At 42.1% G+C, this 288,358-nt stretch overlaps 2 protein-coding genes and 1 pseudogene across 10 annotated transcripts; all 3 read right to left on the bottom strand.

The window, feature by feature from the left end:
* Positions 1 to 12,660: 12,660 nt before the first annotated feature.
* LOC140467427 (fibroblast growth factor 6-like) lies at positions 12,661 to 38,326 on the bottom strand. 4 transcript variants are annotated; one of them, XM_072563776.1, is made up of 3 exons: positions 38,107 to 38,326; positions 22,912 to 23,015; positions 12,661 to 21,732 (listed from the first exon to the last, which is right to left on the bottom strand). In XM_072563776.1, the coding sequence occupies exons 1-3, from the start codon at positions 38,186 to 38,188 to the stop codon at positions 21,556 to 21,558; spliced, it is 363 nt and encodes a 120-aa protein (XP_072419877.1). In that variant the 5' UTR covers positions 38,189 to 38,326; the 3' UTR covers positions 12,661 to 21,555. The 4 variants fall into 4 exon arrangements, with proteins under 4 accessions (XP_072419877.1, XP_072419878.1, XP_072419880.1 ...); XM_072563777.1 differs by having other exon boundaries at positions 38,110 to 38,326; XM_072563779.1 differs by having other exon boundaries at positions 38,114 to 38,211.
* Positions 38,327 to 72,907: 34,581 nt separating this feature from the next.
* On the bottom strand, positions 72,908 to 253,352 carry LOC140467425 (solute carrier family 45 member 3-like). 6 transcript variants are annotated; one of them, XR_011955455.1, is made up of 6 exons: positions 210,608 to 210,786; positions 97,364 to 97,804; positions 89,831 to 90,649; positions 80,235 to 80,500; positions 77,164 to 77,671; positions 72,908 to 73,529 (listed from the first exon to the last, which is right to left on the bottom strand). XR_011955455.1 is itself a non-coding variant. In XM_072563773.1 (5 exons), exons 2-5 carry the CDS (start codon positions 97,533 to 97,535, stop codon positions 77,216 to 77,218), a joined length of 1,713 nt encoding a protein of 570 aa, XP_072419874.1. In that variant the 5' UTR covers positions 97,536 to 97,804; positions 253,334 to 253,352; the 3' UTR covers positions 72,908 to 77,215. The 6 variants fall into 6 exon arrangements, 5 of the variants coding, with proteins under 5 accessions (XP_072419874.1, XP_072419872.1, XP_072419875.1 ...); XM_072563773.1 differs by lacking the exon at positions 210,608 to 210,786 and adding an exon at positions 253,334 to 253,352 and having other exon boundaries at positions 72,908 to 77,671; XM_072563771.1 differs by having other exon boundaries at positions 72,908 to 77,671.
* A 22,480-nt stretch (positions 253,353 to 275,832) lies between these two features.
* On the bottom strand, positions 275,833 to 286,152 carry LOC140467115 (general transcription factor II-I repeat domain-containing protein 2A-like; annotated as a pseudogene).
* Between the last annotated feature and the right edge of the window lie 2,206 nt (positions 286,153 to 288,358).

Genomic DNA, 288,358 nt, shown 5'->3' with positions numbered 1-288,358 from the left:
AATAAGGCAGGGCAGGTGACTGAGGTGTCAGTGAGGGAGCACTTTGGGGCCAGTGACCATAATTCTATTAGATTTAAAATAGTGATGGAAAAGGATAGGCCAGATCTAAAAGTTGAAGTTCTAAATTGGAGAATGGCCAATTTTGACGGTATTAAGCAAAAATTTTCGAAAGCTGATTGGGGGCAGATGTTCGCAGGTAAAGGGATGGCTGGAAAATGGGAAGCCTTCAGAAATGAGATAACGAGAAACCAGAGAAAGTATATTCCTGTTAGGGTAAAAGGAAAAGCTGGTAGGTGTAGGGAATGCTGGATGACTAAAGAAATTGAGGGTTTAGTTAAGAAAAAGAAGGAAGCATATGTCAGGTTAGATCAAGTGAATCCTTAGAAGAGTATAAAGGCAGTAGGAATATACTTAAGAGAGAAATTAGGAGGGCAAAAAGGAGACATGAGTTAGCTTTGGCCAATAGAATTAAGGAGAATCCAAAGGGTTTTTACAAATATATTAAGAACAAGAGGGTAACTTGGGAGAGAATAGGGCCTCTCAAAGATTAGCAAAGCAGCATTTGTGTGGAGTCACAGGAGATGGGGGAGATACTAAATGAGTATTTTCATTAGTATTTACTGTGGAAAAGACATGGAAGATATAGAATATAGGGAAATAGATGGTGACATCTTGAAAAATGTCCAGATTACAGAGGAGGAGGTGCTGGATCTCTTGAAACACATAAAGGTGCATAAAGCCCCAGGACCTGATCAGGTGTACCCTAGAATTCTGTGGAAGTTAGGAAAGTGATTGCTGGGCCTCTTGCTGAGATATTTATATCATCGATAGTCACAGGTGAGGTGTTGGAAGACTGGAGGTTGGTTAACATGGTGCCACTGTTTAAGAAGGGTGGTAAGGACAAGCCAGGAACTATAGACCAGTGAGACTGACATTGGTGGTGGGCAAATTGTTGGAGGGAATCCTGAGGGACAGGATATACATATATTTGGAAAGGCAAGGACTCATTAGAGATAGTTAACATGGCTTTGTGTGTAGGAAATCATATCTCACAAACTTGATTGAGTTTTTTGAAGAAGTAACAAAGAGGATTGATGGGGCAGAGAGGTAGATATGATCTATATGGACTTCGGTAAGGTGTTTGACCAGGTTCCCCATGGGAGATTGGTGAGCAAGGTTAGATCTCACGGAATACAGGGAGAACTAGCCATTTGGATACAGAACTGGCTCAAAGGTAGAAGACACAGGTTGGTGGTGGAGGGTTGTTTTTCAGACTGGAGGCCTGTGACCAATGGAGTGCCACAGGGATCGGTGCTGGGTCTTCTACATTTTGACATTTATATAAATGATTTGGAGGTGAGCATAAGAGGAATAGTTAATAAGTTTGCAGATGACCACCAAAATTGGAGATGTAGTAGACAGCAAAGATGGTTACTTCAGCTTACAACAGGATCTTGATCAGATAGGCCAATGGGCTGAGAAGTGGCAGATGAAATTTAATTCAGATAAATGCGAGATGCTGCATTTTGGGAAAGCAAATCTTCTCAGGACTTACACACTTAATGGTAAGGTCCTAGGGAGTGTTGCTGAACAAAGAGACCTTGGCGTGCAGGTTCATAGCTCCTTGAAAGTGGAGTCACAGGTAGATAGGATAGTGAAGAGGGCGTTTGGTATGCTTTCCTTTATTGGTCAGAGTATTGAGTACAGGAGTTGGGATGTCATGTTGCGGCTGTACAGGCCACTGTTGGAATATTGTATGCAATTCTGGTCTCCTTCCTATCGGAAAGATGTTGTGAAACTTGAAAGGGTTCAGAAAAGATTTACATGGATGTTGCCAGGGTTGGAGTATTTGAGCTATAGTGAGAGGCTGAACAGGCTGGGGCTGTTTTCCCTGGAGTGTTGGAGGCTGAGGGGTGACCTTTTAGAGGTTTACAAAATTATGAGGGGCATGGATAGGATAAATAGAAAACATCTTTTCCCTGGGGTTGGGGAGTCCAGAACTAGAGGGCAAAGGTTTAGGGTGAGAGGGGAAAGATAGAAAAGAGACCTAAGGGGCAACTTTTCCACACAGAAGGTGGTACGTATATGGAATGAGCTGCCAGAGGAAGTGGTGGAGGCTGGTACAATTGTGACATTTAAAAGGCATTTGGATGGGTAAATGAATAGGAAGTGTTTGGAGGGATGTGGGTCAGGTGCTGGCAGGTGGGACTAGATTGAGTTGGGATATCTGATCGGCATGGACGGGTTGGACCAAAGGGTCTGTTTCCATGCTGTACATCTCTATGACTTTATGACTCCAGGGCATATTCTCCAAAGACCTTTCTGAAAGCATTCCACATGAGCTCCTCATCAAGACCACTTTGCCATTTGACTTTATAGTCTATATATAAATTAAACCCCCATGATAATTGCCGCACCTTTCTGACAAGTTCACATTATTTTGACCTCTATTCTCCACCAATCTACTTAATGATTACTGTTAGGAGGCCTGCACAATATTCCCACAAGTGACTTCTTGCCTATATTATTTCTCATCTCTAACCAAACTGTTTCTACTATCTTGTTTCCTCAAGTGGGTCATCCGTCTCTACTGTTGCAAATATCATCACAAGTTATCAGAATCACTTATCCAACTTTTTCTAGCTTTGTATAATTCCTAAGTGTTCTGCACTCTCTGAAATTCAGATCCAAATTTATCACATCCTGAGACAATGTGTCTGTAATGGCTGTGAGCTTGTAATTTCTTGTTTCTGTTTGAGCCATCAGTTTATCGGTTTTCTTTCAAATGCTGCAGACATTCATTTATGCCTAGTTTTGTACTTCTAAAATTTTTGAAACTTATCTGTTGATTTATTCTCAGATTTGTATTCAATATACCTTCATGTACAGATCTGTTCATAATTTCCTATCTTAATACTATTCCCTCTCTTTTTGTCACCAATTTTTATTGATTACTTCTTTGTAAATTTGATTTGTTTCCCCCACTATTTAATTTAAAAGCCTCTCTGCTTTCCTAATTCTGTGACTCAAGAGACTACAGGCCCTCGCAGGTTCAGTGCAATAGTACAGACCTCACATTTTCCCAGCGTCAGTGCCCCACAAACTGGAAGCACTTGCCCCACACCAGTTTTTCAGCCATACATATTTTTTTCCAATCTTATGTACCCCGTACACATGGCTCAGATAATAATCCAGAGCTTCTTACCTTTGAAGTGCTACTTCTTAATTTCCTTGTTCCTTGCACTGACCTTTTTCCTTGTTCTGCCTACTTTGGTGGTACTTCCGTGGTCAATGATGGCTGGATTGGCCCTCTCCCACTATAAGTTCCTCCCCAGCCCAGAGCAGATGTATTGAAACGTGGCACAGGCAAGCAATACAGCCAGCTGGATTCTTGCTCTTTGCTGCAAAGAATTATAAAACCTGTAAAGTGCAAAAGAGGCTATTCAGACTCTAAAGTTTGTACTGGCCCTCTGAAGAGAATCCCTTCCAGACCACCCCCCCCACCACCTCCCCACCATTTACCATGGCTATCCATCTATCTTACACTATGGACAATTTAGCACTGCTAATCAACCTAACCTACACACCTTTGGACTCTGGGAAGAAACCAGAGTAAACCCACACAGACATGGGGAGAGTATGCAAACTCCACATAGGTGGTCACCTGAGGCTGGAATTATACTCAGGTCTCTGGTACTGTGAGACAGAAGTGCTGACCACTGAGTCACCGTGTCGCATACACAGTGGGAGAAAGATAGTCACTACTAAAATCTTTCACTGGCTGGAGTAGGTTTCAGTGATAGAATATGTCAAGGTTACAGTGTTGGCACCTGCATTCCTTACCACCATTACCATCAAGGTTGTTGAGACAACTTTACTTCAAATTTACCCTTTTATCATCCATCATTCTGACTTGCACATTGCTGGCAGCAGTCACATTCCAAAATAAATTAATAAAGAATAAAGAACTTGCTATGGATTTCCAGCCTTTTCCATCTTAATCCCAGTCACCGTTGTAATATTTCATGCAGTATTTGATGCAAAATATAATTCCTGTAAGTTTTTCAAACTCTTTGTGCATTGCAAACTTGCAGATAAGCTTAGTACTTGGGGCCATTTGTGGGATGATGGTATATATGAGTAAAGTGATGTAATGATTCCAGAATAGCAGTAGGATACATCGCATTTGTGGAATGTTTCTAGCCATTTCACAGTACTGGCTTACAGTGTCCTCATGCTAGCAATGTGCAATATAGATACACATACTATCTCACTGTGTGTATATATAAATAAGTATGTTTAATTATAAAATCTGGAAATGCAAAATTGCAATGTGAACTTTAAATCTCAAGATTAAGCTTTTAGTTTATAATTGCCGCATCCTCATTGCAACTGACAATATTATTATTGCCCCTAGAGAATAGTGTTTAACACATGTAGGAAAATCAAACCCGATGCCTTGCGCTTGTAAAATAATATTTAACAGTAGCAGCATGTGTTCTTACAGAATCCATTTAAAGAGTCGCTTAAGGTTCTACAAATAGAGTAAAGAGAATATCTCACCAGTCTTAGAGAGTTCCAAGCATTCTTTAATTAATTAAAGAGCTCCATTGTGGGATTGTAGCGCAGGAGTAAGAAAATTTGCCTTTTACTAGTGGCATACTGCAAGGATCAGGAGCTTGGGCCCCAGCTGTTCACAATCTATATGAATGATTTGGATGTGGAGACCAATTGTGTCATTTTTAAGTTTACAGATGATACAAAACTTGGTGGAAATGTGAGGAGGATGCAAAGAGGATTTTAGGGGATTTAAACAGGCTGTGTGAGTGGGCTAAAACTTGCCAGATGGAATATAATAAGTATGACGTTATCCACTTTCATAGCAGGAACGAAAGTGCAGAATAATTCTTAAATGGGGACAAATTTGAAACTTTTGATGTCCAAAAGCTATCCTTGATCAAAAGTCACTGAAAACTAGCACATAGGAATTAGCAAGCAATTCTGAAAGCAAATGTTATGCTAACATTTATTACAACAGGATTTGCATACAGGACCAAAGGAATCTTGCTTCAATTGTATAGAACACTGGTGAGACCACACCTGCATTTCAGTGCATAGTCCTGCTCACCTTGGGAAGGATGGATTTGCTGTCGGTGATCTGCAACAGAACCAGACTGGTTTCTGGGATAGTGGGACTGTCATATTAGGAGAGACTGTGGAGACTGGGCCTGAATATTCCAGAGTTTAGAAAATGGTGCTGTGAGAATGTAGGAAGCATGATTAGTAACTTTGCAGATGACACCAAGATTGGTGGTATAGATTAGATTCCCTACAGTGTGGAAACAGGTCCTTTGGCCCAACAGGTCCACACCGACCATCGCCTACATTTACCCCTGACTAATGCACCCAACACTGTGGGCAATTTAGCATGGCCAATTCATCTAATTGCACATCTTTGGACTGTGGGAGAAAACTGGAGCACACGGAGGAAACCCACGCAGACACGGGGAGAATGTGTAAACTCCACATAGACAGTTGCCTGAGGCTAGAATCAAACCTGGGTCCCTGGCGCTGTGAGGCAGCAGTACTAGCCACTGAGCCACCGTGCCAACCCAAAACCCTAAGCGAGAATTATACCCCCAGACAATGAACCACAGGCCCAATAAACTTTAGTGGACAATGCAGAAGGTGATCTAAGAGGATCTGGATCAACTGGGCCAATGGGCCAAGGAGTGGCAGGTGGAGTTTAATTTAGATAAATGTGGGGTTTTGCGCTTTGTTAAGGCAAACCAGAGCAGGACTTACGCAGTTAGTGATAAGGCCCTCTGGAGTGTTGTTGAACAGACAGACCTAAGCATTCAGGCACATAGTTCCTTGCAAGTGGCCTCACAGGTAGACAGGATGGTGAAGAAAGTATTTGGCTTGTCTTCTCTGGCTAGAGACAAAGAAAACTGCAGATGCTTGAATCCAAAGTATAGAGGCAGGAGGCTGGAAGAACATAGCAAGCCAGGCAGCATCAGGATGTGGAGAAGTCGACGTTTTACACCCGAACCATCAACTCCTCTACCTCCTGACACTGCCTGGCTTGCTGTGTTCTTCCAGCCTCCTGCCTGTCTTCATTGGTTAGAGCACTGAGTTGGGACATCATATTGAGGTAGTACCGGTCATTGATGAGGTCACTATTGGAATACTGTGTACAATCCAGTCGCCTTGCTATAGGAAGGATATTATGATGTTTGAAAGGATGATGAGAAGATTTACAAGGATGTTATTGGGACTGAAGAGTTTGCATTATAAGGAAATGCTGGGACATTTTTCCCTGGAGCACAGGAGTTTGAGGGATGAGCTTATACAGGTTTATAAAATCATGAAGGGCATAGATAAGGTGAACAAGAAAGGTCTTTTCCCTTGAGTAGGGGAGCTTAAAACCAGAGGGCAAAACTTTAAGATGTAAGGAGTAAAATTTAAAAGGGACTTGAGGGGCAACGTTTCCAGAGACTGGTTCGTATGTGGAATGAACTGTCAGAGGAAATGATAGATGCGAGCACAGTTACAACATTTAAAAGACATTTGGACAGGTACATGAATATGAAAGGTTCAGAGGGAAATGGGCTGAACATGCAAATGGGACTAGTTTAACTTGGGAACTTGGTTGACATTGATTAGTTGGACCGAAGGGTCTGTTTCCGTACTGTATGACTTTAATGACAGGCAATGTTATAGAAAAATACAACATTCTTAAAAGGATACACAGGGTAGATGCAGAAATGATGTTTTGTCTGTCTGCAGAATCGAGAAACAGGGGACACAGTTTCAGAGTAAAAGGCAAGTCATTTAGGTCTGAGATGAGGAGGAACCTCTTCACGTGGAAGATGATGAATCTTTGGAATTCTCTGTCCTAGTGGCCTATGGAAGCTCAGTCATTAAGTTCAGGACAGAGCAGGTTGATTTCATTAAGATATAAGGGTGACACAAGAATATGGCATTGAGGTAGATTATCAGCCATGGCAGAATGGCATAGCAGGTTTGAGGGACTGAATGGCCAATTCCTGCTCCTATGCTCCTTTAGAAAATACAGAATTGAATTCTGCCCAAGCTAATGGAATGAAAACTTTACCCCAAACACCCTGCTCAATCAGTTTCAGTTGTGCACTTTAAAAAAAAGTTTCTTGTGTATCCACATCCATTGTACACACATAATATAATTTTCCGAAGTACTGGATTAGTAGTCTAAATTAAAGATGCCAAAAAGTGGCTCCTGTGGAAAATTAAAAGGTAACATTGGTGCAATGGCACAATGTTTCTGAATTTGGAATTAAGATGTGATTGTTAAGGTACAGTATAATGGTGTTTACAGCGGGTTTGCGTATAAACTATACTTGGAATATTTGATGCTCATTTAGAGAATACCTGTGTGTGGTCACAGAGAAATGTTATGAGACCAAAGGGTCTATTTCCATGCTGTACATCTCTATGGCTCTATGTCACTATCATTAATAATTTACATGATACTTTGTCCAAGTTTTATTATTTTCTCATCAACGTATAATATTGGATCCATTCTAAAATGCACAAACACTTACAAATTTGTTACTGATAAACTGCAAGGTAGGAATTGGCAATCTTCTGAACAAGGACAATCGTCAGTAACAGGCTTTTTCTCATTGACTTGAACATATATGAACTATTTGGTGGTATAAGGCCTGAATCTCAATTAATTGTTCATAGAGACCACAACATTGTAGAATTTAGTCCACAATTTAAGAGTGAGAAACTTGGATCGAAAACAACAGTGCTGAACTTAAAGAAGGATATTTATAAAGGAATAAGGTCAGAGTTGGCTGGAATGGACTTGGAGAAGAGTTTAGCCCAAAAAAATAGTTGAGGAAATATGGCAGATGTTTAACAAAAGAGTTCATGACTCATAACGAATATGTATGCCAATGAGGAAGAAAGATTCTAGGAAGATGTTAAGTCAACCATGGTAAGCCAAAGTAAAAATAGTCTCAAACTGAATTAATCAAAATATACGATGTGGCAAAAATTAGTGAAAGGCAGACAATTGGGAAAGTTTTTAAAACCAACAAGAGCTGAGCAAAATAGAGGGAGAAATTAAACTTTGAGGGTAACCTGGAAGTAATGTAAGAAAATGGACAGCAAGAGCATTTTTAAATGTATAAAAAGGAAGTGAAAGGTCAAGGTGTACAAAGGCCCCTTGGAGAGAAGGAAGGTGTGGAGAAAATAATAATGAGGAACCAAGAAATGGGTGAGAAGTTGAATAAATCCTTTATATCAGTCTTCATGGTGGACAGCACAATTAGAATTCAAAAAAATACTAAATATTCAAGTGATGAAAGGGGAGGTGGAAATAACAATCAGTAGAGAATAATATTACAAAAATAATGGAGATAAAGAGCAATAGATCACCTGAATATGATGGGTTGCATCCTAAGCTATTAAAGAAAGTAACTACAGAGATAATGGATACACAAGTTGGAATTTTTGAAGGATCCTAACATCCCGGAAAAGTTCCTGGATGTTACCAATGTTACATCCTTATTCAAAAAGGGACAAAGACAAAAAAAGCTAATTATAGGTCAGTTAGCTTCATATCTGTCATTGGAAAAACATTAAAGTCCATTGTAAAGAATGGAATAGTAGGGCATTTAGGGGGAAAAAAATGCTCAAATACAATCAGTAGAGTTTCATGAAGGAGAAATCATGCCTGAGGAATTTATTAGAATTCTTTGAAGAAGTAACAAACAGGGTAGATAAAAGGGAACCAGTTGACTCAGTGCTTTTAGATTTCCAAAAGGTATTTGATAAGGTACTACACATTTCGTTACTTAGTAAACCAGTTACCCCTGGTGTGGGGAATAGTAAATTAACATGGATACAGGATTGATGAATAGATACCAGAGAGTTGGAATCATGAAGGTATTTTCAGGATGGCAAGCTGACCCAGTGGAGTGTCATGTGGATCAGATCAGGGGTCACTATTATTTACAATATATATTAATGGCTTTGATGAGGGAAGTAAGTGTACTATCATCATACTTTCACATGACACAAAAATAGGATCCACAAAGAAACTATACAGGGAGATAGACAGGATAAGCAAGTAGGCAAAAATATGCCAGATAGAATATAATGTGTGAAAATGTAAGTTATGCACTTTGACAGGAAGAATAGAGGAGATGAATATTATTTAAATGGAGAAAGATTGCAGGATGTTGCAGCGCAGAAGGATTTGGGAGTCTTGTGCAGAAATCACAAAAATTAGCATACATTTTCAACAGATAACAGGCAAGGCAAATGGATTGTTGGTCTTCATTTCAAAGGGATTAGAGTATAAAATTTTGCAAGTATTGGTAAAACTATACAATAATCAGTTAGACCATTCCTAGAATACGGTGAACAGTTTGGCTCCCCTTATCTCAGAAAAGATATCCTGACATTGGAGGCAGTCCAGAGAAATTTTGCTAGGTTGATCATGGGTACAGAAGAATTGTCTTATGAGCAGAGATTGAGTAGATTGGAAGTGTACTCACTGGAATCAAAAACTCTGGTACTGAAAAAGCACAGCTTGTCAGGCAGCATCCGAGAAGCAGGAGAGTCGATGTTTCAAACATGAGCTCTTCATCAGGAATTAGGGGGTGGCCCAAGGGGTCTGAGAGATAACTGGGGGAGGTGGGGTGGGGGGCCTGGGGGGGAGGTAGCTGGGGATGCGATAGATAGATGAAGATGGGGATGGTGGTGGTAGGTCAGAGAGGAGGGTGGAGCAGATAGGTGGGAAGGAAGATGGAGAGGGTAATGCCCAGTTGGAAGGGTGGATCTGGGGTAAGGTGGGGGGGTTGGGGAAATGAGGAAACTGGTGAAATCGACAATGATCCCTTGTGGTTGGAAGGTCCCAAGGCGGAAGATGAGGGGGTCTTCCTCCAGGCATTGGGTGGCTAGAGTTTGGCAGTGGAGGAGGCCCAAGACTTGCATGTCCTTGGCGGAGTGGGAGGAGGTGTCTTTGACTCTGATCTCCAGCATCCACAGTCTGACTTTCTCCATTGTACTCATTGGAGTTTAAAATAATGAAGGGAGACTCTATTGAAACATATAAGATTCTTAAGAGTCTTGAGAGGGTGGATGCTGAGAGGTTGGACTGTTCAGAACCTGCTGCTGTTTATGCTGAACATGAGCACCCTCTTAGTCTTCATCTAGCTTTATCCCATTGCTTCTGTCTGAATCTCCCTTATATACTTCCAGATACCCCGTTAATACATCTATACTTTTTGACTCAAGTACAGTTGTTACAGCAAGTTCTGTATTTAATCACACTTTAGGAAAAATGTTACTCGTGAATTCTGTATGGGGTTTATTAGCAGCTCTCTTCTATTTATGGCCGCGTTTTTCATCTTTCTCACAAGTGGAAACATCTTGACTGATTGAGTGATGTTCCCACGGGTGACATGAAATGGGCATAAGGGTACAAAAGCACAGAGCTGTAGTGACCTTGACAGCTAGTGACAGTGAAGAATTTGTGATGGAAATAGTTGAGAGTAAAAGGCTCCATGTAGACTGTACAATGCCAGCATCGACTCTTTCATGAAGCAGATTCTGTAACAGTGGATTTCCACAGTAGGCGTGTCTGGGTTAGGGGACATGCCACTTTGAGCAAGTGTAAATGTGCCCACTCCATTCCGGTACAACAGCATTGGCCTCATATCCCTTATATCCTACTTGCAAAACAACTCAAAGGGGAGTACTCCATTCAATGCCCATTTAAAGAAATTAGTTTGCAGTGCTGAAAGATCAAATGATGCAGCTTTAAATACTCAGGAACTGGAATCCTAGGATGTGCTTGCTCTTCATTGCCTGCTTCTTATGGGCCAGTTGAGTTCCAACACATCTATTGAAAATGCATTACAGAATTCAGCCAAAATTAATTTTAATATAGCTTCCACGTAATTCCATTTAAATATATGTCACACACAAGGTTCAGTAAATCATAGAATAGTTGCAGTGTTAAAGGAGGACCCTGTCAATTCTATGCCAGCAGTCAGCAACAGAAACACTGCTAGTCTGCGTGTTTGGAATTCAACTGTTTTCTAGAGTCCCTTGGGATAATATACTATGTTAAAGAGGCTATATAAAAACACTTTGTTATTAGAGTCAGAGAGTCGTACAGCATGGAAACAGACCCTTTGGTCCAACTCATCCACACCAACCAAGTTTCCAAAACTAAACTAGTCCAACCTGTCTGCATTTGGCCCATATCCCCCTAAACCTTTCCTACTCGTGTACTTGTCCAAATGTCTTTTAAATGCCGTAACTGTACCTGCACCTACCAGTTCCTCTGGAAGTTCATTCCATATATGAACCACCTTCTATGTGAAAAAGTTGTCCCTCAGGTCCCTCAGAGCACTTCGGTCCAACCAGTCTATGCCAAACATAATCCCCATCTAAACTAGTCCCACCAGCCTGCTCCTGGCCCATATCCCTCCAAATCTTTCTTACTCATGTATCTAACCAAATGTCTTTTAAATGTTGTAATTGTACCTGCACCCACCACTTTCTCAGGAAGTTTGTTCCACATGTGTAAAAAAATTATCTTTTTTAAAACCTCTCTCTTCTTACCTTAAAAATGTACCCCCTAGTCTAGAAATATCCTTTCTTAGGGAAAAGACCTTTGTTATTCAGCTGTTCAAAGGGTTGAACCTGACAGAGCTGCATTCTCTTGTCTCTGGGGCAAATGGTCATTCAGTTATGTAGAAGTCTAACCAGAAGAACATGAGCACCTGGAGCAGGAATAGGCTATTCAGTAATTGAGCCTGCCTCACCATCCAACTGGATTGTGTTCAACCTCAAAGCCATTTCTCGCACTATCCCACATCTCTTGATATCTTTAATATTTAGATATTGTTCAATCCCTGTCTTCAGTAGCTTCCATTGCTTTCTGAGGTAAAGAATTCCAAAGATTCACCATGCTCTGAATCTCAGTACCAAAAGGGCTGCCCTTATTGTGATACTGTGTTGATGGTTCTTGAACTCCAGCCAAAAGGCCCATCCTTCTTGCATCCACACTGAGCCCTATTAGAATTTTATATGCTTTAATAAGATCACCCCTTATTCTTTTAAATTCTGGGAAACATAGGTGAAGTCTTCTCAATCTCTTCTCACGAGGGCAATCCCACCTTCCCAGGTATCAGTTTGGTGAACCTTTGTTGAATCCTAATTGGTTGCCAACATATTTTAAACCACAAGGGTGCATTATGAGCAAGTTTCAAATCTTTCCTCAAATCAGATCCACTTCCCAGTGGAAACAAGGCAGTGGGAGATCAGAGTGGGGAGAATTATTGGTACACGATTGGACATTCAAGTTAATATTTTTCTCACCTAAAACGTGAGGCCATTGTTGGCTCTTTTTAGAATCTCTGCCATCAGTTGAGGGTACACAAAATAAATTGTTCATGGGATTTTCTTTGTTTGCATGCCTACGAATCACTCTTCAATGAGAAAAGCAATTCACGGAGCTCACATAAAAATGCAATATGTATTGTAATATAGTCTTGTCGTGAAAAATCAACATAGCTTAAATATAAACTCATGAAACATATTTAACTTCTTCATAAAATAATTTTTAATAAATAACTTCATAGATAGGTTTAAATGGTCTTGTGCATGGCACATACACAACAGTACAAAAGAAAAATAAATGCTAAAGAGGTTTCTACATTTTTTTTGCTGCACAAACCATAATTTATGCAACTGTACAGTAGTTTCCTAGTAGTTCATGCTGTAATCGAGGTACCTTTGATCATCACACCATACCAACATGAAGCTGAGATTACAGTCCTTGGTTAAAATGGGGGAGCAGCATTAATATATCTTTAGATATCTTTGTCCCGCTCTAAGAAAAACCTACTGAAAGCATTGGAGCTAACAAAATGATCATCTTCATCCTGCATTGCCTGCATCTTAATTGCACGGTGTGCAGAGGGCATACATTTCACATACATAAATACAGATATTGTACAATGAAGCATTGCAATCACTACAAGTATTACAAGGGGGTTAAAGAGAAATGATCCCAGTGCAGATTTTATTATTTATTTTAAGTAAGTCCTTCACAACAATAAATAGCTTTGATGGATAAATGTTGGGATGCTTCACTTCTGTAGGAGCCATTTTCTGTTGCTTCTTTGGACATTGAGAGACTGGATAAAGCAAATATTAACCTTTTCACCTGAATGAAATAGCTTCCTTGGATTGAAATCACAGCATCTTGACACGTTTGCATGATAAAAGCCATTTGGGCCATTCAATTTCATCTTTCCTGAACATAAATCCTACATTTTCCTGCTCCATGCACCCTTGTTTCTTCAATGACCCCACTCTACACATCATACATCACCCTATCAGTCATGCTAACAATTTCAAAAGGTTTTATGGCACCCCATGCTAAGTTTCCACTCAATAACACCAGCCTCTTATGCTCTTGTCCTGATGTATATGAAAGTATTGTTGCAAATATGCTTTCTCTTTCCAGTTGTGCATCTAATTGAAGTTGATCCAGTCCCCTAAATACCTAGACATGCAACCCTTTGCAAGGATTGAATTTTAAGTACCTATCTTCTCTAATGCGATCACTGGGCATGAGGTTTTGCACTGAAACTGTTTCCATGACCCAGGAGATAAAAGGCAGATCGTGTAAAGCTCTGCTGTAGACATGGTACAATACGGGAAAAGTCCAGGGATCACAGAATTGGCTCTACATGCTGTAAACCTACTTCTACTTCACCCTCACAATCAGCTAGAGAATGTTAGTGTCAGTACCTCTCTGCAACCCTGAAACGTTAAATCTCATTAACATAATTGTAGGCACTTACAGTCGGATTTTGAGCACCCATCATTTTATGCAAAAGGTATATGGACATAGATTACTGGTTAGTGGAACGTACTGAAACCTTTATAAATCAAATTAGTTACAACCAAACCATTACATCCCAGACCCTTCATGTGATAAGATCACATCTTTTACCTGTTTTCCTCCCTCACGACCAGTGATCAAGGAGCTCAACACTATTCACAACAAAGTACCCCACCTTCACTCGCTTCATCACCAATATATAGTGGCAGCAGTGTGTAACATTTACAAGATGAACTGCAGCAACTTGCCAAAGCTCCTTAGGTACTATCTTCCAAACTTAACTACCTCCATCTAGAAGGACAAGGGGAACAGATAACTGGGAATACCACCAGCTGTTAGTTCCCCTCCAAGCCGTGCACCACCCTGACTAGCCCCCACAGATAATTTGGACATAACTGATATTTGCATTGAGCCCAGCATATTTTGAGGACTGTTAAGTGATAATTTATGATTCCTGGTGTACAGCACCCTTAAAAGGCTCAGATGAAGAATGGTTTAAGTTATAATAAAAGCAGATGGCAAAGGAGATGAATTGTAATTAAAGTAAATGAGATCAAATGACATTCAGCTCCCTCCGTGACAAGACAAGTGCATTATTAAATGGAAACAGACAAAGTTAGCATTCCTTCCCAGTTGTTGGGTTAAATTCCTCAAACTCCCTCGTGCACCCATACTACATGCACTGCAGATGGCTCATCAACATATTCTCAAGGGCAATTCGGGATGAAAAATAAATACTTGTCTCGCATCAACAATGCTGCCATCCCACGAATCAATTAAGAAAAAAATTCTGTATGCCCCCTTGAAGATGTTGATTCTTTAATGAACTTTGGTTCAATGTTAGTTCACCACTTTTCCCCTCACGCAAATTATTCAAGTGTGAAACGTGATATCTGAAGCCTTTATTTCCACGGGCTATCACAGCTCAAATCTATCTTGACTTAATATTTCTGCATCTACAAATGAAACCTGTTCATTATTCCCCTCCCTGCACAGGAGCTGCAGGCTACCTGCATTACCCCAAATCATGCTTTAGCTGAGAAGAGCTGATCATAGACTGTGAACAAGTGTTCATCCTTCTTGTGTCTATTTCCATTTCATAATGCACTTGCCTTATCAATTAGGGAGCTAAGTGTCATTTTATCTCATTTGCTTTCATTACAATTCATCTCCCTCTCCATCTGCTTCCATTATAACTTATAAAATGCTCACATGGAAAATTATGTAAGGGCCCTGTACATCAGAAAGCATAAACTATCATTTAAACTGTGCTCAAAACATACTGGGTTCAATGCATATGTAAGCTACCCATTGAATCATAGTATCCTTACAGAATGGAAACAGGCCATTTGGCCCAACAAATCCACACTAACCCTTTGAAGAGTAACCCAGCAGACCCATTCCCCTATCCTATTATTCTACATTTACCCTTGACTAATGCACCTAACGTACACATCCCTGAACACTATGGACAATTTAGCATGGTTAATTCACATAACCTGCAAATATTTGGATTGTGGGAGGAAACCGGAGCACCTGTAGGAAACCCATATAGACACGGGGAGAACATGTAAACTCCTCACAGAGGGTTACCCGAGTATTGTAACCTGAAGGGGCTGAATTGGATTAGAGATCATATTGTTTTGCAGACAAAATCCATTGTATGTGCAAATCATCTGTGGAGGCCAGTTATTTTATACCAAGGTTATAGGGTATATAAAATATTAGCTTATGGATCATGGAATTCTTAAGATGTGAATGAGACTCGAAACATTAATTCTGTTCCATCACTCCACAAATTTTGCTTAGTTTTTCCAGCACTATTTTTACTTTAGATTCCAAACATCTGTGGTATTTTGCTTTTGATTTAATTGTTTATGGGTGTTATGGTTGGAATTTTTCTTTTCCATTTTCTCTTCCCTTTGCCCACCAGTGACCAATGACTCACCGTTCTCTCTCTTTGCACTCCCTTTTCCCTACTCATTCCCCTTCCTAACTTTCTCAATATTTCCTTCTGGTTAGTCACTTTCTCTGACCTTCTGTCTGTTCCCACTTTTAACCTCACTTTCACTTTACTCAGATGTGAGCCTCTTACCTAAGTTCATTGTAACAATTTTTCTATAACATAGGACACTACTAAACATATCAAAATTATAATAAGATTAGAATTAATCGTATCTTAAAAGTTGTTCTTTAAAGATCTGTATAAATAAATCACATTGTGATAGTTATGGAATTTAACCATTTGTAATTCAGGTCATTCTCTGGAAATTGTAAACTTTACAAATTGTATTAGGCTGTGCTAACAATGGTTTATCTTTCATAAGCAACACCAATCCATGTGTGTCCTCCATATACTACACTTGTCCACCAAATATTATCATTTGTCCTGTCCTTTAGATAATATATTATTTTGAGAGGCCGTCAGGTCCACTTCAATGATCCTATGGTATTACTCAAAGGAAGGTAGGAATTTTCTCATTTATCCTGTAAACAAATATTACTAAAAGAAATGCCCTAGCGATCTATTTCATTACCTTTGTGATGTGTTCTTAACGTAGACTGTCTGCACTATTTGTATCAAGTTATATAATACATGGATTTATAAGTATTTCAGAGAGAGCGAGAGAGTGAAAGAGAGAAAGAAAGAGAAAGAACGAAAGGAAGAAAGAAAAGAAAGCTAAGAAAGGAAGGAAGAGCGAGAGAGAGCAAAAGTTCAAACATAGCCCCCAAATTGATCTGAACTTCTCTACCAAATTAAACAAGACATGCTACTACAGCACAGACTTTGAGTGAACACAAGGCAGTAGTCAATTGAAGAAATCATCTAGTGATTGTAAATTTCTTGAAGTTTCCACTTTGAAATCAGGAGAGCAAACAGAATTGCTTGATTAATTCAAACAAACAACTGATTACCTTGTGTTCGCTTTCAAATGTCTGTCACTCAATTACATTCCATTGTGTACTCATTCTCTGTGAAAAATCATTCTACATGATAATGAATGATCATCAATTCCTTTAAACTATAATGCTGAGACCTATTACCACCTTTTCCTCTGTGACATTCACATGAATTCATCTTGTTACGGAACTCAGAGCCAGTGTTCTGTGCCAAAAGCAGCTTAAAAAAAAAGTAGACAAAAGGATTTGACCAGTTTCATTTAAAAACAGAAGCACCATTTCAAAAGATACACTTTTACAAGTAATAGATTTTTAAAAAAATTCACAGAAAATTACATAAATCACAACTATACATGTTGCGATATTTCAACTTCAAAGCAATATAAATTTCAACAGCTTACACTGCGCGGTAGAGATTTTCTTGATAAATTGCATTTCATCCCAAAATTATTGTAATTGAGTGCATTTTCAAACACAGTTAATATTTAAGTACTACATGATAATACTACAAGTAAATTTCATCCACTAATCAGCTTATCAAGGTAAACTCAAAAAAACAATATCAAATCCACATGAAAATATGTTGCAGCAATATTATTTTTTATAGGGTTCACTTAATCTTTTTGAAGTTCTGGTTAATCGTTGCAACATATTCCACTTCAATTCAGTACAAAGGTTGATATCAGGATTCAATGCACTTATCAATGTCGTGGCTAACAGGGATCTTATTTGGAAGAGGAACAATTGAAAATAAGACTAATTACTGGTCATATGGCACGATAAAACTACAAATCAGAGTCTAGTAAAATTCCACTGGGTATCCTTAAAACATCTGGAGCACTTTTTGATACTTCAACTAAAATGTGTTTCGCAAACCTTTCTTTCCCACCATCCAGCGCTCCCCGTCCCTCCAAATTCTACATTCTCCTCTCTTGATAGCACCGACTCTGCATTGATGAGGTCTATAGATGCTAGGTTTCCTCCAGAGCTTCACCAAATTAGCCATTCATCAGGTTTCAGCTTAAATCATGAAGCCTATAGATTTTGCCTCTGCACTCACCAAGCTCCAAATCATTTTAAGGAAATGGAAGGAAAATCTCAGGCTGAATCCTCACCTCAGACACAAACATAGATAGACATTCCAGCAAAAGGCACCATTTACAAAGAGCTGCAGACTAGCAATGTACAAAACAAATATAATTGTTCAATAATGATGTCCTCGTGAGTTGGCAAATAAGGAATACAGTTAGTGGTCTATCACGGAAACATAACAAAGCGATTGAATTATTTAAAGAAATTTCAACAGTTGAGTATTATTGGGAAGATATGTTCTGTGTGCCATTTGTTGCAAGATGTGTGGAGAGATAAGCTGAGTTAATATTAATTCAAATGTGTTTTTTTCTTCAGAACTGGGTTCGGAAGAAGATCTGTATGAACTCTTTCTCTTTCCACTGAAGCTGCCAGGCTTGCTGAATACCTCCAGCAGATGGTGTTTCTTTCAAATCTCTTGCATCTACTGTAGTTTGCTTTTCTAAGATTGTTTAGGTATTCCTTTTGATAAATAACACAGCAAATCATTAAATTAATATCGAACAGAAAGAGGCTTTTGGCCCATTGCATTTGAAAGAGCAACCTACTTCACTCCCTTTCTCTGCTCTTTCCCCTAGCCTTGGAAAGGCATTCCTTCCCAATACTTAACCTTAATCTATTCCCTTTTGATAGATGCTATTGAATATGCTTCCACCAGCTTTTCGGGTAGTAACAATTCACTGTGAAAGTTCTCCCAATTAATGCAAATGTCCAAAATTTGAAATGTAATCTGTGGTACCTCACGGCCTTAAAATTGCAAAGCATCCTGCTATCTGTAAGTAAGCTTTCCAGTATGCTCCTTCTTTTCATAAACCACTGTACTGTGGGGACTAGTGTCTGAATAGGATGCTTATTCCTTTTGCACACTTATAGCAACTTACTGGCTTCAGATCCTCCCACGCCCAGGACAGCAAATCCCAGTAAACCAGCACTGGAGCTGTCCACTTAGCACCACCATGTCAAAGTCAATATTTATATAATTATGCATATAGCATTAAAGGCATTTAATATTTAAATTCCTTATCTTAAAAATGAACTGTTAGAACACAAGCATGGCCAATCACAATTTGTTGCTCTAGGTCCTAAACGTACTCCTCTTTTTATCTTTGATGTTTCTGAAGCCCTTCTGCCGGAAGAGCCCTGGCAAATTCCTAACTGTAGCAAAAAAAGAGAGAAAAAGAAATGAAACGGTCCATAACTTATAGCCAGGAATGCCCTCAGCTGTTCAAAGACAGCTTTGGCTGCCGTGAGAAAACCAAAGGCATTACCAATGGCACCTGCATCTCTCTCGGATAATAACAAAACAATGCCTTAATAGATCATTAAAGACAAATAAAAATAGAAATCGCTGGAAAAGCTCAACAGGTTTGGCAGCATCTGTGAAGAGAAATCGGAGTCAAATGTTTTGGGTTGAGTGACCCTTCCTCAAAACTTAACCTGCAACGTTAACTCTGATTTCCCTCTACAGATGCTGCCAGACCTGCTGAGCTTTTTCAGCATTTTCTATTTTTGCCTCTGATTTACAGCATCCACAGTTCTTTTGGTTTTTATATCATTAAAGAGGATAGCAACCCACAAAAATAATTTATCATTCTGAACAGTTTGGTTCTAGTTCCATAAAAGGTCATTGCCAACAAGGAAAATGTTATTTTTTTTCCCCCCTACCGACATTTTCTGCTCCTTTCTATTGAAGGGCCTGACATTTCTCTGGGGCGCAGTTCCACTGGACACCTTCCAGTGCCTGGTCAAAGTGCTCACAACGCGCACATCTGGTTCATTAGTGGGTGCTAGCTAGGTACCCATTCAAGGTGGAGCACCAAGGCTGCACTTGAATCCAAATTTGTCTCACATGCAATTCCTGAGAGGGCTGGCTAGACATCATGGAAGAGGAATTGATGTTGGTCCTTGTTGTACCATTTCTCCAGATGGAAACCAGCGACAACAAGTGAACAATTTCTTAGACTCTGCCCTGTCCCCCAAAGTAGCATGAAATCTGTCTAACACTATATTTGCCTCAGAAATTTATAGACATCCAGTCACTGGCCTAGAATAGGTATGAGGAACCTTCAAAATAAAGTGTGATCTAATATCCACATGCATGCCTCCATGTGAATTAGGAACAGAAGGCCATTCAGCCCTTTAAGCCTACTCTGGCATTCAATAAATTCCTGGCTGATCTGTTTGTGTTCCAAATTCCACATCCCCATCAATCCAATAATCTATGATCCCTTTGTCTAACAAGAATTTATTTATCTCTGACTTAAAAATATTCAAATGAGACCACTTCCATTGCCTTCTGAGACAGGGAGTTCCAAAGTCACAATCCTCGGGGGGGGGAAAAATTGTCATCTCTATCCTAAAAAGATGACACCTAATTTTATGACAGTGTTAATCAGTGTCCCCTACTCCTGACTCACGTCCTTTCTATGGTCACCTTGTCAAGACCATTCAGGATCTGATAACTTCTCCCCTTGCTCTTCTAAACTCCAATTTTTAAAAAAAAGCCCAGATTCTCCAATCTTTCCTCATAAGAAACTACCCACTCGAGTCATCAATCTAGTAAACCTTCCATAAATTTCCTTCAATATACTTACTTAAATAAAAAGACCAAAACTTCACAGGGTTTGAGATGTGATCTCACCAAATTGAGACCAATTTCACTTGTGGTGCTACCCTCAGTGGAATAGGCACTGGGCTGGCTATGTGTACCTATCGTGGATGTGGCCAAACAGATGGTGACCAACGTGAGCAAATTTATTTTGAGCTTTAATGTAAAGCCAGAGGAACTTCAGAATCATCTATAGGACCTCGAAGATCCCTCGAGTGTTTCATTATCCCCTCATCCCCATCAACCCTCACTCTCAAATCTCGATGCCATTGCTGGCAACGCTTTTAGGCTGAATTTGATTATTACTCACTGGACACTTGATAGGTACTGGCCACTCACTCAAACTAATTAAATTAGGCCTGCTTTTTGATGAACCTTACAAGTCCTGTTTAGGATGCACATAGCCTGTACCCCGCCATCAACAAATTCTACATTATGCAGCCAGACACCTTTCAGATGTTAAGCAGCCCAAAGAGCCAGGGCCAGAAAGATGTCAAAAATCTTCAGAAGCAAACTGTCAAAAAAAAAGACAAAAAAGAATTTCACCAAACTCCTAATATCTCCAAAAGATCCAACAATTACTTCACTGTTACAGCTGTCTTGACTCAGCTGGTTTAAAGGTCAGAGGTCACTTTGGTGTGAGGCAGTTTGCACATTTTTAATTTATTTCATTTTTTTTCCTTTGATGCAGGAAATTAGGTAATACACTACACTATTTCCTTTCGCAACTGATAACTGGTCTCTGAATTAACTGGTTGTTCTGGGGCTGACAATCTAATTCAACGAATACGGTAGGTGACTCTTTTACTATGCCCCAAATCATACTTTTTTTTAAAAAAGCAGCATTAATGAAGTAGCTCACTTGTGTCAAATAACTACAAAAAGTAATACATATTTACAGGTTACGCTGTTTCCACATAAGTTAATAACTTAACATTTATCTATGTATGTCCTGTACATGGTATACTTTTCTGCAATTCTACTTCCATGAAAATGATGTCTGGTGATACTTCTAGTATCCAGTTGCCCCATTTCTTTACAATCTAGGCAAAAAATGAGTAACTCTCAGGATGGGTGAAACTTTGCTTCCTCTCTTTGCTCTTCCATATTTGCTCAATGCGATGTACATCCCTGGGTACGTCTTTGATTCATACACGTTGTAGCGATTTGGCAAGAGTATTTCTCTAAATTCGCATTCATTATTGAAGTTCACCTGAAAGAGAGGTTTTTTTAAAAAAGAAATAAAAAAAAGTGTCCATTGATGATCATTCACATTTATTGTTTCTGAAAGATGTTCGGCATCTTACCTGACCTCTCAAAACAGCACCATCGAGTCCACACTGACCTTTTGAAGAGCATCTCACCTACCCTATCCCTGTAACCCTGCATTTCCCATGGCTAATCCATCTAGCCTGCACATCTTTGGTCTGTGGGAGGAACCGAGCACTCAGAGTTCACACAGAAGGTTGCTGGAGGGTGGAATCAAACCCAGGTCCCTGGCACAATGAGGCAGCCATGCTAACCACTGTGCCACCAGGAGAAGCAGAGATTCTCCTCAACACTCACTACAAACATATAAGGCTGAATTTACGCTGATTTTGATATAAGTGCACATCTGTTGTGTGGAGTTTAAGCAAATATAACAACAGATTGTAGAGTGACATTTTGGAGTAGGTGCTTGTGATGATCAGTGAGTTATCAACCTTATCCATGCCATCAATGGTGATATGGAGGAAAGACAACGGACATCTTGAGAAGCAAGAAGCGAGCTTCACAGTATTGTACAATAGGTTCAGTATTCACCCCCCCCAGGCTCACGTGATTCACTGATCGTGTCCTTGCCTCTGAGCCAGGAAGCCTGGGTGAAAGTTCCACCTGCTCGAGATAGTTTATAATGACAGGTTGATTAGAAAATATATCTGTATTCCCCTTTCTGTATTTACTATTTCCCTTTGCCTGTGCAATAATATAGTTTGTAGAATTAAACATGCAAATACTATTTTGTCTATCTGAATTATCAAACAAATATGTATCAAAATAGCTTTACAGTTTCAAGACCTTTATAGTCATAATAAGTTATTAATTGATTGTCATTTTTTCAACTCTTTTCATCTTATTTAGTGAAAACTTGCCTCTTTACAATGGTCTGGTGAAATCAATGCTTTTTGATATAATTGCTCAGTAAAATGTGAAAGACCCAAACAGAATATTTATCCTGGTGACAAATAAAGGGTCACATTAATCATTCCCTCTGTCATTCACCAGGGAGCAGCTTATAGTTTGAGCAACTGGAATGGAAATAGGTCATTAAGCTGATGATACAAATGCAAGTTTTGTTTTGGATAATTCCATATCTTACAACTGGACATCAGTACATGTTTGATTCACTTACCGTTGCATACAGTCGGCCCTTGCTATTCATTGCAATGAAGGCATGAGCTTTCACTCCATACAGACTGACAACTCCCAACTCCACTGTAGAAATCATTAAGAGACCTAAATATATGAAATAAATATAATTGATAGATGTTACTCTCAGTAACACAATTAATCTTTATCACTTCATTTGCAATGATGGAATTAAAGCAATTGATTGAATTATTTCGTACCAGTGTTGAGCATTCCCACATTCAGTATGAATGATATTTCTGGGTTTCTTCTTTGTGGTGTGCTGAGTAAAACTCATCTCAAACTAGTGTTCAAGCCTCCCTACTCAAATAATTGTCCTTTAATCTCTAGTTTCAGTTCCAAACCTTGTAATTGACTGCTAGAGCACTGAATTGTTAATTATCCCAGGACTATTAAGTTCAGATCATTTACAATTTTGATGCAATGCATAAACTTGCATTAATTATAATGCCTAATCAGATCTTCAGGGTTTACCCTACAATTTACAATTGATTGACTACTTTAATTGTAGTCCCGCTCATGTTGCACACCAGAAGTTCTAACAAGCAGAAATTTCTAGTAATTTAGATTACTGGAAATGAAAGATAAGAAAATTAAGAAAGTCAAAATTCAAATGATTTTTAAAAAGGTCTTTTTTTTCCCCAAATCAGAATCTAAAGGTAGTTAAAAATACATCAAAATAGATTCAAGCAATATTATAACAAAATATATTTAATGTTCCAGCCTTAGTCTGTCTGGGCGAGGGATAAAATTGTCACATTTGCAATAAAGTTTTATTTTTTAAGCACCAAGTAATAATTATTTTAACCTCTGATGCATTGAACTGTTTCTATCCTGTCTCCAGAAGGTGTTAAAAACTAGATGCTTTCAGGAAGTATTCAACGATTTGTCTACATTGACAAATTTGATTGTCACATCATGTGCCTGAGGAAGGAATCAAGTTCTTTAATTCCAATCCAAGCATTTTGTCTGTTTTATTGATAACTGTGTTTGATTGCTTAGGCGTTTTGCATTTTAAGAGGAGAGTACTTAAACTGACTTTGTCCCAGATACTTTTTGAAACTGTTTCACCCGCCAGTCTCTACTTCTATCTTATATATTCCTTTCATAATTTTAATAATGTTTCTATAGAATTCCCCCTCATTCTTCTAAATTGCAATGAATATAATCCCAATCTATTCAGTTTCTCCTCCAACTAAACTATGGTCAACAGCTAAAAAGTGCAAGGATGAGAAAACGAGAGAGGGAGAGGGAGAGGGAGAGAGACACAGACAGAGAGAGAGAGAGAGAGAGACACACACAGAGAGACAGAGAGAGAGAGAGAGACAGACAGAGAGAGAGACACAGAGAGAGAGAGAGAGAGAGAGACAGAGAGAGACACAGAGAGAGACACACACACACAGAGAGACACAGAGAGAGAGAGAGAGAGAGAGAGGGGCCAACAACAAACTCTCACAAAAAAGGTTAATATTTAAATGTTTTTAACTGACAGTGTGACTACAACATCCACCCAAAGCTATGGTTAATAGGCGGAGACTATTTTCAAGTTCAAATCTCACAAGTGAGCTGTGGGCATCAAAAAAGAAAGCTGCACTCAGCTTCCAAATCAAGAGACAGCGGGAAACCTGCTGGTTCTCTCCAGGCAGACAAAAAGGTCAGGCCCATGGAAGGCATGTCTGGCTGGGGGTAGGTGAGGGGAGTCAGGTGCAAATGATTCCAAGGTGAGGGGTCTGTCAGTCAGGGAGGGAGCAGCATTTTTTAATGGAGTGAGGGGGAGTATTTCAGCTATTTCAGACCCCACAAAACACAAACTAAAAAGGGGTTTTGGAAGTTTCTGAGCAGACATCTGATGGTTTCTTTTAGGACCCCTGATCAGGCTTAATCAGGGCCTGGCACAAATAGGTTGAACCTGTGTGATCACAATCTGGCCTCTTGCACATCAGAATCACAGACAGGGCTTTTTTTTTATTTTAGTTTATGTAAATTTATGGTCTGAACCTCTCTCATACCCAACACTGATGGATCACGTACAGATCGGCCTTAAAATTGTCGCAGATTGATCCTGGATGTGCAAAATCTAAGTTTAACACCCTCCTTTTAATCATCCACAGCTGCTCTTTCAGGTGATAATAAAGTGGATATCAGTTGAAAACCAGCCCCTTGGTGTCACATCTAGCTTACGCTGTATTTTAATATCATTATGCAATGATTTGTTACTTACTGTTTTAGGGAATAGTTCAGCTGTTTCTATTGTAACTGTACAATGTCACAATATCTGTTCACTCAGCCATTTCTTTCATATAAATTTGTCTGTCATACTGTAGCTTAATGCACTGCCTTCTGAAATCAAACAAGGTCATGCTAAGGCACCTGAAATACCATTTATGTTGAATTATAGTAATAACGGCTGTAACTGCTATTGGCATAAAAGTGCAAAAGAAAGAAACTTTGCACTTAAAAGTATGATTGCACTCAGGGCATCTTGAAGTATTTCACAGTGATTGAAGCACAGATGGTTGCCTGAACGAATGCCTGACTATTGAATGTTCGTAGACATGAGCACAATTACATACAGGTTGTAATTTTAAAGATCTAACAGACAAATATTTCCTATACTTACAAATGGCTCCTTCATATTGTGCTCCTACTGGCAAACATACTCATGAATAGACCCTTTTCACAAACCAGGCTCTACCTGTAATATTTTGAGGTGTCATCATTGTTATAATGGAGATCTTGTGCTGTAGTGGGTCGCATCCCAGCCTCTGAGCCAGAAGCTTCAGGTTCAAGTCTCACTCCAGGACAAGAAATCAAAATATTAAAAAAAGAAAGATCATTCATAACCACTAGTGTCAAAGGTTCTGAACATGAATGTGATACAATTACTCCTCCTCCATCCATACCGTGTTTAGCAATCAATGTTGCATGATTTCTTATGCTATTCAAATATAATTCCTACAATTTATTCCACCTTTAGTTTGTTTTTTTTTGAAAAAGATAAACCCAAGATTATAAGGTTTATTTCAAAATTGAAACAACTGAAAATGAGCATGCCGAATGCCAAAACTAACAATTCCAAATACATCCCAACATCTACAGAAAAGACTTCCTCAGTTGTTTATTTTATCACTGGGCATTAAAGCATACATACTTCATTCTTCCACTTCAGCATTCTCTCACCTTCCTGAGTTTAGAGTGAACTATCAATAAAATAGGTATATTTCTTACTTTATGCAGAAAGGGAACATCCTAACGTGACCTTCTGATAAGATTTTACTTTCTTTGTCCATGCTTTCTCTGCACAATAACTTTTCTGAAGGGCCAGAAGCCTTAAGCACAAAGTTCTAGTTTCCCTGCCCAGATAACTGTTTCATTCTTTGATCAACACTTTGGGTAACTGTAAGAAGCACTAATCTCCCATGATGAATGGCCATAGCTTCACCATGTCTCTGTCTCCAGGCTTTCAAGCAGTTACACATCCAGCTTTATGGGTCAACAGATACTGAGCATTCCAATGGCCTTCATTGTGCTGTTAGTTTTTATCCCCTGTCAGCACCGTGGTGGCAATAAAATGATGCCAACACCTACAACAGCCAACAACATTTCTTGCCACATTGAATTCCTCTGGAAGAAAATACAGTCGGCCATCTTATGAGACTTTGTCTTTCATAAAATAAGGGGCTGGATTTAATGCTTAATAACTTAATTTATTGACCATGCCCACTAACTCATGGGCCATGTGTCAGTCGCTTGATGTGGTTAAACTTCTCCTGATTAAAGTTGGAGTCCAGAACAGCTGATATGGTATTCTAAGTGAGATGTCAATCAGGCTCATCCATTAGATTTCTAAAAGCAGCCTCCTGATTGAAGAGGAAATTCCTCTTTATCAGCAACCCTTATCCTGACCAAAAGACCGAGCATCCTGAAGGGATGGAGGTGCTTTGAAAAGCTGATTCCTGCTCTTGCCTCTGACCCCCAGTTTCCTATTACTCATAAAGATCCCACTGCACGGTCTAGATCCCATCCTCAGTCACCTTCAACCTGGGGTCTATAAGAAATCCTGGACTTCTGATGTGGCATTGATGAGTGATAGACAGTCTGACTCATGGCTGTTGGCTTGAGTTTGGGGACTTGAAACCTGGGGAATGGATATCTAAATAACCAAAGGCACTGAATAAACATTCCCAGAGAACAATGGTTACCCACTGACTATTCGACTGTTAGGCAAGACTCCTGTTAAGCTGACTTAATACCATCCTAGGTTATTTAAGGAAATGGAAAATTTGAATATTGATCTGGCAGATAAATTTTCATCAATGTCATGAGGGAACCATCTGCCAGAAGATGTGGGATCTCATCCAAAATGACAGTCTTGACCATGTTTTCTTCCTATATTTTGTGAAGTACCTGTGATTCATAGTATCTTGTCAGTGGTGTTATACAGAGTCGCTGATCACTCGTGTATGGAGGACTAGGGACATATTGTAACCAATCACAGTATGGCACGCTGAGTTAAGAGTCTGGTAATCAACTCCCATCCTCCTCCGTTGACAAAAGAACACTCTAGAAATAGGTTAAGGTGACACCTTCCTTGTATGAGTTCAACAGTAGGAGTCACATGATGCTATAAGTAAAAGATGAAAGTTGCCATAATCCTACCAAGCCATTGGGGTGCTCTTTCATTATACAAAGGTGACTAGTAGTGGTTTAACCTGAGGGTCACCACGCCTCAGGCGAGGGGAGAGCTTGAGAAGGAGTGTCCTTCACGGTAACATCAGTCATTGTGGGAATTAAACCCACATTGAAAGTTTCTCTCTGCACTGCAAGCTATCCCTCCAGAGAAATATTTCCTTAGCATGACAACACATGATTCTGAATGCTAATGCCATTCATAGAGTCATTTCATTAATTGGGCGGCCCGGTGGCACAGTGGTTAGCACTGCTGCCTCACAGCGCCAGAGACCCGGGATCAATTCCCGCCTCAGGCGACTGACTGTGTGGAGTTTGCATGTTATCCCCGTGTCTGCGTGGGTTTCCTCCAGGTGCTCCGGTTTCCTCCCACAGTCCAAAGATGTGCAGGTCAGGTGAATTGGCCATGCTAAATTGCCCGTAGTGTTAGGTGAAGGGGTAAATGTAGGGGTATGGGTGGGTTGCGCTTCGGCGGGGCGGTGTGGACTTGTTGGGCCGAAGGGCCTGTTTCCGCACTGTAAGTAATCTAATCTAGTGTTTGACATTACTATAATGACAAATTACATACAAATTTCTTAGCTCCTCACCACCTCCATTAATTAAGATGTTGACTCTTTGCAGGATTGTATAGGGATATTTTATTGGGACTCTCTACACAGCTCATACAGCAGCAGTGATTATTCTATAAGAGATATTCTCCGTTCCTACATTAATTTCAGGCTCTCAAGGAGATCTACAGCACAGAAAAAGGCCCTTCGGCCCATCGCGTCCACACCAGTCAAAAACAAGCATCTAACTAGTCTAATCCCATTTTCCAGAACTGGGCCCATAGCTTTGTATGTCTTGGTATCACAATTTGGAGATGCCAGTGTTGGACTGGTGTGTACAAAGTTAAAAATCACAAGTATCACAAGTGCACATCTTAAATGTTATGAGGGTTTCTGTGTCAACCACCCTTATAGTTCCAGATTCCCATTATTAATTCATTTGAAGATTCAATTTTACATTTCTTCCAATTAGGAGATTGAAGCTTGATTTTTTGCTCATTTACATGATCAGGATTTTCCTCATGTAAAACAGTTTTAAATTTGTCTAAAACTAGACAGATATTAGCCATAAAGAGCCAAAACCAGGAAATGGTTCAGGAAAATGCAGCGAAAAACTTCCATTTAGTTTAGATAGGTTTATGTCTGCAGCCTCGGCAGTTGATTTGATTAATGTTTTTGACAAGAGGCCAACTAGGGTAAAGGTCTGCTTGCACGGTGTGTCACTCGTGATTTAGAGGCACACAATTTCCAGACCCTATTTGGAGTGGGCACCAAGTCCAAGGCTCTACTACCACCTACTGTCCGTACAAAAACAAAGATCAGCTGAACCCAGTCAGACAGCTAGGGTCAATGCAGTCCAAAATTGCCTGGCGAGGAATGGGAGTCATGGATGGGGAAAGAATGGAAATATCAAGATCATGCTCACAGAATGACCTCTGCATTCTCTTATCTTCTACTGAGCACGCTGATTTTCAAACACTCTCAATGCCATCCCCTCCCCCTCTGCCTACATGGCAAAATAAGATCCCCACATTTGAGATTCTTCCTGTGCTGCTCCCTAACTCATCATGAGAGTTCCTCAACTCTTGCCAAACAATGTTAGAGTTCTTTCCTCCCATAAGCTGAAAGATCCTCTGTAACATTTTTCAGTGCAGAAACAGGCTTTTCAGTGGAATCGTTGGTTCCTCTCACAAGCCTCCTCTCATTTCATGTCACATTATCATTCTTACAACTTTCTCCTTCATGTCGTTATCAACTTCCCCTTACATATATCTGTGCTATTACCTCTATCACTTCATGAGATAGTGAGTTCCACATTCTAAACACCGAGTAAAGACATTTCTCCTGCATTTCTTGTAGAATTAATTTGTAACTATCCTACATCGATGACTCCCTGCCTCTCCCACAAGTGAAGTGTCCTTACATTCAGATTCAGATCTCCATAGTTCAAAGTCTCCAGCAAGAAACTTCTCAACCTCCATTCCTTTTACAAAATGAAGGACCTCAGACTGATATGGCAACAAAGACAGAACAGAAGTAGAAATAGATGAAGACTAAAATCAAGCCATTAGAAAGGAATGTGAAGAGGAACAGATAAAAAGAGTGAACAAGACAAATTATTTCTGCAGAAAACAAAAAATCCTGCGTATGAGCCATATGTGTGCCGTAGGGAAAGGAAAAGACTGTGATAAAGAAAGATTTCCATCTTCACAGTCTGGGTGGTAACCTGGCACTGGTCTTTTCGTAAAAACATACCAGATTTTCACTCCATTGATACCAATAAGGATTGTACAAGCTCTACAACAACCAACTGATCTGGGCCATTATATTCACACCCAGCTGCTGACATCGGAAATTTACCCCAGGAGGACAGCCACCAAACTCTTCTTATAAAGTTTGCTTTATCATGAATCTTTTATGGTTTCAGAATTTCATGCTATTTCCATGAAAGAGGGTCATTTATAAAAGTAATTATACAGGTTTGTTCTTTTGGGTCGATAATTCTTTATGCCACATCATGACTTGCAAAAAATATCTAGTCCTTAAGGTATTTCACTAGGTCTCAAATATTAAAGGTGAGGTGCTAGTGATAGCCCTTGACATCAAGGCCACATTTGACCAAGTGTGGCATCAAGGACTCTAGCAAAACTAGAGGCAACTGCAATCAGGGAATATTCTCCATTTGTTGGACTCATATCTGGCACAAAAAAGATAGTTGAGGTTGTTGGAAGTCAGTCATTTCAGCCATAGGGATGTTACTGCAAGAGTTCCTCAGGGAATCTATCTTAGGCCCAAGCATCTTTAGCTGCTTTGTCAATGTCCTTCCTTCCACCAAAAAGGTAGAGAGTTAGAATGTTCATTGATTGCAAAATATTCAGCATCTGTCACATCTCCTCAAATAATGAATGTGTCCATGTCCAAAATAGTCCAAGACCTGGACAATACCCAGTTTTGTGCTGACAAGTGTTAAGCAATATTTGCATTAGACAAGTGCCAGGAAGAATCCAATGCCCCTTGACATTCAGTGGTGTTACCATAGCTGAGTCCCCAACTAACAACATCCTAGATGCTACCATTGACCAGAAAAAACCCTGGACTAGACATATAAACACTCCGCCTCCACCGGATCTGCTCCCAAGAGGACCAGTTCCACCACAGAACACACCAGCTGGCCTCTTTCTTTAGAGACCGCAATTTCCCTTCCCACATGGTTAAAGATGCCCTCCAACGCATCTCGTCCACATCCTGCACCTCCACCCTCAGACCCCACCCCTCCAACCGTAGCAAGGACAGAACACCCCTGGTGCTCACCTTCCACCCTACCAACGTTCGCATAAATCAAATCATCCGCCAACACTTCCGCCACCTCCAAACAGACCCCACTACCAGGGATATATTTCCCTCCCCACCCCTTTCCGCCTTCTGCAAAGACCGTTCCCTCTGTGACTACCCGGTCAGGTCCACGCCCCCAAACAACCCACCCTCCAATCCTGGCACTTTCCCCTGCCACTGCAGGAACTGTAAAACTTGCGCCCACACCTCCTCCCGCACCACTCTCCTAGGCCCTAAAGGAGCCTTCCACATCAATCAAAGTTTTACTTGCACATCCACTAATATCATTTATTGTATCCGTTGCTCCCAATGCTGTCTCCTCTACATTGGGGAGACTGGGCGCCTCCTAGCAGAGCGCTTTAGGGAACATCTCCGGGACACCCACACCAATCAACCACACCGGCCCATGGCCCAACATTTCAACTCCCTATCCCACTCTGCCGAGGACATGGAGGTCCTGGGCCTCCTTCACCACCGCTCCCTCACCACCAGACGCCTGGAGGAAGAACGCCTCATCTTCCGCCTTGGAACACTTCAACCCCAGGGCATCAGTTTCCTCATTTCCCCTTCCCCCACCTCACCCTAGTTCTAAAACTTCCAGCTCAGCACTGTCCCCATGACTTGTCCGACCTGCCTATCTCCTTTTCCACCTATCCACTCCACCCTCTCCTCCCTGAGCTATCACCTTCATCCCCTCCCCCACTCACCCATTGTACTCCATGCTACTTTCTCCCCACCCCTACCCTCCTCTAGCTTATCTCTCCACGCTTCAGGCTCACTGCCTTTATTCCTGATGAAGGGTTTTTGCCCGAAACGTCAATTTTGAAGCTCCTTGGATGCTGCCTGTACTGCTGTGCTCTTCCAACACCACTAATCCAAAATATAAACACTATGGCTACAAGAACAGGTCAGAAGCTATGAATCCTGCAGTGAGTAACTCACTTGCTGACTCTCCAAAGCCTGTCCACCATCTACAAGGGACAAGGCAAGTGTATGACGAATGCTCCCCACTTGTCTGGATGAGTGCAACTTCAATAACACTCAAGAACTTGATACCATCCAGGACAAACCAACCCACTTGATTGGCACCATATTCACTCCCTCCCCCACCAATGTTCAGTAGCACCAGTGTGTACTATCTGGAAGATGAACTGTAGAATTTCACCCAAGGTCCTTAGTCAATTCCTTCCAAATGTACAAATACTCCCAACTGGAAGGATAAGGAAAGCAGATACATGGGAGCACAATCACTTGCAAGGACCCCTCCAAACCATTCACTATCCTGGGACTCCCTCCTTAGTGGTATTTTGGGTATATCTAATCAAAATGGACTTCAGTGGTTCAGAGAAGTCAGATCACCATCACTTTCTCAAAGGCAACTAGGAATGAGTAATAAATGCTGGCCCAGCTCGAGATGCCCTTACCCTATAAATATCAACCAACACATGGGGGGTAATTTTGAAATTGGGTAATAACGTCAAAGGTTATTTTCGATCTGGCCCAAAATCAAATGCACCCTCAATGAGAATCAACATATTGTCAATCAATTGGCAGAAGGTAGCAAAATGCAAGGTGAATTCCCATTCTTAGGTTATTCCAGCTATCGTCCCTTTGCTTCAGATTGATGAAGACTTCAGACTTGCTCAACTGTCCATTCCAGCGTTTGTTACTATTGAATAATCAACTGTGGGATATCCTTCTTTGGGCATTTCATTATTGCATTATTATTGTTAATCTTTCTTTTTTTATCACAGAGCTGATCTTCTTGGTGTTCAGTACCTACCATTAAACCCACTTCAGACCCCAGTAACAATTCAAAAACCTGAATCCCCAGTTATGTATAACAAATATATGGGAGTAATTTTGAGATTGGTAATCACACCTTAGGAGTCGTCTAATGCATCATAAAACAAACCTGTAGGGTTCATGGTGTATGTAAATGCCTGCCTAGTTATTTGTTTCTGCTACCAAAATGTCATCATAGAATCCCTACAGTGTGAAACAGGCCATGTGGCCCATTGAGTCCATACTGGCCCTCTGAAGACATCCCACCCAGAACACTCCCCCCACCACTCTTTAACCCCACATTTTCCACAGCTAACCCACTTAGCCTGCACATCCCTGAACACGATGGGCAATGTAGCATGGCCAATCCACCTAACCTGCACATCTTTGACTGTGGAAGGAAACCGGAGCACCTGGAAGACAGCCACACAGACACAGGTACAATGTGCAAACTCCACAGGGACAGACAGTCACCTGAGGCTGGAAATGAACCCAGGTCCCTCAGGTAGCAGTGCCAACCACTGAGCAGTCATGCCAGCTCATATGTTTAATGAAACTATTGGGTTTGTACGTAATTTTAGTCAGGACACTTTAGAAATGATACAGTAACTTTGAAAAGGTTGTAGAGAAGGTTAACAAGAATTATGGCAGAAACAAAAAACAAACTGCTGGAGAAACTCAACAGGTCTGACAGTGCCTGTGGCGAGGTAAGACTTAATGTTTCACGTCCAGTGACTCTTCATCAGAACTGAAAGTAGCTAGGAAGTGGTGGTATTTCTGCTAATGAGGGGATGGAGCTGTGGAGGGAAAGGACTGAATCAAATAGATGAAGACAGTGCCCAGAGAGAGAAAAAAATGGCTAAGCAGTCAAAGGAATTGCTGATGAGAAGCAGGTAGAGAGATGGGCACTGACTCCAACCATCAGAATCATGGTGCTACTCTATCCATGCAGACAGTGTTTGATGTTAATTTAAATTAGCATCTGCTTTTGATTTCTTTCCCAGGATTCAGCACCAACACATTCTCCACAGAGATTATTAATAAATAAATGTCAAGCACTTATGTTCAGTATTTATCAAGGGAAATCTCAAAAGATAAATTGAATCATTGCAAGCTGCAAATGTGCTTCAGCCTCACAGTATGTATTCTTAGGATGCCCCTACATGTTGCAAGATGGTGTTGCATAGTGGTATTGTCATCGGACTAGTAATCCAGTGGTCCAGGTTAATGCTATGGGGTTTCCATCAAAGCAGATAATGAAATTTGAATCAATGAAAATCTGGAGTTAAAAGCTGGCCTATTATTGACCATGTAACCATTGTGGATTGTTGCAAACATCTGTCAGTTTTACTGTCATAGAGCTGTACAGCACGGAAACAAACCCTTTGCTCCTACTCATCCAAACTGACCAGACATCCTAACCTAATCTAGTCCCTTTTGCCAGCATTTGGCCCATATCCCTTTAAACCCTTCCTATGCATATACCCATCCAGATGTTTTTTTTAAGTGTTGTAATTGTACCAGCCTCCACCACTTGCACTGGCAATTCATTCCATACACGCACCACCCTCTGCATGAAAAAGCTGTCCCTTAGGTCTCTTTTAAATCTTTCCCCTCCCACCTTAAACTTATGCCATCGAGTTTTGGACTCTGCTACTCTGGGGAGAGACCTTGGCTATTCACCCTATCTCAGCCCCACATGATTTTAAGGAAGGAAATGTGCCATCCTCAATTGCACTAGCCTACGTATTAATCCAGGCCCACAGATATGTGGTTGACTCCCAACTGCCCTCTGAAATGTCCCTGTTAAGCCAAACTTGAAAATAACAAAGGCCTCAAAGCCCTCTGATTCTTCTCCAGCATCTGCAGTCCTCACTGTCTCCTAGTTGATTTAACAGGCAGTGGAGATGCTGGTGTTAGACTGGGGTGGACCAAGTTTAAAATAACATAACGTCAGGTTATAATCCAAAAGGCTTATTTGGAAGTACAAGCTTTCGGAGCACTGCTCCTTCGTCAGCTCGCTACCTGATGAAGGAGCAGCGCTCTGAAAGCTTGTACTGTACTTCCAAGTAAACCTTTTGGACTACAACCTGACGTTATGTTATGTTAAACTTGGTCCACCCCAGTCTAACACCAGCATCTCCACTGCCTGTTAAATCAACTAGGAGACAGTGAGGACTGCAGATGCTGGAGAAGAAGCGGAGGGCTTTGAGGCCTTTGTGACCCCCATCACAAAGGCCTCAAAGCCCTCCCCTTTTTCCTTTCCCGCCGAACCAACCAATACCCTTCCATTGACACCCTCCTTCGACTGACTGAACTGGTTCTCACTCTGAACAACTTCTCTTTCCAATCCTCCCCCTTCCTCCAAATCAAAGGAGGAGCCATGGGCACCTGCATGGGCCCCAGCTATGCCTGCCTCTTCGTAGGATATGTGGAACAGTCCATCTTCTGCAGCTACACTGGCACCACCACCCCCACCTTTTCCTCCGCTACATCGATGACTGAATCGGCGCTACCTCGTGCTCCCATGAGGAGGTTAAACAGTTCATCCACTTTACTAACACCTTCCACCCAGACCTCAAATTTACCTGGACCATCTCAGACTCCTTCCTCCCCTTCCTAGACCTCTCCATTTCTATCTCGGACGAGCGACTCAACATGGACGTTTATTATAAACCAACTGACTCCCACAGCTACCTAGACTACACCTCCTCCCACCCTGCCCCCTGTAAAAACGCCATCCCATATTTCCAATTCCTTTGCCTCTGCCACATCTGCTCCCAGGAGGACCAATTCCAATACAGAACAACCCAGATGGCCTCCTTCTTCAAAGACCGCAATATCCCCTCAGACGTGGTTGACGATGCTCTCCACCTCATCTCCTCCACTTCCTGCTCCTCCGCCCTTGAGCCCCGCCCCTCCAATTGCCACCAGGACAGAACCCCATTGGTCCTCACCTACCACCCCACCAACCTCCAGATACATTGTATCATCCTTAGTCATTTCCGCCACCTCCAAACAGACCCCACCACCAAGGATATATTTCCCTCCCCTCCCCTATCAGTATTCCGGAAAGACCACTCCCTCCACGACTCCCTCGTCAGGTCCACACCTTCCACCAACCCAACCTCCACTCCCAGCACCTTCCCCTGCAACCACAAGAAATGCAAAACTTGCGCCCACACCTCCCCCCTTACTTCCCTCCAAGGCCCCAAGGGATCCTTCCATATCCATCCCAAATTCACCTGCACCTCCACAAACATCATCTATTGCATCCTCTGCACCCAATGTGGCCTCCTATACATTGGGGAGACAGGCCACCTACTTGCGGAACGTTTCAGTGAACACCTCTGGGACACCCAGACCAACCAACCCAACCACCCCATGGCTCAACACTTCAACTCCACCTCCCACTCCGCCAAGGACATGCAGGTCCTTGGCCTCCTCCATCACCAGACAATGGCAACATGATGCCTGGAGGAAGAGCTCCTCATCTTCCGCCTAAGAACCCTTCAACCACAAGGGATGAATGCAGATTTCTCCAGCTTCCTCATTTCCCCTCCCCCCCAACCTTATCTCAGTCCCAACCCTCGGACTCAGCACCGCCTTCTTGACCTGCAATCTTCTTCCCGTCCTCTCCGCCCCACCCCCTCTCTGGGGCCTATCACCCTCACCTTAACCTCCTTCCACTATCCCATTCCCAACGCCCCTCCCTCAAGTCCCTCCTCCCTACCTTTTATCTTAGCCTGCTTGGCACACCATCCCCATTTCTGAAGAAGGGCTTATGCCCGAAACGTCGATTCTCCCGTTCCTTGGATGCTGCCTGACCTGCTGCACTTTTCCAGCAACACATTTTTCTGCCTGTTAAATCAGTCAGCCAGCCAACAATTTAGGAATAGGCAATAAATGATAGTCAGCCAGCTATGTCCCAGGAATTTATTTTTAAGAAAGACAGCATTGCAACAGAAAAAAAAATTCCTGATGTTTCTGGATTCCTGGTGTTTATTAAAAAAAGTTGTGTCGAAAATGGTTGAAAATGCTACAAATACCAAAATAGACTTTAAAGATCTCAGTGCCTTGATAAAGCAAATCTGTATTAACAAAAAAAGGCTGCTGTTGGTGAAACATGAAAATAAAATACACAACGAAGTTGAACTCCTGAACCACACTGCATAGAAAAGTATGGTCTTTTTGCAAACAGCACCCATTTCACAACTACACAGAGACATACATTGGAACCTCACATGTTATCTAATTTTAACCAAGCGTTTTGGGGGATGGGAAATTTGAGAATGGGGTGGTGCGTGGGAGAGGAGCACTTTGGAAGTGGGGGGTGGGGGTGTGGGGGGGGAAGGAAGGTGGGGGAAAAAAGTCTGGTTGGAATAAAATAGAGCCGGCAATGCGGCACAAATAAACTCACTGCTGTTCCTGATTCCTTTCAACATCAGCTGACCCAATCTTGTACATAAGCCAATTCACAATAAGGTTTACTTGAAAGCCAGCCCACGTCCAGACTCTTTCAATTTCCAGTAACTGTCCATCTTCACTACAAGGTATACAAATAATTTAAAAGTTACAGGTGTAGAATTGTTCCTAGTAAATGCCAGAAGAACAGTTCTACCCGGAAACAAGAAGGGGAATGCCAAACTGGCATGCTCTGCTCTCTATTTATACAGTATCCTTTTTGTCCACAACTTGCATTTAACTATCTAAGGTCCACCGTGTAACAACCGGCCACATTAAGTATTAAAAATAAGGCAAGTTAATAAGCATTTCGCTTCTGCAGATTTCTCTTATTCTCTTCATAATGTCCACTTTTAAAGCACAGTTCTTATCCCATTTCTATATAAAGCATTTTTTGCATATGCTGCTGAAGACTAGTCAAGTTATCGAATGCATTTAACCCTTCAAAATCTTAAAGCAAACCACAAGCAAAGTTTACATGTACTATTACTGGCCAACTTTTCTGGCATTACCAAGCGAAGGCCCTGTCATTGTAATAAGCCATCATGCATCAGCAACAGACTACCGAATTTTTTTAAGCATTCAGACTGGCATTTTTAAAGAGATTGTTCCTCGTGTTGAAAGACAGCGGCACTTCAATCGAGAAAAGACTGCATGGTTTGGGATAACTAACTTCCTATTGCTTCTGAGGTGGGCCAATACAGAGAGAGATGATGCTTCTTTAAGTCCTGCAGGAGGTAAACTGTGCATTGCACGAAATTGCCTGAATAGATGCTTGTCTAACAAAAGGTTGCAAAGAATTAGATTTGGTTAGCAGTAACTGGATTAGAATTTTTTTTTAGAAAGGAAAAGATGCTGACTACCTACTGTACTGGTTTTCAGTGTGTGCTCCATTAATTTGTCCATCAGCCGTGATTTGGAGGTGAAATCCGATGCCAACATTGCAATAAAGCCTCCTCACTCTCTTGATTCCAGTGAAATAGTCCCTGTCCCAGCCGAGGTCTAATTTCCTCCCAGAGATCGGATACAGGGACCTGGAGAGCAGAGTCTCCCATCTCCCTTCCAAGCTCCCCCTCGCTTTCGTTGCTATTGGAGCCGGGGAGGCTATCCCAGTCAGAAGGCCGAGGAGAACAACTGGCCAGGTCCAGTTGAGAGTCGCCTGGTGGAACATTCTAATCAACTTAAACCAACACGTGGGTGAGGAATTGATACACTAAAAATAACCGAGCTTCTAGATTTTCAGTCTGAAGTCTGTCAGTGCTCTCTTTATTTTTGGAGCCTGTTTAAAAGTACTGCTGACACACACAAAATCCAAAGAGAATATTAAATAAAATACCTTTAACACAGTCATTATATTGGTGATTAAACTTGGTGGCCAATAGGTTTCGCGTTTAATGCATCCAATGATGTCATACATGTTGGCTTTTGACATTTGGAAGCTGAGTCTCGAGATTAAAATAAAAAATAGAATGCGCATTTCTGGAAAGTATAGTGTTTGTTAATTTGACGTCTATTTATTTTAGATCGATGATGTAGAGGTTCGCAATGCTGGTAATGCACAGCATCACCTCATGTTACTGTGGAAGAGCAGCCCCATGCTGCTGTAAAGTGAATACAGCAACAGTCCTATATATTCACAGCAAAAAATCTCCGAAAATAAATAAATAGAATCCCACAAACTATTTCCACAGGTTCCTTTTAGAGTGAATGGCACCTGCATCCAGTCTGCACATAAAATGCCAACACCGTCCATCCGCCACAAGGGGAGTACTTTTGAAACTATGCACCGAGATTGAAGCAAGTCACCACCCTTCGCTGATTGTGACACATGACACTCTCCTCCCTACTCCATCCCACCCAGAATTCAATAATAGCCCTCAGCATCAATTTAGGAAGAGGAGCACTAATGCAGCAGCTGAGATTTCCATTCAACACATTCCAAGCCTTGTGGCCAACTTGAACGAGCCTATCAAGTAAATAACTGTTAGTGCCACATTTCAAGCAATGGAATTAGAACCACTAGGAGTTGGCAGGAGACTGTCGTGTCTGAATGGTGCTTGCAAAAGAGGTTATTCAATCTTGGGCTCAAACCCGCAGCCTTGGACAACTTGAGTTCAGATTTCTCAGAATTATAATTCTCTCTGTGAAACAGCTTTGCATCAGAAAAGCAGGCTTGCCCTCCGTGCTAGGGTGCACTTGTCACCTGGTGGCATTTTCTCCTCATATACCTCCATATGTTGTTAACAAATGAGAGTACCAAGTGCAGCTGAAATGGTAGCTCTCTTGCTCTGAGTCAGAAGGTTGCAGATTCAAGACCCAGTCCAGAAATTGCTCATTAAACTTCAGCTGACAATCCAGCACAATACAAAAGGGATGACTGTACTGTAGGAAGACCCGTCCAGATGCTTCAATGACATTGCTGTATGCTATTATGGTCATAGCTGTGTTTTTAAAGACCAGGACACTTCTCTTCAGGGTCCTAACTAATACACCATTTATTTTTCAACCAATAACATCAAACAGATGATCAGGTCATTATTCTCAGTGTCTGTGGGAGTTTACAGTTTGCAAATTGATTATGGTATTTTTTACATTATAACAATGATCTGTGGCTAGGGCCTCCATTGCTTATTGTGAACTCTAACACAGAATTTCTACTGGCATGAAGAGCAATCTGTTCCTTAGTAGAATGCCATTAGCAAAGGCTATTTCCTAAAGATGTTCCACTGCTCTGTGAGAATAATGGAAATATACAGTATTTCTGAAACTCTGTTCCATGACTGCTTGTCATCATTTAACCTGGTTGAAGGCCTTAACTGCCTTAAGGGTTTAGATTGCCGAAGCCAACAGCGGATGTAAAAGCATCGACAGAAAATATTACAATCGCACATATTATCTGTATTGCAGAAGTCATAATCACAAGAGTCTGTATGGTTGCTGGAAAAGTAACTAAAGAATCTAGTGCAAACAGGCGATGGTCCAAATTAACCATTCCATCTTCCACTGCTATACATGTTGGTAACTTCACAATACTGAGGCTTGTACACTATGGTGAACTTAATGCCAAAATTGCTCGAAATTGCACTCTTGCTTGTCAGTATAACTCCTGTTGGAGGTCAGCCAATTCTCCTCAATGCACACAAGGATTGCATACTTGGGGCAGATATTTGTTGCCACTTGCAATCCCCATAGGTAGATTGCCTCTGAAAATTCACTGCTGCTGCAAGAGTTAAAGGACTAAAGCAGCTGCTGCAAGCGACAAGGACTGAGAGCAGGACTCAGGGCACAGAGTCACATTTAAAGACTCTTCATCAGAGGTGTAGCTGTCTCATTCAGCAGGGACAGGAGCAGGATGCAGTTCTCTGGTCTCTGGAAAGAAGCGTCCTTGTCAATCACAATCACCTAAACTTTCTCAACACAGAGAAATGATTTCTGAAGTTTGGCTTACCTTCCACATGTTGAATGCTGAGCACTTTCCCTTTCTCTTAAGAGAGAAGCCATCCAAAAATGAACATGGATGACTTCTAACCCCCAAGTTGTCCATAACATATCACCTCATAACTGCTTCACTATCTCCAGCATTACATGAAGAGCAGATAACTAGGATTGTTAAGGTACTGAAATCAGGACGTACCAAGGGGAGGGTTACATTTTGGAAAGAGATTATTAGTTGTCAGATTCAACTTTCATTCAGATGTTTTCATCACTGACAGGATACATAAAGAGTCATGACAAGGTGATGAATGCTTCAGTGAATGGCAGGATGACCTCCAGTTGGGTGGTTATGGAGTTTGCTGTCAGCTGGACACAGTGATGATAACAGCCATTCAAGTGTGGGCTGGGATGAACTTCCTACCAGTTATGCCACAAATGACTGACCATTAGCACAACTCAGTTTGTAAAGTAGGCAAAGCTCTCTGATCTTTTATGAAGATGCCATGGTGAATTCATGCTACCACAGTGAGCGGACAGAGGCACGTTTGTACCAGTTAGCAAGAGACAGAGGGAACCTGTCGTGCAGATACAACCTGGCATTTTATGATGTTCTTCCGATGCTCCCTACCTTCCACTCTGAAGCCATAGAAAAGTGGAGGAATTAAAAGAAGACATTTTTAGTTCCCGACATCTAGTCCACAAACATAAAACCTAAAAAAGTGCCCCATTCCTGCTGAACAGTGAAGCAAGTTGCTGCCAGATCATCATTTGGGCTGACATGAATTTTATTGATGTCTGTATGTTGTATCCTTGGAAATTGATTATTAAAAACTTCCATATACAGGAACCCCACCTTAAATGTTTTGCACAAAAAAAAGCCCAAGACTTTGAGAGGGCAAGAGACTTTCAAGTGACATCTTTAATGAAACTATGTGGACATATAAAAATGTTTAACATGATAAATTGAACCCGGTTATTATGAAGATTTTATATTCATTCACTGACAAGATCGGAATTTATTGACCCATTTATTTCCCTTGAGAAAATGGCTTCTTTATTCATTACATGCTGGATGGAACAGGTCCGATCCACAGTGTGTTGAGAAGGTGTTTGACTGAGCGATGAGGAACAAATAGCAAAATGGTTCCATGTTAAGATGGTGTGTGACTTGGAGGGGAACTTGTAGATTATGTTGTTCTTATGCATTTGCTATACCTATTCTTCTCGGTGACAGAGGTCACTGGTTTGAAAAATATTGTTGAAGGTGCCTTGGCAAGTTCTTGCAGAACATAGTGCAGTGTATATCATCTACACACAAAGAGGCATTAATGGTCAAAGCAGGACAAATCCAATCCAGTCATTACCACCCCATCAGCTTAATCTCAATTATCAATAAAGTGGTTGAAAGTGTTTTTAATGATGTTATCAGATGGTACTGACAAACCAATAACTTGTGCACCAATGCTTAGTTTGGATTCCACCAAGGCAACCCAGCTCCAGAACTCATTGCATCCTTGTTCCAAAATGTGGATTTAAAAAACTGGATTCTGGAAGTGACTAGAGAGTGATAAGAAGGGTGTATCTGAACATAATTGGCATCAAAGCGTCCCATTAAACTTGTCACTAGGAATCAGCAGAAGAAGTCTCCATGATTGGAGTCATTGCAACATAAAAGAAGATGGTTGAGCTTATTAAAGGCCAATCATCTCAGCTTCAAGTAACCACTGCAGGAGTTCCTCAGAGCAATGTCCTAGGCCCAACAATCTTCAACCGCTTTATCAATAACATTCACTCCATTGTAAGGTAAGAAATGTAATGTGTGAATGCACATGTAAAGTAGGGAGTTGAAGTAGGCTATTCAGCCCTTTGACTGTGCTCCAATTTCCAATAAAATTATGGTTGGTCTATTTCTGTTTCAAATTCCACCTTCCCATCTACCACCGGTAACACTTGATTCCTTTGCCTAACAAGATTAATCTGTCTCCACTTTAAAAACATTCAATGATTCTGATTCCATCACCTTCTGATGCACAGTGTTTCCAAAGGCACACAGCCTTTAGAGAAAAAAATTCTCCTCATTTCTATTCAGAAAGGATGACCCACAATTTTAAAACATTGCCCCCTACTTCAGGACTGATCCACAAGAGGAAGTGTCATTTCCACATCTACCTTATCAAGATCCATTCAGGATCTGCGTACTTCAATCAAGTCTACCCTCAGACTTATAAACTCCAATGTGTCCAATCTTTCCTCATAATACAACCTGCTCATTCCAGATATCAGTCTGGTAAGCCTCCATTGAATCGCCTCCAATGCATTCACATCCTTCCTTACATAACGAGATTAAAACTGCACTTGATATTTAAGATGTAGTCTCACTGATGCCCTGTTACTGAAGTGTAACATTTATGTTCACTTCCTCTTGTAATAAAGGGTAGCATTCCATTAGCCTTCATGATTGCATGCTGTATCTGCATACGTTTTGTGACTCAGAACACCTAGATACTTATGCATTTTGAAATTTGAAGCTGTTTTCTGTTTAATACATTTTTAAAAAAATTCACAGTAAACAACTTCATATTTTCCAGTGATATGGAGGAATCAATGTTGAACTGGGGTGGACAAAGTCAAAAATCACAACACCAGGCTATAGTCCAACAGGTTTATTTGGAAGCACTAGCTTTTAGAGCACTGCTCCTTCATCAGGTGGTTGTGGATCATAAGACACAGAATTTATAGCAAAGGATTACACAGTGTTATGCAACTGAAATGATATATTGAACAAACTTGGATTGCTAAAGTCTTTCATCTTTTAGAATGGGTTACAGGTTTCGGTTCATTAATATGCAAATCCAAGAACTACTTTGAAGTCACATTCTTGAGGTAATTTAAGATTTTATAACAAAAAGTGACATCTCAGCTCAGACAATGCATTAAAGGTGAGAGGTCAGAGTCTGTCTGTATCCTAATCCTGAGTCAAACTGGTTCTATTTCCAAAGTGGAATTTACAAAATATTACATGTATTGACTGCCTGCAGATTGTGCATTTTTTAAGCAAAATAGAATATATCTGCAAATATAATTCTGCAAATACAAATTCACCCCACAGACTTTTATGTGTGTGTGTGTGTATGTGTGTGAGAGAGAGAGAGAGCACGCATGTGAGTGCACAAGACAGTGTGTGTTTGCATGTGTGAAAGTTTGGTAAAGTGTGTCTGTGTGTGTGTGTGTGTGTGTGTGTGTGTGTGAGTGAGTGAGATGGAGTATAAGCCTGTGAGAAAGTATATGCATGGGTGAGAGTGTGGTGGGGGGGGGGGTGTGTATGAGAGAAGATGTGTGTGTGTGTGTGTGTGTGTGTGTGTGTGTGTGTGTGTGTGTGTGTGTGTGTGTGAGTGAGTGAGTGAGTGAAAAAGAGAGAGAGAGAGAGAAAAAGAGAGAGAGAGAGAGAGAGAGAGAAAAAGAGAGAGAGAGAGAGAAAAAGAGAGAGAGAGAGAGAGAGTGAAAAAGAGAGAGAGAGAGTGAAAAAGAGAGAGAGAGAGAAAGAGAGAGAGAGAAAAAGAGAGAGAGAGAGAGAATGTATAGTGTAGTGGGGTCACCTGTACTATGACATGAACCCAAGATCCTGGTTGAGGCCATTCCCATGGGTACCGAACTTGGCTATCAGCCTCTGCTTGGCCACTTTGCCCACTTTGCGTTGTTACCTGTCCCAAAGTCCACCAATATCATGCTTCATCTGCCCCATTTGCTCATCCTGTCACCAATAAACATTTGTCGGAAACCTCCTTTCATCATCTACACAGTGTATTTTCCGACCTATCTTTATGCCATCTATAAATTTAGTTATCATGCTTTTTCTCCTCTGTAGCTAGCTTCTGGCTGCTAAAACACAGATAGATTGCTAACTTGGCTAAACAGTGAGGAGTGCTGGTACGTTTGCCAAGTAAAACCCTGAAGTCACAAAACCCACACAACAGACACAGGAGAGACAAGATGACCCGAGAGAGAGAGAGAGAGAGAGAGAGAGAGAGAGAGAGAGAGAGAGAGAGAGAGAGAGATGTTACTATTTACACAATGGGTTTCCTGTATTGCTTAATGACCTTTTCTATGTGCCATTTTGTCAAATACCTTTTGGGAATCAGAGTACAGTACAGCTACAGACCCCTTGTTTCTCGAACACAAGTTCCTCCTTCAAAGAACTCCAATAAACAAATTAAACATGATTTCCTTTTCCCAAAGCCATGCTGACTCTTCGCAATTACATTGTGCTGTTCTAAATGCCTAGATATAAACTTGTAAACACCATGGGCAGCACGGTGGCAGTGGTTATCACTGCTGCTTCACAGCGCCAGAGACCCGGGTTCAATTCCCATCTCAGGCAACTGTCTGTGTGGAGTTTGCACATTCTCCCCGTGTCTGCGTGGGTTTCCTCTGGGTGCTGCGGTTTCTTCCCACAGTCCAAAAATGTGCAGGTTAGGTGAATTGGCTATGCTAAATTGCCCATCGTGTTTGGGGCAGGGGTAAATGTAGGGAATGAAGGACTTATGCCTGAATCGTCAACTCTCCTGCTCCTCGGATGCTGTCTGACCTACTGTGCTTTTCCAGTGCCACACTTTTCAACTGTGTCCCTCCCTAGTTTTTGGTCAAAGAGTCTAAGAGTTGCATCCCATTGGAGTATGGTGCTGATCCCACTAACTGTGCACACTCACTGCACTCAGCCACAGGTATCATATCCTAGTTAGAATTTATTTATTGCAATATAACTTCAGTGGAGTGATTGTTCTTACATTTGTAATACTTAGTGTGATGTAACCATTGATATTATCCATGTTGTTTTCAGAAGATCATGTACAGAGCACAAGACAAATGTTAGCATCAAAACTAATCTAATTACACTAACAATATTTTCCAATTTCCATCTAACATTTCCACTGTATTAATGGCAAGTAAGACTGTTGTATTCCATATTGGGAGCATTGTGTTGACATTCTGTCAAAATTAAAATCCCACTTCCACATTCAATGAGCTAAGTCTTGTTCAGTTAGCTAAATTAAATCCAACTGCATCATTGCTCGTATAAAGTAATATTAAGTTACAGAGCAAAGGCAAAATACAGTGGATGCTGGAATTATCAAACCAACATAGAGAATGCTGGAGAAACTCAGCAGGAATAAATTTTCTTTCTACAGATCTGCTAAGATTCTCCAAAAAGTAAGGCACTATTTATTTCCTCTGTGTCAAGTATCTCAGTGATCAGTTCCTTAAATGTTGCTTGGAACTCCCTCCCTAATGACATTGTGGATCTACCCACAGCAAATACACTGCAGCATTTCAAGAAAGTAACTTATTTCCATTTTCTTAAGGGCAAAAGGGATAGACACTAAATGCTGGCCGAACCGGTGATGCCCACAACCAACGAATGAACAAAAAAAAGATTGATTTTGTTAAAGTTAGGCAGAATAAACTTAAACTAAACTATTCCCTTCTCCCTTGCTAAGCAAATTCTACAGCATTGTCTCCAAATCTAAGCAGGCTGCATTCTTTCTGATTGACACTGACTTGTCCTTTGTGTACAGGGGATAAAATTACTGTCTCCTCCATCTCAGATGACAAGCCAAAATTACAAACAATGTTTTGCTTCCTGTTCCACTCAGTTCCCTTGTTTTCGTTCTTTTCTCCTTCACTCCCATTAGCACACACTCAGAACAGACAGTGATCTTGTAGAATTTAATTGCGGAATTGTAAAGTGCACCAAAGTAAAGAGATTTCCATTTTTGTTTTCATTTCTTTATCCAGGAGGTAACTGGTCTTAAAGGGACTGGACATAACTTTCACTAGAAATCGACTAGGTACCAATTTTATCGGATTTCATGAAGTACATTGCTTTCTGAAATCTGCCTCATCACTGTACACCACATTCCCATAGCATCCCACCCATTGTAATGTACTTGTCAAAAGCGGAAGTACTCACCACCGCAAGGACTTCCAGCCATGTGCCAAGTCAGGCTTTGCCAGCCAGGATTTGCCCTTCAGACATAGTGGAACAGGAACCAAAAGGAAACACTTCATTGTGCACATAGGTGGTATGGGCGGAGGCTGTACTGCTCATGGACATTCATACAGCTTTTGCTATTTAAGAACCAAGCCACACACAGTTTACCCACCTTTAGCCTAATCCCATTTTACCCCTGTGTAAGGGAGTCCTACTCTTTCCCATTGTTCAATGTGAGACCAGCACATATCGGAAAGACTTCACAGTCCAAAAATTTCACTTTTATTCAGAAATAGCCAAAATAAACAATTAACAAAGGAATAAATGCAGCATTTGCTTCTGGGAACAAACAGATTTCTTGCAATTTGACCACTAACAAAATTACAGTCAGTGACTCATCACTGCAGCCAGCTCCCATCCACTGAAACTCTCAGTGTCATTTAAGTCCTGTCTGGCTTATGGTGTCTGATGCTGCAGTGCTCAGTCATGAAGAAGGTGATGTCATCCAGGTGATCCTCCTCAGAAGTTTACTACTGCTCTCACAGCTCTTCAAAGTCTGTTGTGTCTCCTCCATGCCTGTTGCAATGCTGTAGGGAACTCCATGCTAGGATTATGTGGCACATTCTATCTGAACTGCACTGCAAGGCTCCCCTGGACTGGTCCAAGCGTTGGAACCTTGTCTTCAGGAGGTTTATTATCTGCTCCACGATGGGCCTGGTTGCAGAATGGGTTACATTGTTCCGGTGAGAAAGTGAGGACTGCTGATGCTGGAGATCAGTGTCATAAAAGTGTGATGCTGGAAAAGCACAGCCGGTCAGGCAACATCTGAGAAGCAGGACAGTTGACGTTTCCAGCATAAGCCCTTCATCAGGAAGGGCTCATGCCCAAAAGGTCGACTCTCCTGCTCCTCGGATGCTGCCTGACCTGCTGTGCTTTTCCAGCATCACACTTTTTGACTCTGCATTGTTTCTATGGTCAGCGTCAGTCAGAGTGTCATGTAACAGAGTTATCAGGCATGATCACAGAGAATCACCATCCACTCCCAGCAACCATCCTTGAAAGGGATCTGACCGTTGACTGTTGCAGACTTCTCCTTCCTGTGAGACGTGGAGGTCTTTGACAAAGATAATTGTGATGAAAGCAGCACAGGCAATATTGTAGGAATTTGTAATTGCTGTATAGTTACCAATAGCTTGTCCTCCCATATGCACATCATCCAAGAGAGGCAGCATTGCATATAAAAGTAAGTTGGATAATCCTTCCAGTTCAAGGTGAGAGGAAATCAGCTCCAGGTCCATGTGCAACCAGTGAAATCTTGGATTGTCTGTGACTTGTGGCTTTAAGGACACTTTTGATTACTTCTGTCTTCAAACTCGTGGTCATGTTTAGCAAGGTAACTCTCAGTCTGGTAATCAAGGGGGCTCCTAAACCTTCATGTTCCTGGCACTCCATGTCCAGCTGTCCCCACAGACCACTTTTCATATTATCCTCAACCTGACAACTTACATCGAGCTGCAGTGTTCCCCCTGCTGAGGTCAGGGGGTGGTGATCATTGATGACCTATTCCCATAATAACCTCTGTCCTCTCATGCACTATTGTGTCCCCACTGCCAAACCCCACCCCACTTATATGTTGAACTTTTCACCTTTGTGGTTATTTCCCCCTCTATCTCAGCCAGTTGTCTGAGGATGGAATTGAACCCAGGACCCTGGCGCTGTGAGGCAGTAGTGTTAATCACTGACCCACCAGGCTGCCCTCTTTAAACAGAATGGATTTATCCAAAATTCATTGTTCTCCCTGACTACTCTCCTGCTACTTGGTCTAAGGCGGAGCTCCTTAGATTAGATTAGATTACTTACAGTGTGGAACAGGCCCTTCGGCCTAAAGTCCACACCGACCCACCGAAGCGCAACCCACCCAGACCCATTCCCTATATTTACCCCTTCACCTAACACTATGGGCAATTTAGCATGGCCAATCCACCTAACCTGCACATTTTTGGATTGTGGGAGGAAACCGGAGCACCCGGAGGAAACCCACGCAGTCACGGGAAGAATGTGCAAACTCCACATAGAGAGTCCCCTGAGGTGGGAATTGAACCCGGGTCTCTGGCGCTGTGAGGCAGCAGTGCTGACCACTGTGCCACCATGCCGCCCTTCAGTAATTATCTAGATGGGCTTACAGCTGACCTTATATTACAATAAACATGGTCTACTCTGGCGAGACTAACTATCTCTCCATGTTTCAACAGGTGGAAAGGATGACAAGCCCATCATTGAGGCTAGTTGACTTGCGTTGTCACTATACAATCTATCCTTGCATATTCCTCTCTCTCTTCCATCTCCAGCCATGAATTGAAGTCTAAATGAGGAAGGCAGATTAGCAATTAGCATAATAATTCTTAATAATTTGTTTTTCATTTACAAATTCATACTGCAGATAGTCCTAAAGATAAGACACCGTCTGTGGACAGCAGTCTCTTTGAAACACTGCAATAACGTTTGATGTGCCTACTTCACAATCTTGATCATTTGCTGCTTAAGACAGACTGGTTCAAATGACCTGCTGTGATCTTGCAACAACTTACATCTGAAGACAGTAGGATTCTTTATTTTTTATTATTCATTCATAGAATGTGGGAGTTGCTGACTGAACCAGCATTCACTGCCCATTCCTAGTTGGCCTTGAGAAGGTGGTGAGCTGCCTTCTTGCACTGCTTCAGTCCACTTACTGTATTTAGACCTACAATGCTATAATGGCGAGTGTTCCAGGATTTTGACCCAGCAACATTGGGTCAGGATTGTGAGTGGCTTGGAAGGAAACATGCAGGGGGTGGTGTTCCCATGTATCTGCTGCCCTTGTCCTTTCAGATGATAGTGGATGTGGGTTTGGAAGGAAATCTGGTGAATTTCTGGAGTGCATCTTGTAGAGGGTACAGCACTGCTGCTACTGAATGTTGGTGATGGTGGTGATCATGATTCCTGAAGAAGGGCTCTTGCCGAAACGTCAATTCTCCTGCTCCTTGGATGCTGCCTGACCTGCTGCACATTTTCCAGCAACACATTTTCAGCTCAGCGATGGTGGTGATCATTCCAATCCCATGCCTAAACTTTGGGAATATTCATGGATTGTGGAGGATTGAATAGAATGCATGGAGATGGTGCTGAGAGAGAGAAAGAGAGAAAGAAGAGGCAAGAAAGGGATGGTTGATGATAAGGGGGTTAAATGCTGAGTTAGGTACTAATGTGAAGTGTAAATGGTTGAAAATGTATTGGGACCAAACCAAACAAAATAGGACCTGGAGGTGTGAGATTGGATAATGAACGTGGAGGAGGGTGCTCATGTTCTGAAATTGTTAAACTCGACATAGAGTCCTGAAGGCTGGAAGGTACCCAGATGGGATATGTGGTGCTGTTCCTTCAGCTTCACTGGAGAACTCCAGAAGCCAAGAGACAGAATTGTTGGCATGGGAACATGGTGGTATGTTGAAGTGACAGGAAACTGGAAGCTTGGGGTCAATATTACAGACAGACTAGACTTCTGCCTAGTGCTCAACTGCAAACAGCCACTCAGCAGCAGATGAAATATGCAGCAGGTGCATAAGTGGTTGCAAAGACAAAAGGGAAGTTATGCGTTTCGCTGATATTGGAATAACAGGTAAGTGGACACAAATAACTCACTCACAGATTTTCTATCCTGTGAAAACAACTTACACTATTGAAATAAGGAGCTCATCAAGTTAAGAAAGTGAGTTGAAATTTATACTATGTTATGCCCTTATACATGTTCTGATTCATATATCCTGCAGCACTATTATAGGGTTGGAAAAAGCCTGTTGGACAGCCAGCAGGTAGTGCACTCAATGCAATCTCCTTGAACTGTTCTTGATCGGCTAATGCTCCAGAGTAAGCGTTCTTTCCCCCCAAAGATACTGTCTTGTCCCTTTAATTTTAAGCAAGTTCCCTTTGGCTGTTGCCTGCTTGGACACAGTGGCGCCCATTTATATTATTGCATTGCTGAATGACTAATCACACGCTAATATAACAGTATTTAAATAGACCCTGTCTACTCCTGAAATTCAATCTGTCAAACATAATATTGAATTCGTCTAATAGTTATTGGAACTTGAAACTAACAAATTCCTTCCAATGTCTTACCATTAGCCTTGCTCCTTGTGAGAACACGGTCATTCCAATTTACATCCCAATCTAGCAAGATTTCCTTAACAATCCCAGATTTCCTTAACCATAACAGGTTTTTGAGACAGAAATTCCATGAAAATCTTCACTGCTATGTCCCGACTACACTCACCACAGGTCGAAGCCAAAAATCAAAAGACTGCACTTGTACGTGCAAAATTGTTGGTATTTTTAACAGCATAAATGGATTTGCAATCTGGTTATTAAGATTGCAATGATGTAATACAGCACATACTTTGCAAATTACAAACTGACTGCAGAGTGGGGTCGATCTGCACAAGGAGCAAGTTCACATTGGCTAATGATTGCATCTTAGATGCAAGACGTCTGAGAATGTCACATCCACACCCGCAGATTTCATGTTTTTAGATGAAAGAGATGCATTTTTCCTCGCCTTTTTATCATTTTCGGGAAGAGCTTCATGTTTTATATTTTACTACACAAATCAACAAGGTTCTAAACGTTGAAAGGAGATTGCAGACATATTTAGTGTGTAGTGCAGGAATAAAAACACTTAAAGGCATATTTTACAGCTAATACCTTTAACAAAATCTTGCTAGCCCAGGTGAGGTCTGATACTCAAATGCATCACAGTTTCAAAGGTGATCAAACCTTATCACAGTCAAATACTTAAGCAACAGTCAGTTTGCATATACTTCTTTTACTATCTTCATGTGACAGCCCACAAAAATGGCCATTATTCTATGGAAATTAAAATACAATTTCTTAGGTGTAATTTTAATATTTAGGGCTGAGACAGTGGTGGCTTGGATTTGGATACTGGGACCTGGTCTTTCCTCATGAGCAATTGTACCAAAGCCAACAAAGGCTAAATAAAACTGTACAAAGGTACCTGGTTAAGGGACAGGTGCCAGAAACTTTCATTGTATTTTTAGTGTTTCAGACTGTAGTAATCATTTGGCCCAAGCAGTAACTATCATGGGAATGATGTTATTCCAGTACATGGATCAACCACAAGCTGTTAATCCAGCTGGCAGGATGGTTACTGCTATCTGCAACTTGGCAGACTGCACTTTGTCCTTGATTAGGAACAGCTATCAACTTCTGTAAATATCCTAATCCATTTTAGTGACTGTCTGGTGCCATGTAGTTCACTATTTGACTAGATTCTCCTCAATGGACCTAGTGGCATGCCATCTTAAGTCAGTCAGACGCTGGATGGAAAAATCAGCAGCATGACATATACATCTGTTTGGGCGGTTGGATAGGAATTGTTTCTTAAATTCAAGGAGGTGGCTTCATTCACAACGACTGGCTTAATACTGGTATTATATGGCCCTATCTGCAAGTGACAGTTGTTCAAGGCTAGCTATTGATAATTTCCGTCAGTCAACTAAAACTTTAGGATCATATCTATGGTGCTGCAGCAATGGTCAGGGTAAAATTGATGCAAATGCCCATTTGTCTAAATTCCATTTTTATGTCTTAAAATCTTGCAAAGGATTCTGGCCTGTGTGGGGTGAGGATGGAAGTGCAGGGATAAAGTTGGTGTACAACTAATCCAGATATTCAGACTAAAGCTCGGAACACGAGTTTAAAACCCTCTACACCAGCTGATGAAATTTAAATTCAATTAATGAAAAAGTCTGGAATGAAAAGCTAGTCATGGTATCAGTGGCCATGAAACTATCATTGGTTATCATAAAAACCCATCTGGTTGACTAATATACTTTAGAGAATAAAATCTGCTGTCCTTACCTGGTCTGGCCTATATTCCACCTGAGATCCATGGCAATGTGGTTGACTAGTCCAAAACTAGAAGGCATAGGTTTAAGTTGAGTGGAGAAAGATATGAGAGAGATCTAAGGGGCAACCTTTTCATGCAGAGGGTGTTGTGTGTATGTAATGAGCTGCCAGATGAAGTGGTGGAGGCTGAAACAATTACAGCATTTAAAAGGCATCTAGATGGGTGTATGAACAGGAAGGGTTGAGAGTGATATTGGCGAAATGCAAGCAAATGGGAATAGAACAATTTGGACTATCTGGTCAGCATGGGAAAGTTAGCCCAAAGGGTTTGTTTCTGTGCTGTACATCTCTATAACTCTAACTCTTAATTGTCCTTTGAAATGGTGTGGCAAGCTGCTCAGACTGAGATGCGGGTGACAAGTTGTGGCCTTGCCAGTGACATGCATGTCCCATGAAAGAAGCAAGAAAAACAGTTGTGCTGTGTGAAGTAATTGATCCTTGTGAGGTGAGATTACTTGTGTTTGTGCCCAGTGATACACGTTTAAATTGGGCAGAATCAAATATCTGGCCTATGGATCAGGAAAATTCGGACGTTCATGCAATGTGTGTAATTAAGCTACATCCTGAGTGCATCTCAACTCATTGTAAATACTCTGCCCAAAGGTATGAAGCATTGTTACGACAGAGGTTGGAGGAATACATTGTTTCTCCACTCCTCCAGGGGACATAACATGTGTAGTACCTGGTTCCCCATATGGCCCAGTTGTATGACTTCTATTTAAAATAAAAGATCAACCAGGCTTTTTTGACTTACTATAAATAAAACAATGCAAAACAGTTTGTAATTTGAAAATATAAATGTTTACCCCTATAATTAACACAAAACACACATTGTGAAAATCTTCCCTAATGATTGTACTGGACAAGTCAGATAACAGATTTTATTTTGTTTTAATGTAGTGGTCTTTCATCGAAACAAAAACACGTAGGCTACAGATTTGGTTTTAACAATAAAAGAGGCATTTATAATGAATGGAAATAAAACTAAATAATTAAACCAAGATACCAACATTATACAGCAAAACAAAATCCCATCTACTCCCCAATACCATCACTTCACATTTATTCACATCTCCAGAGAAATTTATTTTCCTTTATCAAATCTGCAGTTCGACTTCACTGCTTATTTCAAATTCCAATCCCATGCACCGAGACACAACCAAAAACTTAAACATCCCCAGCGTTTTAGTAATCTGCAGGATTCTAACCAAACTGGCTTGTTCTGGAAGTTTCACAAACTAAATCCTTTCACTGAGATAACTCATTTCATCAACTGTCCTAAACAATCCCCCTTTTCTAGGAGAGACTAGACATTACTTCTAACCCCAGTCAGGTCATCTTCAAATGGCCCAAAAACTTCAGAATTAAATTTTGAAGCTCATCCAAGCTTCTGCAGTAACTAATAGATTAATGACTTTTCTCTCCTGGTGTAAATCCCCACCGTATAAACAAACATTGATTAACACTCCAGGGTCCTACAGTTATCTATTCTATGACATGTTACGTTTGTAAAATCATGGTCTCCGAAATACTGACCTAGTTCATTTTTAAACTCCTTCACAAAAGTAGACCAACACGTTTGTATTACAAGTTTGAAAGCCAAACTCTAAAATTAAATGTAAATCACACACATTGGGTAAAGGGAAAAAAAACCCTCTATAGAAATTCATTTTGGAAAGGAACAATATTGGTTTATGATTCTCAATAAATCATGTAGAAAAAATGGGTAAGATGTGGAATGTTCAGACAGCTGTTCAGCCTGACATTCCTGGGCATCTCTAAACAAGTATCATCAATGTAGAGAGATGTCTCTGGCCTCTTGACAGATGCAGCTTAATCAGCAAGCATAGTATTGAGGTGTGTTGTGGTCACTCTGTAAGAGGAAAGTCAGGTTTCACACTGGAATCATCATAACAGTGCATCTCAAATAGGTGACAGGAACTGAGCAGTTCCTTTCTTTTGACAAGCTTCCTCCAATAGCAAAGTTCCGTACTCATGGGAACGGCCTCAACTGGGACCTTGGGTTCATGTCATACTACAAACACACACACACACACACACACCCTCTCTCATACACAAGCTTTCTCTCATACACTCCCACACTCTCACAGATTTATACCCCTTTACACTCTCACTCACTCACATACACATACCGCCACTTTCTCACAGACACTCATAACCCCCTGCACATGCACACACACATAAGTTTGTGGTGTGAATTTGTACCTGCAGAATTATATTTTATTTTGCTCAGAAACTGCATTAATCCATTGTAACATTCTGCAAATCACTTTTTTAGATTAGAATCAGTCTGAACATTGGGGCACAGACAGCCTCACACAGGGCACCTCACACCTTCAATGCATTATCTGGGCCGACATGGCAGCTATTGTTAAAGTTCACTTGAGAATGTAACTTTAAAAAAATGTTCTGGGATTTACGTATGAAAGAACTGAAACCAACATGGTCATTCTAAAAGATGAGCGATTTAACAAACAATCCAGGTCTTTTTCAATATTTAATTTCAGTTACATCACACTGTAAACTTTTGCTATAAATTGTGTCTCATGATCTTATACTCCACAACCACCTGATGAAGGAGCAGTGCTCCAAAAGCTAGTGCTTCCAATTAAACCTGTTGGACTATAACCTGGTGTTGTGTGATTTTTAACTTTGTCCACCTAGTCCAACACCGGCATCTCCAAATCATTCCTCAAATACAAACTCCAAACTTGCAGAATAGCCATAAAACCCAGTTGTAAAATAATCATGTGTTTTCCCTGAAGTGCAATGTGGTTTCTATTAATTGTGTTATTTTTTTAAAGAAGTGTAGCACTGTCCTTTCATTGACCTCTTAAAAATAAAATTCTGGGATTCGCTCAGTCCCTGAAACTCCAGCCAGCAAATATTGTTCTGAAGAAGGGTCACTAGACCCAAAATGTCAATCCTACTTTCTCTCTACAGCTGCAACCAAACCTGCTGAGTTTTTCCAGTGATTTCTGGTTTTGTTCCACAAAAAATATTATGTTTGACGCCACCATAACAATTAATTTGGTTCAAATGGATGAAAATGGAAGCACAGAATTGATTATTTCAAATGCAAATTAAATGGATGTCTTTCAGAATGTAAATATTATGCAATACAGTATAATGTTGTTTGAGACTGGCATGTGTTAAATTTAGCAGAGGAACCTATGATTTCCAAAGCTCTGCTCAACTGTCAGGATCTGGTGTATAGCAATTGATGGACTTTGATTGCGCATATTAATCAATAAGTCCATTATTGTTTTATTATAGGACTTCCTCCTTCTTATGTTTCTCTTCAATTTTCGTCTTGTGCGCGATTAACCATTAGCTTTTCAAGGCAAGGCATAAATTATTTAAGCAGATATAGGTGCTTTAAGTGAGTGTTTTGAAAGCTGAAAAAGGATCCTTCAGTCCCAGCCAGTTCATTTATCAGGCTGTACATGACCCAGTTTCACAAAGTAATTATAATGGCATACACTTCATTTAGTGGCTGGAACAATTAATCACATTTAGTTACTGCTATAATCTCTGCTGTAGGCTTAATGTTTTCATGCCAATTTCAAAGTTAAGTTCACCTTTTAACAGCCTACAGGTATCTAAAGACGAATTATTAAATTCAACAAGGAAATAAATCTATGATAATTTATGCACCAAATGATCTCTCAATTCTCTTTTTCTAGTCAGGTTTTAATAGAGGGAAGGGGGAGGTATGTTGGTAAGGAAGGAAATATATCACTAATTCTTTATCCTTTCTGAATGAGAGTCCCTCTATTCACTTCATCTAAAAAGTGCACACATCACAATGCGTACATTTTCCAATGTACATGTTTGTGGGAGTTCATACATACAAGTATAGAGATTTATGGAGATTCTACCTGTGGAGTCAACCCATTCCCAAATAAGGCCATAGACAGCAACTTGAGACAATGATTGCTAATACTGAACCATTTTCCCTAGCTTCAATATCTCTGTCTAAAGAACAAATTCTCAAAGAACGATGTACTACCTACACAGGATTTTTGAGCATTAGTGTCATGACATATATTAATCTCAATCCATGTTCAAGTTTGCAATACAATTTAATGTAAAATTATTTAAAACATTGACTGGGCACTAGAGGGTGCACTTAATCTTAGGCATAAATATTGCATAGCCAGTGAATAACATGTTCGTGGTCTATTCTTAACCAAGAATTACTTTGCACAGAAATTGAGAGGAAACATTTATCACCATCATGATCTTGTCTCTACTTAATAATAACTCACTTGACCATGAGTCAGAAACCTTAATAGCAAGGAGAGCAAATTTTAAAATTAGTGAAAAAAATACAATACCCTGAAAAGTTAAGGTCAATATATAACTAAATTCAAATTATATTTTGCATGTTGTGTGTTAAGAAAGGGACAGAGTTTGTCATTTTAGGTGAAAACAACTCCAGCATTTGCTGTTTTCAGTACAGATTCCAGCATCTGAAGTAATTTGCACCTAAGTAGTCATTTTCGGATTTCTTTTGAAAGCTTGGGGGTTGTAGTCCAAGATACTGTTTTGTTTCCACACATTTTATTAAAGTTTTACAAAGTAATTTAAAGAGCTGGGAGGGTGACGGATAGGGAAGAGAGGGATGGTGAAGTTAACAGTTCAGTGTAGTGAAATAAATGGAGAGAAAATAAACTATTGCTCCTAGGGACTAGTATCCAGTGTCAGGAAAACAGAACAATCCAGAAATTCCAAAGAGAAGGTGAAAGTGACAGCCTTGAAATGAAGGCTGAATGTGGTGTTAAGGAGCTCTGGCAAAACTAGAATCAGTGGGAATCAGGGGAAAGCTCTCCATTGATTGGAACCATACCTGGCACAAAGGAAGATGGTTGTAGTTGTTGGCTGTGAGTCATCTCACCTCCAGGCCAATCTCTGCGGGTGACTGGACACTTAGGGTAGTGTCTTATGTCCAACCATCTTCAGGGATTCATCATTGACCTTCCCCTCACCATAAAGGTCAAAAGTGGGAACGTTCACTAATAATTGCATAATATTCAGCAACATCCACAGCACCTCAGATAATAAAGCGATCCATTTTCAAATGTAGCCAGACTCAACAATACCCAGATTTGGTCAAACAAGTGGTAAGCAAGTTTGATGGCACCCAAGTACGAGGCAATGACTCTCTCTAAAAATAGACACTTTAACCGCCACCTCTTGACATTCAATGGCATTGCCATCACTGAATCCCCCTCACCGTCAACATTTATGGGTTACTATTGACCAGAAACTGAAGTGGACTAGCCATCTCAGTACTGTGGCTACAAAAGCATGCAGCAAGTAACTTGCCTCTAGACTCCCCAAACCCTGTTCACGTGATTATATAGTGTGTGTGTGTGTGTGTGTATATACATATATCACAAGTTTGGAGCGTGCTGGACTATTTCCCAGAATTTGCCATTACAAGATGCTTTGCTGAAATGAACTAAGACTCCTTTTCCAAATCCATAATCTCTACCATCAAGAAGCACAGGGTTGCAAATACATGGGTGCACCACCATCTTGTGATGATGCAGCTCCTTTAACAAGGTTATGCTGTCCTTGGCTTCTTTTTTCAGAGAGGTTGTAAAAGCAGCAGTTCCGAAAAGTCCGGTGTGGATGGGTTTTAGCGCCAAGTCAGGGTGACTTAGAGGAGAAACTTCAGATTGTTATGGACCAGGGCAGAGCCCCTCAAAACATTTGAAGAAAGTAGCCTGAACCCTAACCTTTTGAGTTGCTGCAAGTAGGTGGAAAGTGAATATTCCAGAAGATATTGCAGCTGGTCAAACCAGGATTTATTTACAAGGTTACCGAATGAAACACAAACAAAAGGGAACAGAATACCAAATAACTTAACCTATCTGAAAACCCAACAGATTATTCCCAAGTTAAGAATGCTGTTCCAAATTCCTGCAACAATCCCCATAATATGCTAATACCAAATTTCTGGATGACACAGGTGATGACAATTACACAAAGAATCTACAGAAGGATACAAGCAGGCTGAGTGAAAATTTAGCAGATGGAATATAATGAGGGAAAATTGGAGGTTATTCCTGGCACCTTTACCCCTCACCCACTTACCTTCTCTTAGTAGCTTGGCAAAAAAGCTTTGGGGCATTTACTCTGTATTTACAGTATAATAGTTGATCCATTGTTGTGAAAACGATGCATGGCATCTTCAAAGATTCACTCTGCTGCTGCCTGCACGGTTTCCTGCATCGTGTCTGTGGAATGGATCCTGCATCAGAAGTTGGGTCTGAAAAAAATCATACAAATGCAAGAAGGTAACCTTTTATTCGATCTGGGTCACAAATAGAGATTCCAACCCACAGCTGAAGATCTCGATATTTTCTCATGAATCTGTTTGAAGATGTTATTACATACTTCCAGGTGACTCAGGGGTGGGTAAACTCCCAACATGGGACAAGAACACAACACAGAAGATTTAGCAAAAAGCAAAGAACTGCAGATATTGGAAATCTGGAACAAAAAACAAATCGCTGGAGAAACTCAGCAGGTCTGGCAGCATTTGTGCATAGAAAGCAGAGTCAACATTTTCTGAATCCTGCGACCTTTCTTTCACTGGATCTGAAAAATGTTCACTCTGCTTTCCCTCCACGGATGCCGAGTTTCTCCAGCAATTTGTTTTCGTAGCAGATGTCAGCTTGTATCTTGAGAATTGCCACATTGTTACTCAAATATTGATAACAAAAATGGAAAACAAGTCAGAGACACTTTTCAACAACATTTTAAAGACTTCACAAAAACAGAATGTGAATTGAATGATACATTGCTCATGAGGAAATGTTTAGCAAAACAAAGGCATTTAATTACCATCCGTATAAGTTCATCGATCAAAGTAGGGAGGTGTATGTGTCCTTAATGAGTCGCAAGTTACAGAGCCCTGCACAGGAGCAATGGAAAATCATATAGAATAGCACATTGTGACACGACAGCATTAGGTATAAAACCAGAGACTCCAAAGTTACTGGTTTCATTGCCTGCCAAAAGCAAGATGAGCAAATATTTCATTCTCAACTCGAGTGAACTTGACCCTTTGCACCCCCAATTATGTTGTGGCCACCTCAACATTCAATGCTCCTCTGAAGGAGGAACAGCTTTGACCTGATGAATCATTACCCTTATTATTTTGCTTGGATGAATAACAAGATAAGTTTTAAGCATCGCATTTGTTTCCATTCCTGTCAAATTTTAAAGACAATTTATTATTGAATGATTCATTCTAGCTTTCAGAGAAGCTTTTGTTTTGAGTTTTGAATTCCTTTCCTATTATCCTTGTTTGTTCCATTCTATGCAGTCTCATCCTTCATTTAGAGCCTTGAACTCATTTTAAAAGGCTATCTTCTCCTTGGAGAGATGACTGGTGGTGGTTTCAGAGGGTTGTTGTACCTCATGTGCCACTTGAGAAGGAGTGTCCTTCATGGTAACCTCAGCTGGTGAAGGAGTTGAACCCATGCTATTGACGTTACTCTGCATTGCAAATCAGCCATCCGACCAACTGAGCTAACCAGTCCCCAGAAATTATGGCTGATTGCATTCAACTTCCATATGTGGGATGGGATGGATCGGTCTCTATGGGTTAATCATTCCATTCCCCACAACGATGGACTTGCCCTGTTACCCCAATTGCTCTACCTAATGGTCAAGCAGGGAAACTCTGACTTTGGTCTATGCTCAGGAATATCTTCAATCTGTGTCCATTGGTTTGCTACAAGCTTTCCTCAATTGCTGACAGCTGTAAGACAGTGATTACTTGGTTATCTGAATTGGCCAACATTACCAGCTTCCACAAAACATGGTTTTAATTTATTGATGGAACGTGGGTGCCAGTGGCTGGTCCAGCATTTGTTCCCCATCGCCAATTGCTCTGGGCTGACTGGCCAACTCAGAGGGCAGTAAAGAGTCAATGAAACTTCTCTGGGTCTGGGAGTCACATGCAGGTCAGAGCAGATAAGAATGAAAGGTTTCCTTCCCTAAAGAACATTTAGTAAATCAGATGTGTATTTACGACAATCGATGATGATTATATGATCGCGGGTTTTTAAAATCAGATTTTTTTTATTGAGTTCAAATTTCACTCTCGACACAAATGTGACTTCTCACTTCTCAGTACAAGCCTGAATCTTGTCCAAGTCTTGCTGCATTTGGAAATAGACTGCTTGAATATCTGAAGAGTCATGAAAGGTGAACATTGTGCAATTGTCAGTGAACATCCCAACTTGTGACATTATGATGGAAGGAAGATTATTGATGAAGCAGCTGAAGATGGTTGGCCCTAGGACATTACCCTGAGGAACTCCTGCAGAGATTAACCCGACTGAGATGACTGACATCCAACAATCACAACCATCTTTCTTTGTACCAGGTTTGACTCTAAATAGTAAGACGATTCCTTAACCTTAGTTTTGCTAGGGCTCCTGGATGCTTCACTCACTCAGATTGAGGTGTATAAAATTACGAGAGGCATAGAAAGGATGAATGCTTATAGAGAACAACCTCAATTATCCGAATGAGATGGATGGGGAGTATTTTGTTTGGATGACAGAGTTTGATAACAAATTGTTCGGATAATTGATATCGTTTTTATGGCACCTTGAGCTCTTATTTGAATAATTGATGTTCGGATAAGAGGTTGTTCTGAAGTCTTTTTCCAAGGTATGGAGAACTGAAAGCTAGAGAGCATATGTTTATGGTGAGAGGGGAAAGGTTTAAGAAGGACCCAAGGGGCAACCTCTTCACACAGAGAGTGATGGGTATATGGAATGGACTGCAGAGAGAGTGATTGAGGCAGGTACAATTGCAGCATTTAAAATCATTTGGATAGATACATGGATGGGAAGAGTTTAAAGGGATATGGATCAAATGCAGGCAATTGGAAGTAGCTAAGTGAGCATCAGGGTCTGCATGGACCAGTTTGGGCTGAAGGGCCTGTTTCCATGCTGTATTCCTGTATGAGTCTGTGACTCAAAAATGTGGCCTTAATGTCATTCTTACCTCATTTTTGGAGTTGACCTCTTTTGTAGTTAGGTTACAATTGCAGTATGACAGCCATGCGCGAATAAAGAAATAAAAGTGTGTTGGAACCGACTGAAATAAGAGGGGAGCCAAGAGCTTCTTCTCACCCGTCTGTAACAAAACACTGCCATGTTTTCTTTCTAACTCAGCGGAAATGTCTGGACCTTTGATTGAAACATCACCTTCAAACTGCATGTTCCAATGGGTTTCAGCTCGCCCAACCTCAGCTGTTAAAAACGCAAAATGTACAAATGAAATCGGTAATTTGGTGCAACAGAAAAGTTCTCACTGTTGATGTTTCTGTGCATGATTAGGATTTGCTGACCACAAGCTAAGATGCAGATCAAAAAGAAATTTCGTGATGGGGTTGGACTTCAAGCCTCTCAAACATCACCCCTGATTTTTCAATAGGAATAATAATGGAGTTAAGAGCTCTCATAGTTACGAAGGAGTAAATCAGACAGCAACTTCTGATGCTTGCCATGCACAGTTAAAATGCAGAAGTGAAGTACTGAATGAAGAAATGCACTATTGTTTGCTCTATTAACATAACAATCCCAAGGCCCTCATTGAGGGCGGGCTGTTGAAACTGGTTAATAAATTGTCACGAAATCCCACAAAAAGTGCAAGGGCAGTTGTCAGCGTGATGAATGGCAAATGTTACTCCTTCATCACAACACTCAACCTGCAGCACAGGCCCTTAAACCCATGGGATGGTGATCCTTTCATTCAAGCACCGGCATAATTGTTTAAAATTAGCCATTAGCAAAGGCATATATGTTGCTAGCATCTTAGAAAATAATTCAATTTCAGCAAAATTTAAATACTCCCTTAATCTCTGGATAATTATGCTGCAAAGTTTTTTTTGGACGACAAATCGCAATTGAGGGATTCAGCACAAGGAAAATTGATCCCACCACTGTCACTCTGTTTGAAGGTGGCCCAGTGGCTCAGCAGTTATCACAGCTGCCTCACAGTGCCACGGACCCAGGTTCAATTCCAGCCTTGGGCGACCGTGTGGAGTTTGCATGTTCTTGATGCGGTGTGGACATGATGGGCCAAATGGCCTCATCCTACACTGTTGGAATTCTTACGATTTATTTGGTTTTCCAGCAGAAATGAGGACGAGCATTCCTTTGGGAAACCTTGTAGGTGATAGAAATAATTACAATGTTTATAAGGATAAGACTAAACATCGAGTTTCTTTGTTTTAAATGCCCAAATATTATTCCCATTTGCGATCTCTCTCCATGTGAGGAATGAATGCCTGACATGAAGCAGGGTTTCAGATCCAAGGCGTACTTGCACATACTCACAGTAGCAAGATGTGCTTGCAACCTGCACCTCAAGATAGCCATTCACTGTGGTTGAACTGGCCATTGACAGCAAAACCTAGTTTTATTAGGCCCACTGGCCAATCCGTTCAGGTGCATATCAAAACTTGGCAAATGGAAACGCACAGGGTATAGCCAATCATGGGAGTAAATTGATATTATTGTATCTGCAATAAAAATTAAAATATTGCATAAATTCTGTCCTTTATCAGATTGAAAATGTACTCAACAATATGCCACTGACCGCCTGGGAAAATGTGAGGACAGCAGATTCCTGAGATCAGAGTCGAAAAGTGTGGTGCTGGAAAAGTACCCCAGGTCAGGCAGATTCCGAGGAGCAGGAGACTCAACGTTTCGGGCATAAGCCCTTCGTCAGGAATGCCATTGACAGCCTGACTCCCCTAATAAGGTTTTGTAGAAGAGCCATATTAGACTCCAAATGTTAACATAATTTCTCACACCACAGATGCTGGCAGAACTGCTGAGTTTCTCCAGCACTTCGTTTTTCTTCTCTTTAATTAAAGTAGGCAAGTTATAAAGTGGAATCCCAATCAAACTAAAGAAACAATCGTGGGAGGGCTTTATAAGTTTTAGGATGGACATAGGAAGCAAATGGCAACATAGCATATAGGAACATTCAGCCCCTTGAGCCTGTTCCACCTTTCAATGAGATCGTGGCATAGTGGGTCTAAATCCATATACCTGCATTTGGCCTATATCCCTTAATACCTTTTGCTGAACGAAAATGTATTTATCTCAGATTTAAATGAAGAACTGATCCAGCATTAGATTCCATTCCCTACAGTGTGGAAACAGGCCCTTCAGCCCAACCAGTCCACACCGACCCTCTGAAGAGTAACCCACCCAGACCCATTTCCTTCTGACTAATGCACCTAACATTACGGGCAATTTATCATGGCCAATTCACCTGACCTGCACATTTTTGGACTGCGGGAAGAAACCGGAGGAAACCCACACAGACGCGGGGAGAATGTGCAAACTCTACACAGACAGTTGCCCGAGGCTGGAATCAAACCTGGGACCCTGGTGCTGTGAGGCAGCAGTGCTAACCACTGAGCCACTGTGCTGCCTTAATGCTTATGGAAGAGAGGTCCAAACATCGACTACTTAGAAGTGCTTCCTAACATCTCTCCTGAATAGTTAGGTCCTAATTCTCAAACTATGCTCCCAGTTCTAAACTCCCCAAACACTGGATACAGTTTATCTTTATCTACCCTGCCTTTTCTTGCTAATATCCTGAAGGCTTTGATCAGATCACACCTTAAACTTCTAAATTCTTGAGGAAAACAGACCTAAGTTGTGCAACCTCTTCTCATAACAACCGGTGAAGTCCAGGTATCATTTTTTAAACCTTGGTTTTACTCCCTCCCAGGTCATTATACTGTTCCTAGGGTGGCATCGAGGTCTGCTCATAATACTCCAAATGGGGTCTACTGAGTTTTGTATCACTACAGCATAACTCTTGCGTACTTATCCTCCAATCCTCCCGATATAACAGTCAGCTTTCCATGAGCTTGCTTGATTATTTTAATGCACCTGTTCAAGACATTTTAAAGATCAATGCACCTGAACCAAACCCCATCCCCACTCCACCCACCACCACACCCTCCGCCTCCACCACCCACCTACCCACTCCCTCCTCTCACACCTCTAATTAAGGCTCGAACACAGATTCACGTGGGACACTACAGGTCACATCCTGCCAGTTTGAGTACCGAATTACCCTACTTTCTGTCAGCTGCCACTCAACTACCTTCCCAGTCGTGTCACTAATTTACCCTCAGTTTCATATTTTAGTTAGCATTCTTTTATGTGGGACTTTGTCAAATGCCTGCTGGACGTTCATACAAACAACATCCATAGCCAGTCACCTATCTCTTAATTTAATCACCTCGCATTTAAGCGCAATATTTTTGGCAATAAAAATAGAGCTAAGTGGAGTTTGAGAGATAATTAGCAAATAATCTTTACATTGAGCATTTTTTCTCCCCCAATATTTACTGTGGCATATCTGCAGGGAATGTAATGCTGTTATCTCAAATTACATGCAGAGTTATATCTATTTACCTATCATCCAACTAATCTACAAAGCACATTACATCCAAACCCCAATCCCAGTAATGGTGATGTACATTGACCTCCTCAATATTGAAATTTCTGACTGACCAGAAGCAGTGCCATCCTCATTTATATAGTTTAACAACTTCCATCTACAATCTCCAATGGTATTATATTTCCAATCATGCATTGAAAATATCGACAAAATCATGGAAAATATAAACTGAACTAACCCGTAAGATGGAGCTGCCTGCAATAGATGTTAATAATCAGATTTCTTCAGGTGGCTGTGTAAAGCAGACTCCTTCAAAGGAGCTTAGAAATAGTTGAATTCCTCCTAGAATTATAATGGTTAGCTAGAATTTATTCACTTTGCAGGCAAGACATAGACACTTTTTTTTCAGAAATTAAGACTTTTGAGCAACATTGAGATCAGACGTTGAGCAAAGGTTTGAACTGCTCACTCCTTGGGTGTCACCAGCAGACTCCGGTCAAAAACTCACTGAACGGAGCAACAAGCTTGCACGATTGAATCCTATTCCTCATTTTGGTATAAATGCACAATCTAAACATTGTGACAATTGCATCATTTATTGACAGGGTGGATATTTTAGAGTCTTAGAGATACATAGCATGGAAACAAACCCTTCAGTCTAACCCGTCCATGCCGACCAGATATCCCAATCCAATCTAATCCCACCTGCCAGCACCCAGCCCTTATCCCTACAAACCCTTCCTATTCATATACCCATCCAAATGCCTTTTAAATGTTGCAATTGTACCAGCCTCCACCACTTCCTCTGGCAGCTCATTCCATACACGTACCACCCTCTGTGTGGAAAAAGTTGCCCCTTAGGTCTCTTTTATATCTTTCCCCTCTCACCCTAAACTGATGCCCTCTACTTCTGGACTCCTTGACCCCAGGGAAAAGACTTTGTCTCTTTATCCTATCCATGCCCCTCATAACATTGTAAACATCTATCAGGTCACCCCTCAGCCTCCAACACTCCAGCCCCAGCCTGTTCAGCTTCTCCCTATAGCTCAAGTCCTCCAACCCTGGCAACATCCTTGTAAATCTTTTCTGAACCCTTTCAAGTTTCACAACATCTTTCCGATAGGAAGGAGACCAGAATTGCATGCAATATTCCAACAGTGGCCTAACCAATGTCCTGTACAGCCGCAACATGACCTCCCAACTCCTATACTCAATACTCTGACCAATAAAAGAAAGCATACCAAATGCCTTCTTCACTATCCTATCTACCTACGACTCCACTTTCAAGGAGCTATGAACCTGCACTCCAAGGTCTCTTTGTTCAGCAACACTCCCTAGGACCTTACCATTAAGTGTGTAAGTCCTGCTAAGATTTGCTTTCCCAAAATGTAGCACCTCGCATTTATCTGAATTAAACTCCATCTGCCACTTCTCAGCCCATTGGCCCATCTGGTCAAGAACTTGTGGTAATCTGAAGTAACCCTCTTCGCTGTCCACTACACCTCCAATTTTGGTGTCATCTGTAAACTTACTAACTGTACCTCTTATGCTCACATCCAAATCATTTAATGTAAATGACAAAAAAGTAGAGGACCCAGCACTGATCTTTGTGGCACTCCACTGGTCACAGGCCTCCAGTCTGAAAAACAACACTCTGTCTTCTACCTTTGCGCCAGTTCCAAATGGCTAATTCTCCCTGTATTCTTTTCACGATATTTTTCAGCAACCTGTAGGTTTCAATAATAGTATGATGCTCATACCTTTGAGTCAGTCATCTGATTATTTGTAAGTCAGCCTGCTGTCACATTTAGTCTGTATCAGGAACTGTGATGAATACAAATGATTATACTCTTGGACTCAGGCTAAGCAGAAACAACACAGTATTTTAACAAAAGACAGAGACTTACATATAGATAGCAGCTTTCACAACCTTCAGATGTTCCAAAGTACATTACACACATCTCTGAGAAAGGCAAGATACGTTTACAAATTGATAAATGTTTCAGTATTGAATTCACTTTTCCAAATATCTGCAGTAGAGGCCCTGTGCTCCATATGAAGGGAGCCTCTCAATTCATGTTGCATTCCTCCATGCTTTTTAGATGGTTTAACCTACTCAAACAGATTCTATTCCTGAAAGTGCCAGACAGAATATGGTGCAAACTGTTAAAAGTTTTTGTTCAGAATTTTGCTAGTTAGAAATGATAAGCACAGGATTTAATGAAATAATTGGTGGACTGGCTCATCTCTGCTTTGAATCACCAGATATTGTGTGCAGGAATTGATATGTAGTGATGGGACCGTGCAAGCAGCACGTCAGTAAATTTTTACATTATTATCAAGCAGCTGTAAGGTTCTTCATTGTGACTGCTGCTTCAGGCACCAAAGTTTTGATACTTTATGAACATAGAACAGGACAGGAACAGGCCCTTCAGCCCATCATGTCTGTGCCGACCACAATGCCATTCTAAATTAATCCCATCTGCAACATAGTCCACATCGCTCTATTCCCTGCTTGTTTGTGTGTCTGTCTAAATGCATCTTAAAATTTGCTAATGTATCTGCTTCCACCACCTCCTCTGGCAGCATGTACCAGGTACCTACTACCTTGCAAAAGAAACTTCCCTCACAGATCTCCCTTAAACTTTTCCCCTTTTTGTCTACCTATGCCCCCTGGCATTTGACATTTCCATCCTGGGAAAAAGACTCCAACTATCCACCCTATCTATGCCTCTCATAATTTTATGCACTTCAATGAGGTCCTCCCCTCAGCATCCAACACTCTATGAAAACCATCCAAGTTAGTCCAACCTCTTCTTATAGATAATGCACTCCAATCCAGATAACATCCTGGTAAAGCTCCTTTCACCCTCTCCAAAGTCTCCACATTCTTCCTATAGTGTGGGGACAAGAACTGCACACAATACTCCAAATCTGGCCCAACTATAGCTTTATACTACTGCAACATGACTGATCAAGTTTTATATGCAATGCCCCGATCAATGAAAGCAGGTGTGCCATAAACCTCCTTTACCTAATCCACTTGCATTACCATTTTCAGGGGGCTTTGGACCTGGACCCCAAGATCACTCTGCATGTCAATGCTTCTGAAGAGATGCTATTTACTCTTATGCATACCTCTTTGACCTCCTAAAATGCATCACCTCACACTTGTCTGGATTAAACTCCATCTGCCATTTCTCCACTCAATGTTCTGACTGACCTATATCCTTTGATAAGCTTTCTCACTACACTTGTGTGATGCTGCTGCTTGTATAACAAGGTTATGTTGTCCTTGGTTTTTCTTTCAAAGAGGTTGTAAAGACGCAGGTTCCAAAATGTCTGGGTTGATCTACCTGAAGAAGCTTTTAAGTTTAAAGAACCCTTGTACAATGAAAGGGGAATGTCCAGTTCTCCCAGCTCAGCTTTTCTCTGGTTTGGTTGAGTTTTAGCAGTCTGGCTGTTCATTGAAAGCAGTCAGTCAGTTTTGAGGCTGCTGGTCCAAGAAACAGCTCCATGGAAAAAGGTGTTCCAAGCTGAATTGCTTTGCCATATCTCTCTCTCTCACCTGTAAGACCCGGTGTTTGATTTTACCTTTTTTGCCAAGGGGTGTTTACGGTGATTGGTGCAGGAATTTGAAGCAACATCCTTAAATTGGGATAATCTATTGGATTTTCAGATAAATAAAGTTATTCTTTATTCTGTTCTTTTTTGTTTGTGCTTCGCTTGGTAATCTTGCAAATAAATTCTGTTTTGCTTAAAACCAACTGCATCACTCCTGGAATATCCACTTTACACCTACTTAAAGTGAGGGCTCGGGCTACTTACTTGAAATGTTTTTAGGGGGTTTGGCCGGGTCCATAACACCTAGTTCAGAGATTTGTTTTAAAAAATCTGTGACCGTAACAAATACTGAGGCAAGGAAATTTGTTTTGAGCATGGTACAAGTATATTTATTGCAATGGGAAAATTATACAGGATGAGAGTGATATATTAACTCTTACTGTTTTACAATGAAGAACATAAGTTTGGACATGTGCTTCATGTCTCGTTTTGTACCACTGAACACCAAACACTCTTCTTAAAAAGACAAAAGGATCTTATCCAGTAATACCTCCATGATCAATAAAGCAATGAAGCATTTGAAATTCTGCAGCATGAGAGGATATCAGGTAGTGGAGGGATACAAGTCTAAGGACCCAAGATCATGCAGTTTCGGATTTTAATTGCAGCAATAAAGGGGTGTGGATAGATAAAGCTCAAGAGTCAGAGAAGACAATGAGATAACAACAGTTAAAAGAGGGAGAATGATATTTGCATTACACATCCTTTGCATATCTAATTTGGAACAGTATGGGAGAAACCAGAGATCAAAATAGTTACTGATTAAGCAACAAGTGAAATCTCCAAGGTTACAATCTTTTCACTTCATTTAGTCAAATAGAGCCAATTAGTAGAATAAAGTCTTCAGCACTAAGGTATTTTGGTCAGAAATGAAGGATGTTGATATCCTCAAGAATATATTCATGTATCCAGTTTCTTCAGTCCATTTAAAAATTATTTTTTAAAACCTTTCCAATGGCAGAAAAATAAAACTACATTGCAAAATTTCTAAAAATGTACTTATATACAAGTTTAAAAACCAGATGACTGAATCTATCAAACCTCATATTGTTAGCACAAAGTAGGCAGAGCTGAGCTTTAACAGCAAGGAGTTGTTCAAAGTTACAGGAATCTCAGAACACACCCAATCTTCACATTTTTAGTGTCATTATACACCTCAGCTCAGACTCTAACTCATTGAATAAATATTAAAATATATTAATTGCTGTTGGAATTAGCAAGAAACCTTGAAAACACATCCCTTTGATTTATAAAAGTGTCTAATCGTGTATTAAAGTTTAAGCAAGCTTTAGATCTATGGTATATATTATTTATAATCTGTCTTTGTAATACTGTATGATTGCACTAATGCTGTTAACTGATCCATGCTACTCAGAAAACACCACAGCTCAGTAAGGCTGTTGAGAAAATAAGAAGCTAATCTATTGACTGCTCCCCCCTCCCCCTCCCCCAAATCTCACTCAATTGCCACCCCACTCCTAAGCCATTTTAGCCAGTCTACTTCACCTCTGCTCCCTGCCAAACCTTTCCTTGAGTGCCACTTATTTTTTGGCACCTTCTGACATCCATAATGCACTCCCTTCCATTAACCCTGTCACCAGATTGTTCCATCTCCATCACCTCTCTGCCAAGGACAATCTCTAGTTGCGCCATCTCTCTCACATCCACCCAGGCACTCCTGTTGCAGCCAATGCACTTCCTCCATAACATCCCCAAGCCCAAAATAAAAGCTATTTTGAAAATAAAGCAGTAAGACCAATAATTCGCTTAAGCCAAATTGAAATTCCAACAGCTCAGGCAGGTTTCTCAGTGTATTACCATAAACTTTGTTTAGGTTTAAGATTTGTCGAAATGCATTACAGGAAATTCTCCCTTAAGCTGAGTTTGAAATATGAGGTTTGCAGTAAATTCCTGGCCAGGATTTCAGTACTTCAGTAAAGAATGGAATGTATAATTATTGGCAAAACAAAGCCACAAATATTAATATCAGTTTTTCCCAGTGTGATCCTATCTCGATGCCTGAAAATTCAGTTTTGGTAGGGGCTTAGGTTATATGGTGGGAAAGAGATCTGTAAAAATGGGAATGAAAGAATGCAAAGAGTGGGGGAACAGATGGTGGAAAGACCTGTGAGAGTGGCAGTGGCCTTTGGGGTGGAGGAAAGGGGAGCTCGACAGTGTCCATGCTGCATGAGACCTTTCGGAAGCCTCCAGCTGGACTAAGGACTCTAGAAGTGATTTCTGCACTCTGTACTAGGAAGAGTGGAGATTAGCTGAAAAACACAACCATTTCAATGAACTATCAAAAGGGTGACCATTGCAGTGAGCATCTGTTAGACATGTCTTAAGGGAAGGGAAAGGGGGGTGGGGGGACAGGGAAGTGGGATGAAAACTGCAAAATACAAACACAATGAGATGATGCATATGAAATCCACTTGCAATCGTCAACAGGCAAGAGGAAATGCTTCTTTGTCAGTATGGAACTTAGGAGTTACTCCAAGCACCTTATCCTTTTACTTAATTTGAGAGATGGGAGAATTACTGGCAAGATGGGTATTTATTACCCTGGAGGAGAAAGTGATTGGGCACCTTCCTGAAAACTGCCATTGGTGTAGTGAAGGGATTCCCACAGTGCTATCTTATTCTGATCATACCCAACAATGACAGTTTGATACATGTGAATTGGTTACTATGCCACTCTGGAAGGTAGTTAAGAATGAATCATATATAAGCCATATCCAACAAAGGTGAAAAGGTTAAGTACAAGGTTCCTTTCCCTAAAGGAGGTTGGTGAGGCAGATATGTTTTTCCAACAATACGATTCAGTCACCAAAGCTGATACTAGTATTTTTATTCCAGATTTATTTAATTGATTGAATTAAAATACCCCAACTGCCATGGTGAGATTGAACTCCTCTGCAGATTCATACTGAGTTTTGGATTATCTTTCTACTGTGCTACCTTGCCTGTGTGTCGGGCTCACTAAATTATCCAGCCTGAGTTACTTCTTGCCTCTTCTAACATGGTCATATGTTTTACAGGTCTCAAAGGGAAGGTGGAGGGGGAGACAGAAAGAGAAGTGAAAGACAAGGATTCAAGATTGTAACAAAAAACTGAAAGTACTGGAGAAACTCAGCAGGTCTGGTTGCATCTGTGGAGAGAAAGCAGGGCTCATGTTTCAAATCCTAGACCCATCTTCATAATGAGAAGCAGCTATGAAAAGATGGTACTTATGCTGATGGCAAACAATGGAGAGGCAAAGAAGTGAGTGGATAGGTGGGGAGAGAGAGAGAGAGAGAGAGAGAGAGAGAGAGAGAGAGAGAGAAAATAGGCAAAGGGATTGCTGATAGTAAGCCAGGAAAGAAGGGTAGCTAAATGGGTGATAACGGGAACTATGAGTAGTTGAGAATGGACTGGCTCTGCTGAAAGCAATCCACACCATGACAAGACCTAGGCTGTGGGGGTGCGTAATAGGCATGGAAGGAGGTGCTGAACCTCCACAGATGCTGCCGGACCTGCTGAGTTTCCTCTGAAATTTCAGTTCGCGTCATAAGCTCTGTTTTATATTTCTGGGCCAACATGGCACCTATTGTTAAAGCTCACTTGTGAATGTAACTTTAAGTTCTGGAATTTACATACGACAGAACTGAAACCAACATGTTCATTCTAAAAGATGAGATACTTAACAAACAATCCAGGTCTTTTTCAATTTTTAATTTCAGCTAAACAGTAAACTTTTGCAATAAATTCTGTGTCCTACGATCTTATACTCCACAATCACCTGATGAAGGAGCAGCACTCTGAAAGCTAGTGCTTCCAAATAAACCTGGTTGGACCACAACCTGGTGTTGTGAGATTTTTAACTTTGTACACCCCAGTCCAACACCGGCATCTCCAAAATCATGACTTGTTTTATATTACTTAAAAAAACAGCTGAATTGGCCAAGAGTTAACATGAATGCTTATGGAATGAAAGTAAAGGGAAAGTGAGATGTCAGGATCAGCAAACTACATTTAACAGAACTTTTTTTGTTGTTGGAGATATGCTCACATCTGTAAAGTTGTTGAAAAGCCAGTTGTGAAGATTAGGGGTCTGAATTGCTTCTACTATTCCAGAAGTCTACCTCACCTTAAAGCGATCCATAAAATTGCATGCACCTTTTCTCAAGGAGAATATTTGTAAAGCCACGAATCTTAATAACACCAGTGTTAGAGTGCTCACAACTTATTTCTAAACATCAATAACTTAATGCAATGAATGCACTGGTTTGGTAAATATGCAGTCAGCAACAAGGAAGAGGTCAGGGGGTGGAACAAAGTTTCAAAACCAGTGATGGGTATCTAGGGGAGATTTGAATTATTTCCACTGGAGCAGAGAAGGATAAGAAGAGATTTATTAAGAAGTCTGACAGAGGGAATGCAGAGGATTATGCTAGAGTATGGAATACTTTGCCACAGGGAATAATTGAGGCAAAGACCATTGCACCTTTTCAGGAAAAGTCAATTAATTAGATGAAGCAGAGGAAGAGGCAATTCCGTACAGATGCACAGCAAGGCAGTAGGATTAGTTTTGGATTGGTCCAGCAAAGATCCAGCACAGACACGATGGGCCAAATGGCCTCCTTCTGTGTTGTAAACATCTATGGATCTGGTTCTCCTAAAAGGCCTTTGTTCAGTTGTGATCCAAGCGAAGACATTGTTACCAAAAGCAAAGTCAGATCATCGACTGGACCTCAATGGAGATAAATACAGCAGCTTCCATATTCCTGTGGACTCCTGTTCCTTTATATAAGGGATATAAATTGTCACTGTACAAAATATCTCTACAGTATAAATACAGTATTCATAGACTTTTTAAACAGTTGCAAGGTCAGCAATTTTAACAAAAATAGATTTTTTAAGGCAAAATTATTATTTCTACCAAAAATAATATACCTCTTTCCCCAAATGAATTATACATTTCTATAATGTAGCAATCAATTTAGAGACCTAAAGTCAGCCAGAGGTGAGTGATACAGACACTAAAACACTAATGTAGATGTATATACAATTTGTGGATTAATAACATTCAGAAACACACACATATTGAGGATATTTTTCAATATTAACCTTCTTACTGGTGCAGGACAATAAATGGCCAAGCCATCAGCTCAGACAGACAATGTTAGAGCCCTGGATGATTTACCAATAGGACGGTGACAGAAAACAGCAGTGGGGTGCCAGATCACAGAGCTAATGGTCCTCAAGTACAAAAGGAAGTTCTTTACTTCTATCCAAGCTCAGTTGAAACACTTAAATTGTCAAAGCATTGTATTTGCACAGCAACAAAAATGAAAATGGAATCTACTTTGTTTCACTTCTTGGAAGTTCTTCAGGCATCTTAGCCATTTGCCCGACCATCGGGACAGAGGCCCACTGACTTGGAGATCGTCACAGCAGGGTTTCACAAACCTATCCTCTTGAGAATGGCTTGCTAGGTTTGTGGAGCATTTTATCAAATGACCTACAGCCTCAGCAAAGAAGGAAGAAGTTGAGGTCACAAAGGTCTAATAGGCAAAGTGATTGGTTAGAAAGCTCATAAAAGAATAGACAGCAGTCAGGTGGAGGAGTGTAACACAGTATGGAATTATGCCGCATTTAAGAATATCAGATTCTGCTATTATTGAATTATCAAATTTAGGTTAGGGCACAAAATATTATTGCAGTCCTGCTATCTAACCAAAAATATTCTTGACCCTGCAACCAGAGGCTGCAGTGAGTGCTCTTGGTGTACAGGGAATGTATACCACAGGTCATGAAGGAGGACAATTACAATATTTGTTTAAACGACCAATCATACAGACATTGATACCCTTGAAAACATTTCTGTCTGAAGTGCCTACTGTAATGTGACACTATTCAGAGCATCACTGTACCTCAGTGTACACAGGAGTGTGACACCAGTCAACACCAATGTTTCATATCTATGACCTAAAAAGCAACGCAAGAGTGAAATGCTGTAACTAAAATTGAGCTTCCAAAGTTTTAAATATTGAGGATTGCTGATCTTTCCAAAGATGCATGTCCCTGTCTGTAGTTTAGGGCACTAGGTCCGTTTCAAACCATCTACCGTCATTCCTCCTATCCACGAGGATTCTGTTCTCAAGAACCTCCATGATTGCTTATATTGGCAAGTGTGGAGCTCATTAAAAATAGGTAAAAATGGCAAAAAAGTTACAGATATGGGATTTTTTGCCCACGGACATTGATTTTTGTTTTTTTTTAGTGCGAATAGGCGAATTTGCGTTTCGTGATTTTGTACACACAGAGGATTTACGGAAATGTGCCAGAATCAAACCATACACTGAACTATAACAATGCTCCTATCCATGGCATTAAAGAGCTGAAGAAATGGTTAAGCAAAGCATATTTTACTGACAATAAATCCCTGCCGAGATTGGAGTGATTTAAAAATCAAGTCAGAAGATTATGGCATAGTGTTACGATTATGCAATTAATGATTAAACATTCAGGATATTTGGCACATCAACAGGACACTTTCTTCAACCAATATGGATTTTCATCAACTTTCATCTGATTTTTCATCTCAAATTGTTTATCCTCCTCACTCAAAGTACAACTCGTGTTCATAAAGACTGTCTTGAGTTATGGACAAGGTAAATTCAGGTTGTCTGCACAATCAAAACAATATAGTGTTTCAATTTCTGGGTTAAATGGGGGGTTTCTGGACAGGAAAGAACCTCAGTCGTTGTCAGCCGCACACTCTGGTTCAGAATTTGTGTTCTGCAGTGTCCCCCACTCTCATTCATGCCTCCAAGCAGCTGGTAATGCAAATCAGCAGGCACATCCTGGTACTTAACTTTAGCTGATGAGCTAAACTAAGTGAGGCTGTTCGCAGTTTTGTCTGGTTGATAGGGGATATCGCCCCACTAAGTGCATGAAGTCTAAAATGATTGTCAGGCTGGATAAGCCTATCAAACGAAGATAGCTCTGACAGTGAAGATCAGCAAGGCGAAAGATATATCCAGGCCACAAATCTGATGAAGCAGCCCTGTGGCCTTGGAAAAGGTTGGGACCTTACAGAGGATCATTCCAGATAGTGAGTAATTGAACCTAGGGGTAAAAGCCTGATAAAAAAAATGCATGTCAGTAAAAGGTATTGCTGCAACTTTTTATCTTACCCTCTGCAAGAGAAAGAAATGTGAAGGAGAAAGAGAGTGTAGTTTCTCTGCTCTCCTTCTTCCCAACTCCTATCCTAAGGTGACCTAGGCTTACAGTTGCAATGCCTTCAGTTATGTTGCCCACGACAAGTCGACTGAGGTGCATGACGGGATGCTGGGGATTACTTTCCCCTCTATTTTCACTCTTCCTTCTAAGGAGATGCTGGATGACACATCTGAGAGTCATTGGCAAATGAAGGTATGAAACCTGTGAGCAAGGGGCCAACACAATGCACCATTTGACAACACTAGGAATTAAAAAGTACCTTGCTGTTCAAAGTGCAAACAAAACAATTTAATCACCAAGCAAAGGCGTATCCAAGTTCACCTGGAGGATGTGGTACTGTCTTTAAAAAAAAAAGAGTTTAAAATATGAGGCAATAAAATAACATTATCATCCCTTTCCCACACACTGAAAATCCAATACCAGATGTTTAGTTCAATACTTGCATACACCTCTTTTACTGCTACATTCGTTTGGACCCGTTCCCAATGTAGGCCTTTGAAGATGCCAGTGGCATCAATATTGCACTTGGGCAAGTTACCCGCTACCATGGAGGAGAGGGCAGGAGTTTAATTCCATGGGCAGATGGGTCAGATTGACCACAACATCCCTCATCCTTATGACCCATGCAGCTGGAATCTGGAGTATGGCTGCAATAAAGTTAAGATCAGGTGGTTTGATGATGTGCAGTGAGGGAGCTTGCCTGTAGGAATCCAATAGCTTTTCCCTTCATCCGTCTTGTGGAACAGTTGCATAATTGCATCCTCAGAATATAAGCTTTGGTACCTTTTTTTTAAAAGAACAATTGTAGACTCAAATTTTGGATAAGTAAACTGTTTTTGATGATACATCAAGAAACAAGTCTTTAATGCCTTCTGTAAACTACACAGGTCAGCAATTAAATGTTTTTAAAATCCAAATCAGGGTGGTGTAAAATAGATTAGATGCTTTGAAGTGTATAAATGGATTCATTTAGAAATCAGGAGTTGATAAGCAGCAGATGTTTGTGCATCGACACCAAATGGAAGCCATATGGTCTCCAGTCAGTGAAATAGATTCATGTCAGACTTCAAAGTTATCGAGCAATAGCATAATCAATGAACCAAGGAGCGCTTCAGAATTCTGAAGAATCCTGATCTTAATTGACAACTATTGTGCTTATAATATTGCCATAGAACTCAATATCACTCACCTCCAACTGTTACACCACCCCATAGCAGAAAGAGTATCATCCCTTCATTACATCACACTAAATACTTTTCCAAATCATTTTTATCAAAAACTATTTTGGTTGCAAAATAAATAGCCACCGTCCCAAAAAAGGCCGCGGAGATCATGTAAGCAGTTACTGTCTGTGTAAACTGAACAATTGTTCCCATGAGTAGTGAGGGAATGACCTGAGAAAGAAGGAAGGCACTGTCCAGAATAGCTAGGTCAAGGCAAATCCCTCTCCCCATAGATTGTTCACTGTCAGTAGATCCAGCAGGCATGATGACCTCACACTGAGATCCACGATTTTGAGAGATGCTGCTTCTCTCTGGCAGAGGGCCTTTGGAAGACAGTAGAGGAGCAGTTGTAATTAAATTTCCATTTTGATTATATGACTTATGATTCAAGATTCCATTTTGTGAAGATGCCTTTTTCTCAATCTGGCAATTGCCATCTTCGAGTTCAGTAAACTTGTGCTTGCAAAAATATACCTGAAAACGGGAAGGTGAATAAAACAGAAGCATAAGAACATAGATTAGCAATGGAGTACAGCAGCAGATAGGTGTCAAATGCTGGAAATCAAAAATGAAAGTCAATTCAACTCACTCTATGCCTGAAAGAGAATGCCTCTGACGGGATGCCTCAGAAGACATCTTGAAGGGCTCGTGCCACAATGTGAACTTGTTTTCTGTAGTTCTGATAACCTTTTTGAGTCATAAACCTCCCTTAATTAGTGCTTCATTAATTATAGCCACATCCAAATCCCTCGTTTCATGATGGTTTTAATCAATCAGCCCAGGATTGGTGGTCATCCCTTCAGCAGTTTAACCTCTAAGCATATTCTGTCAAAAGCTCTCTACCTCTGTCTGCAGCTTTCTTTGACATTTCTTAAAAACTCTGATCGTCCGCCACCTATTCTAATAGCCGACAATGCCTAATTTTATCTGATAATGATCCTTGGGAGTACTTTAAGTTATTTTGCTACGTTAAAGGTGCTATATAAATCCAAATTGCTGTTGTCTGTTTTCACGTATTGACAGAGTCACAGAATTACTCTGATACCAAAGGAGGCCATTCAATCCATCATGTCTGTACTAAGTCTCCAAGTTAGCATGGTAACTTGGTGCCATTCCCCTGCCTTTTCTTCGTAATGCTGCATATTGCTGCCATTCAAATAATCATCTCATGCAATTCTGAATGACTCAATTGAACTCCAGGCAGTGGAATCCAGAGGCTAACTTACCTATTGTGAGAAAAAAAGTTTTTTCACCCCACATCATATTTGCTTCTTTTGTAAACTGCTTCAAAATCTATCCCTTCTCGTTTGTAATCCTTTTCTGATCGGGGACAGTTTCTCCCCATCCACTCTGACCAGCCGCTTCACAAGTTCAAAAACATCTATCCAATTTCCTCTTAGCCTTCTCTTTAAGCAGAACAGTCCCAACTTCTCCAAACGATCTTCATTACTGAAGTATCTCATTCCTAGGAGCATTCTTGCAGACAAGATCACCTGATACTCATTACAGTTATGTGATTCAATAATCTCCCTGAAATTAGAATCAATAATTTGACTGGGGACCACAAATTACCTAAAATCTATAATCTGTAGTTGGGATGTCTCCTGGCTGGTACCAATCCGGGCATTCTACTGTTTAGGGTATTTTCAATATTCCATGTCCCTATCACTTCAAAGGTATATATTAAATAATTAAAGTCCACATTCAATTGAAAAATATACTACAGTTAATCAAAGAAATTTAATCTCTGATTCAAGTCCTCTCCCTGTTAGCAAACAGGGGATTGAACTGAAGCAGCTGCTGATCTCAAGAATAAATAGTGCACTTTGTTTGAAGAAGAAATTAGTGTTAATTCTCCAAACTCTAACGTATAGCTTGTGTATCAACTTTATACACAGCTCTGTGAGGTTACACTGAAGTGGTCACAATGTAGTGTACAGAATATGGTAATTAGACTGTTCTAAAGTCTGCTAATATTACACTTCTTTCTCTTTAGAGAGTGTAGCAATAGCAATTTCCAGCCTTTGTCTGCTTAGTGAGAATGCTCTATGAATTTCACTGGGTTATTGATCCAAAATTGATCTTCAAGCAATATCTAATTTAGCCACTTTGCACAAAATAATTAAAAAGCTCACAGGTTCATACTGCAGAGAACTTCAGTCAATTGAATGTGCAGGAAAAACTGTTTCTTTTGAAAAGGGAAGCATCTGGTTTGATTGATATAAAATGGTGCAAAATCAAAGATAGACTTTTAATTAAACACTATTTGGTGGAGTGGCAATTCGATAACGAGAGTGAAACCACATGATGAGATGACAAATACAGGGATTGTGTTAGATTACAGAAAAATAACCCCAACTAAAATTAAAGTTTTCATTTAAGGACAGGTCAACTCAATTCTTCTTAAATGAAGTTGTATTTTAACATTTAGAATACTATACAGAGATTTTGTGAATTGTCACACATTGGATGTAAGGGAAATGTGAACAAAATTGCTATTTGTGAGGGACATTTGGACTCACCAAGTTCTAAGTTACTGAGCTCAGATATTTTACACATTTGAAAGAATGACCAACCCAAAGTGTAAATATAATCACAACTGCACATACTGTAGGCTTTATAAATCTATTTCACGCAAGATTTAACATACAAGAATCATTAACTACAACAGTAAATTGTAAAATAAAACATATATTCTCTACCATTAATAGACTCACATCTGATTTAGGAGAAAGTGAGGACTGCAGATGGTCTCGGTCAGAGCCTCAAAGTGTGGCGTTGGAAAAGTACAGCAGGCCAAGCAGCATCAGAGGAGCAGGAGAGTCAACGTTTCAGTCATGAGTCCTTCATCAAAAATCTTCTGATGAAGGGCTTATGCCCAAAATGTCAATTCTCCTCCTGTGCTTTGCCAGCGCCACACTTTTCGACTCACATCTCACTTAAACGTACTTAATTGAAGAAAACAAAAAAAAAAGGTGTTCAACAATACAAATGTGTAAACTTCAAGTGGTAGCTTGACAAAATATTGCTCACAAACCTGTTTTTCCTTATGATAAAGGGAGTTCAATGTGTAGGGTAGAATCTGTAGAGTTGAATATGTAAACCCCGTTAGTGCAGACATCACTGTCACCAGGATCACACTCTTCGAAAGGCACATGATGAAGGCGGAAAATGTAAAAAATGCTATGCTGGCGAGGTAAACTACTTTGGTACCAAACCCCTTCACCAGTCTGTCCATTATTGCTGAACAAAAAATTGAGAATGCACACTGCAGGAAAAGACCCATACTGCCCATTCGAACACCTATAGGAAAGAAGATAGAAGAAAAAGAGTCTTGGTCAGAGGGCATAATCTCAGAATAAGTGGTCACACATTTAAGTCAGAGACGAAGAGGAATTTCTTCTCTTAATGGGTTATGGATCTTGGAATTCTTTACTGCAGAAGGCTGCTGAGGCTGTGCCATTAACAGTATTCAAGGATGAGGTGGACAGATTTTTAATCAGTAAAGGGGTCAAGGGTTATGAGGAAAAGGGAGGAAAGTAAATATTACAGATCAGCCATAATCTCATTGAATGGCAGAGCAGACTTGATGGGCTCATGAACGTAATTCTGTTCTAATGTCTTATAGTCTTAAGATGTGGGTTTGCATTTACCAAAAAAAAACCCATAAAACGTACTTGGAGACCAAGCTGACAGTTCACAATCTGCAGCATGGTTTGGATTTTTCTCTCCAACCAGTTATCTTGATTTCATCTGTTACCAACTAAACTCTAATACTGCATAATCTTGGAGATTGTAGCCATCCAAGACTTTCCAAGTGATTCTTCTCTATCAATAACTGCAAGTTTCCAGATTGCTCTGCTAGTAGATGAATCCTTTGATGAATTCCAGTCTGTGCTCATGTACATGTTCACGAGGAACTCAGAGATTTACGGAGTTTTCTCGGAAATTGCTAGCAGGATCATGGCGAACCTTCAGATGCTGGTTTTATTACCCACTGATCCTGCGCATGAGCTCACTCCCACCGTTACAGGGTAACAGCAGTAACCTAGCACCATGATGGTGTGTACTTTTGAAATTTTTATTTGTTCATGGGATGAGAGTGTCACTGACCACAGGGCAATATTTATCGCCCATAATACAATACAACAAACAACTGCGGATGCTGAAGATCTGAAACAAAAATAGAAATTGATGGAGAAACCCAGTGAGTCTGGCAGCATCTTTGGAGAGAAAGCAGAGTTAATGTTTCATGTCCAGTGACCTTTCTTCAGAACAGCCCTCATATAGCCCCACAATGAGTAGCTGGAATATCCTTAAGCTCCATGAATTGGACACATGAGCAAATGTTTGACCTGACATATAAATGCACATTGAAAATATCACCTATAACAGAAAGTGAACTGAGGAATCTGTGTTCTGTATTGAAAGAATCTGATCTATATGCATATTATGTAATGTCAAATTTGAATTGCTTTATAAAGTCCTTTAATAAACTTTCCAAGAAAGTAAATTTTAAAACTAAATACCTAGGGTAATGAAGGCACTTTGTACACACTACCCAGGGCGGCACAGTGGCTCAGTGGTTAGCACTACAGCCTCACAGCACCAGAGACCCAGGTTAGATTCCAGCCTTGGGCGACTATCTGTGTGGAGTTTGCACATTCTCCCCGTGTCTGTGTGGGTTTCCTCCGGGTGCTCCTGTTTCTTCCCACAGTCCAAAGATGTGCAGGTTAGGTGAATTGACCATTGTAAATTGCCCATAGTGTTAGGTGCATTAGTCAGAGGGAAGTAGGTCTGGGTGGGTTACTCTTCGGAGGGTCAGTGTGGACTTGTTGGGCTGAAGGGCCTGTTTCCACACCGGAGGGAATCTAATCTAATCCCTAAAAGGGAAATTGTAAGATTTCTTTTTCCTCGTTTTTGGTGAAGTTATTTTAAATAATATGCCCCTCCTGAAACAAATCAATATCTATTTGCAGGAAGCCTTGGAAAACATTCAAGCTTGGACTGATATGTGGCAAGGAACATTTGAACCAACAAATGGCCGGCTATAATTATCTCAATGAGAAAGAACCGAACCATCACCCCTTGACATTCAAATGTTATTACCATCACTGAATTCTCCACACCCTGGGGGTTACCGTTAACCAGAAAACAAACTGGACTAGTAATTTAAACTCTGTGGCTACAAAAGCAGGTCAACAGCTAGAAATTCTGCTGCAAGTAACTGACCTCCTGCTCCCCCGAAGCCTATCCATCATCTACAAAGCATAACTTTGGTTAAGCCACAGCTGGAGTACTTTGTGCAGTTCTGGTCTCTGAATTATTCCAAGGTGGTGGTTGCCCTGGAAGGGGTGCAGAGGAGATTCACCAGGATGTGATTTGGATGGAGCAGTTTAGCTATGAAGAAAGGCTGGACAAGTTTGGATTGTTTTCATTAGAGCACAGAATGATGAAAGGGGACCCAATTGAGGTATAAAAGATTACGAGGGGCTTGCACAAGGCGAATAAAATGCAGCAGTTACCCATATTTGAAGAGTTAGTAACAATGGGACATATCGTTAAAGGAGGAAGACAAGAGGTTTAAAGGGGATTTGAGGAAAGCTTTTGTTTACACAGATGGTGGTGGAAATCTGAAATGTACTGCCTTGGAGGATAGTTGGAGGCGGGAAACCTCAGAACCTTTAAAAAATGTTTGGACGAGCACTGGAAATGTCATAACATTCAAGGCAATGGGCCAAGTGCTGGAGAATGGAACTAATCTAGACTCTGCTGCAGACTCAATGGGCGGAAGGCCTCTTCTGTACTGCATAAATCTATGAGTCTAAGTCAGGAGGGTGATGGAAGACAGCCACTTACCTGGATGAGTGCAGCTCCAACAATATTCAAGAAGCTGGACAGCATCTAGGGCAAAGCAGCCTATTTGATTGTTGGATCACCCATCACTGACACACAGCAGCTGTCGTGTGCACATTCTACAAGATGCACTGCAGCAACTTACCAAGGCTCCATTGGCAATACTTCCAAACCCATGCCCTTTACCGTCTAGTAGGACAAGGGCAGCAGACACATCTGAACATCACCTGTAAGCTCCCTTTCCTGCAGTCCATCCTGACTTGCAAATATATTGCAACCCCTTTACAATCCTAGAATTCACTTCCCCATGACACTGTGGGTGCACCTGCAACCAGATGGACTGCAATAGCTCACAAAGACAGCTCACTACCACCTAGACAATGAATGCTAGCCCACCCCACATTCATAAAAGCTTTCTTCCAAATTCTCCATTTCTCCCTTTTCCATCATCCTCTGGCACAGATATCAGTTGGTGGGCTCACACCATAATAAGTAATTGATCATCTTCACTGATAACACCATGGATATTAGTCTTCCATTGCCCACCTATTCTCCTCCAGGTACCCAACCAACATGCCACCAATTATTTCCCAGTTTTCCAAGGGATATGACCAACTTTGCCTTGACTGTGCCATCAGTGGTAATATGGCTTGCCAAACAGTTGAATCCATATTGATGATATTCAACTAAGTCTATCCAGGTAAACTCAATTCCATTCTCATAATAAATATTGAAACATATTTACTTCCCACCCATGAGGCACTAGATACTGGTTAATTTCACCCATATGAACATGGAATGTTATAGGCCATTTGGCCCCTTGAGGCTGCTACACTATTTAGTAAGATTATGGCCTGATTATAACTGCTAATCCAAGTTCCCACCTTCCCCTGATAACCTTTCACCCTCTCGCTTACTCAGACTCTATCCAGTTTTGCATTAAATATTTTCAAAGACTCTGCTTCCGTGAACTTTTCAGGAAAACAGTTACTCCCCGGGAGAAAAATAATTCACATCTGTGATTTAAATGGGTGTTTTAAATAGAACTGTTTTTCAACGGTTCTGGATTAGTATAAAACAAAGAACTGCAGATACTGGAGACCTGAAGAAAACAAAAGAAGAAATTGCTGGAGAAACTCAGCAGGTCTGGGCTGCATCTGTGTCGAGAAAACAGAGTCAATGTTTCGAATCCAGTGACCCTTCATCGGTTCATATTATTTCACATGAAGCTCTGAGAAAATAAGTTTTTGGATGTAAACAAAATGTGTTATTACCCTCCCTCCAGTGATATAATTCATATATTACCTTTATTTGGTATCATTGAGGCTGGCTAAACAAGCCCGTACTTGAACTAGGCTGAAAACGTGTTGCTGGAAAAGCGCAGCAGGTCAGGCAGCATCCAAGGAGCAGGAGAATCGACGTTTCGGGCATAAGCCCTTCTTCAGGAATCTTGCCCGGAACGTCGATTCTCCTGCTCCTTGGATGCTGCCTGACCTGCTGCGCTTTTCCAGCAACACATTTTCAGCTCTGATCGCCAGCATCTGCAGTCCTCACTTTCTCCTAGTTGAACTGGGCTTAGCACCTGTTTATAATGTAGATTTAATGGTGCAGCGTTAGTGTCTCCGAGGCAGGAGACCCAGGTTCAAACCCCACCTGCTCCAGAGGTCTGTCATAATATCGCTGAATAGGTTGATTAGAAAAATACCTTCAGTAGGAATTAGGAACTGCTGCAGTGGGCAGGCTGTTGAGTTTGGTGTCTTAGTGTACTTGGATTTCTGGAAAGAAAACTCTGCATCTCTGCATTAAATACACACACACACCCACTCACACAGAAAAATAAAACTCCATCAGCAACTAATCCTTCCTTGCACCAACATGTCAGCCCATATGTGAGAAAATTAGGGGGAGAAAGGAAGATTAATATTTCTGAGACCTTTGGTCCGTCTGATGCAAAGCCAGGTCGTGCTATCTGGAATGAAGTCAGTGGAAAGAGGTTTGTGGTGTAAAGAAGCATTGAATGCATAAGTTGAGAATTGTGAGGATTCTGAAACAAGCTAGGACATGTTGCGCACTCTTCTGAATGTTTATTTTTGTTTAGAGCCTGCAAGTAAGAAAAATCTTAAACTTTAGCTACTTTTCCCACACTAGGAGGCAATTTGATAAACAGCATTGGCCCACAATTTAACAAATGCCCCCCAACTCTACACTGGTTCTTCCCACACACCACAATGTTGTGCCCATAACATTTTGTCAATTATGCTACTTTTCTGGAGAGTATTGTCGTTGGCATTCACAGCTCTGCAATACTTGGCTTGAGTTGCCAGTTTTCATGCTGTTGGTAATTTGTTTTGTCCTGTAAGGAACTGATGGCATTACAGCCACACCTGATCTTGTCCTTACTCAAGTTTGGGTTAACATAGGACGGCCCAGAGACTCTAGGCAGTTATTTTATAACATGATGGGTGTGTTCTTGTTCAACCCCATGTTATAGAAAACTCATGCTTTAGAAACAGTGTTTAAAATGTTGGCGCTGTAATCACATTCCTGTCACACATTTTAAAAGTTTGCACTTTAAAAAGTTTCCCCAGTTTGTCAAATGTGTTAGAGAATTCACGTTGACGAAATGCACATTATAACAGATTAACCTGTCCGTTGGTGTTCATGTTCCACATTAAACTTCTCACATCCTTCTCTATCCAATACTCGTTAAGATATCTTCTATTCCTTTCCCCCTCATGTGCCATCTAGCTGCCTCTTACATATATGTGTTATCTGACTCAACTTACCTCGGAAGTAACAAGTTCCACTTAGTTACAACTTCTTTTTTAGGCAAAGTTTCTTCTGAAGGTCCTTTTGGATATATTGGGGATGATATGATTTTTATGCCCCCTATTTCTGTTCGTACTGTAACTCAAAGTCGAATGCGCACTAAGTGTGGGGATGGATAAATTTCAGGGTGAATACTCCCTGTCCATTTTGGTGAGAAAGCTCACCGGATTCAAACACCAATTAGATGTTTGGTGAATTCCTTGCCTAATCTGGAGCTTCACCATTGAATTCCCACCTGCCAAGGCTGCTTGGCAATTACTGGAGAGAGCATTCACTGGAGGTTCAGGATGTGCCAGCAGGAGGTGCTACACAAGCAAACTCTTTTTTTTTGAGGATTGCATGACAAAGGCTGTGCGCAGTGGGCAGAGGGTGCAGCTCAGAGGCAAGGGCATGGGAGTGGCTTTCAGCACGCATGCACCTGCCCCCAGATTGGTGGCTAAAGGAGACCCTGCTTCCTCAAACAACCCATTGCCATGTTTTCCTTGTTAGGAAAGCAGCCACGGTTTGTATTCGCTGGGAAGACAGGTTAATTCACCATTTAAGGGCCTTAATTGGCAGCTCTCATGGACGTTCTCGCACGGAACTAAACTGCAGTGGCAAGAAGTGGATGGGTTTGCGAATAGGAAGGGTTTAGAGGGACATGAGCCAAGTGCTGGCAAATGGGACTAGATTAATTTAGGATATCTGGTTGGCATGGACAGGTTGGACTGAAGGGTCTGTTTCCGTGCTGTACACCTCTGTGACTCTAAGTGGGAGGAGTTTCTTTCCGGAGCCATCACACCCAATTTTTTTTGTCCTTCCTGCCATCTCCGCTGAGGGGGTATTTATTGCCTGATAAACCAAAATGACCATTCAACCAACACACTGAAAAAATACAATAACTTGTCAAAGTAAACGAGCTGTATGATTCATTGCTTGAACTGCATCATTTCACTAATGCTGTTTGAAAGATTTAAGCACCAATAAAGAACTTCCACCTTGTAAAAAACCATGTGATACAGTTGCCAGATGGCCTCATCATGAATGTTCATCTGAGCTCCATGATTTGCCAACAAAGCCTGTGGTTTGTTTATAACGGGTTGAAGTTGAGAGTTAGCTTTGATTGTTTCAATTATAATCTCAACAATGTCATTCTCTCTTTGGTCTAGATTTCCAACATCTGTACAGTTATTTGGATAAATAGGTGTGAAGTGGGTGGAATTTCTGTTTTTGAATCTACAATAGGCAGTACATGATATACTAGGTTTATATAGCATAATATTCGTAAGGTTGTAAAAGGAGGCAGCTTTTTACAAAGATTTCTGAATAGTATTTTTTTAAATTTCAACATTTGTCTCTGATTGTGCTTATTGTGTTTAGTGCAAGGCAAGGCTGGCAGTTGCCTTCCCTAAAGAAAGGCATTGAACCAGATGGAATTTTCCCCCATAATTTCTTAAATCCATATTTGTACCAAATTCAATATCAACCACCTGCCAAAGGCAGGATTTGAACCCTGGTCTCCAGATTGATGATCTGGCGATAATCTCACCAGGCTATCACCTCCCCTGGACTCTCACTCACCTGCGAGGAGAAAGTGAGGTCTGCAGATGTTGGAGATCAGAGCTGAAAATGTGTTGCTGGAAAAGCGCAGCAGGTCAGGCAGCATCCAAGGAACAGGAGAATCAACGTTTCGGGCATAAGCCCTTCTTCAGGAATGAGGAAATTGTGTCTAGCAGGCTAAGATAAAAGGTAGGGAGGAGGGACTTGGGGGAGGGGCGTTGGAAATGCGATAGCTGGAAGGAGGTCAAGGTGAGGGTGATAGGATGGAGTGGGGTGGGGGTGGAGAGGTCAGGAAGAAGATTGCAGGTTAGGAAGGCAGTGCTGAGTTTGAGGGATTTGACTGAGACAAGGTGGGGGGAGGGGAAATGAGGAAACTGGAGAAATCGGAGTTCATCCCTTGTGGTTGGAGGGTTCCCAGGTGGAAGATGAGGCGTTCTTCCTCCAACCGTCATGTTGCTATGGTCTGGCGATGGAGGAGTCCAAGGACCTGCATGTCCTTGGTGGAGTGGGAGGGGGAATTGAAGTGTTGAGCTACAGGGTGGTTGGGTTGGTTGGTCCGGGTGTCCCAGAGGTGTTCTCTGAAACGTTCTGCAAGTAGGCGGCCTGTCTCCCCAATATAGAGGAGACCACATCGGGTGCAGCGGATGCAATAGATGATGTGTGTGGAGGTGCAGGTGAATTTGTGGCGGATATGGAAGTAGCCCTTGGGGCCTTGGAGGGAAGGAGGGGGGGGGGGGAGGTGTGGGCGCAAGTTTTGCATTTCTTGCGGTTGATGGGGAAGGTGCCGGGAGTGGAGGTTGGGTTGGTGGGGGTGTGTGGACCTGACGAGGGAGTCACGGAGGGAGTGGTCTTTTCAGAACGCTGATAGGGGAGGAAAGGGAAGTATATCCCTAGTGGTGGAGTCCGTTTGGAGGTGGCGGAAATTACGGCGGATGATACGCTGTACATGGAGGTTGGTGGGGTGGTAGGTGAGGACCAGTGGGGTTCTGTCCTGGTGGTAGTTGGAGGGGCAGGGCTCAAGGGCGGAGGAGCGGGAAGTGGAAGAGATACGGTGGAGGGCATTGTCGACCACGTCTGGGGGGAAATTGCGGTCCTTGAAGAAGGAGGCCATCTAGATTGTACGGTTTTGGAACTGGTCCTCTTGGGAGCAGATGCGGCGAAGACGAAGGAATTGGGAATATGGAATGACTTGCGCCCACACCTCCCCCCCCTTACTTCCCTCCAAGGCCCCAAGGGATACTTACATATCCACTACAAATTCACCTGCACCTCCACACACATCATCTATTGCATCTGCCGCACCCGATGTGGCCTTCTCTATATTGGGGAGACAGGCCGCCTACTTGCGGAACGTTTCAGAGAACACCTCTGGGACACCCGGACCAACCAACCAACCCAACCACCCTGTTGCTCAACACTTCAACTCCCCCTCCCACTCCACCAAGGACATGCAGGTCCTTGGACTCCTCCATCGCCAGACCGTAGCAACACGACGGTTGGAGGAAGAGCGCCTCATCTTCCGCCTAGGAACCCTCCAACCACAAGGGATGAACTCAGATTTCTGCCCACCTTGTCTCAGTCCCAACCCTCGAACTCAGCACCGCCTTCGTAACCTGCAATCTTCTTCCTGACCTCTCCGCCCCCACCCCCACTCCGGCCTATCACCTTCAGCTTGACCTCCTTCTAGCTATTGCATTTCCAACGCCCCTCCCCCAAGTCCCTCCTCCCTACCACAGGGATGTGTTTATCTTAGCCTGCTGGACACACTTTCCTCATTCCTGAAGAAGGGCTTATGCCCGAAAGATTCTCCTGTTCCTTGGATGCTGCCTGACCTGCTGCGCTTTTCCAGCAACACATTTTCGGCTCTCACTCACCTGCACCTTCCTGAAGTAAATTTTATATAAATGGCCCCCACATACATCGAGATGGGTCTTCCTCTAGGTGAGAGGAGCAGGGCAAATCCTTTCAGTATTTTAACTATCATTCTCAAGTAACATTGACAAAACAGGCAAACTGATTATCAACAAACAGAAATTGCTGGAAAAGCTCAGCAGCTCTGCTAGCATCTGTGGAGAGAAATCAGAGTTAACATTTTAGATCGAGTGACCCTTCCTCAGGAGGGTCTGTTTCTGATTTACAGCATCCGCAGTTCTTTTGGTTTTTGTTTAACAGATTCTAAATCTCGTTTTTTTTTTAAAATCTGCTGCGCTCTAGTGATTGTTCTGCTTTGAAAAAGATCTACCTGGGTCAATATATAAAACATGAATTACTGCAGATACTTGTACTTTCCAAGTTAAAACTTATGAAGCCAATCAGATATATTCACTCAGACCCATGCCCTTCAGTTGATTCCAACAGGATAATTATTGTTAATCAATGACAATTTCTTTCATGCTAAAGTCACTGTACCTTCATCATAGCGCAGCCGAGCTTCACTCCCAGGATCAGCATTAGGGATACCATGGTAGAGTCCCTCCCCCACAAAGTCTGTGTAGAACATCATGAACGTCATGAGAGCCATCCAGCTGTAGAACTCTGCTACAACCAGCTGCCGGATCACCTTGGGTATGCGACAGTACAAGTTATAGAGTTTGGGGATCAAAGTGCAACAGTTCTTCAGTACCAGAAGGTAGTGCCTTGCTCGCCAAAGCATACTAGTGGAGCAACAACAGTACCGTGACAGAGGCTTAATGACTTCCTTTGGTGAAATATCAACCCGGCCATCCACATTACTATAGTTTTCCTCAGATACAAAGAAGGTTGCAAGAACACACAAAATAAATATGGCAGCCAGAAGTGTGAAGAGGCAATCTTCTTGCCCACCGAGGTAAGTGGACACAAAAGTACTTTTCCAGTCCACTGCTGTCAAGAGGTAGCCGATGCAACCCCCCAGGCTGATCATGAAGGAATACATGGAGAAAGCCTGCCTACAATCTTCTGCATCATGGAACAAGTCTGACAGCAGGGCCTCCAGAGGGGTGAAACAGACTTGGCCACAAAAGTCCAACATGCAGATCCCAATGATGAGGAAGATCACATCGACAGGATAATCGTTCAGGCTGAAGAAAGTGGCCATCTTGCTGGCGTGAGGGATAACAAAGAGACTCAGAAGGACCCCAAAGCAGAGCGCCCAAATGAAGGGGCGTCGGCGGCCATAGCGACTTGTCCAGTGGTCACTTGCCGAACCAATCATTGGAACAAATATCAGTCCTAGGACTGGCCCAATACCTGCGGACCAAAAGTAAAAACATTAAAGTCATCCTCTGTAGAATGTTAACAGAACAATTCTTATGTGAAGAAATGAACGAAATTAGATTTCAATGGCAATTTCACCTTCTGAATGCTGAACTTTATACATACTTATTCAACCACACACTGAGACACCCACTGTCAGGCAACAACTCCCCGTGCACGTTCTCCCTGTTTCTGCATGGGTTTCCTCCAGGTGCTCTGGTTTCCTCCCACAATCCAAAGATGTGCAGGTTTAGGTGAATTGGTCAAGCTAAATTGCCCATAGTATTCAGGGATGTGTTAGTTAGGGCTAAATGTAGGGGAATGGGTCTGGGCGGGTTACTCTTCGGAGGGTCGGTGTGGACTTGTTGGGCCAAAGGACCTGTTTCCACACTATAGGGAACCTAATCTAATCTAAACTAAGAGACGCAACCTCCAAATCATGACCATTACAATTACTATAGCGCCGGAGGCCATTCAACTTGCTCTATCAGTGTCAGCTCTCCAAATGAGCAATGCACCTCATTCTATTCCCTTGCCTTTTCCCCATGGCCCTGCACAGCGCTTCCTTCTCAGATAACAATCAATTCTCTCTCAAGTGCTTGGATTGAACCTGCTTCCACCACACTCTGACTTAGCATATTCCAGATCCTAACCACTCAATGTGAGAAAAGGTTTCTTGCATCCCCATAGCTTCTTTCACAAATTATGTAAAATACATGTCCTCTGGTTCTCAATCCTGCCCACCAGTAACAACAGTTTCCCCATCAGACCCCCATGGTGTTGAATATCTCTATAAAACCTCCTCCCAGCTTTCACCACACCAAAACATTCCAACTCCTCCAATCCACTGAACTGAACCTGCTCATCCCTAAAAGCATTTGAACTAATCTTTTCAATGCCTTCTCTAATGCCTTCACGTGATTCCCAAAGTATATTGTCCGGAGCTTGTTGTAATAATCCACAGGAGACCACATCATTGTTTTATATATTTAGCAAAACCTCCTTGCTCTTGAACCCTTTGAAGGGATATTTTACATTTTTTTGTTAAGTGTGGGGCTAAGCATGTTTTGGCATTGAGCACACTGTTCCCATCCATGAGGTAACTCAACCAACGGCCCAATCAGTTCATTAAGATATGACAGGTAAACAAAAACAAAAGTGTGCATATCTCATGGGGCTTGACCCTGGTGACCTGAGTCTTCAGAAACTGCCGGCCAGAGGCTGGTAACCACTCGGTTCCAGTTGAGAGTTACCCTTCTGGGGATCTAGTCACAAGATGATGTTTTTTTCCTTCTGAAAACAAAAAAGGTCTGGAGATCACAACGAGTCAAACAGCATCCATGAAGTGAAAGCAAGCTAATGTTTTGACTCTATCTGATACTTCAGAGCTGAGAAGCTTATTCTCTCTCGATGGATGTTTCTGGACCCACTGTGATCTCCAGCACTTCTTGTTTTCAGTGCAGATTCCAGCATCTGCAGTAAGTTGCTCCGACAAGATTTTTTTTCCCTCCTTGTGGGGTGGTCACTGCCTGGACAGGGGCTCAAGGCAAGTCAGAGACAAAAGCAGGAGCTGGGTTTCAGAGGAGCTTTTGGTGGCCACCAGTTTGGGGCAACTGGAAACCACTTTTCAACTAACAGTATAGGCTGGTCACTATGAATTCTCAGTTTGGATAGGTGTCATTTTTCTTGCCCACTGCAGAGGCAGATGTTTGGGCAGGGTGCACGCTCAAGTCTTTAATAACCAGTCTTCTCCCCACACTGGTGAATTGCTGGGGAGGTAAGGAGCTGAGTTTCTCTTCAGGGTCAGCTTGCCCTTTTTTCCCCTTTCTTGCCTCTTTCAGGGAGGGGGCAACTGCTCCCTTGGAGAGCTTCATCAAATCAGTTCCTCAACTTGTCCTGCCCCTTTTAAAGTCTTCGACACATACCCACCGAAGTCTCTGATTTATTTTACAATTGTGCCTATAGTGCCTCTGCGACATCATCCTGTCAAAATGAACAACTTCATACTTGCACAGAATTTCATCTACTACTTGACTGTCATTTGACCAACTTTAATTTTGGATACTGGGCAACGTAATGACAAATTATCTGGAGCACTGATAAATTGAGGAGATGCTATTTCTGCTATTCTTACCAAAACGTAACTGGAGAAACTGAAGGCCAAGAGAGATTTAGGAATGCATTTGAACAAATCATTAAAAGGCCAGCACAGAATAAAAAGAAAATACTAAAACAGAACTCTTGGGTTTAGTGAAGTTTCATTAAACGCACAATCCTGGTCAGGTGATACTAAAGTACATTACACAGCTCAATTGTCCATTCTACATAAAATTGACATAAAAGAACTGGAGTGAACATAAACAAAGTCGAAGAGTGTGACGCAGGAAAAGCACAGCAGGTCAGGCAGCATCCGAGGAGCAGGGGGAGCCGACGTTTTGAGCATAAGCTCTTCATCGGGAATGACGCCTCATTCTCATTATGCTCGAAATGTTGACTCCCCTGCTCTTCAGATGCTGCCTGACCAGCTGTGCTTTGCCAGCACCACACTCTGACTCTGATCTCCAGCATCTGCGGTCCTCACTTTCTCACGCACAAACAAAACCAGGGCAGGACTTAAACAACTAATGGTAGAACCCTGGGGAGAGTGTTGCCAAAAAAAAAATAGGCTTAGGGGTGCAGGTACATAGATCGACAGGGTGGTATAGAAAGTGTTTATCACGATTGCCTTCACTGGTCAGAACATTGACTATAGGAGTTGGGATGTCATATTGCAGCTGTATGTGACATTAGTGAGGTCACATTTGGAACACTGCGTACAATTCTGCTCGCTGTTATATATGAATGATATTGTTAAACTTGAGAGGGTGCAGAAAAGACTTACAAGGATGCTGCCAGGACTGGAGGGTTTGAGTCACAGAGAAAAGCTGAATAGACTGGGACTATTTTCCCCTGGAGCATCAGAGATGGAAGGGTGGCCTTTGAGCGGTTTATAAAATCAAGAGGGGCATGGATAGGGTGAATAACTAAGGTCTTCTTCCTAGGGTGGGGGAGTCCAAAACTAGAGAGGGCTAAGATTTGAGGTAAGAGGGGAAAGAATTAATAAATGACTGGAAGAGTGAGTTTGTCACACAGAGAGTGGCATATGTATGGAACTAGTTGCCAGAGGAAGTGGAGGAGGTGGGTACAATTACAACATTTAAAAAGCATTTGGATGGGTATTTGAATAGGAAGGGTTTAAGTAGTACATGGGTTGAATCTGGCAAATGGGACTTGGTCAGATTAAGATGTCTGGCTGGCATGGATGAGTTGGATTGAAAGATCTGCTTCTATTCTGCATAATCACTGCAAAGCAGGTGCCAAGGTAAGGTTGTCATAGTCCCAGAAGATCATACAACTGCTCTTGTGTGAGAGAGTGTGTGAGAGTGAGAGTGTGAGTCTGTGAGAGTGCGAGAGCGAGAGAGTGCGAGAGAGAGCGAGAGGTGTGAGAGAGCACGAGTGAGAGCACGTGGGGGGGGGGGGGGGGGGGGAGGAGAGAGAGAGAGAGAGCGTGAGAGAGAGCAAGAGAGAGAGAGCACGAGAGAGAGCGAGAGCGCACGTGAGACAGCACGCGAGAGAGAGAGTGCAAGAGAGAGAGTGCAAGAGAAAAAGAGCACGCGTGTGAGAGAGAGAGAGAGCGCAAGAGCGAGGAGAGAGACAGATGGCTGGTGGTGAGTTTAACCTGAGGGTCATCATGCTTCAGGCCAGAGCCAACGTTGCGAAGACAAGGCTTTCCTGGTTGGCATTGACTCTGTTGATATCATTCCACGCCATGAACCAGCTATCCAGCCAACTGGACTAAAAATCATATGCAAGTAAATATCATTGAAAAGGCCAAGGAATAAGTCAAGACTGGAATCCACCACTGGTATTCATTTTGAGAGTTCAAGTAGTGAATCATGTTTTAAGAATAATGATTCTCAATTGAGCAATGACTTATTCACTGGACTACAGTCCCAATTAGGCCACAAAAAGTTTATTGCCAAACAAATCTTGAATGCTGGACATCACTGCACCTAGCAGAAATTAGGAGATTCGCTGTCATGTAATGGATCTGATGCTAGTCTAACATTAGTGTCAATGGAGAGCCCTGAGGCACAGGATACTTAATACTTCAGCAGACAACCAAACCCCTCAAGCCAACATCCTGTTGCCCAGCAACAAATAAAGGCACATGTAACGGCAGTTTGGTCTAGCAGAGTAACTTACAGTAGGGTTATTTAAAGGTGATGAAAGATTACTACAATTCTGTGCAATATTGTTAAATTTAGGGAGCAAAAGGCAAGCCTTAATATCCATAACAGTGATGTGAAGTGGGCACAGTCCTGCCATTGTACGAGGGATTCACATACTGTACTGTGCAGTTGGACACGGAGGCTACCAAAATTAATGGCTGATCAGATTACCACTCTCTTATCAACTACATCCCTCAGTCACATCTGCAGGGGCCCCATTTGCAGAGAGACAGTCTCTTTTGTGCATTCAAACTAAAATGGTGCTCTTTTAGCACTTAATTAAACGCTGTTAAAGTCTGAATGGCAGATTGTAATCTCCTGCACTTTACACTGGGGCAGAAGGGTTGCAAGAAAGAGACAGCAAAGTGGGAGCTCGCTTGCTAGCTGGGATTGCATTTCTTTTACTATGTCCTCTGAACTAAAAGGTTTGCCAGCAGCAACTTAAGAGATGCAAACTATTTCCCGTGCTTCAACTGGACTAACTGCGACAGACAACAGGCAGTCAGCATTGCTGACACTGCCATAATAATTCATGAAAAATTTTAAGCCTGGTCAATTCCAGACATTTTTCAGGAGGAAAGAAAGAAAAGTGAGGGCAGTGGGAGAGGTTCCTCTTCCTTTTTAATTTCCAAACAATACTGAAAAAGATGCGGACACATATGACAGCTGTATGATTACTCCAGTCACAATTTTAAAACTTCAGAAATCATTGTAATTGCACCCCTTGCAATAAACCCAGTTCAAACAGGTTCCTAATTCAAAAGCAAGACAGGACAGAAAAGGCTTGGGGCCACATAACACCAGCTGAACAGAAAATCGCCACATCACACATCCAGACGGAAGCAGTGAATTCCCAGCCACACAAAGCGAAACAGACTTACAGAGGGGAGTGTTCCCTAGGATGCTTCCCACCATACACAACTACACTTTATTTCCCATTTACCATTACAATAACTTTCATCATTTAAGTAAGTCTCTTTCTCTCTCTCTCTCTCAACATCATCAGATCATAAGTTAATATCTCCCTTTCATCCTGGGGAAGGGAGAGCTTTGGAAGCAGTAGCTTGTTTTAGCGTCAGTTGTGAAGTCTTACACCAAATTCCTTCCCTCCTGCAAGCCTTTCTTGCACAAGTTAACTTCAATATCAGCTCGTGCTTACTCTGTTCGAGTGTTGAGCTGTAATATTATGTATAGTCATACACAGATTGTAAAGAAAAAAATTTGCAGTGGTGTGTAAATTTAAAGTGTGAGTATTCACAAAGACTAGTAGGCAAGGTTTGTAATCACTGCCATTTATCTCAATGTTATTGTGTTTATTTGTCCCATTTTGTCAACACTTAGCTAAAGGACTTTAGCTAACACCTTTATCACTGTACAATAAACTCTATATTAGGTCATACCACTCCCACCAATAACACAAGTAGAGACACATTTGTAACTATCACTATGTCCCCCAGGTGCCACAATCCAAGCTGGAAAGGCAGCATCACTGCTGGGGCATTAGCTATTGTTCAAAGGGTGATTGGATGAAGTACTCAGACATACACCAATGACTCTCAGTGAAGGATCAATGGTGCCACTGTACTCAAGCTTCAGAAACCCTCTTAGTACACATAGAGACCCTTCAGCAGAGGTGGTGGCACAGTGGTAATGTCATTGGACTAGCAAGCCAGTGGCCCAGACCAATGCTCTGGGAACACGTATTCAAATCTCACCACGGCAGATGAAGAAATTAGAAATCAATAAAACTTAGAATTTAGAGAGTTGGTCATAATATTGTCGTATAAGCCTATCTGCTCCATTTATGAGAAGGAAATCTGTTGTCCTTACCTGGGTCTGGCCTACAGGTGACTCCAGGCCCACAGTGAAACATGCAGGAGAATGTGAGATGACGGCTGACAAGCTCAGGACTGGCTCAGAGAAACATACAAAATGGGAGCAGGAGTAGGCCATTTGGCCCTTTGAGCCCATTCAACTAAATCACGGCTGATCATCCAACTCTGTATCATGTTCCCGCTTTCTCCTCATACTCTTTTGATCTCCTTAGGCCCAAGAACGATACCTAACAACTTCTTGAAAAAATTCAACGTTTTGGCCTCAACCGCTCAACCGTAGTGGTTTTTGTGGTTAAACTGCAAGATGTTGATAAAACCTAGAGTTTCTCATGAAAATAACACCAAGGTTATGTAAAACCTTTAACAACAGTCGTTAAAGCTATATCAACGGAAACATCTGGCCTATACAGTTTACCCCCAGTCATCCAGGAAACCCACATGGCACAAGGAACAGCAAGGCTAGCTGCAAACCCACATGTAACTCAAAATCTACAAGCATTAGTACCTGCGGCTGAGAGGAGGTGATGAAAACTCATATCAGAAATAAAACAGACCAGAAAACAAATTGGTATGAGGAATGTACATTGTACAACTGCACTTACCCAAAACCATAGTCATGTATTTTTCTTGTACACCAGCTTCCAGAAGCAGTGGGGGTACAAAGGTGATTCCGGCTCCCACACACATCTCCAAGCCACATGTCAGTGAATTCAGCAACAACAACTGGGACCTTCGTTTGTGGAAAAACATACTGGACTGGGGCTTCTCCATCATGACAATACCGCCTCTAATTCTGCGCTCTGTCTCTGACCACGTCCAGAATTTTCTCGCCCCCCTTGACAACGGTTCGGCAGCATTCCCAGTTTATAGCACCACAAATGTGGAGAGTTCTCCTTGACATTGTGCTATTGTGAAACTGCTCCATGTTCAGGCACTGAGCATCCAGAACTGTCCATCGCCAAGCAGCTGACCCAAACCCACCATGTTTCCAGCGGAAAATAAGTTTATTTCCCCACAAACTCAAAGCATCAGTGACGGGAACTCTGGAAAAATGAACAGAAATACATTTCAATTAAGTTTCAATTAATTATTTTCCCCCCACAGTCAATCATAAAAATGCCAGCCTTTTCTTGTTCAGTCATAGGATGCGGATACCGTTGACCAGGCCATTATTTATTGCCCATCCCCAACTGCTCAGAGGGCTGTAAAGAGTTAACCACATTGCTTTATGTAGAAAGGTAGAGTCTGTAGGAGAAGGAGGAAGCGACAACAGATCGGAGATAAAATAGCCAGAATACAAATCTGCAAAAGGGACATACATCAAGTACAACTGTACTTACCCAAAACCATAGTCAAGGCCTTCATTGGCTCTTAATTTCAGACTGTTATTCAATTCAAATTCCACCATCTGCTATGGTAGGGATTTGAACCCAGGCCCCTCAAACATTTCCTGGGTCTCCAGCTCATAGTCTAGCAATCACATCACTGAGGCCATTACCTGAAATTGCATGGCACTGCGAAACACGGATACAGGTTGTTTACTGACATATACTTATTTGTCGGGTGTTAAGCAAATTGCAAACAAGAAGCCTCCAAAAGAGAAAGCCTCCAAATGTATACCTTTGCCATGGCAAAGATGTTGAGGTCAAAACTTTGAAGATCTTCAAGAAAGAACTAGATATGGTTCTTAGGGCTAAGGGGATCAAACGGTATGGTGTGTTATGGACTAGGCCAATATTTTAAGGAGGTAGCCTAAATCCTAACTTTTCCTTATTTTAAAGGTAAATGTAAAGTACCATGTTCTAGATGTAATTAGATTAGATTAGATTACTTACAGTGTGGAAACAGGCCCTTTGGCCCAACAAGTCCACACCGCCCCGCCGAAGCGCAACCCACCCATACCCCTGCATTTACCCCTTCACCTAACACTACGGGCAATTTAGCATGGCCAATTTACCTGACTTGCACATCTTTGGACTGTGGGAGGAAACCAGAGCACCTGGAGGAAACCCACACAGAAACGGGGAGAATGTGCAAATTCCACACAGTCGCCTGAGGCGGGAATTGAACCCGGGTCTCTGGCGCTGTGAGGCAGCAGTACCGTGCCACCGACAACGTGACTGATTAAACTATTTGATGTTAAGCAAAACACAATTTATTTAATCACTATAGTGAAAACACAACCAAAAGAAAAAGGAATTTAGAATAACTTAATTCTATTAGAACACTTCGAGTCATAGAGATGCACAGCATGGAAACAGACCTTCAGTCCAACCAGTCCATCCTAACCAGATATACCAACCAAATCTAGTCCCACCTGCCAGCACACATCCCATATCCCTCCAAACCCTTCCTATTCATATACCCATCCAAATGCCTTTTAAATGTTGCAGTTGTACCAGCCTCCACCACTTCCTCTGGCAGCTCATTCCATACACATACCACCCTCTGTATGAAAAGGTTGCCCCTTAGGTCTCTTTTTTATATTTTTCCCCTCTCACCCTAAACCTATGCCCTCTAGTTCTGGACTCCCTGACCCCAGGGAAAAGACTTTGTCTATTTATCCTATCCATGCTCCTCATAATTTTGTAAACCTCTATCAGGTCACCTCTCCGCCTCCGACGCTCCAGGGAAAACAGCCCCAGCCTGTTCAGCCTCTCCCTATAGCTCAAGTCCTCCAACCCTGGCAACATCCTTGTAAATCTCTTCTGAACCCTTTCAAGTTTCACAACACCATTCCGATAGGAAGGAGATCAGAATTGTATGCAATATTCCAACAGTGGCCTAACCAATGTCCTGGACAGTCGCAACATGACCTCCCAATTCCTTACAGAATAATAGATACACTACCAATTACTAATTAACTGTTCCAAAAAAGTAATATCCCATAAACACACTTTGGAAAAAGGCAAATTCAGTAAAACAGATTTTATCTCACATGCAGTCTAGCAGCCTAGGAAGAGATCCCTCTGGTTTTGGCTGTAATTGAGAAAGGAAAAGAATAGCTTCTACTTCTTCAAGATCACAAGTAACTGCTTAAAGCTAAACCTAAAAACTAAAACTAAAACCTAGAAATCTGATCTATGAGGGCTGGCCACACCCAGCCAGGCTGCTTCTATTGTTCTACCTTTAATAAATGCCAAGCTGTTTACTCTCGTGGTTTTAGTAGACTGCTCAGTATCTCTGCCTTATATCACCTCAAAAAAGGACAAAATAACCTCAAAGTCACAGGACAGAAATCAGGAACACGGTCGATGACCATATTGAATGGTAGAGCAAGGCTGAAGGGCAGAAATGGCCTACTTCTGCCCCCATTGTTTTCAATGTTTCTACACTTCTATAACCAAATATGCAAGCAGAAACCCTAAAAAAGAGAATTTTCCTTTAAACTTTCAGAATGCAAATGTTTCATTTTGTCTTTAATACAAATGAGAAATTACAATGGAAAGGAAAATACAATGATCTCAATTCCTTCAGCCCTCCTATGATAATATTTATACTTTAAAAACTCAAAGCTGACTTCTCTAATTCATTTGGTCTTCCCTGAATTTAAGAACATAAAGGAAAAGCAGGATTAGACCATTCATACCTTCAAACCTATCTCATCATCCAAGAAAAACAGTGGCCTCCACTCCATTTTGTGACTGACCCTCCATAACCCTAAATTTCCTTATCAAAAATCTAAGGCAACCTTGAACATATTCAATAGCCCAGCCTCCATTGCTCTCAGGAGTAGAGACTTCCACAGAGTAATGACCATCTGAGAAACTGTTTCTTCTCAACTTATGACTTAAAAGAGAGACAACCCTAATTATTAAACCGTGCCCCTTGGTTCAAGACTTCCCCAGAGTCCAGTTTGGCTTTAGCCATTGGTCCTGCGTGAACACCTGCACGTCATCCAAGTTGTTCATTGAAAACACCTATTTCACAAAGGGACATTTCAGCTGCTACCTAGAGACTCTCTTTGTTGCTGCAGATCTTGTACATGAGCAAAGGAGTCCCTGCTGTGTTGCAGCATGCTAACTATTCACACATCACTGCAAAGGCTGGAGTTCTTGGCTGAACATGTGCTAACTAAGAATATTTAACAGCATGATTTAAAATGTAACATAGTCTCTTGGGATAGATTTCAAATAAACCAGCCTTCATCATAACACCCTGAGGGACCCAATCATTCCTAGTGAGCCATGCATGAACGAATACTCACTCATCGGATACACTACATCAAACACCCACTCGATGCACCGAAAGCCTACTGTACATAACTACATGGCTTTGAACAAGTAACATGAGAATGGCTGAGTCAATTGCAGATTAGATAGGAATGGCTTTTTTTTGTACTGGATACAAGTTATCAATGCAATAATTAGTAAAACTCTCTATGGATCTATCTACAGCACATGGACTGCAGTGGTTCAAGAGGCAGCTCACCACCACCTTCTCAAGGGCAATAAAGATAGCCCAGCCACATCCCTTGAGCGAATTGAAAATAGAAATTCCCAACACTGCCCTTGCCTTATTGCTTCCTCTCTACCCTTTATTCGTGCATCTGCTCCTTTGTCACATGGTGCATTGTACATGCATCTGGTGAAAGTGACCAGGTTTGCCTTCAGATTATCACAACTAACCAATTTCTTGCCAAGGCTTTAAGACTTCAGAACAGGGAAATTAATGGCGTGACCACAAGTCCCATTCCGATCAGTCAGAACTGTTGCACCCAATCATCTGGTCTTTCAGTCTAATCATTTTCACTAGCTCTGAGCATTTCAAAAGGAGGAGATGACACATGATGAAAGAGAAGACAAAGTTCTGAAAGCCCATGCCATTAAAAAGCATCCTGGGTGCCCTACACCACATTTCTGCAGTAGTTCAAGAAGGCAACTCACCAATACCTTCTCAACGGACATTAGAGATAGGTAATAAATGCTGGCCTCATCAACAATGGCCATGTCCCACGCACAAATAAAGACCAGGGACATGGGGAGAAGGGAAAGGAGGAATTGGGAACTGGAAAAAGCAAGGAAAGGAGGGAAAAATAATTATGATCACCGGTTTCAAACAAAGTAGTCATGAACTGGTAACACTACATAATGTTTAAATTAGAAAGAGAAACAGAAATTGCTGGAAAAGCTCAGCAGGTCTGGCAGCGTCTGTAAAGAGAAATCAGAGTTAACATTTCTGATCCTTTTGGTTTTTATAATGTTTAAGGTGTCATTATGGACACTTACAGCACACCATTTTAAAATGCGAAGAAACAGTTTTATATGACTCAACTTGAAGCATTTGGGATACATTACATGGGACAGAGCTCTCAGGATGGTGGCATTATCAACAAATTCTATTGTCAGGGTTGTAATAAGGACACATTAAAACAGATACAATAGGTCCTGCTATAACGCATGCTTCTTCAACATGATTGAAGAGTTAGGACTGTTATTTGTAGAATGCAAACTTTCCTGAACTGTATTGGTTAGAGCGCGATTCATTTTAGTTTAAATGGTGTGGCTATTAGGCAATCTTATAACGCAACATCACACGGGGATGGAGCTATCGTGTTATATCAGAACCGAATGAGTTTTAAACTTTCTACTGATTAAGCTGATTGTTGAGATGGAAACCTTGACACATTGTTGTGGAATCTTCTTTTTTGGTTAATACAGCAAAAGGAGGGTGTCCTTAAGAAATGTTTAGGTACATGCAAGGGCCTTGTCTGCAAGAGATGGCCAAGTTAATGTTGGTAGAGTGTGCGATAAGGAGGCGAGGGGCATGGGGGTGAATGATGTTGTTGCATTTAAAATAGAGACTGGAAGAATGTCTTTTAAACTCACAGGGCGCGGAGTGTCTTTGGAACGCTCTAAATGAAATGGTGATGCAACAAGTCCTTGAATATTTTTAAGGCAAAGGTAGATTGATTCCTGTTAAGCCTAGAGGATGAAAGGTTATGAGGGCTCAGTGGGAATGTGGATTTGAGGTTACAATCAAGACAGCCATGTTATGATCTTGTTCAGTGACAGAGCAGGCCCAAGGGCTACGTTCCCCACACTTTGCAAACCTCCGAGGACTATGTGACGCAGTGGCTTCTGCACTTGGAAGGCAATCCTTCTGCATGGCCGTCTTGACAAATGCATGGCCAGCACTGCTCAATGGGCAGAATGGCCTGTTCATTGCTAACTCATAAGTTTCCAGGTCACTGAAGGTAAACCTGAATGCATTAGAAAACCTACAAGCTTTTTTTTCATTATTATGGCCCTATTATTGTGCATGGGATATGAGCATTATCGTCAAGGCCAACATTCAATGTCTATCTCTAATGTCCTTTGGGAAGGCATTCATAGAATCCTACAGTGTGGAAGCAGGCCATTCGGCCCATTTAGTCCACACTGACTCTCCAAAGAGCACACCCATACCCTATCCCCCATATTTCACCATTTCTAACCCACCTAGCCTACACATCCCTGAACACTAAAGGATAATTTAGCTGGGGGTCAAAAAGTGTGGTGCTGGAAAGGCACAGCTGGTCAGGCAGCATCCGAGAAGCAGGAGAGTCGACGTTTCGGGCATAAGCTCTTCATCAGGACATTGAGCTTATGCTCGAAACGTCAACTCCCCTGCTCCTTGGATGCTGCCTGACCGGCTGTGCTTTTCCAGCACCACACTTTTTGACTTCGATCTCCAGCATCTGCAGTCTTCACTTTCTTCCTGGACAATTTAGCACGGCGAATCCACCTGCAGATCCTTGGACTGTGGAAGGAAAACCCGAGCACCCAGAGGAAGCCCGTGCAAGCACGGGGAGAATGTTCAAACTCCACACAGTCACCCAAGGAATTGAACCTGGGTCCCTGGTACTGTGAGGCGGCAGTGCTAACCATTGAGTCACTGTGTATTTTTGAACTGCTGCGGTTCATGTAGTACCAACTTAAACAACATTTTGCTTCATTCTCAGCAACCAAATCACAAAGAATGTATAACAGAGAAACAGGTCACTCATCCCAAACACTTCTGCAGTCGCCACAAACCTTTTCCCACCTACTTCACCTCGAGCTTCAGCACCTGCTTCTGATCCTCTCTCCTTCATCCAGTGGCCTCTGCATGTTGCCACGTTGGAGCAAATTTTCCTGCTCTTCACCTGCTTCAGCAGCTACATCCTGAAATCGCTCGACATCTTGCCCACTTTGGGGTGGGGGTGGGGTCTTCCCTTTATGTCCCACGGTTCACATTTCACATCAAAGCACGTAATGTTAGCAAGACACAGATATCGCTTGCTTTGCCGAAGGATAGCAGGAATCAACTCCAGGTTGGAAGCTAACCCCCTCCGACACAGCCTGCCCCCTCTGCTAGCAGCTGGAAACTATGCGAGCTTCTTTCCCAGCTCAAAAAGCTCCATCACTATCTGGAGCGGATGCAGCAAAGCATCAATGTAATGTTCTAAACACACTCCAGAAAACTGTAAACTTTACAGGCATGCATTGACAGGGCAACAGCTGCAGCATTTTTGTCCTTAAATACGGAACCATTCAATAAGAAGAATGCTGCGATGGATCACATCTGTGGTATTTTTCCACAGAAATGAACAACAACTTTTAGTTGTTACCAACAGTGTTATTTTGGGGTCAGATCTAAAGTGTTGCACAACTCCACTGGCCCCATACACTGAGCACAGATTGAAGCCAACCTGTCAGCAAAGGAATGAAGGAGCTTTCCAAGGATAGGAGTCATTTTTGTTAAGGAACATCAGCGGAGATACTGAGAAGACAAAGACTAGGGAAATAAAGAAGCAATTCCAGAGATGGATTAACAACTCTTCAGACCTTGGGTGAAGAGGACGTGGCCACATTGCAAGTGTAAACCCCAGATTTTTCCATCATAAATTGCACTTGCCATCAATAGTCAAAGTTTCATAAAACCAATGCTTCCCAAGTGTGAACCGTCTGAACTAACCTCTCTTATGAACTCTCTGGCACAAACCAATCCAGCGTCTATTTTGAGGACCACTCAAGTCACTCACTATGTGAAAGGGTGATCCGGGGAAGGAAGCAAGGTCAATGCTGCCATTGGTGTCAGCCATGGCTGAGTTGATAGCATTCTCGCTTCCAAGTAAGAATGATGTGGGTTCAAGCCCACCCTCTGACTGTACACACAGAAAATCTCGACCCAAAGGTTCATGCAGCACAGAGGGAGAGTGCTGTACATCTGGGGGAGCTGTCTTTCAGATGAGACATTAAACACATACCAGATGAGTTTCAATAGATTCCAAGGCACTCTGTCCAAAGGAGGGCAGGGGAGTTATCCCTGATGTCCTGGTCAATAGTTATCCCTTTGATTAACATCACTAAAAAGAGATCAGATCATGATCACCTTGCTGTTTGTGGGAGCTAACTGTGTGCAAACAGGCTGGAGAGTTTCCTTAATTATAGATCCCAGTAAACGTTACAGCCAATGAAGGGCTTTTAAAGGACTTTTAGATATCCTGTGATCATGAAATGCTCTACATTATTGCAAGCCTTTTTTCTTTTACTTTCATTGGAATAAAATCTCACAAATGTTAAAAAGAGTCAAAGGAGAGATAAATAAACAGGCGCAACACTATACTAGATGGGAGTGATTGATAGGAGGTCCAGGAGGGCAAGCAAAGATTAGAATCTTTTGCAAAAAGTATGGTGGCAAGACTTCAAAGAATGGTGGGAAATTAGTCTGCACAGAACAGGGAAAGGCAAATACCATGGGAAAAGACTAGAAGACAGACAAACACTCAGCAAGGAACAGTAATAGTTCAAACCCAAATGTCTATTGAGTACATTGCCATGGAGGCATGTTCAATTGAAGCATTCAAAATGGAGTTAGAGTGTTATTTACAAAAGAAGACAGTGTAGGGTGAAGGCAGCAGAATGGTAGTAAGTGATTTGTTCATTCAGGGATCTGGTGCAGACACAATGGGCTGAATGGCCTCTTTCGGTATTGTTAACAATTCTGTGATTTGAGTCCACCTTGGTGACTACATTCCCAAAATGGGCTCAGGAACCTGACCACCAGACATAGTGAGGGCTCGACCCCATACCAGCACTGCATTGATTTGAAGAGTGGGTGCTTAAAGTTGCCAGGGGTGGAGCCTCCTACATCTCATGGTTTAGCTGGGAATGTGGCAGTAATTCAATTGGAAAGGAAGATAGATTGGCATTCGATCAATGGCACCCAGTATCTCCAAGAGGTAGAAGCTCTCTACAGATTGCCTGTGACAAAGACAAATGGCAGCCCATGATGGGGCGAACCACAACCTAATCAAAGTTCAACAGTGTTTAAGGCAGAGGCAAGTGGTCATTCAGGTAAAAGGTAGATAAACAAATTTGATCTGGAATTATGATGCTCTGTGTACCTGCATTATCTATTCGTCTGTTAAAAACAGACTTCCACATTTTATAAATCTGACAGTGGAGAGCAGGAATGTGCGAGATTCTATGTAGGTTTCTGAGGACAGGTCTGCCATTCTGAAGAAGGGTCATCGACCTCAGAACGTTAACTCTGATTTCTCTCCACGGGTGCTGCCACACCTGCTGGGCTTGTCTAGCAATTTTTGTTTTCATTGTAAGGGGAAAGATATAAAAAGGGACCAAAGGGGGAACTTTCCCACGCAGAGGTTGGTGTGAGTATGGAATGAGCTGGCAGAGCAAGTGGTGGAGGTTGGTACAATTACAACGTTTAAAAGACATCTGGGTGGATATCTGAATAGGAAGGATTTGGAGCCTTTATTGCTGGCAAATGCAATAGGTGAGGTTAGCATATCTGGTCAGCATCGACGAGTTGGACCGAAGGTCTGTTTCTGTGCTGTCCATCTTTATGATTTTATTGATAATGTAAGTTTGCCAAAGTGACTCACAAAAATAGATCACCTACTCTCCCGCCCCTTACTGTCCGGTTAGACAAGCTCTCAAATGGGTCAGTCTTTAAACTTGAACAGATTCTCCCATCACCCCATCCTCTGAAAACAGTAGATGCTATTGTAATGTAGGGGTACGGCTATTACCACTGAGCTAGGAAGCTCAGGTTCAAGCCCTACTTTTTCCAGAGGGGTGTAATAAGATCTCGAAACAGGCTGATTATAAAATATCTCCCTCTGAAACTCGCAGTGCTGTCCCAGAGACATCATCTTTAAAACTGGAGCCACACCCAGTCCAGACCCCACTGACAACTGAAAGTCTAGCTCCTGGTCTCTTTGGATGGAGGGGCTGCCAAATTCTCAGCTGAGCCACTAGGTGGGGCTCTCTATCCCAGGCAATGTGACCCTCAAACATAGACGCTTCATGTTTTTTAAAAACAGGGAGTTAACACTTAACTGGATTCAAGGACAAACTTAACTAAAGGAAGTAATGCAAGCCCAGAACCAGCAGCAAGACTAAACAAGTGTTGAAAATGCCAATTCTGTCTGGAATTCTACGAAAGACAAAATAATAAAGGAAAAGCAAACTGAAGAGATAAATCACTTCAATAATGCCATTCCTTCCACACAGGTTATTTGTCAGCATGCATTCTGCAAACATACGGACCACTGTGATCCACATTTTTCCATTTGTTTGTAATTACTCAAAAATCAGCTTGCAATACTTTATAACAAAGTTGCACCAAACCACCTCCGGCTTCAGAAAATCTCAGTCTGCAGGTAGAATCAGAGAATGTTGCACACACAGAGTCAATACAGGTCACTTCAGCCCATTGGACCTGTACCATTGCTGCTCTTTCTGAATCTCCTTGTCTAAAGCCTGGCTTATGCTCAGTCCCTATGTCTCTTCTTTAAGCAATCATTTCATTTTAATTTTAGTAAATTCTTCACTGCTTGAGTAAAGTTTCTGATGTGGAAAACTCCCAAGACCAACCTTTCCAGAAGATATTTTCTTTTCCAACCTCCACTTTAATCTGCTCCGGTCTGACAAGTGTTGGGTAACCCTATTGTATTAAAGCTTTCAAGGATTAATGGTTTTCCCAACTGCCGCCCATGGTGAATCACCTTGCTCAGAAGTGGTTAACACTAACTGAATCTGTGTCAGAGTGTACGCATGTTTGTATATGGATGTGTCATTGATGGGCAGCATGACAGGTGGAACAGGTTACTGGGTGGGACAGTTTGGTTAGGAACAAGACTGGTTCGTAATGTAAGAAACGATTAACCAGGTTTGCAACATCCTCTTGATATAAGACTATTTTAAATAATGTACAGAAGGTACAAAGTACAGAATATGGTCATTAACACATGTCTGTAGGAATAGAGTGTAATCCTGGAAAAGCTCAGCAGGTCAGGCAGCATCCGAGGAGCAGGTGAATGCTGTGTTTTTCCAGCACCCCACACTCGACTCTGATCTCCAGCATCTGCAGTCCTCACTTTCTCCTACGTGTAAGGACACCATAATCTGTTTCTTGACACATGAGTCTGCAAAAGGTTAATACCAAGGTGTGCCAATCATTATGACAATTCCAAATGTACCTGTGGGCAGACCATCTTAGGACCTTGGGAAAAGTGAAACTAAACATTGAGGCCTCCTCATAGTCTCTGTAATGATGCTAATCACATTAATATAACCTGCTGCTATGATGCAATTAAATATTTATTGTTAACACTAAGAAACTCTTCTAGTTAGGCCACAAAGTGATTTTTCTTCAACAGCACAAGACCAAGCAGATCCTGTAGTCTCCCACAATTAAAATGGATGGTGGCAGCTACCTTCAATGTACACTGTAGTAAGGCGTGCCCTTAGAACATTCCTGCCTGGTGTTAATAACCACTGGTGAAAGATTTTGCCTAATTGTATGAGGAGAGATAAAAGCTCCGCGGTTTATGACCGATTCAGTTATTGAGACATGAGTGTTAGGTGAAAGAGAACTTTTTATGCAATGAGTGGTAATGACCTGGAACACTCTGCCTATTTGGACACTGACAGTGGACGCAGATAATCAAAAAGAAATTGAAAGGACACTTAAGAAATATAAGCTTGCAGGGATAGGGGACAGAATAGGTGAATGGCACTGATTAGACTGTCCCGCAGTGAGCTGGCATCAACTCAATGGGCTAAATAGCCTCCTTCTGAACTGTTCTGGACTTTCTGACAACCCAATCTCAACTTTTTAACCAAAGTGCATCAAGTGTCACTTTGTATCTACTCCTGTCAACCCTTGTAAGCTCTGTGTAAACTAAGAGCCAGTGCTGGGGACAGAAATCTCATTCGGTGGTTACCTACCAATTACCTGCATTCCCTGCAAGTGGAGGTTCATCACATATGAACTTAGAACAATGACAGGCTATTTGACTTTGGAAGGCATTACAGACATCTAATTCAAGAATATCAGCACCTTATGAATATATAAATTAGGAGCTGGAATAGGCCACTCTGCCCATCAAGCCTGCTCTGCTATTCAATAAATTCATGGCTGACCTAATTACATTCCTATCTACCCTTCTGATCGCCTTTAAACCCATTGCTTAACAATTTACCTATCTCTGCCTTAAAGATATTCAGGCTCAGCTTCTGAACACTCGGAGGGAGTTCCAAAGGGCTCATGATCCTTTGAAAGAAAAGGTTTCTCCTCTTCTCTGTCTTAACTGGAAGATGGCCAATTTTTAAACAATAGCACTCATTCTAGATTCTCCCAGGAATGGAAACATCCTGTCCAAATCTACCCTGATAAGATCTGTCAGTATCGTAAATGGTTCAGTCAAATCATCCCTTCTTCCAAACTAAGGGGAGGCAGCAGAAGTGTCACTGGATGAATAATTGAGAGCCTTAGGCTAATGGTCTGGGGACAGGGGTTTGAGTACCTGTATGGCATATAGTGAAATTTGAGTTCAAAATAAAACACAGTCCACAATAAAAAGCTAGCCTAATGACAACCAAATAACCACTGCTGATTATAGTAACATGATGGTTCTGTCTTTTTAAAAGTACATGGATTTTTTTGTCTTCTTGCATCAAAGGATACCTTAATCTTTTCTTTTTTCCTAAATTGCTCTCTAAAGTACTGAACAATTAACCTCAAGGGATTTTAAATAACTCATTTAAATACATGTGAACACATTTCCAGATACCATTACACCACTCTCAGAACTCAAATAACGAAACACTTCTTCATCCACAGAATTCACAAATACAAATCAAACTTAAAGCCGTGCATGGTTTTGTCCAGCTTGACCTTGACATTGTCAAATCGGAAGAATAACACACGTACCTTCATCACAAACGTTCCTATGTTTACACTCCGAATTTCATAGGCACTCTCAATCCCAAGCCATCCCAACTTCTTGGAAATGACATGATGAACTTTTCAACTTAATTTTAAATTTAACCTCTTCCTTAGCACCCCCCCCCCTCCCAAAAATGTTTAACAACATGATGGGGGTAAATTCATGAAAGTTCTGGCCTCCCTCTGGGGGTCAGTTTCCATTCATGAGAGATGGCAACGAATGGTGGAGTCACTGGGCTCCTGGCCCCTTGACATGCCCCAAAAGAATAGAGATGGTTAAGGAGAGATTTAATATAGGTGTTGAAAATTATGAAAGATTTTGATAATGGAAAGTGAATCGAAACGTTCTATTGGTTGTTTAAAGTACTGTATGATGTGGGAACATAACTCAACTTCTAGAGCATTGAAATATCCCCACCTATAATTGAGTGCCAACCTGTATAAAGATCATAAGGGTGAAGTACTGGCATGGGTGTGGATGGTCACCAATTTTAAATGTCGTCAACATCCCATGCAAAGAATGATTGTATCTTAAAATTCCTGCGCATCTTTGCAACTTCAGAAATATGGCTGATTCTTGACTGTCATCTGGGCAATTCGGAATGGGGAATAAATGCTGGCCTAGCCCTTGATACCCACATCCTATGAATAAATGGTTAAAAATACAGCCCATATCGCCTTGTGCCCATAAAAGATACAGAAAGTAAATTAGTCTTTGCAAGATAAGAAATCGAGGTTGACTACTAATGTGAGTGCATTATTGTTATGGCTGAAAGGGAGGTGAATTGGGTCAACTTTATGTCGAATCTATAACAAATATAGTTGTGGAGCAAGATAAATTGGGTAATCTGAAATGTCAGATTGACCTGTACTCTGCAAGTTATGATGAATCATCACAAAGTCTTGGCATGGCTATTAAAACTGCCGTACACAAAATAGCACCTGAGGACTAACTTGTGCTTCAGAAATATTTATCAAAACTATGCTGAAAGAAGTTGCAAACCACCAAATGCCCACAGGAAAATAAAAGGTAACCCTTTTACCCGTGCCACGGAGGCAGTGCTTACTGTTTTGGAATACAAGTCATTCCATCTGCACAGAAGGTATTGACTTAGGACCCAGTACAGTCTGCACTCTTAAAAGTGGTCATTGTGCACGTGTCACCCAAAAAGTGTTAATTCCCCCTAAAAACGGGCTAACACATTCAGTGACCACTGAGACCACAAACTGCAAACACGTGGTGGATGTTTCAGGGACTACGTCATCCATCTGCTGAGAGAGGCCCATTGTGATCATTGTCAACAAGTTACTGCGCAGAAACAGAAGTGTTAATCCGATGATGCAATCCCAGGCCTCCTGGGTGGTGTATATTAACCAGTCCTTGTAATCTTTGGTTTGTTTAGAGCTCACCCCTCCTACGCCCCAGTGAGGGTGGATGCACAATGAGTTCATACATCACTGTAACTCTCTTCAATTACTGCATCTCACAAAAGGGATGTGATAGAAATTCTCTCTTGAGGAAGAAATGGCGAGTGGGTGGAGGAGAAAGAAAAACACAAATTTGCATTATCACAGCACCCTTGACAGTATCAGGAAGTCTCAAGCTCTTACAGACAATTAAATACTTTTTGAAGTGTTCTAAAGGACAGAACCTCAGCAACTAATATACGCACAGCAAGGTGCCAGAAAGAGCAAAGGCAGAACCATCTGACAACAAACTTCAATTTAAGAAAAGTTACAGGATAATCACTGGACACAGCAGCAGGGAGAACCTGGATTTTCAAAAATGGCCGGGAAGGGGGTGGCCGGAATGGGAAGGTTTGGTGGTGTGTTTAATATCCTAGTAAAAACAATGACTGCAGATGCTGAAAATCAAATACTGGATTAGTGGTGCTGGAAGAGCACAGCAGTTCAGGCAGCATCCAACGAGCAGCGAAATCAACGTTTCGGGCAAAAGCCCTGATGAAGGGCTTTTGCCCGAAACGTTGATTTCGCTGCTCGTTGGATGCTGCCTGAACTGCTGTGCTCTTCCAGCACCACTAATCCAGTGTTTAATATCCTACCCAAAGCACTGCATGTTCCACAGCACTGTACTGAAGTGGCAGTCTGGACTATGTCTCCAAGCCTTTTATTTGAGACTTGAATCCACAAACCAAATTTAGAATGTGACATTGCATATAATAAAATTGTGAGGATCTGTTTTATACATTCGTGGTTAAAAACTTTCCCTAGTGATTTATATTTTATTCAATTCAGATTTTTATATTCAATTGAACGAGAAAATGATTCTCCCACCACCATCATCTTTACCCCAGTCAGAGAGGTGCTGCACTCTATTCACAGCCATTTGGTCCCCCCAACCCCCCCAAGAAATCTTACTCAAGTAACCAATATTCTCCATCTGCACCCCACCCACCAAAGACATGTTTCAAGGAAACCTACTCAATAGTATTGCTGCAGTGTTCTGGTGAATCGCAGCACAAACTGGAGGAACAACATCTTATGATTTTAGAGAGGATTTGTAGCTCAGCGTTATAAGTTTGCTCGCTGAGCTGGTAGATTTGTTCTCAGATGTTTCGTCACCATGTTCGGTAACATCATCAGTGAGCCTCCGGTGAAGCACCGGTGTTCTGTCCCGCTTGCTATTTGTGTGTCTTGGGCTGTTGTGGTGGGTGATATCACTTTCAGTTCTTTTTCTGAGAGGTTGGTAAGTGGGGTCCAAATCGATGTCAAAAGAGAAAATGCTGGAAAATCTCAGCAGGTCTGGCAGCATCTGTAAGGAGAGAAAAGAGCTGACGTTTCGAGTCTAACTGACCCTTTGTCAAAGCTAAAAAAAGGGAGAAATAAGATGGTATTTATATTAGGCTGACGCCTCCCTTTCTCTTGCTCCCAACTCTCTCATCACCTTTTTCCTCTCCTCTTCCCCCTTTGCTACCCTTCTCCCATTTTCCATTTTGCCTCTGCTTCTGCCAACCCCCCCATCCCCCACATATTTTGTCACATACCACTGGCTTCAGTCTTGGTCATTCACAGCTCCTAAGCTCCCTATAAATCTCTCTATGCACTGTCATTATCATCTCTTTATTGCTACCTTTGCTTCTGGAGCCATGACTCACCTTCTCTCAGCCAACATTTTTCCAAATCGATGTGTTTGTTAATGAACTTCCGGTTTAAACACCAGGCCTCTAGGAATTCCCGGGCGTGTCTTTGTTTAGCCTGTCCCAGGATGAATGTATTATCCCAGTTGAACTGGTGTCCCTCTTCGTCTATGTGGAAGAATACCAGTGAAAGTTGGTCAGGTCTTTTGGTGGCTAGTTTCCTGCCTGTCTGTCCAATATAATGTTGCAGTTCTTGCAGGGTATTTTGTACATGACATTCGTTCTGCTGGTTGCTGGTATGGGGTTGTTTAAATTAGTCAGGAGCTGTTCCAGTGTGGTGGTAGGTTTGTGGGCTACCATGATGCCAAGAGACTGGAGTAGTCTGGTCATCATCTCAGAGATGTCTTTAATGTATGGCAGGGTGGCTAGAGTTTCTGGGTTTATTGTATCATTTTGTTTAGGTCTGTTGTGTAGGAATCAGTGGACTGTACTTATCGGATACTCGTTGTTCGTGAATACGTTGTACAGGTGTTTTTCCTCAGCTTCTCATAGTTCCTGGGTGCTGCAGTGTGTTGTGGATCATTTAAATAATGTCCTGATGCAGCTTCTTTTGTAGGTGTTGGAATGATTGCTCCTGTAGTTGAATATCTGGTCAGTGTGTATGGCTTTCCATTAAACACTGGTCTGCAGCTCTCCATTGGATTTTCGTTCCACCATTACATCTAGGAAGGGGAGTCTGTTGTTGTTCTCTTCCTCTTTGGCGAATTTTATACCAGTAAGGATCTTGTTTACCTGTTCATGGGTTTCTTCTAATTTGTTGCGTTTGTGATGACAAAGGACTCATAGCAGACCCAAAACCTGGGCTGGATTGTGGGAAGGGCTGTTCGTTCTGACCTCTACATAACTGCTTCTGCTAAGAGTCCTGATATCCCATTGATTTGTTTGTTGGTCTTCTCATTGAAGATGAAGTGGGTTGTGAGGCACAGTTCTACTAGCTTGAAGATGCTGTTCTTGCTGATGGTGTTGGTGCTGTCAGGTGTTTGCGTCCTGGTTTCGTCTAGCAGTGAGGCCAGTATCTCTTTGGTGAGAGTGATGCTTATTGATGTGAATAGGGCCGTCATGTTGAATGAAACCATGACCCCGTTGTCCTCTACCTTGGCATCTTTGATGATGTTAAGGAGTCCCTGGATGGAGTGGCTGGAGTCTTCTACTAGGTGTTTCAGTGTCGAAGAGTGTGGTGCTGGAAAAGCACAGCTGCTGGGGAGAGTCAACATTTCATCAGGAATGAGTGGTAGCCAAGGGGGCTGAGAGACAAATGGGAGGGGGAGGGGCTGGGGAAGGTAGCTCGGAATGCGATGGGTAAGTGAAGGTAGGGATGAAGGTGATAGGTCGGAGAGGAGGATGGAGTGGGTAGGTGGGAAGGAAGATGGACAGGTAGGTCAGTTGAAGAGAGTGGTGCCAAGTTGGAAGGTTGGATCTGGGATATGGTGGATGGAGGGGAAATGAGGAAACTGGTGAAATCCACATTGATCCTGTGTGGTTGGAGGGTTCCAAGGCGGAAGATAAGGCATTCTTCCTCCAGGTGTTAGGTGGCTAGAGTTTGGCGGTGGAGGAGGTCCAGGACTTGTGTGTCCTTGGTGGAGTGGCAGGAGGATTAAAGTGTTCAGCCACGTGGGTGGCGGGGTTGTTTGGTTCGTGTCCCCCAGAGTTTACGTTGCAGTTCCTTTGGTAGTCCTTAATCTGGAGAAACAGGGTGTGTTGGATCCTTCAGGTTTCATTCTTTTGAGGTCTGTCTTGTTAATTTCACCTGCCTTGAAGTTTCTTCAGGGACGCTATAATACAGTTTTCTAGGTGTGGAGTTGGGTCCATTGCCACCTGTTGGTAGGGATCAGTATCTGTGAGTAGTGTGTTGGCTTTCTCACTGTACTGTGTTCTGTTCAAGATGACAGTCATGCTTCTTTTGTCTGCCAGTAGGGTTATGATATTTCTGTCTTTTCTGAGTCCTTCCAGGGCGTTCCCGTCCAGTGTGTTGAGGGTGTTCCCTTCTTTCTTTCTGCTTCGTGTTTGTACTCTGTCTGATGGCCTGCTGAATTTCTTCCCTAAGCCCATTGTCTTTCAAAGTGGATTCTAGTGCTACGAGGAAGACCTTTTTGTCCACATCCCTGTAGTTGAAGGGACATCTTATCTTCAGACTAAGCACTTTACAGCCTTTCTGGGCATAATATTGAGTGCAACACCTTTAAATTGTGAACATTTTTTCTCTTTCTTTTAGCTTGTTATCATGTCCTCCCCTGCCCCATCCCAATTCTCCTCCTCACCTGATCATGACAATTCCCATTGTGAATTCCATGACAAGGCTACTTTTCTCTCTCTCCTGCCCCAAGGAAATTCTCTGCCAGTTCTAATAGGTTTCTGGGAGAAAGGTGAGGACTGTGGACACAGGAGATCAGAGTCAAAAAGTGTGGCGCTGGAAAAGAACGAGTCAGGCAGTTTTCCAATCTGTTTCTGTCCTGGGGAGCCTTGCTGGCTGACTGCAACTTTTATCCCAAAGTGCAACTCTCAAGCTGTTGTCGAGTTTGCTCTCTGGTCACCTCCTACACTACATAGGATCCCAGCACTACCACTGTCACTCACAAGAGGGGGTTCAGGAGAGGGGAGAGCTGGGGCATGAGAGGTTCAGTAACAAAGAGGGTCAGTGAGAGGGACAGCCTGGGAGCAGTAGATCTCCAAAATTGGAGCTTTGGCAAGGAACACAGTCCACTGTGTTCAGGGGAGTGATGAGAGCATTCAGGAGCGAGCTTTAGTGAACAGGATCAGCAGCAAATGGGAGGTAAGTAGGAAGTTACCTTTTTTCCTGTATTTTTAAACTTTATGTTATTGTGAAACATTTCATTCACCAATGTAAGAATTTAGCAATGCAAAATATTTTGAATTAGAGTGTATATTTTTTCCCATGATGAGAAAGGCTCTTCAGAACCTATTTATGGCTTTGACATTAGTTTTAATGGGAAAACGTGATTCGCTTAAAGTCTTTTCACTTAAAGTTGTAACTTTCAAAAAGTCAGCTACAATTTCAAATGAGGACTCATCGTACTTGGTTGTTATCACATTGCTGTTTGTTGCAGCTTATTGTGCAGAAATTGGTTGCTGTCATTCTTACATTAAAACAGCAACTGTCTCTTCAAATGTACTTTATTGGCTGCAAAACACGTTTGGACGTCCAGAGTTATGAAAGTCGCTTAAAAACCACAAGTTTTTCTTCTTGGTTTAAGAGCAGAGACAGAAGGGTGCCACATACAATATAAACACCAACACTCACTCACTCACACGCACAAGGGACATTAACTTGCACATATTATGAGAATCATATGTACATGCAGGAAAGATACACACACACACACATATTGCAGGACATATACACATGGTTCACTGCTATTGTACCAAACAGCCCCTCCTTTTAATATTCAATTAATCTGAAGCTGTACTAATTCCCCATAGGCTGTCACCTGCATGCTTTTATCACTTGGAAAAACAGCTGCACACAACAAGAGGAGCTAATGTAAGGCAATGGGCATGCCAGTCCCTGCTCCTTCCAGTCAAGTACTTACCAACTAAACAGCACCAGCTTCCTCCAGACTGAGCCAGTGATTACAACTGAGCATCGTCAGCGTGAGAACCAGAGTCTGGGCTGATTCAATGTTGAAGTAACGAGGCAGATACATACCTGAGAAAGCTCTTCTGCCTACCATCTCTCTCCACCTCGCTGCTCCTCTCCCATAAAGGGCTTCACAATAATGAATCTGTGGGTGGTTACAGTGCAAACAGGTTATACCAATCCCAGAGCCAGGAGCCTGCCTTCAGGAGAAGCGGTTTCTTTTTATTAAAAAAAAACTCACAAAGATAGGATTAGTGACAACCTGCAATTTCATGTGGAGGTGGCTTCTCTGTAGTAATGTGTTTAATGTTGCTGGGAGACTAACCTGCACTATTTTAAAGCTTGTAAAAGCTATTAGAAATTGGATGCTGATGCCTAAGTACAGAACAAGCCTGGAGTATGTGGTCGATGCATTTCTCTTGTCAACGGATGGCTCCCTGGGTTCACACGGAAATACTCAGCAAACCCGTTGCTCCTTTTACAACAGCCCTGCACTTGGTTGCACTCAATGACATCATCAGGTGCAAAGTGCCCAACGTTCAATCATAGGATTAATGGTGGGCCAGCAAAATCAAAACGTTAAGCAGGAGCAGCTCTGTAATGTGGAGAAAGGAGGGGTCAATTGCAATCACCTAGGAAGCTGGGCTGCTAATGTCTCCAAGACAGGAATAAAGCCCATTGCTCCAGTAACAATCACAATCATAATCAGAGTCATCTAAGTGGAAACTTTTGCACATGGTGTGATCCATCATATCTCCTTAGCTTTTATGCTACTATAAAATGCCTTGGGATAGTTTGCTTTGCTACAAGTGCTACATAAATGCAAACTGTTGTAACCCTAAACACACACACATATGTGTGTTTTATTGTTGGTGGCTGCTCTTCCCACTACCTGGCACTTGGACATTGGAATTACCAAACCTAAAGCTAAACTTACAATCTGATTTGTGAATTCATTCCAATGTCAGGGGAAATGAATGGAAGCCAAAAAAAAGTACAGACTTCAATGAATATACTCTCATCATTGGCTGAGCTGTTTGTGCAGTGCAGTACTGTACTGATGGAATGCTGTGTTTTAATAATGAGGCATGAATCAAGGCCTTGTCTGTCCTCTCAGGTAGGTGTTGAGATGTGTGTGTCATGGCATAAAGAACAGGGGAGTTCCTTGGGTGCCTTTACCGACAGTTATCCTTCAGGTAATGTCACAAACACAGATTCATCTGTTGTTTGAGAGACTTTGCTGCGTTCGGATTGACTGTTGCATTTGCCTATATCACAGTCACAATGGCTCAATAGGAGAACTTTGTTGACTTGGAATGCTTTGCGATATCCTGTGATCACAGGCAGCAGGGTGGCTCAGTGGGTTTGCACTGCTGCCTCATAGCGCCAGGGACCCAGGTTCAACAACAGCCTCGTGTGATTATGTGTGGAATTTGCAGGTTCTCCCGTGTCGGAGTGGATTTCCTCCAGATGAACTATTTTCCTGTCTCAGTACAACGATGGGCAGGTTACGTGGACTGGCCACGCTAAATTGTCCATATTGTCGGAGGATGTGCAGGCTCGGTTGCTTTGCTATGGTAAACGCAAGGTCACAGAGAGGGTGAGGGGTTGGATCTGGGTGGGATGCTCTTTGGAGAGTTGGTTCTCTCTACCCACATTGTAGGGATTCTAAATGATTAAAAAGGACATGAAAGCAGGTTTCCAAGCAGCATTTAACAATATGAAAATTGTATCATCAGCCTTCAGTGCATCCATAGCCAGAGCAAACTGTGGCCTCAATGCATACACTGTCTTCAAGTGAAATGGAATGGAAGTTCTGCTCTTGGTTTCTCTGAAGTAGCACCCTAAAATAATGGAAGTGTCACGTATCAGTTATATTTTGGTGAGAGTAGGCAGCCAAGAGACTTTCCAAACCAAATGATAGAATTGGTAATCTAATGACCAGTCAGTATCTTTAGCAATATACATTCCGGTACACTCTTTACTCAAGTTATGAGAGGTATTTTATGCCATACTGTGTTATTTCAATTCCACTTACAATAAATAGGTTACGTTTCCTTCCCATCAATAATTTATTGCCACAGATCCTGAAGAGAATTGCACTTTTCCAGGGGTAATTTGTGAAGGCCTCAGTTCAAGTGATTGGTTCCCTTTAAAATTGACAGTACACTGGCCCTGACTGAAACATGATAACTTCTTCTCAGTTGTGCGCATCCAACAATACCTTCCCTTCATGACCAAGTGACCAGCGTGCAAGGGCAACCAGTAGCTGAAGACACACAAACAAAGAGGCTTTCAGATACTTTTATTTTGAAACAAAAAGTCTATTTTTTTTATAAATCTGTGTGGTTAAGAACAGTGCCAAGCACAATTCCCGTGGTTTTTAGGACACTTGACGAGAGCAGTCAGCGTTGAGCAGTGACTTGGAGAACCTGCACATGGGTGAATCGTTGCAACAGTCAACTACAGAACAAGTGCATATCAAGGTACTAAGGTGTCTCAAAATCAACAACAACTGGGTTCACTCAAGTACAGGAAAACAAGGGAGACAAATGAAGAGCAGTCATTTGCAATTGGTGGATGTGGATGAGCTTAGATGGGAATGGAATGTTCTACCATCAGTTTGAAACAGACAACCAAGTGACATTTCTGAAGATATTATCTTGGGGATGGATGTTTTCAAAGAAGTGAAATTAATGCCACTCTAAATGTTTTGAAGAATTTCTGCACTTGCTTTTGTCACACAAGCCAACTCTTTACATTTTAACAAAAGCAAAATGCTTCAATTTACAAGAAAACCACAACTTGCCTGAAGCAAGCTAAGCTAGGCTGGGCGCAAATTATAGATTTTGGAAACAACAGGTCACGAAGAATGCAATGTGTTGATCATCTGCACTGGAATTCAGATCTGATACAAATTTATTGGACTATTGCCATTCTATGCCAAGTTGACCCGTATTACAAATCATGATGTGATTTGCTGGCAGCCAGCAAAAAAACAGCTCAAATTTCAAATATTCAGAAGAAGGCAAACGGCTAACCCATGGATATATTAACCTAAAGCAGCAATACTCAACAACAAATCCAGCAGTTTCCTCCTCTTTGCTCAACCTACTTTGGTTATCCAACATGGCAGTTTACTAGTGGAGCCTGTACAATATTATTCAAACTCATCAAGCTCAAGAAATTTTGCTGCAGCATTAATGATTCATTCCAAACATAAAAAAAACAATTGTAGCCAACTGGAGGTCACCAGTTCAACTTTAAAAAAAATCATTAATTTATTTTCTGTCTACAAATAGTTTACCTCAGGCATTCCAATGAAAGCTTCAATGCACCTTTAGCTTTGACTACCACCTGATGATGGAGCAGCGCTCCAAAAGCTAGTGCTTCCAAATAAACCTGTTGGACTATAACCTAGTGTTGTGGGATTTTTAACTTTGTACACCCCAGCCCAACACCAGCACCTCCAAATCATTGCACCTTTGTGGAGCAGGTGGAGGTGGTGATTTGCTGCTCTTCATCCATGGTAGGCATCTCCTGATAACACTCCCCCTCCCTCCCCCTTCACCCAGACACAAGTCTTTCACAGCAGGTTTCATTGGATTGCAATCAGGAACAAAAGCACAGCTGAAGTTTCTCTCCTGAACTCAAGGAAGCAGTGATTACTGGTTTAAGTGGACATTGTGAATAAATCTAACCAGTACGAATACAGACCCGAGTTGCATGCTCGTCTGTAAATGCCTGACTGGATCTGATCATGGAAGCTAAACAGACTCAGGCCTAATTAGTATTTGAATGAGTGACCATCTGGGAATACCAAGTGCAATAGGCTTTTGCGGCTGTGTTTTAATGTCCCTACTTCTGAGCCAGAAGGCAAAAGGTTCAAGTCCTACCTGCTCGAGAAGCCATAGCTCAGAAGAGGTTGATAAAAGAAAATATACAGTTGGCTTGTTGCTCAATGGATAAAACACTTCTGACTATTATTTCCATATACATATGACAGAATACTGATCTTTGTATTACATCTGTCTAGTTATAAATGGGGTCGGTTAGCTGTTGGCTGGATGGCTGGTTTATGATACAGTGATTCCAATAGCATGGGTTCATTCCTGCACTGGCTGAGGTTACAGTGAAGGACTCCCCTTCCCAACCTCTCCCTTCACCTGAGGTATGGTGACCCTCAGGTTAGAGAGAGAGTTAGAGAGAAAGAACTGGTGGCAGTTTAATCTGAAAGAGTAAGTAGCCCTATGGGCTGGTAAGACCATGGTGGCTTTACTTTATCTTTCCTTAGTAGTTTTTTCACCATCTCTCAGCGTCTCCGCATCTGCCAATGTTAGAGTTTTATCATATCATTATTTCATTAACAAATACATTGTCATTAGACTGCAATTATAGTCACCACACAATCACGTCATAGCAAGTCAGCAGACTCAACAAATCAGAGGTCAGTGTGCTCATACTGCAGGCCACTTCCCAGCCACAGACATAATCACAGAGGCAATAATCCTGTATCCCCTGTACTGCCAAACACAGCACAAGGTAGTGCTACAAACTAAAACCCAGAGTCCACCTACAACAAACAGAGCTGGGAAAAACTTGCAAGTGCATAGCCACTTTATTAACACTTCTGAATATCCCAAAGGGCATTACAGCCAATAAGGAACATTTGAAGTGTAGTTACTCCCGTTGCACACAGGAAATGCAGCAGCCGATTTGTGCATAGTAAGCTCCCACAAAAGACAAGTTGATGACAACCAGTTGGACTGTTTCACTGTTGTTGAGGAATAAGCATTAGTCAAGTTAACAGAAAACTTCTGTAAAATGAAGCTTGCCACAGGATGCTTTATCAAAAAGTGTGGTGCTGGAAAAGCACAGCAAGTCAGGCAGCATCAAAGCAGCAAGACAACTGATGTTTCTGGCATAAGCCCTTCATCAGGAATTTGGGGAGGGGGCTGAGAGATAAATAGGAAGGTCAGGGTGGGAGTGAGATAGCTGGGAAGGCGATAGGTAGATGCAGGTGGAAGGTGATTGGAGGGGTTCAAGGTGGACTCTACCACTCCCCCAAGGAGATGCAAGTCCTGAGTCTCCTCCACAGCATATCCAAGCCAAGCCATCAGACACCTGGAAGACCACCGCCTCATCTTCCGCCTTGGGACCCTCCAATCACACAGCATCAACATTGACTTCACCAGTTTCCTCATCTCCCCTCCCTCCACCTCATCCCAGATCCAACCTTCCAACTCTGCTCTGCCCTCTTGAACTGCCCTACCTGTTCATCTTACTTCCCACCTATCCACTCCACCCTCCTTCTCTGGCCTATCACCATCAGTCCCCCCCCACGTGCATCTACCTATCGCCTTCCCAGCTACCCCCATCCCCACCCCATCCTCCTATTTAATTCGCAGCCCCCTTCCTCTTCCACACTCCTGATGAAGGGCTTATGCTCAAAACGTCGACTGTCATGTGCCCTGGATGCTGCCTAACCTGCTGTGCTTTTCAAGCGCCAGACTTTGACTCTGATCTCCAGCATCTGCAGTCCTCACTTTCCCCACAGGATGCTGCTTTGTGAGCACTGCAGGGGAAAGACAGAGCCTCAGTTTAATGCCCCATCTGAAAGACAGGACAATGCAGCACACCCTCAGTACTCCACTGGAGCGTCAACCTGAAGGTGAGTTTTGGTGTCGAACCCAAAAGGGGCACAAATTCAACCAACACCGAGTGATGAATGTCAAAATAAAGACTGAGATAAGAGGGGAGATTGAGCATTTATATATTCACCATATTGGACATTCCTCACCGAGCTCATTAACCAAAATTTATACTCCAATTTATACTCACCACTCATCTCATTGTATAAGCACTTGTATAATCCACACTTTAAAAAAAACACAAGTGTGGGAAAGCATCTATAAAATTATTGGGCCATGACGAGTTCATCAGACTTAATCATGACTAATCAAGATTTCACTGAATAAATCTGAAAGCAAAGTGAAAACTTTATATTGGAGGTAAGAGCTTCCTGGAGAACCCGGTACTAGATGCAGACATTCTGTCTCAGCAGCAATGGAGTGCAGTGACCTCAATATCAGGGACAAAAATAAATGCTACACTGGGATTACTGGGGTCAGAACATGACCCACATTAGTCTATTATGCTATATTTGCTGTTAAAATCAGCTTTTCCACGGCCACACTGGCACAACAACGAGGGCCACAGGTCAGCTATTTTCTCACTCGGAAGCAAAAAAGATCAATTTTGTTCAACACAACTACACAAAGACACCTTCACCCTTGTACAGGTTCAGCAACACTGAAAAGGAAAACATTGAACAATAGGGCAATTTAGAGGGGAGGTGGCTGAGTCAGGGCAGAGTGAGGGCTCTCTAACTGGCATTTATGCCCGGTGTTAGGAATTCCGATGCCCTTCATTCTTGCTCTGGATAAGATCAGCCAACTTGGCTTTTGTTACTCACCGCCTCTGTTGTGATTAAATGCTGGGAGATGCACCACCAACTTTGTAGGAACGTAGGTGTGGACTGGCACCAGCTTTAAGGTGCCATTGCCTCTTTGGCCAACGTCAAATGGCCTACAACCTTGAAGTTCCGCTGATATTTCATATGAGGTACTGGGCAAGTGCCAAGGTCTTGAAAGCTTTAACGTGTCACAGTGCCAACATGGATACCAACACCATTACACGTGGGGACACCACCCACCATGTACACGGCAGGTACACATGTGACTCAACCAACGTTGTCTATCGCATACACTGCAGGCAAGGATGCTCTGAGGCATGGTACATTGGCGAGACTATGCAGATGCTACAACAATGGATGAACAGACACTGCACAACAATCAACAGATAGGAGTGTTCCCTTCCAGTCGGGGAACACATTCGACTTCAGACCTTCAAGTGACCATCTTCCCAGGTGGACTTTGGGACAGGTAACAACGCAAAGTGGCCAAGCAGAGGCTGATAGCCAAGTTCAATACCCATGGGGATGGCCTCAACCCCAGGACCTTGGGTTCATGTCACACTACATTTGACCCCACTGCACAATACACACACTCACATAAGTACGTGCACACACATTGCAACAGACCCACACACTCACACAGACCCTCTCTCATACACTCACACACACACACACACACACACACCCTCTCACAGACTTATACCCCACTACACACACACACACACACACACACACACACACACACACACACACACACACACACACACAAAAGGTTCTGGGGGGAATTTGTACTTGCAGATTTACATTTTATTTTGCTCAAAAACTACATAAAAAGTTCTGGATTTACATATGAAGGAACCAAAACTAACATGATCATTCTAAAAGATGAAAGACTGAAGCTAAATTTGTTTAATATTATATCCCATGACACTACAATCCTGTTGCTATAAATTCTGTGTTTTATGATTCTGCTCCACAACCACCTGACAAGGAAGCAGTGCTTCGAAAGCTCGTGCTTCCAAATAAACCTGTTGGACTATAACATGGTGTTAAAATCAACGTTTGTTGGCTACGTAGAGCAGTTGATCTTCCGTAATTACACCGGCACCACTCCCCACCTCTTCCTCCGCTACATTGATGACTGCATTGGCGCCACCTCGTGCTCCCGCGAGGAGGTTGAGCAATTCATCAACTTCACCAACACATTCCACCCTGACCTTCAATTTACCTGGACCACCTCTGACACCTCCCTCCCCTTCCTGGACCTCTCCATCTTCATTAATGACGACCGACTTGACACTGACATTTTTTACAAACCCACCGACTCCCACAGCTCCCTGGATTACACCTCTTCCCACCCTACCTCTTGCAAGAATGCCATCCCGTATTCCCAATTCCTCCGCCTCCGCCAGATCTGCTCCCAGGAGGAGCGGTTCCACCACAGATGGCCTCCCTCTTTAGAGACCACAATTTCCCTTCCCACGTGGTTAAAGATGCCCTCCAACGCATCTCGTCCACATCCCGCACCTCCGCCCTCAGACCCCACCCCTCCAACCGTAACAAGGACAGAACGCCCCTGGTGCTCACCTTCCACCTTACCAACTTTCGCATAAACCAAATCATCTGCCGACATTTCCGCCACCTCCAAACAGACCCCACTACCAGGGATAGATTTCCCTCCCCACCCCTTTCCACCTTCCGCAAAGACCGTTCCCTCCGCGACTACCCGGTCAGGTCCACGCCCCCAAACAACCAACCCTCCAATCCTGGCACTTTCCCCTGCCACCGCAGGAACTGTAAAACCTGCGCCCGCACCTCCTCCCTCACCTCTATCCAAGGCCCTAAAGGAGCCTTCCACATCCAAAGTTTTACTTGCACATCTACTAATATGATTTATTGTATCCGTTGCTCCCGATGCTGTCTCCTCTACATTGGGGAGACTGGGCGCCTCCTAGCAGAGCACTTTAGGGAACATTTCCGGGACACCCGCACCAAATCAACCACACCGCCCAGTAGCCCAACATTTCAACTCCCCCTCCCACTCTGCCGAGGACATGGAGGTCCTGGGCCTCCATCACCACCGCTCCCTCACCAACAGACGCGTGGAGGAAGAACGCCTCATCTTCCGCCTCGGAACACTTCAACCCCAGGGCATCAATGTGGACTTCAACAGTTTCCTCATTTCCCCATCCCCCACCTCACCCTAGTTCTAAACTTCCAGCTCAGTAACTGTCCCCTTGACTTGTCCTACTTGCCTATCTTCTTTTCCACCTATCCACTCCACCCTCTCCTCCTTGACCTATCACCTTCATCCCCTCCCCCACTCACCCATTGTACTCTATGCTACTTTCTCCCCACCCCCACCCTCCTCTAGCTTATCTCTCCACGCTTCAGGCTCACTGCCTTTATTCCTGATGAAGGGCTTTTGCCCGAAATGTCAATTTCGAAGCTACTTGGATGCTGCCTGAACTGCTGTGCTCTTCCAGCACCACTAATCCAGAATATAACATGGTGGTGTTGTGTGATTTTTAACTTTGTTCACCCCAGTCCAACACGAACACCTCCCAATCATGAAACCTTTAACATAAGTGTCAGCACAAATGGCAGAGAAAGTACAAAGTTCGGAAAGTTGATTCACCTGACTGTTTAATTTTTTTTCCCCTCAATGTTTAATAAGCATAAAATAATCATTAATGTTTGTTCCAAGGCTCAAGACATTTTGTGCACCCTTTGTCAATATCAGTTTGGGTATGCTGGATAAAGAAATCACCTGTCTTCTAACTAGGAGCTGAAGTCCCATTTCTTACGTGAAGCACACTCTTGCTTTCAGTAGCAGAACCACAAACTTAGCAAACAATTTGGGGCAGTTCTGTGGAGTGGATACCACTACCACAAGAACAACAGAATTGTGACTGTCACATGTACTTTACTTTGGGAGCCCAGTAATCACCAGATTGACAAACCTTCCAGCCCATCAACCTAACCTGGATTGCAATTTAAGTTAGAAACAAAAAGCTGCATCTTATTTTGTGCATCATTCCATCTCCAGGACTTGACTTTTTGCTGGAATGTATTCAGTTAAATGAATAGGAGCCTGACATAATTGTTGCTTAAGATCAGTTGGATGTATTTTTGTTTGCCTGGCCTGCAGTTACATTTAACAATAGACTCTGGTGCACCAAGAACAAAACAAAATTAAGGTTTATCCAAGTACCATTATAGCAAGTTTGTAATCATAAAGGATGTTTGAAAGAAATTACAGGATAAAGTAAGTTTATTACAGTTTTGAAAAACCAAAAACAATTTTGTTAGTTAGCTTCTCATTACATTGTAGCAAACAAGAGCTGAAAATAAAACAAAGTTTTATGATTTGTTTCCAACTCATTGACATAAACAAATGATTTATGCTGTCCTACATTAAGACTAGAAGATAGGCCCATTGAGTTTGCTTCGTCATTCGATTCTGACGGATATGTTTCTCAACCCTATTCTCCTGCGTTCTCCCTGGAACCTTTGATCCCCTATCAATCAATGAAGAACATATCTACCTCTGTCTTAAAACACACTAAACGAATTGGCTCCACAGCCCTCTGCGGCAATGAGTTCCACAGATTAATGATTCTCTGGCTGAAGAAATTCCTCTTCATCTCATTTCAGAACGAAGGGTTGTTCCTTCACTCTGAGGCTATGCCCTTGGTTCCTAGTCTCTCCTACTAGTGGAAACATCATTCTCCACATAAATTCTATCCAGACCTCTCAGTATTCTCTACGTTTCAATGAGACCACTGCACCCCCCCCACCCCTCCCGTCCGCCCGCCCGCCCCCCCCTACACCCCCCCCATCCGTCCGCCCGCCCGCCCCCCCACCCTCCCCCCATCCGTCCGCCCGCCCGCCCCCCCCACCCTCCCCCCATCCATCCGCCCGCCCGCCCCCCCCCCCACCCTCCCCCCATCCGTCCGCCCGCCCGCCCCCATCCGTCCGCCCGCCCCCCCGCCCCCCCCCACCCTCCCCCCATCCGTCCGCCCGCGCCCACTCCCACCCCACCCCCCTTATCCTTCTAAACTCCATCAAGTACAGATCTTGAATCCTCAACCATACCTCATATGACAAGCCCTTCATCCCTGGGATCATTCTTGTAAACCCCCTCCAATAGCAGTACATCAGTCCTCAGATACAGGGCCCAAAACTGCTCACAATATTCCAAATACAGTCTGACCAAAACCTTATACAGCCTCAGCAGTATATCTCTGCAATTGTATTCTGGTAATCTCAAAATGAATGCTAACGTTGCATTTGTCTTCCTAACTGTAAAAAAAAGTACTCACTCTTCCTCATATATTGAGCTTTTCATTAAGCCTTTTTCTCTCTCTGTCCTCCTTAAAGTCACCTCTATTTTAATTAAATAATCTTTCAACTGTCTTGAAGATGCAATCCAGGAGGATATATCCTCCACTTCCTTGTATTTAAAACTTCCCAATAGAACAACCTTGCTTCCTTTTAAACTTTGCGCCATAACATATAGAAATTTCAACGGGTAGAAGGGAGGCCCTTTGGTTCATTAGATCAGTCCAAGCTTAAAGGCAAAGTGCTATACGAGGGACAAACACAAAACACTGGAGACACTCAGCAGGTCGAACAGTACCTGAGAAGCGAAATAGAATTTTGAAAACAAAACGGAAATTGCTGCAATAGCTCAGCAGATCTGCAGAGAGAAATCAGAGATAGCGTCATGGGTTCAGTGTCCCTTCCTCAGAACCCACAACGTTAACTCCGATTTCTCTCCACAGATGCTGCCACACCTGCTGAGCTTAAGATTACATTAAATTCCCTACAATGTGGAAACAGGCCCTTCAGCCCAACAAGTCCACACCGACCTGTTGAAGAGTAACCCATTCAGACTCATTTCCATACATTTCCCCCTGACTAATGTACCTAACACTATGGGCAATTTAGCACAGCCAATTCACCTGACCTGCATATCTTTTGGACAGTGGGAGGAAACCACAGCACCTGGAGGAAACCCACGCAGACACGCGGAGAATGTGCAAACTCCACACAGACAGTCGCCCAAGGCAGGAATTGAACCCAGGTCCCTGGTGCTGTAAGGTAGCAGTGCTAACCACTGAGCCACTGTGCCGCCCCAATTTGTTTCTGATTTCCAGCATCCGCAGTATTTTCGGTTTTTACGTAGAATTTCGAGTCTGGTAAAGACTCTTCTTCAGAACGGAGTTATTTCCCTTCATATTAAATTATCTCCCTTTCATAAATCCATGTTGATTTTGCTACTGTTTCCTAAACATGCAGTTATCATATCCTTTACAATAGATTCTTCCTTCATTTTCCCATACTGTGGAGGTCAGGCTAACAGATCTGTAGTGCTTCACTCTCCTTCCTACCTACTTAGATAGTGGGTTATATTTGCTACCTTCCAGTCGTCAGGAATCTCCAGAATTCTGAAGATTTAGTGAACCCCAAACCTCCTCACACAGAAAGAATGCTGCCAACTTACCAAAGCTAGCCATGTATTTTCTGTGCAACCTTTAACCTGGCCTTGAATTAAAGAGTGTATCCAATTCCCTTTATAAAGATACAATTGACTTTGCTTTATTACTCAGTGGTGTTATGTTAACAAACCTACCAAGTAACACGGTGGCACAGTGGTTAGCACTGCTGCCTCACAGCACCAGGCACCTGGGTTCAATTCCCACCTCAGGCAGCTGACTGTGTGGAGTTTGCACATTCTCCCCCGGTCTGCGTGAGTTTCCTCCGGGTGCTCCGGTTTCCTCCTACAGTCCAGAATGTGCAGATTAGGTGAATTGGCCATGTTAAATTGCCTGTAGTGTGAGGTGAAGGGGTAAATGTAGAGGTATGGGTCTGGGTGGGTGTGGACTTGTTGGGCTGAAGGGCCCATTTCCACACGAAGTAATCTAATATGAGAATCAATCTTTGCTTCTCTCTTTGTTACTTCCTAACTGCATGGTGCTTTTTAAATAAGATTCACCAACAGCGATTACAACCTGTCACTAGTTTGAACTTATCCAGTATGTTCCCATATATAATCCTCTCTAATCCTGAAAATACAGATCTTGTTTTTCCAAGACTCTTCTTGTAACTAAATTCTCTCATCCACACAATTTACTCTAACCATTGACAGAATAGCATGCAGTTCTCCAACTGTAGCTTAGCCAGGGTCTTGTACAGATTCATAATTATTTCTTTGCTTTCTGTGGAAGTCAATTTTCCCCCTTTCACATCTCCCAACCACCCTTCCATTCTGAAACCTGCTTTTGCAGACCTCCAGATATATATCCGCCTCCTCCATATTCCTTTATGGGACAATTTTAGCCTTGATTATGTTTTCAGTCCAATTTTTTTTTAAAAAACCAGCTCCCTCTAAGCCCCCCACCAAATGTACTGCCTTATTATATATTGTACATTAAAATTTGCCACACACTTGCCTACATCTGAACCTACATATCCTTACTTCCTATACTTCCTAAATTGATCGTCAGTATATCGACACTGTTGCTTTATTTCCATGTCCAAATTATCTATGTAGAGAAGCCCCAACAGTGAGAAGTGAGACATGTTACTAGCTGTGCTATCCTTTTCTTCCTAGCTTTAGTCAACCATTTCATTCCCTCAATCTTTGCACTAAGTGCCTTGAGGCATTTTGTCAAATGCTTTCAAAATTCCAGAAAAACCACGAGGATACAATGATTTTTATCAAACTCTTACCCTTTCACTTAGGTTTTAGTTATTTTGACATGTAGTAGCTCAAAAGCATCCATTTGAACAGACCTGAAAGTTTATCTAATCTAAAGTTGATCAAAAAAGTGTGTTTTTTTTTTAAGTTCTTCAACAGTCAAAAAATTATTCCTGACCAATATAGAGAGGAAATCGAGGAGATAAGGCCAATTTTTTTCTGTAGTTTGAAAGAATGAGAGGTGATCTAATTGAATGTGTATAATTCTTAGGAGGGCTTCATTGGCTAAGTACGGAGAGACTGTTTCTCCTGGATGGAGTCTGGACCTGAAGAGGTAGGGTGGTGGTGACAGTCTCAGAATAATGGATCACCTATTTAGAAAAGAGATGGGAAGGAATATCTTCAGAAGTTTGAGAATCTTCAGAGTTCTGTATCCCAGAGGCCGTGATTGAAAATATTCAAGAATGAGGTCAGTAAATATTTGAACACTACTGGCCAGAATCTGAGATATGGAGATAAAGGGAGGGAAAGTGAATTTAACAGAAAAATCAGTCATCTCTTCACTGAACAGCAGAGCAGGCTGAAGGGACTACAAGCTACTCCAATTTCCTATCATAAAACTCATAGAAGCCCTACAGTATGGATGCAGGCCTATTGATCCATGAAGTCCACACCAAGCCTCCAAAGAACATCCCACCCAGATCTAACCACCACCACCTCCACCCTTCTCTCTCTCTTCCCCCCCCCCCCCCCCCCCTCCCCCTATCCCTGTAACCCTGCATTTCCCATGGCTAATTCACCTAGACTGCACAACCATCGACACTGTAGACATTTTGCATGGTCAATCCACCAGACCTACCAATCTTTTGAGCATGGCGGGAAACCAGAGCCCTCCTAGAAAGCCCATGCAGATTCGGGGAGAATGTGCAAACTCCACATAGACATATGCCCAAGGGTGAAACCGAACCCAGGTCCCTGGCGCTGAGAGGCAGCAGTGCGAACCACTGAGCTGCCCCAATGTCATGTTCAATATTAAACTAATGATACGAACCAGCTAGAACTGCAATTGGAACAATATACAGGCCTCATGTCCTCAACCACTCCTCATTTGACAAGCCCTTCATCCCTGGGGTCATTCTTGCAAATCTTCTCTGGATCCCCTCCAATGCCAGTATATCCTTCCTTAAATACAGGGCCGAAAACTGCTTAATATTCCAAATGCAGTCTGACCACAGCCTGACAGCCTCAGCAGTACATTCTTGCTTTTGTTTTCTAGCCCTCTAATTGACTTAGAGATTTTTTTTCTGGCAGAGTGTGGATTATATATAAAAAAGTTTGGGCAAACTAGATGCTGAATTATAACATTAAAACAGGTACGTTACCCAAAGCAATATATTGCAAAGAGACAGGCAGGCCAGCAGTAGCTACAGTTTTCCCCACTTCATTCATTTTCCCATCAGTGAAGCTGGGCCATAGCATTAATCAATTTCTCGAAGAAGAAAGTGAAATTTCTAAAGCTCACTCAAGAGAATGTCTTAGCATCAAATTTAGATGTGCAAAAAAGCAACTGAGTGATTGGTTTTAGCATTTTTGCTAATAAGTCTTTCATTTCCACAGTCAAAACTATTTGGGAATCTGTGTGGTCCACAGAGGTTCAATGGGACATACTACTTATGACTGATTGTTTTTATCTTGACAACTTATCATTTCTAATCCCTACGCTCTCTCCTTTACCCAGTCCCTTACTCATGTCCAAGTGTTACATTAAATATCAAGGGCCTTTAACTTTCATCTCTAGATGCACTTCAACTAAATCTTTGAGAAGTCAAAACATCCACTGCATATTTATGCAGTGTTTACATTCTTTCGTTCCAATTAAAACCTTTTTTTCAAAGTAGGGCTGTTATGACAAGAGGTCAACACAAAACATATCCAGTTCAAACCATGAGGAGTGTTTTAGACAGACGTTGAGCAATAAATGGAATAACTATTTGTCATTAAATAGCTACTTCCGATACTGAAATCCGAATCAAAAGTAGGGATAAGAATTGGAATTAAAATGGGTTAAGAATATGTTAAGGGATAAAAAGTACTCAATGTAAGGTGAACCTATGAATTTGGAAGGCATGCAGTAATTCGAGAATTACATTTGACTAAGAATTGGCGATCTAACTTTACTACTAAATATTTGTTTTCTTGAATACTCATGATGCACTATAAATTGCTTGGTTCTGTGTCAATCATTAGCTGTGAAACTGGGTCCACTCTACCCAGTGAAACAAACCTTTGATGCAAGGACAAAACTGTGTTCTGTCCTTGAGAAAAAAAAGATTAACCAACCTCTTGGAATGTCACTTCCTCCTGACATCTACTCCAGTACTGCCCACCCAAGGATAACATGGGATTCTTAGTTATCATTCGTATTTAATCTGCACCTTACCTAATTTACAGTCGCATCATCAATGAATTAAATTGTGTCTTGGGTTTATCGGACTGAAATTCATGAAGGAATGCAGACTTCTAAATCAAACAGCAGTCAACTTCTGAATCAAAATGACCATGTTCATGTGATTCACAATTTTCTTTAGGTCAATTTGAAGCCTTATTCCACACTTAAAATTTTATTGGGGGTTACAGTGAAATTATTTGGATGCCTAGGTTCAGGTTCAGCCTGAAAGACAGTCTTGGAACATTCAAGAGGCAAATGTAAATCTTGATGAAAAATGATTTCTCAACTACTTTGTGAGACAAGGCTCATCAGAAACTGTGGGCGGCACGGTGGCACAGCGGTTAGCACTGCTGCCTCACAGCACCAGAGACCCGGGTTCAATTCCCACCTCAGGCGACTGACTGTGTGGAGTTTGCACATTCTCCCAGTGTCTGCGTGGGTTTCCTCCAGGTGCTCCGGTTTCCTCCCACAGTCCAAAGATGTGCAGGTCAGGTGAACTGGCCATGCTAAATTGCCCATAGTGTTAGGTAAGGGGTAAATGTAGGGGTATGGGTGGGTTGCGCTTCTGCGGGTCGGTGTGGACTTGTTGGGCTGAAGGGCCTGTTTCCACACTGTATTGTAATCTAATCTAATCTAAACTACCAGAAATCTGTATCAACCAAATGACCAAAAAAAACAGAAGCAGGATTAAGTCAGTCAGCCCATCAAGTCTATTGTCATGGCTGATGTTTCTCAACACTGCTCTCTTACCTGGTCCTTATAACCTTTGACCCTCTTACCAATCAAGAACCTATCGCAAGGAGTTCCACAGATTCACTACCCTCTGGCTGAAGGAATTTATCTCAATTTATCTCAAGGACCACCCTTCACTCCCAGGCTGTAACCTCCAGTGATAGTCTCTCCTATTATTGGAAATATCTTCTCCACATCAACTCTATCCAGGTCTCTCAGTCTTCTATAAATTTCAATCAGATGCCCCCTTATCCTTCTAGACTTCATCGAGTACAGATCCAGAATCCTGAATTGTTCCTCATATGACAAGCCCTTCATCCCCAGAATTATTCTTATGTATAGTACATCCTCTGGAGCCCCTCCAACTGCCAGCACATCCTTCCTTAGATAGAGGGCCAAACACTGCTCAAAATATTCCAAAAGCAGTGGTACTAGGGCCTTATACAGCTTCAGCAGTACATCCCTGCTTTCATATTCTAAGCCTCTTGAAATGAATGCTCACATTGCATATGCCTTAACTGTCAAACAAACCTGCATGTTAACCTGAACAGATTCCTGAACTAGAATTCCTAAGTACCATTGTGCTTCAGATTTCTGAAGCCTTTCACATTTAGAAAATAGTCCCTGCTTCTATCCTCCTTACTAAAGTGCATAACTTCACATTTTCCCCACCTTATATTCCATCTGCCATTTCTCTGCCCACCCTCCTAGCCTGTCAAGTCCTTCTGCAACCTCCTTGCTTCCTCAACACTACCTGTCCTTCCACCTATCTTTGTGTAATCTGCAACATTAACAGCAATGCCCTTAATTCCTTCATCCAGATCTTTAATGTATCACGTGAATAGTTGTGATCCCAACATTGAATCCTTTAGAACTCTGCTAGTCACCGGCTGTCATTCTGAAAACTTTAAAAATCATAACACCAGGTTATAGTCCAACAGGTTTATTTGGAACCTATTAGGTTTGTTCAATATATCGCATCAGTTGTATGATCTTTTACTATAAATTCTGTGCCCTATGATCCTGCCCCACTAGTTATCTGACGAACAGCAGCACTCCAAAAGCTTGTACGTCCAATTAAACCTGTTGGACTAGAACCTGGTGTTGTGATTTTTAAACTTTTTTTCTCCCCGGTCCAACACCAACACCTCCACATTCTGAAAAATAAAACCCCTTTATCTCTACTCTTTGCCAGTCAGCCAATCCTCTATCCCTACAGTGCCCTTGCCCTCAATACAACAGGTTCCTATCTTGGTTTTGCAGCCTCATGTGCAGCACCTTGTCAAAGGCCTTCTGGAAATTTAAAGCGATCACATCCACTGACTCTCCTTTGTCCAGCTTGCTCATGATCTCAAGGCTCAGTGAAGGAGGGAGGGTCGCTAAACACAGACGTTTCCTGTCCCCATACTGTTGGGCCAGGTTCACTTGAGAAAGTGTTTACCAGGATAGAGGAGTTGATTTTGATTTTGGGTTCTAATCAATATGTGTCTAGCTACCCTCCCTCACTGAGCCTCAAATTCAACTGCACACTTAGTTGGCTTGGACTACAACATTTGGGCATTTAATCATCTGAATTATTTTACTTTTCTTAAAATACAAATATCAGCTTTACAAAATAAACTCAAACGATTAGAGAGAAGGTGAAGAAGCCACTTCACCTATTATGTCAAAGAATCCTGGGTGTGGAAGCAGGCCATTCAGCCCATTAAGTCCACAATGACTCTCTGAAAAGAATCCTACCCAGACCATTCCCCTACCCTATCCTGGCAAAGCTGCATTTCCCATGGACAATCTACCTAACCTGCGCATCTTTGGACTGTGGGAGGAAACCCATGCAGACATGGGGAGGATGTGCAAACTCCATACAGACTGTTGCCCAAGGGTGGAACCGAATCTGGGTACCTGGTGCTGTGAGGCAGCAGTGCTAAACACTGAACCACCATGCCAGCTCTTTCAATTCAGGTAAATTCATTTTCCAGCTCTCTTCCTGTGCTCCACAATCTTTCTTTTTCATGCATTTATCCAATTGCCTTTCAAGTACTACTGCTGAATCTGCACCTGCCAGCTAACCAGGTAGAACATTCTAAATCCAAACCACTTGTTACACACAACAGCTTTTCCTCACTGTCACTTTCTGGTTGCTTCGTCAATTGACTTATCGCAGTCAACCACCTTTCAGCCATTAGGATCCACTTCTGAAGTTCATCACCACCAACTTGACTACGTTTCTACAGCTTAAATTCCAAGTATATTTGGCAGAGGTCAGGTTTCTATTCTTTCAATGTGAGGATCAAATGGCAAAATGGGAATGGTTTTAGTGGACTAACAATTTAGAGACCCAGGCTAATGTTGTCCGGGCAAGGATTTAAATATCACCAGAAAAGCTGTTTAAGTTTAAAATCTAGGAATTGTAAAAAAAAAACCTGGGATTTGAAAAATACTTTCAGTCACCATGAAAATTCCTTCAACCCCCAAAAAAAGGAGATTCATTAGTATCATTTGTTCATATAGTGAGTAGTCAGCCATCTTGATTCTTGTTGAATGGTTTTGCAGGCTTGAGGGGCCAAATGGCCTACTCCTGCTCCTATTTCTAACGTTCTTATGTGCATGGTCTGGACCACATGCGACGCCATGCCTACAACAGTGTGGTTGACTCTTAAACTATCCTCTGAAACGATGGAGCGAGATGCTCAGCTCAAAGGCAATTAGAGATGGGCATCAAAATGCTAAGGTACCCACTTCCTGTCAAAGAGCATTTTAAAAATGTGAAGAGTTTGAGGAACAACAAAGTATATTTTCGGAAGGTTTCATCATATAAAATGTGTATAATTTTACATAGTGGAGCACAGCAAGAGGAAAATCTCACAGTCATTAGTGCAGCCAATTATCTGCACAATGACAATCCTGAACTGCTTTAACAGGCTCTGGTCTTAGCCAGTTCTGAAAGGATCATTAGCAAACACTTGATCATGTTTCATGTGAACTCAAAAAGGTATTCCCATCCCTAGTGTGCTGTATAACAAACAGCAATATCCTGAACATATTGCAATGTTATTCAGTTTATATGAAACATTGCAATTATCAAAAAAGGGCAGGCTTTCTCTCAAGGAAGTGGAGTCTTGGGAAATGAGGTGTCAAATGAATATTTTACAGAACAATCCTAAACTGGACACATTTAATGCAAAATGACAAGGGAAGAAATGAAAATTTAAGACCCTCTTAAGTCTCATGTCACTGATCTGTCTGAAAACAGCTCCTGGATTCAACTTTCTACCTGGCCCCTCAGCACAGCAATGTGACCCAAAAAAAAACACAGGCTAATCAGTGAAGTGGATCCATCTGGCCAAGAGATGACGCATTTCCCATGTTACAGGACACCCACATTTAGTGGGGACCAAGCCCAATTTACTTCAGTTCAGTCATTTTGGAAACCAGCAACTGAAACTGGCCCATTCCATAGCTTCTAAAATACAATGCCCCAGATTACCTGGTTGCCAGGCAGTCAGAGACCAGATGTATGACCAGAGACAGGTCCTGACACACCCATACAGAGGCATTTGCCTGGGAAGTTTGCAATTTCCAGTGCACAATTTCTCTGTATTCTGGGACTCTCCAAAAGAGGTCTGAGTTAGAGACAGACACTTCAGACAGTTTGGTTTAAATACATGAAGAGTTATACAGGAAACTATCAGGTGAGTACATCCTAGTCCAACTGTTGAATAATGATATATCTGACTTTGGACTCACTGTCTCTAACTTCCTGGTCTCTCCAAACATCCACTTCCTGACCCCAAGATTCGCTCCTTAACCTCACTGTCCTAACTCCCTCTCTAACTCTCTAACTCCCAACTCCCCCACCTCACTCTGCTGAACAAACCCTCTTCACCACCCAGCTGTCACCCTAACCACCTACAATCCTACCCACTGCATATTCGCTCATCTTACCCCTTCTGCCACTCATCACATTTACCCATTTACTCACACACTCATTCTTTGCTGAAAAGATGTTTCAAATGTCCCAGAGCTCCACAGGGAGTTAATGAACACGCAGTGACTATACGGCACTAGTTTCTGTGTTCTAAACTGGACACGGCTGGTCGACGAAAACCACCTCCCCTTCAAATAATCTTGAGTGCCCCTCAATTCTGAAGAGGTTGGCATGGGAAGGTCAGCACCCACTCAGGACTACAATAAACAACATTGTTTACCACTGCCCAGAAACTTCAAATCAATGTTTATTTGATTCAAACCGCTGTAATCAGCTATGTAATGCACGTGTTGTAGCATGACATGTCCTGCACGTGTTTCACACACATTAAGTAATATATGCAGGTCTGAATAAAGCCATCAATTATTTTCATGTTGATTCAGAGCACTGATTTGGAGACTAAAGATTGCATTTAATAACAGACAGGAACTGGGGTATAGGTCATAGGAACTGAAGTAGGTCATTCAGCCCCTTGAGCCTGTTCTGCCATTCAACGAGATCATGGCCGATCTGTGGCATAACTCCAAATACCAGCCAGTGTCCCATACACTTTAATATCTTTGCTTAATCATTTATTTATCTCGGATTTACAATTAACAAGTGATCCAGCATCCACTGCTGTTTGTGGAAGAGAGTTCCAAACATCTACCACACTGTGTGTAAAAGTGCTTCCTAACATCTCTTCTGGATGTTCTGGACATTCGTCAGGACAACTTAGAAAAATTACAAATGAAAAGGGAAAATAAAATATATTTTATAAGGAGACAGCTGATTAGTTGGCAAGTGGACTTTAATTGCTAGTAGCGTTAGATCATGAAAACTGCACCAGTTAGATGATGACCAACAGTCAATGGTCATGCAATTTAAACCAGATGATAGGTTATGATTGGCTTAGCATTGCCCTAAGACATGAACTAGAGAATAGGAGTAACCTGCTGAGTTGTCATGAGGGGAATCTGATAAGAATAGGGTCCTAGAGTGTGGTACTGGAAAAGCACAGCCGGTCAGTCAGCATCCGAAGTCAGAATTGATGTTTTAGGCATAAGCCTTTCATCAGGATTTATGATGAAGTGCATATGCCTGAAACATCTACTCTCTTACTCCTTGGATGCTGCCCGACCGGCTGTGCTTTTCTAGTACCACACTCTTTGACTCTGATCTCCAGCAACTGCAGTCCTCACTTTCTCCAAGAACAGGGTCCTGTGTATTAGTCCTTGATTCAAATCATTAACTCTGCTTTCACTCCACAAATGCTGCCAGCAAGTCTGAGTCTCTCGAGCAATTTCTATTTTTGTTTCAGATTTCCAGCATCTGTAGTATTGTTTTATTTTTGCATAGTAAGCTTGTAGCTTGGAAAAGTTTGGTGGTTAAGTGTCAGTTATTATCCAACTGAGGCATTTTCCATAACAACAACTGTACCAGAGACCACTTACCAACTTATCAGCACTCTTCTTGCGTAAAGCAGAAGTACTACTTTCCATAAATATAGTTACTTCTCACAAATTATCCTGATGAGTGCAAGACTTTGACAAAATGTCACTTATTTCAGCAATTCTGGATTACTGTATACTGACCAATCATCTCAAATTGCTTATCAAGAAATGACACTATGCACAAGTCAGATCTCTCCCCACAGGGAAAATCTCAAGCAATAATTCAATTGAAACATTCTGAAGGTGCTCAGATGGTTATTTCAAAGAAGGAATGCGCAGTGTTATGAGGAGAAGGCAGGAGAATGGCACTAATTAAATTGCCCACTTGAAGAGCCAATGGGCTGAACAACTTCCTTCTGAACTGTAACAATTCTGTGACAGTATGAGAGCAATACGTTTGGACCTGCAATCCACACAATTGAATTGTTTGGATTAAAAGACCCAGATCAGTAAAGAAGAGCTAAACTCCCCATTATAAACTGACACGCACAGTGTTTCACTAATATAAAGACTTTACACAGACAGGAAAATATCTTTACAAATAAAAGTCAACTACTTACATACAGCCTTAACTAAAGTAGCTATCTGATTAGAGTTCCACTGATTGCAAACAGGAGACAGAAAAAAAGAGGACTTGAAGCATCCTTCCTACTTTGGAATTCTTAATATTTAAAATAAAAGATATTTCTCAAAATGTTCTTGTTCAATTCTTAATCACAATTTCACTCTTTGGTCCTCCAAAAGCTAGAGATTGTGGGCTTCATGAAAAATGGTGGAGGTGTTTTGTTTGATGGAGAGGGGAAATGTGTATTGCTATGTTAGAGAATGGTGTGTTGTGACTGTTGTATCTTTTAACTAACTGAGGAAAATCAATATTGGGGGTATACAGGAACACTGAGTTCAGCCACAATCAGATCAGCCATCAACTTAGTGATTGGCAGAGCAGGCTCGATGTGCTGAATGGCCTATTCATGCTCCTAATTCTATGTTCATATGTGACATACAATATACATCACTGCACTATATGCTTAATACAGAGTATTAATGTGAATAAGCATGGTGGCCGTGAAACTCCTGCATATTTCTCTAATTATCCAACTTATGGTTCATTCAGTTGGCTCATTGACCAGGGGCCAGCCAGGAATTGTTTACAGATTTGACCCAGTTTTTTTTCACGTGATGGGCCTGTCCATTTTAAAATTCCATGCCTGCCAACAGTGAAATCCTCCCTCGCAATATTAATCTAAATGCAAACATGTTCAACATGAAGTCAATTTGATGAGGGCAAAGGAGAAGAAAGGTAGCCCTCATTATTGAACAAAATAAGCTGTGCTTTTCTGTGAGGGCCAATGACATAGACCCTGCTGTTGTAGCTTACAGCCAGGAGTGAGAACCAATAAAAAAAGTGTGTTTTACTGGCTTGAAGCCAGAAAGTCAGACTGAGAGCTGGTCCAAGTTCACTGAAAATACACGAGTTATACAATCAAGCTTAAAAAGCAATTGTGAAATGGCTACTTGGCTGCAAACCAAACCATTAGCCAACCTATAATTTGGAGATTGAAAAGAAACCAGACAAAGAAATTCATGTTGGACAAGTAGCTCCAGTGCAATCAGTTTGATTCCCTGCCCCACCCCATACTGTACAAAAACGAGTGCATGATCAATTCATTGACGCTTAGAGTCTAAAACATAGGAATCAATGATAAATATGCATCAGTCTATAACGCGAAGTTAAGAAGTGAGAGATGTCAATGACAGCTCATTAGTTCGGAGAAGGGACTAATTGTGTCAGTTGCATGATTATCATCATGGTGAGCTTAATTAACCTCTGCCAGTTAAAGCAACCCACCTGCACAAGCATTAAAATGGGGCATAACAATGGCATGTTCATCCACTGGAATGTAAGGAATGCTAGCCTCTTTCATTTCATTTGACAATGCTGACCTGGATCGGTCTTATGGGGATCAACTCTATGCTGTTAGAAGTTCTAATAGAACTATTAGAAAAATAGTTTTTTTTAAAAAGCATTCTCCCTTATTGTGATGTGACCAAACTGTTGTAAACGTATCACAGCCCCTTTCAGACTTGTATTCAAGTTCTGTTCAATCCTGCCAGAGTGGTCTGTATAAATCTACACACTTCCAAAGAACTGAGGATATTGGTGCAACTACTAAAAGGCTTAGATTACCTCAGTAACAAGATTGGGACAGAAAAGGATACACATTTATGAGGGGTTTTTCATGATCTGGTTGTCACAGAGTATTTATGAAATGTAGATACTAAGGAATGTAGGAAACAAGGTGGCAAATTTGAGTTTAACAAACTCCCACAAACAGCAATGTCAGAGTGACCGGATAATCTGTTTAATTTATGATGTTGATTTAGTAATGTGTATTGGGCCAGTAATCACAGCTCGGAGGGATAGATTGTTTTGAGAGTTAAGCTAAATTAAAAGCATTCAATGAGATCTAAAGAATGGTAAAACCAACTTAATTCAGAGAAGAAACTGTAAATAAGGGACAGTTAATCTAAAAGTTAAATCAGGGACAGCTCAGAGCAGGTTAAATCATCATGAGGATACATAGAGTTTCAGAAAGTTCCCTGGTTTCAATTCATCTGTGTGTTTCTGTGTGCCACTACTTATAGCTAAGAGATGCTGAAGGGTAAATGTTGGTGCTAGCAACTTCCAGACAGGGCTTAGATGTCTTGGGGTGCGATGAATCTGTACTTCAGAAAAAAGGAAAAGGGCAGGGAGGCCCAGGAACTTCTTATTCAATGGAGCTGAGGGCATGGTGAAGGAAGCCAATAAAAAAGCAACTGAAAAAGGTTGGAGCGCAGAAAAATTCAGCAATGGTGAAGTTAACAACTTATATGGCCACCCCTTCACAAGTACATTTTAGATCCATCATAACTTTGATAAAAGCTGAAAATATAAATTGTAGTTAGACACTTGAGGGGAAACTCAGTCTCAGTAGAAGAGATTGAACAAATCAAAACACGAGCAGTCATTGGGGCAGTATGAAGAGGAAAAGACTGATGGTGTTCCAAAAATAGATATAGAACATAGAACATAGAAGAATACAGCGCAGTACAGGCCCTTCGGCCCTCGATGTTGCGCCAATCAAAGCCCACCTAACCTACACTAACCCACTATCCTCCATATACCTATCCAATGCCCGCTTAAATACCCATAAAGAGGGAGAGTCCACCACTGCTACTGGCAGGGCATTCCATGAACTTACGACTCGCTGAGTGAAGAACCTACCCCTAACATCAGTCCTATATCTACCCCCCCTTAATTTAAAGCTACGCCCCCTTGTAATAGCTGACTCCATACGTGGAAAAAGGTTCTCACTGTCAACCCTATCTAACCCCCTAATCATCTTGTACATGAAGACTTGAGAACGAAGACTTCATAGATCATAGAATCTCGACAATGTATGTGTGGAAGCAGACAATTCAGCACAGCGAGTCCACACCAAGAGCATTACACCCAGATCTACACCCCCTACCCTAATCCTGTAACCCTGCATTTCCCATGGCTGATCCACCTCGCCCACACATTCCTGGACACAATGGCCAATCCATCTAACCTGTACATCACTGAACTGTGGAAGGAAACCAGAGCACCTGGATCGTTTACAAAGAGAAGGCACAGCTTTAGTGAGATTTGGTGACCCACAGTGTCACTTAAATTTAAGTCTTGATCACATCAATCATTTAAAGTGCAGTCTGTGGTGTGTCTGACCACAGTCCTCACACTAATTTTTATTGCTAGAGTTGAAATGTAGCTTTGAATCATTGTCTTGCCTGTTTAGCATACCTATTTAGTTATTAGGCTTATGCCTGTGTTTCTCAAGTTTGTATAATAAAGATGCTTTGACATTTCAATTCAAACCTCGAATCCCTCCACATATTCTCTTATTTATAGCTCTTCTCCAAATTCTATTCTTAAAACAATTATGGTCTATCAAGCCAGATCATAAAGATCCAGTTTGCCCAGTATTCTTATAATTGGGATCATGATAGTATCTACTTTGACAAGGCATTGGGAGACAACTCCCACTATTCAATGGAAAAAAAACACATTCCACTGTAATCAGGCCAAGGTACAAGAATCCTGCACAGCCACATATGAAGCAAGCCAGGAATGGAGCATATGTCTTCCTATATAATTATTCTGCAGCTTCCTTTGAAAAAGAGGGAGCAGTCAATAAATAGAACAAAAATAAACTAACTACCATAGTCCAGACCTTTAGTCACAAAAGGCAATTTGCAAATGTGGAAACTGCTTGAACAGCTAACTAAGATCAAGCAACCAAAATCATACAGCGGAAATTTAAAGGCCAAAATGCATTTCTCCAAAATCTTTTAAACTTGGAAAGACATTAAGAAGTTTCCCAAATTAGAAAGCATTGGTGCAGAATGAGTTTCCAGTTTACCTCTCCCTTGGTATTTAGTTGCTGTCTGTTGGATATCATATGCTCAGCTCAACTTCAATGGTGGGGAAAACATCTAGGAATGATTTAGTTGAAACATTTAAAATGAAATCTGATGGTTATTTGAAAAAAAAGGAACATGGAAGAAACAGAGGAGAATAGCATTGAAGAAATTGCCCATTTGAAGAGCCATTGGAGACACACAATGGGCAAAATAATCTTCATCTGAACTGTAACAATTCTGTGACAGTGAGAGTGCTAAGCATTTGGATCTGCAATTCTCACAATTGAATTGCTTGGATTAAAAGACCCAGATCAGTAAAGAAGAGCTCAATGTCCCATGATAACCTGTCACACTAACGCACAGACTTCCATTTGTGTACCAGCCCCTTCACATCAAAATAAAATCTAAAATGCTGAACCTTCAGTCAAATCAATGTATCAATGGCTTAAGTTGGTATACCCTACCAGATCTGAATGAGCACTGTGTGGCGGTTAACAAACAGATGTCAAAGGATTTTCCTTTACCCTGAATTGTTCATTATGTAGATGCAAAATTCAATCTTGAATCACAAAATAGAAGGGGCCAGTTCAGCCCAACATGCACATGCCAGCTCTATTTAATAGGGTTTTACGATTTGATTCATTTTCCAACATTTGCCCCATACTCCTGCACTGAAGTAGTTATCCAATTCCTTTTTGGACATTATCTACGGACGTCTTTACAGGGAATAGATTCCAAATGAGTCACAATTTGCTCTATCAAAATGTTTCCTGATTTCACTTTGTTTGTTTTACTGATAAGCTTCACTCTATGTCTCTCTGGTTACCAAATTTACCAAGTTTGTAAAAGCCACTCTCAAAACCCTCTTGAACACCTCTGAAACCTCACCTTAACAATCCAAGAAAATAACTCAGCTCTGGAGTTTCTGCAAGTAATTGAAAGTCCTGTATCACTAGTGCTATTCTGATAAGTCTCAAACACAACCTCCTTCAAGATCTTGGCCACCTTCCCCAGAAACAATCACAATGGCATCGAACCACAATGAAAGAAATTCCCTCACCTCGAGCTTTCAACTTCTTTTTCACTGTTACAATGACCTTGTTGCTTGTGACTCGATCAAAGCTACTGAACGGAGATCTTGTACTGCCTAGAATATAAATACTTCCTCTTCTATGTATCATGTTGAAATCTTCAGTTAAACGGCCTCTTAATCTGCCTTATTTACCCTTGCGGGCCTCTTTCAAATGTTGGAATCCTTCTGTTACTCAAATCTTTCTCCAAACTATCGGCCTTTAAAACCAAAAGAAACTTTCTTTGAAGCAGTTCAATGTCATGGGTACACCTTCAAATGAATTATTACACACCCATTTGGGTGAACATAAAAAGGTCCTAAACTATCTTGAACAAGAGCTGGGGAATTATCCTCAGTGCTGCAGTCAATACTTACAGAGTCAGAGTTGTACAGCACAGATACAGACCCCTCACATTCTAACTCATCCATGCTGATTAGATATCCTAAATCAATATGGTCCCATTTCCAAGCAATTGGCACACATCCTTCTAAACCCTTCCTATTCTTCATGTACCCATCCAGACGCCTTTTAAATGCTGTAATTGTACCAGCCTCCATTACTTCCTCTGGCAGTAAACATGCACTATTCAATATGCACCCCTCAGGCCCCTTTTAAATCTTTCCCCTCTCATCTTAAACCTATGCCCTAGTTTTGGACACCCCTACCCTGGGAAAAAGACCTTGGTTACTCACCCTATCAATGCCCCTCATGATTTTATAAACCTCTATAAGGTTACCCCTCAGCCTCCTGACATTACAGGGATAATAGCCTCAGCCTATTCAGCCTCTCCCTATTGCTCAAACCCTCCACGCTGTCCTTGTCATTTTTTTTCTGTACCCTTTCAAGTTTAACAACAGATTTCCTATCAGCAGGGAGATCAGAATTGAACGCAGTAATCCAAAAGTGGCCCAACCAATGTCCTGTACATCTGCAACATGACATCTCAACTCTGATACTCAATGCACTGACCCATAAAGGCAAGCATTCCAAACACCTTCTTCACTACCCTATCTACCTGCAACTCCATTTTCAATAAACTATGAACCTGCACTCTAAAACCTTTTTACTCAGCAACACTCCCCAGGAACCCACCATTAAGTGTGCAAGTCCTGCCATGATTTGCCTTATCAAATGCAACAACTCACATTTATCTGAATTAAACTCCAACTGATACTTCTCAGTCCATTTGATCAAGATCCCATTGTACTCTGAGATTACCTTCTTCATGTCCACTATACCTCCTATTTTGGTATCGTCTACAAACATACTAACCATACCTCCTATATTCACATTCATTTACATAAATGGCAAAAGCAGTGGAACCAGCAATCCACTCCAGCTCGAAAAAGCAACCCTCCACCAGCAAGTTGTCTTCTACCTTTAAGCCAATTTTGTATCCAAATGGCTAGCTCTCTCTCTTGATTCCATGTGATCTAACCTTGCTAACCAGTCTACCATGTGAAACCTTGTTAAATGCCTTGCTGACATCCATACAGACAACGTCTCTTGCTCTGCTTTCATCAATCTTTCGTCATTTCTTCACAAAAATCAAATTAGTGAAACACAAACTTCCCATACACAACACCTTGTTGACTATCTGTAATCAGTCCCTGTCTCTCCAAATACCTGTAAATCCTGTCCCCCAGAATCCCCTCCAACAACTTACCCACCACTGGCATCAGGCTCACCGGCTTATAGTTCCCTGGCTTTACTTACCACGTTTCTTAAATTACAGCACTACGTTAGCCACTCTCTAGTCTTCTGGCACCTCATCTGTGGCTATCGATAATACAAATATCTCAGCAAGGGGCCCAGCAATCACTTCCATAGCTTCCCACAAAGTTCTGGCATATACCTGATCAAGTTCCGAGGATTTATCCATGTTCATGTATTTTAAGACATCCAGCATCACCACCTCTAACACGTGCTTTTCAGGATATCACTATTTCCTTGTTGGAGTTCTGTAGCCTCCATATCCTTCTCCACAGTAAACACTGATGCAAAGTACTTTGTCATTGTTTAGATCTCATCCATCTTCCAGTTTCACACATAAACGGCTTCATTGATCGTTAGGGGGCCCTATTCTCTCCATAGTTACTCTTTTGCCCTTAATGTATTTGTAGGATCTCTTTAGATTCCCCTTGACCCTACTTATCAATGTTATCTCATGCCCCCTTTTCACCTTCCTGATTTCTCTCAAGCATACTCCTACTGCCCTTACGGTCCTCAAGGGATTCACTCAATCCCTTTTGTCTATATCTACCATATGCCTCCTTCCTTTTTCTTAACCAGAGCCTCAATTTCTCTAGTCATCCAGCATTCCTTAGAACTACCAGCCTTGCCCTTCACACTAACAGGAACATGCTGCCTCTGGACTTTCACCATCTCATTTTTGAAGGCCTCCCACTTTCTAATCATTTGCCTGCGAATAGCCCCTACAATCAACCTTCGAAAGTTCTTGTCTGATACCATCAAAATTACTCCCATTTAGAACATGCTCCCGCACTGACACCACAGTCACATGCCCTGCTTTATTTCCCTAGAGAAGGTTCAGTTTTACTCCTTTTCTAGTAGACACATCCACATACTGAATGAGGAACTTTTCTTGTGTATTCTTAATAAATTCCTCTCCATCCAAGCCCTTTACACGATGACTATTCCAGTGTATGTTTGGAAAGTTAAAGTCCCCTACCATTAAAATGCCATTGTTCTTACAGATATCCAAAATCTCCTTACAAATTTGCTTCTCAATTTCACATTGACGAGTGAGAGTCCTACAGTGCAATCCCAAAAAGGTGATCTTCCCTTTCTTATTTCTCAGTTCCACCCAAATAACTTCACAGGACCTATTCCCAGAAATATCTTCCCGAAGTAGAGCTCCCTAACCAAAAACACCACTTCCCCTCCTCTCTTGCCCATCTTTTCTGTCCTTCCTATAGTATCTGTACCGTGAAACATCATGCAGCCAGTCATGACCTTCTGTGAGCCATGTTTCTGTGAAAGCTACCAGTGCTTTGTTCCCAATCATGCCAAGAGTTCCTTTCAACACCATGCACCAATTCAAGTGCAATCTGTCCTTGTTACACAGATCACTTTTACCCAGAGAAGATTCCAAAAATGTGACTCCCTGACACCAACTCCTGAGTCTCACATTCATCTACTCTATTCTCCTATTCATACACTCACCAGCACATGGCAACAAGAGTAATCCAGATATTACTACCTTTGAGGACCTATTTTTTAATTTCCTATATTCTCTTTTCAGAACAGTGTCTCTTTCTCTTCCTATGTTGTTGGTAGCAACTTATACAATGGCCTCCCTTTGAGAATATTCTGCATTCTCTCAGAGCCATTCTTGACCCTGACATTAGGGAGGCAACACACCATTCTGATTCATATTGTTGTTGACTGCAGAAGTATCTATCTGTGCTCTGACTAATGAGACCTCTATCACAATTGATCGCTTGGAATCTGACATTCCCCTTATTACAGTAAAGCCAGTCTAGATACCAGAAATCTGACTGTCAGTGCTACATTCCCTTGAGAGTCCATCACTCCCTACATTTTCCAAAATAGCATACTTGTTTGAGATGGGGTTAGTCACAGGAGACTCCTGCACTACCTGCCTACCTCTCCTACCTTTCCTGGACGTTACCCATCTACCTGAATACCCATCTGTGGTTTTTCTCCATTCCTGAAATTGCGATCCATCACACCCCCTGGATTCTGTAAACTCCTCATTGCCTCTAATTGCTACTCCAACTAATCCATGCAATCTAGTAGGTTGCGCAACCAAACCAATCATGGAGACACAATTATCAGGAACATTGAAATTCTCCCTAATCTCCCACATCTGACAGGAAAATCACATATTCTACTAAAAGCCATCTCTGCATCTTAATCTACTGACCCAGAAAACAGCACAGTCTTACTGCTCTAAAAATACCGCTCTGAGATAACTTAATACCTATGTTTTATGTTTTTAAAAAAAGCTATTAACCAGCGTCACCAAAATAAATTATCTAGCTTAGCGTATTTCCCTTCAAAACCGTAATATTTTACGGTTGCCCTTGCATCTTGGTTTTACAATTTAGAAACAGTATTTGATTTTAAGCTTATTTTGCTTTTCCTGTATACAACATCAGATAAATTCAAAAGTGCAACTCAGGAAGTCAAAAAGTGGCGAGCGCTTATGGTGTGGCCACCATAACAGCAAGATACTTTTATTTAGTGCAAATAACAAACAAAGAAAACCCACATTGGGTTCCGACGTGCAGTTTTCATTCCTAACATCAAGCTAACTAGTCATCTTTCAAAGGTTTACTGACATGGTTTGTATTTGCAACATATTGTCTTTAAACTTAAAAGTAAATGGTCTTCTCTAAATGCTGCATTCTCTTCACTGTCTCGCCATATACACAAATGACTTTTAAAAAAGGTAGCTGAAGAGCTAGTTTGGAGAAAAAGAAGCTTGTATTTATGCATTAAAGGTTGCTACAACTAGAGAACTCCTCTGACACTTGCCAGAATACCAGTGAGCAGGTATTGCAAGAAAGCATGGATTGGGACTAGAACGTTACTCTAACAAGGCAGCAGTGTGGCGCCTGCTTCCTCAATTACAACAATAAGGATTCCTCAGCAGGATTACCTGCCCTGATGATAATGTAATTATTGATTTATTCAGTCATCATTGTCATATAAGGTAATGGTTCTAAATGGGTTAATGCTGGAGGTTGCACTAAACTACTCAAATCAGATTTTTTTTTGCAAAACTGCATTTTATGCATAAAATAGGAGAACAGTTCAAACTGGACAAAATAAAACAAAATACCTCATTTCCCAGTGGGGCATTTGCACACAGTTTGGTGCCTCATTCCAAAATCAAAATTAGACCATTGATTAAATATAACACAAAACCAGATACATTCCAATACAATCTATGAGGGATCCTATACCAGTCCCTTGCGAGGTTACGCCAGAAGGATTTTAGACAGAGATCTTTCCCCACTGTGCCTTGGCAGCAGCTGCCCTGAGATTTAGTGCATCCCTCAGCACACAGTCCAGGACCTTAGATTTGCCAGTCCATATCACTTGGTTGAGAACAACTCTTTACCCTGGAAGATCAAGGAGCATTGTCGCCAAGTTAGTGGTCCTCCAGGCACAGTTATGGTTTGTCTTGATATATGTCCTGGAGGTTGTATAAAGGCCACTCACACAACATTGTTCAGAGAAGCTGAAAACTAAGACGTTCTGGGACATAATAGAAAAATGCCCATTAAAAAAAAGACCAAGGTAACAGCCACTGCTTCAAGGTCACTGAATAATTTAAATTCATTTCCATTAATAAAAGAAAATTCCAGAAAACCAACGTAATGTTACGGGACAACATTCCATGACTTAAGTTTATTTTCCCTGTGAAAGCTGAAACCCAGTGGCCTCACACATGACTTCTGAATAAGAAGTAACAACAGTGGGGAAACAACAAGACATGGTCAGGCCTTAAAGTGCAATTTGACCCAGAAAGTCAGTTGCTCTAAAAGGAAAACCAAAACAAATTGGTGCATTTCACAAACTCAGCACGTACCAAAATCCTCTCCAGCTTAATGAAGGCAAGAATAACCGAGTCAAAGAATAATACAGCATTCAAGGCCATTCAGCCCATTTCCCCTTTAAGCACTCTCAATTTTGACAAAGTGTTAACGATTCGGGCTAAAGACTAAATCCACAGATGCTTGGCTATTTCTAGCCTTCTGTTTATTTGCAACCTCAGTCCTTTTTTCTGCTAACAAATGCAACACAGGTTTTGCAGCAGAGTGTGGGCTGCTTTTGGGTAGCATGACCTGCCATTTCAAAGAGTGCAACATTGACTGGTAGCCAAAATCTCCAATCCCGTGAGCCTAAAACACGGATATAGATTGAACACCCCAAATCCAGTAGTCCAAAAACTGAAAATGCCCAAAGCCAAGCATTCTTCTTTCTGGGTACTGCTCAACATTTACATAATTTACTCTGTGCATTGGATTTACTGTTTGATTTGGATGAGAATGTACAAGGCATGATTAGTAAAATAGGTGGCTCTGTGGACAGTGAGGAAGGCTATCAGAAATTGTAGCAGGACCATGAGCAGCTGGGGAAGTGGGCTGAGAAATGGCAAATGGAGTTTAATATAGTTAAGTGTGAGATCTTACATTTTGGAAAGTCAAATGAAGGTAGGAGTTTCATGGTGAATGGTAGGGCCTTAAGGAGTGTAGTGGAATAGAGGGAGTTCAGGTTCACAGTTCTCTGAAAGTGAAGGTAGACAGAGCAGGGAAGGCAGCTTATGGCACACTGGTCTTCAGTCAGGGCATTGATTGTAGAAATCAGAAAGTTATGTTGCAGTTGTACAGCATGTTGGTGAGGCCACACGGAGTATTGCATTCAGATTTGGTTATCTTATTAAAAATATCCTAGAATAAAACTGGAAGGAGTGCAGAATAAATTTATAAGGATGTTACTGGGCCTCAATGGTCTGAGTTATAGGAAGGACAAGCTAGGACATTTTTTTTTCCAAGTGTAGGAGACTGAGGAGGGATCTTATAGAAGTGTATAAAATCATGAGAGGGTGAATGCACTCAATATTTTTCCCAGGGTTCGGGAAATCAAGGACGAGAAGGCATGAGTTTAAGGTTAGAGGGGAAAGAATAAAAGAGAACCTGAAGGGCAACTTTTATTTACACAGAGGGTGCTACATATATGGAATGAACTGCCAGTAGAAGTGGTTGAGGTGGGTACATTAACAACATTTAAAAGGCATTTGGACAAATACGTGGATACAAAAGGTTTAGAAGGATATGGGCAAGTGCAGGAAAATTGGGTTAATGTGGATGGACATTTTGGTCGGCATGGATCAGTTTGGGCCAAAGAGTCTGTCTCCGTGCTGTAGGACTCTATGACTGCTCTTTCCAAGATCCAACTCTTACATTTGCCTCTTACTGAAAATCTGTGACTTAATCAATGACAAAGTAAGAATCTACTATGGGTTTGCATGTGCTGGGTGGTGGGCCACCCAAAATTCTGGAAAATCCAAAATCTGGCACCTGACTTCTAGCACCAGTCAATGGAGAGGGAGGAGCAGAGGGAATGCACATGGCAAGTGAATTATCAGAGACTGTGAAGAAGATCGAGTCATTGAGGAAGGAAGCCAGACAAGACAAGATGATGAGTTTATCAAATCATGGGACAGAGAAACAGGACAAATTGGCTAATACCAGTAATACAAGTCAGCGTCATAGAAATGTAGAAAATAGGACAAAGCTAAAAACCACACAACACCAGGCTGTAATCCAACAGGTTTATTTGGAAGCACTAGCGTTTGGAGCGCTGCTTCAACCACCTGATGAAGGAGTAGTGCTCCAAAAGCCAGTGCTTCCAAATAAGCCTGTTGGACTATAGCCTGGTGTTGTGAGATTTTTAACTTTGTACATCTTAGTCCAACACTGGCACCTCCAAATCATTGAAAATAGGAGCTGGAGTAGGCCATTCAGCCCTTCAAGTCTGCTCCATCATTCAATATGATCAAGATTGATTATCCAATGGAGTACGCTGCATTTGCTTTCTCCCCATACCCTTTAAACCAAAAGAATAAATCTAACACTGCGAACATTCAATGTTTTGGCTTCAACTGCTTTCGGTGACAGGGACTCCACAGGCTCACCACTTTCTGGGTGAAGTTATTTATCCTCATCTCAGTCCTAAATGGCATACCCCATATCCTTAGGCTGTGACCCTTGATTCTGGACAACCTAGTCATCAGGATCATCCTTCCTCCATTTACCCTCTCTAATCCTTTAAGAATCCTATAGGTTTGAGTTCCTCCATTATTCTTCTAAACTCTGGTGAATATGGTCCTCAATGATCTGGTCTCACTTCATATGTCAGACATACCATCCCAGGAGTCAGTCTGCTACACCATCATTGCACTCCCTCTCTAGGCAGAGCAACCCTCCTCAGATCAGGAAACCAAAACCAAGCACAATAATCCAAGTGTGTCCTCACCAAGACCCTGTACAATTGCAGTAAGAATGTCAATGTGATTCCCTGAACTAGATTGCCTAAAGGATATGGAAAAGTCTTGCAAATCTACCACTGTAACTGGCTCAGATGTCCATGTTTAGTTTGCCCTTCCCAGGATAAATCACAAGTGCTTGCATTGCAATGTGCAAGGCATTGTAACTATAGAGGATATACTCAATGAACCAATTAGCATACCCCTTTTGAATTCATTCATATGTTCATTTTTGTCATGAATACCAGTTATGAGATCAATTCCAAGATCTGAAAAGTTGCTATAGGATGCAGCAAGCTTATCAAATTCTTTGGTTCTTCTGAGAATAAACTGCAACAATGAGATTATCAAAGAATATGTAATTATCTTCTTCATTCACCACTCACTACAATAACAATAGACTGTTAGAGACAGGATACGACAGTTGCCATTTCAAGCAACGGCAGTCAATTGAACTTTTTTTTTCCCCCTAAATGTTATCACTTTGCCCTCAGTGAGGCCCTTAAGATTCAGTTGAGTTCAGTCAGGGTTTATATTGGGCTGGGGCACAAGTTCAGGCCTTGTGTTTTATTAAGTGCCAAGGCTACTTTTCCATGGTGTATAACAGGGGGATTTAATGCCACTGAATGATCTGTGATGGCAATCGCAATGTCATTGTCTGATGCCATTTCCATAGTCTGTGCACAGTTGTGCTGTCACATATACAAATAACAAATATTTGCCAGGGGGATTGGTTCTTGCAGAGGGGCTTAAGGCCACAGTTGGTGGTTGCAGAAAAGGAGGATTGGGGAGGGGGTGGGTGGGAGAAGGACCAAATTTCTTTTATTTCAATTCGGGGAGGGAAAAAAAAAGGAAAGTTCAAGTAATCCAGGCACTTTTTGAAACTGTCTCAGTTAAAGGATTAAGAGACTGCCACTTTTCAAAGTGATTTTTTGAGGATTTATGGATTTAAAATAAAATAAAACACAGAAATGTCACTTGCTCAATTGAGCGGGGTGACTGCGTATGTTTTATGCTTCGTGGGAACACCAGTCAGACCCTGGCATCGGGCATGCAATATCCATAGTGATGACTGTCAATGTTGCTGTTAGCCTTACTACGATCTGTGAAAATTCTTCTCCCCACAGCAGAGACAATGACACTTCTTTTGAAGTTACTTTGTCCTCAATACTGCAACAATGGCCTGGATTTTGCAGCCGGGGCAAACACACAGCGCTGGCCATTCAGTTACATTTACAGCTGCCGGTGTACTATTTGAGGGCGATTGCACAGCAGCACATGGTATTTAAAGAGCTATTTTGTTGCAGCACCCACTGTAAGGGATCAGGAGACAGTGTGAAGTGGCTAAACAGGACAGTGTGTCTCATCAACCAGTTTATAATGCAGAATGTTTACCCAAACAGGCAGGATCAAAACCAAGAAGTATATATAAGGACATTTAATTCACCATAAAACATACCCAGATGAAACAAAGTAAAATGAAGAGGGAAGAAAAATGGAATGGAGAGATACAAAAGGTGATAAAAAGACCGAAAGTCCTGCGAGAAACAGAATCTGACACTACAGATAGAGCTACCATTCAGGGATAGTGCACATCCAGAACATCACAGACTTTTTTTAGATGTTGCTCGATCCACTGCATATTTCAAATATGTCCTGTCTTGACATTGGATTTTTAGAATATAAAGCTTTTCATTTTTTATACTGTTATTTTTATTTCAGTTCACAAAAGAGCAAGTGATGATTAGAAATTATTGAAGGGAAATTGAATTCTGCAAGCATGAGAATTATTACTGATTCAAATGAATGGAATGTCCCTTTGATTTTAGATGTCTTGGTGTGGTTAATAGCATTTTAGCAATTCCTAATCACTGTGAGAATCTCAGTAGATGAAGAAAAAAAGACATGAACCGTTCCAACAGCAGCTCTTATTATTTGCATTCACAGACAACTCTACAGGGACAGTTATACACAACCAAATCTGGTTAATGCTGCCAAACCAGACAACATCCAACTTAGCTCAGTTTGACCGAGCATTAAGAAAACAGATTATCACATTGGACAATAACCTCACATTCTCCAGAATGTTCCTCTGGAGAACAAAAAGCATCATTTTGTAAATTGCTTTTCAGAGGTTCTGTGATGTATGTGACTTTGAGAAAGTAAAACCCAACAAGTTGGAGTGCAGGACTGGAGTGAACACAGCTCTGACAACATCCAATATCAGCAGGAGAAACAAAAGGCTTCTGAGAGCTTACAGGGATTAAAAAGCTAATGGTTGGAAGATATGAATGAACGCAAACAGTCAGGACAAACCCAGCAAGATCCCACAATAAGTGGATGAATGACTGGTTAATTGGTTCTTCATGTGTTGCTTGAGTGCACCCATAACTTAGTCTTGTTCTAATGTCTGTCAGCACAGGCAGATATCAGCATATCTTTCCACAGATGGTTCTTATAAGACAGCAAACAGTTTACTCGTTGCACTGAAACATCAGGATGGACAATGTGTTCGGATTCTGTTGTGTGCCTTCCATTGTCTGTGGAGTCATATTCTGGTCAACAAGAGTGTCTCTTTAGGAGCAGCTCAGTGGAAACAACTCAATTCACTTTAGCCTCCAAAGACTGTGAAAAGGGCTAAAGTTGTCTTTTTTGGAGAGCATCAAATATATTTTGAAAGGAAGAGAACATAGAGCTGTACAGCACGGAAACAGACTCTTCGGTCCAACTCGTCACGATGACCAGATATCCTAAATTAATCTAGTCCCATTTGCTAGCATTTGGCCCATATCGCTCTAAACCATTCTTATTCATGTACCCATCTAGTTTGACAACTAAAGATCCTTCAAGATTAGTAACATTTCTCTAGCAGATCAGAGTACAAGGGATATTTTAAATTCTCGGTAACACATCGCTCTGTGCCCAATTTGATGCTAGATCAGTTATTAATTTTAAATCTGAAATAGTTAGAAGTAAAGTTTTTAAGAGAAAAAGACAGGTATATGCAGCTAAGTCACAGATTGTCTATGATCTCATTGAATGGCAGAAGAGCATTAAGGAACTGAATGGCCAACTCCTGTTCCTAGGTCATTAGGTATAATTGCTGCAGCCTGTTTTCAGTGAATATTATTGTTAGTCAGTGACTAATAAACATTTATTTTTACTGCATGCAAAAGGAATGAAGTGAAAAGTATTTTAACAGGCAACATAATAAGAATTAGTCACAAGATAAATATTCAATCTCTTGTACAATTGGGACCCTAATGGTAAAAGATAGAATGATTGTAGTTTTGCAAAGTGGGTAGTGTAGTGATAAATGTTGCTGAACTGGTAATCCAGAACTAATGTTCTGAGATGGGTTCAAATTGCACCATGGCAGATGGTGAAATTTGAACTCATCAATAAAAATCTTGGGAAAAAAAAGCTGGCATAATGGCAACTATTGTCATGAGTTAGAAAAGTCCATCTAGTTCATGAATGCCCTTTAGGGAAGGACAGCTTTGACAAAGGGTCAGTTAGACTTGAAACGTCAGCTCTTTTCTCTCCTCACAGATGCTGCCAGACCTGCTGAGATTTTCCAGCATTTTCTCTTTTGGTTTCAATCTACCTTCCTTACCTGGTCTGGTCTACATGTGAATCCAGACCCACAGCAAGGCGGTTGATTCTTAACTGCCCTCTGAAATAGTCTGGTTGAGTCATTTCAATCAGTTTAAGGGAAGTTAGGGATGGGCAACAGATGCTGACCTAGACAATGATGTCCAGATCCAATTAATAAATGATAGTCGAGCTGAATATATTTTCAAGTGGAATGGCTTGAAACACTGTTCCAAAGACTCAGAATTTACTAAGGAGCTTTGTCCCACTCCAACTCTCTATTTGGAAACTTTAGTATAGGGCCTCCAACTGTTGGGGTTGCAGTTTCTGAGGATAACTGAGCTCCAGAGAGCGAAAAGCTTCACTGTCCCTTTAAATTAGAATTTTTTGTAAAAGTAGCCATGTCCTTTGCTGTGTTAAAAGGGCCCGATGAAGAAGTAGCTGTTCTTTGAACTTCAACTATGTGAATGAGATGCCTGCTCTTACAGGACTCTAACCCCTCCCTCCCTCGTACAGATCTGAGGACACATCTCCTGCAACCGAACCGGCATCAACAACAGGGGGAAAAAAAATCTGAGAAGCATTGCGAGATCAGAGAATTTTGTTGTATCACCCTCACTGCTGCTTTGTCTGTTGGGGAGGGCTAAATAAAGGTAGCTCAATAATAGTTAGCTGTAGTTGAACATGTGCTAATAAGTCAGCATTAGAAAACAAATCCCACATAAATAAATAAGCCTCCTGGCTATTACAGTCAACAAGAACAATTGCTTAGTTGCTCAGGACTACCAGTAATTGTGGAGCCACTCACCCCACTTAAGAGTTGTACAATCTACTGGAATGCCAATGAAGTAAACCCAAAAGAATCTCAAGCATTATCATAAAGTACTCCACCTATCTTTAAACATCACCTTAAAATCCACATATTCAATCAACATTTTGGCCTCACCTCTTCTCGCTTGCTGCTCACTTTTCTGCAGTTGAGCTTCCACGAGCTCCTTGGGTCATTTTTTTTTTGCCGGCAAGCAGGAAATATCACAGCAAGTCCTTGCTGTTGAAAAAAAGCTTTCCACACAGCGTACAGTTCTGGCTGGAAACAGCTACAGTGTCATTTTCTTTTTGGTCTCATTATAATTGCAGCTGTTCAACAGATTACAGGATAACTTTTTTCCTCTGACTATAAACACGGTGTTTTGGAGTTTCCTCAAATAGCGAAGCTAAAGCAAATGTGTAGCCATGAAAAAAAGAGAGACAGCATTGCCACCTCATCTGCTGAAAGAATGCAAGACCATATGGGAGATTTAAGCAAGAAGGGAAATTTATCATCTCCAGTAGGAGACATTTAGGGTGACTCCTTTTTTTTGGATCATCACAAACAGCTGGACCTTTGGCTTCCTATCAACTGATGATGTGATGACATCTGCTCCATACAGTCTGAATAGTGGCTGAAAACCATTAAAATAATAACATTTCATAATACAACATTTAACAGTTAGACACAAATGCACACAAAGCAGCGCGAGAAGCATTCACACAGTCCTCACCTTTTCCTGTCCAGCATTTCTCTCTGCTGTCACATTTCACTCCCACCGCCTCAAGTGTATCAGCCAGATCATTTTGGCATGGTTGGAGCGATTAGCTTGTTACAAGAGCACCACATATAGATGCAGTCAAAGATTGACCTCCTGGGCCTACCATATGTAATATGGACTGTATAAGTAATAATCAAGATGGCAGCCCCCTTCAGATAAACTGTATTACTTTTAGTTATAATAATAGAACATAGATTAGCTGATCATTCATCCCATTCCCAGGATTATTTTACGGAGCACAATGTGGCTGCCACTTCAACCTCACTCTAAAAATGCTTATTCTTTCACGGATTGGGAACAATAATTTCAAAGCCAGCGTTAAGTTGTCCACCACTAACTGCCCTGGTACAGAGTGGCTTGAGCAGGCCATTTCAGAGCGTGATTGAGAGTCAACAAGATTATCATCATTCTGAAGGCGCATATAGGTCAAACTGGGTAAGAATAGCCTAAAGGACATTAGCGAACCAGAATGAGTTTCTTTGCAACAAATCAATAGTTGCATGGTCACCATCACCGACAACTATATTTATATTTCCAGTCTTTATTAAACAAATTTGAAGCCATGTCCTCACACACAGACATAGGTCTCTGGATTACTAGTCCAGTTACGGTATCATAATGCCACGGGCCCCCACAAATCGACGCCACAATTCAAAATAGTGAATTATGCTTGAGCTCTTTGGGGCATTTTAAAGGAGCTTTAAATATCAAATCTTCATCACGATTCTCCCATATGTCCTTGTGGGTAAAACATTACCATTTATTGTTTTGATTAAGGACAGGAAATAACGTTTATTTTGTTGTGATCGGAAACTTAGAAGTGTGTAAACACCAGTAAAACCAGAATTCATGTCCAGTGGCATTACAATGTCCAGACTTGGTTGGTCAGAATGCAAACTGCCCCAGCCAAAATATGCAATATTCAATGGTTTTCTGCTGAAGCCACGTTTCTACAGTAAGAGAGTTATAAGCAGTTATGGAGAGTTGATATCAGCCGTCAGTTTTCCAGACAGTACTTTTCCACTTCTCTGGCTGCCTGAAAAAACCTGATAACAAGCTGCATTTATATTGTTGAAAAACAAGAGAAAGGATTTTCAAATGTTTATGCAATCTTTAAAAATTTGCATATGGGAATTTGGAATAGATGACCAAAGATATTGGTTTGAAGGGGTGGGTTTTGAAAGAAGAGGCATAAGGAAGTGGTACTTGGACACAATACAAATTATGTAAGTGAAAGCTTTGCCACTGGCGATAGAATAAAGAGGGTCTTCAGGACATACATCAACCAGTTAGAGATACATGAGCTTAGGTTCGAACATTTGCATGGAGGGAGGTCAGAGCTTAAAAATGTGTTGCTGGAAAAGCACAGGTCAGACAGCATCAAAGGAACAGGAGAATCAATGTTTCAGACATAAGCCCTTCTTCAGGAATGAGGAGGGTGTGCCAAGCAGGCTAAGATAAAAGGTAGGGAGAAGGGACTTGGGGGAGGGGCGTTGGGAATACAATAGGCGGAAGGAGGTTAAGGTGAGGGTGATAGGCCAGAGAGGTCGGGAAGAAGATTGCAGGTCAAGAAGGCAGTGCTGAGTCTGAGGGTTGGGACTGAGAAAAGGTGGGGGGGAGGGGAAATGATAAAGCTGGAGAAATCTGCATTCATCCCTTGTGGTTAGAGGGTTCCTAGGCGGAAGATGAGGTTTCCTGATGAAGGGCTTTTGCCCGAAACGTCGATTTCGCTGCTCGTTGGATGCTGCCTGAACTGCTGTGCTCTTCCAGCACTACTAATCCAGTATTTTACCTCATCTTCCACCTAGGAACCCTCCAACCACAAGGGATGAATGCAGATTTCTCCAGCTTTATCATTTCCCCTCTCCCCCCACCTTTTCTCAGTCCTAACCCTCAGACTCAGCACCGCCTTCTTGACCTGCAATCTTCTTACCGACCTCTCCAGCCTATCACCCTCACCTTAACCTCCTTCCGCCTATCGTATTCCCAACGCCCCTCCCCCAAGTGCCTCCTGCCTATCTTTTATCTTAGCCTGCTTGGCACACCCTCCTCATTCCTGAAGAAGGGCTTATGTCTGAAATATTGATTCTCCTGCTCCTCTGATGCTGCCTGACCTGCTGCGCTTTTCCAGCAACACATTTTTAAGCTCTGATCTCCAGCATCTGCAGTCCTCACTTTCGCCATGGAGTGAGGTCACACAGGAATAGGAAAGGTATGGTAGCTCTTAGCTAAGCCCACACACACACACACACTTTATTTTGCTCAAAAATTGCATGAATCCATGTAAAACTCTGTAAATTCCACTTTAGAAATAGAACCAGTCTAACTCAACATTGAGACGCAGACAGACATCACACCTTAATGCATTGTCTGAGCTAAAATGGCACCTATTGTTCATGAGAACGGAATTTAAAAGTAGTTCTTGAATTTGCATATCAAAAGAACAGAAACCAACACATCCCATTCTTAAAGATAAAAGACTATCTAAAATTGCTTAATGTATCATCTCATCGCCATGACACTGTACTCATTTGGCAATAATTCTGTGTCTTATGATCTTATTTTCCACAATCACCTGAGAAAGAAGCAGCGCTTCAAAAGCTAGTATTTTCAAATAAACCTGTTTGGATTGTAACCTGGTTTTGTATGAATCTTAACTTTGACCCCCCCCCCCAGTTCCAACACTGGCACCTCGAAGTCACAGCTTGAGATGAGGAGAGTTACTACAAAGTACACTTAGGTCATTGAAGAGAACACTCCAGAAATATCTGGAGTCTGGGAAGGTTAGGGTTACCGTCGCATGAAGGTAGAGGTGGGAGGAAGTGTTTGGTGTAAGAGGAGATGCAAGTAAACAATATTGCAGCAGGATATAGCGTTTGAAACTCACCATTTGGGACTAAGCAAGACACAAAGGCTGTCAAGAATCCGATCAAGGAAGGAAACATTCAGCAGCTAGCACCACACAGTTTGTTCAGTGACAAGTCTAATATTACACTGTTAGAGTTTTGTCAACATCACCTAAAGATATTTTATAATCACATGAATCAGATCACAGTCTGGCCTCCGAGGGAAATTGTCCAAATAGTGCGATTTCACGTAATGATTTCATGCATTCTTAAATTGACACAATTCCTTTGAGACTGCAGTGTGGAGTGAAACAGACCAATGGGTTGGCAATACGAGAATATTATACAGCAGGAGGTCTCTGTAACTGGCCTGGTGGTGAAACAAGTCGTCATCAATTCCAAGCAAGGTCAGAGTAGATCCTCCTGACGCCTTCTTGGGCCAGTTATTATAGGGCCAGAAGTAGCAAGTATACCAGCCAACAGTTTTAACTTACAGAGCAAAGAAGCAGATGCAATATTTAATAGCTAATGACAGCAGCAGTTGTTTCGACATAGAGTCTGACACAGAGGAAACAAAAATACTAATAGTGGTGCTGCATTGCTATTTCAATGTAACTTGGTGCAAGCCAAAATTTCCACTCCTGTGGGTAATGGGAGAATTCAAGGCACTGTGAAAAGTTTTCTCTATAGATAACTCATGAGGTGATTTGTTCAGGTTTCGTAGTCTTAGCAGATTTGGTGTCTTGTACAATGGCTCAAGCACTCTCAGGAATACATCTTTAAAGAGTCAATGTTAAATGAGCAAATAATGCAGAAGACCCTTGAACTAGTTTGTGAAAATGTTATCCCAACGTCACAGATGGGGTCAGTGACAAAGTGACCAGATCATATCAGCTATCCACTTCAAAATAAGTTGCAGCAAAGGAGGGTGATGCCAATTAATGACAATGACATAGGCAGGACCCCATTGCCAATTCCATTCAAGCTTGACCAAACCTCAATTACACTCAATTTCAAAAGTGCTTGCAAGCAAACCAAAAACCTTGCTGCCCCACAAGCTCCATACATATAGAGTGGAATGAGCTCTGAAAAACTGGCCACCTGTAAGCAACTCTTACACAATTTTGCGAAACAGACAATTAAGAAATCCAACCTTCCCACATTCCTGCAATTCCAATTTACTATTCAGCCTTGACTCAAAACTACCAGTGGCAGAAGTGCCTTCCGCTATCATCCCAGGACAATTACCTTTTTAAACTGGTCTCTCTGAATCTCTTTCAATCTGGAAGGTGCCTACAGATGTCCATGATGTCTGACTGAGGTTTTAGTAACACATTCTGAAATCTGCCTGGTTTGGGTCAGTTTTAGTTCGCTTATGCACTTGTTAAAGCACTTTGATAAGGTAAAGGTACTATATAAATGCAAGGTATTATCAATATGTGCAGTCAAGAAAATGCGCCATCCACACCCCATCCCTTTGGCCTGACTTGCCATCCCACTGGCAAAGGGAAAAAGGTGTCCAGTTGATAAATCTGTTGGGAAGCACTGGGGTTCAAGTTTGGCAACTCAACTTTAGTAGGTAGATCACAGGCAGAAACTCTTTTATCAAATACAAGTAGCTCCTCGACTTACGAACTTAATCCGTTCCGGGACCCGGTTCGCGAACCGAAAAGTTCACGAACTGAATCAATGTTCGGATATTCAAAGCGCGCATAGCAAAGCAGAACAATGACAATGAAACCACGGGCTTTTTGCATTCGTACCTTCGTTCGTACCTTGAATTTCGTACGTACGTTGAAGCAAAATTTTATGTACAATCCGGTTCGTAAACCGATTTGTTCGTGAACGGGGTCGTTCGTATGTCGAGGCACTACTAGACTGAGGAAAATACAATTGCTGCTCAAATTGACAGTCATAAAATCAAATCAACGCTTGCAGGAGCAGAGTTTAATGACACATTCTGATTCCAGTCAAACTCACTTATCGAGTGCACTTCCTGTTGGAGCCAACTGGGAGTCTCTCCCAATTCCAACACTCAGACAAACAGCACATCCTTTGGTTAATACCCCACAGGCAGTACATCAAGTTAGGCCTTTCTGGATCCAAATCACAGAAGTGTGTGACTTTTCAAGAATTCAAGCTAACATGGCACCAGCAGTTTCACACGCTCACTCGTGAACTTTTTGAAACATGTAAACAACAGCAAAACAATACAGATGATGGAACTCTGTATCAAAATGAAACACAGTAGGTCAGGGAGTCTCTGTGGAGAGGAAAACAGAATTAATGTTTCATGTTATCAACATTTTCAGCAGATCTGGAGCTGAAACAAATGATTTTTCAAAAGATCATGCAAATTCTCAATATAGAGAACGAATTTTGCAATAATAAAGCATCAGTCATGACCCTCAGGATATACCACAGCATAGTCACCACAGCAAAGTATGATCCCACAGACAGATGTGGTAAAGGTCAATATCTATAAAGAATGATAATCAGCCAATACACTGGGTGGAACCTTCCTGTTGTGAGGTCGATTTCACGGTTAGATGGTTTCAAATTAAACACCATACACCACAATGACCACATCACAGAGGAAGTGGAGTAAGCCTAAAGTGTCAATTGTCGATTCAATTCCACCAGAATGAAAAATTCCTAGGATTCGAAAATGAACAGGACACAAACAGGCCATTTCACTTCTGTCTACACCCAAGGAAAGGTTCCATTAGGCAATTGATTACATACACAGTACCATGACCCTGCTGCAGTAACCGCCTTTTGAGTGTGGTCACATTCAGGTAGAGAAGGCAAAGAAGGCCATCACAGAAGATAAAATTGTGTGATACTTTTAGCTGAAAACAAAAACATTTTGAAGAGTTGATATAGGCCCTGGGTCAAAAAGAGACCAAAGAGCACAGGACAATGTACTGATATTTAGGATCAATGAGCTCCAATCCAAAAACACTAGGAAGAAATGGAGGGATGGGCATGAAAGAACAGCTTTTTCAAAAAAAAAAAAGAGGTAGAGCTGGCATACGCAAAACTAGAAACTGATGGCAAAACTAGAAACTGATGGCAAAACTCAGGTCTGATAGCATCCATGGGGAGAAAGCAGTTAATGAATTGGAAATATCAACTCTGGCTTTCTTCCTTTAGGTGTTGCCAGATCTGCTGAGTTTCACCAACAACTGTTTGAGCATCCACATTTTATAACAGGAGAGCAGATACCATGAGTCAAATGGCCTCTCTAGCAACACAGTTCATTTTGAGCCATACAGTATGAGGATTAAGTAATGGTGGCAGTGATTTCAGAAACAGTTTAAAAGGCGACAAATTAAAACAATCACAGCAAAGTGTAGAAGTTCACTGATAACTCTTCCAGTCAGTACTGACACCCTGGGTGATAACACAGTCTTTAGGCACATATAATCCAACACAGGTAAGAGAAGACAGCAGGAGAGTGAAAGCAGCTCAACACACACCTGGGGGCAACACATGACCAAGCTTCAGTATTGTGTGCCTGGAGTGAAGTCTGATTCACATACGCATAATCACTCATTTCAGTACAACTGTAAGTTGCTGCCAGAATGCACTCATTTATCACAAAGATGACACAAAAACTCAAGCCACTACATCAATTGCAGCTTGCAGCAGCCCCCAAAGTAATAATGTCCCAAGACACCACACTGGAGCATAATCATACAGAAATTGACATAAATATCAAGGTCACTAAAAGCTTGGTCGATTTGAAGGGTAACTTCAGCAAAGGAGACAGAGAGAGAGGCAGCGAGGCCCAGGGAGGGAATTCCACTGAAAAACATGCATGCAGCTGAAGCATGGAGACCCCTTGTAAAGGAAAGGAAATCAGGGATGTACAGGAAGAGCAGATAGATCCCAGTTCCAGGGCTGGAAGAAGAGTTAGTGGTGAGAATTTTATCATCAACAAAGAGCTGGTGCAGCTCAGTTAGCAAGGACAATGGATGTGTGGCACTGATGGGAATTTGCAGAGTTTTGGAAGAAAGAGCAAGTGGGCACATTAAAAAAAAGTATATTGAGCAGCCCACAGCCAACATTACCTGGGGATTCTCAAACATGAGTGTTAGAAACAAAAATTGCTTCTTAATAATCGCTCTAGACAAATTCAGGAAAACAAAGCTTTATTAGCAAGTCTGCAGAGATGGGCAGCCTTCTGAGTAAAAGGCGCGCTGAGGCTTACAAAGTTTCTCATTATATACAGTACAAATCCCTCCCCTCCTTGGCTCTAACAAGCCATGAGGTTCACATTCTTAAAAACATCATTATTCTTCGATTTACACCCTTATCACAAAGTCTGCAACAAATGCCTCCAGACCCTCCCCTCCCTGGCTCTAACGAGCCATGAGGTTCACATTCTTAAAAACATCATTATTCTTTGATTTGCACCCTTATCACAAAGTCTTCAGAGTCTCCAAAGTTGTTTCTCTCACCCTGCAGTATTATCAGTCAAGGACTCATCCTTCCCTGCCTGTGTTAATGGTTTCATCAATCAAGGGCCTGTTTGTTTTTACTCTGCTCACAAATTGTCAGCATTCTGCACAATTTAAACTATTCTACTTTTGAGTATACAAAATGTTTTAGAAAAGAAACAAAAGTTTTGTCTTTTATTATAGATCAGTCTGTGGTCCAGGCACATCTTAAAGTTTAAACCGAAATTACCTCTCACAATGAGCAATGATCTTCATTACGTTTGGCACTGCTGTTAATTGAGGCACAAGAAAATGTGTATTTTTAGGTGAATTCTGAAAGCTTCAGAGCCAAGATCTTAAAATAACTTTAGTATTCAATCATTTCCCTGTCTCCATCTCAAACAACAACATTGAAAGAAGTAACACAGAGTGGCAGTGTTGAATTCAATTTGCCAGTGTCAATTGGAAAAAGCCACTTTCCCTTTCTTAAAAAAGTACCTGTATTATATATTTTAAAAAAATATTGCATTAATATAGTATGAGTGTTTACTGTGGGAAAGGACATGGAAGGTATAGAATGTAGGGAAATAGATGGTGACATCTTGAAAAATGTCCAGATTACAGAGGAGGAAGTGCTGGATGTCTTGAAACGCATAAAAGTGAATAAATCCCAGGACCTGATCAGGTGTACCCGAGAATTCTGTTGGAAGCTAGGGAGGTGATTGCTGGGTCCCTTGCTGACATATTTCTATCATCATTAGATAGGCTTTTGCACACAATATTCCAACAGTGCCCTGTATAGCTGCAACATGACATCCCAACCCCTGTACTCAATACTCTGGCCAATAAAGGAAAGCATACCAAACGCCTTCTTCACTATCCTATTGACCTGCGACTCCACTTTCAAGGAGCTATGAACCTGCGCTCCAAGGTCTCTTTGTTCAGCAACACTCCCTAGGACCTTACCATTAAGTCCTGCTAAGATTTGCTTTCCAAAAATGCAGCACCTCGCATTTATCTGAATTAAACTCCATCTGACAGTCTAGCCCATTGGCCCATCTGGTCCAGATCCTGTTGTAATCTGAGGTAACCCTCTTCGCTGTCCACTACACCTCCAATTTTGGCGTAATCTGCAAACTTACTAACTGTACCTCTTATGCTCGCATCCAAATCATTTATGTAAATGACAAAAAGTAGAGGGCCCAGCACCGATCCTTGTAGCACTCCATTGGTCACAGGCCTCCAGTCTGAAAAACAACCCTCCACCACCCTCTGTCTTCTACCTTTGAGCCAGTTCTGTATCCAAATGGCTAGTTCTCCCTGTATTCCATGAGATCTAACCTTGCTAATCAGTCTCCCATGGGGAACCCTGTCGAACGCCTTACTGAAGTCCACATAGATCACATCTACTGCTCTGCCCTCATTAATCTTCTTTGTTACTTCTTCAAAAAACTCGATCCAGTTTGTGAGACATGATTTCCCACACAAAAGGCCATGTTGACTATCCCGAATCGGTCGCTGCCTTTCCAAATACATACTGTCGAGGGTTTGGTTTAGACGATGCAGATGGATATGATGATGATGATGACGACGATGATTGATGATGATGATACATATGCTACATCAATGCCCTTGTGGGGGAAAAAAAAAATCAGTCAACCTTACTCTTTCTGGTCTCCATGTCACTCCAGATCCACAACAATGGCATTGACACTTAACTGACCTCTAAAATGGCTAAGAGAACCAAACAATCAATTCAAGGACATTTAGGGATGGACAACAAATGCTGCCCTTTCCAAATGCTCAGATTCCTTATAAGACTGCAAAAAAAAGGTAACTTTTGGAAGTGCAAACATTATCATAATGAAAGAAATGTGGCAGACAATTTTGCACATAGCAAGTCACAAAGAGAAAATGTAACAACAAAAAAAGTGTGGGAGGGCATGACAGGAGCAGCACCAGGCATATCTAAAATTCAGATGTCAACCTGCTGAAGAACTGCGTCCATCTTAAACAGTGTAAATAGCAAGTAATAGGCAGAGCTAAGCAATCTCACAACCAGCAGGTCAGATCGAAGTTCTGCAGTTCTGTCGTGTCCAATTGTGAACGGTGGTAGATAATTAAACACGTCACTGGAGGAGGACGTTCCACAAATATCCACACTGTCAACGATGGGGGAGCCCAGCACATTAGTGCAAAGATGTGTTTCCAACATTTGCAACAATCTTCAGAAAGAAGTGCCCAAGTGGATGACCCATCTCAACCTCTTCCTGAGGTCCCCAGCAACACTGATGTCAGTCTTCAGCCGATTTGATTCACTCCACACAACATCAACAGACAGTTGGAGGCACTAGATACTGCAAACACTATGGATCCTGACAACATTTCAGTAACAGGACTGAAGACTTGTCCCCTAGCCAAGCTCTTCCAGTACAGTTATACTGACACTGGCTCCTATTCAACCTGGTAAATTGCCAGGTACATCCTGTACACAAAAAGCAGGACAAATCCAACCTAGCCAATTAGCACCCCATTAGTCTACTCTTGATTATTATTAAAGTGATGGATGAGGTCATCATTGATACCAAACAGCACATGCTCAGCAATAACCCGCTCCCTTAGTTCAATGACGCTCAGGTTGGGTTCTGCCAGGGCCACTCAGCTCCTGCCCTTTCTCCAGCTTTGGTGGACTAAAGAGTTGAATTCTAGAGGTGAGGGGAGAGTGACAGCCCTTGAAATCAAGGGTACGTTTGACCAAGTGTAGTATCAAGGAGCCGTAGCAAAGTTGTAGTCAATAAGAAACAGGGGCAAAATTCTCTGATGGTTGGAGTTAAACCATGCACAAAGGAAGATTGTGGCTGTTGTTGTTGTTGTTGTTGTTGTTGTTACGGGGTCAGGTCACTTTAGCTCCAGGACATCTGTGCAAGAGTTCCTAACAATCGTGCTCCACGCCCAACAATTTTAGCTGCTTCAGTAATTGCATCACTGTATCAGCCTCAATTTTGTTTTGGCTCAAACCCACCATATGATTCCGATATTTTGGATAAATTGGTCCTTAGGAATTTGCAACAGCATTCCCCATTTTCAGTACGGCGGGGAACCAGACGGGAAATTATTGTCCAAGGATATTTTGCGGTTAAAAGACATATATATGTTAGGAAATGTTAAATGGTAAAGGTTAATCATTGGTAATTTCAGTCAGACAAGCTATTTTTACAACGACAGTTAAAAAAATATAAGTTCTAGCTAACCATAAAAGTTGTGACCGTCTGTGCATAAACATGAAGCCTGCCAAAAAAATAAAACACTATTGCCACGTATTGATTCTGTGAGGACTAAATTTTAAGGGCAAGTCTGGTGTACAATTAATTCAGAGATACTGCATCAAAATTAACCATTCGGGGTCTAATGAAGTAATTATAGACTGCAATGTATTACTGCAAGTTTCCATCTAAAACTTTGTCACATTAAAAGTTTTATGTCATTTTTCAGACTTGGATGGAAAGCTGCACTCGTGCCTTTGATTCATTCACCGTAGATCTCATTTGGAGTGGTTTGTGTGGAGCTGCTTCCCAGTATGATCAACTGGATAAAGGAATGTGACACTGAAAGAAGGCAATTATCAAACCATTTCACCCATTGGTCCTTACAGCCCACTGAACACCTTAATTTTAAAATGCTTACTTTTTTTAAAAAAAGATGTGATCGTGGTCATTAAGGCTCCTAAGATTTTATTCTGAAGCTATTAGTTGGTGAGAGCCTGGAAATGTCCTCCCTCCCACCCAGCTCACCCACTGAGTCCTCCGTCCACAAACAAAGGATCAATTTTGGTCATTGCGTATGGAGTCAGAGAGATGTACAAGATAGAAAAAGGCCCTTCAGTCCAACTTATCCATGTTGATCATATGTCCTGAATTAATTGAGTCCCATTTGCCAGCCTTTGGCCCATATCCATCTAAACCCTTCCTATTCATATAGCCATCCAGATTTTTTTTAAAATTGTACCAGCCTCCACCACTCCTTCTGGCAGCTCAGTCCATTCACGTACCACCCCGTGTATGAAAAAGTTGCCCCTTAGGTCCCTTTTAAGTCTTTTTTTAATGTGAAGTTTCTATAACTATTAGTGTTCTAGTTGATCACACTACTCCACACAAGCTTTCTTCATTTCACTTCCCTCTGCTCACACTTCTGTCCATGAAGAGAAAAGCACCAAACTTTCAAGTAAGTACCTTTTCAAATTCCACCCATGGTCTTTCTCTGATCAGTTAGCCACGTAACACTGGCACTACACTCAACAGTTACATTCAATTGTGCGGTATGGGCACTGATGACCATATGTAATCGTCCTTCACAAGGGGAACCAATGCAGTCCACATGATGAGGGTAGATGTGCTGTGTTACTTCATTATCTCAGAGCCAAAACTCAGTCATGGTTTAAAATAAATCACAGGGCAAAAGCGAGGACTGCAGATGCCGGAGATTAGAGTCAAGAGTGTGGTGCTCGAAAAGCACAGCAAGTCAGGCAGCATCCGAGGAGGAAGTCCTGATGAAGGGCTTTTGCCCAAAACGTCGATTCTCTTGCTCCTCGGATGCTGTCTGACCTGCTGTGCTTTTCCAGCACCACACTCTCAACTTAAAGTAAGACACACATGACAAATGACTAGTTTGGCCATCAAGAACTAAATCTTTCTTGACCGTATTAAGGTATGGTGTCACTCCCTTGTCCCTCTCAACATAACAACAACTCGGAGGGAAGGAACAAACTCTAAACTGTTATTTGGTCACTGAGCTCTGATCTCCCTTCACATGGGCACAGTCCTCAGTTTGGACGCTAACCACAAGTTAAATATGAGATTTACGTGGCCGAAAACCCAGGTTGTGGGGCGAATTGCAACAGTTTGCAAAGCTCCGTAATTGGGATGATAAACTTGATGCTAAGAATCAGAACATGGCCAACTGGGTGAAACAGCACTTCCTTCCGATGGGTCACAAGGTCGAGATGGCCCAGAATGAAGCAACAGTACAGGAGGAGGCTCTTTGGCAAGTCCAAGGCAATACTGCAGCAAACTTTCAAGGAATGAGAGATAAAGAATTATCGGAACTGTTACTGGCTATGCCAATGCCACAGCATAGAAGTTTTATAGCAGATGCCTCTTTGCTGAAGAAACACAGGAGCTGGAGTAGGCCATTCGATCCCTCCAGCCTGTTCCACCATTACATTCGATCGTAACTGATCTTCTATCGCAATGCCATTTCCCCACACTATCCCTTGATACTTTTAATATTTAGAAAATCTACTGGTCTCATTCCTCAATAACTAAGCCTCTGCAGCCCTTTGGGGTAGAGAATTCCAAACATTCACCACTATCAGTGAAGAAAGTCTTCCAGTCCTAAATGACCCGCCCTTATTCTGAGACTGTTTCCTCTGCATCCACCTTCACCACCATCCCCTCCCCCACCCTCCGACTCAGGGGAAATAGCCTTCCTACATCAAGCCCAATAGGAATTTTGCAGACTGAGCCTGTGCAGCCCATTTTGCCTCTTGACTGTCAAGTAAGCACCTCTCTTGATGACGCAGCGGAAGGTGAACAGGAAACAGGCAAATCAGAAGCGAGGGGCATCCATCCCTGGTCAAGTTCCCTCCTCACAAGTGAAAGTGGTGGGGCACATCAACAAAATGCCAGTGCACAAAATTCCCTTACCGTTTAAGAAAAAGAATAAATTTAAGGCCTTTGCAATGCCAACCCTGAAATGATTTTCACAGCAGCACTGTCACTTTGCACGTATTTGGGCCGATCCTTGATCCCAAGGATGCTGCTACACTCTGCAGCAGCAAATTACTGGAGATGCTGGAATCTGAACTGATAACAAAAACAAATGCTGGAGATTGCAGGGGGTCAGGCTGCATCACTGAAAGAAAGCAAGCTAATGGTTCGAGTATAGATGATTCTTCAGAGCTGCTACGCTCAGCCTGACCGAGATCTGGGTGAGCACAATTCTCCTTGAAGCATGCTGAAAAAAACTGATGCATTCCGTTTGACGTGGTTTGTGTCTGTAGCTGTCCTCTACAGCTCCCACTAGAATCTGTATCTTTAGCTCCATCAGACACCTGGTTACTACCATGTGCCACTCCAGTGGTAAGAAAGGTTGGCATATTGCTGCAAGATTCTAAGCAGAAATTATTCACCTCCACATCTACTCAGTTATGATAGTGGCTTTTATTCACCACAACAGCATTGCTCATCTCTTTTCCTAACTTTGTACCCTCATGAAAACTTCAAACTGGTTTTATCACACCCCCGTGGCTCAGATTTTTAAAAGACCCTCACGTAGGCCTGGACCTCTACATTCACATTCTGCAGATTAAACTGATTCATAGCTCTTCCAGACCCTGTCCTCCTCCTCCTCTATATTGGCACTGGAAGGGGCGCAGAGGAGTTTGAGTACAGAATTGAGAAGGTTGCCTTATGAGGAGAGATTGAGTAGATTGGACTATACTCACTGAAATTTAGAAGAATATGGGGGGGGGGGGAATCTTATAGAAACAAAATTATTCAGGGTATAGATAGGATATAAGCAAGGAGGTTATTTCTACTGGCGGGTGAAACTAGAACTGGGCGGAATAGTCTCAAAATAAAAGGGGGAGCAGATTTAGGATGGAGTTGAGGAGGAACTACTTCACCCAACTGATTGGACAGGAAATTCTACAGATGCACAATGATGTAATTGAAGCTACCTTGTTAAATAGTTTTAAGGCAAAAGGTAGGTTTTTGAAGAGTAAAGGAATTAAGGGTTATGGTGAGTGCGCAGGTAAGTGGAGCTGAGTCCATGAAAAGATCAGCCATGATCTTACCGAATGGCAGAGCAGGCTCAAATGGGCCAGATGGCCTACTCCTGCTCTTATGATCCTCAGAAATTCAACAGAACTCCCCTATTAATGTAGCACTGGCCTGTGGGCAGCTAACTAATGTCAACTGGTAGGTGAACAGTGAGTGGACTAAAACCAGTCTTAATGCCCTGAAGCAAAGAGAAGAAAGCAAACCATATGTTCAGTCAAGCTTTTTGATCCAGTGTTTCTTTTTTAGCTATTCACCAGTAGTTGGGGGCAGATGCTTGGGAAGGGTATCAGTAGATTGGGCAACAATGCTTCTTCTCATCTGCCAAAGAAGAAAAATCAGCCTCCTGGGTCTGAGGCCCATTGACCGATGGCCCAACCTGACTCAGTATCTTCAGCTGAGGAAAATGACTATGAGGCAGGGTTGCAGTATCTTGTTCAAGGTTCAAGTGGGGGAAAAAACAGCATTTTCCACGCAGAAAAAAAAAATCTAGTTTACTTAATGCTAATATTGGAGGTATTGCAGAGAGGTTTTCAGACTTGGAACATTTTCAGACTATGATCCTATAGCCAACAGCAAGTTTTCTGGTTTAATCTTTCGTAAAGTGGTGAACCGGCTACTAGATCACTGTTCGATTAGGAATGGCAGCCGGCACTCCCACTGCATTGGTGGTCAATACTAATGGAAGGTTAGCTGTATTGGTAAGATAAATGGGTAAAGGGCATGGCTTAATTAAATATCCAGAGCAAGTATGAAGACAGAATGTGAAGTTAGGAGGATGGTATCGCCACGCAACAGCACTGAACAATCATAAGTTCATGTAGTCCTGGGCCACCTGCAATTTCTGTAGCCCTTGTGAAGTGCATGAGCCACACGTGCACAATGTGCATTAGCCTGTGGTCCATTTTTCTTTTCGGAGAGGTCTGTTCCTCAGGTTTTGTTTACAGTTCAGCACCATGCTCTCAATCTTTCAACACACTGACATGGAAGCAATTGGACAAGTCAGAGGACCTCTTTCTGAGTCTGTGCCTGAGCCTGCCCAAGGCCAGTTTCAGCCTCACCCTCTCAACATATTGTCTCCAGCTGCTTCATCAATAACCTCCCCTCCATCACAAGGTTTGAAATGGGAAGGTTTGCTGAATGATCAGCACCATTTGCAACTCCTCAGGTACAGAAGTCGGCTATGGCCATATGTAGTCCGAGACAATACCCAGACTTGGATAGATAAGTGGTAAACATTCATACTACTTAGTGCCAGGCAATGACCATCTCGAACATGAACATAACCACTGTCCCTGGCATTCTGCCGTTACTGTAACCGAATCCATCATTAACATTCTGGAGATTGGAAACATAACTGGACTGTATAAATACTGTGGCTACAAGTGTAAGTTAGGAATCCTGCAGCGAGTAACTCAGCTCTTTACTCCCCAAAGCATGTCCACCATCTACAAGGCACAAGTCAGGAATGAGATGGAATACTCCCCATTTATCTGGGTGAGTGCAGCTCCATCACCACAAGAATTTGACAGTATCCAAGACAAAGCAACCCACTTGAATAGAACTACACCCATGATCCCCACCGTCGTCATCATCACTGACACTCAGGAGCACCATTCACAATCTACTAGATTCACTGCAGTAACTCACGAAGTCTCCTTCGACAGTACTTTCCAAAGCCACATCTGCTCCTATCGAGAAGGACAACATCAGCGAGTGCAAGGAAACACCATCACCCGCACATTCCCCTCCAGGTCATTCACTATCCTGATTCAGAACTTTACTGTCAATTTATCAAAATGCTGAACTCCCTTCCTGACAGCATTGGGGGTGTCAACACACCCAAAGGACTACCACTTACCCCTTCAAGGGGTTGCTATCTGTTTATTTTTGCTCAGTTAGGTTTTTTTGTCCCCCCCCCATTTCATACTTAACTAATTTAAGCTAAGATGGGATTGTTGGGGACAGTCTCAGTATTTATTCCTTTAATGAAACAATTCAGGTATTTTGCTTGACCATATTACTACACACCTTTGGAACAGATGGGTTTTGAAACCCATGTCTCCTGTCTCAGAGATAGGGACACTACCACTGCAGCACAAGAGCCCAAATGGCCCATCTGTTCTATGAAGTAACTTACTTGCAACACTTACTCGCCTCTGACCTGCACTCATAGCCAAAATATCTATGTGAGATGTCCAATTGAGTTTCTGGAAAATGGTAACCCCCAGGATGTTGATAATGGGGATTCAGCGATGTTAACACCATTGAATGCCAATTAGAGGCCAAAAAGGACCTCAACTTGCCCCCTCCCTGATCATCAGCTACACTGGTGTGGCAGAAATTTGGTTAGTTTTCTGACGGGGAAACCAGTTCAATCTAGCTACACCACGTCAACGTTGGGTGGGAGGTGGGCTTGACCTCCGATTGCCCTAATCTGCAGACAATCTGGAACTTAGATGGAGGTTAAAATAGCACCCACTGAAAGCCAGACCTTGACCCGAAGAGGACAAGATATAAAATGTACTCCCTTGCCACCAGGTATCCCAAGGTGTCTGCCTCAATGGGCAGACTTCAGGACCCTGAAACCACTAGCCTCTAAAGTTCCATTAATTTCTGGGAAACCCGGGTGACTCGTGCAGAGGCCTTGAGATAAGCTAAAATACTGGCCTCTCATTCAAGCAGTCAGATTTTAATGAGCTGATTGGCAGATGAGAAAGTGAGGACTGAAGATCAGAGTCGAGAGTATGGTGCTGGAAAATGACAGCAGGTCAGGCAGCATCCGAGGAGCAAGAGAATTGACATTTCGCGCAAAAGCCCTTCATCATGATTTGGCAAGTTCATCACCTGGTATGTTCATGCTTTCCCCCAATAAAGTCAAATCTCCTGAAAACCTTCACATAATGGCAACAGGAAGCCTCACCATTTCTTGCCAGTAGAAGTTGAGGACGATCAGATCAGATCGGATCTCATCAAATACTGGAACAGGCCTGACAGGCCAAAGGACTCAGCTCTGCTTCTACGTCTTAAGGTCAACACTGAAAATCCCAGGCAGCTCCAACCTCTGACTGCACAGCTGCCACCTCCAAGTTGCTGGGTGCTGGGACATGCATGATATTTAGAAGACTACAATGTGGTTGCATGACTGCAGTTTGTTGCTTCCTTCCACTGTTAGGCCAGGCAGGAAATTGGAGTGAAGGACAAACAAATCAGCCATGATCCAGTTCAATGGTGGTATAGCCAAATGGTCTACTTCTGCTAGTGCATCTAACAGCCTTATGTAATTACAGCACCCAATTGCTGCCAACAGAACGCTATTGCCTGAGTTTTCTCCACCACGCCACCCATATCTAACTATTTGGCCTCATCATACAGCCTTTCCCACCCAGTTACAAATAAGAAAGGGTGTGGAATGCAGAGATAAATTGAAACGAGCACTTCCTCTCCCCCACTTTGCTCAGTTTCTAAGACTTGATCTCTGAAGGATTGGAAAGACAGCAAAAAGCGAACCGGATTTAAAAAATAAGAATAATAGCAAAGACTGGAAATGCTCCTTTCCAACTCCTTCAGCCTTCATAAGCAGCTGGCTTTAAAAAAAACTTACTCGAAGTTCCTCAACCAATATTTTATGGCTCAATTGTACTTCCTTTCAGGTGTATGATCCGAAATTTGCAAATTTCTCTGTAGAATTTCATGTTGATAACTACTTTGTGAACTCCCTCCAGGATGGTCGTTCCCTTCCCTCAAGATGATATTACAAGAATCTAACTCAGGCAGTAGGTAAATAATTGATGCTTCGGATACCATTAAGAGGAAGCAACAAACTCAAGAGAGTCAGATGATCAGAGTTTGCCGATTAAAATGGCCCTCTCCATAATATGTTCCAGCCATCTGGTCATTGCTTTGTAATTTGAGCTCTCCTCCCCAACCCAGACCTGCGTTTTTCAACTGCAGTGGAGTTTTGACAAGGCCCGTACATCATTTAACCGCCCCACACTATATTTTGTGAAGGTTATTGATACTGGATACACAACATCAGGAAATCCCAAAGCACTTTGCAGTCAATGAAAACCAAGGGAGCACAAGACGTGTGTGTGTGTGTGTGTACACGTGTACACACTGGATCATCCAAGTGCAGGATTACCACTTTTGGATAAGGCTGTTTTGCATCCCTCAGCAACTTGTGTCTGCTGATGTAGCTTAATGTCTTACAATGTCTTACAACAAGATGTACCGAGTGGCTTCCAAGCTGAAAAGAGAACACATTAGTCAAGGGATAGAGGATCACAATATTAAAAAAGGTAGTAATTTTTAGACGTGGACTTTAAAAAAAAAGCATGATTCACTCTCTGTTAATGGACTGAAGATGAAGACGCATGGATCAGCAAGTCCCACCACAAAGGCCACATGGGAGTGAATAACAGGCGGTCAGGAATCTCAGGGGTGTATCAAGTACCGAGGCATCACATTAGTAAACTGCAAACTGGTCAGGGCCGCTTGTTAATTGCTTCTTTCAAATTTGGAGCCACTGAAAAAGATCATACACAGTCTGAGTAAATCCTGAAAAAAGCAAAATGTTTCCCTCTGAAAAAGGTACTTTGAATTTGAGAAGTTTCTTTGGAATCCACTGATCATGGTCTTTCATATGAGAAATTAAACCAAACTCCATCTGCCCCCTGGCTCAACTGGATTTCAAAGTACAACATCGTTGGGGGGTTGGGGGGGGTTGCAGTTAGTCATGGTGTTTGAGTTAATATTTATAATTCAATCAACAACACAAATAAAAGTGATTTGCTCATGACCAAATTCTTAGATATTTCTAGATTTTTCATAACGACCTAGAAACGGATTATTACACAATTACATATTCCCCCAGTGTCACACTTCGCCACCTTGTGCAGGGTACTGTGGGATCAGTCTGTTGGACAACCAGCCACCCAGAGAGCAACAAGAAATAAACACAGAAAATGGCAGCCCAGCAGGTTTTGCATCCGAAGTGAGACTTTTGCAAGCATTTAGGAACCAGAGGATATAACACATTAACATTGGTAGGAGCTTGCTCAAATCATCATACTATTTCCAATGCTTAACAGTTGAGAAGGTCAATGCTTCAGAAAGTACTTCATTAGACCTCTATTGGGCAGAGTACGGAGTATAAGAGTTGGGAGGTCATGTTGCGGCTGTACAGGACGTTGGTTAGGCCACTGTTGGAATATTGCGTGCAACTCTGCTCTCCTTCCTATCGGAAAGATGTTGTAAAACTTGAAAGGGTTCAGAAAAGATTTATAAGGATGTTGCCAGGGTTGGAGGATTTGAGTTATAGGGAGAGGCTGAACAGGATGGGGCTGTTTTCCCTGGAGCATCGGAGACTGAGGGGTGACCTTATAGACGTTTATAAAATCATGAGGGGCATGGATAGGATAAATAGGCAAAGTCTTTTCCCTGGGATGGGGAAGGGGGAGTCCAGAATTAGAGGACATAGGGTTAGGGCGAGAGGGGAAAGATATAAAAGAGAACGAAGGGGTAACGTTTTCAAACAGAGGGTGGTGTGTATATGGAATGAGCTGCCAGAGGGAGTGGTGGAGGTTGGTACAATCGCAACATTTGAAAGGCATCTGGATGGGTATAAGAATAGGAAGGGTTTGGAGGGATATGAGCCAAGTGCTAGATTCAGTTGGAACATCTGATCGGCACGGATGAGCTGGACCGAAGCGTCTGTTTCTGCCTTGTACATCTCTATGACATCACTGGTCACAAAAAGCATGCCGTAGAATTAGTTGTTGAGACACACACACACACAAAGTAAGACATACCCCTACCTCAGACAGTCAGCACTCCACTTCACTTGGAAATGCAAACAATGAATATTTAGAGCAGCACGTGGTTTGACCATGCAAATACGGTATCAGATGACATTCACATGGGCCTAAATTCAGTTGATAAATGAACAACCCGAGCTTATTCAGCTTCTCCTCAGAACTTAACTACCCAGAATGCTGCTCAGATGGAGCAATCTCCTCTGCACTCTCACCAGTGCAATCACATCCTTCCAACTCAACACTAAAAGCACCACCAGCTCCTACAACCTTCAGATATCTGCATCCTTCCCTTGCATGCAGCCTGACCTGCTGTGCTTTTCCAGCATCACACTCTCAACTTTAATCTCTAGCATCTGCAGTCCTCACTTTCTCCTAGATATCAGCACCCCTCAAGGTGAAGCCTCTAGTGCATACCTAAGTTTGATCATTTCCCGTTAGTGGCTGCATTTTCAGTTGCCTCACTTCTAGGCAACTCTGTGGGCAGCACGGTGGCACAGTGGTTAGCACTGCTGCCTCACAGTGCTAGAGACCTGGGTTCAGTTCCCGCTTAAGTGACTGTCCGTGTGGAGTTTGCACATTCTCCCAGTGTCTGCGTGGGTGCCCTCTGGGTGCTCCGGTTTCCTCCCACAGTCCAAAGATGTGCACGTAAGGTGAACTGGCCATGCTAAATTGCCCATAGTGTTAGGTGAAGGGGTAAATTAGGGGAATGGGTCTGGGTGGATTGCTCTTCGGAGTGTCGGTGTGGACTTGTTGGGCCGAAGGGCCTGTTTCCACACTAAGTAATCTAATCAAATCTAGGCTCTCCCAAAACCTCTACATCTTCCCACTCATCTCTCTCCTTCCACATGTCCCTTTCTCTGGACTTAAATTTAAAACTTTTCCATGTTGGATTTTATTCAATTCTGACAAAGACAAAGACAGTTGACCAGACATCTTGAATGGGACCTCCCACCACTAATCCCCCCAAAACCCCTCTCCCTCCCCACCATGCCCCCATTCACTACCCTCTACCCAAAAGTGCTTGGAGACACCAAATATTGGTCAAAAACACCACACACTTCCAAAAAGAGTTGTCCTAATTGGCCCCAGGATTGGCAGCTCCAGTTCCTCACCACTGGAAGTGGTTGGCTTGCTCAGGTAGATCAGGGACCACAAGGGCAGTTAAATGCAGATGGCTCCTTAGACATAAATTTTTAAAAGTAGAACTATTCAGGCCAAAGTTGCGAAGCCTCCCAAAATCATAAAAACATGGAATGCCTACAATGTGGAAGCAGACTATTCAATACATCCAGTCCATACCGACCCTCTGAACAGCATCCCACCCAGACCCTTCTCCCTACCCTGGCCCTGTAACCTCTCATTTCCCATGGCTAATCCAGCCAGCCTGCACATAAAATCACAGAATCCCTACAGTATGGAAACGGGCCCTTCAGCCCAACAAGTCCACACTTATCCTCCAAAGGGTATCCCACCCAAACCCATTCCCCAACCGTATTACGGTACATTTATCCCTGACTAATGCACTGAGCCTAGACATCCCTGAACACTATTAGCATGGTCAATTCATCTAACCTGCACATCTTTGGACCGTGGGAGGAAACCCATGCAGGCATGAGAATGTCTGTGTGGAGTTTGCACAGTCACCCAAGGCTGGAATTGAACCTAGGATCCTGGTGCTGTGAGGCAGCAGTGCTAACTACTGAGCCATGTTAAGAGGGATATGGGCCAAAGGGTTGTAACCAAGGGATCTGTTTCCATGCTGAATGACTCTACAAGAGACCCCTTTCATTAGACCAGGGGAAGTAGTTTCCCTCCATCACATAGGGCCTGATTGGTCCAGTCGTTCCCAATATTTAAGAAGAGGATAGTGGCAATAATCTTCACAGGAAGCTTGCTGTTGAATTGTGATCAAATTGCCTACTGGTTCTTAGGGCTAAAGGGATCAAAGGGTATGGAGAGAAAGCGGGAACAGGAGACGGAGTTGGATGATCAGCCATGATCGTAGTGAATGGCAGAACAGGTTTGATGAGGTGAATGGCCTATTCCTGCTCCTATTTTCTACGTTTCACGAGCAGCCACTCATATAGTGTAGTGAGGGGGCTTACAACAGGACTGTCTGCAAAATTCAGACTTATTGGGTCGGTAAATGACTTAAGTTGAACTAAGTTCCCCTCTGCCAGGAGTGTACTGGGGAGCCTTCTCTATACCGCTTACCCCTTTACCTGGTCCCCCTCCCCCATCCCCAAACCAGAAAAAGTTTTGTTTAGTAACATTTCTGTACTGGTGTGTTAAAGGTGCTTCCTAATGACCGATGGGCTGATGAATGGCAGCTGGAGTTTAATTCAGATAAATGCGAGGTGTTGCATTTTGGTAAGACAAGCCAGGGCAGGACTTGCACAGTTGATGGTAGCGTCCTGTGGGGTGCTGTGAAACGGCGATACCTAGTGGTGCAGGTGCACAGTTCCTTGAAGATGGCGTCACAGGTAGACAGGGTGGTGAAGAATGGGGAGTTTTAGATCAGAATGGCGCCGGAAAAGCACAGCAGGTCAGGTAGCATCCGAGGAGCAGGAAAATTTATGTTTTGGGCAAAAGCCCTTCATCAGGAATAGATGAAGGGCTTTTGTCCAAAACACCGATTTTTCTGCTCCTCGGATGCTGCCTGACCTGCTGTGCTTTTCCAGCACCACTCTGATCTAAACTCTGATTTCCAACATCTGCAGTCCTCACTTTTGCCTGGGTGGTGAAGAACATTTGGCATGTCTGCCTTTGTCATTCACAGCATGAAGTACAGGAGGTGGGAAATCCTGTTACAGCTGTACAAGGCATTGCTAAGGCCACATTTGGGAGTACAGCTTATAATTCCAGTCACCTTGCCATGGGAAGGATATTAACCTGGAAAAGGTGCAAAGATTTACAAGGATGTTGCCAAGGACTGGAAGGTTTTAGTTTTTTCTCTGGTGTGTTGGAGGCTGAAGAGTGACCTTATAGAGGTTTTATAAAGACAGGAGGGGCATAGGTAAGGAAAATAGTTAAGATCTTTTCCCCAAGATAGGCGACTCCAAAACTGGAGGACATAGGTTTAAGGTGAAAAGGGAAAGATTTAAAAGGGAACTGACGGGCAACTTTTAACATAGAAGGTGGTGCACAAATGGAAGAGCTGCCACAGGAAGTGGTAGAGGTGGGTACAATTACAAAATTTAAAAAGGTGTTTGGACAGGTATACGGATAGGAAAGATTCAGAGGGATATGGGCTAAATGTTGGCAAATGAGACTAGTTCAGTTTAGAAATCTGGTCGGCATTGACAAGTTGTACTAAAGAACCTGTTTTCCTGCTGTGTGACCCTATGACTCGAACAGTTGTTGTTTATCTCATTTTCTGAATATGATTATATCACTGTTTGTAAGAGTTGGTCGTGAGCAAATTGGCAGCCAGGTTTCCTACAATAAAATAACAGTGACCACTCTTCAAAGAGGTGCTCCAGTGTCTGTAAAGTGATCTGGGAGGCCTGCAAGTTGTGAAACTGGGATCGTCCAAACAGTTCAGGTAGGTGTTGGCAACCATTTCTGGTCTTTAAAAGGTGGTAAACATCTGAAAAACGTGTGGATACCTGTTTCATACTCTGGGGCTACTTCTATCACCAGAATATTCAATAGGTAGGCCAGGTGCAAACTGAAACACACTGCAATGATTAGGAGTCTGCTGTTCACACATGCTTACAAAGGATGGCAATATTGACTTCAGATTATTTTTACAAGTAACCAAAATTGCACAGTAAGACCACATCTGGTGCACAGAGGCCAAGCATAAATTTAGAAACATCTGCCTCAGGTTACAAGATTCTACCCTTAGCTACACAACCCAACTGTTGCCTGATATCTAGCCTAGGAACTTGGTGCCAACGTTTTAAGCAGCCATTCCACACAAAATCTCTCCCAACATTCTTCTTCATTGAACTTCCTGGTGAATGTCAAGACATTTTCACTTCTTCCTGCCCTTGCTCTACATCTGATTAGAGTTTGTAGGCATTTGAAAATTACTGATGCCATTGCTGTCAAACTGCATATCTATTCAGACACTTGGCACGAGGCTTTATCCTTCAACAATAACAGTGCCACTGACCGATGTTATAAAGCGAAGGTTGACCCCACCTCTGAAAACTTAAAACTGAATACCCAAAGAGGAGCTCCTTGCCCTTAAAATCTGTCAAATGTATGAGAAAGTATAACCTGCTCTTCTGCAACTTCTAATAGTTAGATAAAATAAATCCCTGGCACTCATTTTAAAATCAACAAGTAACAGTTCACTTATTTAACTCTAACAGTGAACAAATTAACTAAGCTATTAACAAACTGAATAAATCCTTTCTAACTACTAACCATTGCTGAATAAAACACGATTCTAATGGTATGCTGTTCCAATAAATACAAGGCCCTCTCATTTAACAAAAAAAAATCAGAATTTAGTCTCAAAATTACAGCTAGGTTACTGTCTTCCAGAATATTCCGTGTCTCCTCCCATCGATTCTTCTGTCAGGAATGCTTCCTCTGATTTTTCTGTCAGGAATGCCCTTTTCTGTCATTGGTATCTTTTTTTTTAAGATAGTGCTTTCTCTAATACGTAGATGAGGCTATAAGAGCCAGCTGTTCTCATTCAAGAGCTGAGAGCTCTGGCAGTTGGCAGTTAGCTCTGGGGCTCTTTCCAACTTCCCAATTCTTTCACACCCCTGATGACCCATCAATACGTTTATCATCGGATTGGTCCTAGGTTGTCGAAACCATCAGATTTAAATTTGCTAGGCTTTTGATATCTAGGTGCCTAACTCAAATTGATTGGCTAAATTCAAAACCTGCTGTCTTAGTAAAAATGCTACTCAGTCTGCTAACTGTACAGCCTGTCGATACGAAGGTTTCAATTTGCATGCTTTCTGTGTCCCTGCAAACCCCCAAGCTGCCAAGCACAGGGGGAGAAAAACATCTTTTAAAGGGACCACACAATGTTTCCCCATTTTATAGTTTTGCAAACACTAACTTGAATACACTGAAAACACTAATATTCAATCCTTTCACCACTGACTCACTGGCAGCAGTGTTTACCATTTACAAGTTACACAGCAGCCACTCATCAAGGCTCATTTTGATCCTCCAAACCCATGACCTCTACCACCTGGAAGGACAAGGACAGAGAACACATTTGAACACCACTACCTCCAAGCCATTCACCGTCCCAATTTGTAACTATTACCGTTCCATCACTATCAGGGTCAAACTCCTGAACTCCCTCACTAACAGCACGGTGACTATCCTTGTGCCATATAACAACTCACTACCACATTCTCAAATGGCACTTAGGGAGTGGCAATAAATGCTGACCCAGCTAAATCATGCCCACATCTCAAAGAATAAACAAAAACTACTAACAGCTGCCTGCCACCCAGATACCTGTCTACATGTTGCAACTCATTACTGTTTATAATTGGCCAATTTCCAGTAAAGTCCAATACACCATCATTTTTCCACAAGTCCAGAGTAATATATTATGTTGGTTCATTAAGTAGCACTTACTGATGAGTCAACAAATTGTGGGGTCAATTTCCACTCCAAACACAAAAACCTAGGTGGACACACATTTGAAGGCCAACACCTCAGTGCAGTACTGAGGGTGCAACTGCACTGATGGAGATTCTGTTTACTATGAGGTGTTTAAAGGCAGATGAAACTTTGGTTGAGCAGATGGAAAACATTTCCAAGAAGAGTTTCCATTGCTAACCTAGCCAATATTTAATACTCAGCCAACATTAGCTGAAGAAATGGTCCAATTGTGATCTCATTGCTTAATAAGGAACCATGTGGTTTGTAAATTGCATGTTATTTGTTCCTGACATCACACTAACATATAAGCTATGGGACAAACACTGTAAATTAGGATGAGCATAGATAGATGCTTGATGACCCAGGCAGACATAATGTACTGAAGGGCCTTGTTCTGTGCTGTTAAAACTCTGACTCCCTTCCAAAAGCATGTACTTAGCTGCAAAGCCTTTCAGGATGTCTCAAGGATGTGAAAATCTTTAAAAAGTGCAGGTGAACAACACACACTGCCTCATTTACCTTCACCACATTATAGCAACTTTTGAACAAAGTTCACCAGGAAAGGGCTGATTAAAAATTTTGAAATGTTGCTGTACAGAAATAAGACAGATGTTTAAAATCAGAGAAAATACTTCAAAGAAAATGTTGATGAAATTGGCTATTTTTAAAGTAAATTATTTTCCATGCAAAATGAAAAGACAATTTATGACCAAAATATGTTCTAAACAAAATTTAAGAGTAGAAATGGAATGGAAAACTAAGGAAATGATAAAAAGCAGCGGAAAAGTTGAAAGACGCATTTGAAAATGGGTACATGACTGGGAGGCAACAAATTCTGAAAAGAAATTCTAACAGAATATAGCAGTAAAACTACATGAGAACAGCAAATTATGATAGGAAAAATAAAAGTGTCCAGGCATCTAAGCCATTAAAAAAATTGATGACCAATGTGGAGATTCCTGAATGATTAGATCCAACAGCACTTAACAAAACAAAAGGAAAAGTTAACCAGAATGTGGATTTGTAAGCTTTACAGTGAAAAGAGCAATTATACTTAGAAAATTGAAGGCACCAAATTAGATAGTGCCCCAGATTTTTGACTTGTATCCCATCAACTGAATCAGGAATCCCTCACTGATATTTTGGAGGCAAAGTTTATCATTTTCTCAAACATGCCCATTCTCCCCTCTTTATGGATTTTTTATGTACTTCCAATTCATCTAAATAAGCTCAACTGCTTATTGTAGTCTGAACAATCTAGCCTGAGAAAACATTTTCTGTATTTCTGGAGTTTATAAAACCACGAATGGAAAATATAATAGTAAAAGAATTGAAGTAAAAAAGGTAAAAATCATGCAGTATGCTGTTCCCACTTAATCAACAGGTATACTTCCAAGTTTCTGATCCTAAGCAATGTAGGTCCACTCAGGGAAATGACTTTTGATAAGCATATGGAAATGACAGAGTTCAAATTTGAATATGAATCAGATACAGAACCATCACATTACAACTATCTGAACACGGTAATTCTTAAATAAGCTAACTATCCCCTTCTAGGTCCACTGCTGAGAATACAGATATCCCTTTTGCAACATTTTATAGATACAATATATTACAATGATATAGACTGCTTCACAGTTTAGTCATGTGCATTTGACAGACATTTGGATCCTGTTCTCGATACATCTTACACTGCACTGGGAGAAAGTGATGACTGCAGATGCTGGAGATCAGAGTCGAAAAGTGTGGCACTGGAAAAGCACAGCTGGTCAGGCAGCATCCGAGAAGGAGGAGAGTCGACGTCTCGAAACGTTGGCTGTGCTTTTCCAGCACCACACTTTTCAACTCTCACTCTGCGCTGGGCAAACCTACACACTTCTGAAGTATTTCACCGTTTGGTAGTGAGGATGGTGACTTTGAAAAGGCTTGCAGTCATGAAAGGAGCCATCAAAATAAGAAGAAAAACATTATCTTGACTGATAAAAGACGTACACACGCGCACACACACACGCACACACACACACAGAGCAGCATCAGCAACGTGAGAAGAGATTAAAAAGAAAATGAGACACAATGTTTCAAACAGAGGCAGAGGCAGTCTGATGTGGTTGTCATATTAAAAAGATAGCAATTGTTTCAGCCAAGCTTTTAGCCAAAATAAGCATGTCCAATTTGGAGTAAAATGGAAGCAGGCATACAACATTTTCTTGTAAGTGGAAAGTCAGCACAGGTGTATGCAGGAGGCATGGATCCAACGTGAGTCATTCCCAATCAGTGTGGCCTTTTTGGGTCTGCATCAATACACAGACGTGATGATTCACAATGGACTCAGTTCCCATTGGTACAATTTAGCAGGCACATTGTTAACGACCACAGTTTGAACAAGACCCTTCTGGTCACATGACACAGATAATACCATCAAATGTACATTGAGCAAAATCTTTTATTTCTTCTACAGACAAAATTATGCATAGAGGTCATGAATGATCTGATAATCAATTCCACTTTCCTGTCATAGTGTCATACAGCATGGAAACAGATCCTTCAGCTAACCAGTCCATGCCGAACATAACCCCAAACAAAACTAGTCCCACCAACCTGCTCCTGGCCCACACCCCTTTGAATATTTCCTATTCATGTATCCATCCAAATATCTTTTAAACGTTGTAATTGTACATCCACCACTTTCTCAGGAAGTTCATTCCACGCTCGAACCACACTTTGCATAAAAAATTTGCATTTTTTAAAATCTCTCTCCTCTCACCTTAAAAACATGCCCCCAAGTCTTGATATTCCCCATCTTAGGGAAAAGACATCTACCATCAACTCTATGTAACCTCTCATTATCTTATAAACTTCTGTCAGGCCACCTCTCAACCTCCTATGCTCCAATGAAAAAAAATACCAGCCTTTTTATTTTAATTCAAACCTTCCATACCCGGCAACATCCTGGTAAATCTCTTCTGAATCCTCTCCAGCTTGTTAATATCCTTCCTATAACTGGGGGTCAAGAACTGGACGCAGTATTCTAGAAATGGCCGCACCAATGTCCTGTATAACCTCAACATAATGTTCCTCAACTCTTATACTCAAAAGGACTGAGCAATAAAGGCAAGTGTGCCAAGCGCCTTTTTAACCACCCTGTCTATATGTTACACAAAACCCTTGATACCATTACAAATTTAAAAAGTCTACCTCAGCTCTGAATATACCGAATGATTCAGCATGGACAGCCCTCAGTGGTAAAGAATTCCAAAGACGGACGATCCTCAGGGAAGAAATTCTTCATGTCTATCTTAAATGGACATCTTCTTTACCCTGGTCCTAGACTTTCTCACAAGAGGAAAGAACTTTTCCGCATCTGCCTTGTCAAGTCCCTGTACTCAATACTCTGACCAATAAAGGATAGCATACCAAACGTCTTCTTCATTATCCAATCTACCTGCGAGTCCACTTTCAAGGAGCTATGAACCTGCACTCCAAGGTCTCTTTGTTCAGCAACACTCCCTAGGACCTTACCATTAAGTGTTACCTTGAAATATATATGCTTTTTCCAGAATAAGCCAGCCTGATTCACATAAAAACTTTTTCATGAGTACATTTACCCTCCTCAATGATTTTGCCTAATGTTTGAATGAAGTACTCAGTTGCTTTGCCATCAAGCATTGGCAACCTCCCAACTTACAAACAAGGTTATGCAAGTTAGTAAATTTTGCTTATACCTCGCGAACTACCCACGACTAGCATTAAGCAATTTGACGCTTGAATTCTCACACCATTCATAAGATCATAGTAAAAACTTCCAGCATTTTCTTCAATAAGCATTAAATGCAGAGGCATGTTCAATCCAAATGGTTAGCCATCTTACTACATCCATAAATCCATCCTGATTATTTCTACAACTAGTCTAATTTAATATTTCTCTATATAACATTATTTTACTTCAATGCTGTGTAGTGAGTCTGTATTCTCACTCATCATGGCAAAATCCATTTTAACATTTCTTCCTGCTTTACCCAGTTGCCATGCATCATTCATAAAGATGTTTGCCCTCAACCAACACAACACCACTCACTCATAATAAGCAAAAACGGTTCCACCACACCAATCACATTGTGGCTAACCTATACCTAGCTTCATGAGGATCCAATGTCTGCACCCAACTACATACATCTCCATGCAAAATGTGGATCCAGCTTTTTTTTTTATTCCTGATGAAGGGCTTTTGCCCGAAACGTCGATTTCGCTGCTTGTTGGATGCTGCCTGAACTGCTGTGCTCTTCCAGCACCACTAATCCAAAATTTGGTTTTTAGCATCTGCAGTCATTGTTTTTACCTTATTTCAAACTGAGATGAGGAGTAATTTCTTCACTCAGAGAATGGTAACTCCTTGGAAATCTCGACCAGGAACTCTCCTTTTCACAAGCTAGAGTGAGAAATTATAAAGCAGGCTTGGAAAGGAAGTCGTATAAACAGCTTGGTGAAGGTATAGGGCATGGCATTTGGTCAAGCTTTTGCAACGTGAAAAGAACTTTTAAATTAGGTTTGTTCTTTTCCCCAGGAGGTCAGGGTTGTGAAGGTGTGAGCAAGAAGAAAATTACATTTTCCTTTCGTGAATTTATTATTTTTTTAAAAAGTTATTTAATTTGACAATGTAGAAATTTCAATTTACAAGGAATAATGTTTAAATGTTGTGTTTTCCCTGAAAAGGAAGGTGGTACAGACCCTAATTTTGGTTTTAACATTGAGAGACTGAGGTTCTGAAAGGAATCAAAGTCACAATTTTCAAGATTGGAAGCACAGTTTTAACTGAGCACTTAATCTAACACCTACCAAAGAGATTATTAATTTATCATACTTTTATTTTACCAATTCCTTTAATAACTGCTCTTACTATTGTTACTGGCAAGTTAAGAGATCAACCAATATCCACTACATGGTCACCTTTATTAGAGCACATTATAATGCAATTGATCCCATGGGCTTTTCTCAGCAAAAAGGCCCTCACGATCATTTTTTGGCTCATTATGAACAAATTTTAAGGGTGATTAAACTAATAAATAGAGTCATACAACACGGAAATAGAGCCTTCGGTCCATGCCGAACATAATCCCAAACTAAACTGGTCCCATTTGCTTGCTGCTGGCTAATATCCCTCCAAACCTTTCCTATTCATGTACTTGTCTAAGCATCTTTTAAATGTTGTAACTATACCTGCATTCACCACTTCAAGAAGTTCATTCTACACGCAAAACGCCCTCTGTCTTTGCCCCAATCTTTTTTAATGCTCTCCTTTCACCTTAAATGTATGCCCCCTAGTGTTGAAATCCCCCATCCAAGGGAAAAGACACCTACCATTAATCCTATCTATACCCCCCTCCATGATTTTTTCAGCCTTTATCAGGTCACCTCTCAATTGGTGGCAATGGAAAATAACTGCGGTATCGTAAAATTTAAAAGCAAATGGAGTGGTGCATATCTATCTGTCTCGACGGAGAATGTTTAACCAGCAGTCAAGGAGGATGACAATTGGAGATCACAAGACAATGCAACCTGGGCTCAGCACAATAAAAATCTGAGTATTTACCATTTCACCAGAGAAGTGACTCTCATGGATACCATCAGGAATTGTGAATATTCATACATTTGACAAAAACAAAACACGGCAAAGCAACTGCAGGTTACTAGGAGACAGTAAGGACTGAGACGCTGGAAGCCAGAAACAATAGATGTGGAGCTGGAAAAGCACAGCAGGTCACACAGCATCCAAGGAGCAGGAAACAGTTCGGCCAAAACTCTTCAACAGAACTGACAAAGGGTTTCAGGCCGTAATGCTGACTCGCCTGCTCCTCGGATGCGGTCTGACCTGGTGTGCTTTTCCAGCTTCACATTTATTGACCGCAGGGTACTAATTGGAAATTGACTTTAATGCAAAGCTTTGCAGCATGGAATGACACCAAGAAAAGCTGACAGGTAGCCTCCACACAGATTAATGTTAGGCAGGGAAATCAAGGGCTGTGGTCGACAGATTGTAGCATTTGAAGCACACGATGATCAGCCACGATCTTACTGAATAGTGGAGCAAGCTAAAGAAGCCAAAATGGTCCACTTCTGTTTCGATTTTGAATATTGCTGGATTAGCGCGGACACTGGAGTTGAAAGCAGGGCAAGGGGAAAACTCCAGAATCGAAAAATATGGACCATGGGAGCTTTAAAAGAAAAAAGGTTATTCCCATTTGTGAAATCAAACTGTAGACCAGAACCAAAAAAAAATCACTGTTGGAAAAGTTATGAAATGCATACCTTGGACTGGTCACGAAATGTATTTTTCTGTAAACCTCAACTGGAGAGCTATAAATAGAAATCGATGCAGTGCATAGAATTTCAAAATTATTGGCCCATAGAAGGGAAAATTAACTATTTTTAACCCTTCTCTGTGGAAATTATACATTTGATCTTTGTTCGCATTAGATGTGGAACAAAACTCAACCACATAAATACGTCAAAGGAAGCATTTTGATGGCACAACAGGCCACAGACACAGAATTATAAAATCTTAACAGCACAGGAGGCCCATATCTGGCCCATTGTGTCACTGTGTGCTCTCAAAGACCTATTTACTCAATCATATTTCCCTCCCCTTCCCCCAAACTCTTATAAAACAAAAATTTTGTTCAAATATTTAATGATTTCTCTTTTAAAAGCCATTAAGGATTTGCTTTCACTGTTGTTTCTCAAAACGAGTACGACATCCATGTCAGCGCAAAAGAAAACTTCTATAATGCTTTACTTTTGATAGCCCCCATCCATCACAAATAGACGTGTATTTACCTTCTTAAGAGAACAGCACGGCCACATGAGATTCAACTGAAGTATGCAAAATCACAGAGCAGATAGGGAGAAGCTGTTCCTAATAGTGGAAGGGCTAAGAAGCAAAGGCCACTGATTTAAAAGTAATTGCCAGAGGACAAAAAGCGATATGAGAAAAAAACTTTTTTGGGGCATTATGCAGAACGTGGCTGGAATCAGGATTGCATCACCTGAGACAGTGTGGTGGAGGCAGATTCAGCATGGCCTTTAAAAGGGAATTGGATAATTATTTGAAAAAGTGGCACAGTGGCTTAATGGTTAGCACTGCTGCCTCCCAGTACCAAGGACCTGGGCTCAATTCCACCCTCTGGTGACTGTGTGGAGCTTGCACATTCTTCCTGTGTCTGCATGGGTTTCCTCTGGGGGCTTCAGTTTCCTCGCACAAAGATGTGCAGGTTATAAGGATCGGCCGTGTGAAATTGCCAATAGTGTCCAGCGATGTGCAGGTTAGGTGTGTTAGCTATGGGAAAAGGGATAGGGCAGGGGGGGTCGTTTGGGCGGGATATTCTTTGGAAGGTTGGTGTGGACTTGACAGGCTGCTAGCTCTTTCCAAGCGCATCTCAGCTGCTGCCAATCTGCTGACTTTTCCCCTTAGTCCTGTAAATCACTTTTAGAATCATAGAATTACCACCCCTCGAGAAAAAAAACAAGAAATGACATCACCATAAGAAATGACATTGCTGCAGGAAATGACATCACCAACCTAAAAGAAACCCAAACATATAAAATAGAAAGCAGGAATCATCAGTACTGCTTCATCTGGAGGTCACTGAAGATGTTGCCTAGTATGGTGACGAAATGTCAGAAAATAAACCTTCCAGCTCAGCGAGCAAACCCACATCCAGAATAAAAGTTATATCCCAACAAACTCCTTTATAAATTGAAAGGAAGCAAAATGGCATTTATATAGAACCCTGATACGATACCCAAAAACTCCACTTGTACATTACTCACAACAGGGACCCTGTTGTTTATCACCTTTGGAGGTTTAAAGATAATTATGACATCAACTTTAGACTGGAACTGGAACTGCAGAATACTTCTTCCTGGAGCTACCACATACCTGCTTAAATGTACGCAGCTTGAAGTACCTCTTCAAAGCTTCAATTCAGCACTTCTGAACTGGGACTTGCAATCATGACTCTAAGGTAACCTAGTTCACTAAGTATCCTCCTTTCTCAGGAGGATTGGCCTATATAGCCATCCTGTTCCAAGGACTTCACAAGACGGCACCATTCAAAAGTAAAGCTTGTAAATATAAAGCTTATCCTACTTTCTAAGTAGATGGGTGTTGCCCTCAAGTTCTAAAAGCCTTTAACAAACCTGGAGACTACTTGTCTCGTGACCCAGCGAGGTAATCTAAAATAAATAGAAATCCATCAATAGTATGTTAAAGCATATTCATTCTAAAGACAAAAATCACAACACCAGGTTATAGTCCAAAAGGTTTAATTGGAAGCACTAGCTTTTGGAGCACTGCTCCTTCATCAGGTGGTTGAAGGAGTGGCGCTCCAAATGCTAGCGCTTCCAATTAAACCTGTTGGACTATAACCTGGTGTTGTGTGATTTTTAACTTTGTACACCCCAGTCCAACACTGGCATCTCCAAACCATTCTAAAGTCAGGCTTCAAACATTGTTTTAAAAGAAATCATTGTTATGATATACTCGCGTTAATTATTAACTTAAGAAAACCCATTGGTTACTAACTCAACACACAAAACCCCAAACTTATCATTAAAAAAATCAAATATTCTAGAGGAAAATCACACATTTTTGCAACAAATGTATCTGAGCCCTAACTATCCATCTCTTTTGTTGACAGGCTAGGAATTGGGTGCAGTCCAATCATCCTTCATCTACAGCTGCATCTCCTGCAGTGCCTACAATGATCTATAGCTTCCTGGAAGCATGCAACTGTAGAAAACAGAACAAAAATATACTTTAATAACTTATGGGTTCTCCACCTCAACTCTGGCTTCTCCGAGCTCGGCTGAAGAGCACCATCTTTCACTTCCAACCGTTTATCCTATCAAGTCAGAGCCTGTGGTACAACACTCTGCTTAACTCCATTGCTCAGGCAATGGTCGGCAGAAGACCACAGCTGACAACTGCATAGCAAACTCATAACAGCCAAGTGCAGTCACTGTTGTAGGGATTTGAAATACTATGATCTGCAGTGCAGGCTGTTTTCACTCAAGGTCAAACCTCATTTATATACTCCCGTTTCAGCTAAGCAAAAGCGTAGAGTTATCAACAGAAGAGACAAAGAGACAAAGACACAAAACAGAATTGCATGCATTGAGCAAAAGTTGATTATTCCATAAGGCAGCAAAAAAATTCCTTTCTGGTTCTTGTTTTCTCAGTGTAATTGTCTTATTTTTAAAAAAAAACATGGTTCCTGTCCTCCATTGATAATCCACTTTAACTATTTTATCTTGTAAAACAACAATTGCAACTTAAACAGAAGTTGACAAGGTCTCCTTCACGGCAGGATTCCTACAGACTGTTGATGCTAGCTTCCCAGTTTATAAACTCCACATGTCCTGCCTCAATTTAAGAGCAGTCAAATAGCAGGGACCTCAAAAAAGGAAATCTATGAAACAAAAGCACCTTAACAATAAATACAAAAACTAGTTCTTTCAATTGTTGGTTAGTTAAAAAAAAAACCAAATCTTCCAATTTAAAGACGCATGAAAATAAGGTCAACATTGGTAGTGAAGGGAGTGAATGTTGAAAGTGGGTGCCAATCAAGCAGTTTGCTTTGTCCTTGTTAGTCTTGAATGTTATTGAAGCTGCAGTCATCAAGGCAAACGGAGAGTATTTTCTCTCACTAATGAAGCCTTTTGGGTGATAGAAAGGCTTGAGGAAATGAGGTGGTGAATCACCCAGCCTGGAATATACAGCTTTTGACATGTGCTTGTAGCCACAGCATTTACGTGGCAAATCCCATTAAGTTGAGTCAATGATGAGGCCAAGGAGGTTGATGGTTGACAATAGTATTGCAGTTTAATGTCACAAGAAAATTCACCCTGTTGGAAATTGTCATTACCTGGATCTTGTATGGCATAAATGTTACTTGCCATTTGTCAGCTCAATCCCAAATATTGCTCAGTTTCACTGTGTGTCAGTGCAGACTCCTTCAATATCTGAGAAGTTACAAACTGCAAAACATGGAATTCTCAGTAACAACCAAATCTCAGACTTTATCATGGATGGAAGATCATTGATGAAGTGTACGAAGATGATTGGTCTATTACACAACCTTAGAAGCTTAACAGTGATGCCTGGGGGCGGACATAATTGACCTGCAATAAATACAACCATCTTTTGTGTCAGATATGACTCCAACTAATGGTGGTGGGAGGATTCCAACCTGTCTCCCACTGATTCAATTTTAGGAGTGCTCCTTGTAGCTATAACTGGGTCAAATACTATCTTGTTGTCAAGGACAGTCTTTCTCAACTCTCCTCTGGAATTCAGGTCTCATGTTTGGACCAAGGCTATAATAGACTGAGGTGCCAAGTGGCCTTGGTGAAAAATGAAACTGAGCAGTATTTAATGTGAAAACAAAAATCCTACACAATGAACACTGATGATTAAGAACAAGTTACTGCATGCCTACTGTAGTGAATAAGTTGTATTAATATTATATCTGCTAGATGGATTACAGTACAACACAGCCAATGAACCACTTCTGAAATGTAGCCAGGATTGAGAAGTACTGAATCACACAGCTGATTGCACACATAGCAAGATACCTCAGACAGCAAGAAGATAAATTACAAGATGATTTGTTTTATGATGGCATTGGTTTACATTATAAATGTTGACGAGGACAATGGGAATGAACTCCTGCTCTATTTTGAATGATGCCACGAGAGGATTCACATTTACCTGAACAGGTAGATATGGCCTTGGCTTAACATCTTCCTTAAATTACGGCACCTCCATCAACTCAATGCTCCCACAGTGAAGTCCCTGTCTACAATGTGCACTCAAGTTCTCGAGTAATCTTTTAACCACGCTGTGCTGACTCAGCTGCTCGAGTACTATGCCTGAGTCAAGCTGATTTATTAAATGTTGATGTGAAGTAATACGTTGCAGAGATGCTGATTATTTTTTTTAAATCTGCAATCACAAAACGTGCTATTCGGCTGCTACCTTCACTGTCCTTCCATCCTCAAGAATTGATCATTTGGATTCAAAATGAGTCCCAGATCGAAGCATGTTTTGTACCCCTTGTATTTTGATAAGAAAATTATGAAATGTTCTTAGTACAGATGGGAGCCACATGGAGATGCCATGCTTTATTGAACTCTTCAAGGACATAGAGGCAGCAAATCACCATCTGCATCAGCCTCTAATGAACTGTTACACATTAAATTGAATTAAATAACCATCCAAAATCATTCATGTAATGCTTCTTATTCGTGAACTTCACACAGGGATGAAGTTCTTAGCATTGATTTCAGAAATTCCAGTCACTTCTGAACTCCCCATAGTGAAGACAATGACAACGCTCATTGGCAATTCTCAACAGAGGTGTTATAACAGGTCCCCTGAACACTGCACCATTGAGAGGACAGAACGATGTTTGGCCATTATTGGCCCACAACAGCCCCATATTTCTGCCCGGTATGGCTCCATAGTTTAACTCTCAGGTGCACAATATCCAGTTTGGATGTAGATTTGCTCGCTGAGCTGGAAGGTTCATTTCCAGATGTTTTGTCACCCTACTAGGTAAAATCTTCAGTGGGGTAAAAACAATGACTGCAGATGCTGGATACCAGATTCTGGATTAGTGGTGCTGGAAGAGCACAGCAGTTCAGGCAGCATCCAAGGAGCTTCGAAATCGACGTTTCGGGCAAAAGCCCTTCATCAGGAATAAAGGCAGTGAGCCTGAAGTGTGGAGAGATAAGCTAGAGGAGGGTGGGGGTGGGGAGAAAGTAGCATAGAATACAATGGGTGAGTGGGGGAGGGGATGAAGGTGATAGGTCAAGGAGTAGAGGGTGGAGTGGATAGGTGGAAAAGGAGATAGGCAGGTAGGACAAGTCCGGACAAGTCATGGGGACAGTGCGAGTTGAGATGAGTTCAGTGGGGCAGGAGCATGCTGAGACAATGGGTCGGCCATGGTGGTCAGGCTTGTGGATCTTGGGAAGGAGGTAGAACCGGGCATACAGGGTTCCTGTACTATGAGGTTGGAAGCTGTGGGTGGGAGATCCCCTGAGGTGATGAGGTTCTGTATGATCTGGGAGATGATGGTTTGGTGATGGGGGTGGGGTCATGGTCAAGGGGGCAGTAGGAAGAGGTGTCCTCGAGTTGACGTTTGGCTTCAGCGGTGTAGAGGTCAGTGCGCCAGACGACCACTGCGGCCCCCTTTATCCGCTGACTTGATGGTGAGGTTGGGATTGGAGCAGAGGGATTGGAGGGCTGCGCGTTGTGAGGGTGAGAGGTTGGAGTGGGGGAGGGAGGTAGACAGGTTGAGGCGGTTAATGTCCCGGCGGCAGTTGGAAATGAAGAGGTCGAGGGCAGGTAATAGACCAGCGCGGGGTGTCCAGGTGGATGCAGTGTGTTGGAGGTGGGCGAAGTGGTCCTCGGAAGGTGGGCGGGAGTCCTGATTGTGAAAGTAAGCTCGGAGGTGGAGGCAGCGGAAGAACTGTTCGACGTCACAGCGTGTATTAAATTCATTGATGCATGGACGAGGGGGATGAAGGTGAGTGCTTTGCTGAGGACTGACTCATCTCTACCTACCTCGACACTGTCCTATCACCCCTAGTCCAGGAACTCCCCACATACGTTCGAGACACCAGCCACGCCCTCCACCAAGATTTCCGTTTCCCCGGCGCCCAACGCCTCATCTTCACCATGGATATCCAATCCCTCTACACCTCCATCCGCCATGACCAGGGCCTCCAAGCCCTCCATTTTTCCTCTCCAGACGTCCCCAACAGTACCCTTCCACTGACACTCTCATTCGTTTGGCCGAACTGGTCCTCACCCTTAACAATTTCTCCTTTGAATCCTCCCACTTCCTCCAGTCCAAAGGGGTAGCCATGGGCACACGTATGGGCCCCAGCTATGCCTCTCTTTTGTTGGCTATGTAGAACAGTTGATCTTCCGTAATTGCACCGGCACCACTCCCCACCTCTTCCTCCACTGAATTGATGACTGCATTGGCGCCACCTCGTGCTCCCGCGAGGAGGTTGAGCAATTCATCAACTTCACCAACACATTCCACCCTGACCTTCAATTTACCTGGACCATCTCTGACACTTCCCTCCCCTTCCTGGACCTCTCCATCTCCATTAGTGACGACCGACTTGACACTGACATTTTTTACAAACCCACCGACTCCCACAGCTACCTGGATTACACCTCTTCCCACCCTACCTCTTGCAAAAATGCCATCCCGTATTCCCAATTCCTCCGCCTCCACCGTATCTGCTCCCAGGAGGACCAGTTCCATCACAGAATACACCAGATGGCCTCCTTCTTTAGAGACCGCAATTTCCCTTCCCACGTGGTTCAAGATGCCCTCCAACGCATCTCGTCCACATCCCGCATCTCCGCCCTCAGACCCCAACCCTCCAACCGTATCAAGGACAGAACACCCCTGGTGCTCACCTTCCACCCTACCAACTTTTGCATAAACCAAATCATCTGCCGACATTTCCGCCACCTCTAAACAGACCCCACTACCAGGGATATATTTCCCTTCCCACCCCTTTCCGCCTTCTGCAAAGACCGTTCCCTCCATGACTACCTGGTCAGGTCCACATCCCCCTACGACCCACCCTCCCATCCTGGCACATTCCCCTGCCACCACAGGAACTGTAAAACCTGCGGCCACACCTCCTCCCTCACCTCTAACCAAGGCCCTAAAGGAGCCTTCCACATCCAAAGTTTTACTTGCACATCCACTAATATCATTTATTGTATCCGTTGCTCCAGATGCGGTCTCCTCTACATTGGGGAGACTGGGCGCCTCCTAGCAGAGTGCTTTAGGGAACATCTCCGGGACACCCGCACCAATCAACCACACCGCCCCGTGGCCCAACATTTCAATTCCCCCTCCCACTCTGCCGAGGACATGGAGGTCCTGGGCCTCCTTCACCGCCGCTCCCTCACCACCAGACGCCTGGAGGAAGAACGCCTCATCTTCCGCCTTGGAACACTTCAACCCCAGGGCATCAATGTGGAGTTCAACAGTTTCCTCATTTCCCCTTCCCCCACCTCACCCTAGTTCTAAACTTCCAGCTCAGCACTGTCCCCATGACTTGTCCAGACTTGTCCTACCTGCCTATCCCCTTTTCCACCTATCCACTCCACCCTCACCTATCACCTTCATCCCCTCCCCCACTCACCCATTGTACTCTATGCTACTTTCTTCCCACCCCCACCCTCCTCTAGCTTATCTCTCCACACTTCAGACTCACTGCCTTTATTCCTGATGAAGGGCTTTTGCCCGAAACATCGATTTCGAAGCTCCTTGGATGCTGCCTCAACTGCTGTGCTCTTTCAGCACCACTAATCCAACATCTTCAGTCGGCCTCAGGTGAAGCACTGCTTGTCCGAGGCTAAGCCAAACAAAGACATGCATGAAAATTCCTGGAATCAAGACATTCCAACTGGAACTCTATCAATTAACACATCGAGTTAAACCCCATCTACCACCCCCTGAGAAAAAGGAACTGGAAGTGACTTCACCACCCCAAAGAAACCCAAACAAATAAATAGAAAGCAGGAATTATCAGTAGTGCTTTGCCTGAGGCCCACTGAAGAGGTTACCCAGTAGAATGACTAAACGTCTGGAAATGAACCTTCCAGTTCAGTGAACAAACCTACATCCAAAACATTAACCTGAGCTACAAATCTCAAACTTGTTAATATCCAGTTTGTCAGGGAGCTGGAGATTAGTGGGGGCACAGCAAATCAGGTTGCCAATTATTTTTGGATGGTTTCTTAGAACGTTTCATCAGTTGAACTCATACCACATTGACCAAACAGCTGCTTTTCTTCCATCTACAATATCATCATAAACATAAAAGTGCTCAATGAAAAATGCCCCATCAAGTTTCTTCAAGGCTGTTCCCCCAAGAGGTTAATCTTTCATTCTTGGAGACCATAAGAAAAACCTGGCTTTTAGCAACTCTAGCACCGAATACTCATTCAATGTTATCCTAAAAAGGACAAGGCTCTCAGGAGAAGGAGGGAATGAGGAACATAAAATAAATTGGGTAAATAACCCCAATAATTATCATTACCAATATCACGGAATATCTTACAAATTCTCTTAAATAAGTTGCAGAAAATATGCCAATCAGATGCTTTCATACAATGGGTTGACCTAGTTGCCATGGATTATCTTTAAAATTTCCAAGCCAAAAACACCTTCCCTGTTACTAGATATTCAAGGTTGCTAGGCTGTTCAGTGGCTTTACTATACTGAGCCCATTGCCAGAAGCGGTCTTCAAATCAAATTGACGGAGTGAAAATCCCCCTAAATCAGGAATCCACTGTGATGGCATTCTGGCAGCAGACAAAAATCGCCACTGGCACAGGAAAACTTCACAAAGTTGCAGTCAACAAAAGGTGAGGGAAGGGCAGAAGTCAAAGGTTGGACGTGCCATCACAGGTTGCATGCTCAGTGAGGCCATTCCCCACATGGAGAGAGAGAAAATAAACACACGCACTTCATAGCAGACGTTACATGATATGGAAAACGTAATGGAAGAGTTGACAAATAAATTTTGCCAGTTTTTCAATGGATGCAGCCAACAAGAGGAGTTTAAAAAAGGAGGGTATGCAGTTAATAAAAGTTACATCAAGCCTACGACACAGAATTTGGACATTTCACCAATTGATCTCTATCGGCATTATACAGAACAACCTCAACTATCCTAACGGGACGGGCGAGTAGTATTTTGTTCGGATAACTGATTGTTCAGAAAACGATAACATATTTATGGGACCTTGAGATCTGGTTCAGATAATCTGAAATTCGGATAATTGACTTTCAGATAATCAAGGTTGTTCTGTTGTCCAGACTAGCTTCCTGTCATTCAGCTTCATCTAATTCTATCAGCATATGCATATATTCCTTTATCCTTATATCCTTATCCACCTTATCCTCAAAATGTACAGTACCAATATTATTTGCCTTGTTTGACAGTTCTACTTTTTTTTAACTCTCTGGGAAAACATGTTTCTCTTGAATTCCCTACTCTATTTATTTGTGACTCTCTCATATTTATGGCCTATGGTTTACAAAATCAAACAGAAACTTTGAAGCACTCTTTGAAATAAAGGAAACAGCACAACGGAAATGCCTCAGGGTCAAAACATAATTTGGAATATATGAACCTAGGAACAGGAGGAGGTCATTCAATGAGATCATGGCTGATCTGTGGCCTAACTTCATTTACTACCTTTGGCCCGTATCCCCTAACATCTTTGCTTATCAAAATATATCTATCTCAGATTTAAAACTAACAACTACTAAATTGGGGAAGAGGGTTGCAAACATCTACTATCCTTTGCACAAAGAAATGCTTCCTAACATCTCTCCCGAACGGTCTGACTTTTTGGCTTGTGCCCCAGTTCTAGAATCCCCAACCCGTGGAAATAGATCGTATTGATCAACCCTGTATTTTCCCATTAGTAGCTTGAAGACTTCGATCAGACTACCCCTAACCTTCTAAGTTCTGCAGAAAAAAGGCCTAATTTGTATAATCTCTCATGTAGTCACATCAAGGCCATTATTTCCTTCCAAATTCACCAAGATCGCAGATTTGCCACTAAAGAGTTAATAAAATTTCCTGCAGCACTGCTCCTAACTAGTGCCAAAATTTTGGTTCAAACATTGAGCAAGTAACAAATCACTGTTTGAGAAAAATAATAAGCAACTTTCATAAACCAAACACTTTGGCCATGAAATGTGATTTAGTCTGCTGGCGTAACCATTCACATTACTCAACCATTTCACTAAGCGATTCGCCCAGGGACACAGTGACTAAACATCACTAAGTGTAGATTTAAAGAAATTCTCCAGTTTAATCCTGGTCTAAGTTAGCAGATTTCAGCTGGGACTCAGCTGCAAAGAAGCTACAATTAAATACCATTTAGCTAGGACATTGGTGGGTACATAAACGAGAGGTGAAAGTTTTGTTCTTTAAAAAAAAACAGGCAATGTTCCTTAAATCAATTGCTACTCAGTACTAAAAAAAAAGGTCAAAAAAAAAATCACACAATAACTAGTTATAATCCAACAGGTTTAAATTGAAAACGCAAGCTTTCAGAGTTCTGTTTCTTCCTCTGAGTAAGGAGCAGGGCTTCGAATAAACCTGTTGGAATATAACTTGGTATCGGGTGGTACTTGACCTTGTCCAACCCAATACAATACCAGCACCTCCAGAAAATAAGAAAAGAAAGACAGACTGCATTTATACACTGCTTTTCGCAGATGTCTTAGAGTAGGTTACAACCAACGACTTACTTCTGTCATGTAGTTGTAATGTAGTAGAAATAGCAATTTTGCATACAGCAGACTCCCACAAACAGCAATGTGATAATGATTAGATCATGTATTTTCTGTGATATGGAATGAGGGTCAAATATTGGCCAGAACCTGAGCCGTTCCTTGAAGCACAGGATCAGTTGCATCATCCCAAGTTGGCAGATGGGGCCTTAGTTTAACATCACATCCGAAAGACAATATCTCTGGCAGTGCAGCATTCCTTCAGTATCGCACTAGAGTGTCAACGTAGAATTTTGAGCTCAAGCCCTGTACTGGGACTTGAACTTGGAAACTTGCGACTCCGAGGCAAGAGAACTATGCACTGATAATCCCTGGCTGACACTCTGCATTATGATTTTGTGAATGAGAAAAAGGAGCAATTCAGTTCCCATGGCCAAGACAGCAGTGTAACACAGAACCCAAACAGGCATACGAATGGCTGTTTGGGTACATATCCCAGTTTATTTGCTCTTCAAGGTGCTGGCATAAAGGGAAAATTTAATTTTTTAAAAGTTACAAGTAACTGTCAATGGCATCCAAGTTTTCAACACTCACTTATGTAGATTGGATAAACCAGACTGTGTTCCAAAAGATAGTTTGCCCAAACTGGATTGGTGCTGTAAACGTTTGTAGCAACCAACCTTATGTAACAGTACAGATACTTCAAAATGTGTTTGAATAGACAACAGGAGTAGGCTGTTCACCTTTCACTTGGATCACAATTGATCTGTATCTTAACTCTTATCTGTCTACCTTGATTCCATAAACCCATAATAACCTTTACCTAATAAAAGTCCATCCAATTTCAATTACCTGTCCTCAATAGATTTTGGGAAGAAAAGTTTCAGATCTCAGTGCTGAATGATATCAAACCTGACTAGCAACGCTGCTTCGTAATTTTAATGTTATGTCACTTGTTCTAGATACCTCCAATGTGGATTCTCAACCTTTTTTCCCTTGGATTAATCTGCTGCAGGGCACTACTGAGGTGGCTATAATCACATGATGCAATCCTCTAATTCATTTTAGTTTGTCAAATGTTTCTCTGATTGCATCGTCTCCCAGATACATAGAGTGGAATAGAGCAATCACATTCAGATTGAGTCATAGGTTTTAAGCTAGTGACACGTCTCAATATCCAAATAGTAGCTTACAATTTGCTCATTTGACATGCTAACCATTTGGATACAGAACTAGCTCAAAAAGGTAGAAGACAGAGGGTAGAGGGTTGTTTTTTAGACTGGAGGCCTGTGACCAGCGGAATGCCACAAAGAATAGAACTGGGTACACAACTTTTTGCCATTTATATAAATAAATTGGATGTGAGCTTAAGAGGCAAAAGTGAGGACTGCAGATGCTGGAAATCAGAGTCTAGATTAGAGTGGCGCCTGGAGGAAGAACGCCTCACCTTCTGCCTTGGAACACTTCAACCCCAGGGCATCAATGTGGACTTCACCAGTTTCCTCGCTTCCCCTCCCCCCACCTTACTCCAGTTCCAACCTCCCAACTCAGCACCATCCTCATGACCTGTCCTATCTGCCAATCTTCCTTCCCACCTATCCACTCCACCCTCCTCTCTGACCTATCACCTTCATCCCCACCTCCATCCACCTATTATATTCTTGGCTAACTTCTTCCCAGCCCCACCGCCCTCCCATTTATCTCTCCACCCCAGAGGGTCCCTGCCTCATTCCTAATGAAGGGCTTTTGCCCGAAATGTCGATATTCCTACTCCTCGGATGCTGTCTGACCTGCTTTTCCAGCACCACTCTAATCCAGACTGTGAGCTTAAGAGGTATAGTTAGTAAGTTTGCAGATGACACCAAAATTAGAGGTGCAGTGGACAGCGAAAAAGATCACCTTAGATTACAACAGGATCTTGATCAGAGGAGTCAATGGGCTGAGGAGTGGCAGATGGAGTTTAATTCAGATAAATGCGAGGTGCTGCATTTTGGGAAAGCAAATCTTAGCAGGACTTAATGGTAAGGTCCTAGGGAGTGTTGCTGAACAAAGAAACCTTGGAGTACAGGTTCATAGCTCCTTGAAAGTAGAGTCGCAGGTAGATAGGATAGTGAAGAAGGCATTTGGTATGCTTTCCTTTATTGGTCAGAGAATTGAGTACAGAAATTGGGAGGTCATATTGCGGCTGTACAGGACATTGTAAGGCCACCGTTGAAAATATTGCATGCAATTCTGGTCTCCTTCCTATCGGAAAGATGTTGTGAAACTTGAAAGGATTCAGAAAAGATTTACAAGGATGTTGCCAGATTTGGAGGGTCTGAGCTATAGGGAGAGGCTGAATAGGCTGGAGCTGTTTTCCCTGGAGCATCGAAGGCTGAGGGATGACCTCAGAGGTTTGTAAAATCATAAAGGGCATGGATAGGATAAATAGACAAGGTCTTTTTCCCTAGGGTGTGGAGTCCTGAACTTGAGGGCATAGGTTTAGGGTGAGAGGGGAAAGACAAAAGGGAATGGGCTACCAGAGGAAGTGGTGGAGGCTGGTACAATTGCAACATTTAAAAGGCATCTGGATGGGTATATGAATAGGAAGGGTTTGGAGGGATATGGGCCAGATACTGGCAGGTGGGACTAGATTGGGTTAGGCTATCTGGGGGGCCAGCATGGATGAGTTGGACCGAAGGGTCTACTTCCGTGCCGTATACCTCTGACTCTAAACTGCTTATAAATATTCTAAACTAAACCTGTTCAGATATATTATGAGATTTGTCGTCATCTATTAGATATCCTGTTTTTAGTTCACCTTAATTAAATGTAACAAAAAAAAAACAGATGACTCAAACCAAAGATCTTTTGATGACACAGTGGTAGCATCCCTACCTCTGAATCAGGAAGCCAGAGTTCAAATTCCGCATGTTCCAAAGGTGCAGCTGAATGTGCCTGAACAGGTTGAATAAAAATACCTCAATGAAAAACGTTTGGGCTCTTGTGGCACAGTGGTAGCAGCCCTCCCTCTGAGCCAGGAAACTTCAAATCCCAACTGCTGCAGAGATGTACAATAACATCTCTCAACAGGTTGTTTAGAAATATCTAGATGATGACTGTTATTGTTAAATTTTAAGAGAGTTTCTTTTGAGAACTGGAACAAATGGAATCTGTATGCTTTGTTCATAAAAAAAGGAAATTAAAAGCCAATATTATCATGACAACTGGTTAAGTTTAAGATGTAGTGTACAACTATGCCTACGCAGAAGTCTAAGTGCCACATCTGACCTCAACATCAATGGGCTATGAAGACAACAGAAAAGTCAGCTACAAGCTTCTGCTCCCAATCATCATCTGGGGACACCATCCAAGAGGTGCTTATTAGCAAATACTGGGTAGGAATAGGACATGCCCAACTCACAACTACCCAATGGTAGGTCAGAAATTGCCATCGCCACTGACATGATTTGGAGGAAATAGTTTACTAGGCCATCGACACACTCTATCTAAACTGAAGGCCAACACCATCAGGACAGAAGAGGGAAATCTTGTTTGTTAATGGGAATTTCTGCAATATGTTAAGCATTTCTAATATCATAAAAGTTACATTCCAGACAGTACTGGGGTCACTGGAGAAACTCCAAGAACAAGACATTAGCCCCAACTATCACTCACACTGAGCTCACTGATGGATCCAACAGCTAGTGCAAATATTTAACTCAGTTTTAAAAAAAGCAGATAAAACATGTGGAACTCAGTATTGCTGCATTAGTTGGGCACAGTGGAGAAAAGTTCAGCACTGTTCAAAAAAGGCATAAAAATGCAATAGATTTCAAGCAGTACTGAGCACAAGGATGTGGCTCCAAATGACATATACATTGATCGAGTGTGCTGCTGGACAAACACAGCAGGTCAGGCAGCATCTGAGGAGCAGGACAATTGATGTTTCGGGCAAAATCCCATCATCAGGCTTTTGCCCGAAACGTCAAATCTCCTGGTTCTCGAATACTGCCTGACCGGCTGCGCTTTTCCAGCACCACACTCTCAACTCTGATCTCCAGCATCTACAGTCCACACTTTCATCTACATACATTGATTGTTCATAGCTCGAACAGAGGTTTTTATCTGCAATTCTTCAAACGGATTTTAAATAATTTGGGAGATAAATGAAACTCTTGAAACCCAGCCAAAAGAATGCTATCCAGGATTAAATAGAAAAGGTGTGTAAAGTTCATCAAGGGAAATGGCTGCCTCAAATTAGAACACGGTGTACTGTAGAGCACTTCATTATAGAAACTCATCAGCATTGTGCCAGGAGCAAAAATTATAACAAGGAGCAACTGAGATATTGGAACTATTTCCACCGAGACAAAAACGACTGAGGAAAATTTAATAGCGGCTCTTAAAATTGTGAAGGAATTTGACAGTTTAATACGGAAGAAGGCGTTCCCTTCAGCTGGGATATTAGTAGCAAGGTGCCATCTCTTACCAATGGTCACTAAAAGAGCAAAGAGATGGATTAATGGAAATTTCTTTGCAGCATTATTCATAATTACTACTTTGTCAAAGAGAGTTCTTGAAGCAAAAATGATTTGATCATTTAAATGAAAAGACATTAAATATTTGCAGTTGAAAAAGATACAATCATATGGGGAAAGAGGAGGACAGTGGGTTTGATTGGAATATACAAGTGAAGAGTCAATTCAGTCTTAATGGGCTGAACAGCCCTACCCTGATGCAATCATCTCTGGTAAAGTCAGTACCTGGAAAAGCAAAGGTACGTTGACAGTTCAGCACAAGCTGGATTCCAATCAAAGCTTGCCATTGAGGTTTGCCAAGGGAAATAGGTGGCAATGTGGCAGTGCCATAACTCAGCACCACCCCCTTGACCAGTCCTAGCTGTCTACCTTCCTTCCTTCCTACCCACCCACTCAACCCTCCCCGCCGACCTATCACTTCCACCCCAACGTTCATCCACCTATCACATTCCCAGCCTCCTTTCCCCCACCCAGCCTCACACCCCTTCCCATTTATCTCTAAGCCCTCCGGGCCACAAGCTCATTCCTGATGAAGAGCTTATGCCCGAAATGTCGGCTCTCCTGCTCCGCCGATGGTGCCTGGCTTGTGGTGTTTTTCCAGCACCACACTCTTGGAATTGTGGCAGTGTCACTGAACTAGCAATCTGGAAGCCCAGACAAAGCCTGTGTTGAAAATGCCTTCAAATCCCAGCATGGTAACTGCTGGAATAAAAAAAGCAATGAGTGAGTCTGGAAGTGAAAGCAATGGTAAGCATTAAACGGCTTTGAAGGTCATAAAATCCTATTTGGTTCATTTGTCTGAGGGAAGGGAACCAGCCAACCTTACCTGACCTGGCCTGATCACGTGATTGCCATATGCTATGAAATGGTCTATCAAGCCACTCAGTTCATAAGGCAATTAGGGTTGGGTAACAAATACCTTGCCAGTGACCCCCACATCGCAAGAAAGAATAATCAAAACCCTGCAGGAACAGGAACAGGAGTAGGCCATTCAGCCCACCAAGCCTGTTCTGCAGTTCAATGAGACCATGGTTGATCTGTTGCCTAACTCCATAGGGCCATATCCCTTAATACATTTGCTTAACAAAAAAATTGGATTATCTCAGACTTAACATTTAGAAGTGCAGCAGGAAGGGCTTCAATTATTTTGAAATGGGTGATGGGTACCACGATAAAACATCAGAGGCGAGCTGCAAGGTCCTGACGAAACTGCAGGAGACAAACGTTCAAATGAAAATAGTTGAGAATATAAAAGATAAGTTGTTGGGAAAATTAAGTGATGGGTTCAGAGTACACTGGTGTAAGTGCATGGAACAAAGTATAAAAAGGGGAGTGAGCCACAAGCAAAAGTCAATACGTGGGGTTATGATAAGGTGGCAATAACTGAGACCCAGTTCAAACAAGAGAAAGAACAGACATTTAACCCTGGTTGTGTGTTTTCAGGAAAGATAGGGAAGTGAAAAAAAAAGTGTGTTGATAAAGAACAAAGAGAAACAAAGAACAGGCTAGCATGGGAACAGGTCCTTCAGCACACCAAGCCTGCACGGACACATGACACCTTCCTAAAGTAAAAACCTTTTGCATCTACGTGATCTGTATCCCTCTATTCCATGCCTGTTCATGTATCTAAGGCTGGAAATATTGATCAAAGATAATGTTACAGGAGGAGAAAAGGACATGATGTAGCCAAGGATGGAATCTATTCTGTTAGAATTAATGTTGCACTGCAGAGCGTATATTATAGACTACTAAATAGCAGGAAATAACAGGACCAAAAAGGGAGCTAATTTTGTGGGGACTAGAGCATGCTGACGTATTAAATGACTAATGGTGGATGAAATTTAAGACAGAATAGTATGAACTGATTCATCTCGGTGGGTAATAAAATCTAATTTTTAAAAAAAGGAGACCAGAAACAGAGAGATGGGGGTGCTGTAGCTGGTATGAATACAAGTCTTTGCTGACTGCAGGATCAATTGAAAAGGTTGTTTAAAAGGCATAAAGGATTAGATTTGAGTAGAAAAGTAAAGATTCTATTCTAAAAGGTTATAAAACACTGGATTTATTAAATACAGGTTGGGCACAGCTGAACTATAGTAGAGACAATTACAGGCATCATATTTTAGAAAGATCGTCTAAGTCTCAGGGAAACTGCAAAGCAGATTTATGAGAACGATACAGAGGATTTCACTTATGCGGCAATACTAGAAAAATTGGGCTTGCTCTCCTGAGAGAGGGGAAGGTTAAGGGAACATCTGATTGAGATGCTCAAAATTATGAAGGGATTAGCGAGAGATCAAACTGTAAAACTCTTCCCGCTCAAAAGATCAGTAATCAGAAAGTGCAGATTTCGGACCAAAGCAACGTGATAGGGTAAAGGTTTTACACAGCAAGTGGTTAGAATTAGGGGTGGGCTGCCTGGAAGGGTGGCGGAAACAGACTCAAAACTACCAGAAGGGAATTGAAAAGGAAAAGTTTTCAGGACATTTGAGATTAAACTGACAGCCCAAAGAGTTGGCATGGACACATTGGAAGGAATGGCCTCATACTGTGCTGCACCATTCTATGATCCGAAGAGTTCCAATAACCAGTTCCAAGACCGAACAACCCAGATGGCCTCCTTCTTCAAAACCGCAATTTCCCCCCAGACGTGGTTGATGATGCTCTCCACCGTATCTCCTCCACTTCCCGCTCCTCTGCCCTTGAGCCCCACCCCTCCAATCGCCACCAGGACAGAACCCCACTCACCTACCACCCCACAAACCACCATATACATCGTATCATCCGTCATCATTTGTGCCACCGCCAAATGGACCCCACCACTAGGGATATATTTCCCTCCCCTTTCAGCGTTCCAAAAAGACCACTCCCTCCGTGACGCCCTCGTCCGGTCCACACCCCCCACCAACCCAACCTCCACTCCCGGCACCTTCCCCTGCAACCGCAAGAAATGCAAAACTTGCGTCCACACCTCCTCCCCCCTTACTTCTCTCCAAGGCCCCAAGGGATCCTTTCATATCCGCCACAAATTCACCTGCACCTCCACACGCATCATTTACTACAACCGCTGCACCCGATGTGGCCTTCTCTATATTGGGGAGACAGGCCGCCTACTTGCGGAACGTTTCAGAGAACACCTCTGGGACACCCAGACCAACCAACCCAACCACCCCGTGGCTCAACACTTCAACTCCCCCTCCCACTCCACCAAGGACATGCAGGTCCTTGGACTCCTCCATCGCCAGACCACAGCAACGCGACGGCTGAAGGAAGAGCGCCTCATCTTTTGCCTAGGAACCGTCCAACCACAAGGGATGAAGTCAGATTTCTCCAGTTTCCTCATTTCCCCTCCCCCCACCTTGTCTCAGTCCCAACCCTCAAACTCAGCACCACCTTCCTAACCTGCAATCTTCTTCCTGACCTCTCTGCCCCCACCCCCACTCTGGCCTATCACCCTCACCTTAACCTCCTTCCACCTATCGCATTCCCAATGCCCCTCCCCCAAGTCCCTCCTCCCTACCTTTTATCTTAGCCTGCTTGGTACACTTTCCTCATTCCTGAAGAAGGGCTCATGCCCGAAACGTCGATTCTCCTGCTCCTTGGATGCTGCCTGACCTGCTGCACTTTTCCAGCAACACATTTTCAGCTCATTCTATGATCTGATACAAGCTTCAGGAATGGATTACCCCTCTTGCTTTATACTTAGCCAATATTTATCCATCAACCAACAGCTTCCAAAGAGATTATCTAGCTATAAGCTAGGGATGGCACAGTGGCTCAGTGGTTAGCACTTCTGCCTCAGAGCACTAGGGTCCCAGATTCGATTCCAGACTCGGGCGACTATCTGTGTGGAGTTTTCACATTCTCCCAGTGTCTGCGTGGGTTTCCTACGGGTGCTCCGGTTTACTCCCACAGTCCAAAGATGTGCAGGTCAGGTGAATTGGCCATGCTAAATTGCCCATAGTCTTCGGTGCATTAGTCAGAGGGAAATGGGTCTGGGTGGGTTACTCTTCAGAGGGTCGGTGTGGACTGGTTGGGCCGAAGGGCTTGTTTCCACACTATAGGGAATCTAATCTAACCTAATCATATTGCTGTTTGGGGGAGCTGTGATATTTTCTAAGTCACACTAGTGACTACACAACAAAAGTGCTTCTGTGGCTGTAAAGTGCTTTGACATGGTCAGAGCTAAATTACAGGTTCTATATAAATGAAAGTTTTGCTCTCTTTCTTTCCCTTCCCTGTTGAAGCAGTGATTCTGATCGGCACGAATCCAGCAATGACAGTGGTGTTTCAATACTATTCTTGGTGTGCAAGTCCATGTGATTGTTAAAGGGTTGTTGGACCTAAGCACTGGATAGAAGGACAGAGTAGGAGATGATCACAATCAAACTCATGCTGTCCTTCCAACCTGTCTGCCATTCTCAGTGATCGGGTGTGGGAACAGTGGTTGATTAATCTGCCCTTCTCCCCACACTGAACCCTTTGACAGAAGTCCCACTGCTGCCCTCAGCAAGGTTGGCTAAGCATCAGCCACAGCCCAAATCAAATCCGACCCCATCTGACAGTGCCTGACAAATCCATAATGTCTACTATCAAGATAAGGCAGCAGCTACATGGGAACACCACCTTCTGCAAGTTCACTTCCAAGCCACACAGCATCCTGACTTGGAAATATTTTGCCATTCCTTCACCGCCGCTGGGTCAAAATCCAGTAACTGCCTCCCTACCAGCACAGTGGGTGGTGTATCTACATCATATGGACTGCAATGGTTCAAGAGAAGCAGATCCCCACCAGCACCTTCTTAAGGTTGATGGGTGAACAGTGAATGCTGGCTGAGTGCACATCAACAACATATCACTGACAATTATTTTATTTGTCACAAAACAGAGGTGGAGCCGAGGATGCCCCCTTGGTATTCTGTAACACACTCAGTTGACCAACCTTGCATCAACACATTGCATTCTGAATGCATTTTGTGACGACCACTTTGAAGTCTTCACCCTGGGATACAATGTCCCCACGGACTATTCTATTGTAATTAAGTTGCTGAAGAAACCTATAAAACAGCTCACTGAGCAGCATCGGCCTCTTAGGTTTCAGAATCCTGAAATCTATTGCCACGAAGCACAGCAGCCAACAAAACATGATGAAGCAGACGGTCTCATGTATGGAAGGACATCAGCAGCTTCTTATCCAGGGCGTCATGGTCTCAGATTCACTGTACTGAGAATTCTCAGGAAGGCTGCTCAGCTGGCTAAGAGACCCACGGAATAATCCCCATCTTTTCTCATTCCACACTCACCTTTATTTTTTTTTAAAAAATGAAAATAAAGTTTTGCATCACATTCACTCGACACAGCTAAACTGCTGCAGCCAAAAACAACTTAAAAGAATGGGGTGGGGGAAGAGGTGCCGTAGAATCAACACGGGTTAAAAGGACATTTACGCCGTATCATGAATGCTAGCTATCTCTCGACATCAATAATGTCTGAAAATCTATGGAGAATCTATGCAAACACCGGCAGCACTAGTCAGCCATTGCAACTGATGCACACAAATCCACACTCCCTCAACTCTGCCTGACTCATTTAGCTTTTGTATTCAAAGGCGAATGTAACGTCACGTTAAAAAGACAGTGCAAGCCCCTCTCCAACTGGTATCCTTTCAGGAACCACCACTTGCTGCTCGAACGTCAATTGCTTTTTTTTTAAAAAAAAAGAAAAATCAGTCCCCAAACCTTGGAAGAGAAAGTTTCAGAGAAAGTTCAGGCGGAAGAAACGCTTGAAAACCCCCTTGTTAGAAGGTATTTACTTTGAAATCGATAAACAGAAGTGGGCTGAGAAAAAAATTGCAACAAGCAGAAATAGATACATTGGGAAAGTGGGGGGGGGGGGGGGGTGGAAAGAGAGAGGAGGAAGAAACAGATTTGAAACTTCACTCACGGCGCTGCCTGCCTGCGCTCCCAATGCGGGGAGTCACCCTCACATGGACTGGCTGCCGCTGTCCGTGGAAGTGGTTTTGTTTTGAGCGCTTGCGGAACCTCCTCTGGGGAAAGAGTCGCCGCTACAGAGAGACTGACTCCTGGTTAAAATGTAACCAGTCAGCGGAGGCCCGAGCCTGCGCACTGAGGGCGGAAGGAAGAAGAAAATTGACAAGAGGGTTTTGGAGTTGGGAACGTGTGTGTCTGCCAGGCACTGACCGTGCTCCTGCAGGCAATACAGGCTTTGGGGAGGGGTGCCTTGGCTGCAAGGGGGGGGGAAGCTGCAGGGCAAACTTTATCATTTTTTTAAGGGGGGGAGGAAGTGGTTTAAGGAAAAGGGGTTGCTTTTGAACGAGGTTTAAGTCAAACACCAGCTAGATCCCAGAGATGATTTTTCTGGGTGAAAAAATATAGAAGCTGCCTTAAAGCAGCAAGTTCCCGTCAGCGGGGCAATATTCACCAAAGGTTAGCTTTTACCGGTTTGCGGGGGTGGGTCGAGTCCACATGGTTTCGCATCGCTCCCCACCCCACCTTTGGGCAGTTTTACATGCAGAGCTGAGCAAAAGGGATTTCAGTGAGGTTGGGTGAGCAACGTGGATCCATTGGACTTTTGCCAGTGTCCGCAGCCTCACCCCACACTTAAGGTGGCCTGCCAAGTTTGCTGATTCTCTCTCTCTCTCTCGATCTCCAGTTTTTGAAAAGGGATTGCGTTGAAAAATGGCTCTTAAGACAAGAACACAAGCCCAGCGAGTCAGTGAACTCCGTTGCAGGAAGGGGCGATGGAAATGGATTCGGTGACAACTTTTGCTGGAGAGTGGGACAAATACTTACAGAGAAAACCTGGGAGCGGGGAGTTCTGGTTAAGTAAGGGAATCTGGAAATCTACCTCCACCAAGATGGTGTTGAGACTGGGTCAGTTTAGAACTGGGAGACATTGCTGGCGAAGCTCACCAGGTCTGGCAGCACCTGTGGAGAAACACAGTCAGGGTTTTGCAGAGTTTCTCCAGAAATTTCTATTCCCGATGTTCACACACGCCCCTTGTTTCTTTTTTTTTAAATTGAGAATAACAGATCTCGTTAGGGAGGGTTTATGATGAAATCCCTACAGTGTGGAAAGCAGGCCGTTCGGCCCGTCGAGTTCACACCGACCCTCCAAACGAGCAACCCATCCAGACCCATTCATTTACCCTTTCACCTTACACTACAGACAATTTAGCCTGGCCAATTCACGTAACCGCACATCTATGTGACTGTGGTAGGAAACCAGAGCACCTAGAGGGAACCCACCCACGCAGACACAGGGAGAATGTGCAAACTCCACACACTTGCCGGAGGCGGGAATTGAACCCGGGTCTCTGGCACTGTGAGGCAGCAGTGCTAACCACTGTGCCACCATGCCGCTCACGGCTAATCCATGGCCTCGTTCCTGATGAAGGGCTCCAGACCGAAACGTCAATCTTCCTGCTCCTGGGATGCTGCCTGACATGCTGTGCTTTTCCAGCAACACACTCTGATCTCCAGCATCTGCAGACCTCACCGTCCCCATGGCAAATCCAGCCAACCTTCTCATACCTGGACACTATGAGCAATTTAGCATGGCCATTCCACCTAGCCTGCTCATTTTTGGACTGGGCACTCAACAGAAACTCACGCAGACATGGGGAGAACACATGCATCCTCCACATAGAGGGTCTCTCAAGGGTGGAAACAGTGTGAACCACTGAGCCACCAAGATGACTGGAAAGGACCTGCGGATAAATTCATGAAATGGTGCTTCAGATGCTGAATGGTCTATTCCTGTCCAAAGTGGCGCAAAGTGGGTCACGAGATATAATTTTGGGGTCACCAGTGCTGAGGCGAGATGGCTGCCAATGGTGTGGACCAAGTTACAACAGCTGGGCACACACTCCGACAGGCCCTCACTCCCCAGTTCTCACTGAGGTGTCACATCAATTTTCCAGCCATGAAATGGAGTTATGGGCGGGAAGCACTGGTCTAAGAGCAGGGAATGATTGCAATAACAATTCAAAGAACCAGCCATGTGGGATGGGTGGGGTGATTGCACAACGCAATGGGGAATGGTGTACTTCACTCAGACCCAAACCTTTCAAATAAAATCTAAGACTTATGTCATCCTTACTTTGGTCTAAAATCAGGATTCTCCAGATGCTCTTGGGATATGGGCATCACTGGTTGGGCCAGCATCTATTACCCTGGAGAAGATCGTAGTGAGCATGCATCTTGAATTGTGCCAGTCCATGTGCTGTCGGTAGACCCACAATGCTCCTGCCAAATCTGAAGGCTGCGTGTTCGCAATCTAAAGCACAAATTGTGAACAGCTATTCCAGTGCAGAACTCGGGGATTTCTAAATCAGCAGCAGTGCAGCTCTGTGTACCTGAATTGCTGCATTTTTCAACATAACAACAGTAACTGTAGTTTAAAAGATTGACTGGCAGTGCCTTTCTGTGTCCTCATGATTAGATGTGAAGAAAATACAATTTTTTGATACTTCAGATAACACTATAAATATATAAATATCCATTTTCACTTTCATATCTTAGCACTCTTTATAGAATTGTAGGACAGGGGATATAGGGCCATAACCAAGCTTTCTCTCCCTTTACCATCTTTGGTGCTCAAGAGTTACTATTGTGACTTATGCCATGATATAGAGAAACAGACCCTTCAGTCTAACTCATCTATGCCAGCCAGATATCCTCGATCATGCTAGTTCTATCTGCCAGCATTTGTCCCATATTCCCCAAACCCTTCCTATTCATATACCCATCCAGATATCTTTAAAACATTGTAATTGTACCAGCCTCACCACTTGCTCCAACAGCTCATTCCATTCACACACCATCCTCTGCGTGAATCAATTGTCCATTAGCTCCCTTTTAAGTATTTCCCCTCTCACTTTAAACCAAGCCCTCTTCTTTTAGACCCCTCTACCCTGGGGAAAAGACCTTGGCTGTTCACCCTGTCCACGTCCTTCATGATTTTATAAACTTTTAAAAGGTCACCCCTCAACATCCGATAACTATAGGACAAATTAGCCAGGACTATAATTAACAATGACAGTGTAGGGATGAAACCATGGTATTAGCTGCACCACATAATAATCTGGCCAACTGACACCTTATAACCATCTTTGTGCCTGTCAGTGAGCGGTTGGTCTAATTTCACAGAAGGGTATTGCATGATCTCACTGCCCACACAATAAGGGGAGATAGACACTCACCAGTGGTCTATTGGACACTCAGCCAGGATTCACAGCCAGTTCCCACTTACAGGACTGACTGGAACAGATTCACCACCTTCTGACTCGGAGACTGGAATGTTAGCAATAAGTCAAAAGGCTCACTCCCCAATAAAGCTGGTGATTTTGACAGCTTTACAGATTTGGATTTCCGTGACTAATACTGCGGAACCAGGCATTTTTTTTATGGGTCTGCTTACATTTCCAGGGTCAGTTCTGTGCATTTCAATGTCAGTTAAATAATGTAACCAGGTACACGTGCAGAACCAGGTCTGTATTCATCACTCAGATTGCTCCACCAGCTAGTTTCCACTATATCATTAGGCCTGTACTCTGTTGATTATTTTGCTGATTTTTATTTTTCCTCTTTGCTATAAAGTGAAATGCATTGTAGTGCTGCAATAGCTGCTGTATTTGGAACTCAGCTGTAGCTGGAGGACAGCAGGAGAACTTTCAGGAGGAGCTCAAAGCATCCCTGAAGTGATCAACCATCCCCTTCAACTCATGGTAGAACCTGAACCTGTGATCGATCAAAATGACGAAGGTTTATTTGAGAAGGCATCAAACACATCAAGAGACTTCACTGAGAAAGCTGCAGAGCTAAAGTCAAAATATCAGAGGGAGCACACAAATGTCCAAACAAGGTCACCTTCCCAAACTTCCAGAACCACCTGACGTATGTGTTGCAGTCTGCAGATGACATCAGCTATCTCAGAACACATCAAAGCAGAGTCGAAGCAAGGAATCCTCAGTGCTGAGGGACTGCCTAAGGAGAAAAAGGAAGTGCTGGTACATCACCAGCCTCCATCAACATGTGGACAGGTATTCAGAATGAATCAAAATCAAGAGCAGACTCGTGTCACTCAAGGAACTCATGATCCTTGAAGATCATGGATCTCCAAGTGCAACATTCTGGGACCCAGGCACCACAAAGTAAAAATGTCATTGCAAGTAGCAGCTCAGCCACAAAACTTCATTGTCTCTTCTGTTTGGAATATAAGTTAGAAGCTTGGGGAATATGAGACTTATTGGTTGTAACCCTGCACAATAACTCTTGATGTTCTGTTCAGTCAGCAGCTGCCACAGTGAAATTCATGAGACTGTGTCCTGTTAAAGTCATTTCTCTTAAGGTCATTGCCAGTTTGTTACAATACCTTTCTGAAATTTATAAGATCCTGAAACTGTGCCATACAGTCAGTTCTGATATAATGCGATAGTTCTCACCTTATACAAAGATCGCGTAATAGGTATGCCATTTAAACTAATGGGACCAGAACCGTGTTATAGCCAATACCAGTAAGAAAAGTTCACATTCTACAAATAATGGCTTAAATTCTTCAGTTGCATTCAGGCCGATTCATGTTGAAGAAGCACGCATTATAGCAGAACCGACTGTATACACATGCATTATGTATATATTTGTAATTAGAATATTTCCTTCCATACTTATCTTACAACAGAATAAGACACTAAACCACATTTGAAGGATAAGGAAGACTGAGTTTGTGCCATAAAGAGCATAAATGGAGAGAAAAGATTTGAGTGAGGACTTTTGAAACAATTTAAAACTGCACAAATTTCACTGGAACTAACTACAGCAGAAGCCTTTTATATTACAGAAACACACTACATTATCCATGTAGCCCACAGTTAGTGTAACAAAGAGTAATGTGTTATCCTTGAGCCTTTCAATAATCTTGAGAATGCAAGAAAATGTGGTTACTCAAATGACAGGAGTACTTTCATTCCTTATGTTTCCTTCTTGTAAACTAAAAAATTCCTGATGGTAATATATCGTGAAAGTGAAATGATGCAGTGAGTCATACTGCTCGTGTACCAGAATCCATAATTCATAACTGACTGCACTCTAAAGGTATCCACACATCGTAAAACATTTTGGGATTTCCTGAAAATGTGATAAAGCACGACATAAATCTTTCTCTCCCCTGCAGTCGATGACAAATCCAAAGACAAAGCTGACCACTTTTGCTGTTCACAATTCACTTCCAAATGTAATCCATTCATAAAGAAAATAGGATCAGCGTGGTGCAAGAAAGTGCTCAAGTTTGCTAATAAGATATAAATATTCCAGAACACTGAAATGTTACTTTTTGTCTGAATTGCTACAATTCTTTCTTAAACTTTAGATATATTGGAGAGACCTCTACATTCAGGGAAGAATACTAGCAAAATTGTCAGGACAATTCCCTGCCCTGAAGCTCCTTCTCCAGAATGCAGTCCTTGGAGACATGGGATGAGTTATGGATCCTGTAGTCCAAAACTTGGTCCACACTACTGCCATAGTTGGGGCAGTACAATTGTCAGGACAATTCCCTACTTTGAGTAACGAGTTGGTTTTTATATAAAGAACAACCTCAATTATCCGAATGGGACGTGCGAGGAGTATTTTGTTTGCATAACTGATTGTTTGGATAATGGACAAAGTTTTTACGGGACCTTGAGATCTTGTTCGGATAATCTGAAATTTGGATAATTGATGTTCAGATAACCGAGTTTGTTCTGTATAGAATAGATAAATGGGGTCTTTGTGTGCAGGATCAGGCAGCTAGCTCACCGATTGGACCAGGCTGCATCTCAGGGCTATTCACGCCCTCTCTTAGTGCTCACTCACTTAGTGCCTACCTGCATTTTACAGTTTTCATACCTTGCCTTGCTGTGTCATATTAGTTAATGCACTGGCACTTCAGCCAGAGTTAAAAGGCTCTCAGCACTGCCGTATTGACATGGCTCTTTGGTGCAGCTCACTACCAGAGTTCAGCCTGTCCCACTGTATGGAGAAAAGTGCTCACCTACTGATATGCTCACACTTCTGAGACTAAGAAATGCTTTTGCTCCTTCTGTTCCCAATGTAAGTCATTTCCAGAGTCCCAGGCCCAGCTACTGCTGGCAAGTGGCTGTCTTATGAAGAAAATGAACTTAAAAATCACACAACACCAGGTTATAGTCCAACAGGTTTAATTGGAAGCACACTAGCTTTCGGAGTGACGCTCCTTCATCAGGTGATAGTGGAGGGCTCAATCCTAACACAGAATTTATAGCAAAACTTTACAGTGTGATGTAACTGAAATTATACATTGAAAAATTTATTGTCTGTTAAGTCTTTCATCTGTTTGAATACAGTGATACTTTCACTTCTTTCATGTGTAAATCACAAAAACTTTATTGAAAAAAAGTTGCATTCTCGGGTTAGCTGTTAACAATGGTGATAGCTAGACAATATGTTAAAGGTAGATTAGTGGTGCTGGAAGAGCACAGCAGTTCAGGCAGCATCCAATGAGCAGCGAAATCAACGTTTCGGGCAAAAGCCCTTCATCAGGAATAAAGGCAGTGAGCCTGAAGCATGGAGAGATAAGCTAGAGGAGGGTGGGGGTGGGGAGAGAGTAGCATAGAGTACAATGGGTGAGTGGGGGAGGAGATGAAGGTGATAGGTCAAGGAGGAGAGGGTGGAGTGGATAGGTGGAAAAGAAGATAGGCAGGTCGGACAAGTCCGGGCAAGTCAAGGTGACAGTTACTGAGCTGAAAGTTTAGAACTAGGGTGAGGTGGGGGAAGGGGAAATGAGGAAGCTGTTGAAGTCCACATTGATGCCATGGAGTTGAAGTGTTCCGAGGCGGAAGATGAGGCGTTCTTCCTCCAGGCGTCTGGTGGTGAGGGAGCGGCGGTGAAGGAGGCCCAGGACCTCCATGTCCTCGGCAGAGTGGGAGGGGGAGTTGAAATGTTGGGCCACGGGCGGTTTGGTTGATTGCTGCGGGTGTCTCGGAGATGTTCCCTAAAGCGCTCTGCTAGGAGGCCTCCTTCGTTAGAGACCGCAATTTCCCTTCCCACGTGGTTAAAGATGCCCTCCAACGCATCTCGTCCACATCCCGCACCTCCGCCCTCAGACCCCACCCCTCCAACCGTAACAAGGACAGAACGCCCCTGGTGCTCACCTTCCATCCTACAAACCTTCGCATCAACCAAATCATCCGCCGACATTTCCGGCACCTCCAAACAGACCCCACCACCAGGGATATATTTCCCTCCCCACCCCTTTCAGCCTTCCGCAAAGACCGTTCCCTCCGTGACTACCTGGTCAGGTCCACGCCCCCCTACGACCCACCCTCCCATTCTGGCACTTTCCCCTGCCACCGCAGGAACTGTAAAACCTGCGCCCACACCTCCTCCCTCACCTCTATCCAAGGCCCTAAAGGAGCCTTCCACATCCATCAAAGTTTTACTTGCACATCCACCAATATCATTTATTGTATCCGTTGCTCCCGATGCGGTCTCCTCTACATTGGGGAGACTGGGCGCCTCCTAGCAGAGCGCTTTAGGGAACATCTCCGAGACACCCGCACCAATCAACCAAACCGCCCGTGGCCCAACATTTCAACTCCCCCTCCCACTCTGCCGAGGACATTGAGGTCCTGGGCCTCCTTCACCGCCGCTCCCTCACCACCAGACGCCTGGAGGAAGAACGCCTCATCTTCCGCCTCGGAACACTTCAACTCCAGGGCATCAATGTGGACTTCAACAGCTTCCTCATTTCCCCTTCCCCCACCTCACCCTAGTTCTAAACTTTCAGCTCAGTAACTGTCACCTTGACTTGCCCGGACTTGTCCGACCTGCCTATCTTTTTTTCCACCTATCCACTCCACCCTCTCCTCCTTGACCTATCACCTTCATCTCCTCCCCCACTCACCCATTGTACTCTATGCTACTCTCTCCCCCCCCACCCTCCTCTAGCTTATCTCTCCATGCTTCAGGCTCACTGCCTTTATTCCTGATGAAGGGCTTTTGCCCGAAACGTCGATTTCGCTGCTCGTTGGATGCTGCCTGAACTGCTGTGCTCTTCCAGCACCACTAATCTAGTATTTGGTTTTCAGCATCTGCAGTCATTGATTTACCAATATGTTAAAGGTGTTGGCCCCCTGTGTTCTCTGTCTATGCCATGATCTTTAGATTGATTCTAATTTAAAAAGTGAGATAACGGAGTTTTACATAAATTCATGCAGTTTTTGAGCTCAGAGTTCTACATGAATGCATGCAGTTTTTGAGCAAAGTACAATGTAACCCTGAAAGTACAAATTCACCCCACAAAATGTATGTGTGCATGTGGGTCTTTGTCTGTGTGTGTGTCTGTCTGGGTTGGGGTTTGTGGGCTTATGTCCAGGACACGGTGACAGAAATATGCCAGAGCGGGAGCTAAGGACTGCAGGAATGGGAGGCCATCCTCTCTCTGTGGTTATGGAGGGGACAACCGCTTTGAATCTCTATAACCTTGCACCTTCCAGAGAGTGATGGGTGACCTCAATGGGGTCTCTTGGCTGTGCACCCTCAAATATATCAGGAGGGAGACCAATGCCATTGGTGCAGGATCACACCAGTTCATTCTGTTTGCCCATGATGATGTCAGTCCTGCAGCCCAGGCAAACATAGCTGGCTTTCCCCAGAAGCAGGATAGCATTGACTGCCCAATATGGCACTGAGAGGGCAGTATCACAACATTGCAGAATTCATCCACACAAAGGGGTCCTATTCCATTAATGTTCAGGTGATCACTATTACTACTTACTCGAAGAGTGTGCCCATTATCCTGCCAGCTGCCAAAATGTCTACTATGTGTATTCTAAGAACCTGGTGCATTTGTGGGGGCAAGTGCCCTGCAAGGCTGCTTACTGGGCAGCAAGCTATACCCTCTGTAAACATGGCTCATGACACCATTGCCCAACCCCCTCATTGATGCAGAGCACAGTTACAACACTTTATGTGCTTCACAAAGGACCTTATGGAGCAGGCAATGGGGCTACTGAAGATACTGTTCCACTGCCTGGAGAGGTCCAGGGGTTTGGGGGCATGGGTATTCCAGTATAGCCCTGGTGTGCTGCACCCTGAAACATTGAAGTAAGCAATGTGCTGGTGCTGAGCAACAGGGGAAATGGGAGCTGTCTTCCAAGGTGGAGGATGAGGGAGTTCTCCTTGTGTATGACAGAGCTCAGCAATGGTGGATCCTGCAAGTCAAACATAACCTGATTGATACTTGGTTCCAGAGAATGAGAGCCAGATGCAGTAGATCATCATGGAATATTATATAGTGGTTAGTCACCATGCCAGCATTTAGTTTGCATTGCATGTGGGAACTGCAAACTCTGATGGCATTGATGGTGCTCCCTTTTGATGGCTGTCAATAAAACCTCCTGTTTGCACTTGCCCAATCATTTCCCAGTGTGTGATATTTTCCCTATTGGCTGTAGATGCCTTGAATAACAGAATAGCAGTGACTCTGAGAGAGTGTGCAAACAGGATTAACTACGAGCAGGTAGTCAATATTTATTCAGAGATATGGGCATCTCTGGCTGGCCCTGCACATCTCTAATTGTCCAGAGGTTGGTAAAGAGTCATAGAGATGCACAGCCCAGAAACAGACACTTCAGACCAACTCGTCCATGCTGACCAGCTATTCCAACCTAATCTAGTCCCATTTGCCAGCACTTGGCCCATATCCCTTCAAACCCTTCCAATTCATATACCCATTCAGATGCATTTTAAATGTTGCAATTGTACTAGCCTCCACGACTCCTTCTGGAAGCTCATTTATTACATGCACCTTAGGTCCCTTTTACATCTTTCCTCTCTCACCCTACACCTATGCCCTCGAGTTCTGGACAACCCCATCCCAGGGAAAATACTTTTTCTATTTACCCTATCCATGTATCTCATGGTTTTATAAACCTCTATAAGGTCACCCCTCAGCCTCCAATGCTCCAGGAAAACAGCCTCAGCTCATTCAGCCTCTCCCTATAGCTCAAATCCTGGCAACATCCTTGCAAATCTTTTCAGAACCTTTTCAAGTTTCACAACATCGTTCCAATAAGAAGGAGACCAGAAGTGCATATAATATTGCAAAAGTGACCTAGCCAACATCCTGTACAGTCACAACGTGACTGTTTACCAACTCCAATGCTCAATACTCTGACCAATAAAGCATAACAAGTGCCTTCTTCACTATCCTATCGACCTGCAACTCTACTTTCAAGGACTTGCACTCCAAGGTTTCTTTGCTCAGCAACATTCCCAAGGACCTTATCATTAAGTGTATAAGTCCTGCTAAAGTTTGCTTTTCCAAAATGCACTACCTCACATTTATCTAAATTAAACTCCATCTGTCACTCCTCAGCCCATTGGCCTATCTGATCAACACTTCTATGGGCCTGGAGTCACAGGAGAGCCAGACCAGGTAAGGACAGCATTGGACATGAGGGATGACGCAGGGTAGTTGTTGAGACAAGTTTGGTAAGAGGCAGCAAGCAATCCCACTGGGCCTTGCTGTGAGAATCCCTCCAAAAACTTCACTGCAACTTGCACTTAGCCAAAAACAAAAGCAAGATTCAGCCCATAGAATGTCAACAGAAAAGTGTATAAGTGGGGAAATTGTGTCAATTTGACAGGTGAAGAAGGATTCTGAGGTACATCAAAATGTCTACTGCAGCTGCAAAACATATGGAGCCTTTTGTCAGACAGTCTTTATTAGACTCCTCATTTGGCTAAATAAAGCGCATGGCACGAATCAACATACAAATGATTATGGTCCAAATGGACAAGAAAATAACATAATGTTCACAACAGGAAATGAGGCAGAGCTGTGATCATCCTGGTAGTTTTCATTAAAAGGAAACAAACCTGACTGACGAAGAGTCATCCAGATTCAAAAGGTTAGCTTGCTTTCTCTCCACAGATGCTGCCTGACGCGTTGCAAACTTCTGCATTTGTTGTTTTTAGTTTTGACAACTTCTGGTCTGGAAGAAGTGTCTCTGGACTTGAAATGTTAACTTTGCTCTCTCTCTCTCTCTCTCTCTCTCTCTGTCTCTCTCTCTTTCTCTCTCTCTCTCCACAGATGCTGCCAGCCCTGCTGTGATTTTCCAGCTTTTTTTTTTATTTTAACTTCTAATTTTGGCCTTACGTCTGCAATTCAGTCTCAATTTTAATCATTTATCTCTCCTCTCCAGCTCGGTATGAATATTGATACAAAGCTACCCAGGTATAATGCTTGGCTACCCCTCTTGACTATTGCCCCTTTTCCTCATCTGGGTTTTGTACATTCACCCCATTCAATTTCCCTGCCATTGCTCAGTTTCTGTGTGTCACATTCATTCTCTTTCCTCCAGTCAGCACAACTCATCATATTTGGACTCAGGGAATTCCTGTATTACTGAAGGTATCCTCATAATGAAAGCTACCCTCCCCTCCCGTTAAGGTATCACAATTATTGACGTAGAGTCTAAAACCTCCCCTGTAATCTGACAATTGACTTCGGTTCACTGGGCAGAATCCAAGAAAGAAAAAGGGAGAAATGTTTGGAATATTCATTATAGTTTTTATGCCTTGTTTGTAATGATACATTTTCTCTGGCCTTTGTCCATTTTCCTGATTGCAAACCAAATAATCTTTAAATTGCTTCAATCACTCAATCGTTAAATTGAATGAGTGAGTTTCCTGCTTTCAAAACAACAGAGGCCAATCCTTTTCTAAGCCTTTTAAACATTTTACATAAACAATGTCAAATTTTCCTCCTCAAATAAAAGCAAATGATCCTGGTCCATGAATATTTTGGATTAGGAATGATGGTTTACAGAACAGAATGAGCCACAGGACCCTGAGTTTTGGTTACTTTCCCAAAGTAGTGTGTTTCTTCATTTGGTAAAGTTTTCCAGAATCAATTAAGTCATTTTTATGTGACACAAATATAATGTAGCAGTCAAATAGCGTCAGTTGCTGCCCTAACTTCCTATCAGTGGGAACTACAGGAGACTGGCAATCACGAGCATCTTTGAAATGTGTGTCCATGAATTTTTGTTGAGCTCAGTACTTTCTGAAAACAGAGATATATTTGTAATATTGGTCCCCGTATTGTACAGGAGAGATCACTTTCTCTATGGTGCCTGGAACTAATATCCAAACGGGCAGAGAGAAGCACAGAGGAATAAAATAAACATTATATACAAAAATATCTTAATATAGACACATAGAAAATTCTGTGTTTAGAATGCTGCTGTGTGTTAATATAACATAAGAACTTACATTTATGTAGTGCCTGGTTACATCCCAGAGTGAATCACAGCATACTTTTTGAAATGCCACGATTGTCCTATAGATAAAATGCAGCACTCCATTTGCATGCAACTCGATTGTATAAACAGTAACAAACAAGTGACATGTTAATCTGTTTCCACGGTGTTAGCAGAGAGAATTCTGCCCTTCCTTGAATTGTGCCGGGAATCATCTGCATCCACTGCAACAGGCTAGACTGGGCCTCATTTTAACATTTCATCCAAAAGACTGCATTCCGAACAAAGCAACAACCCCTCAGAGCTGAAGTGTCAGCTTAGATTATGTGGCTAAATCCTAGAGTGGAACTTGAACCCTGACCTTCTGTCTGAGAGGTAGAAGTCCTCTGAGTGAGTCATACTGATACTTGCAATATTCTAAGAGGAGGGGAGTTACTCTCTGAAATGTTAGAAGCCTTAAAATCAATTTGATAAATTAAATCAATTTTAGGTTTTGATCATCTTTTTTTAACTCATCTACCATAGTTTTGTGCCCATAACATTTTATGTTTTCCTTCATAGAAGATTTTGCAATAATATTTCTGTATTAAAATAAAAATTGTTGGTGAGTGATGATAACAGTTAATGAAAGGATGATAAAACATTCCAATACAAGTCCTTAAGACCATAAGATACGGGAGCAAACTTCGGCTATTTGGCCCATTGAGTCTGCTCCACCATTCAATTGTACTGATATGTTTTCTAACCCCATTCTCCTGCTTTCTCCCATAACCTTTGATCCCCTTACTAATCCAAAACTGCTATACAGGTATCACTGTCTTTAAAACGCTCAATGACTTGGACTCCACAGCCCTCTGCAGCAATGAGTTCCACAGACTCACCACCCTCTGGCTATAGAAATTCCTCCACATCTCAGTGTGTCAATCTGTGTCAGTTGGTTAATAAAATGAACATTATGACAAGAAGGGAAATCTACTTTGCCTCAGGCAGGAACTAAATTGTGCTTCACTGGGGACAATGTCTGAAGCCAGTTCGGCAATTTAAATTTCAAAAATGAAAGGAAGCTATTCTGACTCAAATTAGATTAGATTACTTTACAGTGTGGAAACAGGCCCTTCGGCCCAACAAGTCCACACCGCCCCGCCGAAGCGCAACCCACCCATACCCCTACATCTACCCCTTACCTAACACTACGGGCAATTTAGCATGGCCAATTCACCTGACCTGCACATCTTTGGACTGTGGGAGGAAACCGGAGTACCCGGAGGAAACCCCCGCAGACACGGGGAGAATGTGCAAACTCCACACAGTCAGTCGCCTGAGGCGGGAATTGAACCCAGGTCTCTGGCGCTGTGAGGCAGCAGTGCTAACCACTGTGCCACCGATTCAGCTGACCATTTTGCACTATCATCTCCAGGAAGGACACCCCACTTGCCAAGTTGTTTTAATTCATTCGTGCCATTCACTACAGGGGAGGCAGTGTTGTTGTGGTAATATCGCTGGAAGTAATTCAGAAACCCAGGTGAACACTATAAGGATAAGGGTTCGAATCTCACCATGACAAATGATGAAATTTGAATCTAATAAAAAAAATTGAAGTTAAAAGCTATCCTCATAGTAAACATGTAACCACTGTCAATTGTTGAATAGATATAATGCCCTTTAGGAAAAGAAATCTGTCATTTTTGCCTGGTCTAGCCTACGTGAACTCAGATCCATGCCAATGTGGTTGATCTTAACTGGGCAATGTTTAATAAGCAATAAATGCTGGCCTGGCAAGTAATGGCCACAACCCATGAACAAATTAAACAAAAACTCCTTGTGGAATTTTCGAAACAGTTTAAAGGTTAAGAATGAGTTAACTTCCTAATCCCATGATTGGATATTGTCTTGTAAATGAGGTGCATATATTGTATCTCCCAGAATAAAGTTCAAATCCACTTGGAATTATTTGAAACTCAATTTTGTACTGCTTATTTTTCTTGGAGACCTCTAACAAATTTCTCCAATGATTTAATTTCAATTTGGTTAAATATGAGCAGGGAATTGTTGGCATCATGAAATGTTCTGACACTTCCATCAGTTTCAAGTGTCCTATTGACTGTAGTCCTACTGATGAGATGATGTACAGCACTTTTTAAACTGTCAATCAATAAAGCACATAAGACAGCAGGAGCCTTAAATATAACACATCCTATATCAAATCTGATGTAAGTATTTCACTAGTTTCCAATTTGTAATTTAAACACTGATTAATAATATGCTGGTTGACATCTTTCTGTGCTTTAAAATTCTCTGGTTTCAATGAACTGAACGCATGCAAATGAAAAAGAAACAATTGCATTAATATAGTACCAATCATGACCACTGGACATATCAAAGCACATTACAGCAAGTTAAGAACTTTTGAAATGTGGTCATTAATGTAGAACACTCAAATGTGTTATGATCTTATGAGGGATCAATAACTTTTAAAAAGAGAAATCGATTTCCTAGCTACCAATGAAAAGAATCACAGGACAAGATTTTATGTTTTAAGACTTTCATTGTATCAAACAAAATAAAATCAACATAGACTAAACACTTCTTAAGAGGTAACACACCAAACTGTTCTGTTCTGAAGCAGGGTCACTGGACCCAAAACACTGACTTTGCTTTCTCTCCTCAGGTGCTGCCAGACTAGTTTTTCCCAGCAATTTCTGTTTTTGGTTGAGATTTCCAGCATCAACAGTTCTTTGTGCTTTGTCCTTTAGCTGCCTACCTTCTTTTCTCTCGGATTCTGGGCTTTGTCTCAATCTATCTGCTCACTTTTTCCCAACGTCCCAACCCCCTCCCACATCAACAGCATAAATACCACCTTGTCCTAGTTGCTATCAGTTCTGAAGAATAGTCACAGGAGTTCAAATGTTGATTCTGTTTTCTGTCTACAGATGCTCCCAGACCTGTGCTGTGTTTCTCCAGCAATTTCTGTTTGTTTCTAGTCTGTTGATTTTTGTTTCTGTCACCTCCTCAAGTTACCACTCTTTAAACAGCGAAGCAGTTCTTACCAGCATCTGCTTGGAAGCTAATACAAGAATACATTTTTCCCTCCACATTTCACAGCAATTGCTGTTTCTGTCTGTGTTTCTATACCTCTGTGTCTGTATATCACTGCATGCAGCAAACCAGCCATCCCTGTTTTGTGTTTAGGTATGAAACCTGTACCTTAATTTTGAAAGATTTATGTTACAGATCATGTGGGCCTTTTTATGAGCAGTATTATTCAGGGCACTATTTCATCTTAAAATAAAGTTTAATTTGAAAAGTATAACTATCTTACAAAGTCTTGTGTTTGGAGCAACTGCTATGCCTATGTGATGGGATCTGCCCCATTGTATGAGCACAGTATAGTGATTCCTATAGCACCAGGACCCTGAGGTAATAGGATTTTGCTGCTCCTCTGATGCTGCCTGAACTGCTGTGCTCTTCCAGCACTACTAATCCAAAATCTGGTTTCCAGCATCTGCAGTCATTGTTTTTACCTACCCTGAGGTAATATTCCAGAACCACTTTTTGAAGTTGTTCACTGTTACAAACAGTCTGTATAAATAATGGGAACTGTTTAAAGAGCTAAAAGAAAAGCATTTCATATATTTACTGCAGAAGATGCAGGCTTAAAGTTTATTTTAAATTTCTTTATGTTTCTTGTAATTATTATTAAAAGGTAAGATCGCAAGTTAGTAAATTTTATACTTTCAGTTTGTGGAAAGGAATTGAAATATATTTTTACTCATGTCACAAAATGGTTAATGTCATCTTCAAAGGGATCATTGTAAAGCATTCATAATGTGATAAAAATGGTTGCAAAATTTATACACAACAGACTTTCCTGGTTTGATCTTATTGTACTTTTATCTTGACTTTAATTGTGTGTCTGTTTCAAATGTTAGTCACAACATGTCACAAGCAGAAATGGAATAGGTTCTTACCAATTTTGATAGATGCACCATAGTATGGCAACTGCTCTGCCCACGACCACAAGAAATTACAGAGAGTTGTGGACACAGCCCAGTCCATCACAAAAAGCAACCTTCCTTCTATTGAATCTATCTATACTTCCCGCTGCCTCGGGAAAACAATCAACATAATCAAAGACCTCTCCCAACCTAGTTATATTCTCTTCCGCCCTCTTCCATTGGGTAAAAGATACAAAAGTTTGAAAATATGTGCCGACAGATTCAAGAACAGCTTCCTCCTCTGCGTCATTGGTCTTACGAACGGACGTCTCATATATTAAGGGTTGATCATTCTCTGTAGCTGTAACACTATATTCTGCGTTCTGTTCTATTACCCTGATTAGATTACTTACAGTGTGGAAACAGGCCCTTCGGCCCAACAAGTCCGCACCACCCCGCCGAAGCGCAACCCACCCATACCCCTACATCTACCCCTTATCTAACACTATGGGCAATTTAGCATGGCCAATTCACCTGACTTGCACATCTTTGGACTGTGGGAGGAAACCGGAGCACCTGGAGGAAACCCACGCAGACACGGGGAGAACGTGCAAACTCCACACAGTCAGTCGCCTGAGGCGGGAATTGAACCCGGGTCTCTGGTGCTGTGAGGCAACAGTGCTAACCACTGTGCCACCGTGCCGCCCACGGTGCTAATGTAAAGTATGATTTGTCTGGTTAGCATGCAAAACACTACTTTTCCCTGTATCTTGGTACATATGGCAAAAATAAATTAAATTAAATCAAAAAAACTCAACAAGTTGATGACAAATTTGCATACGAGCTTTCACCCACCACTCCTCCTTTATACCTTTCAAAATATCTTTCTATTATCCTTCCTCCATCATGCACTTACCTCTCTACATTTTAAATGTATCCATGATATTCCCTCAACTACTACCTGTGACATTGAGTTGCACATTTGCAACACTCAGAGTAAAGATGTTTCTGCTGACCTTTGGATTTATGAGTGATTACCTTATTTTTATGGTCCCTATTTTGCTTCTTGCCTATAAATAGAAACATCCCCTCTACATCTATGCCAATAAACCATTACACAACTTTGATGATCACCTATCTGTCAAAAGATCCCCAGCCCATTCACACCTCTCAGTTTTCATGTCATGCTTATAAATCGTTTGTATTTTCTCCACTTCCTCTACATCCTTTTCCTAACATCCTGCTCACAGCACTCCAAGTATGGTCTAATTAAGATTTGGAGATGCCGGTGTTGGACTGGGGTGTACAAAGTTAAAAATCACACAACACCAGGTTTTAATCCAACAGGTTTAATTGGAAGCACTCGCTTTCGGAGCGACGCTCCTTCATCTGGTGATAAGGACCGTCGCTCCGAAAGCTAGTGTGCTTCCAATTAAACCTGTTGGACTATAACCTGGTGTTGTGTGATTTTTAACTTGGTCTAATTAAGTTTCTATAAAGGTTTAACACACCTTATACCAACATAATATAACTGGGGAGTTGGTCATTAGTATTGCTTCACTCACAATTGGAGCTGTTGCCACAAAAGGTTGCTACATTCTCCACGGTTCCTGCTCTCTCTTCCCAAAGCCTTTCCCAGTTTTATTTGTACGGTGCTGACCTTATTAACAAAACTCTGTGTAGCTTTACTGATAGTTGTATTTGTTCAGTTGTTTCACACAATTTACTCATAGGCCTGATGGACATGTAACTGGGCAACGTAGTGCTTACATTCAAAGGAGTTGCTGGCTCCTTATCTTAATTAAGCTGTGCGTTGTCATACAAAGTTGTTTTCACTGTGAAAATATATTGTTTCCAGCCATGATTTATCATTACAAAGTGTTCTCTATCTCTGCTCTGTATATTACAGTATTTATTAAAATTCCTTAACAACATCAACTAACACTGTTTCCTATTTATCATCATGTTATATTTCCTTTCATTTAGAGAATATAGTTTTATATTCTATAAAACCATCTGGTACCAGGAAAGTAGATTAGATTGGAAGCCACTGGATGTTCTGGATGTTGAACCTACCCCTAAAGCTGGCCTGGTCCTCAGATTGAAATTGTATGACAGGTTGGCACCAATTGTGTCCCTATGTAGACAGCAAAGGATATTCTTCAAATTAAGCTGTCTTTTCTCCTTCCAAAGCCAGCTGTAGGCATATTTTTAAAGGCATTCCAAGGTATGATTTTAACCTATCTGACTTTTTAGGAGCCTGGTTAGGAGACTACAGAATTTGGTGGTGTAGGGTCATTTGGAGTTGGTACAAGGGTTTGATAAAGATGTAGATGTCAGAGTTTGTATGTTGTGTGCCCACATTGACAGGTTTTCCCGCCCCAGATTGCCAAGCCCAGTCAAGAAGACAGCTTACCAAAGGACAAGTGCAGGAACCAGGTGATCCACAACCTGGGAGGTAGGGGAGCTCAGGAGGGCTAAAGGAGCAGAAAGCCTCAGGCCTCCTGGGAATGTCAGGGTTGGGAAGTGGTGTGTCTGATCCCGGGAACTTTCCCAGGCTGGTATGCTGGATTGAGCAGGTAAATGGAAAAAGGACTCACCTCGCTGGATCTGACGGGCTTTCCATGAATTTAACTGCCCAGTTCCCAAAACTCCAGAAATCCCATCACCCACTGTAAAATTCAATCTGTTGAACAGTTGAACAGTTAGTTGTAGATTTCAATGGGAGTTGGGTGGGTTAGAGAAATTGAGCCTCAAATTTCTAACTTCTCCCACCTGACCCAAACCTGTCCACATTTTGGAGGTTAGAACTCCTCAGCCCTATAGGATCATCCAGAACAGAATAAAACCATTTGGCCTTCCTGACTGTACTAACTGCTTTAAAGAGCCCAATCAGACCCACTCTGCTGTTGAATACTCAACTGCCCTCCCAGCCTGAAAATAAAGGAATCCACATCTTCAGAATGTTAGGAGAAAGAGAAGAATTGAAAGAAAATTTTAAAAATTGCTCCCTCTCTTAAGATTATTCCTGATGAGCAACTAATTTGAGTTTCCAACAGAATCCCGTGTTCTTTTGTAAGAGTTTTACACAGACATAAATGAAATCCATTCCCTCTAGGAGCAAATTAGTGCAGATGCAATGTCTGTGTGTGGAGAGTCATAGAGTCATCGAGTTGTAAGCATGGAAACTGACCTTCAGTTCAACTCGATCATGCTGACCAGATATCCTAAATTAATCTAAGCTTGTTTACTATATCACATCTCCATGACACTGGACTGCTTTGGCTATACATTTTGTGAACATGATCTTATTCTCAACAACCACCTGATGAAGGAGCAGCGCTACGAAAGCTAGTGCTTCCAAATAAACCTGTTGGACTGTAACCTGGTGTTGTGTGATTTTTTTTAACTTTGTCCACCCCAGCCCAACACCAGCACCTCCAAGTCATGAATTAATCTAGTCCCACTTGCCAGCTTTTGACCCATATCCCTCTATACCTTTGCTATTCATTTACCCATCCAGATGCCTTTTAAATGTTGCAACTGTATCTTCCTCACCAACATCCTCTGGCAGCTCATTCAATAGATGCACCATCCTCTGTGTGAAACAGCTGGTCCCTGTGTCTGCGTGGGTTTCTTCCGGGCGCTCAGGTTTCCTCCCACAGTCCAAAGATGTGCCAGTCATGTGGATTGGCCATACTAAATTGCCCATAGTGTTAGGTGCATTAGTCGGAGGGAAATGGGTCTGGGTGGGTTACTCTTCGGAGGGTCGGTGTGGACTTGTTGGGCTGAAGGGCCTGTTTCCACACTGTAGGGAATCTAATCTAATCTAAAACAGGTCCCTCTTAATCCTTTTGCCACTCACCTTAAACCTATGCTCCCTCTGTCAGATACACTGTGGTCACCATTTGCCTGTGTCTGTGATTTTTCTGGATCTGAAGTTGTTCACTTCCTACAACAGCTGAGACCCAAGGGTAAGTAATAAATTTTGCTTACAGAAAATGCATCACTGAGATTGCATTTGACAGACAGGCAGTTTGAACTTTAATGAGGAGAGAAGTAAGGGGGTGAGGCAGGACAGATATATTAAGAATGCTCTCTCTCAACAAAGCCATACATTTGGATGAAGTGTAGGGTTCTGTTTCTAATCTCTAGTCTGTTGGTTCCTGATTAGTCAGCAAACTATCATTTGATAAAGAGGAATCAACAAGAATTTGCATTTAAATAGCAGATTTTACATGTAGAAATACATCAAGGTGCTTTACAATAGTATGAACAAAACGAATGCTGAACAAATACACCCACACCCTTTCACTACCAACCCCCTCTCTCTACACACTCTTCCCAAAAGCAATTTACTTAACATGATAGAATTTTTCTAAGCATAAAATCTCCCATACTCCTACAAATTAAAAAGGTTCTGTTGTTTAATACTGCCATATCCCTCTTTTCCCTGCTTGATCATGTATCTGCCTAAATACCTCTTGAATTTTGCTAATGTGTCTGTTTCTACCACCTCCCCTGGCAGTGCGTTCTAGGCACCCATTGAATCTGGTTAGTATGGACCACTTTGTCTGAAATTCCTCTGTTAATCCCTCTGCTCTTCATTCCCTGTTTGTGTCTAATCCTCTTGCCCAATCCCTATTGTGTTGAATCTTTTGTGATAAATTCCTATTCAAACTCCTAATCCACCTTTGTATTTTTTTCAGTTTCAATTAGAGACTAATTCTCGTTAAGTATCAAACAACTGAAAATTGCACAAAATAAAAACTGTGATTATCCAATCTCAAACTTTGCTTTAAATCTCAAACTAATTAGCATGTTTTAAACATTGAGACAAGGTGCTAAATATTGCTTCTCTTAAAAATGGTAAATTAACTTCCTGCAACAAATTACATGTTTTCATCAGCAATTAGTCTCAACAAATTATTATTCTTCATATTTCATAATTTTTGTTTGTGTGTTTGTGACTCTCACTGTTCCTTTCACTTTTCTTACTCTATTATTCTTTTCATTTGTGCAATGACTCTGAATTTGTCATTCACCATTACAATTCTCTGGGTTACTCATTCTTGATTGTTTTTGTCCGTGAGCCTTTTTGTCCAGGTGTAAATCTTTTTCTAAACATATCCACTGTCTGAACTGCTGTTGCAGATTTTGGGGCAGGATTTTCCTGCATAGTTCGAAATACATCATCATGAAATTCCAAATGGAGGCGGTCATGGAATGTAGTACACTCCAGCACAGAACAGGCCCTTCAGCCCATGTCTATGCTGACCATTGATGTCGAGATGCCAGGCTTGGACTGGGATGGACAAAGTTAAAAATCACACATAACCTGGTGTTGCGCGATCTTTAACTTTGTGCTGACCATGATACCATGCGAAAGTACTCCCATCTGCCTTTACACAGTTCGTTGTTAGAGACAAAAAAAACTGCAAATGCTGGAATCCAGGCAGACAAGATCGAGGCTGGAAGAACACAGCAAGCCAGGTAACATCAGGAGATGGAGAAGTCAATGTTTTGGATGTAAGCCTTCTTCGTACTCCTCTATTCCCTGCCTGTTTATGTGTCTGTCTAAATGCCTCTTAAGCCTTGCTAATGTATCTGCTTTACCACCTCCCCAGCAGTGCTTTTCAGGCACCCACCACCCTCAGTGTAAAAAACTTTCCTCACACAACTCCCTTAAACTTTCCCCCTCTCACCTTAAATCTATGTCCACCTTAGTATTTCACATTTCTATCCTAGGGAAAGATCGTGAAGGACTTGCTGACAAAAATGAATGATGATTCTTAATGGGGAAGGATTTGTGTGGAACACAAACACTAGCATGGATTCATTAAATGGGCTGAATGTCTTGTTTCTGTGACATTGGTAATCCTTTGAAATGGAAACTGTTGGAATTGGTTAGGCCACTGTTGGAATATTGCGTGCAATTCTGGTCTCCTTCCTATTGGAAAGATGTTGTAAAAATTGACAGGGTTCAGAAAAGATTAAGAAAGATGTTGCCAGGGTTGGACAATTTGAGCTATGGGGAGAGGCTAAACAGGTTGTGGCTGTTTTCCCTGGAGTGTCGGAGGCTGAGGGGTGACCTTATAGAGGTTTTCAAAATTATGAGGGGCATGGATAGGATAAATAGAGAAAGTCTTTTCCCTGGGGTCGGGGAGTCCAGAACGAGAGGGCATAGGTTTAGGGTGAGAGGGGAATGATATAAAAGAGACCTAAGGGGCAACATTTTCACCCAGAGGGTGGTACGTGCATGGAATGAGCTGCCAGAGGAAGTGGTGGAGGCTGGTACAATTGCAACATTTAAAAGGCATTTGGATGGGTATATGAATAGGAAGGGTTTGGAGGGATATGGGCTGGGTGCTGGTAGGTGGGATCAGATTGGGTTGGGATATCTGGTCAGCATGGATGGTTTTGGACCAAAGGGTCTGTTTGCATGCTGTACATCTCTATGACTCTAAATGGGCAGTAGATCAAATCAGCATCTGAGAGACAACTTCAGATTAGTTTTAAATGATGAGATCCCAAATTGCTTCCTTTGCAAAATCATTCAGTACTCTCTTCCTGCTCACCTGGGTATCTAATGAAAATTGTTATTTATTTGCAGAGCCCTTGTTTCATCCATACTGTTCACAGATTCCACCATGATGTACCACTGGGTTATAAGCAAAACAGGAAACATGATCAATGCTCTTGATTCCCTAACCTTTGTGACTCAGACCAATGAACCTTCACACTCTTTTCATTAATATTTGATCGAGCTCCATCAGGACAGGAAGTAAACTTGCAGAATTCCTGTTCCATGTGGTTAGCAGCGCACCACATGGCATGTCCATGACAGAGCTTTCCTTTAGTGCGTTCAGTCTTCCCACCCCTGCATCGCTTCCCCTAATTCTGCAGTTGCTTATAAATCGTTAACTCTCTTAACTTTGTCTAATTCTGATCAACCTGAAGCATTGACTCTTTTGCTGTTCCATAAAAGCCACCTGTCCTGTTGAGTATTTGGAGCTCTTTTCATTTCCAGCATCTGCTGTATTTTGGTTCTTTTAACCACTGAGCCACACCGATTCAGCACTGCCCCCACATGGGGAGGACTTGCAGTTCAATTAGTGTCAAAAGTGAGGCGCTGGAAAAGCACAGCAGGCCAGACAGCATGCAAGGAGCAGGAGAATCAACATTTCGGGCATCAGCCCCTTAATCAGGAATTCCTGACTCTGATCTGAGGCAAAAGATCTGGGATTCTTGCAATGGAAATGAATAGTTATATTTATCTGCAACTAAGAGAAAATGAGGATTTGCAGATGCTGGAGATCAGAGTCAGGAATTCCTGATGAAGGGCGTATGCCCAGAACGTCGACTCTTCCTGCTCCTCGGATGCTGCCTGACCTGCTGTGCTTTTCCAGCGTCACACTTTTTGACCTTGATCTCCAGTATCTGTAGTCCTCACTTTCTCCCAGTGGCAGTTCAGTTAGAAATGTGGAACTATTCATTTCCATTGCGAGCATTCCAGATCTTTTGTCTCCAAGAAAAAAAAGTCATAAATGTCCTAGTTTCTTTACTTTCTCCACTCTCGTCACAGCTTCCCTGTCGAATAAACTACTTTAGTTTACAACCCACTACATACACCATTTTATTGGGAAGGCAACAGACTGAACACTTCAGCCATTATATTAATCAAAAGAAGGGACAAGTTTGTGGGAAACAGGCGACCATGGATGTTTCAGACTATTTGATCTTGACAGCTGCATGTTGAGAAAATAGGGGATAAGACGCTTTAAAATTGTTGAACTATTTATCAACATAAAACCACTTGCAAACTATTCTTCCCCATTAGGAGTGACTCCCTCCCCAGACCACACAAAATTGGAGATTCTTTGTGAAAAACTAGATGTAGGTTAATGCTGCTTTTATATGAGAACAACAGCTGCATAACTTGTCTGTACATGGTGTCTTTAATGTGGCAAAGATTCAAAAGACACTTCAAAATTTGAAGCAGGATCTTGAGATGCAATATTAGTGTCCCTACCTCCAGGCGAGAGGGTCCTGGTTTGATGCCCTCTTCAGGATGTGGTGGTTATGCAGGCTTGAGTTAAAACATGTTCCAAATAGGTTTTGAATGAAATTTGACACAGAGCTACATTTTGATTTTGATTTGATTTATCGTTGTCACATGTACCTAAATACAGTGAAAAGTTATATTTTGCGAGCAGTGCAGGTAGTTCATAACAAACAATAACATGCAGTTCATAGGGTGTTGAGACAGAGTGAGGCATAAGACGTTACAACTTCACAGGAAGGGCACAAAAGCAAGGTCAACATTAGATTTGAAATGACAGAGGTCGGTTCAACAGCCTGATAACAGCAGGGAAGAAGCTGTTCTTGAGCTTGTTGGTGCGTGTGTTCAGGCTTCTGTATCTTCTGCCTGACAGAAGAGGTTGGAAGAGAGTATTAGAAGGGTGATTAGATTAGATTACATTACAGTGTGGAAACAGGCCCTTCGGCCCAACAAGTCCACACCGACCTGCCGAAGCGCAACCCACCCATACCCCTGTAATTACCCCTTACCTAACACTACGGGCAATTTAGCATGGCCAATCCACCTGACCTGCACATCTTTGGACTGTGGGAGGAAACCGGAGCACCCGGAGGAAACCCACGCAGACACGGGGAGAATGTGCAAACTCCACACAGTCAGTGGCCTGAGGCGGGAATTGAACCCGGGTCTCTGGCACTGTGAGGCAACAGTGCTAACCACTGTGCCAACGTGCCGCCCACGCGGGTGGGGGAGGTCTTTGATGATACTGGCAATCTTTCCATAGCAATGCAAAGTGTAAGTAGACGCCATGGATGGTCTTGGCTGTGCACACCATCTTCTCTAGGTCTTGTGGTCCTGGGCAAAGCAGTTGCCATACCAAGTCATTATGCACCCAGATAAAAGGATTTTGTAGGATGAATGCCTGAAAGCTTGCTCCAAGAGAGAGGTTTCATGGAACACCTTAAAGAAGGAAAGAGAAGTAAAGAGGCAGAGAAGCTCAGAGAAGGAATTTCAAAATTGCAGATCTTGGCAGCATAAAAGACAGCAGGCAGTGGCTGTGTGATAAATATCAGTGGAGGTCAATAGACCCAAATTAGGGGGAGTGTGCCGAGGATGTGTTGTTGAGCTAGACAGCAGGAACAGGGAAGTGAGGCGCCACAGAGGGATTGGGAATTTTAGAAGGGGATTTTTCAGGCTGAGATGTGAATTCTCTTTGAAATCATAGCCCAGCTTCAATGTAATAAAACCTCAGATTCAATCCCAAATGGATTTCAATGCACATAATGAAACCTCTTGATCGGCCTGACTGGTTGTGATCTGATATTCAAGTTTCAAGTGACTGCTTTACAACATCTCAGCAACTTGGGTGCTTGAGCGTGTGGCCACCCGGAACAAACATTGATGGCTGCACATCGATGTTAAAGAGACTCCATCGTCCAGCAAACAGGACATGTACAACAAAGAGGTGCCAGAAAGCTAATGTCAACCCTGGAGTGTCTCCGGGTAAGACACTGCCCAGAAATTGTTCCCAATTTTAATACCAGAACTTCGAGAGAGTCAGGTGAGTGTAGCAGCCATCACTAAGAAGAAGGTGCTGGGGAAACTAAAAGATTGAAAGGTGGATAAATCACTCAGATCGGATGGGCTACACCCCAGAGTTCTGAAGGAATAACTGAAGAGATTGTGGAGGCATTGGTGGTGATCTTTCAAGAATCAAGAGAACTGGAAAATGACGCATGTAGCATTCCTGTTTAAGAAGTGGGGGGGAGACAGAAGACAGGAAATTATAGGCTGGTTAGCCTGACTTCAGTTGTTGGTAAGATTTTAGAGTCTATTATTAAGGATGGGATTGCAGAGTACTTGAAAGTACATGAAAAAGTAGGCAATTAGCACAGTTTCATCAAGGGGAGGTCACGCCTGGCAAATCTGTTTGAAATCTTTGAGGAAGTAATGAGCAAATTAGACAATTTAGTGCCAGTGGAGGTGATCAATTTGGATTCCCAGAAGACTTTTGACAAGGTGACGCAGAGGAGGAGCCTGCCAAATAATGCCCATGGTATTAGGGGCAAGGAACTGGCATGGAAAGAGGATTGGCTGACTGGTAGAAGGCAGAGACTGGGGATAGAGAGATATTTTTCAGGATGGCAGCTAGTGGCTAGTGGGGTTCCACAAGGGACAGTGTTGAAACCATTATACAATAACAATCTGGAGGAAGGAACTGGACATTGTTGCCAAGTTTGTCGATATACCAAAATAGGTAGTGTTGAGGAAGTGGGACTGCAAGCCTGATGAAAGGTTCTGACCTGAAATGTTGACTGAAATGTTGACTGTGATGCTGCTTGATCTGCTGTGCTTTTTCTAGCTCCACTTTTTATCCACTGCAGAAGGACCTTGACAGGCCAGGAGAGTGAGCAAAGAAGTGGCAGATAGAATGCAATGTGGGAAAGTGTGAAGTTATGCAATTTGGTTGGAAGAATAGAGGTATAGACTATTTTATAAATAGGAAAGGTTTTGGAAATCTGAAGCACAAGGGGACTTGGAAGTCCTAGTTCAGGTTTTTCTTATGGTTAACATACAGTTGGCATTTAGGAAGACAAATGCAATGTTACTTTTCATTTCCAGGAGGGCTAGAATAGAATAGCAGAGGTGTACTGCTGAGGCTGTATAAGGCACTGGTTCAACAGCATTTGGAATATTGTAAGCAGTTTCTAATTAAGGATGTGCTGGCATTGGAGAGGGTCCAGAGGAGGTTTACAGAAATGAACCCAGGGATGAAGGGCTTGTTATATGAATAGCGTTTGAAGATTCTGGGTCAGTACTCGATGGAGTTTGCATTAACGTGGGCTGGTGGCGGTGATCTGATTAAACATACAGAATACTGGGAAGCTTGGAGAGGTTGATTGCAAAGAAGATGTTTCCACTAGTGAGAGAGACTAGGACATGAGAGCACAATCTCAGGGTGAAGGAACAATCCTTTAGAAATTAGGTGAGGAGGAATTTCTTCAGCCAGAGGGTGATGAATTTGTGGAACTCATTGCTGCTGAGGAGTTCAAGTCATTGAGTGTATTTAAGTCAAGATAGACAGGTTCTTGACTATTAAGAGGATCAAGAGTTATGGGAGAAGGCAAGAGAATGAGGTTGAGAAACATATCAACCATAATTTAATGGTGGAACAGACTCAAGGTGCCAAACAACCTAATTCTGCTCCTGTGCTTTATGGCCTCATGGTCTTATAAAAAAACATTCACTTTATTTATGGGAGAAAGTGGCATTATTTGGGTGGCATGGTGGCACAGTGGTTAGCACTGCTGCCTCACAGCGCCGGAGACCCGGGTTCAATTCCCGCCTCAGGCGACTGACTGTGTGGAGTTTGCATGTTCTCCCCTTGTCTGCGTGGGTTTCCTCCAGGTGCTCCAGTTTCCTCCCACAGTCCAAAGATGTGCAGGTCAGGTGAATTGGCCATGTAAATTGCCCGTAGTGTTAGGTAAGGGGTAAATGTAGGGGTATGGGTGGGTTGCACTTCGGCGGGTTGGTGTGGACTTGTTAGGCTGAAGAGCCTGTTTCCACACTGTAATGTAATGTAATCTAATTACTGGAGGCCTGTGACCAGTGGTGTGCCACAAGGATCAGTGCTGGGTCCACTGCTTTTTGTCATTTACATAAATGATTTGGATGTGAACATAGGAGGTATAATTAGTATGTTTGTAGGTGACACCAAAATTGGAGGTGTAGTAGACAGCAAAGAAGGTTACCTCAGAGTACAATGGGATCCTGATCAGATGGGCCAATGGGCTGAGGACTGCCAAATGGAGCTTAATTTAGATAAATGTGAGGTGTTGCATTTTGGAAAGGCAAATCAGGGCAGGACTTGTACACTTAATGGTAATATCTTAGGGAGTGTTGCTTGAATAAAGAGACTTTGGAATGCAAGTTCATAGTTCTTTTAAAGTGGTGTCACAGGTAGACAGAAGAGTGAAGGAGGCATTTGGTTTGCTTGCCTTTATTGGTCAGTGCATTGAGTATAGGAGTTTGGAGGTCATGTTGCAGCTGTACAGGACATTGATTAGACTACTTTTGGAATACTGCATTCTATTCTGGTCTCCCTGTTCTAGGAAGGATGTTGTGAAACTTGAAAGGGTTCAGAAAAGATTTACAAGGATGTTGCCAAGGCTGGAAGGTTTGAGCTATAGGGAGAGGCTGAATGAGCTGGGGCAGGTTAGGTGGATTGGCCATGTTAAATTGCTCATAGTGTTCAGTGATGCGTAGGTTAGGTGCATCATTTATGAGAAATGTAGAGTAATAGGGTAGAGGAATGGGTCTGGGTGGGATACTCTTTGGATGGTCAGTGTGGACTTGTTGAGCTGAATGGCCTTTTCTACACTGCAGGGATTCCATGATTCTAAGAATACAGAGAGATTTTGCTGCTTGGTTTCTGAATGGAAGACTGAGACATAACCTTGACATGTAAAAAATCCAAGAATAAGTCAAGAGCTTTGACATGAAAAATGTAAGGTCACCATAGTCCCATTCACATTAGGGAGAGAGAGAGGTGGCTGCTGGTGAGTTTAACCTGAGGGTCACCACACCTCAATTGAGGGACAAGGTTGAGAAGACAGAACCTTCATGGTGACCTCAGCCTGTGTGGGAATTGAACCTAGGCTGTTGACATTCTGAACGAGCCATTCAGCAAACTGAGCTAACTGAACTCCCCCTAAGTGCTTTGACAAATAGGGTCAGGTCATCTTCAGAAACCCCCACTCTTTCAAGAGTGTGTCTGGCCAGTGTCATTTAGAACATTATAACTGAAGTCTTCTAGGAGAATGGATAACGTGTGTCATGTGAGATCCATTGGTGACACACTTGCTTGAGTCTGACAGTTGTAGGTCTGAAGCTCCTATTGAGAAGTGAGTGTATAATCTTACTTGACAATATCAGGGAACAGAGAATCAGAATAAATGAGCAATGTTCAGTTTGGCAAATTTTAACTTGTAGAGTGGCACAGGGATCGGCGCTGGGGCAGCAATAATGTATGACCTACTTTGATGTCCTATATAAAGGCGCTGACTGTAGTGTAGTCAAATCTGCAGATGTTACAAAGGTAGACAGGAAAGCAAGTTGTGAGGATGGCACAATGAGTCTGCAAAGAGATAGATAGTGAGTGGGCAAAGAATTGGCAGATGGTGTATAATGTAGAAAGATGTGTGGTTGTCCCCTAGCAGGAAGAATCAAAAGACTATACTATTTAGGTAGAGAATGATTGCAGAATGCTGCAGTAAGAGACATTTCAGTGACCTTTACATGATTCACAAAAAAATTAACACGCGTGCATTTAGGAACGAAGAAGTAACTAGTCAGTGAATAGGACGAATAATAGGATGTTGGCCTTTGTTACAAATGGGTGGAGTATAAACATGGTGAATCTAATTACAGCTGTACAGGATACTGCTGAGACTGCATCGGAAGTATTGTGTACTATTTTGGACTCCTCACTAAAGGGAATATATATTTTAGTTAGAAGCAGGTCAAAGAGGTTCTCCTGGCTGACCTCTTGGATGAAGGGATTATTTTATGTGGAACAGTTGAGCAGGTTCGGTCTTATTGGAGTTTAGAAAAATTAGACGTGCTTTATTAAAACAGATAAGGTTCTGAGGGCTGCCATGTTTAAAGATAAAGAACCTCCCACTTAAGACAGAAATGAGGAGAAATTATTTCTCTCAAAGGTCATTATCCTTGGAATTCTCTTCCACTGAGAGCGGTGGAAGCTACAGCATATTGAATAGAATCAAGGCAGAGTAAGACAGCTTTTCAATTGACCAGGGGGTCAAGGGTTATGAGGAACAGGTGACAAAATGCCTCTAAGGCCACAATCAAATCAGCTATAGCCTTATTGAAGAATGGAACAGATTCATTTCGGCTGAATGGTCTGCCCTCCTGCTTCTATTTCTTATTGTCTTCAGAGTCTTCTTCTTCTTTGATAGTCCCTCAGGGTCAAGAATGATCTACTGCCATTCCAGAGCAGGACGACCCTACTGTAGATGAATAGTCCTATCCTGGAGCTACAGACTTTGCCCCGGGGCACAGATGGTGTTTGAGGAGGCGTGTGGGCGGGAACACTCTGGATTCGGTGCACCCTTTCCACTGCTTGTGCTTGGCCTCCATGTGCTCCACTCTGTGACACTCCAAGTGGTTAGCACCTTCATAGATGCCTCTCCTCTTGCTTGCACATTCGAGGGCAAGTGATTCTCACATGTTGGTGGGGATAATGCATTTGTTTAGGGAGACATTCAGGGTATCCTTGCAGCATTTTCTCTGTCCTCCTAGGGATTGCTTCCCATTCAAATGTGATTAACGAAATAAAGCTTGTCTGGTCCACTCATGGCCTTCAGGTAAGGAAATACATCTGATTTGTCCTTTATCTGGCACCTAATTCACACAATGTGATTGACTCTTAACTTCTCTTTGAAATGTCCTGCAAAAATTCAGTTGTTTCTCAAGAACATGTAAAAATTGCTGGTCTTGCCAGTGACATCCACATCCAGTGAATGGACAAATGTAAATATTGGCACATGGTCTTGTGTGTGCATCTTGTTTGTACCCCATACAAGATGCACTGCAGAAATTCACCAAAGATCCTCAGACAGCAAATTCCAAATCCATGACCACTTCAACCTAGAAGGACAAGGCAGCAGATACATGGGAACATCAACACTTGCAAGTTCACCTCAAACCACTCACCATCCTGACCTGGAGATATCTTGCTGTTCCTTCACTGTCACTGGGAAACCTTCCCTAATGGCATTGTGGATCAACCCACAGCTGATGGACTGCAGTGGTTCAAGAAGTCAGTTCACCACCACCTTCTCAAGGGCAACGAGGAACGAGCAATGAATGCTGACGAGCCAGTGACACCCACATCCCACAAATGAATATAATAAAGCGCAGCAACTTCCTGTTAAATTCCATTCTCACTTTTGTTGTCCAGACAAGCTTCATGCTTAGTATCCCTTTTAAGACACTAATGGATTTTTTTTTTAACTATTGGATATATTTCTGCAGGATTTCCTCATGGCCATGTCCCAGGGCTAACGAGCTTCATCCTCAATAGCCCTCACTCCAACACAGGTCAAAAAAGACGCTATTTGCTGTTGACAGCACAGTGAGCAGTGGCATTTGCAAAGAAGTCCTCAAATATTGAAGCAATTTGCATCCATATGCAGCAAGAACTGGACATTATCAAGGCATGGGCTAATATGTGCCAAGTGACATTTGTACAAGAAAACTACCAGACAATGAATGTCCCCAACAAGAGATGTTCAAATCATCTCACCCTGGCATTTGTAGCTGAATCCAAAACCATTGGCATGCTACAGGTTACCATTGAGTAGAAATGTAATCAGCCACCTACATGACGGCTCTAGTAATCACGGCAGTTTACAGGTTAAGTATTAGGCAGTGAGTAACTCATCTGACTTCCCAAAGCCTTTCCATTTACAAAGTACAGATCCAGTATTGTGGTGAGGTATTCTTCATTTGTCTGGATGAGTACTACAACAACAACAACAACGCTTGATGGACTGGCACCCCATTCATAACCTTAATAATTACCTTCCTCCAGTATTGGTACAGTATGTTTATACTGTGCACCATCTACAAGGTGAATTGCAGACACATGCCGAAGCTTCTTCAAGAGCACCTGACAAATCCATGACACCTATCTCCTAGAAGAAGGAGAATAGCAGGATGGTGGGCCATCACTACTTCCAATTCTTCCTCCAAGTCATCCAACCCCTGACTTGGAATAGCATTGCCAATCCGTCATTTTCTCTAGGTCAAAATCCTGGAAGTGCCCAACAGCAGGTTGGGAGTGCACTCATCATAAGGATTGTAGCAGTTGAAGAAGGCACCACCTCTCCATCACCTTGTTAAGAGCATTTTGGGACGGTACAAAATGCCAGCCTTGCCAGTGGAATCTACATCACGAGTGATCAAAAAATGAAAAGTAATTTGGATGCAAGCTACGTGTAGTCACGAGAATATTGTCAGAGTTTATAATTGATCATGAGAGTTAATAATGGATCTAAATAAGTATTTACATTTGAACAGTCAACCAGCTGGATGAGAACGTTAATGAGGAGAAATTGTTTGCACAGTTCAAATCAGTTTTCACAGTTATAACTTATACTGACAATTAGGGGCATGATAGGTTGAGGAGGAAATAATTAAGATCCTGCCACTGATATTTTTGAATGGTTATCATCCATATTTCCTTAATTGTAACAATCAGGAGATGTGGGTGTCACTGGCTGGGTCAGCATTTATTGCCCACACCTAATTGCCCTTGAGAAGATGGTGGAGAGCTGCCTTCTTGAACAGTTGCAGTTCATGTGACGCAGGAACATCAAAAGAAGAAAATGAAAATCATCATATTGTTTTCAGCCACATTATTGATGTGGTGAGATCAATCTTTGTTCAGACTGAACATTGACCAAGTGAGCAGGATTTGTTACACACACAAGTTTGGGACCATCATCAATGTGTGTTCACATTCAGCAATTCAATCAGTCTTATTGTCAGAGATTTCTTCATGAATGATGCTCCGTATGCATTTTTATCTTGATTTGTAGCAGTGAACAGAATCATAGAGATGCTGGATGATTAAACGTGATCCAAAAGAAACCCTTCCCTGTCCTTGAGAAATAGTTTGGCCAAAACACTTGCTTGTGCAATTGCATTTTTTCTACAGTGCAGCAACTGTAAAGAGTTCAGCTGACCCTTGACACCAAAGAAATAGAGTATTCAATGTGATAAGAAAATAGGTAGCTGTCCATTTTAGACAGTCATGCAAAGTTAAAATTACAACAACCCTCTTCATTGACCCATTCACTGAAACACTTCGATGTACACAGAATATCCAGAGATCTCAATAGAATATGAAGTGATTGAAGTATGTTGGGCACCAGTGAAAGGCTGTATTTAGATAGGCTGGTCTCATTGAATGGCAGAGCAATGTTGATGGGCTGAATAGCCTACTTCTGCTTCCTTATCTCATCGTCTATGCCAATGTATCAATTCATGGAAATCTCGACAGCGGCATGGAAATCCTCCTACTTCGCCTCTTACAGGCACCACAAAATGCAAGCAGCAGCAAAAAATCAATTATCCTGCTGTGTTTGATGTATTGGAATCAAGATAATAAAAGGACAGAAAATGCTGTATTTTACATCATCATTCTTACAAAGATGCCATGGAAAAGCTGACAGACTGAAGCTGAACTGTTTCTCATTTCAGAAAATTAATTCAGTGGCATTTCAGGAAACCCTGAATTTTCCCTAAAACAGCAGCTATGGAAACATTAAGTCTTTCACAATTTGCAAGATTAAAAAAAATTCAGATGTTCCATTTTAATGCAAAACAAATTCCATGCAAGTGTTTGGTGAAAATGATCTGGTGTGCTTAAAAAACAGATGGATCCAGACAGAAAAGCCATGAGATCAGAATAGGATGGTCGTTATGAGTGTAGTCAGTGTACAGTTATATTTTTAATTTCTGACCTTTCAATATTTTCAAAGCTGCAGTTGGCAAAATTCTCACTGAATTGCACCCGTTTGTGGCAATTTTCCAAATATTTGGTTTCCATGAGGATTAATGCACATAAAATTGGCAGGAAAAGGACTGAATTTTTAATTTTATGACCTGTTGTTATAGGGGCAGTCCAGCCATGAATGGGGGAACCTAAAAATATCAGTAATTTGTTTGTTAACAGCTTTTTAAAACCCAGGTAAGGTTTAGCATCCAAATTATAGATTTACCAAACAATTATAGCTAGTGCTCAATGTTCTGCTATAACATGACAGTTGTGTTACTTTGCGATCTCACGCTACAGAAGATTGTGCTGTGCAAAACTGCTACAGAAAATCACGTTGTAGAAGATCACTAATAGAAATGACTTTATCTGTTCAGTAGAAGGTTGACATAATCCAAACAATGTCCACAATTCATCAATTGCATTATAGCCAATCTGCGCTGACAAAACGCGCATTATAGCAGAATGACCTGAGTGACTGAGGGGGAAACTGAGTCTCTAGAAGTGCTTAAAATCGACAAATTGGATAAGCTGCCGGTATTTAAAGTTGATAAGGCTCCAGGATTGGATGAGATGCATCCATGGATATTGAGGGAAACGAGAGTAGAAATTTCAAAGGCACTGGCGATTATCTCTCAATCTTTCTTAGATTTGTGGGTGGTGCTGAAGGATTGGAGAATTGCAAACATTTCGACCTTGTTCAGAAACGGATGTAAAGATTGGCCCAGCAATTACAGACCAGTCAGTTTAACTTCTGAGATGGGGAAACTTTTAGAGCAATTATCTAAAATAGAATTAATAACCACGTGGAAAAGTGTGGATCAGTTCGGAAGAATCAGCATGGATTTGTTCAAGGAAAATTGTTGCTAACTAACCGGCTGGAGCGTGAGTGAGAAACAGGTACAGGAAATAATCAAGAAGGTTAATGGAATGTTGGCCTTGATATCTAGAGAACTAGGGTACAAGGATGCAGAAGTTACATTGTAGTTGTAAAAAGCTCTGGTTAGACCCCACTTGGAGTACTGTGAGCAGATCTGGGCAGTACACCTTAGGAAGAATATATTGGTCTTGGAGGGAGTACAATGAATGTTGACAGGAATGATATCTGGACTTCAGCACCAAAGTTATGAGGAGACATCATTCAAATTAGGCTTGTCTTCTCTAGAATTTAGAAGATTTAGGGGTGAGCTTTCGAAGTTTTCAAAATTTAAAGGAAAAGATCGGGTAAATAAAGATAAGCCATTTCCACTGGTTGGACATTCTAGAACGAAGGGGCACAGTCTGAGAATTAGGACTAGACCATTTGGGAGAGATGTTAGGAGACACTTGGATACAAAAGCGTGTGTTATAACTCAGGAAGTGCAACCAGGAAGGAACATTGTTCATGGAATCCCTACAGTGTGGAAGCAGGCCATTCAACCCATCGATTCCACACCAGCGCTCTACAGAGAATCCCACCCAGACTCACCCCATATTTCTCTTAGCTAGTCCACCTAGCCTGCAAATTATGGGCAATTTAGCAAGGCCAATCCACCTGACCTGCACGTCTTTGGGCTGTGGGAGGGAACCGGAGCACCCAGAGGAAACCCATGCAGACATGGGGAAAATGTACAAACTCCACACAGACAGTTGCCTAAGGCTGGAATTGAACCTGGGTCCCTGATGCCATGGAACAGCAATGCTAACCAGTGAGCCACCACTAGAGCCATTATCCATGTCTTACATAAGTTAATCCAAGCCTGGAACAGTGAGTTCTGTGGACTCACTTTGGGTCTGCTCTATAATTTAAAAAAAAGATTTAACCTATTTTTCTAATCAACCTATTCAGAGATGTTATTAAACAACTCTGGAACAGGTGAGACTTGAACCCAGGACTCTGGTCCAGGGGTAGAGACCACTGTGCCACATGAGGGTCCTCCCAGCCTGCGTTATTTTCAAAAAATAATTATTAGCCTATTTTTCTAATCAACCTGTTTGGAGATGTTATTACACACCTCTGAAGTAGATGGGACTTGAACCCAGTCTTCTGGCATATAGAATTAAGCCACAGATAAGCCATGACCTCATTATTGGTGGAACAGTCTCAAGGGGCTGAATGGCCTAATCACGTTCCTCACAGCTACCTCTTTCCAATTTGAAAAAGACCCATTAATCCTGATTCTCCATTTGTTGTGTGTAAACCAATCTTCAGTGCATATTAATACATTACCAACAACACCACGAGCTGCTGTCTTGTGCAATAACATTTTATGTGACACCTTATCGATTGACATATGGAAATCTAAACCGATCTTCTACTGCAGTACTGAGGGAATGTTACATTGCCAGAGGAACGATCTTTCAGATAATATGTGAAACTGGGGCCTCTCTTAGCTTGCATTGCTAGTTAACTTTAATGATCCATGACACTTTAAAAAGAATAATCCTTTTGTTTGGCCAACATTCCTTCCTCAACCAAATGCCAAGATTAACCAGACATTCATGTTGCAGCAGTTTGTGGCATCTTGCTGTCTGCAAAATCAATGCTTTCTTTCACCATATGTTAACAGTCAGCACACTTCAAAGTAGTTCATACCATCGAAAGAACTTTGGAAGAGTTTTGGAACACAATAAGATGCTTTAGGAATGAGAGTCTTCCAATTTTTAATAAAATTGACATTGCTTAAAATCTCTTGGCAATATAAGTACTGAGCACCACTTAACTGTCCAGAGGTTGGGATACCAACAACAGAACAGAAACTAGTCATCACTACTGATGCATGATTTTTTAGAGAATGGAATATGTTACTAGTTAGCAAGAAGCTTACTATAATACAATAGGACGTTCAAGATGCTTAACAAATAAAGGCAATTATTTTATCTGCCGCTGGGTATTGATAATTCTCAATAGCAGAACTGCCGAACATCCAGAAAGCACAAATGCTAACTCAAGCTGCCTTCAAGTTGTTTCTAGTTATCTTGTCAACACTGATCCAAAAGGCTCTTCTACTTCAAAGCTGTGCAGTAGATGTGTTCCCGATGTGTTGATGCAATAGGTTAACAGCTGCAGAATGCAGTGCAAAATGACACAAAAACAACATACACGGAAATATTTAATGTAAATATTAGTTGACCCTTATGTTTTCCTGCTGTTCTCTACAGCCAAAAAACTATGAGAACATAGACAACGGCAGAACTGTTGCAGGCTAAAACATCCTTGAAACGATAGAATTACATAGAATGTGCGGAACAGAAGCAAGACCAGCTGGTGTCCGCTTTCAGTTATGCTCCACATGAGCCTCATCCCTGTCATCCAACCCTGTCAGCATAATGGTTTCATTTCTTTCTCCCTCATGTGCTTATCTAGCATTCATAATGTACATAATTCACTGCAACCACTCTTTGTGGTATTAGGTTCCATGTTGTAACCAATCTCAGAGTAAAGACTTTCAATTTTTGCTCTTAAATTATGAAGAAGTGATTTTTATTTATATTATCTTGGTCTTCTGTTCCCCCCCCCCCCCCCCCCCCCCTCCACCATTGAAAATATCTGTTCTATGTTTTCCCTACAGAACTGTTCCATTGCCTCACAGATCTCTTTTCATCATGCTCTGTGACTGAAGAAAAGAGACCTTTCTGTTTAATCTGTTTTCCTCCATACACTATATAGAAGGAATAGAATGACTTGCATTCATTTAGCATTTTCATGACCATTGGGCATCTTGATTTAAGCCCAGCAAAATCCAATATATAACAATCACAGCCAATGACAGACTTGAGAAATATTTACTCTTGTAATTAGAAAATATTGTCATCTTGTAAACATGGCAGCCAGCTTGCATACAGCAAGCTTAACAAAAACCACAACAAGATAGTGATGAGATACTCTGTTTTGTGATATTACTTGAGGATCAAATATTAGCCAGCACACCAGAGATAAAGAATCATGGAATGCACATGCTGCAGAAAGAGACCATTTGGCTCCTCATCAAGTTTCCACTGACCCTCAGCAGAGCATCCTATGTAACCTTGCACTTCCCATGGCTAATCTACCCAGCCTGCATATCCCTCGATACTACAGGGATGTTTTAGAATCTTAGAGTCATAGAGATGTACAGCACGGAAACAGACACTTCGGTCCAACTCATCCAAGCCGACCAAATATCCTAAATTAATCTAGTCCCATTTGCCAGCACTTGGCTCATATCCCTCTAAACCCTTCCCACTCATATACCCATCCAGATGCCTTTTAAATGTTGTAATTGTACCAGCCTCCACCATTTCCTCTGGCAGCTCATTCCATACACATAACACCATACACGTGAAAAAGTTGTGGCTTAAGTCCCTTTTAAATCTTTTCCCTCTGACCCTATACCTATGCCCTCTAGTTCTGGTCTTCCCCACCCCAGGGAAAGACCTCATCTATTTTCCCTATCCATGCCCCTCATGGTTTTATAAATCTCTATAAGGTCACTCCTTAGCCTCTAATGTTCCGGGGAAAGCAGCCCCAGCCTATTCAGCCTTTCCCTAGAGTTCAAACCCTCCAACCCTGGCAACATCCTTGTAAATCCTTTCTAAACCCTTTCAAGGTTCACAACATCCTCCTGATATGAGGGATACTGAGCATGGCCAATCCACTTATCCTGGACATCTTTGGACATCCTGCAAATCCCTCCTGTTCTTCCAAATATTGCCAAGTGGTCTTATATGTCTACCCAGACAGAACTGGCCTTGGCAAAGCATGTAAGCTGGAAGACAGTGCTGCCCAACTGCAGAGCTCCTGCAATGGAATATCAACCATGGACCTTTGGGTTCAAACTCAAGTGGAACTTCAACCCAGAACCTTGTAATTCAAAGAATGGCACCAACTGAGCCACGGCTGACTGAGGGTAAAGGTTCTGCACAGGAAGGAAGAAGAGTGGAGCACCAAATTACCAAGCAAAGGCTAAACATACTGACTGTGCAGAATCTCTTCCCACTGTAAATTGGCGTAGGACAAGTCAGGTAACTGAAGTGAATACATGTAAAAAGTACTGAGAAAAGTGCAGTTGGATTTTGGGATGGTCTAGACCTGAACTGTGCTGGGAGTGGTGTCTTACAACGCCACATAACTATGGAAGTCGAGAGGATATTAAACCAAATGGTGGGGGCAAGGGATCAAATTTGGAAAATATGGTAAATCAAAGAGCATAGACTAGGCAAGAGCGAAAGATGTTAATATGGGCATGATAAAGAAGCCGTTACACGATGGATAGAACATAGCAAAGTATAGCACAGAACAGGCCCTTCAGCCCACAATGTTGTGCCGAGATTATTTCTAATCTAAAATAAAATAACCTAACCTACACTCCTCAATGCACTGCTAACCATGTGCATGTCCAGCAGTCGCTTAAATCTCCCTGATGACTCTGCTTCCATATAGTGGGTATAAATCTAAGAGTAAAACAACAGACAAGACTTGAGATTATGCCAATAATAGTAGATTAAAATTTAAGGTTCTGTATCTGAATGCACCCAGTATAGAACTGTTCGTACTTTTTAAAGTGTGGTACAACAAAGATTTTATTCAGGTTGAACATAATTTCCAAGTTTTCCAACTTTATCCATCCAGAAAAAAAGACCCAATGATTTTGTCTCTGGCCCTGCCAAGCTCTGTTGTTATTTTCAATGATTCCTATACCTGTATCCCTTGATCGCTTAATTCCTCCATCACACTTTAAGGTTAATCGAGTCATTGTATCCATTTTTAAAGAAAAAAATGATTTGCATTCATGGTGCGCTTTCTGTGCCCTCCAGAAAACTTCATAGCCAATAAATTACAGTTTAAATGTAATCATTGTGTCAACTTAAGCGCAGCAAAATTCCACATAAAACAATGATAAATGATCAACTAGTCTGGGAGATTTGTGTTGGCCAGGACACTAAAAGAATTCCCCTCTTTATGATTACACCCACTCAAGTCGGCAAATATGGTTAATTTAACATCGTTTTGAAAAGATGGCATCTCAAACAATACTGCACTAACATTCAACTTTTCAGAAAAAAAGTGTCAGTTGGGAGTATGTGATCATGTCTTCTGCAAGGAGATTGTACTTTTGACTTTCTTACTTCCTTTTTTTAAAAATATATTTTTATTGGGAAAAATATTTTTAAAAAATATTACAACAAATACAAAGCGAAACAATTCGAATCAATGTTAAAAACACAAACCTACTAATTACATGAATAAATAATAACTAATAACTAAACAAAAAAAGGAAAATCATAATGGAAATAATAATAATAATAACAGAGCTCAATGAAACAAAACAATAGCCCTCGATCATTGAGCGCATAAATTTATACATATTCATATGTTCATAGTTCCTCCTCTCTGGATACCAGATTCATTAAATAGAATTGCTATGGTTATATAAAGTCTGATACTAGTATGTCGGACAAATCTGTACCCAGGTGGTCCAAAAAGGGCCTCCACATCTTATAAAAATTCTCAGTTTTGTGGTGCACCATACTCGTAACAAAGTCCAAGGAGATGTGTTCCATGACTAGCTTAAACCGGCCCAACAGCCCTGGGGATTTTCAGACACCCACCCTAACAGAATGTTCTTTCTTGCACAACAAGTGAGGATACTGAAAAGCCTTTTTTGTGTGTATCTAATGAAAGTGAATTAACAAAGCCAAGAAGAAGAGATACCGGGTCCATCTCCAACTCCATCCCCAAGACCTTCTCTATTTCGCTGACCCCAGCACTGACTTTCTCACTTTCCAAGGTGAGGGTGCTATCACTGACTCAAAAAGATACTGTCACAGACCATTTTGTGCTTTTGTGAACAACAAATTAATCCATTATAGTCAGCTTTACTCATTAGTGCCCTTTCCTGACTAACATCTTTACATCCAAAGTTTGGACCATTGCTTTGGGAAAGCCAATAATCTTAATTAATGTTGTCAGTGATATTCAGACTGATTCTATGAAACAATATTTCATTGGTGTCAAGTAAAGTTCAGACACAGGGACAGGCAGACAGGTCAATGATAAATAAGAAGCAGATTTAAAACTGATATCAAATTAACCGGCAAAAGAAACAGTTTTCTGGAAATAGCCCCACGTTGTATTTGTCCTGGCAAGAGCCCTAATGAGAAATGGCAGACTGACCACAGAACTGAATGGCCATGTTGACACAGGAGAGCTTTCAAATGCATGTTAAATGTGTAAAGGAAATAAAAGAACACAAGTGTTGCAACTTTAGCCAAACCCTGTTGAATGAATCACATTTGCACGAAACAGCCACCTCCTTTTTAAGATTAAGTTGTAGGCTAATGAGTTTTGTTTTGGTTTATCCACCATAAACTATAATTTCAAAACAAACTGATGACCACTTAACATTATTGAAAGAAGTGAAAAAGATCTTATTCTGTTTTCCTAATGGGATTTATGATTTTCATCAACACCTCTCAATTAGCTTCCTGCCTACTTATTAATTTGATGTACCCACTACCTGTCAATTCAATGAATAACATCATCTTAGTAAGGCAGTTTTTACGGTCACCTGATACAAGTTCTCACAATGGAAGCATTACTTGCAGATTGCAGTGAATGGTGGTTCAAGGTCGCCTACTGGCTGTGCCTGTGTCACACACTTTATTCTGAATCACATGAGCAAAACAAATATAGCACAAGGTCAATTAACTTGATGTAGGGAGTGAAAATAGTCAATACTGAAAATTGGATTGGGCTGTTGAGTGTACGGCACAAGCACAATCTCTCAGCACCACAGAGATAAATGATAAAACCAACGTATTATGGTTATATTACAAAACCAGTGAAATTTTATCATGGAATATCCATAATAACATCTTGGGTTGCCAGAAGCTGCGGCCAGTGACTCTGGGTCCTAAAGGCTGATTAGAGACATAAGAAACTGCAGATGCTGGAATTCAAAGTAAACGAACCCAGGGTTATAACCAAACATCGACTTCTCCAACTCCTGATGCTGCCTGGCTTGCTGTGTTCTTCCAGCCTCCTGTTTGTCTACTGACCAGTCTAGGCCTACTGCTCAGATGAGAAAGGAAGTCTTTTCTTCCTTCTTATGGGTTGGGACTTGTGGAAGGAGTGGAGGCTGTGTGGAGCAAGGATAGAGACAAGAGCAGGAAAGTAGCTTTCAGAGGCTACCCTCTCCTCCCCACACCCCCATCTACGTCTCCGATTTTACCGGATTTGGACTCCCCTCAACTCGACAGGCAGAAGTAGCCACTTTTAGTGCCCCCAGGGAGGCAGACAATCAAACTGTTGCCTAGCTGAGGCCCTTAAGTGACCATTAATCCAGTACTTAATGGCAATCGTGCTAGTGGATTAAAATGCTTACCCTGCATTTATACACGAAGGCGTCAGGTATCTCTCCAGGTCAAACTGGTTCAATTGTCTCCCTTTCTTGGCATCTGGCATGCTAACTTCAGAAAGGGGCAAATCATACCCATAATTTTATGTTTCCCATGATAACTGAAATCTTTGGCAGCAAGGATCTATCTTGGGGCTGTTCTCTGCCATTCATCCAGCCTTCAAATCCCACCCTGTTCAGTCTGGTGATCAAGTAGAACTGGATGCAGGACTCATGATGGGATCTAACCTGAGGTCTGCACAGTATGATCTTGACTTCTGATCATTTATATTGCACTGTGTGTAATTCAACATTCTATTTGTTTAGTTGATTGCTGTTCCATGTTGATTATGTAAATTGAGCATCAGGACTGCTCAGACTTCCGTGTATCTTTTAACTTTATTCTAATACTTTTGATTTGTTGCACTTGTGTTGCTTATTTTTCCTACCTGTGTGCAGGACTTCAGAGCTGTCCTTAAAATGTGTTCACTTGCGAATTTTTCCCAACTCTTCTACAATTGTGCAGCTTCACTTTCCCCTCCAGTTTGGTGCCATCTGCAAATTTGACCATTCTGAAGCAAGAAGATCATTTTTAAAATGAGTAGTGGATTAAAAATAAGATTTAAAACTGCTGTTACTAGTTTTCTTAGCAAAAGACATTGTAAAATTTGTTATTTGTTGCAAGTAGAGCTGAAAGTAGTGCCAAGCTGTTCCTGCAGTAGGTCACAGTAACCCTGGACAATGTACAATGTAAAAACAGCCAAATTGAACACTAAGCACAGTCTGGACCAATTCACAGATGGCAATATCTTCTCTCTGAGTAAATTAAAAGAAAAGCAGTTAATTAAAATCTCTAGTCGAAGCCCTCAGAAGAACATCCAATGGTTTCTCAACATGATAGTGCATTTTCTCTTTCTGATCATCTTTACATTTTCCCTTTCTACTTCTCTGAATGGGTTGTGAATCTGTGGAATTCACTTCCCCAGGGTGCAGTGGATGCTGGGACATTGAATAACTTTAAGGAGGAGATGGACAGAGTTTTACTTGGTAATGCGTTGAAAGGCTATGGAGGAAAGTAGAGCCAACATGAGATGAGATTAGCCATAATCATATCAAATGGTGGAGCAGGCTCAAGGGGCTGAATTGCCAACTCCTCCTCCTACGCTCTTATGCCACCATTCAATCTTATGGATACCCCCTCAAAGTCCTTCACAAATACTAGCCACCAGGATACATGAACAGCAGCAACTAGCCATAAAACGACATGACCCTCTCTCACTAGTATCCTTACATACAGATGAGGAAGGACACCACTTCACCTGGGACAGCACATCCATCCTAGGATAAGCCAAACCGAGACATGCACGAGAATTCCTAGAAGCATGGCATTCCAAGTGGAACTCTATCAACAAACACATTGACTTGGACCCATTTACCACCCCCTGAGAAAAAGAACTGGAAATGGCATCACCACAGGAAATTACATCAGCAACCCAAAGAACACCAAATGTATAAATAGAAGGCAAGAATCATCAGCAGTGCTTCGTTCGGAGGCTCACTGAAGATGTTACCTAGTATGGTGATGAAATGTCTGAAAATGAACCTTCCAGCTCAGCGAGCAAACCTACATCCAGTCCTTCACAAGTTTGGATCCAACTGTTATCTGGCTGGTTTAACCTATAGTTTTCAGCCACATCTGAGTTTCCCCGAAACGTTTTTTATAATCCTCTCCTGAACTACGCCGCCATGTAATTTCAGTAATCCACTAGTCTTGACATCTGCACCCAGGCACAGAGTGGGATTTTAATGCAACTAGCCCACTCACAGCCAAGGGGTCAGGCAGGGGATCAGGAACCAGTGTATGTTATGCCGTTACTGAATAACCTCGTGTTCCACTTCAGAGTGTAACATGGGAGCGTAAGAAATAGTTGTAGCATGAATGGACCCCTTTGAGCCTGTTTCATCATTCAATAAGATCATGGTCAATCTGATCTTGTTCTCATTCCCTTTTCTGTCCCTCTGAAACATTCACTCCCCCTGTAGTTCAAGAATCTGTCTATCTCAGCTCTGATTATATTCGATGATTCACCCTCCTTAGCTGTCTAGAGTAGGGAATTCTAATGATTTACAGACCAACTAGGTGGGGAGGGTGTTTGCCTGCATTCCTACAAATGTCCCCCCAGTGCAAACTAGAACTCTCCTGTTGGGTTCCTAATGTGTCAATGGATTTGGGAGATTTTGCAACCTGTCCATTCCTGAATCTGCACCACACTTACTCTCCCCACTCCCACACACATACCCACTGTCCCAGCAGTTCAAATTCAACCACCAGGATGCATTTATCCTGCAAAAAGGAAAAGAGAGGCCAAAGTGAACACGAGCCCCTTAGTGATCGAGTCTGGAGAAACTAATAATTGGGAATCAGGCAAAGGAGTTGAATAAATACTTTGCATCAGTCTTCACAGTAGAAGATATGAACAGCATTCCAAAATTGCTAAATATTTAAAGGGCAAAAGAAGCATTGGAAATAAATACAACAACTATCACTGGTGAAGAAGGGCTAGGGAAATAATTGGGCATGAAGATTGATAAGTTCCCTGGACCCAATGGGATGTATCGAAAGATATTGAAGGAAGTAGCTACAGAGGTGTGAATGTGCTGGCAGTAATCTTGAATTTGATTTCAATTTTATTGTTACATGTATTTTACAGTAAGAATACCACAAAATATAGTAAATATTTTTCATTTGTCATCATGAAATGGTACCATTTTGAATAATTTAAGGATAAGGGGAAATAAAGATAAAGCTTAAAGACAGTCCATCAGTCCTAGGTCAGCTCATGACCAACAATGATGCCTGTGCCACTATCCCTTCACCACCACTTCGATATCACCCACACCAGACCCAACCAACACTGACATCATCAATCTTCAGGTGCCGTTTTGCTGCCTGGCTGATACTCCTATGCCACTGCCTCACTGTCACTTGCGTTGGACCATTCAACTTCAAAGTCGCATCTCTAGTCGTTGGGCCCACCTCATCAATGTTACCATGATGCCCTCCTGCCACTGCTTCGCCGCCGCCAGCAATGGACACCAACGTCCAATGAAGTCGCCGATCCTCAGGCGCCATCTTTTGCCATTGGACGTACGTTGCTAATGCTGCTTCTGCCGATGTAGCAGCCACCGATTCCAGGCCCTGTGCTTACTCCGGAAAAGTAAATAGGGCCTCAGTTTCAACCTCGCTGGGCAAAAGCTCGTGTCTGCACCTGGGACCACTCAAGGTCTGCGGTGGGTTCTCCTAAGGTCCACACCCTGAGCATGGCTTGATACAGCTCAAGGTCTGTGCATTGGGTTCTCGCCATCGCTGATGCCATCTGGGCTCAGGACAAGGGAAGGAAGAAAAAGAAAAAGAAAAAGAGAAAGAAAAAAAGGTGGTCAGAGCTCCAGCACAGGAGTTCTACATTACCACGGCCTCGGACTGGAAGCTTCCAGGGATCTTTAGATTCTGGAAAAGACTCAAAGGATTGGAAAACTGTCAATGTAACACCTTTACTTAGAAAAGGGAAAATGTAACTATAGGCCAGTTAGCTTAATGTCAGTTATTGGGAAAATGCTGTAAGGAGACTGTTTAGAAATACGATCAAGCAGTCTTAAGTTACATTAGGATCATTATTGGCTCAGTTTAAACAAAAAATTTGTCATTGCATCCAAAATTTCTCATGTCCTTTGGAGGAAGACAAAGAATATTCACAGCAAAGAATCTGAAATTCATTGAACAATAAGTTGATCAGAAATCTTCTGTATTTACAATAACTTTCAGTAATCTGTTGAAAATTTTGGACATTCTTGTTGCTGGCCATTCTGAATTCCATTAGAAAAGCAAAAAGATTCCAAGCAAGGCCAAGGACTGAATCTGGTCAAGATTTAATGCATGTTTCTTTTCCCATCAGCTGCTGGACGGACAATGTGGGGTGTGAGAGAACTGCATTTGTTGGCAATTAGATAGGAGGTCAACAGAGACAAATGTCAATAGGAAGCCAGATAATTCAACCCAAGCCAAGGAAAATACACAGGCCATATTAACAAAGACCTGGATGATATCCCAGTACAAAAGATTGGAAGTGGATAATTATATAACTATATACAAGCTGTATCCTTGTACCTTCCAGAAAACACTGCCTGAAACAGAGGCCAGCCACCTAACTTTGGAAAAGCAACAGCCCCAATTTCTGCATTTGTGTCTGTGTGTGGTTATGGACAGTTATTTTTGCAAGCTATTTTAGTCTTGACTCATGTTGAGATATGGCATGGTGGCTCAGTGGTTAGCACTGCAGATTCACAGTGCTAGGGACCCTGGGTTCCATTCCAGCCTCAGGCAACTGTCTTTGTGTAGTTTGCATATTCTCCCCTGGTCTGCGTGGGTTTCTTCCCACAGTCCAAAGATGTGCATGTTAGGTGGCTTGGCTATAGAAAATTGCGACCTCCCCCTCACTGAGGACGAACGATCATTCTTTCCAGGTCCTAGCTCCCAGCCCTCCCAAGTTTTCACTGACGACGAACGATCATTCTTTCCTCTCCAACCTATCACCCTTATCCCCACCGCCATCCACCTATTGCACTCTGAGCTATCTTCTCTTCAGCCCCACCTCCCTCCCATTTATCTCTCCACCCTTGAGGCTCCCAGGCTCATTCTTGATGAAGGGCTTTGGCCCAAACATTGATTTTCCTGCTCATCGGATGCTGCCTGACCTGCTGCACTTTTCCAGGCCTACTCTACTCTTGACTCTAATCTCCAGCATCTGCAGTAGCCACCTTTGCCTATAGGAAATTATCCATAATGTTCAGGGATGTGCAGGATGTGTGGATTAGCCATGGGAAATGTAGGAAATTGTGGAGCAGGATGCTTTTCAGAGGGTTGGTGTGGGCTTGATGGGCCAAATGGTCTGCTTCCATACTGTTGAGATTCTATGATCCTAAATCAGAATAAACTCAAGTGGCTCAAAAGATATCCCTTTTCTACTTCATATGCCATGTTCAAGAAGACACCCTGCGCAATGCCAGCAGTGTCCAAGACAATGATTAGGTGACCGAGTGGTTTGAGTTAAGAGGATGAATTTTACAACTGTGAATCAGGTGCCCTACAATGACACACCACCATAGCCAAAGTAAAAGGGGATGCAGTGAAGTTGGGTCATCAACACAGCGGTCTCCAAAATGATGGAAGAAATGTGGGTGCAGAGATCAGAAGCTCACCCATCATTTTGAAATTACTAATCATGTCCATTTTCCACCTACATCTCTCAGGCTCAGATGGGAAACATGTTTGACAGCTTTTTACATCCACCGTGGTAAGCTGGCACCAGGGGCAGGAGATATGACTGAAACCGAAACCCAAATTGAGTGTGACAACAGCCCAAAGGGAAAACCCAGTAAAAATGCACTGATACTTGAAAATAAATGTACTGATTACATTGAGGTACAAAGCAAGTTGGACCTGCCTGTGTCATTTGCAGGTTTCACTGGTTTGCTTTCCACTGGTGTGGATGGCGGTGTCTGCATTTTCCTTCTTCATTCATAGAGATTTTCCCATCAACTTGTTCGGGCATGTTATGGCATACCTCTTGAGCAGGTGGGACTTGGATTCCTGGCCCAGCGGTAGGAACACTACCACTTGCACTGCAAGAGCCTACCACTTTATTTCAAATGCTTAGCTTTTGGAGTCTGACAATAGGAAAAATAACTGATTTAAGACAGTAGGGAAGTGCATTGCAATTGGTAACTGTAACCAACTTCCTCTTAACAACATAATCTTTCTGCCACCTGACTTCTCATCCGAGGGTGTGCCTGGACACAGGGTCTCTTTTGCTCCACACATTGGCAGCCTTCTCAGTAATTGGCCATCAGAAACTTGACTCAACAAAGCCAAGGTGCCAGGGTGGAGGAAGGGGTGCAGGAGTGAGAGAACTGCCATATTTCCAACCTTCCTCCCTCAGCCCAATGTCAAACATAAACCCCAGCCCAAGGTCTGGCTTTCTTATATTATTTACCTGTAAAAATCATCATGGGATGATTGATTTTTGCAATTACTTCCAGATTTAGTCCAGTAAAAGAAAAGCTTGCATTTATGTAGCGCCTGTCATGATCTCTGGGCATCTCAAAAGCGCCTTGCAACCAGCAAAGTACTTCTGACATATAGTTAGTTGTAATCTTGGAAAAACGGCAGTCAATTTGCGTGCAGCAAATATAAATAAAGAATAAAACATCAGGAGCTTGTTAGATACTAGTAAGGAGATTGATGCTGGTTCGCACACTGGGGAAAATCCCTTTGATCTTCTTCAACATATACCACAGACTGTTGGACAATTGGTGGCCTTTTTCCCACTGGCAGCTGGCCTAAGTCTTCTTATTTCCAATTGATTTGGAAATAATGCCAAGACAAATGGGTGGAGAATCAAAACGGAAACGTAGTCTAGCCCTTTGCATTTATGTGTTTTTTATGGGCCTGATTTGCTATGCCATGGTAACATCCATGAAAAGATTTTGTTTGTGCATTTTAAAGGTAGTTAAGCTGTCACACATTCGGAAGACGATGCCTCAGTCAGTCAGATTCTATTTACATGATGCTAACACCCTCTCACCTCGATTATTTTAGTGTCTAATCTTTGCAGCTGTACTATTAAGACAGACATTGTCCCTTGAGCTTTCCCTGTTATGACATGATTTCTGTTTTTAAGAAATCTGTTCATGTGCTCTAATGTGTCTGCATCCCAGGCTTGGGTGCAGAATTGTACATTGATTTGCTGCAGTGTAATTTGAAGGGAAACACAAGTGGCAAATCCATGGATGTTAAGGCCATATGCTATCCAAATGTCCGAAATGTGTCGACTGTTAAGAAAGGGCATTCAGGTTTGATTTTTAAGTCATTATTGTGTATTAATAAATATATTTTTGTGTTGCTTTCTTCCAATGCTCCAGTAGTGAGGTGGTCTTATTGAAACACAAATGATTTCACAGGGGCTTGTCGCGGTAGATACAAACTTGATATTTTCTCATCTGGTGTATTGGGGGAGGTGGGATGTGGTATTGTGGGAAAGACACAGTTTCAAAATGAGGGAGCTCTTGGTTAGGATGGGGGTGAGGGGAAATTTATTTTCCCAGGGATCTGCACAGTCTTTGGAATCCTCTTCCGCAGAAAGCACTCAAGGTTACATAATTGAACATTTTCAGGGCTGAGTTAGACAGATTTTTGACCCACAAGGGAGTCAAGGGTTATGGAGGGCAGGTAGGAAAGTGAAGTTAAAGCCATGATCACATTAGCCCTGATCTAATTGACCAAATGAACACTCGTGCTCCTGTTCCTTGTGTCCTTAAATAATGTACACTTCAGTTTGAAAGGGAATGGAATATATCCTTGAAAAAGCAAATTGCTAGAAATTATGAAAAGTAGATAAATGTGGAAGCATTGGATAGTTTTCAAAGAGCTAGCACAGCTTCTGCGCTGTATTATTCTATAGCTCTGCAGTAGGGAACCGCATTGTGTAAAGTTGCCATTTTTACACAAAATTGGAAACAGGATCTGGAGCTCAGCAACAATGATACAACAACTTACACTTACATTCTGACTTTAAGGAAGGGCCTTGTGTTGTTAGTGAGTAGCATCCCTGTCTCTGAACCAGAGGCTTCAGTTCAAATCCCACTCCAGGACTTGATGTGAAAGGGAAAGAATGCAGTCAAACCAGATGACTCTCAACTTGCAAATCCTTCCAACACACATCAACAGTGGGCACTAGGGATGGGGGAATTCCCGGTCAGATATGTGAGGGAAAGAAATTGAAGCCTCTGCCTTCACTATCTGTGGCTCTAGCCTAAAATTGGCTTGTAAGAGTGTAATAAATCAAAGAGCTGTGGATGCTGGAAATCCAAATGTCCTAAATCTGTGCCAACTGCCTCTTCAGTTAAGAAAGTGTATTCAGGTTTGATTTTTAAGTGTTTATTGAGTATTAATAAATATATTTTTGCAATGGCTTCTTCCAATGCTCTAGTAGTGAGGTGATCTTATTGAAACACAGATGACTTCACAGGGGCTTGTCGTGGTGGATACAAATTTGATAATTTTTCATCTGAAATAAGCGAAACCAGAAATTGCAGGAGAAACTCAAGAGATCCAGCAGCATCTGTGTAGATAAATTAGAGTTAACACCATTTTTTTTTCTCCACAGATGCTGCCAAACCTTTGGAGATTCTCCAGTATTTCTTGCAGAACTGCATGATGCCATAGTGACCTGGACCCCAGAGTCAGGGTAGTCAGATGACTAGGCAGCCAGTGTGAATTGGATTGATGCCAAACGTACACAGATTGGTGTCGAACAATGTGCTGCTGGAAAAGCACAGCTGGTCAAGCAGCATTCGAGGAGCAGGAGAGTAGACGTTTTGAGTATAAGCTCTTCATTCTGTTAGTACTCCCTAGTCCAGTATGATAGATCAAAATTGCACTGCACCACCTCATCATCATCTGACATTCGTCCAATTATTTTCAACAAGGAAGTAATGAGTGATAAGCCTGTGAGATAGATAGAATTGCAGAGATGCCTAATATTGAATTACAGAATGGATAGAGTACAGAAAGAGGCCATTCAGCCTGTCATGTCAATGCTGGCCATCTGCAAAGGCGGTCCTCATCCAGCTTCCCACAGCTCAAGCTTTCTCACATCATGTCCTGATCCAATTCTGTTTTGAAAACCGTGACTGAATTTGCCTCCACCACAAACTCAATTAAATATTAAAATCCAGTGTCAATGAGCATGGGTCTCACTCGCCATTTGTTTCACGTTTGGTTTGATTTGTGGTAAAATCCTGGCAGTATCTTTGTGCCCAGTTCACATGGCCTCCCAAGAAAGAAAGGAAGAGGTTGGAAATGGTCTTCAGTAGAAGGTGGTCACTCAATCTCAGATAACTTAAGTGCATTTCGGAAGGAATTGGGAAAAACAGTTCATGTTTTTAAAAGCAAATAAAATAGATACAATCTTGCATCTACTACAGATGCACAATGTTTTACTCAAAGTGAATGCCAACGTACCGGGAGTCTGTATGAGCTGGAAATGTTGAGTATAGTAAAACTAAATGCTTAGTTTTCCTAGAATTTGTTTGATTTCTGTCTAAAATAAACATGTCAGTGCATCTGTCCAAACCAACAAAATTCTATAGCATCACCTCCCTCATCATTCTGACATAACCCAGAAGTTCATTTCCAAAACTAATTGCTCATTATATAAACAAATTCCTTCTGATGCTCATCCTTAATTTGCCTTAACCTGTTTGTGCCTGGGTTCCCTTCTATTAATCCCACAGTTTATATTAAAGTAATGCTCTAGGTCTACCTTTCCAATACCATATCACACCCAATTCTGTAAAGCCATGTCTCTTGAGTGTATCAGATTAATGGATTCAAAATGCAGCGGAGAGGTTTTGTGGTATTCCCTAGAGACGTTAGGTCACAAATGGGGCCAGTAAATGTATTAATAGAAAGGTTGCGTTGGAGGGGGTGGATATCGGTCAGCAGGAAGAAGATGAAGTGTTCTGAGTACAGCTGGAAACTGGAGTTTGTCCAGGAATCTCCTTGGCATTTGTTAGAGGCCTTCGTGCAACAGCGTGAGCAGTGCAAGGAATTTCATAAATTCATAACAGCACTGCTCTGTTCTGCTTATCATGGGAGGTTTAAGCTTTCCTGTCATTAAGTAGTCTGATATGGGGCTCATACATTTGCTGCTTCTAATTGATTCTAATGTGTCAATCGGCATTGATGTTGGCTTAATGGAATCACACTCACTTATATTAGAGAGATTACCTCTTGTGTTGAAATTTGAAATGTATTCCAGTGTTCGGGTCCCTCTTTGCTCCTTCAGCCACACTTTGTTCTGAGGGTTGTTATCTAGTCAGAGAACCCCCTCCTTACTTTTCTGCCTCCAAACAAATCTTAGGAGGTTGACATTACTCAGACAATAGCTCTGTGGAATTATGAAGACATTTCCCAGTTATAAAAGAAAGCTAAACCCCTGCCACATTATCCTCCAGCCTGCCACTGGATCATTCAGCTTGTTTTGTTTGTTCCTTCCTCATTGATAAATATGGGAGCGAGAGCCTGACTGAGCAGGAATGGGGTGCTCAGACTTGCTGAGCGGTAGGGAGTGCGTTCTTTATAATTTGCTCGAGGCGAGGCAACTGCTGGGTGGTGGGTCTGGGAGTGGGGGGAGGAGAATATTTCTCCAGAGGTCAAGTCACAACCTGGACTCAGGTCATTGTACATCATGCAAAGGTTAAGGGCTATGTGGGGGAGGAGTGTGCACCATCCGACAGTATAATTTTAAAATACAGGGAGAATGTATATTGAGTCATAGAATCATAGATATATAAAGCACAGAAACAGACCCTTTAGACATACCACCCTCTCTGTGAAAAAGTTGCCCCTTAGGTCTCTTTTATATCTTTCCCCTCGCTCCCTAAACATATGCCCTCTAGTACTGACCTCCCCAACCACAGGGAAAAGAGTTTTGTCTATTTATCCTAACCATGCCCCTCATGATTTTATAAACTTACATAAGGTCACACCACAGCCTCTGATGCTCCAGGGAAAACAGCCCCAGCCTATTCAGCTTCTCCCTATAGCTCAAATCCTCCAACCCTGGCAACATCCTTGTAAATCTTTTCTGAACCCTTTCAAGTTTCACAACATCCTTCCAATAGGAAGGAGACCAGAACTGCACGTGTCCAACCTTCAGTCTTCCGGCACTGCACCTGTGACTATCGATGATACAAATATGTTACACCAAATAGAGTTAACCTATCACCCATTGGCATAACAAGACCTTTTGAGCAATTTTCAGACATTTTTTAAGCAGTGACTTTCACGGGCTGGGTTTGACCTAGGCAATTATTAAGATTGCTTCTGAACTGTGGAGAATGGACAGGAATAATTGTGGGTTTATCCATTTTGGTGAGAAGAATAGAAAGGCAACTTATTACTTAAATAGAGAGAAACTTCAGAGTGCTTCGGTGCACAAATACACAGGCACAGTAGGTAATAAAGAAGGCAAGTGGAGTTTTGACATTTACTGCTAAAGGAATAGAGTCAAAAAGTAGGAATGTCTTGCAACTGTACAAAGTGAGACTGCATCTAGGCTATGACGTGCAGCTGTACTCTACTGGAACAGGGATAGAGTTGCATTGAAGGCAGTCCAGAGGAGATTCATTAGATTGATTCCAGAGAGGAGAGGTTTGTCTTCTGAAGGGATTGAGCAGGTTAGGCCTATACTCTGCTGAGAGGAGAGCTGAGATATATAAAATGTAAATGGGGATTGACAAGAATGAAGTCGAGCAGATGTTTATCCTCGCGAGACAATCTAGAATGAGAGGTTATAGTTTCAGGACAAGGCGTGGCACATTTCAAATGGAGATGAGGATACATTACTTCTCTCGAAGGGTCATGAATCTATAAAATTCATTACCCCAGAGTGCGGTGGATGCTGGGACACTGAGTAAATTTAAGGAGGAGATAGACAGATCTTTAATTAGCCTGAAGGGTGGAGTGATAAGTGAGAGGAGGGTGGGGGTGGGGATAAAGTAGCATAGAGTATAATAGGTGAGTGGGGGAGGGATGAAGGTCATAGGACGGGGGGGGGGGGGGGGAGGGTGGAGTGGATAGGTGGAAAAGAAGATAGGCAGGTAGGACAAGTCATGGGGACAGTGCTGAGCTGGAAGTTTGGAACTAGGGTGAGGTGGGGGAAGGGGAAATGAGGAAACTGTTGAAGTCCACATTGATGCCCTGGGGTTGAAGTGTTCCAGCGCAGAAGATGAGGTGTTCTTCCTCCAGGAGTCTGTTGGTGAGGGAGCGGCGGTGAAGGAGGCCCAGGACCTCCATGTCCTCGGCAGAATGGGAGGGGGAGTTGAAATGTTGGGCCACAGGGCGGTGTGGTTGATTGATGCAGGTGTCCCGGAGATGTTCCCTAAAGCACTCTGCTAGGAGGTGTCCAGTCTCCCCAATGTAGAGGAGACCGCATCGGTAGCAACGGATACAATAAATGATATTAGTGGTTGTGCAGGTAAAACTTTGATGGATGTGGAAGGCTCCTTTAGGGCCTTGGATGGAGGTGAGGGAGGAGGTGTGGGCGGAGGTTTTGCAATTCCTGCGGTGGCAGGGGAAGGTGCCAGGATGGGTGGGTGGGTTATAGGGGGGGTGTGGACCTACCCAGGTAGTCACGGAGGGAACGGTCTTTGCGGAAGGTGGAAAGGGGTGGGGAGGGAAATATATCCCTGGTGGTGGGGTCTGTTTGGAGGTAGCGGATGATTTGCTTTATGCGAAGGTTGGTAGGGTGGAAGGTGAGCACCAGGGACGTTCTGTCCTTGTTACGATTGGAGGGGTGGAGTCTGAGGGGGGATGTGGACGAGATATGTTGGAGGGCATCTTTAACCATGTGGGAAGGGAAATTGCGGTGTCTAAAGAAGGAGGCCATCTGGTGTGTTCTGATATGTTCCATCAAAGTTTTACCTACACATCCACTAATATCATTTATTGTATCCGTTGCTCCCGATGCGGTCTCCTCTACATTGGGGAGACTGGACACCTCTTCACAGAGCGCTTTAGGGAACATCGCCGGGACACCCGCACCAATCAACCACACCGCCCCGTGGCCCAACATTTCAACTCCCCCTCCCACTCTGCCGAGGACATGGAGGTCCTGGGCCTCCTTCACCGCTGCTCCCTCACTACCAGACGCCTGGAGGAAGAATGCCTCATCTTCCGCCTCAGAACACTTCAACCCCAGGGCATCAGTGTGGACTTCAACAGTTTCCTCATTTCCTCTTCCCCCACCTCACCCTTGTTCCAAACCTCCAGCTCAGCACTGTCCCCATGACTTGTCCGACCTGCCTATCTCCTTTTCCACCTATCCACTCCACCCTCTCCTCCCTGACCTATCACCTTCATCCCCTTCCCCACTCACCTATTGTACTCTATGCTACTTTCTCCCCACCCCCACCCTCCTCTAGCTTATCTCTCCACCCTTCAGGCTCTCTGCCTGTATTCCTGATTGAAGGGCTTTTGCCCGAAACGTCGATTTTACTGCTCCTCGGATGCTGCCTGAACTGCTGTGCTCTTCCTGCACCACTAATCCAGAATCTGGTTTCCAGCATCTGCAGTCATTGTTTTGACCCAGATCTTTAATTAGCAATGGGTTAAAGGGTTGCTGTGAGAGGGCAGGAAAGTGGAGTTGAAGCCAAGATGAGATCAGCAATGATTGTATTAAATGGCAGAGCAGGCTCGAGGAGATGAATTACCTATTCCTGCTCCAAGTTCTATGTTCTTAGCAATCTATTGGAGATTGATCCAAGTGCTGAAGGCAGTGTGGTATAATCTGATTTCATGTGTTGAAGATGAATTCGGTAGGCTTACATCAGTGATCACATGTTATTTGAACTCTGAGAAGTAAGGATGGAGTAAACCTGTACTGGAGCGTTGTATTTTTCAGTGTATGTGTACATAAATAAAAGGTTTATTGGAACTCTGCATATTCAGAATGAGGCACAGAGATGCAGCAGATGTAGAGTAGAGACTGTACAGACTAAGTAAACAGTGTAAGACTGGTCACCAACACGCAAACCTCACGGGAGGCAGGATCCATCAAGACAGATTGAGCCCGTTGACTGATCAAACCAGTTGGAACGTCGGCAAATGAATTTGAGTAAGAAACGACATCACCAAGGCTGGAAAATTCCAGGCCTTAAAAGAAGGAGCAAGTATTCCATTAAACAAAGATTTAATATGTAAATGTATGAAACCTACGGGCAGAAAAAGATGATTTGCCCCACCCTACCTCAATAGATGGAGCACTATGGTTCAGACTATGCGATCACCCACATATATGCCGATTCATAGAATCATCAATCAAAGAAGGCCATTAAGCCTATCACATCTGCTGGCTATTTGAAAGAGTGAACAAAATACTGGGGAACCTCGATTATCCAACATTTGATTAACCAAACTTTGGATCATCCGAACAAGATCGTAAGGTCCCGGTGCATGGCTAACTCTGTTATCCAGCATTGATTATCCGGCATTCAATTAACCAAATGAAATACTCTCCGCCCATGTCCTTCGGATAATCAAGTTTCCTCTGTATATAAATTCATGAAAAATGTACATCTGTGCATATGTCTACCAAACAGCAAAAAGGAATCTAATGAGTTCTGATACTGAATGCCTTTGTTCAGACCATAGGAATTCTCGTTTTGAAAGAAAGATATTTATACTTTAAAGTTTTGAAGCTGAAGACTAATAGTGCCCTCGACAGTACATGCTAATGAATGGTACCTGTATGAGGAAAGCAGTTTTAATTTAGCTGTACGGGCTTTAGCTTGTAACATAGAGGAGCAACAAATTAATGAACAGAAAAATCAAGTCAGTACCTCAGCTATAAAAGATCGATGTTTCTCTTCGCTGTTAAATCTGACCTTTAAAGTTTTCTGTTTCCCCCTGTCCATCACTGAAAACAATTTCTCCCATAGGAGTAAAACTGATGAAACCCGTGCAGAGGAAAGAAAAAAGATTCTTTCTTGTTAAGTCATAAATACAAAGATTTGCAGTCCTAGTTTGTACAGTGCAATTTGCTTCATAATTCTGGCAAATTGCTCCTGAGATCTCAAGACATTCTGATTGGTTGAGCAAGAGGGACAGATCAAAAATAAATTTACTGCGATGTGGAATTTGACACCAATAACAGTATGTTTATATCAAGATTCTTTGATTGGAACTGTGAAAAGAAGGTCCTGTACTCTTTTACACAATTCGTTTGTGTTTGTAGAATGCCCATTAAGTGATTTGTGGCCTGCAGTAACAGGTGTGTCTCAGGTTTCCATTGACTGAATAGGTGTTTATTCCTTTCATTTCATACAATTTATGTGTTCCATGTTGTCTTTGTTAATCATTTCTCTTCTCACATCACTCCCTGCCATAGCCTTTGGTTCCTTTTTGTGTTTTGTGCTGGGAAGTAGCTCTGTTGGTGCCAACAAGCCTGTGATAGTTTATATAAATGGTAAATTTTCATAGTTAAACCTGGCAGTGCACGTGGGTAAACTATTCCTCATGGCAGGCATTGCAAGATCAAATATGTCTTCATCTGATGCCTAAGCTTGCTGATTTTCCAACAAATTTCAGTGGTTAATAATCAAGCACATTTATTACACTAAGATGTCAGCCAGGATTTCTGCTGCAAACTGGAATGTGGTGCTCTGTAATCCCAATGCAAACCTATTATTCTCGACTTAACTCCCGCCCAACTCCTCCTGTGCCCCTCTTTAGTGTTTATTAGAAAAAAATCCTTATTGATAAAAACCTTTTTCACAATAATTATTCCTTCAATTGCATAATCTCTTAAAGAAGAAAACATCTAACGTAGTACATAGTGCCTTGTAAAAACAAATATTTATATATATAGCTGCACATGAAGGACTTTCTCACCACTTGTAGTGGTCAATCAATCTTTACATTAACAGATTGGCATCCCACTATGATAAGGATAGGTTGTAAACTCAGGCAGCAGTAGTCTATAATGATAACATTGTGCTTACATCAACAGATGGCAAAATATGTTTTCTTAAAAATTTCTTAAAATTAAAGGGCAGCAGATTTGAATGACTTTAAAGCCTAGCAGTTCTAATAGGATTTAAAAACCTTAACAGTTGTAATGAATTTATCTACTTTTTAATGAGCATTCATGTCTGCTGCTTAAGGTACAGTAAGTCAAAGAAGATATTACTGTGAAGAAGCAAAGAAGGAATGTTTCATGTTACCAATGAATCTGTTTCTTGTTTGAAAAGTAGGAAGAAGATTAGATAGGGCTCTTGCTCCACTCAATCCGTGTTTCCTGGATCTGAGTTTTGTCAACATGGCTCATCTTGATGATAAGTGTTGAGGGACAATTATACATTGTTATCCATATGTTAAATTAGGTAGCAAAAGACTTTTCAGAGACTTACAATAGTTTTATTGTACAGAGTATACTATGTAGTGTAGTACAAAATATAGAGCTGAAAAATGTGTTCTGGAAAAGCGCAGCAGGTCAGGCAGCATCCAAGGAACAGCAGAATCGACGTTTCTGGGATGAACCCTTCTGCAGGAGCCCTTCTTCCTGAAGAAGGGCTTATGCCTGAAACGTCGATTCTCCTGCTCCTTGGATGCTGCCTGACCTGCTGCGCTTTTCCAGCAACACATTTTTCAGCTCTGATCTCCAGCATCTGCAGTCCTCACTTTCTCCAAGTACAAAATATAGTTTAGTACAAAAGTACATAAATTTCTACTTAATTTCTCTTTCCTTTAAGACATTTAGCTCCAACTGTTGACTTGGCCTTAAATGACCCAACTTGTTCTGTATAGATCCATCAGTGTGAAAAAGCAAATCAACTTCTTCATCATCAGCTTCCAAATTCTTTCCAAATCTATGACTTTTAATTTAGTCATTTTTATCACCCCATCTTCCATTCAAATAGTAGCCACAAACACCTTTCAGTTATGGGGACTTCGACTGAAGACTCTCCTGCTCCTGCTTTGTCCAGCTGTGGTCTCTTTCCTCATGTTGTGATCTCTCTCGATCCATCTTATCAGGATGTCTGCGAGAACTCTGCTCGAGTGTAAGTGATCGTTTCCTCCTAAATATATCCCCTGAAATAGGAACTGAATTTTATATTTCTCCAATTTATACCCCCTGCTGCCAATCTATGGTCCCCTCTTCATATCTGTCATTGTGAATATTTAGCCAGTTGTTATATATTCCCATGGACTTCCTGGCCATCTTCCATTCATCTGACTGCTGGCCTGTAACATACCCTCCTGAACCTACGTTAGTCAAATGATCCCCAGATGAGATTAACCTTTTATACTTTTCATAATCTGAATGTGTATTGAGATGTATTTCCCGAACTCTTAAGTCCTGCCTCTTTTAAATTTAAGAACTTATTGGCTCTTTTTTTTAATTCACTCACAGAATCGCTACAGTGTAGATAGAGGCCATTGACCAATCTAATCTGCATCGTCCCTTCAAAGATCATCCCACCCAGACCCAGTCCCACCTTATCCCTGTAACCCCACATTTTCCACAGCCAATCCATGTATGCTGCACATCCCTGGCCACTATGAGACAACTTAGCATGACCAATCCACCTAACACGCACGTCTTTGGACTGGGGGAGGAAACCAGAGCACCTGGTGGAAACCCACGCAGACCTGGAAAATATGTAAACTCCACACACACAGTCATCCGATGCTGGAATTGAGCCCAGGTCCTGGTGCCATGAGGCAGCATGCTAACCACTGAGCCACCATGCTGCCCAAACTTAGTCCAACCACAGAAGAGGGGAGATGGAAAGAGAGTCTCTGCTTATTTACAGACTTATTTTAAGTCTGTCTTTTATAAAATCCGTGAAAAGAATGTCAGGAGTTTTACATTTCCCATAATACCCTTCTCAATTCTTCCCTAGCCTCATGCCACATAAAATCTCAACAAAATGAGTTGGATTGAACAGCCTCTAGGCATATCGAAGAAATATGCTGAGAGTTGTGTGGGACTTACCTCCTTATCTAACGTTAGCAGTGGGTAGCTGACAAGGCACTAGTGGCGGGTGCTATCTGCGCTTTTCCACAGTGATAGATCTTAATCAGCTAGGCTCAGGCACTTAATGAGTGACACTGGCGGAGCAAAGTGTCGTGGGTTGGCTCTCCAATGGTCAATTAGCCTGCGGATGCTTTCTCCAAAGGGGAAGGAGAGAGAACCATGTTTGAAAAGGGCTGCAACAAAGACAGAAATTGCTGGAAAAGCACAGCAGATCTCACAGCATCTGTGGAGAGAAATCAGAATTAAAGTTTTGGATCAAGTGACCCTTCCTCAGAAGGCCGTGTTTGGGTCAGCTTAGCTCCAGAGTTCTGTTACACTGGCTGTTTGAAGTTTTAAAATCCCTATCTCAGCCTTAATATTTTGCAATGATTAAAGAGAAATTAGACAAGCAAGTGCTATTTTAAACAGCAAAGTTACGATGCAAAAGCAAATAGGTGGGATTGGTTTATGAAAAAGATACAATTCCTAGGCCTTATGGTCTTTTCTTCTGACTAAATTTTCTCCGGGGGAAAGCCAGATGAAGATTTATTAGACTATTTCTGAACCAAAAAAAAGGATAAATTATAACAATAGTTTGCAAAGGCTAGGCTTGTACTCTCTTGACAGTAATAAATTAATTGGTGCTGTAAGTGAAGTGTTTATGATTAAAGGAGTTGATCAGGAAAGACTGAGAGAAACTAGTCCATCCGTTGGGAGAGTTGAGGGCATTAAATTCAAGCTGGATTGCTCAGGGGTGAAGTCAAAAAGCACTTCCTCAGAGACAAGGAAGTGGAAATCTGAAGCTTGCTCTCCATCAGAAACTTCCTCTGATTGAAAGTTTCAAAAGTGAAATTTTTGATGAGCAAGGATTATGGAATTGAAAGAGAGAAATGGGAATTAAGATGCAGTGAGTCATGGTCTAACAGAATAGCAGAATATTCAAGCAACTGGATGGCCTACAGTGCAGATTTCCCTACTTTTCTTGTTCAGAATTGTAGAATCCCAGAAATGGTTACTGAAATAACTGCACAAAGGCTGGTATCCCATCACCAAGTCACCCTTTATTTACTGGTACACAGTACACTGTGACTAGCCAGCTCAGAGTCAGTCCCCTGAACTGAGGAGATTGTAAATATTGGTCAGTCAGGACTTTCCTGATTGACCCAGGTTAATGACCCCGATCAAGGATCTTGTCATCGACAACGTCCACCTGGTTCCAATCACTACAGTTACATTCTAGGAAGATGCCACTCAGCCTGTCATCTCACGACTAAATCTCTGCAAGAGTAACTCAGTTCAACTCAATTCCCAGCCCTTTTCCCTGTCAAACTTAAACTTTACATACATATCCAATTCCATTTGAATCTTCCACCACCTATTCTTAGGTGATCCTAATCACATGTTGCAAAAACAAACTCCTTCCTCATGTTGCCATTCGTTCTCATGCCAACCAATATAAGTCAGTGGGCTCTGATAATCAAACCTTCCATGAACAGGAACTGCTACAAGGAACACTGCAGCAAGATTTTGCTACACACCCTCAGGTTGTTGCATCGAAGGTAGGACTAACCAATATCTTAAGACATAGGAGCAGACGTAGGCCTTCAGCCCATCGAGTCTGCTCCCGCCAGGTGCAGGTTAGGTGAATTGGCCATGCTAAATTGCCTATAGTTTTCAGTGATGTGTAGGTAAGGTGCATTGGTCAGGGTAAAGGTAGGGTAGGGGGAATGGGTCTGGGTGGGTTACTCTTCAGAGGGTCAGCATGGACTTGTTGGGACGAATGGGCAGTTTCCACACTGCAGGGATTTTATGATTCAGTGAGATCACAGCTGATCTGACTGTCTCGGAGCCTTCCTGTTCTCTCAGTGAAAATTCATTCATAATCCAAGAAAACATAGAAAATAGGAGTGGAAGGCGGACATTTGTCCCTCCAAGCTTTCAATACAATCATGGATGCTCATCTAACTTAGTACCTTTTCCTACTTTCTCCCCATAATCTTTGATCCCTAAGAATTATAATTAATTCCTTCAATATTTTGGCATCAACGACTTCATGGGACAGAGAATCCCACAGGCTCACCACTCTCTGAGTGTAAACTAGTCAACTGAAAGAGGCTGTCAGCTGCACAAGAAATTCAAGAGGGTGCTGCAATGTTGTTGGCTGTTGAGTTTATATTCCATTAATAACTGTGGAAATCCATTATGAACTGATGAGGTGTGCACCATGTGAAACAAAACATGCGCCTCTATTTATAGAAAAACACAAATACTTGTTGATGAAATTCACAATTGTATCAGTGATCGTCTGCTGGACTACTGTCCAGAATTTTGTTGGGACAGCTGTTAAAGACAAAGGTCTTTTGTAAATTGCGATCTTTTTATAAACCATGGTAATATTGTGGATGTACATTTTCTATTTAGAAGGGGTAGCCAGCAGTGAAGTGGAGATGGGACTGTAAATACTTGGGAGGAGAAAAAGGGAAACAAATTCTCATTTTGTTGGCAAAGCCATTGACTGCAAAGCCATAACTGGCTTACAGCAGAAACATTATTTTCTGGAAAATTATTCCTCTCTTACAATGTGGAAAGAAGGGATGATTTCACAGTGGAGCGCACATCAGTGAGGATAGGTAACTGCACAATAATGTTCAACATTGGAACCCCACCAAAGGATGCATCCTCAGCCCCCTACTGTGCTTCCCTGCACACCCATGAGTGTGTTGCCAAATTCCAAACGAGCGCCACCGACATATTTGCTGACAACACCTCTGTATTAGGACAGATATCTAACAACAACAAGTCAAAATACAGAACGGAGAGAGAGGGCTGGTGAAATAGTGCAATGAGAATAACCTCTCTCTCAACGCCAGCAAAACTGAAGAACCGATCATTGACTTCAGAAAGAAAGAAGGAGAATAAGCCCCTTCTACATCAGCTGAGGTTGAGAGGGTGGAGAGTATCAAGTTCCTTGGAGTGATGGTAGTCAACGATCTGTCTTGGACTTCCCACGGTCAAGAAGACACAATAATGCCTCTTCTTCCTCAAGTGGCTCAAGACATTGAGCATGTCCATAAGGACCCTCACCAACCTCTATAGATGCACCACTGAGAGCATACTGTCCAAGTACATAACAGCCTGGTATGGCAACTGCTCTACCCAGTACTGTAAGAAAGTACAGAAGGTGGTGTGAACAGCCCAGACCTGCACGGCAGCCAGCCTTCCATCCATGAACTCCATTTACATGGCTCGCTGCTGACAATGCCAAAGACCCATCGCACCTTGGTAATGACCTCCTACGACCTCTTCCATCAGGCTGAAGATACAGAAGCCTGAACACATGCACCAGCAGGTTCAGGAACAGCTTCTTCCTGGCCATCATTTCCTGGCTAGAGACTCTCTGGCCTCAAATAATGTTGATCTTGCTCATGCTAATCTCACCTAGTGCACACCCTGTGCAATGTAACCTGAATGCCTCATTCTAAGTCACTTTGATCTGTACATCCTTGCTTACTCTGATGTGCCTGCACTGCTTGTGAACAAAGCTTTTTAACTGTATTTCAGTACACGTGACAATAAATCAATCAATCAAACCAATCAATCAACCCTTTCATGGAGACCACGTTTTCTCTTATTAACACAAGGAGCTGGTAGCTATTGCATGCCAAGCAAAGGTAATGAAAGCAAACAAAATGGTGTAAAGAGGAGGCAACACGTCTGTCTTATGGATGTTAGATAAATGCCCCAGTCTCCAATGGAGTGGATAGGAAGTGCATATTTATTAGGAGTAATATTTATAAACAAACTACTTCAATGGTAATGCCTCTTTGAAATATCCTGAGATTGCAAAAAGTGCAATATCAATGCAAGTCTCCCTTTACAAATCTCTACACTGCCATTTTGGTGCCAGACTGATGGGCAGCCTAACGGTAGTTTTCCAATAACACCGTAGCTGTGTTCCCATGCGACACTATGTGCAATAGAAAGAATGGGAAAAACAGGCAAACCACCAAAACTACCATTAAAAGTCAAAACAAAAATAGTAGTTAGCCTAACTCAAATGATAGCACAGTCAAACTAAATGTTGACCTGTTGTACAGTACTGCATAGTGCAATTCATCAGAATGGTCAACTAATTACTCTCAATTGGCATCTATACTTGCTGACTGCACTAAATTCGAGCCAGTCTTTTGATCCCATCCAATGGTAACACTGCACAAGTCAGATCCCAGAATGAAACCTGCATTGATAGATCAAGGGCTGAATCTTAATTTATTTCCCTAATTGTCGGTTTTGTCAAATTTTTGGAGGGTTTCACATCATGATGCTTGGGGATGTCTATCACCTTATTTTATAAAACCAGCTTGATCGTTTACCTACTCCAACCTATGGTGCCCCTCTCACACACTCTAGCACCATCATACCATGTGGCATTTCCAAAACAACGCACCACTTCCTGCATATCCCAGAATTGACCACCATCTTTAAAAAGATATTGTGCAGCTAGACAAGAGCTGTCAGTCCAGAGGTTCCTGACATTAGCCCTGGATGTGGCAGACAATGGAAAATTGGTGCCTCGCTTTGTGGGCAGGAACATGGTGATGCTGATGGGGATGGGGTGATGCAGAGGCAGAACATCCTTTTCTCCCAGGCCAACAGAGGATGCCGTTCTCCTGGAACCGTGCCAACCTGGACAAGGGTTACCATCCAGGCCAGTACAGTATCAACCACCTGAAGGAATGCACAGAACGTAGGAAGAAGATTAATGACCTTCTCCACCATCTTCTCATTGATACCTCACACTCACTCTATCTTTGCTACTGCAACCACCATTTCCTGCAACATCTTCCCCACTCACTCTAATCCTCGCTAACATCTGACGCTGACCAACCCTGAACCTCTTCTGCACAGCACACTCACTGCCTCAGGGCACCTCCACACATGCAGCAAAAGTAACAGTGTGCCACCCATCTCTCTCTCTCCCACACCCGCCATGTACAGAGTTTCCTGATTCTGCCCACCCTGAGCAGCCGACTGGCCATGTCCAAGCCCCGTACTGGCATTTTATTTGCAGTTGGTTACCATAGTGATTTAGTCACTGAAGCAGACTTACAAAGGGCTGCAGATATTCTTGAATGTCTCAACATATTTTTTTTTAAACAAAAAGTAAGTTCTTAATGCAAACAACAAAGCCAAGTTTTAAACTGCTCCTCAACCCTGTCCTTTTACTGTCGGTCAATTCCAGTGAACTTTCACTCTTATCTCAATTCTTTAACTTTTTAAATTAACAGGTTGCGCCCGGCTTCTTGTCCTCAGGCTGTAGAGACGTTTCCACAATGCGTTTCAAAGTCCACTAGCACAAGCACAAATATTTCACAATACCCTTCACGAAGCTCTTCACGAGAAAGTGCACTAGCCAACTGATCATGTGATGCCAACATGGAGTCCAGACCTCCACGCACCGTGACACCTAGTGCCGGGAATGAGAATCGCGCAAGAGCGAACAGGAGTTCTCTTTATAAAAAAAGAGGTTGGCAGTTCACAAATCGCGTTATAGACAAATTGCATTCAATAAACACACGTTATAGGACAACTGCCTGTCATCCCTCAGGATTGCTCCGATTAGTCTGAGCTGATGGTCCTACTGCTGAAATCACACTCTGGCAGCATCGTTCCTGCCAACTTTGGGCAGGAGTTGAATTTTCAAATTTTCAAAGAGATTTGAGAATCCAAATTTCTCAGGGCCTCAGTGTCTGCGTGATCATCACTTGCCCAGATCTTAACCCTTTCACGCAACAATCTCACCTCAAGTTAAGACTGAAGCCTAAGTGTCAGGCATCTATTTGATCGTGAGACACGTTAAATACAAATCCCTTAAACAATCCTCACTTGATGAATCCCCTGCGTACTCTTCCCCATAGGGTTAAATAGACAAAGCAGGAAAATTAGCTGAACATTCCCATTCCCACAGGAAGGGTTGCCAAACTGTAGGATAATCATCAGGAAGATTAAATTGACACTGCTGGAGACTGCAGGACAGTTCTGGAGGGTTGACATCTTACTAATTCAGCCATGAAAAACTGGATGGGGAACCATTATTTCACACCTTGCTGACCTGATCAATTCCCCACTAGCCCTTCCACCTTCGGAGGATCACTAAAAACCACAGAAGGGAAAATAAGAAACTCTCAGATGGCCCATTGTTTCAGAGTGAATGAGTACACCTGCAACCTTTATGACTGTTAGCACATTGTGGAAATCACGCACCAACATATGTCATCATCCTCACATTCCAGATTGGACCAGGTTAGAACACTTACCAAGTTATGATGTAGTGTTCAATTCTGTCTCTGGAGGTTATTATCCAGTCTTTTATTACCGTCAGAAATACTCTACAACTGCTAAGGGCCACTTTAGGTGCACCCACTGTTTAAGGAGTTGTCATTGTGATCTCAATTGTCTTCCCTTCCCCCACACTGCCACTAGTAATCCTGAAGATTCCTTGCTATGAATAGCGTTATAACCCAGCAGACACCCTGAAGTTGTAAGGCCATTTATAGTGGGTCAATATTCTGGACATCCCTCCCAAACACCAGAGTGAATGTAGCTACAACAGGAGAGCAACAATGGCTCACCACCAACATCTCAGGGGGAAGTGAAGTTGGCCAATTAATGCTGATCTTGCCAACATTGTTCACATTTCCCAAGAGGAAATAATTTAACATTGGAGGTCGTCATAGCCAACCTGAGCTTGCTCTTCATTGCAAATGTCCACATGGATCCAGTTTCCAACAGCTGTCACTGGATAGCGAACAGCAGAAAGAACTCCAACTGGGTTCCTCCATTCCCCAAAGAAAGTGATACCAATTTTAATGTCATAAAGCCAATTATTATTCAAAAAGGCATGACATTTCATTAGAGATGCAACACAGTCTAAAATTTGGATAATACTCATAAAAAAATAAAATTTTTTGAGCAAAGTGTTGAGGGAGTTGTCTTTTACTCACATAACCTTTTTGAGGGATTTACTTTCAACCATCTGACACACCTAACATGGCTGTCGAAAGAATTTGGTAGCAGTGCCCATGCCAGTCATTTATTGTGTCTGCCTCTCTCCTCTTCTCTGTTTTTATTATGAGATCCCACTCTCCCATTGCACTTGGAGAAGACATAGGGGCTTTGACTGGACCTATGGGTCAATGCTGCTCAAGGGACCGAGGTATCCAGAAGGAAAAACAGTAAAACTGATAAATGATAGAAACAGATCCAACTTGTCTTGTACATTTCAAAATGGTGGCCATTATGTTTATTTCCAAGTATTTACATTTTCCCTTTTACTGGCTTCTCTGTCTGGATGCAGTAAAGTTAAGGACTGTGCCATTTGGAAACATCAGGCTGATTGCTCGCAAACTTGACCAAGGCCTTGGTGCAGGATGATTGCACCAAGTAGGCAATCGCAAGACCAAATTGGTCTCCACTGAAAATGAGTTGCTGGAAAAGCGCAGCAGGTCAGGCAGCATCCAAGGAACATCCTTGGATGCTGCCTGAACTGCTGCGCTTTTCCAGCAACACATTTTTAGCTCTGATCTCCAGCATCAGCAGTCTTCATTTTCTCCTCAAATTGGTCTCCAGGCTCAAATCTGCCTTCCCCTCATGTGGATGCTCGAGGGTGATGGCTGAGGACAGAAGGTTTGATCACCCATTGATTTCATGTTTATTCTGAAAGTCGGCCCTGGCATCCTGTTTCTGTGTGTGCTTTCCTTTCTTCTCCAAGCTGTCAGCCTCTCCCCACAAAACAAACCACGATCGATCTACATTCTTCCAGTCTTAATTCATGTTAGTTAAGCTGAGGGAAATACATTGAGTGGAACTATGTTTATGAGTTAAGGCTTTTATCTTAGCCTATATTCTACTTCTAACATTTTTGGGCTTTGATTCATGTGGTCAACTTTCACATGGCATACATCAAAACATACTTTCTGGTAGTCCAAAAATCATGGGGCCAACTGTTACATGAGATTGACTTAAACACGGGTGAATACACTGTGGTAAAATAATGTACCTGTACCCTTACCAGCATTTCTGTGATGGATGTTTTTCTGAACCTGATAGATCCTAGTCAGGGACAACCAAACAACAGGTATTTGATGTAGAATTTTCTCTGTAGTTACCTCATGAACTATCACCCAGTGATGTCATGAATGGAGGCAGAGCATTGCTGAAAGCCCTCTGTCCCCATTCATGATGTCATTGCAAAGGGGAATCATAAAGTCATTGACCTGAATCATTGACTCTGTTTTTCTCTCTTGACAAATGCTGAGTATGTTTTCTGTTCCTATTCCAGATTGCCAGCATTTGCCTTTAGAATTATACAAAGTCTGATAGCTGCTGCCTTCATAGTTAACAGACAGTCATAATAAGTTGAAAAATGACGAGTGAAATACGGTTGCAATTTTTCTCAGTGTTGCTGCAGTTGGGCATGTGGCTTGTTGGGCCTTTTCAGAGACTCACAAATTGCAGACTCTCCTCAGAGAGATTTTCATAAGATACTTAACAGAATAAGAATGACTTGCCCTTATAAAACAACGTTCATGTCCTCAGTATGTTTCAAAGCCCTGTGCGGAAAATGAAATACTTTGAAGTTTAGCCACGAGAGTAATGTATGAAACAGAAGGCAATGTTACCACAGTAAAATCTTATAAGATTGAGAAGCAGCAGACAATCGTTTTTTAGGTATTGGTTGATTATCACTTTGGTGAGGGAGAACACGTCCTCCTCTTCAATCAGTGCCATGGGATCTTTTTAAACCCAGCAGGTAATAGTAGTCTAGTCTCCAAGTCTCACGGTTGCATTCTCAAGGGCTTGAACACAAAAACCAAAGCTAACACTCCAATGCAATGCGGTGTTGGAGGTATCGCCTTACAGATGAGACATTAAACCCCATCTTGACTTAAATAGATGTGAAAGATCCCATGGCACTCTCCTGGAGAGGAGCAGGGAGCTTTCTCTGGTGTGGCATCAAAATCTATCTCTAAATCAACATTAGAACAGGGGGCCCACCCAGTCATTTGGGCTCCGCTGACGCCTCAGCAGAAGAGCTGGATAGTAAATGTACAGACTTGTATATAGGAAAAATACATTTCAATGTCTGTATGTAAAGCAATGTAATGTGTGCACAGGGATGGCATGACTAATTATATAGAGATCCAAATAAATTTATGAATAAAGTATATTTTTGAAATTTAAAAAATTACACAAATCGGATTAACTGGTCATTATCACATGTCTGTTTTTGGCACATTGCTGAGAGTACATGACTCCTGCATTTCTTTGGTTATGAATGTTAACCTTAAATTTGAGGGGGAGTCGGGGGGGCGGGGGGGGGGGGGGGGGGGAGGGGGGTGGTCAGCTGAAATAAAATGAAGGGAGAAGAAAAAGCATTTCAAGCCTTGATTTGGAGATGCAGGTGTTGGACCAGGGTGTACAAAGTTAAAAATCACACAACACCAGGTTATAGTCCAATAGTTTTAAATGGAAACACTAGCTTTTGGAGCACTGCTCCTTCTGCTCTGAGCACCTGATGAAGGAGCATCACTCCAAAAGCTAGGGCTTCCAATTAAACCATTTGAAGCCTGGTGGTGACTGAAGCATCAGAAAGGTGTTCAGGAAAGTGTGTTTAAAACAAATAATGTAACTCAGCTCTGATGGTCACACAGTATTTGGCCAAAGTTCTGTTTAAAACAAATCAGGGCATCAGATGTAATAATGTGGACTGTTTATTAGCTAAAAACAGTGCTTGATTATAGAATTGTGATCATATGATTAATTATATGATATAAAAGGTGCTAACAGCATGACTTAAGGACAAATTTCGTGAAGATCAAGAGATAAGCCTCTTTTCATGGCAAAACAAGCCAGTCCTGATAAGTTAATTGGATCAAACTGGCTGTGGAAAACACGATATTTGCAAACTGATCATTTGCAGGAGACTGAACAGTGACAAAGTTTGAATACACAGTTTGGCCGAGTGGAAGAAGAGTCTGAAGGAAGCTTGCTGCAGAGTCCAGTTAACCAGCTCAGGAGGAGGTGTTCTGATCTGTGGAGTTTGGGATGGAGCAGGATCACCACCTGTTTCAGCCTGATTCTCAGACAAATCATTGAGTCATAGTGATGTACAGGACAGAAGCAGACCCTTCAGTCCAAATCATCCATGTCAACCAGATATTCTAAATTAATCTAGTCCCATTTAGCCCATATCCCTCTAAACCCTTCCTATTCATGTACCCATCCAGCCTTTTAAGTGTTGTAATTGTATCAGCCTCCACCACTTCCTCTGACAGCTCATTCCACACATGCATCACCCTCGATGTGAAAAAGCAACCCGTCGGTCCCTTCTATTTCGGTCCCACATCACCTTAAACCTACGTCCTTTAGTTTTTTTCCCATACCCTTAGAAAAAAGACCTCAGCTATTCACCCTATCCATGCCCCTCGAGATTTTATAAACTGCTGTAAGGTCACCCCTCAGCCTCGGAAGCTCCAGGGAAAAGAGCCCCCAAACTATTCAGCTAGCTCAAACCCTCTGTCCCGGCAACATCCTCATAAATTTTTTCAGCATCCTTTCAAGTTTAACAACATTCTTACCATAGAAACGTGACCAGATTTATATGCAGTATTGTAAAAATGGCCCTACCAATGTCCTGTACAGCTGGAACATGACCTCCCCAACCACTATTCTCAATGCAATGATCAATTAAGGTAAGTATACCAAATGTCTTCTTCGTTATTATATCTGCCAGTGACTCCAACTTGAAGGAACTATGTACCTGCACCCCAAGGTCTCTTTGTTTGTTAACACTCCCCAGCTCATGTAAGTGGGTTCATTTGTGATTGCAAGTAGTAAGTGGGTAAGAATTTTTGCAGTATTTTCTGGAGTGTAACATGCTTTAATAAAGAAATTCTATGTTCTACGATATAACAAATGATACTGAAGGACTGTTACACAAATTGGGGTACATTTCATTGTTAGAACTGTCTTGGGTTATTGATGTCCAGATTAAACCTGACAGGCCAGGGAAAGTGGATTAAAAACTTATAGTTACAATAGTGACTGCAGTTCTAAAATGATTTAATTGGCTGTAAAGCACTTTGAGACATGATAAGTCGTGGAAAGTACCAATATAAATGCAAGATTTTGTTTTTTTTTCTTTTGATGGCTATGTGTAAAGTGGTCACAGAAACTAAATGCAATGTCAGCACTTAACGAGCTGACTAATTAAAAATGAGCCATTGGCTGCAGATTTCTCTGAAATTCATACAGGATGTTGAGAAAACAGGATGTGCGTACACAAACCAAAATCTGCTTTTGATTCTATAGTGTCTGTGGTTGATCAAATTGCTGATGAATATGTTGAGTTTCGAAATCTCTTTTCCACACTGTTACTGAGACACAGTTCAAAACACAAGGGCAAAATGATGTATTATCTGTTCATGATCACACATTTACTGCACCCCTGAACTAATCCAAGTCCATTCGACTGCAAGTCCAATATCAAGTTAGTTATCCCACTTAATTTGTATCGATGCAAAAAATGAATATTCAGTTCACCTCTATTTCTACCATCTCCATTTTAAAATGTCCTTCAATTTATTAGTGCAAGGGAGAAATTACTTTCATTACCCATTAAATGAACTGATTCAACATATACCAGTGAATGCTAATCAGATGATAAAAATAGATGTTGTTTAATTGTGTTACATAATGGCAGGGATTGTTCTGGCTGCTTGAATGGGAGTCACTAAACTATTATCGCAAAATTAGTTTTAAGAATCATGAAATAATATAGTTGAGAAGGAGTCTGTTTCCACACAACTTCTCAAGCTTACCTATTTAAAAAATTGCACTTTTTCCACAGTCCTGCATTTTTCTTTTCTCTTTCAGGTATCTGATTCTCTTTCAAAAGTTACTATTAAAATTGTTTTCTACTACCTTTTCAGTCAGACAACTCCAGATACTTATACTGGCCATGTAAAGCAAAAATGAATCATCTCCCTCTCTGGTTCTTTGGCCAATTACCTTCCTCTGGTTACTGATTGCCAGTAAAGTCAGGTAATTCATCAAAACAAGCACACATTTTTCAATACCTCTATTAAATCTTCCTCTAATTGCAAAATAACTCCACTGAGGCTGGTAATACCATCACCAAGTCCCCCTTTACTTACATATGGAGTGTCCTTGATACTGATCCAGCTCCCTCAGAGCCAGCTCTCAGAGTGAACAGAACCTCTAACACTCCTGTTTATATCTGTCAGCTAGGGCTCCCTGATTGGACAAGGTTAACAGCCCCAATCAGAGAACTCACTATTTTATGATGTTCACCTAACTGACCTCATTACAATCACTACTCATGCTGTGATGGGTGATGGTACAGTCTTAGGATCAGTATCAACAATCAATGGGGGAGGGCCAGAACTAGAGGGCATAGGTTTAGGGTGAGAGGAGAAATATAATTTGGGGCCTAAGGGGCAACTTTTTCACACAGAGGGTGGTGCATGAATGGAATGAGCTGCCAGAGGAAGTGGTGGAGGGCTGGTACAATTACAGCATTTAAAAGGGCATCTGGATGGGTATATGAATAGGAAGGATTTAGAGGGATACGGGCCAAGTGCTGGCAAATAGTACTAGATTAGGTTAGGATATCTGGTCGGCATGGATGAGTTGGGCCAAAGAGTCTGTTTCCGTGCTGTACATCTCTATGGACTCTATGACACACATGTTCACAATTCCTAGAACTGAAGCCTGATCAGAATCTTTAAAATTACTGTTCAGAAAACATTTGCCTTCACTCAACAATCCTCCTCCCCTTACCATCCTCCTCCCCACAAACCCCATTCACATATAAACTGTGGGTCCCACCTGCTTTCACTCTGGGGTCTCACAAATTGCGAAGAATTAAAATGAGATCTGTATGATCCTAGCTGAGATCGGCAAATTTGTGTTAAAATCTGGATAGAAATTAGAACCAGTAATTTCTCTTTTAAAACATTGACAATACATGATGAGATCCCATGTATTACTAAGAAAACAAAGCCACAGGATTCAAGAGTTTTGAAAAGTCAAGACTAATCTTTACGAAATAAAGTTAGAATGGTAATACAATCTACAATGTGTATACAATTTAATAATTTAGCATCCAGAATTAACATAAAGTAGATATGGGTAACTGACAAATTGTATTAAAAACCCAGCAGAGCACATCAAGTAGCCAGTGCAGTCAATTCCTCAGAAACAACGGCCCTCCTTCCCCCTAGATCAGGGCTGGGCAATTAATTCTTCCAAGGGGCCACATGGGAAAACTGAGTTGTGTTGGAGGGCGGAACCAACAATAAATTGAACATAATTCTTCTCTGTATTAATTTCCTCCTATTGCAAAAAGTACTAAATTACATAGTTTTGCACTGAAATGTATAATCAAAAGAATAAGGATATCCTGTTACAATAAAAATATGAAATTGTGGAGTAGGTCAAATAAAGAAAAAATAAACAGTGAAAACAATAATTTCAGTATTCCATTTCATTTTTAACATGTTAATCTCACAAACCAATAATGAAAAGTTGTTTCATTATTGTTCAGTATTACAGACAACAAACAACTCTATACAAAAAGCAATAAGTGCTTTTGATGTTTTTCAGTTACAGAGTCATAGAGTCATATAGATGTACAGCATGGAAACAGACCCTTCGGTCCAACCCGTCCATGCCGACCAGATATCCCAACCCAGTCTAGCCCCACCTGCCAGCACCTGGCCAATATCCCTCCAAACCCTTCCTATTCATATATCCATCCAAATGCCTCTTAAATGTTGCAATTGTACCAGCCTCCACCACTTCCTCTGGCAGCTCACTCCATACACGTACCACCCTCTGTGTGAAAAAGTTGCCCCTTAGGTCCCTTTTATATCTTTCCCCTCTCACCCTAAACCTATACCCTCTAGTTCTGGACTCCCCAACCCCAGGGAAAAGACTTTGTCTACTTATCATATCCATGCCCTTCATAATTGTGTAAACCTCTATAGGTCACCCCTCAGACTCCGACGCTCCAGGGAAAACAGCCCCAGCCTGTTCAGCCTCTCCCTGTAGCTCAGATCCTCCAACCCTGGCAACATCCTTGTAAGTCTTTTCTGAACCCTTTCAAGTTTCACAACATCTTTCCGATAGGAAGGAGACAGTTCATTTTTTACTTGTTTAGTGAGAAAAATCTGGTTGAATGTCTGAGGTGGATATACGAAGGACAGCTGAGAGGTGATCATCAGTGATAGAGGATCTGTATTTGGATTTGTTGAACTTCATCACTGAGAATGTCTGTTCGCATATATAGGTAGATCCAAAGAGGATTAGAATCTTCTGAGCATGCCTCTTCATGTGTGGAAAGTTCTCCTTTTTGAGGAAAGAGTAAAAATCAAGCAGTGAGACTGACCTAAAGTCGTCTGCCAGAAGTGTGTCAGACTGTAGGTCAATGAGTTCAAGCTGAACATCACGAGGTGCATTCTCCACATTGCATGTAAATGGGGGAAAAAATCATGTGCATTTCATTCTCAACCGTTTTAAAGTCTTGAAATCGCCTTGAAAATTCACCATGCAGTGCTTCTAACATAGATGCGTACCTGTGGAGGTGATCAGCTGAAGGAGCAGCTTCCTTCAGTGTTGGCAAGTAGGTGAGAATGTTGTCCTCCACTTGGCTTGGGAGATGCTGCAACTTTCTCATAAAAGCCTTCCCCAAGTTGTACATTTCATGCACAAAAAGGCCCTTGCACTGCAGTTTCACATTTAGTTCATTCATAAGTGCAGTCACATCAACAGCAAAACCAAGGTGTCCAATCCAGTCTGCATCTGCAAGCTGTGGAATGCCATTCCCTTTCTTCACACAGAAATCTTGAATCTCTTCTCTCAGGTCCCATACACTTTTCAGTATGCAAGGTTTGTGAAGGTTTGTAGCTCAGGTTGAGGTTTAGGGTGTAGGTTTGCTCGCTGAGCTGTAGGTTTGATATCCAGATGTTTCATTACCTGGTGAGGTGACATCATCAGTGGCGACCTCCAAGTGAAGCGAAGCAATTGTCTTCTGTTTTGTTGTCGCCACTGATGATGTTACCTAGCCAGGTAATGAAACATCTGGATATCAAACCTACAGCTCAGCGAGCAAACCTACACCCTAAACCTTTCAGCATTTTGCCCAGGCTGAGCCACCTGACAGCTGTGTGGTAGCCTATGTCACGATGTTCAGTCTCATTTTCCTCCAAAAGTGCAACAAACTGCCTGTGATTCAAAGCTCTTGCCCTGATGAAGTTAACTATTTTAGTTACAACATCAACCACATGGTTAATTTTTAAAACTCACTTACACAACACTTCCTGATGTATAATACAATGCAAAAATACCAGTTTCTGTTCAGGGTCAATTTCTGTCACTTTATCCTGCATTCTCTTTTAGAGTCCAACATTTTTTCCCATTAGATTTGGACAACCATCCGTTGTCACACCCGCCAGCTTGCCCCATTTTAGTCCAAAAGTGTCCAAACATGCATTTGCCTCCGTGAACAAATCATTACCAGTTGTTGTTCCTTTCATAGACTGCATGGCTGCCAGCTCCTCCGTGATTTTAAATTCCGTAGTTATCCCATGTACGAAAATGAGTAGCTGGGCTGTGTCACGTACATCGCAGCTCTCATCCAAAGCCACGGAAAAAAGTCAAAGTTGACCACTCTGTGCTGCAGCTGAAGTTCCAGATTTCTTGCGATGTCCCCAGTCCTTCTCGTTACAGTGCGTCGGGAGAAGGGCACATTCTCAAATGCCTTCTTTTTCTCCAGGCGTATTAGTTCTGCAGAGTCCAGCAAGCATTCCTTAATAAATTCTCCATCAGAAAACGGTTTACTGTTTCTGGCGATTGTGTGGGATATGATATAACTTGTTTTGGCGTGAGCTGACATTTTGAGGGCTAGCCAGCAAGCATCACTTTTAGCTATTCACACACGCATGTGCGTCCGTACGTAAATAAAAAAAGCATCCTTTTCACAACAAAAGCAACACAGTTGTATTGTGTGTATGGTGTAAATACTTTTTCATTTATGTTCTAATTTAAGATTGACCTCATGTGGGCCGGACAGGAACGACCAAAGGGCCTGCCCTAGATGTTATTCACATTGTGGGAAACTAAAACTGCACCTATTCATGGGTACAATTCCAGCTTGACTTCAGACAGCTAGCTTTACCAAACTGGATCTGCCCCTAGATTTCACTGAACTCCAATCTCACTCAGCTGCAGCAACCATGTACTGCTTGTGGGCTGCTTTCAACCCCATTTTCAGGTGGACTGAATTGTTAATGGCTTACAAGCCACTTCTGAGCCATTATGGTTCCTGAATCCTAAACTCGACTCTCAGCTGCACCAACTGGTTCCCTGGACTTGTCCTGAGTTCTAATTGTATGAAGGAATCAAATGACTCCTGGAACCTCTCCCTAAGTTCTTAGTTTCAGCCACGTTCTCAGCAGCACAGGTAACAGCGGGATCTCCCAGTGGGCAGCCATCCTCCTGCACCTTTCCATCTGTCTCTGACTAATTCTAAAACTGTCTTTTCAGCAACTCTTGAATTGGTCTGGGCATATTATTTAAAAACATGCAACAAACACCACCCCCGTTCTTAGGCAGTAATGGATATAGTAATCATTGTAACACCATGTTCCCTGAATGTTACAATTCTACAGCCACAATTCTTTCCCATGCTTATCAGCTCAGAACACACACAGAACAAATGAATGAGATTGCATTGATTTGATCATGGTCCACTGTGGGAGAATATTTGGGAGGCATGCTCAAAGAAGAATAATTTCTGCTTGTCTGCACTTAACTGGATTTCCTAATTCATATTCATTTTAAAGGAACCTCCTTTGTGCATCCTCTCTCAGAAGGTGCTGATACTGAGAACTGATCTGTTTTCATACTATTGTCCAAAATTCATGCTGTGATCTGGTTCGGGATTAGTCATACTTTATTAGGAGTAGACAAAAGTGAGATCCCAGTTACTTGCTGACAGAATAAGGCCACAAGATTCTACAGTTTTGAACAAATTTTACTTTAAATAAAAGTTTGCTGTACAAAGTTGAAACAACTAATTCAATCTACAACATGCACACAACCTACAATCTGGCTCTCAGAATTAACATGAGGGAGATACGGGAGCAGACAAACTCTGGTCAAACACAACACTGATCACGTCAGATAGCAAATGCAGCCAAAACAGATACCACAGATTTCTCAATCACATTCATTCACACATCACCAGATGTGAGTGACATTGTGGGCAATGTTTCCTCAAGACCGTAAGGGTCTGCATAAGCCAATCAGCTATGTTAGAGAAGCTGGAGTAAACCTCCTTGAAGCACAGGAAGTTGAGAGGAGATCTGACTGAGGTGTTACAAGATTATACTTTAAGAAAGGTGGCTGAAGCTATTAGATTAGATTAGATTAGATTACTTACAGTGTGGAAACAGGCCCTTCGGCCCAACAAGTCCACACTGCCCTGCCGAAGCGCAACCCACCCATGCCCCTACATCTACCCCTTACCTAACACTACGGGCAATTTAGCATGGCCAATTCACCTGACCTGCACATCTTTGGACTGCGGGAGGAAACCGGAGCACCCGGAGGAAACCCACGCAGACACGGGGAGAATGTACAAACTCCACACAGTCAGTCGCCTGAGGCAGGAATTGAACCCAGGTCTCTGGCGCTGTGAGGCAGTAGTGCTAACCACTGTGCCACCGTGCCGCCCCACTATTTGCTTCA

The sequence above is a fragment of the Chiloscyllium punctatum genome, chromosome 45, assembly GCF_047496795.1.
Source record: "Chiloscyllium punctatum isolate Juve2018m chromosome 45, sChiPun1.3, whole genome shotgun sequence".
In the NCBI taxonomy this organism is placed as follows: domain Eukaryota; kingdom Metazoa; phylum Chordata; class Chondrichthyes; order Orectolobiformes; family Hemiscylliidae; genus Chiloscyllium; species Chiloscyllium punctatum.
The sequence above is the reverse complement of the archived record's forward strand: the minus strand, read 5'-3'. Positions and strand labels throughout refer to the sequence as shown.

Coding starts and splice junctions, on each gene's coding strand:
- LOC140467425 (XM_072563773.1), bottom strand. CDS start 97,535: ATGATGGAGAAGCCCCAGTCCAGTATGTTTTTCCACAAACGAAGGTCC. Junction 90,650..97,363: donor ATACATGACTATGGTTTTGG/GTAAGTGCAGTT, acceptor TTTGGTCCGCAG/GTATTGGGCCAGTCCTAGGA. Junction 77,672..80,234: donor TTTATCATAAGGAAAAACAG/GTTTGTGAGCAA, acceptor TCCCGTTTTCAG/GTATATTTTTGCAAGCACAA.
- LOC140467427 (XM_072563776.1), bottom strand. CDS start 38,188: ATGTTGGCATCGGATTTCACCTCCAAATCACGGCTGATGGACAAATTA. Junction 23,016..38,106: donor GAAAACCAGTACAGTAGGTA/GTCAGCATCTTT, acceptor TCATATATTTAG/GTCTCTTAATGATTTCTACA. Junction 21,733..22,911: donor AGGGCCGACTGTATGCAACG/GTAAGTGAATCA, acceptor CCTCTCTTTCAG/GTGAACTTCAATAATGAATG.